This window comes from Anomaloglossus baeobatrachus, chromosome 1, assembly GCF_048569485.1.
Source record: "Anomaloglossus baeobatrachus isolate aAnoBae1 chromosome 1, aAnoBae1.hap1, whole genome shotgun sequence".
Taxonomy (NCBI): Eukaryota; Metazoa; Chordata; class Amphibia; order Anura; family Aromobatidae; genus Anomaloglossus; species Anomaloglossus baeobatrachus.
Window position 1 is genome coordinate 19,822,646 of NC_134353.1, and position 288,358 is coordinate 20,111,003.

General features: G+C 46.0%; 2 protein-coding genes across 2 annotated transcripts; both read right to left on the minus strand.

Annotated features, from left to right (window-relative positions):
- Positions 1-9,679: 9,679 nt before the first annotated feature.
- LOC142296455 (vomeronasal type-2 receptor 26-like) lies at positions 9,680-135,796 on the minus strand. The gene is made up of 8 exons (XM_075340527.1): positions 135,687-135,796; positions 129,029-129,142; positions 128,825-128,919; positions 124,391-124,574; positions 109,948-110,224; positions 98,277-99,077; positions 32,286-32,409; positions 9,680-10,569 (listed from the first exon to the last, which is right to left on the minus strand). The coding sequence occupies exons 1-8, from the start codon at positions 135,794-135,796 to the stop codon at positions 9,680-9,682; spliced, it is 2,595 nt and encodes an 864-aa protein (XP_075196642.1).
- Positions 135,797-138,022: 2,226 nt separating this feature from the next.
- Positions 138,023-139,214, minus strand: LOC142297098 (vomeronasal type-2 receptor 26-like). The gene is made up of 2 exons (XM_075341571.1): positions 139,202-139,214; positions 138,023-138,999 (listed from the first exon to the last, which is right to left on the minus strand). Exons 1-2 carry the CDS (start codon positions 139,212-139,214, stop codon positions 138,110-138,112), a joined length of 903 nt encoding a protein of 300 aa, XP_075197686.1. The 3' UTR covers positions 138,023-138,109.
- Between the last annotated feature and the right edge of the window lie 149,144 nt (positions 139,215-288,358).

The following is a 288,358-nucleotide window of genomic DNA, read 5'->3' on the forward strand; positions in this document are numbered from 1 at the left end:
AAATATATTTGCAGCACGTCTGCCTACATTGCACACTTAAACTCATTGTTACTAAGCCATTATACTAGCAAACACTGAGTGAACTTAGTGGCATCCTAAACGTGGCTGTTGGACTTCTGTATCGTCCCACTAGTGCAAAGATATTTGCAGCACGTCTGCCTGCATTGCACACTCAAAGTCTTATAACTAAGCCATTATACTAGCAAACACTGAGTGAACTTAGTGGCATCCTAAACGTGGCTGTTGGACTTCTGTATCGTCCCACTAGTGCAAAGATATTTCCAGCACGTCTGCCTGCATTGCACACTCAAAGTCATTATAACTAAGCCATTATACTAGCAAACACTGAGTGAACTTAGTGGCATCCTAAACGTGGCTGTTGGACTTCTGTATCGTCCCACTAGTGCAAAGATATTTGCAGCACGTCCGCCTGCATTGCACACTCAAATTCTTATAACTAAGCCATTATACTAGCAAACACTGAGTGAACTTAGTGGCATCCTAAACGTGGCTGTTGGACTTCTGTATCGTCCCACTAGTGCAAAGATATTTGCAGCACGTCTGCCTGCATTGCACATCCAAACTCAATGTTACTAAGCCATTATACTAGCAAACACTGAGTGAACTTAGTGGCATCCTTAACGTGGCTGTTGGACTTCTGTATCGTCCCACTAGTGCAAAGATATTTGCAGCACGTCTGCCTGCATTGCACACTCAAAGTCATTATAACTAAGCCATTATACTAGCAAACACTGAGTGAACTTAGTGGCATCCTAAACGTGGCTGTTGGACTTCTGTATCGTCCCACTAGTGCAAAGATATTTGCAGCACGTCTGCCTGCATTGCACACCCAAAGTCATTATAACTAAGTCATTATACTAGCAAACACTGAGTGAACTTAGTGGCATCCTAAACGTGGCTGTTGGACTTCTGTATCGTCCCACTAGTGCAAAGATATTTGCAGCACGTCTGCCTGCATTGCACACTCAAACTCATTGTAACTAAGCCATTATACTAGCAAACACTGAGTGAACTTAGTGACATCCTAAACGTGGCTATTGGACTTCTGTATCGTCCCACAAGTGGAAAGATATTTGCAGCACGTCTGCCTGCATTGCACACTCAAACTCATTGTTACTAAGCCATTATACTAGCAATTTATGCTGCCAGCTTAAGGGCCGTAGTTGCATTGTCAGGGATAATGTCAGTGGAAGGTGGCAAAGCTCCATTAACATCTGCTGAAGATAGACCATCTACCAGCAAAAGTAAGATGTCTACTACTTACCGTAGACAATCCGATGTGCTCCCTTTTTTACGGACACGAACAACAGGAACAAAGGTAGATGATGGCCAAAAAAGGAAAATGCTTGAATGGATCTCAAGTGGTCGAACAAGTGCCCTCTCAGCCACCTCAACTACCGCATCCAAAAAACACCAGTCCTCTGAGTTGTCATCCCAATCAAACTTGCTTTCTCCCAGCTCTGAAGTCTCCATCAGCCCTGCACAGTATGGTAGATGGCTGAGTCTGCAGAGCTGTTCAGTCACACTATAGCCTGGGAATCAGAGGTCTGCTCCCAAGCTACAGTGAGTACAGACCAGGAAATGGTCTGCAGTGATGCCCAGAACCTTTGTGACTCTGATTCAGGCCATGAGGACCAAGTTTCAGAGCATAATGTTGACCCTTTGTCACAAACTGTAACACCTGTGGTTATAGACAATGAGGAACATACTGATGACGATGAGACGCAGATACCAGATTGGGATGACAACTTAAATATTCGGTCAGGGCAAGAAGAGGCTCAGTCTGAGGGTGAGGAGAGTGCAAACACAACAATTGATGAGGAAGTTCTAGATCCCACCTACTGTCAACCCACAGTCAGGCACTCGAGGAGGTCAACAGAGGCGGTGGAGGAGGATGCAACCGACGACGAAGTTACCTTGCGCCTTCCTGGACAGAGTCGGAGCACTGGTAGCACGTCTACAACTGCATCCTCAGCCACCACTCTGCCTCTGAGCAGTAGTCGGGGGGGCTCAGCAGGTCGCATGCCCTCTAAGCCTTGCCTAGCCTGGTCCTTTTTTGACATAGCAAAAGATCGCCCAAATTATGTGATCTGTAAAATTTGTCGTGATTCTGTTAGTAGAGGGCAAAACCTCAGCAGTTTGACAACTTCTTCCATGAATCGTCACATGAATAAATATCATATGTCCCAGTGGGAAGCTCACCGTGCTGCAATGCGGCCTAGCGGAGCGAACCATCCACCGCCTGCCCCTTCCAGTGCATTCGCATGCTCTTCATCTTCTAGAACTGTGGGGACAGCTGTCACACCTGGTTTTTCACACACAACTTCCACCACTGTAACTGCAACAGGCAGTTTGCTTGGTAGGTCGTCAGTTGGTTTGGAAGGGGAAACAAGTGCGTGTGTACAGCTCTCTCAGACATCGATAGCACCAACGTTGGATGAAGGCAACATCATGTCTCCGCCTGCACTTTCCTCACAAACCTGCATTTTTCCAGGGACACCCTACTCAACACCGTCTACACACAGCAGCCAGATCTCTGTCCCTCAGATGTGGACAAATAAAAGGCCATTTCCTGCGACCCATGACAAAGCTAAGAGGTTGACTTTATCCCTCTGTAAGCTCTTGGCTACCGAAATGCTGCCTTTCCGCCTGGTGGACACACAGGATTTTAGAGACCTTATGTCTGTCGCTGTGCCCCAGTACCAGATGCCCAGTCGCCACTACTTCTCTAAGAAAGGTGTGCCCGCGCTACACCAGCATGTCGCACACAACATCACCGCTTCCTTGAGAAACTCTGTGTGTGAACGGGTGCATTTTACCACCGATACGTGGACCAATAAGCATGGACAGGGACATTACATGTCGCTGACTAGGCACTGGGTAACTATGGTGATAGATGGTGAAGGGTCTGCTGCACAAGTCTTGCCGTCCCCACGACTTGTGTGTCAATCCTCTGTCTGTTAAAGTTCCGCCACTGCGTCTGCCTCCTCCACCTCATCTGTGTCCTCCACCTCCGCCCCAAGCCTGCCTGGTCAGGCCATCAGCGTTCTCACTGCGCAGAAGGAATCACGCACCCCTCATTACTATGCTGGCAGCAGAGCGCAACGTCATCAGGCGGTCTTTAGCTTGACATGTCTTGGGAATAAGAGTCACACAGTGAGGCGTTGTGGTCAGCTCTGCGGTCCGAGTTTAATAAATGGTTGTCTCCACTCAACCTGCAGTCTGGCAAGGCCGTGTGTGACAATGCTGCAAACCTGGGTGCAGCCCTTCGCCTGGGCAAGGTGACACACGTACCTTGTATGGCTCACGTGTTGAACCTTGTTGTCCAGCAATTTTTAACACACTATCCTGGCCTAGATGGCCTTCTGACCAGGGCACGAAAACTGTCTGCTCACTTCCGCCGTTCAAGCACTGCAGCTGAGCGACTTGCATCGCTCCAGAAGTCTTTCGGCCTGCCGGTTCATCGCCTGAAATGCGATGTGCCGACACGCTGGAATTCGACTCTCCACATGTTACAGCGACTGTGGCAGCACCGCCGAGCCCTGGTGCAATACGTCATGACGTATAGCCTGGGCCAACGAGATGCAGAGGTGGGGCAGATCACCCTGATGGAGTGGTCTCAGATCAAGGACCTATGCACCCTTCTGCACAGTTTCGACATGGCGACGAATATGTTTAGCGCTGACAATGCCATTATTAGCATGACAATTCCAGTCATTTACATGCTGGAGCACACGCTAAACACTATTCGGAGTCAGGGGGTGGGACAACAAGAAGGGGAGGAAATACAGGAGGATTCATATGCGCAAGACACAACAACATCACCAAGGTCCAGACGTTCATCATCACCAACGCGGCAGGCATGGGACCATGGGGGAAAGGGATCAACAAGGGCGCATGGTAGCAGGCGAAATGTTGAGGAAGGTGCAGGAGAACATGAAGAAATGGAGGACGAACTGTCCATGGACATGGAAGACTCAGCGGATGAGGGAGACCTTGGTCAAATTTCAGTTGAAAGAGGTTGGGGGGAGATGTCAGAGGAAGAAAGAACGGTTAGCACCTCTATACCACAAACACAGCGTGGACTTGGTCCGCATGGCTGCGCAAGACACATGAGTGCTTTCTTGCTGCACTACCTTCAACATGACCCTCGTATTGTCAAAATTAGAAGTGATGATGACTATTGGCTTGCCACACTATTAGATCCCCGGTACAAGTCCAAATTTTGTGACATAATTCCAGCAATAGAAAGGGACGCACGTATGAAGGAGTATCAGCAGAAGCTGTTACTCGATCTTAACTCGGCTTTTCCACCAAACAACCGTGCAGGTGCAGGGAGTGAATCTCCCAGTTGTAACTTGACAAACATGGGACGGTCTCGTCATCTTCAACAGTCTACCCGTACCAGTAGGACTGTATCTGGTGCTGGTAACAGCAATTTTATGGAATCTTTTCATAATTTTTTTAGACCCTCCTTTGCAAGGCCACCAGAAACAACAAGTCTGACACATAGTCAACAGCTGGAGAGGATGATACAGGAGTATCTGCAAATGAACATCGATGCCATGACTTTGCAAATGGAGCCTTGCTCATTTTGGGCTTCACATCTTGAAAAATGGCCAGAGCTCTCCACTAACGCCTTGGAGATTTTGTCGTGTCCAGCTGCCAGCGTTGTCTCTGAACGTGTCTTCAGTGCTGCTGGGTGTGTGCTGACAGATAAGCGCACGCGTCTGTCCAGTGACAATGTGGACAGACTAACGTTCATCAAAATGAACAAGTCATGGATCCACGAGGAATTTACTACCCCTGTGTCATCCTGGGGAGAGTAAATGCTTGTGGATTTGGAATGTGCTTGATGCAAATCAAAACATCCTGTTTGCAACTAGGGCACAAGTGCTACCACTGATGGGGTGTCTGTGTGGCCCAATTTTTGGAAAAAAGGGAGACTCCGCTTGGAGTAACCCTTGCTTACATTGTTTTTTAAAAGGAGCCAAGATGAACAAGTCATGGTTCAGCAAAGACTTTGCTACCTACCCCGGTGTCATCCTGGGGATGGTTAAGAATGGCGTATTTTTGAATGTGCTTGATGCCAATCTAGCTGTGAAGTGTACAACTAGGGCACAAGTGCTGCCACTGAATGGGTGGGTGTGTGTGGGGCACAATTTTTGGAAAAAAAGGGAGACTCCGCTTGGAGTAACCCTTGCTTGCTGTGTTTTTTAAAAATGATCCAAGATGAACAGAGCTGGGATCAGGAAAGACTTTGCTACCTACCTCAGTGTCATCCTGGGGACAGTTAATTATGGCGTATTTTTGAATGTGCTTGATGCAAATCAAAACATCCTGTTTGCAACTAGGGCACAAGTGCTGCCACTGATGGGGTGTCTGTGTGGCCCAATTTTTTGAAAAAAGGGAGACTCCGCTTGGAGTAACCCTTGCTTACATTGTTTTTAAAAGGAGCCAAGATGAACAAGTCATGGTTCAGCAAAGACTTTGCTACTTACCCCGGTGTCATCCTGGGGACGGTTAAGAATGGCGTATTTTTGAATGTGCTTGATGCCAATCTAGCTGTGAAGTGTACAACTAGGGCACAAGTGCTGCCACTGAATGGGTGGGTGTGTGTGGGGCACAATTTTTGGAAAAAAAGGGAGACTCCGCTTGGAGTCACCTTGCGGTGTTTTACATGATTTTAGAAGGGCGTGCCATGCCTATATCTGTGTCTCGTCCTCTTTTTCCTCGTTATGCTCTTTTGTTTTCGCATGAGAATTTGTTCTTGTCACTTTCCCATGTGTTTGTGTTGTGTTGTGAGTTGTTTGTCACCTTTTGGACACCTTTGAGGGTGTTTTCTCGGTGTTTTTATGTGTTTGTCAATGCCTGCCATTGTTTCCTATGCGGTTCGAGTTCGGTTCGTCGAACGTTCGACGAACCGAACTCGAACCGGACCTCCGTTCGGCGAACCGACCTCGAGCCGAACCGCGACCGGTTCGCTCATCTCTAGTCAAGATCAAGAATTTTTTTCGAAGGGAGTTCTAAGTTTAGAAAAGAGATGGACTAAATGTATAGACTTGTTAGGAGACTATGAGAAACCAAGGGAAAAATTGTGAAAACATACCCTGCTGTAACTTAATAAAAGCATAGTGCATATAAACATAGGGTACTTAGTAAACACTTTTTTTGATCAAAAAAAGCATAAAGCTATCCCACCAACGCCAAGGTGTACCCAGTTGGGATAGTACCTACACTCTCTAATATTAAAACCTTACCATGGGTCTAAAATAGGCCTCAATGTGGCTAAGGGCTGAGAGCGACCGGTCCAGCTCACCAAGAGGGAGGGCCACACCCCATTTGTACTGAATACAAAAAAACTGCATAAAAACAAAAAAGTGAGCCGGAGTATGAGATGGTATACCCTCTTGGTGAGCTGGACATTTCATTCTGTGAATCCCCCTGACTGTGTGTGTCCTGTTGGGATCCGGTCGCTCTCAGCCCTTAGCCACATTGAGGCCTATTTTAGACCCATGGTAAGGTTTTAATATTAGAGAGTGTAGGTACTATCCCAACTGGGTACACCTTGGCGTTGGTGGGATAGCTTTATGCTTTTTTTGATCAAAAACAGTGTTTACTAAGTACCCTATGTTTATATGCACTATGCTTTTATTTAGTTACAGCAGGGTATGTTTTCACAATTTTTCCCTTGGTTTCTCTTTGACTAATGGCCAGTGTGAACATGAGCTCACAAGCTCCATGTATACCATCTCATACTCCGGCTCACTTTTTTGTTTTTTTGTTTTTATTTTGTTTTTTTGTTAGGAGACTATGTAGAAAAATATATATTTTTTTTTAAATATATTCATTGTGTTTATTATTGATTATCATTACTTTTGGATCGCCCCTTGTAATACTAAATATGAAAGGGTTCTTTACAATTAGAGCAATTGTGAAATGCCAAACCAAAAGGTAATAATGGCAAACACTAAAACAACCTTTAAGAAAAGACTGGATGATTTTCCCAGTAACACACACAACATTGTCGATTATAAATTATTATAAATGGTAAAATGGCAAAATATATTTATATAAATTTATGTTGGAAGGCTGAACTAGATGAACCTTGGTCTTTTCCATATTCTGCAACTATATAACTGTGTAACCAATATTTTCATCTTTATTACACTAATTGCATTGATTTAATATATATATATATATATATATATATATATTGATTAAATAACCTACAAATTTAAGAAAAATGTGTAACTATAAACCAAAAGGAACGAATGTATCAGTGAGTGAAATGATTTCAAGAAATTAATTGAAACCTTTCCTTCGAATGGTTTCATTTTATCATAAATCATATTTAATAAAGTAATATTCTTATATTAAACATTACTTCATTAGAAATTGATGTGTCAATGAGATATTAAAAATTAGAAGGAACAAATAAAAATGTAGATTAAAAAATTTGATTCAAATTTTGAATAAAAAATAATCAAAATTAAAATAAGAAAAAAATATGGTAATAAAAATATAATTCAAATTAGAATAAAAATAAGGTCTTTTTATGTATATAACAGATTTATGTTCTTAATAAACAGATAATTTTAATTTTACCAATACTCTGTATGATTTCCATACCTGTCATATCATCAAATTGTCAAAATAATTGAGTTATGTAACTTTGAAGATAATACTCTCCTTAAGTATTAAAATGAGTTGATTACCATTCTCCATTTTATGATACACAATATTTCTTCCCTTGTATCTTATTAATATTGATTATCAAAATTTTGTGAAAAAGATGTCTATTAATCAAACATAAATATGTCATTGGGATTAAAAAAAAAACTATATTCCCCTTTAATACCATGAAATATAATTTTATGAAAAGATTCATGTATCAAGATTAAAATAAAAAATGATTTTTTAAATCTTCTGGATAAACTTCATAACCCTGGGTGACACATAAGTGCTCAGTGTAGAGTGCAGGATAAATGTGAGCTGAACCTTACTACAATCTTTAGGAGGAAGAATAAAAACATTATCAGCAGTTTTGAAGTTATTTTACTTTTTATGCCAATCACTGTGTTGTATAAGTGATAAGACGGCTGTGTTCTTCGGGTCAAAACTTTTACAAAGATAAAATATTTATATTGTTTTATTATTTTAGGTTACTATCGCACAATAAAAAACCCAAACTTTTGTTTTTACAAAAAAAGCTGTTTGCTTTGCTATATTTTGAAAACTATAAATTTTCTAGATTTCTGCCAGCAGAGTCACGTCAGAGCTTATTTTTTTGCTGAAGTAGATGATATTTTATTAGTACCATCTTTGATCACATATTTTTTGATTGCATTCTATTCTGATTTTTAGGAGGCAAAATGAATGTGAACAGTATTTTTTTTATACTGTTTACAGTGTGGTAAAAGTATATGACAGGTCTATTCTTTGGGTCACTATGATTACATTGATACCACATTTTAACTTTTTTACATTTTGCCACTTTTACACCATGCCATCTATTTAATAGAAAAAAATAATTGTTTTTGCATTGCTCTATTCTGTAGCTTTTTTATTTTTATGCTGATAGAGCTGAATAAATTTACATACGACAGTTTGATCATGTTTTAACCATTTTATTTCAGCAGTATGATGATAAAGCATAGTTTTTTGCCATGATTTTAGTTGCTTTTTATGGTGTTCACTGAATGGGCTAAGTAGTCTGACCGTTTTATAGATCAGGTTGTTGCAGATGTTGTGATACCAAATATATGTACATTTTTGTTTATTTTAGATTTTACATAAATACACATTATTATGTGTATAATAATTTTCTTAATTTATCATTTCATATATTTATTTGGGGACTTTTACAAAATATTTTCACAATTTTTTTAACTTTTATTTATATATTTATTTTTACTTAATCCCTCATAACATTTTATATTCTGATTACTGGTGTAATGAATTGCAAGGCACAACCATTGCAATGCATTACACCTGTCAGCATGACACTGACAGAATGCCTTTTAGACAATGCTCCTGGCATGGTCTATTTGGCCACTGTAGCAAACCCAGAAGTTATTATTTGACCTCCGGTTGTAATGGCAACAATTGGCAACCTACGATTACCTCACTAAGAGGATGTTTGTGTGCAAGAGGGTATTGAGCTCTCTCTCCCAGTCTCCTAAATTCTGCAATCACTATTGATGGTGGCACTTATGAGGTTAAACAGCCAGGGGTTGAGTGGGCACCTGCCCTGGCTATAACAGCCGACGCTCAGCTATTACTCTTTCAAAGCTCCCTGTGGCAATTATGTGCTCGCATGAACACCAACTTAGGTTTGTAACCTCTTCCAGACAATGATGTTTGGATACAACAAGGGTCGTGAAGGAGGAACAAGAGAAAACTATGACGCTCTACTGTTCAAACAATATTGTCCCATTTTAGAAGACCAAAGAAAAAAAATTAACATTTATGACTTTAATGATATAATCATAAAGACAGGATAGGTTATATTTTATTTATTTATTTATTTATATTTTTCCTTATTAATTTATATATTTATTTATATTTTACATTTATTATTATTATTATTATGATGTATAATTCCCCATTTATAACAGTTAAAATAGTAATGATTATAAGAATAATGATATTTTCTCTATATTTGTCTTCTTATATTTAGTTCCTTTTTGAAAAGTATCATATAACATTTCGGGAAGAATATGCAGCCCAAGATTCCACCACATGAAGTCAGTATGGCAAATATCTCCACACACACCATATTCTTCCCTTTGGTGCTCAGATAAGCCGGGATCATGGCAATCCAGACGCTGCAGAACACCAGCATGCTGAAGGTGATGTACTTGGCCTCATTAAAGCTGTCCGGTAATGTCCTCACCATGAAAGCCAGAACAAAACTCAGAGCAGCCAGGAGACCCAGATAACCCAACATGGAGTAGAACCAGATATCTGAGCCTTCATTACACTGAATGATGATCCTATCAATATATGAAGTCATGTCCATCTCCTGATAGGGAGGAGAAACCAACATCCAGACAATGCAAATGAGAACTTGGACTGAGGAGCAGATCACCACCACATAATTTGATGTCTTCACACCGACCCACTTCTTCCAGATGCTGCCCGGTTTGGTAGCTTTGAAGGCAATGCAGACGATGATTGTTTTAGAAAGCACACAAGATACAGAAATAGAGAAGAATATTCCAAATGTCGTCTGTCTCATCAAGCAGGTGATGTCCACAGGACGACCAAGGAAGAGGAAGACACAGAGAAAACTCAGGAAGATCGAGACCAAGAGGATGAAGCTCACAGTCCGATTGTTGGCCCTCACAATTTGGGTGTCCCAGAAATGGATGAAAACGCCTAATATAAAAAGAGCAACAATGCAAAGTAATAAAGATATGGCTATAAAAACAGTTACAATTTCATCATCCCCATAAGACAGAAACTCATAGGATTTAGGTACACATTTCACTTTCTTCTCATCCGGCCACTTATCATCGGTACACCTATGGCAGATCTCACTGTCTGTAGGAAACAAAGCAAAATATATATCTCATATGTTCAATATTGCAATGTCCTTAAAAACGAACAATATGGTTTCATATACAGTGGATATAACAACTCTACATACTCCTGTTAACCCCTGAGTGACAGGTACAATTTTGATTTTTAAGACCAATTCCAATTTTTGAAATCTTTCCAATGTAAATTTACATGATAATACTACTGGAATGCTTCAACATATTCCGGTGATTCTGAGACTGTTTTCTTGTGATAAATTAAACTTTTTTTGTTGTAAATTTAACCCGTTAACGACCAATGATGTACATAGCACATAATGCCCGAGTGTCAGTACCATGCTGACAGGATTCACTGACAGGTGACCAGCAAGGGAAGAGGAGTGGGGATCCATTTCACCGGTCCCAGCACTCACTCAATTTCACTGGCCAATCACAGCATGATCGTGCAGGGGGTGTTGAAATATCAGCACCTCACGCACTACCACCGCCGGAGCTCGGCACAACTGTAAGGAAGTTGGTTGAGCAGAAGACATATTGAGAAAAGCAAAGCACATACAGCTAACCTTTCATAATGTCTACAAGGAACCATCGCCATCTGCTGGCCAATGGTAATAAGAGCAAACAGGAACTAAAGATTAGATTGTGTGCAAGAAGACGGACTGAGCTGACCTAAACTAAGTAGAAAACTCTGTAAGGATAAAAGGAACAAAGTGGTTAAATTCACTCTGCTGTTGATGTGAAGAAAAAGGAAACCAGGAGGAATGGATGAAAAACCCACTACAGTTAATTGTAGATGTATTTCAGTGTATCCACACTTCTTCCTCAGCACAAATCATACACTTCAAAATGCGTCCACAGTAAACCGTAGTGATTTTTCCGGGTTCCCATTTCCTCATATCAACAGCAGCATGGATTAAACTACTTTATTCCTATTATCCTTGCCAGTTATGCCCTCCAGTCCTGTGGAGTCTGGATCAGCTGTTCTTATATCAAGTGTTATTCTCATGTTGTGGTGCTAAAACCATCAAAGAGAGCAAGTAATCCTTGCAGATCAGATAAATCAGAAAGTCGGTTTTTCATCTCTTGAGTCCTGTTAATCTAGAAGACCCTTACCCACCCAAGTAGAAGCTCTTTATTAGCACTAGCAATGGCCCATAATCAGCATCAGTACAAGTCTGTGATCAGCACCTGTAGAAGCCCATGATTAGCGCTAGTAGAATCCTGTTATCAAATACAGTGTAAGCCCATGATGTGCGCCAGTGAAAATACTTGAAAAAGACCAAACTATGCAGGTCAAGGTCCAGAGACCCGACTTTGTGGTTAAACCACAGACTACACTTTTCAAGATCCATAGCTGGGCTGTTGCTTCTAACGCAGAGACATGATTTTCAGTATGGACTAAGGGGTACTTTGCACGCTGCAACATCGCCAGCCGATGCTTGCGATGCCGAGTGCGATAGTACCCGCCCCCGTCGCACATGTGATATCTTGTAATAGCTGCCGTAGCGAACATTATCGCTACGGCAGCTTCACATGCACTTACCTGCCCTGCAACGTTGCTCTGGCCGGCGACCCGCCTCCTTCCTAAGGGGGCAGGTCGTGCGGCGTCACAGCAACGTCACACGGCAGGCGGCCAATAGAAGCGGAGGGGCGGAGATGAGCGGGACGTAAACATCCCGCCCACCTCTTTCCTTTCGCATAGCCGGTGGAGGCAGGTAAGGAGAAGTTCCTCGCTCCTGCGGCTTCATAAACAGCGATGTGTGCTGATCACCGATTTACGATGCTTTTGCGATCGTTAATCGGTGCATCTACGCTTTACACGTTGCAACGTCGTTACTGGCACTAGATGTGCATCACTTTCGATTTGACCCCGACGACATCGTAGTAGCGATGTCGCAACGTGCAAAGTACCCATAAGGCTGCATTTCCAAGATCGAAAGGCAGTCAGGTAATAAAGTGTTTGCAAAGATCCCAAGCCTATAGAGTACTGTCTTCAACCCTGCTTATGTCTGTGCACTGTTTAACATTGTGGATGATATTATCAAAGAGATTGACACTAACATGTTCCTGCTAGAGGGATCTAGAGCAGACAGAAAAAGAGACAGACAGACAGACAGAGAAAAAGTAAATAACACGATTTAGGACAAAAAAATTTCACCATATTAACATAGATATAAATAGACTACACCGTAAAGGGAATACTTTTTAGCTAAGAAAACTAAGGAGAACCGTAGTCTTGGTCATTGATTGACCAGAATATTATCAATAAGATAATCAGAAACAACTCCTTGCAAAAATGTAAAATATTTATTAAATAGTAATCAACAACAAGAAGTGACATACAGGTTATCAACAATCAGTTTACGAGAATCAGGCTTTTAAAGGGTGTCCCTGAGGTCAGGTCACAAGAGCCAATACAACAAACATGGTAAGGGGATGAACAAATGTTAAAAAATTCATCAAGGAACACTTACTCCAAAATTTATGTAGACAATAAAAGTACAGGTTTATTTATCAACAAATGATACCATCATAAGACAGCATTCTCATTCCATAAACGGGGGGCCAACGAAGAAGACAATGAAACGTGGGTGTCGGGGCACGTTTTACTTGGGTGATACAACATTCATGGGTGAGTGATCACTTCTCTATTTGGATGCCGGTCATAAGCTTTGTTATTTAGTGGGATATTTTCCCTTGCAAACCCTCCATATACCTATCTCTATATACCTCGATATATTATAGCAGTAGTACTTGGTAGGATATTATTGACTGATATATGCCTTAACCTCATTTATGGAATGAGAATTTGTGAAGATTAACTATTTAACCACAGTGCTGCCAGTTCTGATGCCCATAACCCATTTGGCCAGGTTGGAATGACCTGAGTTTGATTCAGGGAATCACTATGTAGGTAAAGAGGGTGTGAGATCAGTAGACCAAAGTCAATTAACCTTTAAAAACACCAGTTATCTATTTAAATCTGGGAGAATTGGATGTTTTATCACTTTATGCCAATTCTGATACCCAGAACCCATCTCAGCCAGGTTGGAGTGACCGTAGTTTGATTCAGAGAATTACTGTCTGTGTATTGGTGTTGTGAGATCAGTGGCCCATATCTGATGCCCAAAACCCATTTGATCCAGTTTGTGAACTAGATCTGAGACATCACTTTCTATGCATCTGCATTGTAATATCAGAGGCCCAAAGTCATTTAACCTTTTCAATAACATACTTTCTTGTCCTTTTTTGTTCCAGTTTAATAATTTTTGTAGCTTTTTATGTGTATTCAAATCAAGGCACCTCACCGAATTTTATTTTATTGTTGTAATTTTTGATTATTGTTGTTAAACCTGTAAAAAACTGTAGAAAAAAAACCCAGATTGACAGGGCAGAGTGACGTGACAGAGTGGCAGGGCTGAATGACAGTATAGAGTGCAAGGTAGAAATGAGGGCAGAGTGACAGGAGAGTGACAGGGCTGAGTGACGGAGCAGGGTGACAGGACAGAGTGACAGGACAGGGCAGAGTGACAGGACAGGGCAGAGTGACAGGACAGGGCAGAGTGACAGGACAGAGCAGAGTGAAAGGGCTGAGTGACAGGACAGAGCAGAGTGACAGGACATAGCAAAGTGACAGAGTAGAGTGACAGAAGTGTGTGACAGGGCTGAGTGGCAGGGCAGAGCAGAGTGACAGAGCAGAGTGACAAGAGAGTGTGACAGGGCTGAGTGGCAGGGCAGAGCTGAGTGACAGGGCAGAGTGACAAGAGAGTGTTACAGGGCTGAGTGGCAGGGCAGAGCTGAGTGACAGGGCAGAGTCACAGAGCAAAGTGACACAACAAAGTGGAAGTGCACTGGCATGGCAGAGTAATAGGGCACAGGGACTGGGAAGAGTAGCAGGGCAGAGCAGAGTGAAAAGGTAGAGAGATGGTCAGATGTAGCAGACCAAAGACAGATGTAGTTTCTTTGACCATCTCTGCTGTGCTACATCTTACCATCTCAGCGCTGCTACATCTGAGTGAGACAGTCTAATGTTGCGGAATAAAGTCTGATGGTACAACTGTGACTTTTTTTGTTCTGTTTAGCGGACCATCTCAGTACCTGTGCTCCCACCTTGGTATAAGTTAACTACCACCTTGGCAGTCATTTGGGCAGGAATGCCCCTCACTTTTAGACTCAACAGTTGCTACTAAGATTAAGGGGTACTTTGCATGTTACGACATCGCTAGCATCGGCTAGCGCTGCCGAGCGAGATAGTACCTGCCCCCGTCGCACATGCGATATCTTGTGATAGCTGCCGTAGCGAACATTATCGCTACGACAACTTCACACGCACTTACCTGCCCTGCGACGTCGCTCTGGCCGGCAACCTGCCTCCTTACAAAGGGGGCGGGTCTTGCGGCGTCACAGCAACGTCACACGGCAGGCGGCCAATAGAAGCGGAGGGGCGGAGATGAGCGGGACGTAAACATCCTGCCCACCTCCTTCCTTCCGCATAGCCGGTGGAGGCAGGTAAGGAGATGTTCCTCGCTCAGCGATGTGTGCTACCGCAGGAACAAGGAAAAACATCTTATCTCCTATTGGTGCGACATTATGAAAATGACCGACGCTACACAGATCACCGATTTTCGACGCTTTTGCGATCGTTTATCGGCACATCTAGGCTTTATACATTGCGACATCGTTACCGGCGCCGGATGTGCGTCACTTTCGATTTGACCCCGACGATATCGCAGTAGCGATGTCGCAGCGTGCAAAGTACCCCTTATTGATTGGCGCTTGACAACTTGATGTTGATGAAAATTGGTCCTACCATTCAGCATAGGTTCAGCAGTAAGGGTAATAGAAGCAGTTTTAGGCCTCCTTCACATGTTCATTTCTCCCTTGCGTGTGGTGCCTATTTTCAGACGTAGTGGAGACACATTCACATACATACTGGGGTGGGATTCAAATTTTTAACAAGAGGTTCTCTGTAAACCCCGCCCATTTGAAAACCACACCCATTCTGTAACCACAACCATTTTGTTAGCCACACCCAATTCCACGCACTTTCCTCAACCAAAAATACAAGTAATTTAAAGTATCATCTCTTTCCCCTTCTTCCCCTCCTCTATTGTCACTCTCCTGTTCAGTACCAGTTGTTCCCGTCACTGTCAGTCTTATTGTATTAAATGGTTTTTCTACAGTTTTTAAAAATTATTACTAAAAATTATTGCTAAATTGGAACGGACAATCTTCCCCCTACAGATCCCATCCCATGTGGTCTCTCCACCCCTGCAGATCCCATCCCATGTGGTCTCTCCCCCCCTGCAGATCCCATGAATGAGAGGACGGTTGTTAGGGCAGGAATGACGGTGGTGGCCGGATATAGCTAGTTAGACTGACCCGGTCTGTAATTAAAGATGCGGGGGGTTCCAGTGACCGAAGATAGTGAGTTAGGACCTTTAAATATTGGTATATTGGTACAGCTGACCAAATCCGGAGGCCGGGACTTGTTTGTATGTGCATATGCATTCTTGTATGACCTCCTCCGTGACACGGAAGATTTTCACGTGACCGAAGATAGTGAGTTAGGACAATAAAAAATATTGGTGCAGCTGATCAAGTTCGGAGGGAATACATTTTGTACCCCTCCTCCGTGACACGGGATACCCTTATTACTATATAGCTGAGGAAGCAGCTAGTATAGAGGTGTGGCCTTAAGTTCCGGCCAGGCTCTAACGCACACCGCATAGTCATAAATTAGTGTTATCCGGACACCACCAAAAAAGCAAAAATGTTCAGACAGAAAGCTGAGGCCTGAAGGTAACAAGAGATTGATAATTGATGCTGAATTGTTTAACAGAATGACGCAGATATTGCTTTCAAAAGGATATATTAAGGTCAAGGATGAAGATGAGCAAGGAGATGTTGTGTTTTCCTATAAGTCACCCAAGTCTGAGGATGGTTTAGGGGCACTCATGAAGGTTGTTTTGTTCCCACTTCGCAGCCTGATTCTGGACACGTTCCGGAGTTATTCACAGATGCTGCAGTCTCACCCACTAGCCAAAATCCCTTAACTCTTTCTGTACTGCCCACTCCTGCCTCTATCCATCCAGAAGTACCAATTGAAAAACCACCCCCATACGACCCAGCCAGCTGCACATGTTACCAGTGTGGCTACCAAAACACAAACTGGAGAGATGGTTGTAATAATTGTAAAGCTCACCGCCCACACCTGAGTTATGGCAATAAGCCTGTCCCAATCCTCCCTGTTTTAACTCCCGGAGGAGGTTACTATATACCTCCTCTACATCAGAGAAAAACCGAGCAAACTCAGGAGCTGTTATCCACACCCATACCCCTGGCCCCTCCTGTACCTGTAAGGCCGTCTCTCCCCCCACTGGCCAGTCTGACGTCACGCTCCCCAGTCTCCGATTCCCTCCCCTTGATTCCCCCTCCTTCCTCTAGAACACATAGTGAGCCTTATCCCAAACCTGAGGAGGAGAAGCACTCATTCAAATATGTCCCTTTCAACTCCACCCAGTCAGCGGCATTAATCCACTGCCTGCCAGATCCCAAAATTAACCTTATGCGATTTTATAGGAAGATGCTACAGGTCCACCAGTTATATTCAGCTGCTCAGAAGGACCTGGTTAATCTCACCAAGATAAAAGCAGGAGACAGTTTTTGGCCCTTAATAGAGCCCCATCTCACAATGCCCCCAGGCGCTGATGACACCACTTTCAAAAGTAGACAACAATATTGTGCCGCTTCAAAAAGATGGGCTCAAGATCAATTGGTGTATACAAATGCGCCGGTGCAGCCCCCACCACAGCCCATGCCCCAACAGGGCCCAAACCCCATATACGTAGCTCCCAATCAACAAAACCAGCAGAGCCAGCAACAGAATTTTTGGTGTTGTGGTCAGCTCAGTCACCATTAAAGAAAGTGTTACATCCCCAAATCTCAGTGTTTGGCCAGGTACCCTCGAAACCGTAACCAAAACTTGCAGAACACAAATCCACAATAAAGGTGTTCCCTGTAGATCCAGTAATGACCTACCTGAAGCCTTGTGTGCCTCTTCCCAGAGTATCACAGTTTCCATTTAAATCAGCCCCAGGAAATCTCCCAAGATACCGCCCACAGTCGGGGCTGCACCCATGAGTCTGCCCCAACCTTCCCTAATGACACAAAGGGGAGTCCCGGACTGCTTGCCCCCTTGCTGCAGTGATCCCGATCCCAAGCCACCCGTTCTAATGATGCTTTCCATTCCACCCCATCAATCTTAAAGCTTCTGTAATATATGTTTCTGTAGTGGTTTTATCTCTACTAGGTAACGCAGTACAAAGATATATTTTCTATTATATATATTAAGATATATTTTCTGTAATGAAAGTTCTGCCCATGGCCCCTCATGTATCTGTTTTTCCCACCAGCCATTCTAACATTGCGCACCCTGAAGGAGAGGTGGGGGCCATAAGCCCTCAGGGATGTGTGGGAGGGTGTACTCATTGTAAGCTGCTGCTTATCACAAGTTATAAAGAGAAGAAAAAAAAAACAAAAACTGACGAAGTAGAGAAAAAAAAATGGCTTCTGCAGAGATTTGCAGGACTGCATGTGTTTTATTCCTTACTGATAAGTGCTTTTCTCGGCTGGTAGGGTGGATTTTGTTTAACCCTTAGAGTTCAAAATTTCACAGGAGATTATCAATAGTATCCGGCTAATACCTAAATAATTAAATTAATTTTGCAGGGAAAATTACATTTCTTAAAATATACAAATTTGTTTTTTATTTGTTTTTATGGTTATGTTTTTGTTTTGTATTTTTGCATATAGACTGTCAATATTTTATTAATAAGTTTTTTCTTTTGTAGATACAGAATATATACGAACCGTGTTGTCCATTCTAAAATTTCAAAATTCCCCAGTAGTGTATAAGTATTATTCATCGGTTGGTTAATCATATTATCTGCTGTCATAAAACTATAAATTTTGCCAAAGTAGTACATAAAAACAAAGAATGAAAGGGGGGGAAGTAGATATCTATTATATTTTTCCAGTAGTAGAAGGTGCAGCAGACATATTGGATAGGCTTTAACCCCTTAACGACCGCGGGCCGTAAAATTACGTCCTAAATGACATAATGTTACTGCCCGCGGTCCTCCGGCGGCAGCATGCCGCGATCGGCACACATCTCAGCTGATTTTCACAGCTGAGATGTGTGCCTGCTAGGCACGAGCAGAATCCTTATCTGCTCGTGCCGAATAACCCCTTATATGGCGCTGTCAATATGTGACAGCGCCATTATAAGCGCGATCGCGGTAATGTTTTACTTACCGCCCAATCCCGGAAGTCACGTGACGCGATCACGTGACTCCCGATAGTTGTCATGGTAGCACAGGGTCATGTGATGACTCCTGTACTACACCTGACTTGCTTTCACTTTCGCTGTGCTGGGGACATAGCAAAAGAGAAAGACAGCGTATCTGCTGTTTACAGCCATGTAGCTGTGATCAGCAGATACTGCAGAGCGATCGGAATGCTGATCGCAATAGCCCCCTAGGGGGACTAGTAAAATAAAAAAAAAAGTTAAAAAAAGTTTTAAAAAATTAAAAAAATTAAAAAAAACCTAAAAGTTCAAATCACCCCCCATTTGCCCCATTGAAAATTAAAGGGTTAAAAAAATAAAAAATATACCCACATTTGGTATCGCCGCGTTCAGAAACGCCCGATCTATCAAAATATAAAATCAATTAATCTGATTAGTATACGGCGTAGCGGCAAAAAAATTCCAAACGCCAAAACGATGTTTTTTTGTCGCCACAACTTTTGCGCAAAATGCAATAAAAGGCGATCAGAACCGAGCATCTGCGCAAAAATGGTACCGTTAAAAACGTCAACTCGAGACGCAAAAAATAAGCCATCATTGAGCCATAGATCCCGAAAAATGAGAACGCTACGGGTCACGGAATATGGCGTAAAATGTGCGCCACTTTTTTTGGACAAACTTCCGATTTTTTTTTAACCCCTTATATAAAAGTAAACCTATACATGTTTGTTGTGTACTAACTCGCACTGACCTGAGGCATCACACCCACACATCAGTTTTACCATATAGTGAACATAGTGAATAAAATATCTCAAAAACCATAGTGCTATCGCACGTTTTTTGCAATTATTCTGCATTTGGAATTTTTTTGCCGTTTTCTAGTACACTATATGGTAAAACCGATGGTTTCATTTAAAAGTACAGCTCGTTCTGCAAAAAATGAGCCCTCACATGACCATATTGACCGAAAAATAAAAACGTTACGTCTCTCAGAAAAAGAATGGCGAAAAAAAAACCGGAAAGCGAAAGATCGGCCGGTCGTGAAGGGGTTAAAGCTGGCCTTTCTTTTGCAAGTTATGTCATGTTTATTGGACTGCTATGAAATATGTGTTATAAGAATGATCTAATGCATATTTCTTTTACTTTTTGTTTTTATAGATGGAACAAGATGCTGGTCGATTCTACACTGGATATGCTACGGTTTACACAACATGAGGTAGTCTAAATTTGAACCACTCCCTCTCCTCCTATCGGTACAGGTGAAAGTGACGCATTAATGCCCTCTCTAGATGGGTGGAGCAGAAGTAGGTAAGATAGTCAAAATGTATGTAGGATATAGATCTTTCCTGTTGTCAAATGAGCTAGGTATGCCGAAGATAAAGTCTAAATCTGAACTGATGGAATCGGATGGAGATCCTCACACAGGTGCAGCTGACCAAGAAGCAGTGAACGGGCCTAGAGTTGAGGAGTCCTTTACCAATGCATATGGACCATACCTCGGTGACATGTCACTTCAGTGACTTTTGTCACTCCTTGTGTTCTTAAATCCCTACAGGAACAAGCGAATCGACAAGGAGTGGCGTGCGAGACACACGGAGCCGGCTGACTGAGGAAGGTCTGTGGATAAAGGGCGGTTAGCTTTCTCTGCCATGAGATCTCTTCTTAATGATGGCCCAAGTAACTTATGGACTACAATCTGTGAAAGCCAGATATCAGTGTGTGCTTTGGTGACGCCAGGGTTCAGTACCCAGGTAGGCAAACTCACCCGTACTTGTAAAATACATTCTTAAAACAATGAAGAAAAAACTGTAAAGAGTCTGCAGAAACACCCTGCACCTGCTCTATCCATTCGAGACTGCAAACTGATTATAGATGTATATCATGAGCACGTTGTATGCAAGTCTGTGTGTGTTGTGTAGATTTCTTTCCAGGTTTGGTCAGAGGCATTCCAGTGCAAAAAGCGACATCATTGCTGAAAATTCACATAATGCAAGTGGTATGTAAAAAACAAACTAATAAGTTGTAAACCAATGTGTGTTTTGTTTTTCTTTAGTAATAAACAGGTCTCTATGTAAAATGTTTTTTTTTTTGTTTAGCACAAGGCACGTACAATTTTCATATGATTGACTAAATAGTGAAATAAACAAGTGTATTTTTCAATTACAGATCCTAAATCAGAGTTAGTAGTATATGGTCTTCAGTCAGGAGACTGAATAATCCTAAAACGACACACAGAAATTTCGATAAAGCTCAACGGCAAGACAACATGGATTCACGCCCCACATTGCATAAGGGTCAAGCCACCGGAGCTGCACTGAGCGTCCTGCTCATATTTATCCTTTACAATAAGACCTGTACAGTCCCAAACCATCATTGCCAAAACAGTTAGAAAAGAAGACTTAGAGAGCCTTGAGACATGGGAAAGTCAAACTACAAAGGGTAAGGACTCGCCTAGGGGTCCTTGGTCTCAAACCGGTGAAGAAACCCCTTTCCCCTCTCCACCCATGCCTCAACGTTCAGTCAGGCAGGATTTCCCAACAGATCTTTCTTCCTCTTTTCCTAAGGGAACACAGTACCCTTGGTATTTAGAAATGGCAGAAGTGAGTCAAAGGGGGACTGTTAAGGGTACGAATTGAGTAATCTAAAATACTTAATTCAGCCATTTCAAAGACCCAAAAATGTGGTTTGGTTAATGTAACCTAGCAATTTATAAATGTTTTTGTCTCCTACTAACTCATATGAATATATTCAGTGATTTTCCTTAACACAAAATGCTAGCTATGGACTCTCTCATCTCTGGAAAAGTTTTGGAAGAGCCTATCCCATCAGGCTGATGTCTCCCCGGCCTAGTCTGCTGAGCACTGGCAGTGACACGCGAGTTAACATCATATCTCAGAAACCAACGGACCTGAAACAACCGAAGCAGAAAGCGGCTGCTATTTTACCCATTATTCCAGAAGGTTTTTTTTCTAAGTCAGCGCCACAAACTGTTTACATGAAGCCTCATCATGTTTGTTTGTTTTTTTTGTCAATAACAGATCATCCAGGTTCACTAAGTGGCCCTAAGTGGACAAGCACTGACCAAGTATCCTCCTTTTTGTTTAATATCCGGAAAGAAGAACCATAGACAATTTGTAGCAAATGTTTTTTGGTTATGTGCTAATTTTAAAATAAGGTCTAAATTCAATTTTCCTTAGTCAAGATAATGTGCCCTAATAAAAGTAATAACGCCAATTCTAATAGCCCCTATAAAAGTTATTTTTAATAAATAATATAAGAACTTAAGGGGGGAGCTAAAGCCTGTAGTGTTGTATTAGACAACAATCTCATAGAAAGCCCCCCCCCACACACATATATATATATATATATATATATATATATATATATATACACCGTATTTTTCACTTTATAAGACGCACCTTTGTTCCCCCAAATTTTGGGGGAAAGTAGGGGGTGCATCTTATAAACTGAATATACGGGGGGGTGTATATATGGATGTGCGATCTATGTCTTTTTCTCCATTTGCAATATTAATATGTTCTATCCCCCTCCTTTTTTTGCTTGGATCTGCACTCCCCCCATTTGGCACAGGTGTTTTTAATTAGCAGGAGACTGCAAGAGGGGTCAGCCTTTTTTGCTCCCAGTTCACTTATGGGAGCCAGTGGGAGGTGAGTGCGCAGCTTCTCTCACTGTGTGTTGGTGCTGTGCAGTGGCCGCTGTTGTGGTGGTGTCGTGACAGTGGGGCAGTGCGGCCTGGAGCCTTGGGGGCTTTGCCTTGCAGCATGGGTGCTGTGAGGCACCGGATCGCCTGCCCTGCTGGTGCTTTGTCGCTGCAGCAGTGGTTGGTGCACAGTGCAGCACCACAAAGGCTTAGAATAGGGACCCACTCTAGAGGTTCGCCGTGACGTGGAAGTGGGCTTAATACAGTCTGATCAGAATGGTAACTAAGAACCTCACGTTCTATTTAAATTTTTGCCTAGCGGCTTTTAGTTCAATGTATTTTTGGGATGTGCGATCCATGTCTTTTTCTCCATTTGTAATATTAATATGTTCTATCCCCCTCCTTTTTTTGCTTGGATCTGCACTCCCCCCATTTGGCACAGGTGTTTTTAATTAGCAGGAGACTGCAAGAGGGGTCAGCCTTTTTTGCTCCCAGTTCACTTATGGGAGCCAGTGGGAGGTGAGTGCGCAGCTTCTCTCACTGTGTGTTGGTGCTGTGCAGTGGCCGCTGTTGTGGTGGTGTCGTGACAGTGGGGCAGTGCGGCCTGGAGCCTTGGGGGCTTTGCCTTGCAGCATGGGTGCTGTGAGGCACCGGGTCGCCTGCCCTGCTGGTGCTTTGTCGCTGCAGCAGTGGTTGGTGCACAGTGCCGCACTACAAAGGCTTAGAATAGGGACCCACTCTAGAGGTTCGCCGTGACGTGGCAGTGGGCTTAATACAGTCTGATCAGAATGGTAACTAAGAACCTCCCGTTCTATTTAAATTTTTGCCTAGCGTCTTTTAGATCAATGTATTTTTGGGATGTGCGATCCATGTCTTTTTCTCCATTTGCAATATTAATATGTTTTATCCCCCTCCTTTTTTTGCTTGGATCTGCACTCCCCCCATTTGGCACAGGTGTTTTTAATTAGCAGGAGACTGCAAGAGGGGTCAGCCTTTTTTGCTCCCAGTTCACTTATGGGAGCCAGTGGGAGGTGAGTGCGCAGCTTCTCACGTTCTATTTAAATTTTTGCCTAGCGGCTTTTAGATCAATGTATTTTTAGGATGTGCGATCCATGTCTTTTTCTCCATTTGCAATATATATATATATATATATATATATATATACTGCAGGGTCCGCTCTGGATCGGTACTGGGAGCTGGTGAAGCTGCGGGAGGGAGCCTTTGATCTCCTGCTCCTGCTCATATAATATGCACAGCCGCTGTCCATCAGTGTGGTGCTGAAACCGCATCGCGCTGATGGGTTGGGGCAGCGGGTCATATTATATCTGCCTGCGCCCTCCTTTGATTGCAAATGATCCCCACTGTGTTAGATATGGCCCCCATACTGCTGCCCATAGTAAAATAAAAAAGCTTTACTTACCTCCAGCGCTGATCTCCTGGTCTCCTGCTGCTGCTGTCTGTGATCAAGCATGCAGAGATGATATCACTCTGCCGTGCTGATCACATGACCGGCAGAAAGAACCAGGAAATAGAGGAAGCCGGAGCTCAACTGCAAGGAGGGAGACACGAGGAGGGACAGTGCTGAGAAGGTAAGGAAAGAATGTTTTATTTTATTATGGGCAGCAGTATGGGGGGCATATCTAACACAGGGGAGGTGTGCCATCTTTAGTGGCCATGGGCAGCAGTATGGGGGCCATATCTAACATAGGGGAGGTGTGCCATCTATAGTGGCCATGGGCAGCAGTATGGGGGCCATATCAAACACAGGGGAGATGTGCCATCTATAGTGGCCATGGGCAGCAGTATGGGGGCCATATCAAACATAGGGGAGATGTGCCATCTATAATGGCCATGAGCAGCAGTATGGGGGCCATATCAAACACAGGGGAGATGTGCCATCTATTGTGGCCATGGGCAGCAGTATGGGGGCCATATCTAACACAGGGGAGGTGTGCCATCTATAGTGGCCATGGGCAGCAGTATGGGGGCCATATCTAACAAAGGGGAGGTGTACCATCTATAGTGGACATGGGCAGCAGTATAGGGGCCATATCAAACACAGGGGAGATGTGCCATCTATAGTAACCATGGGCAGCAGTATGGGGGCCATATCAAACACAGGGGAGGTGTGCCATCTATAGGGGCCATGGGAAGCACAGGGGGACGTGTCCCAGCACAAGGGGGCAATATTCAATATAAGGGGGCCATATCCAGATTAAGGGGGGCTAATTTTAGGATGGGGGGCAATGAGGGACATATACCCTATATGATTTGTTAGACGGACACTGGCATTATAAGATGGACCCTATTTAACATTAAAAAAAAAATTCTCTTTTCCTTCACCAAATTTTGGGGTGCGTCTTATAATCAGGTGCGTCTTATAAAGCGGAAAATACGGTAATTAGAGTCCCAAGGGGGGTAAGTCAGAAATTAGTCCCAAATAAAATATATCTAAATGCTAAATGGGAACATTTTTTAATATTTATGGTTGACAATATTCACAGATATTTTATTAAGGGGGGACTGTGGAGGAGGCCTAAGCTATAGCTTGTTTGTTTAAATGTAATAACAATACCTGTGTATGTAAATAATCAAAATATAGATGTAGTTGCATAATTATCTGTCTGTCTATGTGGCAATTTCACAGACCTATAATATAATTCTAAGCTGTATAGTCATGAAGGGGTCACCAAGGATAAGTGAACAGATGTACAAACAATAAACAAAGAAAGTAATTATGCTTATCAGTAGTTTCACACAAAGAATGAATGTGCCCTTTATGGGATGAAATGTGGGTACCTACACTCCCCAACCCTCCCTATGCAGCTTCGATGTGTGAGAGAAAACAGATTGATACTTTTTGTACATGTCTGAAGGTTGAAATGTAATACTAAAATCTGAGCTATAGAATACACAAGTTCAGTTGGTGACACTGGCTCAAGGAGAACATGTCTCATGTGTTCATTGTCTGATAAATTAATATCGGCACTGATATACAGCTAATACGGCACCGGTCTCTGGATACCCTGTCTGAAGGTACCATTAGCTATCTTTACCCAAAATCTCTACCTTGACACTCTTACTACTCTGACACTTCTGGTCCTCCTTCTACCATCCCCCCATCTGGGTGGCCCTATTCCCCTCAGGCCGCTCAATGGGTGTTTGGTGGGTGTGATGCAGTGTGTTCCTCAGGATTTGTGTATACCTGTTCTTAGCAACACCAAAGGGACAGGATCCGTAACCAAGGAGGAGCGGGTACCATGCAGAAGGGCAGATTGCACGGCACCCTGTGACGACCTGATAGGCCATGGCGTCACATTCCCCCTTGGTTTAACGTAGCTCGTCCGCGAGCTGCAAGACACCAAGCATTTATTAAACTTTTAAAGGAAAAAGGGTTAACATAAATAATATTTATTTAACAGGTTCATCCCACATTAGGGAGGCTCTCTTTCTTAAATGTTACCAAATAGAGTTCATCTGCCAGCAGGGGGATGCCACCGGTTTTGATTGCAGCGGGGACCCAACCTACCTTGTTGTGGTCCCTTTCTGCGACAGTCCAGTCCCAACGTCCCGGATCCCAATAACCCCCACCCAAACAACTTGTTTCCCCTGGAAACCTAAATGGGTCCTTGGCCGGGTAAGGTCCCGGGATGTGCCAGACGACTCTTGTGGGCACAGGAGGTGCAATTATGTACAAGACACAAGTTTGTGTTGGTCACGCCAGTCCTGTGACCGTGGTCCATTTTTTTGCTTAATTACTAAAACAACGAAGTTCCTTCCTGAAAAATTGGCAAAGTCCATGTACCGGTTGTACACTTGTAGCAAACCTAGAGGAAAATCAGGTTACTTTTCCGTTCAATGAAAACCGTTTCAATAAGCACTCATTTTTTAGCAGTTTCTGTATGGAAAACAACAAACTGAAAAATAACAAACAAAAACACCGATACCTAACAGTTCTATGGCATCATTAACTTTTCAGTATTAAAATGTTTTGCTTTTAGTAGTAGATGGTCGGGTCTCGTAGCCACGCTTCTTTGCGGCTGCGTGCTACCTCTGCCGACACATACCCTTCCTCAAACATTAAGTGCTTTGTAACTTCCAGGGCATACCATCCCCGTTCCCCACAGTGTCGGGTATAAGTGACCATTTCTTCACGCTCTAGATTACATGCAGGGTTCTTCCAGGGAAGGTGCGGGGATAAGTCCCGCCGGGACACAAACACCCCCGCTGTGAGGCCTGCTTCATGGATAAAACCCCATCCTTCCTTGGGGTCAAAACTATCCACCAGACCACGGCACCGTGGCCCTCTGACTCGTGAAGCAGCGATCTTCACCTGCTCCTTCTCTGCCCTATTGCAGGCGACAAGCTCCCGTTGTCGCCGATCTCTAGTGACGATTTCCTGCTGTAGCTCTAGGCTGTGTCGCTCCCAGTAGGGGGCGTTGGCGTCCGGTCTCAGCTCCCTAACTGGCTCTGGCTTTAAATGGACTCGTGCAGCCCCAACAACCATCGGGATGCCACGTGGTAGTGGAACCGGTGGACTGGAAGGTCCCACTCCCGCTACTGTAGACAGAAAAACCGACTGCTCCACAGCCGGGGTTGCAGGGCCCAGGTGCTCCGCCTCTGAGGACGGGCCCGGTGATGCGGCTGGGTCTGATCTGGCTGGGCTCCGGGAAACTGCTGACGTGACTGGAATTACAAGAGACATCGGAGCTGCTGCTGTAGCTTCATATGAAAATGTAGCAGGTTCCGCTGCCAGGATGGGTGATGGCAGCTCGGCGTCCGCCGAGGTCGGGGTAAGTAACGGTGGAGTGGTTGCTGCAAGCGAGGGCGGACCGGATCCCTTTGCCGCCATGGCTGCATTAAGGTAATCAACAGGGACTGAGTAACCGCTTACCCTTTCTTCACGTGGGATTTCGATCTCACGAGCTCGCACCGAAACCGCCAGGCTCCTCATCTCTTCCCTCCAGTGATTCAGTATGAACAGGAACTGCATCCGCATTCTCCTGCACAGCTGCTCGGTCTCTTCTTCAATCCAAGTAGCGGTCCCAGAAACAGCACGTTCCGGTGACCAGCTCCGCTCCGCCATCTTGCCTCTGCGTTGTTTAGGAACAGTATGGCTGAGTCCTGGAGTCCTTGTATCTCTTCCGTTTTCGCTACATTCAGGCACTCCCCCTCGGTTTTCTCCCAGCACTCTTTTGTGCACTGTGGCCTTCTGGGAACTTCTGGTTCCTGTTTCAGGCTGAGGACGAAAGGCGGGGGTTCGGCTTCGCGCACTTTCTGAGGAAGATGGCGTGTTTGGCGCGAAAAACAGCGGAAAAACGTTGCGTTAAAAAGAATTTGGACTCCTGGACTTCACTTTTCAAGGCCCACGTCACCCAGGTTAGTGGGTCCTGCTCGCATCCTGTTCTTGACGCCAAGATTTTGCAGAGTGTTCCGCCCCGCGACAGCCGACGGATCCGGATTCGCAGTTGCTTGAGGGGTCTTCGGACCTGAGGCGGGATCGCACGGCTGCTCGAAATGAAAAGAGGGAAAAGATATTTACAAAAGGGGGTGAAAGGATTGGATAGTGTTCGTGACGCCACCCACGGGTCGTGGTAAGGCGGGATACCACCGCTGCTGCATTTGGGGGAGAGCGCCCGGGAGCGATGGGATGGCAGCTAGTGATGTTAACCCCTCCGTGGGCAGGGGAATGGTGTCCCGGGGCTCGGTGATGGTTGGCTGGGGATCCGTCGAGAGTAGAGGGGCACAATGTACTCACACAGTCCAGAGATGCTGACACTGATGCCAGGTAAAACAAAGTCCTGAATGCCTTGCAACCTATGGGTAAGCACTCTGGGTCCGTGCCCTTTTGGCGTTGCTGGTTGGTCTGAAGCCTTGTCCCTTGGCACTGTGTTTATTCTGTGCGGATCTCTTTTGCTTGGAACTACTCGGGTCCCGCTCACCTGCGTGGCTATAAGGATAAGCGTGCTCTCAGGGTTCACGCTTGGGATTTTCTGGCCGGATTTGGGAAGTCTTATCCCCCTCGTTGCGCTAGTACCCCGATTTTGGAGCGGGTGGAGAACGGTTCGTGAAGATTCCGTCCTCGTCGGGTGAATTACCTGGCTGCATAAAGCTCCTTCCCAGCCTAGGGTCCGCGTATCCTGCCGTGCCTTGGCCCCTGCCCATTTGTAGCACAAGGCCGCTGGTCTGCCCTCCGTGGCAGTACCGTGCCCCCTGTCACTACCCCCTGCGACCGTGGTTCCAGCTCCTTCCAGGCCAGGTCAACATCTGGCTCCTGGGATGGGTACAGGAGCCCAGCTCCGCAGCGTGACCTTGTCCTGTAATGGCTCACTGACTCTCTCTGACTACTCTTACACTTCTGTCCCTCCTTTTACCATCTCCCCATTTGGGTGGCCCTATTCCCCTCAGGCCGCCCAATGGATGTTTTTGTGGGTGTGGTGCAGTGTGTTCCTCAGGATTTGTGTACACCTGTTCTTAGCAACACCAAAGGGACAGGACCCGTAACCAAGGAGGAGCGGGTACCATGCAGAAAGGCAGATTGCACGGCACCCTGTGACGACCTGATAGGCCAGGGCGTCACATATGTCCGTGTGATACATAAGGGCACAAGTCCTGCATCACGGATCGAATACAGACATCGCACAGATGACATCTGTGTGAGACATGGCGGAAAAAAATTATTGGACCAATAGATAGCTTGTAGAGCTATTTAGCAGAATTAATAAGTGAAGAAAAAAAAAATCCAGAGGTCCCTCTTACTTTTCAAAACCAGGACAGGTAAAGCAGCAGCTGCTGGCTGCAACCTTCATCTTTCAGCTTTACCTTTGGTATGCTGTTTTTTTAAATTATTTAAATAAATAATTTTTCAATAAAGGCATGGGGTCCCCACTATTTTTCATAACCAGCCAAGGTTCAGCAGACAGCTGGGTCAAAAAATATGGGCCTTCTCACCCTAATAATACTAGCTCCCAGCTATCTGCTGTATCTTGGCTGGTTATGAAAAATGGAGGGGACCTAGATCATTTTTTATAAATTATTTATTAAAATATTTTAAAATAAAAGAAACCCAAACCTCTATTTATTATAACCAGCCAAGATACAGTCGACAGATGAGGGTTGCTTTACCTATGTATGTATCTATCTATCTATCTACCTATCTATTTATCTATCTATCCCTTTATCTATCCATTATCTATCTATCTATCTATCTATCTGTCTGTCTGTCTATCTATCCCTCTATCTATCTATCTAGCCATTATCTATCTATCTATCCTTCTATCTATCTATCTACCTACCTACCTACCTACCTACAGTTGAAACCATAAGTTTCCATCCACTCTCTAAAAAGACACTTCTGCAGGTTTTTCCCACTATCTGACATTAAATCAGAAAAAAACCTTTCCTGTTTTAGGTCAATAAGGAACCAAAACTATTTATAATTGCCAAATGCCAGAATAGTTAGACAGAAAATGTTTTAAGGTATTTTAATTACTTTCTGCAAAGTCAAACGCTTCCATAAACTAAAGGGCCATTTACACGCTGCGACATCGCTAATGATATATGGTCAGGGTCATGGTGTTTGTGACGCACATCCAGTGCCGTTAGCGACATCGCAGCGTGTGACAGGCAGGAGCGACCTTAAATGATCGCAAAAGAGACAAAAATCGTTGGTATATGAGAGGTTGTTCATTTACCAAAAATCTGCTCAGGAGCGAGGTTGTTCCTCGTTCCTGCGGCATCACACATCGCTATGTGTGACACTGCAGGAGCGAAGATCATCTTCTTTCCTCCGTCCACCGGCAATGAGGAAGGAGGTGGGCGGCATGTTCCAGTTGCTCATCTCCACCCCTCCTCTGCTATTGGATGGCCGTTTTGTGACGTCGCTTTGACACCGCACGCACCTCCCCCTTGAAGGAGGGATTGTTCGGCGGTCACAGTGATGTCGCAGAACAGATATGTGCATGTGATGGTGCCGTAGCGATAATGTTCGCTACAGTAGCGATCACCACATATCGCACCAATGACAGGGGCGGGTGCTAATGTGATGCCCTGGACTAGCTAGGTATTCACAGACAGGCCCTTGCACAAACACCCGTCCCCCCTAAAAAGGTAACAGCAGCCAACCTAAAAACTTTGGTCACCCCTCTCGGGTCTTGACATTAACACCAGGGAGCGGAGCCAGGCGGTTGGAGACGCTCAACGAGGAGTTTGGATAGCCTGAGGCGGGAAAAACAGAGCAGATTAGTTTTGGAGGTGAAAGAGAGAGGAGTAAAAGTCTGACAGGTTTCTGGGTCGTAGCCTGGACACCCTTTGGCCAAGAGGCAGACAGTGGTCGCCACCTGAAGGAGCCGGGAAGACGGCCTGGTGGAACCGTAGGGACCGGGACAGGGTAGTGGCCTGCCGGTACCGAACCGGGGTTCCGACTGGAAACTAGAGCACAGAGGGGGGTACTAAGACCCTGAAACGAGGTCCCGAATCTACCGGACTAAGTTAATTCACTGATTGAGGTCTGGAATTTAGGTTCTTTCCCAACCAAGTCCCGACTGAAGACAACAGCCCAACGAGAGGGGTAGAAAGCCACCGCTCAGGCAGAGAGATCCCACGGGACAGTGACTGTGGGCAAACGGGCTCTCCCGACACACACACAGCCGGGGAGCGGACTCCCGTCGCTGAAGCGCAGGCAGTCCACAGCTACAAAACAAGGTGCAGGAGAAAGGCGGGGACCACCAAACCGTGTGGGGGACCAAACGCAGCCGGCTGAGGGCACCGACCACCATCTTTTTGGTTTACCAGAGACTCCAGTGTATCTGTCAGAGTGAGTACAACTGTGCCCTCGGGCCGCGCACCACACCAATCTGTCCGCACCCTCACAACCGGGCCCCAGGACCATCAACCCCCTACCCACGTATGGGTCAACACCTGGCTGCGCAACACCGTCCCCGGGGGCCTAGTAAACAGCAGCGGTGGTGTCTACATTCACCACAACCCGTGAGTAGCGTCACGAACTTAACCCAAACCACGGCCCCATCCATAAACCTAACTACCAACCCCCTACGTAGCGCCAGCACCCTTTCAGAGCGATGTGACCCAGGGTCCGGAGGCGCTCGAGCCACCCACCGACGAGCCTAGATCCGAGCAGCTCGGCTACAGCCGAGCGCGGGGCGGTACACTAACGCTTGCGACATCGCTAGCAATCGCTTGCAATGTCGCAGCATGTAAAGCACCCTTAAGAGTACTGTGCCTTTAAACAATATGGGACCTTATGACGATGTCATGTCTTTGGAAGCTTCTGATGAGCGAGTGTAATTGTTACTATTTGTTACTCGCACGGATAGTAAAGTATTCGAGGTACTTGTTTCATTGTGACTTTTTGTGTATTTCGCTATATTCGGATGTCTCGCCCAGCAGGTTTGGGGCTTGATTTGCAGCCACTAAACATGCTGAGCTTCTGCGTCTGCATAAAACAGACAGGGTCAATGGAGGAGACTTTTCCAATATAAATATCAATATTATTAAAGTATGATAACACAATGAAAAAGAAACTAATCTAGACTGATATCTTCACCTTATATGAGGTTAGTTTCCCGTGGTCATTATATAGCCAAATTTTACTTCTGATTACAATCCTAATATCTGTGCTGTTCTCACTCAGCGGCGGGGGGAGAGGACGGGGCATTATATGACCATAGACTTTATTATAATTTCACATTTTCTCTATTTCTATTATTGATTCTTAGTAGAATTTTTGTACCTGTCGTGTTTGACATTTCTCCTTCAGAGCAGACGATGCAGTCATAGCAGCAGACTGGGTGTCCAGGCTTAGTTGCTTTTCTAAATCCAGGAGAACATCTCTCATTACATCGAGATTGTGGGACCTAAGAGACGTGGATGAAAAATATACACTGGACCATAAAGTTGATCCAAAAAAAGCATCAAATCACTATGAGGTAGACGATTACTGCTAGGGATGAGCTAGTAGTGAAATACTCGGACTGGCTATACTTGGAACGAGTAGGTCCTAATACTCGGTTACTCAATACGAGTAGTGAGTCCAATGCAAGTCAATGGGAAATGTGAGTAATTGTCTGCTGGACCCTGCAAAGCGGTCTGGGGACTGAGTAAAAGGATGAAATGGATGCATGATTGTTTAAAAGCCGGACGGTAAAAAGCCACCGGCTTTTTTAAGCAATCAGCTGATGCACGCTCCCCGCCCGGGTCCTTCGCTCCCTGATGCTGCACTCCCCGTTGCCCTGTGCTTCGCTCCCCGTTCCCTGGTGCTGTGCTCCCCATTGCCCAGTGCTTTGCTCCTCGCTCCCTGGTTCTGCACTCCCTGCCTGGTTCTAACTTTGGATCAGGCGGGGAGGCAGCGGGAGAGTGAAACAGCAGGCAGCGGGAAGCGCAGAACCAGTGAGCGAAAAACCCGGGCAGGGAGCGTGCATCAGCTGACTGTTTAAAAAAGCCGGTGGCTTTTTACTGCCCGGCTATTAAACAATCATGTGTGACGCCCTGGACTAGCCAGGTAGTCACAGACAGGCCATTGCACAAACACCTGTCCCCCTAAAAAGGTAACAGGAGCCAACCTAAACATTTAGGTCACCCCTCTCGGGTCTTGACGTTCACACCAGGGGGTGGAGCCAGGTGGTTGGCCACGTCCACCGAGGAGTTCGGATAGCCTGAGTGTCTACATTCACCACAACCCGTGGGTGGCGTCTCGAATTTAACCCAAACCACAGCCCCGGCCGTAAACCTACATACCAACCCAGGGCCGGCATCAGCACCCGGCATATTTGGTCAAAGGTCGGGGCCCTGGAGAGCCGGGTGGGCCCAATCGGCCTCGTCAGTTCTGGTGCCCCTTGGCCGGGGCCCACTCGCCTTAGTTCTGCTGCCCCCGGGCCGAGTTCCGGGGACCGCAGTCCTTGACAGGAATCTGCGGCACCTTCCCTTTAAGGCATGCAGACTTCCTGGTTTGAACTTCATCTGTGGGCGGGGCTACCGACCGGCGTCCTGCTCAGTCCCACAGATGAAGGAGGTGCAGTGCCAGCCAGTGACCCCCAGCACAGCACTTCTTTCCGGCGCTGTGTGGGCCCCCCTCTCCATCATGATCGAGCAGTATGTGCCCTCCCTGCCCCCCGATTTATGGGCCCCGGTGAGCTGTATGGGCTTCTCCCACCCCTAGGTGTATGCCCTGCCCCCCCGGTGCCGTATGTGCTGGCCCCCGGACCTGTGTGTTTAGGCCTCGCAAAGCCGCGTGTGTGGGGCCCCCCAAAGCTGCGTGTGTCGGCCCCCCAGAGCTGCGTGTGCATCTCTGTATGTATGTGGCAGAGCTATGTGTGTATGTATGTAGCAGAGCTATGTGTGTATGTATGAAGGTAGCAGAGCTGTGTGTATGTATGTAGCAGAGCTGTGTGTGTGTCTGTATGTATGTAGCAGAGCTATGTGTGTGTATGTATGTAGCAGAGCTACAGTTAGGTCCAGAAATATTTGGACAGTGACACAATTTTGGCGAGTTGGGCTCTGCATGCCACCACATTGGATTTGAAATGAAACCTCTACAACAGAATTCAAGTGCAGATTGTAACGTTTAATTTGAAGGTTTGAACAAAAATATCTGATAGAAATTGTAGGAATTGTACACATTTCTTTACAAACACTCCACATTTTAGGAGGTCAAAAGTAATTGGACAAATAAACCAAACCCAAACAAAATATTTTTATTTTCAATATTTTGTTGCGAATCCTTTGGAGGCAATCACTGCCTTAAGTCTGGAACCCATGGACATCACCAAACGCTGGGTTTCCTCCTTCTTAATGCTTTGCCAGGCCTTTACAGCCGCAGCCTTCAGGTCTTGCTTGTTTGTGGGTCTTTCCGTCTTAAGTCTGGATTTGAGCAAGTGAAATGCATGCTCAATTGGGTTAAGATCTGGTGATTGACTTGGCCATTGCAGAATGTTTCACTTTTTTGCACTAATGAACTCCTGGGTAGCTTTGGCTGTATGCTTGGGGTCATTGTCCATCTGTACTATGAAGCGCCGTCCGATCAACTTTGCGGCATTTGGCTGAATCTGGGCTGAAAGTATATCCCGGTACACTTCAGAATTCATCCGGCTACTCTTGTCTGCTGTTATGTCATCAATAAACACAAGTGACCCAGTGCCATTGAAAGCCATGCATGCCCATGCTATCACGTTGCCTCCACCATGTTTTACAGAGGATGTGGTGTGCCTTGGATCATGTGCCGTTCCCTTTCTTCTCCAAACTTTTTTCTTCCCATCATTCTGGTACAGGTTGATCTTTGTCTCATCTGTCCATAGAATACTTTTCCAGAACTGAGCTGGCTTCATGAGGTGTTTTTCAGCAAATTTAACTCTGGCCTGTCTATTTTTGGAATTGATGAATGGTTTGCATCTAGATGTGAACCCTTTGTATTTACTTTCATGGAGTCTTCTCTTTACTGTTGACTTAGAGACAGATACACCTACTTCACTGAGAGTGTTCTGGACTTCAGTTGATGTTGTGAACGGGTTCTTCTTCACCAAAGAAAGTATGCGGCGATCATCCACCACTGTTGTCATCCGTGGACGTCCAGGCCTTTTTGAGTTCCCAAGCTCACCAGTCAATTCCTTTTTTCTCAGAATGTACCCGACTGTTGATTTTGCTACTCCAAGCATGTCTGCTATCTCTCTGATGGATTTTTTCTTTTTTTTCAGCCTCAGGATGTTCTGCTTCACCTCAATTGAGAGTTCCTTAGACCGCATGTTGTCTGGTCACAGCAACAGCTTCCAAATGCAAAACCACACACCTGTAATCAACCCCAGACCTTTTAACTACTTCATTGATTACAGGTTAACGAGGGAGACGCCTTCAGAGTTAATTGCAGCCCTTAGAGTCCCCTGTCCAATTACTTTTAGTCCCTTTAAAAAGAGGAGGCTATGCATTACAGAGCTATGATTCCTAAACCCTTTCTCCGATTTGGATGTGAAAACTCTCATATTGCAGCTGGGAGTGTGCACTTTCAGCCCATATTATATATATAATTGTATTTCTGAACATGTTTTTGTAAACAGCTAAAATAACAAAACTTGTGTCACTGTCCAAATATTTCTGGACCTAACTGTATGTGTGTGTATGTATGTAGCAGAGCTATGTGTTTGTATGTATGTAGCAGAGCTATGTGTGTGTATGTATGTAGCAGAGCTATGTGTGTCTGTATGTATGTAGCAGAGCTATGTGTGTCTGTATATATGTATGTAGCAGAGCTATGTGTGTCTATATGTAGCAGAGCTATGTGTGTATGTATGTAGTAGAGCTATGTGTGTATGTATGTAGCAGAACTATGTGTGTATGTATGTAGCAGAGCTATGTGTGTGTATGTATGTAGCAGAGCTATGTGTGTGTATGTATGTAGCAGAGCTATGTGTGTGTATGTATGTAGCAGAGCTATGTGTGTGTATGTATGTAGCAGAGCTATGTGTGTCTGTATGTATGTAGCAGAGCTATGTGTGTCTGTATGTATGTATGTAGCAGAGCTATGTGTGTCTATATGTAGCAGAGCTATGTGTGTATGTATGTAGCAGAGCTATGTGTGTATGTATGTAGCAGAACTATGTGTGTATGTATGTAGCGGAGCTATGTGTGTATGAATGTATGTAGCAGAGCTATGTGTGTATGTATGTATGTAGCAGAGCTATGTGTGTATGTATGAAGGTAGCAGAGCTGTGTGTATGTATGTAGCAGAGCTGTGTGTGTGTCTGTATGTATGTAGCAGAGCTATGTGTGTGTATGTATGTAGCAGAGCTATGTGTGTGTATGTATGTAGCAGAGCTATGTGTGTGTATGTATGTAGCAGAGCTATGTGTGTGTATGTATGTAGCAGAGCTATGTGTGTCTGTATGTATATAGCAGAGCTATGTGTGTCTGTATATATGTATGTAGCAGAGCTATGTGTGTCTATATGTAGCAGAGCTATGTGTGTATGTATGTAGTAGAGCTATGTGTGTATGTATGTAGCAGAACTATGTGTGTATGTATGTAGCAGAGCTATGTGTGTGTATGTATGTAGCAGAGCTATGTGTGTGTATGTATGTAGCAGAGCTATGTGTGTGTATGTATGTAGCAGAGCTATGTGTGTGTATGTATGTAGCAGAGCTATGTGTGTCTGTATGTATGTAGCAGAGCTATGTGTGTCTGTATGTATGTATGTAGCAGAGCTATGTGTGTCTATATGTAGCAGAGCTATGTGTGTATGTATGTAGCAGAGCTATGTGTGTATGTATGTAGCAGAACTATGTGTGTATGTATGTAGCGGAGCTATGTGTGTATGAATGTATGTAGCAGAGCTATGTGTGTATGTATGTATGTAGCAGAGCTATGTGTGTCTGTATGTATGCATGCAGCAGAGTATCTGTGTGTGTCTGTCTGTATGCAGCAGAGCTGTGTCTGTATGTATGTATGTATGTATGCAGCATAGCTATGTGTGTCTGTCTATATGTATCCAGCAGAGCTGTGTGTGTGTGTGCCTGTATGTATGTATGATGTGTATCTATGTATGTCAGTGTATATGACTGTATAGATGTGTCAGTTCTATATGTATTTTTGTGAGTTTGTCTTTAAATATGTATATGTATGTGTACGTATGTGTGTGTCTATGTGTGGATGGGGCCCACTGGGACTCTTCTGCCCAGGGCCCACAAAAACCTTTAGCCGGCCCTGTACCAACCCCCTATGTAGCGCCAGCATCCTTTCAGGGCGACGTGACCCCAGGTCCGGAGGCGCTCGAGCCACCCACCGACGAGACCGGATCCGAGCGGCTCGGCTGCAGCCGAGCACAGGGCGGTACGCATCGACTTTTCTGGCATCACGAACAGGACACTTACCTAATCACCTACCTGGTGAAGTGCGCTATGAAGTGAAAGTCAGCGGTGACCCGTTGAAAAATTTCAGAATCCGCCATCTTGCCACCATGTTTTGGCGCGAAGTTTCCCACCAAAGCCATCTTCCCCGTGAAAAGAGCGCGAGAGTTGAAGCCCCCGCCCCCTTGGAACACGGCCGTGCAGCAAAGTGCGCGGTCGGAAAACGAAACTAAGCAGCAAAAGAACCGAGTGCTGCGAAAAGACCAAGGGGGAGCAGATGGAGGATGTCTGCTCCCAAGCCTGATGCCGACCCTGTGCCGACCGCTAAAGCGGCGGCGCCCGCGAAGAATGCCGCCGGTGAGGAAGAAGCTGCAGCTCCTGCTCTGGTCGCAGGAGCGGCGGGTCCAGAGGCTCCGATGGTGACTCCCCTTGCAGCAGCTGGTGGTGAACCGCCTGCTGCAGGAAGGATGTTGGCCCCGGCAGCCCGCCCGGCCATGAAAGGACCAGAGTCTGGTTTGGAAGACCCCGTGACCACCAGCTCGGAATCAGAGGAGATGGGTGAGAGCACCCTTTGGCCAAAAGGCAGATGGTGGTCGCCGCCTGCAGGAGCTGGGAAGACGGCCTGGTGGAACCGTAAGGGAGCGGGACAGGGTAGTGGCCTGCCGGTACCGAACCGGGGTTCTGACTGGAAACCGGAGCACACAGGGGGGTACTCAGACCCTGAAATGAGGTCCCGAATCTACCGGACTAAGTTAATTCACTGATTGAGGTCTGGAATTTAGGTCCTTTCCCAACCAAGTCCCGACTGAAGACAACAGCCTAACGAGAGGGATAGAAAGCCACCGCTCAGGCAGAGAGATTCCACGGGCCAGCGTCTGTGGGCAAATGGGCTCTCCCGACACACACACAGCCGGGGAGCGGACTCCCGTTGCTGAAGTGCAGGCAGTCCACAGCTACAAAACAAGGTGCAGGAGAAAGGCGGGGACCACCAAACTGGGTGGGGGACCAGACGCAGCTGGCTGCGGGCACCGACCATTATCTTTTTGGTTTACCAGAGACTCCGGTGTATCTGTCAGAGTGAGTACAACTGTGCCCTCGGGCCGCGCACCACCCAGCACCACACCAATCTGTACCCCTCACAACCGGGCCTCGGGACTATCAACCCCCTACCCATGGAGGGGTCAACACCTGGATGCGCAACACCATCCCCGGGGGCCTAGTAAACAGCAGCGGTGGTGTCTACATTCACCACAACCCGTGGGTTTTGTCACGAACTTAACCCAAACCACGGTCCCAGCCATAAACCTACCTAACAACCCCCTACGTAGCGCCAGCATCCTTTCAGAGCGACGTGACCCCGGGTCTGGAGGCGCTCGAGCCACCCACCGACGTGTCTGGATTCGAGCGGCTCGGCTGCAGCCGAGCGCGCGGCGGTACACATGCATTCATTTCAGCCTTTTACTCAGCCCTCAGACTGCTTTGTACGGTCCAACAGACAATTACTCACATTTCACATTGACTTACATTGCACTCGCTACACCTAACGAGTAATTACAAGGATACTCGCGGAGTAACTAGAAGCCGCAGGAGCGAGGAACATCTCCTTACCTGCCTCCATCGGCTATGCGGAAGAAAGGAGATGGGCGGGATGTTTACGTCCCGCTCATCTCTGCCCCTCCGCTTCTATTGGCCGCCTGCCGTGTGACGTTTCTGTGATGCCGCATGACCCGCCCCCTTAAGAAGGAGGCGGGTCGCCGGCCAGAGCGACGTCGCAGGGCAGGTAAGTGCGTGTGAAGCTGCCGTAGCAATAATGTTCGCTATTGCAGCTATCACAAGATATCGCAAGTGCGACGGGGGCGGGTACTATCGCGCTTGTCATCGCTATTATCGGCTAGCGATGTCGCAGCGTGCAAAGTACCCCTTAGAGTTTCCCTACATCATGATCTGGATTATCTGATATAATGGACAGGAAAATGATAGTGGATTCAATGTTAATTAGTCCTGCATGAACTAATGAAGGTCCCCAATGGGGACGGCTTTGCATGTAATTATTGTTCTTAAACATGCTTTTTACTTAAAGGACTTATCTGATCTTATCTGGTCACATGCTCCTGTGGCACCCCTGCAGATACAGAGGAGGTCATCACCGCAACCACAACCACACCCAACTAACACAGACCGTGGGGCTTCTGTCACTGGACAGAAGATTGATCCAGCTGATGGTGATTTAGTTGTGCATGATCAGACAGTGAACAGATAACAATACTCTACTTTATATACATGCATTTATATTGTCATTGATAATAGATTAATGGTAAAATGTGAAAAATTTTAATGGTATTTTGAAAATAGAAAGTGGAAAAACCTTTATGATAATTTATAGGGAGATTCTTATTAAATTATTAAATTACTAGCTGTACTGCCCGGCTTCGCCCGGGTTAATAACTGTTGTTAACAAAATAGAATGTATTAACAAAAATGTATTCTGCACACAAACCACAAAACAAATAGATAGAAATGTAATTATTAAAAGGCAAAAACTAAGCTAATAGAAGCATTTCACAACATATATTTCAACAACTAAATTGGCCAAGTAATGTGCTCCGTCTATCTCTTTCCAGGTCTGTCTCTTTCCCCGTCTGTCTCTTTTCCCGTCTGTCTCTTTCCCCGTCTGCCTGTCACTGTCTGTCTCTTTCCCCGTCTGTCTCTTTCACCGTCTGTCTCTTTCCCCGTCTGCCTGTCTCTGTCTGTCTCTTTCTTTGTATGTCTCTATCTCTCTGTTTCTTTCCCCATCTGTCTCTTTCTAGGTCTGTTTCTTTCCCAGGTCTGTCTCTTTCACCGTCTATCTCCCCGTCTCTTTGTCTGTGTCTTTTCCTGTCTGTCTCTTTCCCTGTCTGCCTGTCCCTGTCTGTCTCTTTCCTTGTCTGTCTCTATTTCTCTGTCTCTTTCCCCATCTGTCTCTATCAAGGTCTGTGTCTTTCCCCATCTATCTTTGTCTGTCTCTCTGGCTGTCTCCTTCCCTGTCTGCCTGTCTCTGTCTCTGTCTGCATGTCTATCTGTCTCTTTCCCCATCTGTCTCTTTCCCCATCTGTCTCTTTCCCCATCTGTCTCTTTCCCCATCTGTTTCTTTTCAGGTCAGTCTCTTTCCAGGTCTGTCCCTGTCTGTCTCTTTCCAGGTCAGTCTCTTTCCAGGTCTGTCTCTGTCTGTCTCTTTCACCGTCTGTTTCTGTCTGTCTCTTTCACGGTCTGTCTCTGTCTGTCTTTTTCACCGTTTGTCTCTGTCTGTCTCTTTCCCTGTCTGTCTCTATCTCTCTGACTCTTTCCCTGTCTGTCTCTGTCTGTCTCTCTGTCTCTTTCCCTGTCTGTCTCTGTCTGTCTCTCTTTCTGTCTGTCTCTCTGTCTGTCTCTCTCTTTTCGTCTCCCCACCGACATCTTACCTCACATATAAGCTTCTTATACTATGAAGGTCTTTTGTTCCTATAGCAACCAATCACAGCTCCTCCTAATAACCTGTAGTTCCAGGCTCCATTTACTTTAATGGAGGCATGTTTTTGGAGAGTAACTGTAAAGCGCGGGGTTAAATTTTCCTGTCAAAACATAGCGCACGACGTTCCCTGGGTCACAAGAAGTGTCTGTGCAAAGTTTCGTGATTGTAAATGCGACGGTGCGGATACACTTTTCGTTTCACTTTTTCCCCATTATGTAGATAGGGAAAAAATTGATTGGTAAATTGGAATGCGCGGGGTTAAAATTTCACCTCACAACATAGCCTATGACGCTCTCGGGGTCCAGACGTGTGAGTGTGCAAAATTTTGTGGCTGTAGCTGCGACGGTACAGATGCCAATCCCGGACACACACACATTATACATATATACATACACACACACATACATACACACATTCAGCTTTATATATTATATTAACCCCTTAAGGACGAAGCCAGTTTTGTACTTAATGCCCGGGCCATTTTTTGCAATTTTGACCAGTGTCACTTTATAAGGTTATAACTCTGGAACGCTTCAATGGATCCCGGTGATTCTGAGACTGTTTTTTCGTGACATATTGGGCTTCATGTTAGAGGTAAATTTAGGATGATATTTTTTTATTTTATTTGTGAAAAAATCTGAAATTTGACAAAAAAATTAAAAATTTTGCAAGTTTCAAACTTTTAATTTTTATGCCCATAAACCGGAGAGTTATGTCACACAAAATAGTTAATAAATAACATTTCCCACTTGTCTACTTTAGATCAGCGCAATTTTTGAAACAAAATTTTTCGGGGTTAGGAAGTTAGAAGGGTTCAAAGTTCATCAGCAATTTCCCATTTTTTCAACAAAATTTACAAAACCATTTTTTTAGGGACCACATCCCATTTGATGTGACTTTGAGAGGCCTAAGTGACAGAAAATACCCAAAAGTGACACTATTCTAAAACCTGCACCCCTCAAGGTACTCAAAACCACATTCAAGAAGTTTATTAACCCTTCAGGTGCTTCATAGGAACTAAAGTAATGTGGAATGAAAAAAAATAAAAATTAACATTTTACCTAAAAATGTTACTTTAGCACTAATTTTCTTACTTTCTCAAGAGGTAACACCAAAAATTGGACCTCACACTTTGTTACCCACTTTCTTATGAGCGCGCCAATACCCCACATGTGGTCATAAACCTTTGTTTGGGTAAATGGGAGAGCTCGGAATGAAAGGAGCAATATTTGAATTTTGGAAAGCAAAGTTGGCTGAAACAGATTGCGGGCACCATGTTGCTTTTACAGATCCCCTAAGGTACCTAAACAGCAGGAACCCCCCTCAAGTGACCCCATTTTGGAAACTAGACCCCTTAAGGCTTCTATCGAGGGGTATACTGAGAATTTTGGACCCACAGGTACTTCACAGATTTTGATAACGTTACTTTGTCATATTGAAAATTGTAATTTTTTTCTCAAAAATGTTGCTTTAGCATCAATTCTCTCACTTTTTCAAGAGGTAATTCCAAAAATTTGACCCAAATGTTTGTTACCCACTTTTTTATGAGCGCGGTGATACCTCACATGTGGTCTGAAACCTTTGTTTGGAGAAATGGGAGGGCATGGAATGGAAGGAGCAATATTTGAATTTTGGAAAGGAAATTTGGCTGAAAAAGATTGCGGGCACCATGTCGCATTTGGAAGACCCCTAAGGTACCTAAACAGCAGAAACCCCCACAAGTGACTCCATTTTGGAAAATAGGCCCTTCAAGGAATTTATCTAGATGTTTGGTGAGTACCCTGAACCCCCAGGTGCCTCACAGAAGTTTATAACGTTGAGCTATGAAAATAAAAAAATAAAATTTTACCACAAAATTGTTACTTCAACCAGGTAGCTTTTTTTCACAAGGGTAACAGGAAAAAAATCACCATGAAATGTATTCTGCAATTTCTCCTGAGTTTGGTGATATCTTATATGTGGTGGAAATCAACTGTTTGGGCACACGGCAGGTCTTGGAAGGGAAGGAGTGCAATTTGACTGAACATTTGGTTGGAATAATTAGTGGACGCTATGTCGCATTTGTAAAGCCCCTAAAGTGCCTAAACAGTGGAGGCCCCCCACAAGTGACCCCATTCTGGAATCAAGAAACCTCAAGGCTTTTATCTAGGTGTATATTGAGCATTTTGAATCCACGAATACTTCACAGAACTTGATAAGCTTAGGTTGCCATATTGAAAATTTTCATTTTTTTCACAAAAATGTTTCTTTAGCATCACTTTTCTCACTTTTTCAAGAGGCAACAACAAAACATGGACCCCACAGGTTGTTATCCAATTTCTTGTGAGCGCAGGGATACCCCATATGTGGCGAAAAACCTCTGTTTGGATATATGGGAGGGCTTGGAATGGAAGGAGCACCATTTGAATTTTGGAAAAGTTGAAATAAATTGCGCGCACCATGTCACATTAGCAGGGCCTCTTGGTTACCTATACATTAGAAACCCCCCACAAGTGACTCCATTTTGGAAACTGGACCCCTCCAGGATTTCATTCAGGAGTATAGTAAGCATTTTGAATCCACAGGTACTTCACAAAAATGTTGCTGTAGCAACAAATTTCTCACTTTTAGGCTATGTGGCCATGATCCAGCGACACGGCGTCCAGTACACAGTGTCAGCCTTCCTACAGAGATGTGAGTGTTGTCCACGGGAGAACGCAGCTGCCCATGCCCACGATTTGGGTTCAGGCTGCTGTGGAGCTCTATGCTACCTGCAGAGCACACTCATCTCCGCAGCATAAATTGACATGCTGAGGCTCGGGAAGCTGCGCCACAGGTCGGTTTATGCTGCGGAGAAAAGAAGCACAGTGGGCACGGGATTTCTAAAAATCCTTCCACTGTGCTTCTACTGCACAACGCAGCGTTATGGACGCAGGGAAAACACTCTGCGCCCAAAATGCTGCAAACCCTGATTGTGGGCACATAGCCTAAAATGCTACAATGGATGAATGGATAGATGTCAAACATATATAACGTCCCACCCCCCTGCATATTCTAAGCTGGCGCCCTTTAGTGCCTTTCATGTGGCAGTAAAGGGTGCCTATCCTTGTATTTAGCCCAAAAAGAAAAAAAAATAATTAAAATAAATGACGTGGGGTCCCCCCTATTTTTGATAGCCAGCTAGGGTAAAGCAGACAGCTGTAGCCTGCAAACCACAGCTGACAGCTTCACCTTGGCTGGTGATCAATTTGGAGGGCTCCCCAAGCTGTTTTTTTTTTTTAATTATTTATAAAGAAATAATTAAAAAAAAAAAAACAAACGTAGGGTCCCCCCAAATTAGATCACCAGTCAAGGTGAAGCTGACAGCTGGGGTCTGGTATTCTCAGGGTGGGAAGAGCCATTGTTATTGGACTCTTCCCAGCCTAAAAATAGCAGGCCGCAGCCGCCCCAGAAGTGGCGCATCCATCAGATGCGCCAATCCTGGCGCTTCGCCCCAACTCATCCCGCGCCCTGGTGCGTTGGCTAACGGGGTAATAAATGGGGTTGATACCAGGTGTGTAATGTCACCTGGCATCAAGCCCAGCAATTAGTTATGTCACAGCGTCTATTTGATACCAGACATAACTAATTGACAGTAATAATAAAAAAAAATTGACAGCAAAAAAAAAATTTATTTGAAAAAACACTCCCCAAAAACATTCCCTCTTTGGCCAATTTATTGAAAAGAAAAAAAAAAAAAATCAAGTCCCTGCTGTAATCCATCGTGAAAGTCCCGCGGCGATTCTGGACCTTCTAGAATATGGGGGGCACGTTCAGGGAATGTATCCCCCATTTTCTAGGAGTGCAGACCCTCCATTTGAGGAGAGTGGGTGCAAAGAATTTGCACCCACCCTCCCCGGGTCACAGCTACAGACTGTGCAAGCAGCAGCAGCAGCCAGCGTCTGAATCACAGACACAGGAAGCTGACAGCCGCGCTCTGCAGTGTGACCGGCGTCTGCTGAGAAGGAGCCGGAGGAGGGGGCCGCGGGGGATCAGAGCTAACAGGTACGGGGGACACCGGGGAACACCGGGGTGGGAATAGGGGGTGACTTGGCAGGGCCTGGGGAGCAGGTTTCTGTCGTATGTGTCATAGCACATGCGACAGAAACCATAGGAAAGGGGGAAATGCGGCTGGCGCGCTGCTGTGCGCGCCGGTTTGTGCAGCGCCATGTTAGATTTTCGGGAGGAAGGGGGGAGGTGGGGGGACACTTTAGCGACACCGGGGGACTGGAGAGGACCGGGGGATAAGAGTTATCTCCCATCTGACATGTTTGTTTATGCCAGATGGGAGATAAATCATTTTTTACCGGCGCGGTCATTTACTGTAACCTGATGACCGGTATACGGTGTATACCAGTCATCAGGTGAGCGGGGACCGGAAAAACCGGCAAGAATCATGATCTCCAGGGTCTCAGCTACCCCCGGCAGCTGAGACCCCGGAAATTTTCTGACTCTGGGGGGCGCTAGACCCTTTTTTCCGACCGCCGTTAAAAAGCGGCTGATCGGAAGAAGTACCCTAATTTGTCGCCGTTAAAAGGCGTATCGGCGGTCGTTAAGGGGTTAATTATATGTCAGATGAGTTTCCAATCAATTTTGCTCGATTAGGAAACATTATAATAAGAGTATTATATGTCGTCTCTTAGGAATTTATGTTTTATTTATTCATTTATGTTATGTTGAACACTAGATTTCACTATCACCTTTGTATATTTAGTTTGATCTGCTGGCATATGTGTTCTCACTCATACGTATTGCTCCAGATGGGAGTATACAGTGGAGTGGGTAACACTTGTCTAAACTTATAATTAAGGGCGTCAAGCCAGAAACGTGTTAACATTATCTGTGCACTGTCTGATCATGCATGAATAGATCATCATTTGCACTCAGGTGGATCAATCTTCTGTTTATTGCTTTGCAGCCAGGGCAGGGTCGGTGTTGGAGAATGGAAAGCGATGAGGTCAGGTGGAGGTGAGCTGGATATTCTGAATCTTCTGTCACTGGTACCGGGCTAGGGTAGGTGCTGGGCTGGCCATCACGAGGAATGGGACCTCATGCCCACTAGTTCAGGGACCTGGGAGGTGGGGCACCACACAGGGGAAGTTAGGAGCCACCTCACAGAGAACAGGAAGTTAGCACTGGACAGTGTGTTGTGGGCAGGGGCAAGACCGTAGCTAAGGGGCTGCTCAGGGATGCTCGAATCTGGGGCTTTACTGTGGCTTGAGTGGGGACCGGACCCGGGCTCGAGCAGCGGTCCGCCGCCCACAAGTAAAAAGGGGTTATTTACAAGGGAAATTGTCTGTGACGCCACCCGTGGGTTGCGGTGATGAGATGGTGGCACCGCCGCTGCCTCTAGAGACTATGCCCAGGACTGATGGAGCGGGGCAGCAAGGTGAGGTCTTCTCCACGGGTGAGGGAGGTGTAGTCCTGTGGCCCAGGGTAATGTGAGAGGTTGCAGGGAGCAGTCTTTAGGAGACAGGAAGTAGAGCACTTACAGTTGAATGTCCTGGTGCTGGATGAGGCTGTATTGATGTGGAGGGTCAGTAAACATTGATGGAAGAAATACTCAAAGTCCAGTACTTAACCAGAACTTGCCGGTGAACATAGGCCTTTGGTACGGGGGTGTTCGGATCCCACACCCGGTACAAGAAGCAGGACCCTCTCTCTCTCTCCAGCACTCCAGCTGACAGTCACCTTTACCTTCTCGGTTTCGGACGGGGGAAGTGCTTTCTCTGCACAAGTCCAAGCTCCCGTGCACACTACCGGTGGGCCACAACCCTGCCCTGGTCCACCCCGGGTTCACCTGAGCCTACTCTATACTTCAGATTCTAGAACGCGGCTTTCACCTTTCTTCACTTCCCCAGGAGCCCAGGAGCTACAACCTCTTTCTGCTCTCCTCTCACTCCCTTTTCCGACTGACCTCACCTCCTGCTCTTTTCAGTTGTTACACTGGGGGGAGAGTGCGGCTGCCTCACTGCACCGATGTGGGATCATGTGGTACCAAGGAGGATTAACTCTTTCTGTGACTACCTGGTGTGCCAGGGCGTCACAAGTGTCCGAGTCAGGTTGGACTCCGGAACAGACAAGCAACCAAATACACAGAAAGTTTTAGGCCCCTGGTCTGGAGCTGGAGGCTTGACCCAGTTTCTTAGGAAAGAAGGGGGATCCCAGGTTTCACGGGGAGTGAGAAGGCACCCGTGACCCATTCCATGGCCCAGGAGCTGGGGTGGAGGGAAACCATAGAAAGGAGATGCACAGAAGAAAACGCGAGCCATGACCTCCAAAGTATCCGGGATCAGCTGAGGTCCATCACAGCGTAGCCTAGTGCTCCAACCGCAGTGTGTGACCAGTGAGTAAAAGACCTTGAACTGCTCCACCTGTGTTGTCCAGTTACTGCCAGCTCCCTTCCCATCGCGCCACTGTGCCATCAGCGTCTGATAGACTATTACCACCACCATCCTCCCTGGGGCCATAGCTCTGCCTGTGGAGAGCTGAACCCTCTGAGCTGCATTGTCATCCGCCCCAGCAGAAAAGTCCCGCAGTGGCAGCTAACAATGGCCGCCCACCACAGGTGGCGTCACGAACAACTACCCCCATAGTCCCTATCTCCAGCCTTTTATTGACACCCGGGGTCACGGAATCGGGCAAGGCCACTGCGGCGTCAAGAAGAAGCACCGCGACCCAGTGACAAGTAACCCTCCAACCCCTGCTCTATCAGTAGCCACTGTATGGAGAGAAGTGCTGATCAGTATAGAATTTGGCCGACTCCTTTAACTTTAGGTTTCAATGCCAGTCTGCTGCATCAAAAGGCAACACAGTTTTTTCTTACATCAGAAAAGACATGGCTTTGGATTGTTATATCAATTGTAGAATTTAGGGGATTGGGAGATAGATCAAGCTCCCTGTTACGGGGGGCTGTCTGATAATAAAACCTAAAGGAATGTCAGACAGTCAGGGCCCACCGTGCAAAGACTCTGCTGCAGACTATGGCAGAGGATAAGGGGTATATAAGTGTACCACTGTAAAAAATAATAGCACAAGTGCAGAGTGCAATACCTCTGTTAAACTCACAGAGGAATATAATTAGAAAATAAAGCAATTCCTCCCTTACTTGGAGGGCATGTGGAATGGTCTCTGTTAAAGATCACAGAGACAAAAACAGTGAGTGTGAAATGGCACCTACCTAGGTCCATTCCTCTAGTGGTGCCAGGAGACGGACAGCAGTGTAAGCCGCACAAAACGCCTACCTGCGTTTGCTCCACTAGTCTGGGAGGACACAAACCACTAGATATGGCACCTGCCTAGGTCCGCTCTTCTAGTGGTGCAAAAGAGACGGACAGCAGCGTAAGCCGCACAAAGCTCCTACCTGCGTTCGCTCCACTAGTGTGCGAGGACACAAACCACTAGATATGGCACCTGCCTAGGTCCGCTCTTCTAGTGGTGCAAAAGAGACAGACAGCAGCATAAGGCGCACAAAGCTCCTACCTCTGTTCGCTCCCCTAGTGTGCGAGGATACGAACAACTGCCAGACGCAGTATAAGGAACGTTACCCTAGCGGCAACGTCCACCTACGAGTAGAATCACAAGGCCCAGCCGGACCATGTGCCTCAGGCACCTGCCTATGTCCGCTCCACTAAGAGGTAAGGATACGGACTGCAGCCGAAGCTGTAAGGTATAAGAACGCTACCCTGCCAGTAGCGCTCACCTAACATAGACAGAGAGATGCCTAGAGGGACGTGCACAGGGCGTCTACCCTCATGCATGAACCAAGAGGACTGAGCGCCGGGCGGCGTGCGTCAGGGTCTTATCTAGACTCTGTGCCTCATCCAAGATGGAGGACACCAGAGCCAATCTGCTGCCAGAATGACAGCAATGACGTCACGCTGGCCTATCACCGAGCAAAGCGTCACAAGCACATGACCAGCGACCAATCGGCATAGAAAGTGTCAGAGACATGTGACCACGTGTCACAAGCACATGACCAGTGGCCAATCAGCTTAGAAGGTGTCAGAGACATGTGACCTCGTGTCAGCGATGATGTCACCCACACATGTGCAATGGCTCCAAGATAGGACTTAGTCTCCAGTGCTTGCACATGTGCAGTAGCAAGAAATCCGGACATAGTCTCCAGAACCACAGCAACCGTAACAGTACCTCCCCCTCAAGGGCCCCCCTCCCGGCGATGCAGGTAATCGGCAACTAAGTCGGGAGCATGGACAGCCTCCTCAGGCTCCCAAGAGTGATGTTCAGGGCCATAGCCCTCCCAATCTATCAAGAAGAACCTGCGCCCTCTAACCATCTTAGAACCAACTATGGCTCATACCTCACAGCTAGAGCGAGAGGAATCAGAGGCATGAGAGTGCACTTCACGAGCGTGAGGTAAAATAGCCGGCTTTAGCAGTGAAACATGGAATTTGTCATGGATCCTAAGATGGACGGGTAACTTCATTTGGTAGACTACAGGATTTACCTGTCGAAGAACCTCATAAGGACCCAGGAAGCGAGGAGCAAATTTGACAGAGCTCACTCTAAGTTTCACGTGTTTTGCAGAGAGCCACACAAAATCCCCTGGAGAAAAGACAGGAGCCGGGCGACGAAACCGATCAGACACCGTCTTCATACGGTCCTTAGCTGCTTGGATCGACTCTTGAGTCCCATCCCAAACCTCTTGCATTAGTTGTCCAGTCGGCCACAAAAGGAGAAGGTGCAGCAGCGGGAAACGGTACCGGTACCCTAGGGTGTTGCCCATTATTGAGTACGAATGGTGTCTGCCCAGTGGCCTCAGCCAGCGAATTGTTAAGGGCAAATTCTGCCCAGGGTAGGAGGGAGGACCAGTTATCGTGGTTCTCAGCAACAAAGTGTCGAAGGTATTTAATCATGGATTGATTGGTACGCTCAACCAAACCATTGGTCTCCGGATGGTATGCCGAAGAGAGATTCAACTCAATTTGCAGAAGGCTACAAAGATCTCACCAGAAACGGGAAGCAAATTGCGGGCCTCTATTACAAATGATATGATCTGGCATCCCGTGAAGCCTAAAGACATGCTTGAGGAATAGTTTGGCTAGTACCCTGGAAGACGGGATTCTCGATAACGGTACGAGATGAACCATCCGGGAGAAATGGTCCGTAATGACCCACACAAATCTATGTCCCTGTGAACATGGAAGATCACCCACAAAGTCCATGCCTACCACCTCCCATGGTCTATCTGGTACTGGTAAAGGATGCAAGAGCCCAGCCGGTCTCTGCCGTAATGGACGGAGCACACGAGTAGCAGGAACCGACATATCTCTTGACGTGGCTGGCTAAGTGTGGCCACCAATACCACCTCTCCAGTAACTCTCGTGTCCGCCTAATACCAAAATGCCCACCCACCTTTGAGGTGTGGGCCCACGACAGTATATCATTCTGTCGATCAGGCGGCACAAAGGTCTTGCCCGGTGGGATTTGGTCTAACATCACAGGGGAGAGCGTATGAAAAACCCTGGAGGGAAGGATAAGACGAGGTTAGTCAATCTCTTCCTGGGTAGAAACCATAGAGCGAGACAGGGCGTCTGCCTTGTTATTCTTACTCCCAGACAGATAGTTGATGGAGAAGTGAAAGCGGGAGAAAAACAAGGACCAGCGGGCTTGGCGAGGATTCAGACGCTGAGCGGTTTGTAAGTACGTCAGATTCTTATGGTCTGTATAGACCTGGAAAGGATGTTTCGCTCCTTCCAGCAAGTGACGCCACTCCTCCAAGGCTAATCTCAGGGCGAGCAGTTCCCTATCCCCAATGGTATAGTTTCTCTCTGCCGGTGAAAAGGTTTTAGCAAAGAAGAAACACGGCCTTTTTCTACCTGCACCGTTCTTTTGATACAAGACCGCACCAGCACCCACTGAAGAGGCATCAACCTCCAAGAGGAAGGGCTTATTCTCATCGGGTCTTTGAAGAATGGGAGCAGTTGAAAAGTGTCTTTTTACTGCCTCAAAAGCCTGGGATGTCTCAGTAGAAAGTGGTGGAAATTCCTTTTCTAATCCAGCAACACGTCCGAGATAGATGTGAATTAAAAAATCATTTTATTGAAAATTTATTAAAATACCAATCATCAGAATGACATCCAAAAAAAATGTTTCTGTAAAAAGAAAGCGTCTTACGCGTTTCTGGCCATTGTGGCCCTTAGTCATAGACATATGTTATCCAAATGAAACACATAATATATAGAAAAAAACCTCTTCACTTCCCAGAATGCTATATCCGGTCAAACATACACAGGTTCACCTAATTATGTCAGCAAGGCAGCAGCCTAATACATTGCAAAAGGAGAACTTCCAGAATCAATTTAACCCTTTGGGATATGGTAAGTATAATTCATTAAATTCCATAAGATCCCATAGAGGAAATATTTATATCCATTACTCTCCATGAATTAACACTTTTCAAAAAAGTAGATCAATTATGAATAATGATTACAATCATAAATATACCTGTATGCAATAAATACCAGAAGCATTTAGAACAATAATCAATATATTAATATATATACATTAAATCACTTTTGATGTTCATGCCTATTGGCATGCAAGTGTTATATGTCAAAATCCACCTGGCTTCCCTATCCCGCAGTATCTGGATACGGTCACCACCTCTTCTAGGGGCTGGAATCTGCTCCACAGCATTCACTTTAAAGGAACTAACATCCCCATTGTGATTGTATAAAAAATGCTGTGAAGCCCCTGACAGGTTCCTTGAAGCGGGATTCATGATATCATATAAGTGTTCCCCAATGCGTCTCCTTAAAGTGCGGCTTGTGGAGCCTACATACTGTTTGCGACATTTTTCGCAAGTTATAATATAAACGCAGTGGTCTGAACTGCAGTTGATGAAAGAATTAATTTTATAGCGTTTCCCAGTAGTGGAACTGACACTCTCTTTGGTGTTATACATATGAGAGCATGTCCCACATTGCTTTTTGCCGCACTTATAGGAGCCGCATGTAGGTAACCAGTTTTTTATTGAACTACATGCAGATTTTGCCTGATACACAGTTAGGTCCAGAAATATTTTGACAGTGACACAATTTTCGCGAGTTGGGCTCTGCATGCCACCACATTGGATTTGAAATGAAACCTCTACAACAGAATTCAAGTGCAGATTGTAACGTTTAATTTGAAGGTTTGAACAAAAATATCTGATAGAAATTGTAGGAATTGTGCACATTTCTTTACAAACACTCCACATTTTAGGAGGTCAAAAGTAATTGGACAAATAAACCAAACCCAAACAAAATATTTTTATTTTCAATATTTTGTTGCGAACCCTTTGAAAGCAATCACTGCCTTAAGTCTGGAACCCATGGACATCACCAAACGCTGGGTTTCCTCCTTCTTAATGCTTTGCCAGGCCTTTACAGCTGCAGCCTTCAGGTCTTGCTTGTTTGTGGGTCTTTCCGTCTTAAGTCTGGATTTGAGCAAGTGAAATGCATGCTCAATTGGGTTAAGATCTGGTGATTGACTTGGCCATTGCAGAATGTTCCACTTTTTTGCACTCATGAACTCCTGGGTAGCTTTGGCTGTATGCTTGGGGTCATTGTCCATCTGTACTATGAAGCGCCGTCCGATCAACTTTGCGGCATTTGGCTGAATCTGGGCTGAAAGTATATCCCGGTACACTTCAGAATTCATCCGGCTACTCTTGTCTGCTGTTATGTCATCAATAAACACAAGTGACCCAGTGCCATTGAAAGCCATGCATGCCCATGCCATCACGTTTCCTCCACCATGTTTTACAGAGGATGTGGTGTGCCTTGGATCATGTGCCGTTCCCTTTCTTCTCCAAGCTTTTTTCTTCCCATCATTCTGGTACAGGTTGATCTTTGTCTCATCTGTCCATAGAATACTTTTCCAGAACTGAGCTGGCTTCATGAGGTGTTTTTCAGCAAATTTAACTCTGGCCTGTATATTTTTGGAATTGATGAATGGTTTGCATCTAGATGTGAACCCTTTGTATTTACTTTCATGGAGTCTTCTCTTTACTGTTGACTTAGAGACAGATACACCTACTTCACTGAGAGTGTTCTGGACTTCAGTTGATGTTGTGAACGGGTTCTTCTTCACCAAAGAAAGTATGCGGCGATCATCCACCACTGTTGTCATCCGTGGACGCCCAGGCCTTTTTGAGTTCCCAAGCTCACCAGTCAATTCCTTTTTTCTCAGAATGTACCCGACTGTTGATTTTGCTACTCCAAGCATGTCTGCTATCTCTCTGATGGATTTTTTCTTTTTTTTCAGCCTCAGGATGTTCTGCTTTACCTCAATTGAGAGTTCCTTAGACCGCATGTTGTCTGGTCACAGCAACAGCTACCAAATGCAAAACCAAACACCTGTAATCAACCCCAGACCTTTTAACTACTTCATTGATTACAGGTTAACGAGGGAGACGCCTTCAGAGTTAATTGCAGCCCTTAGAGTCTCTTGTCCAATTACTTTTGGTCCCTTGAAAAAGAGGAGGCTATGCATTACAGAGCTATGATTCCTAAACCCTTTCTCCGATTTGGATGTGAAAACTCTCATATTGCAGCTGGGAGTGTGCACTTTCAGCCCATATTATATATAATTGTATTTCTGAACATGTTTTTGTAAACAGCTAAAATAACAAAACTTGTGTCACTGTCCAAATATTTCTGGCCCTGACTGTACATCACTAGGAGAGATGAGATTGCCGATTGTGGGGGCACGTCTAGAAACAAATCTGCAGCCTGTATCCAGAATATTTTTAAGAGTTTTATCTACAGATAAAATGGGCAAAAACATGCGTCCAATCTCAGTGATTTTCCAAAAGCTATTACTATATTGGGTAGAAAATACTGGGACACAAAGGTCTTGCCCGGTGGGATTTGGTCTAACATCACAGGGGAGAGCGTATGAAAAACCCTGGAGGGAAGGATAAGACGAGGTTCGTCAATCTCTTCCTGGGTAGAAACCATAGAGCGAGACAGGGCATCTGCCTTGTTATTCTTACTCCCAGACAGATAGTTGATGGAGAAGTGAAAGCGGGAGAAAAACAAGGACCAGCGGATTCAGACCAAGGATTCAGACGCTGAGCGGTTTGTAAGTACGTCAGATTCTTATGGTCTGTATAGACCTGGAAAGGATGTTTCGCTCCTTCCAGCAAGTGACGCCACTCCTCCAAGGCTAATCTCAGGGCGAGCAGTTCCCTATCCCCAATGGTATAGTTTCTCTCTGCCGGTGAAAAGGTTTTAGCAAAGAAGAAACACGGCCTTTTTCTACCTGCACCGTTCTTTTGATACAAGACCGCACCAGCACCCACTGAAGAGGCATCAACCTCCAAGAGGAAGGGCTTATTCTCATCGGGTCTTTGAAGAATGGGAGCAGTTGAAAAGTGTCTTTTTACTGCCTCAAAAGCCTGGGATGTCTCAGTAGAAAGTGGTGGAAATTCCTTTCCTAATCCAGCAACACGTCCGAGATAGATGTGAATTAAAAAATCATTTTATTGAAAATTTATTAAAATACCAATCATCAGAATGACATCCAAAAAAAATGTTTCTTTAAAAAGAAAGCGTCTTACGCGTTTCTGGCCATTGTGGCCCTTAGTCATAGACATATGTTATCCAAATGAAACACATAATATATAGAAAAAAACCTCTTCACTTCCCAGAATGCTATATCCGGTCAAACATACACAGGTTCACCTAATTATGTCAGCAAGGCAGCAGCCTAATACATTGCAAAAGGAGAACTTCCAGAATCAATTTAACCCTTTGGGATATGCTAAGTATAATTCATTAAATTCCATAAGATCCCATAGAGGAAATATTTATATCCATTACTCTCCATGAATTAACACTTTTCAAAAAAGTAGATCAATTATGAATAATGATTACAATCATAAATATACCTGTATGCAATAAATACCAGAAGCATTTAGAACAATAATCAATATATTAATATATATACATTAAATCACTTTTGATGTTCATGCCTATTGGCATGCAAGTGTTATATGTCAAAATCCACCTGGCTTCCCTATCCCGCAGTATCTGGATACGGTCACCACCTCTTCTAGGGGCTGGAATCTGCTCCACAGCATTCACTTTAAAGGAACTAACATCCCCATTGTGATTGTATAAAAAATGCTGTGAAGCCCCTGACAGGTTCCTTGAAGCGGGATTCATGATATCATATAAGTGTTCCCCAATGCGTCTCCTTAAAGTGCGGCTTGTGGAGCCTACATACTGTTTGCGACATTTTTCGCAAGTTATAATATAAACGCAGTGGTCTGAACTGCAGTTGATGAAAGAATTAATTTTATAGCGTTTCCCAGTAGTGGAACTGACACTCTCTTTGGTGTTATACATATGAGAGCATGTCCCACATTGCTTTTTGCCGCACTTATAGGAGCCGCATGTAGGTAACCAGTTTTTTATTGAACTACATGCAGATTTTGCCTGATACACAGTTAGGTCCAGAAATATTTTGACAGTGACACAATTTTGGCGAGTTGGGCTCTGCATGCCACCACATTGGATTTGAAATGAAACCTCTACAACAGAATTCAAGTGCAGATTGTAACGTTTAATTTGAAGGTTTGAACAAAAATATCTGTAAGAAATTGTAGGAATTGTACACATTTCTTTACAAACACTCCACATTTTAGGAGGTCAAAAGTAATTGGACAAATAAACCAAACCCAAACAAAATATTTTTATTTTCAATATTTTGTTGCGAATCCTTTGGAGGCAATCACTGCCTTAAGTCTGGAACCCATGGACATCACCAAACGCTGGGTTTCCTCCTTCTTAATGTTTTGCCAGGCCTTTACAGCCGCAGCCTTCAGGTCTTGCTTGTTTGTGGGTCTTTCCGTCTTAAGTCTGGATTTGAGCAAGTGAAATGCATGCTCAATTGGGTTAAGATCTGGTGATTGACTTGGCCATTGCAGAATGTTCCACTTTTTTGCACTCATGAACTCCTGGGTAGCTTTGGCTGTATGCTTGGGGTCATTGTCCATCTGTACTATGAAGCGCCGTCCGATCAACTTTGCGGCATTTGGCTGAATCTGGGCTGAAAGTATATCCCGGTACACTTCAGAATTCATCCGGCTACTCTTGTCTGCTGTTATGTCATCAATAAACACAAGTGACCCAGTGCCATTGAAAGCCATGCATGTTCATGCCATCACGTTGCCTCCACCATGTTTTACAGAGGATGTGGTGTGCCTTGGATCATGTGCCATTCCCTTTCTTCTCCAAGCTTTTTTCTTCCCATCATTCTGGTACAGGTTGATCTTTGTCTCATCTGTCCATAGAATACTTTTCCAGAACTGAGCTGGCTTCATGAGGTGTTTATCAGCAAATTTAACTCTGGCCTGTCTATTTTTGGAATTGATGAATGGTTTGCATCTAGATGTGAACCCTTTGTATTTACTTTCATGGAGTCTTCTCTTTACTCTTGACTTAGAGACAGATACACCTACTTCACTGAGAGTGTTCTGGACTTCAGTTGATGTTGTGAATGGGTTCTTCTTCACCAAAGAAAGTATGCGGCGATCATCCACCACTGTTGTCATCCGTGGACGCCCAGGCCTTTTTGAGTTCCCAAGCTAACCAGTCAATTCCTTTTTCCTCAGAATGTACCCGACTGTTGATTTTGCTACTCCAAGCATGTCTGATATCTCTGATGGATTTTTCTTTTTTTTCAGCCTCAGGATGTTCTGCTTCACCTCAATTGAGAGTTCCTTAGACCGCATGTTGTCTGGTCACAGCAACAGCTTCCAAATGCAAAACCAAACACCTGTAATCAACCCCAGACCTTTTAACTACTTAATTGATTACAGGTTAACGAGGGAGACGCCTTCAGAGTTAATTGCAGCCCTTAGAGTCTCTTGTCCAATTACTTTTGGTCCCTTGAAAAAGAGGAGGCTATGCATTACAGAGCTATGATTCCTAAACCCTTTCTCTGATTTGGATGTGAAAACTCTCATATTGCAGCTGGGAGTGTGCACTTTCAGCCCATATTATATATATAATTGTATTCTGAACATGTTTTTGTAAACAGCTAAAATAACAAAACTTGTGTCACTGTCCAAATATTTCTGGACCTAACTGTATATATATCTATGTCTATATAAATATATATATATATATATATATATATATATATATTTATATATATATATATATATATATATATATATATATATATATATATAGACATAGATATATATATTGGTCCAAGTAAGTGCTGCTGAGAGCAGTTCTACTATTTCATATGTGGGGCCGTATGGCACATTTTATAAAAATATTTTAGTGTAGGACTGTCCCAAATGAGATTTGCCGTGACGTGGCGTGGTAGCTCAAGAAAATTGCAATTTTTTGCCAAAAATCTCAAAATTTTTATAATAAGTACAGTTTGGAATTTTTAGTGCTGAAGTGCACATTTAGTGCTGCCTTTTTGTTTTTTCTTCTGTAAAACAGGATGTATGCAGACTAGAGATGAGCGAACCGGTCGCGGTTCCGCTCGAGGTCGGTTCGCCGAACGGAGCTCCCGTTCGAGTTCGGCTCTTCGAACGTTCGACGAACCGAACTCGAACTGCATAGGAAACAATGGCAGGCAATCACAAGCACATAAAAACACCTATAAAACACCCTCAAAGGTGTCCAAAAGGTGACAAACAACTCACAACACAACACAAACACATGGGAAAGTGACAAGGACATATACTCATGCGAAAACAAAAGAGCTGGACAAGGAAAAAGAGGAGGAAACACAGATATATGATTATATGCAAGGAAACATCGATGCCATTACTGTGCAACTTGAGCCCTGCTCATTTTAGGCTTCCAATCTGGATAAGTTGCCTGAGCTTGCCACGTACGCCTTGGGGATCTTGTCGTGTCCTGCAGCCAGCGTTCACTCGGAACCTGTCTTCAGTGCTGCTGGGGGTCTGATGGCAGATAAGCACACGCGTCTGTCCACTGACAATGTGGACATGGCTCTCAGAGGACTTTTCTTCCCCTGGCTCATCCAGGGGAGGTGAAAGGCACGCGTATTTTTGAGAGTGCTTCATGCCAAGCATCTTTTTCTTTTTCAAAAGGGGGGTCAACTGATGCCAGTCAAGTGGGGTGTGTGTGGCCCAATTAGTGGAAACGAGGGAGACTGTGGTTGGAGTCCCCTCGCTGTGTTTCTAAAAGAACCAAAATGAACAAATCATGGCTCTCAGAGGACTTTTCTTCCCCTGGGTCAGCCAGGGGAGGCGAAAGGCACGCGTATTTTTGAGAGTGCTTCATGCAAAGCATCTTTTTCATCTTGAAAATTGGGTCAACTGATGCCAGTCAAGTGGGGTGTGTGTGGCCCAATTAGTGGCAACGAGGGAGACTGTGGTTGGAGTCCCCTCGCTGTGTTTCTAAAAGAACCAAAATGAACAAATCATGGCTCTCAGAGGACTTTTCTTCCCCTGGGTCAGCCAGGGGACGGGAAAGGCACGCGTATTTTTGAGAGTGCTTCATGCAAAGCATCTTTTTCATCTTGAAAATTGGGTCAACTGATGCCAGTCAAGTGGGGTGTGTGTGGCCCAATTAGTGGAAACGAGGGAGACTGTGGTTGGAGTCCCCTCGCTGTGTTTCTAAAAGAACCAAGATGAACAAGTCATGGCTCTCAGAGGACTTTTCTTCCCCTGGGTCAGCCAGGGGACGGGAAAGGCACGCGTATTTTTGAGAGTGCTTCATGCAAAGCATCTTTTTCATCTTGAAAATTGGGTCAACTGATGCTAGTCAAGTGGGGTGTGTGTTGCCCAATTAGTGGCAACGAGGGAGACTGTGGTTGGAGTCCCCTCGCTGTGTTTCTAAAAGAACCAAGATGAACAAGTCATGGCTCTCAGAGGACTTTTCTTCCCCTGGGTCAGCCAGGGGACGGGATAGGCACGCGTATTTTTGAGAGTGCTTCATGCAAAGCATCTTTTTCATCTTGAAAATTGGGTCAACTGATGCCAGTCAAGTGGGGTGTGTGTGGCCCAATTAGTGGAAACGAGGGAGACTGTGGTTGGAGTCCCCTCGCTGTGTTTTACATGATTTTCGAAGGGCATGACATGCCTAAGAGGTTGAGTTTCATCATCTGCAACTTGTTGGCAACAGAAAGGCTGCCTTTACACCCTTTTGAGACCGAGGATTTTTGAGACCTTATGCCCATTGCAGTGCCCCAAGAGCCAATGGCCAGTCGTCACTCCTTCTCCAAGAAAGGCGTGCCCGCGCTACCACAGTAGGTCGCAAACAACCTCACCGATTCCTTGAGAAACTCTGTGTGTGACAGGGTGCATTTCAACACAGATACTTGGACCAGTAAGCATGGATAGGGGAGTTACATGTTGCTGACTGGGCACTGGGTAACTATGGTGAGAGATGGAGAAGGATTCGCTGTACAAGTCTTGCCGTCCCCACGACTTGTGTGTCAATCCTTCCTCTGTATGTACAAGTTCCTCCACTGCTTCTGCCTCCTCAACCTCGTGTGGGTCCTCCACCTCGGCCCAAACCCTGTGTGGTCAGGCCACCCTTCCTTGTAGCTGCGCCCAAGGAATCCCACACACCTCCTTACTATGCTGGCAGCAGAGCTCAAGGCCATCAGGCGGTCAAATGTTTACTTTGAAATGTAGGGGAAATGTGAGACACCGCTGAGGAATTGTGGACGGTTAGCTCTGGAGAGTGAGACCGAGTTTCATCAATGGTTGTCTACACTCAACCAGCAGTCAGGGAAGGTCGGGTGCGACAATGATGCAAACCAGTCTGCGACCCTTCTTCAGGGCAATGTGACACACGTGCCTTGTATGGCTCACGTGTTGAACCTGGTTGTCCAGCAATTTTTAAAACACTATCCCGGCCTACATGGCCTTCTGCAGAGGGCACGGTGTAACGCCTGCCTGGATCGACACACTCAGATGGGCTGTAAAGGATAGGCTAGAGGCAAGCCACTCACCAAGCTGGACACCCAGAACCCTGAAACCCTTTAACCCCTATACAGTGATTTGGAATTACACAGGGCCCAAGTTGATCAATACCTGTGGAAGGCTGCAGTTCCAGAGAATAGTAGTCATGCAGGGTCAAAAACATTAATTGAGGAAGAGGAACAGAATGGGATGGCCAGGACTTAATCAGAAAACAAGCAGAGGTGAAATGCGGATCGGCCAACGAGGTACATAAACAGCAAGCAGGAAACGTAGTCAGGTAACAAGCACACAAACTCATAAAACTGAACTGGGGGTAACAGTAACAAGAGGTTCATAGCTTTGTCTGGCAGTGGTCTGCAGACAGGAGGGGCCTAAAAAAGGGTGTGGTGTCTTCCCATTGGGACCAGAGTACAAATTGATTGAGTGGACTACGTTGGTGACTTAACAGCCGTGTGCGGCAATGATGCAAACCTGTCTGCGGCCCTTCGTCAGGGCAATGTGACACACGGGCCTTGTATGGCTCACGTGTTGAATCTGATTCTCCAGCAATTTTTAAAATACCACCCCGGCCTACATGGCCTTGTGCAGCGGGCACACTCGCTATGTGCTCACTTTCATCCTTCGCACCCAGCAGCTCAACAACTTTCATCGCTCCGGAAGTCTTAGGGTCTGGCAGTTAAACGCCGGAAATGCGATGTTCCGACACGCAGGAATTGGAATCTGCACATGTTGCAGCGTCTGTGGCAGCACCGCAGAGCCCTGCTGAAATACGGTAAGACGTATACCCTGGGCTAACTTGATCCAGAGGTGGTGCAGATCGCGCTGCTGGAGTGGTGTCAGATCAAGGACCTATGCACCCTTCTACACAGTTTACAAATGTCGACGAAGATGTTTAGCACTGGCAATGCCATTCTCAGCATGACAATTCTGGTCATCTATATGATGGAGCACACTGTAAGCATTATTCGGAGTCAGGTATTGGTCCAAGAGGAAGGTGAGGAAGTACAGGAGGAGTCATATGCAGAAGGGATAATAAGATGTACAAGGTCCATACGGTGAGCGGCACCTAGGTGGCAGTCATGGTGGGGGATAGGGATTAACAAGGGCGCATAGTATCAGCAAAAATTGTTGAGGAAGGTGCAGGAGCCATGAAGAAATGGAGGACGAACTTGCAATGGGCATGGAAGACTCAGCAGATGAGTGAGAGCTTGCTCACATTTCGGTTGTGCGAAGTTGGGGGGAGAGGGCAGAGGAAGGAGGCACGATTCTCACCTCTCTGTCACCAACACACCAAGGACTTGGTCCTCCTGGATGCACAAGACACATGAGCGTCTTCTTGCTGCACTACCTACAACATGACCCTCGGATTGTACGAATTCCAAGTCATGCTGACTACTGGGTTGCCACACTGTTAGATCCCTGGTACAACACAAAATTTTGCTAAATAACTCCTGCCATAGAAAGGGACGCACGTATACAGGAGTATCTGCAGAATGTGGTACGCAATCTTACATCTGCTTTTCCACTAAACACCAGGGTGCACAGAGTGAATCTCAATGCTTTTTCATCGATAGGAGGAAATGGTCTTACTTGTCCACATCTGAGGGACCGAGGGCTGGCTGCTGTGCTGAAACGGCGTTGAGTACGGTGTCTCTGCAGAGTTGCATTTTTGGTCATATACAAACTGAGTTGAAAAAGGACAGATGCTGGTGGAAAGGGGAACAGGGGTGTTGGAAAGGGTAAAAAAGTTTGTGTCCGTGGGTTTGTTGGTTAAGCAAAAGTAACATTTGATGAAGAAACACCATCTGTTACGGTGGGACTGGCAGATTTGGATAAGGTGGTATATACTATGTTACCGCTATATAACGAAAATTAATATGAAAAGAAAGAGAAAGGTATATATCCCCATCAGCAGTCAGTGTCCACCGTGCTCCCAGATGGAAAAGGAGAGGTTGGCAACTGGAAGGTTAGGTGGAGGATACAGAGCTGTGTGGCTATGAAACTAATAGTAGCCTGAACCAAGTTAGACGCCACTCGGATCTTGAGACTTGGTGCCCTGTTAGCGTCACAGGGTCCACACGCCCACCCAGCCCAGGAACTCCCTGTTAACATCACAAGGGCCATTCAGTACGCTGACCGTGTGCATTGGGGCCACACCTGTGGACAGCAGACGCATCAGCAGCAGCAGGCCTGTTAATGCCACTGGGCTGCACAAGCAGGACTTGTAGGACAGGAGCTGGTCTTAACCGTTCTGCGTTACCAACTGTGGTGGCGGCCTGCATCGACGCCCTATCCCTGCCTACCTCTGGCCTAAAGCCGCAATGGGTTCAACACATGGAGGTGTGCTCTTTCGGAGCATAATAGAAGACTGCGCACCTCCTTGTTGTCTCCAGCCCCTTTTATAACCTGGGTCCACCCCAAACCAGGGTGGACTACAATGCACCTCCTGGAGACAAAAGCAGAGTGATACGTCATGAGTGGCATAACTAGCGTCCTATTTGGAACCGCAACTTCAATGATGACCTCATGGCTGTCATGACCCAAACACCTCACCAGTCATCGTCTGACCATCAATAATGAGGTGACAAGTCATAGGGGCAGGCCTCTGCGAGCCATTTGGGAGTGGCCTGGCCACATCGTCAGGACACCTGATGCCCTGTGGTCTAAATGGGCCCCCCACATCAGGGGCAGTGCCAAAGAGTTCATTACCGGACCTAGTCTCTGATGCAGTAAGTGCCTGACCATGGTCAGTTGCATGAAATACAGTCTCTGAAAAAGACTATCAGCTTTAGCATGGTGTCTAGGCACAACACAGGACTTAGACCCGGCACGGAGTGCAAGTACCTGTGCAAAGAGGCTTTTCGCACTAAGTGTGGGAGCATGCGCTGTAGCCCAAAATGAAGACTTAGCCTCAGGAATGGCACAGTCAGGCTGAGCATACTCACTAGGCAAAACACTGGAGTTAGGCTGTGGCTGGGGTAAATCGGCACACGCATGCGCACTAGCTGCCTCTCCACACTTAGACGTGGAGGAGAAAGCAGCCAGCTGGACAACCCGAGGCACAGGCCTAAATGGCAGCTGATGCCTGGGCTCAACTGAAACCGCAGCAGGCTGCTTGCGTTTAAGGCGTCACCGTCTTGTAACAACAAATACCATTCAAAAGAACAGGTATACTTCTTCCCATGGATAATCTGATATGATCCCTTTTTTCATGGACACGACCATCGCTAACAAATGTAGATGAGGCCAAAACAGCAGCTGCTTCAATGGATCTGAAGTGCTCCATAAAGTGGCCTCTCCTCCACCCCAATTTCAAGATCCCAAATACTCCATTCCTCTGTGGTGTCAATCCAATCGCACTTACTTCCTAACAGCTCTCAAGTTTCCACCAGCCCTGCTGAGTATGGGGAGACAGAGATGGTTGAGTTTGCATAGCTGTTCAGTCGCACTATAGCCTGGGAATCAGAGGTTTGCTCCAAAGCTGCAATGAGTACAGACAAGGAAGTTATTATTATTTTTATTATTATTGATTTATAGAGCACCATTGATTCCATGGTGCTGTACATGAGAAGGGGGTTACATACAGAATACATATACAAGTAACTATAGACAGACTGGTACAGAGGGAAGAGGGCCCTGCCCTTGCGGGATTACATTCTAAAGGATTTTTGGGAGGAGACAGTAGGAGTGGTTTAGGTTGAGCGTCAAGTATGTATGGTGGTGGTGTCATTGAAGGTTATAGTCATTTCTGAACAGATGAGTTTTCAGATTCAGTTTGAAGCTTGCGGGTGTAGCAGATAATCTGACGTGTTGAGGTAGCGAGTTCCATGAGACAGGGGAAATGATCTGCGCAGATGGCCAGAAGCTTTGTGAGTGGGATCCAGGCCCCGATGAAGAAGGTGCTGAGCCTAATCTACACCCTCATTTCCAAAAAGTAAATCCTCCTGGTGGAGACAATGGGGAACATGATGAGGAGCACAGATACCTGATTGGAATGACAACTTTACTATTCGGTCAGGGCAGGAAGAGGTTGTCTCGGAGGACTCAGGACGAGGGGAATGAAAACACACAGGGTTATTGATGAGGTTGGAGACCACACTTACTGTCAAACCAAAGTCAGCCAGTCGATGAGGTCAGCAGAGGAGGTGGAGGAGGATGCTACTGACGACGAGGTTACGTTGCGTCTTCCTGGCCAGAGACAAAGTACTGGAAGCACGTCAACAACTGAATCCTGGACCACAACTTTGACTCTGAGCAGAAGTCGTGTTGGCTATGCAGGTCGCATGGGCTGTAAGCCTTTCCTAGCCTGTGAATTTTTGGACATCGCAAAGGATCACCCAAGTCATGGAATCTGTAAGATTTGTCAACAATCTGTAAGTAGAAGGCAAAAACTCACACTTTTGAGTACTTCCTCCATGAAGTATCACATGGATATGAATTGACAGCGTGAAGGTGTATTGCTCAGCTTTAGCAACTGTCAACGCAATATGCTTATTTGCCATTCATTGCATGCATTGTTGCAGACTACACACAAGGGGCTGCTGTTTTTTTGGATCTGCCTTTCGTCACTATAGCAATATAAAATTGCTCTTCGGGTGTGGACTTGGAGATGCTGTCTATGAACAGAAGGAAAAGCTAAAGGTGTGTGTTACAGCAAGGAGCCACCGCGGAAAAAGTTCGTTCAATTGTGAGGGGAGTTGTGTTGTACTTTGATGATGAGCACTGTAACGTCAGTGAGCAGCATCCTGTGCCACAGACCAACATTCTTACGGTGCTGTCTATACTGTTTACCGTGAGAGGAGCGTAAAGTCTGTATTTCTGGCAACTGGACATCACAGTACCCGGGTACGGTAGGCTGTGCCCAGACAATAATGCGGGCACGCAACACTTTGTTTTATTAGCAAAACACATATCTGTTCTGGGTAGGCCGACTATATAGACAATAAGACTTGCTGCTTCTGCACTGTCAAATTGTCACGTACAGTTTAAATCATAGAGGGACAGCAACAAATGTTTGCATTGACTGTTGCTTTTCAAGATTTCCATGACTGTGTTGCAGAGCTGTGTGGTTTGCATTCACACTGTTATCATCTGCATTATCTGTGAGGCTTCAGCTAACAAGGGTATTCAGGGGGGGTAATGTGTTTTGTCTATGTTTAGGTAGGTAACTTGGAAGCTTTTGTGATGCGCCACTGGTAAGTCGTGTTCGCGCACACAGACACACACATGCACAAACACACAATTACTGCTACACAGAGGGATTAGCAGGTAGTAGGCAACAGAATAGATTGTTCAATTATTTAAATTGTATGCATTGTTCTTATTGTTTGTTTGGTAAAGTTAAACAATCATTTATCAACCCAACTGTCTAGAGTCCATTTCCTGTTGCCTGGTTTTGCTGCATACTGGGGAGCCCACCCTGTACACAACTTAAAATGAAGAATAAGTCGCAATGTGAATTTCACTGTGCTACAATGCGGCCTAGCGTGCCTGTGCAATTACCGCCTGCCCCATCAAGTGCATCTGCGTGCTCTTCATCCTCTGTGACTGTGGGGACAGCAGTCACACATGGTTTTTCACACTGAACTTCCACTCCTTTACCCGCAACAGGGAGTGTGATTGGCAGGTCATCACTTGTTTTGGAAGTGGAAACAGAAGGTATTGTTGAGCTGTCAGACATCGAGAGAACCATCATTGGATGCAGGCTACATTATATCCACACCTGCACCTTTGCCACAGATTGGCTGGACTACCTGCAGTTAATAATTGCATTCCAGAAATGGAAAGGAGTGTAGAATGCACATGTGTTGTACCTTGCTTGGCAGCAAAGGAACACTAACTTAGTATTCCAGACAATTTTAGGATGGCAGAAAAAGAGTCAGCTCTTTGGGCAAATTAAATAGCGTGGCAAAAGTTGACAGATGGGTACAGGGGCCGTGTTCTGTGGGTACCAGGACAGTAAAAGAAGCCTCACTTTCTATCCCTCCTAATGATAAAATGCAGCAAGGAATTCCCTGACAGGAGGGTACAGTGCCAGGATTGTGGGGCTCTGGGTAGAGGAATGGAAGCTTGCCTTTCTATTCCCTCCTAATGGTGAAATGCAGTGAGAAAATCCATGACCTTAGCAACACAGACGCTGTCTCTGTTTTCAGGAACTGTCACCTATGGCTCTGACCCTGCCGGTACGAGCCCTTAAAAGGACTGATAGAAAGTGCTCTCCCTAAGCTGTCCAGCGCTGTGCATGGAGCGCATACAGCTGTATCGACGATAGGACTCAGGACGGAGCTGCGCCAGTGATGTCTGACACCAAGGACGCAGAAGGCAGATAATGGCGTGCTGGAGGAAAATGTCCGTTTTTATAATGCAGGGACATGTGACATGGACATCCTATCACACATGCCGTTGCTTCTCTGGCTAAAAGTCCACTTAGCTGTGTGTGTGTCTGGGATTGGCTGACATGCTGGCCCTCCCTACTACACGCGCGCGCTTAGGGAAGGAAGACAAGGAAAAAAAACAGCAGTGATCTGAAGGCGCTGTTTCCGCAGACTATACACTGAAATTTCATAATAGTGTGAGTCACAGAGTGACTTACACTATTACAGCGGAAAGCCAGCTAGGAATTAGCTGTTTTTTTGCTGCTAGAACCGTTCTCGAACGTTTCTAGAACTATCGAGCTTTTGCAAAAAGCTCGAGTTCTAGTTCGATCTAGAACAGGCCCCAAAATCACTCGAGCCTAGAACTGGAGAACCTCGAACCGCGCTCAACTCTAATGCAGACCCTCTGCACCAGACCGGGAGACTGGGGGGTACTTTGAAAAAAGGCTCTGTTTGACCACTCTGCACTAGGCTCTGTGGTGGTACTTTTAGAAAAAATCTCTGTAGGGATACTTTTAAAAGGCACGAGTGGAGAGTGGATCCACTTGTGCTTGATATTTGCACATTTTGGCTGTTCAAATCAGCTGACATGTGCAGGGAGTGCTGCCAACTGTCCACGGCAGGCGGCGGGGATTAACCTCACACAATCCATGATGTATCCAGTATGTCATGTGTTGTGAAGAGATTAATATGAGATCAGGGATCGAGCAAAACCAAACATTACCAACTTTTGGGGAAAGGGCTCAGTGTTACTAACACTGAACGAACAAGCTAGGTTTGTACCAAATTTGAAAGTTGTGAACCTTTATTGAACAGGTTCGCTCATACCTAGTCACAATACCTAGAGTGGTTAACTCTGTATTTTGGAGCTGGAAATAATACGGAGCAATACTTATTTAGATCATTCACGGCATTCCTTTAGCAGGCACTCACAAGTATTTATATCATGAAATGCTGATTTGTGGCACACAGCCTTTCCTACACTGCACATCCCTATTCCCCTATCACTCTCCTATCTATCTCAACTGCCTATCATTAAACCCCCTAACTAAGCTCACTGTCTAGGAGCACCAGTAACTTCCCTTATGTTTAACATTCACAAAATGGCACCGATGCTGCATGTGTTTATTATATATGCAGATGGACATGTGATGTAGGCAGCCAATGACACAATTCGTTGTGTCTGAACCTTGTGGATGTTTTCTGTGCCCTGGTTGGCTGCAGGAACATTCACAAATAAAGTATAAAAAAAAATGGCACTACTCCTCTGGCTTCTCCTCATCTCCCTGCCACCTCCACTCATTAACCACATCCACGGTTCATCATATAGCACCATAATCCTATACAAAAACATAACATGTTACATATGCATAGCTAGGAGTTTGGCTCAGAGGGGGCAAAGCTTTTGAGTGGGTGCCCTTAACCGGGTAACCATATTTACAACTTTGGTGCCGCACCCTAACGGCTTGTGTAGACGACTGTATTTTTGGTCTGAGTGCGATACGACAAAACATTGGATTACACTTTGAGCAATGTTATCTAATGAGGTTGTGCACATGTTCGATTTTGTCCTTTTACTGAGTGATCAGAGAATATCAAAAAATTTCAGCATGCATGCATACACTGATACAGTTATGGGCAGTGGAAGGGCCGTAGTTGGCATTCATGCTGCCCCAAGCATTTAAATAGATAATGTCACCAATAGAGATGAGCCACACCCCTGGCGATCGAGTTCGGTTCCTTACATCGAACAGAGGCCCCGTTCGATGAATGTTCGACGAACCGTTTGTCGAACCACTCAAACCCCATTGAAAACAATAGGAAGCAAACACAAACACATAAAAACACCTATAAAACACCCTCAAAGGTGTCCAAAAGGTAACAAACAACTCCCAAGATACCACAAACACATAGGAAAGCGACAAGGACATATACTCATGTAAAAACAAAAGAGCTGGATGAGGAAAAAGAGGAGGAGACACAGATATAGGCATGTCATGCCCTTCTAAAATCATGTAAAACATCACAAGGGGACTCCAAGCTTAGTCTCCCTTTTTTCCAAAAATTGGGCCACACACACCACTTCAGTGGCAGCACTTGTGCCCCAGTTGCAAACTGGATGTGCTAATTAGCATCAAGCACATTCAAAAATACGCCAGCCTTCACTGTCCCCAGGATGACACCGGGGTAGGTAGCAAAGTCTTTGCAGAACCATGACTTATTCATCTTGGCTTAGTTTTTAAAAACACAGCAAGCAAGGGTTACTCCAAGTGGAGTCTCCCTTTTTTCCAAAAATTAGGCAACATGCACCACTTCAGTGTCATCACTTGTGCCTCAGTTGCAAACTGATGTGTTGACTTGCATCAAGCACATTGAAAAATACGCCAGCCTTTACTCTCCCCAGGATGACACCGGGGTAGTAAAGTCCTTGAGGATCCATGACTTGTTCATCTTGATGAACGTTAGTCTGTCCACATTGTCACTGGACAGACGCGTGCGCTTATCTGTCAGCACACACCCAGCAGCATTGAAGACATGTTCAGAGACAACGCTGGCTGCGGGACACAACAAGATCTCCAAGGCATAAGTGGTGAGCTCAGGCCATTTTTCAAGATTTGAAGCTCAAAATGAGCAAGGCTTTAGTTGCAAAGTCATGGCATCAATGTTCATTTGGAGATACTCCTGTATCATCCTCTCCAGCCGTTGACTATGTGTCAGACTTCTTGTCTCTTGTGGCCTTGCATTGGATGGTCTAAACAAATAATGAAACGATTCCATAAAATTGCTGTTACCAGCACTAGATACGGTGCTGCTGGTATGGTTTGACTGATAATGACGACACAGTCCCATGCTTGGCAAGTTACAACTGGGAGATTCACTCCGTGCACCACTGGTGTTTGGTGGAAAAGCCGAGCTAATATTTAGTAACAGCTTCTGCTGATACTCCTGCATAAGTTCGTCCCTTTCTATGGCAGGAATTATTTCGCCAAATTTGGACTTGTACTGGGGATCTAATAGTGTGGCAACCCAGTAGTCATCATTACTTCTAATTCAGACAATCCGAGGGTCATATTGTAGGTAGTGCAGCAAGAAGGCACTCATGTGTCTTGCGCAGCCATGCGGACCAAGATCTTGCTGTGTTTGTGGCGGCGAGGTGATAACCATGATTCCATCCTCTGACATCTCCTCCCAACCTCGTTCAACCGAAATTTGACCAAGGTCTCCCTCATTTGCTGAGTCTTATATGCCCATCGACAGTTCGTCCTCCATTTCTTCCTGGTCTCCTGCACCTTCCTCAACATTTTGGCTGCAACCATGTGCCCTTGATAATCCCTCTCCCCCACCGTCCCATGCCTGCCACCTTGGTGATGCTGAACATCTGCACCTTTGTAGATGTTGGTATACCTTGCGCATATGAATACTCCTGTACTTCCTCTTGTCCCACCCCCTGACTCTGAATAGTGTTAAGCGTGTGCTCCAGTATGTAAATGACTGGAATTGTCATGCTGATAATGGCATTGTCAGCGCTAAACATATTCGTCACCATGTCGAAACTATGCAGAAGGGTGCATAGGTCCTTGATCTGAGACCACTCCAGCAGCGTCATCTGCCCCACCTCTGCATCTCGTTGGCCCAGGATATAAGTCATAATGTATTGCACCAGGGCTCGGCAGTGGTGCCACAGTCGCTGCAGCATGTGGAGAGTTGAATTCCAGCGTGTCGGCACATCGCATTTCATGCGATGAACCGGCAGGCCGAAAGACTTCTGGAGCGATGCATGTCGGTTAGCTGTGCCGGTTGAACGGTGGAAGTGATCAGAGAGTGGCCATGCCCTGTGCAGAAGCCCATCTAGGCCGGGATACTGGGTTAAAAATTGCTGGACAACAAGGTTCAACACGTGAGCCATACAAGGCACGTTTGTCATCTTGCCCCGGCGTAGGGCCGCACCCAGGTTTGCAGAATTGTCACACATGGCCTTCCCTAGCTGCAGGTTTAGTGGAAACAACCATTTACTATACTCGCTTGCAAGAGCTGACCACAACTCCTCATCTGTGTGACTCTTATTTCCCAGACATCTCACGGTAAAGACCGCCTGATGCCGTTGAGCTCTGCTGCCAGCATAGTAAGGAGGTGTGCGGGATTCCTTGTGCACAGTTAAAACGCGGGTGGCCTGACCAGGCAGGCTTGGGACGGAGGTGGAGGACCCAGATGAGGTTGAGGAGGCAGAAGCAGTGGAGGAACTTCCACATGCAGACGATTGACGCAGAAGTCTTGGGGACGGCAAGACTTGTACAGGAGACCCTTCTCCATCTCGCATCATAGTTACCCAGTGCCCAGTCAGTGACATGTAATGCCCCTGTCCATGCTTACTGGTCCAAGTATTGGTGGTGAAGTGCACCCTGTCACACACAGAGTTTCTCAAGGAAGCAGTGATGTTGTGTGCGACATGCTGGTGTAGCGCAGGCACACCTTTCTTGGAGAAGTAGTGGCGACTGGGCAGCTGGTACTGGGGCACTGCGATGGACATAAGGTCTCAAAAATCCTCTGTGTCCACCAGGCGGAAAGGCAGCATTTCTGTAGCCAACAGCTTGCAGAGTTAACCTCTTAGCTTTGTCATGGCTCGGAGGAAATGGCCTTCTAATTGTCTACATCTGAGGGACTAAGATCTGGCTGCTGTGTGTAGACGGTGTTGAGTAGGGTGTCCCTGGAAAACTGCTGGTCTGTGAGGAAAGTGCAGGCGGAGACATGATATTGCCTTCATCCAAAGTTGGTGCTCTCGATGTCTGAGAGAGCTGTACAACAGCACCTGTTTCCCCTTCCAAAACAACTGATGATGATCTGCCAAGCAAACTGCCTGTTGCGGTTAAAGAGGTGGAAGGTCTGGTAGAAAAACATGTGTGAAAGCTGTCCCCACAGTAATAGAGGATGAAGAGCACGCGGATGCAGTTGAAGGGGCAGACGGTGGTTGGCCCACTCTGCTAGGCCACATTGTAGCACAGTTAGCTTCCCACTGGGACTTATGCTTGTTATTCATGTGACGGTTCATGGACGAAGTGGTCAAACTAGTGAGTTTTTGGCCTCTACTTACAGATTGTAGACAATGCTTACAGATCACATGAGTTGGGTGATCCTTTGCCATGTCAAAAAAAGACCAGACCAATGCAACTATTAGAGCCCATGCAACCTGCAGAGCCACCCCGACTTGTGCTCAGAGGCAGAGTTGTGGCTGAGGATGCAGTTGTTGACGTGCTGCCAGTACTCCGTCTTTTTACAGGAAGGCGCAAGCTAACCTCGTCATCAGTCTCATCCTCCTCCACTGCCTCTGCTGACCTCCTCGAATGCCTGACTGTGGGTTGACAGTAAGTGGGATCTAGATCTTCATCATCAACCGTTGTGTTTGCACTCCCCTCAAACTCAGACCTAACCTCTTACTGCCCTGACTGAATAGTTAAGTTGTCATTCCAATCATGTATCTGAGTCTCATCGTCATCAGTTTGTTACTCATTGTATCCACCAAGAGGTGTTACAGTTTGTAAATGAGGGTCTACATTATGCTCAGAAACTTGGTAATCAGGGCCTGAATCAGACTCACAAAGCTTCTGGGCATCCCTGCAGACCATTTCCTGGTCTGTACTCACTGTAGCTTGGGAGCAGACCTCTGATTCCCAGGCTATAATGTGACTTAACAGCTCTGCAGAGTCACCCATCTCTGTTACACCATACTCTGCAGGGCGGGTGGAGACTTGAGAGCTGGGAGAAAGCAAGTGCGATTGGGGTGACAACTCAGAGGACTGTTGTTTTTTGAATGTTGAAGTTGAGGTGGAGGAGAGTTCTCTTGTTGGAGCACTTGCGATCCATTCAAGCGTGTTCTTTTTTTGTGCATCATCTACCTTTGTTTCAGTAGTTCTGTTCCGTAAAAAAGAAAGCACATCGGATTGTTCACGGAAAGTAGTAGTCATCTTACTTTTGCTTGAAGATGGCCTTTCTGCAGCAGATGTTACTGTAGCTTTACCATCTCCCCCACATACACAAACCTTTTTTCCCTTTCCAACACGCCTGTTCCCCTTTCCACCAGCATTTATCCTTTTGCCACTCATTTTGTTTGTGACCAGATTGGACACTTAAAATGTCGTAGCAAAAATGGAGAGGTGGTGTACAATGCAGAGGTGGTCTAGCTTTATTGACAGCTGAAGAACTAACACTGACTATCCCTGACAATGCAACTATAACCCTAAAACTGGCAGCACGGTTTCCTATAAAAATAGCGTAGCAAAAATGGGCAGGAGGGTAGAATGCAGAGGTGGTGTACCTTGCTTGGCACCAGTGGGACACTAAGTTAGTATAGCAGACACTTTTTGGATGCCACTAAGTGTCAGCACTGTTTGCCACAAAAATAGCGTAGCAAAAATAGGCAGGGGGGTAGAATGCAGAGGTGGTGTAACTTGCTTGGCACCAGTGGGACACTAAGTTAGTGCTGTAGGTAGCAGGACAGCAAAGGAAGCCTCAGTTTCTATCCCTGCCAATGAAAAATTGCAGCAAGGAATTGCCTGAGCTGATGTAGCCAGATGCTGTTATATAAACCCCTGCACAGCGTTGGCACAGACCTGCCTAGCAACAATGGTATGAACTGCTGTAATGCAGCCCTGAAAAGGGCTAAAATTACAAGTAGCCCCTAATCCCTAAAGCACTATGTAGATTGCACTTTATGGCTATAGCGCACACAGCAGCAGCAGCGGGAGCAGTGACTGTAACCCACCCGCAGCAGAGAGATAATGGCGGTGACGGGGAAAATTGGATGGGTCTTAGATAGAGCAAAGACATGTGACATGCACAGCCTATGACATATGCCCTTGCTTGTCTGTCAAAAATCCACTATGCAGTGTGTGTCTTTGTCATTTGGTGACAGCCTGGCCCGCCCCACTGTACGCGCGGTTAGGGAAAAAAAAAAATGTCGATCGGCATTTTTTCAGCACTCAGAAGCATCACTGATCTAAACCCCATCCCCCCCACACACTATACGCTGAATTTTGATAATAGCGTGATTCACAGTGACTCACACTATTACAGTGAAAAGCCAGCTAGTAACTTGCTAGGCTTTTTGTTGATCGAACCATTCTAAAACGTAACTCGAACTACCGAACTTTTACCAAATTGTTCGAGTTCGTCGAATGACTCGAACAGCCCCCAAAATCACTCAAACATGAAATTGGCGAACCTCAAACGTCGCTCATCTCTAGTCCCCTACTAATAATTCAGACTAAAGACTCACACAGATGTGGCAGAAGTATGCATATTGCACAACTGTGGTCACAACATCCCGGTCTCACCACTGACACTGGAATACCCTGACAGCGAGCTGTATGCATCTTATGAGGATACACAAGTCTGCTGTTACAGGCCATTAAACAACTGCTGATTGGCTCTTGTCCAGTATAAATGCTCCCTTAGATCCAGGTACTTTATTTGTTGACTTCTCTGACTGGAATTGTCTCACCCCATTCTTTGGGGTTTTCAAGATGTCCCAACACGATGTCATAAAAAGTAACAGTGTCATTATAATTATACCTAAATAAAAAAAATATCTGCACATGCTGTGCACTAAAAAACACTTATACATGCATATCCCACACAGTCTGCACTCCCATACCCCATATCTTTCATAGCCTGCAACCCCTAAATCATACATCCTTCACCTTCATATCCCACACATCCTGCATCTCCATATCCTACACAGCTTGCATCCCCATATCCCATATACACTCACTGCACCCCCTTACTCCACACAGCCTGCACTCTCATATCCCACACAGCCTGCACCCCCATATCCAGCACAACTTGCACCCTCATAACTCATGCAGTCTGCCCCTCCATATTCCACACACTCTGCACCCTCATATCCCACACAGCCTACACCCCCAAATTAAACACAGCTCGCCCCCCAAATAACCACACAGCGTCCACCCTCATATCACACACAGCCTGAACCCTCATATCCCACACAGCCTGCACCATCATATTCCCTCCACCCTGCACCCTCATATACCATGCAACCTGCACTTCCATATCCTATACAATCTGCACCGTCATATTCCACACAGCCTGAACCACCATATGCCATACAGCCTGAACTTCCATATCCCACACAGCATGCACCCCCTATATCCCATACAGCCTACACTCCCATACCCCACACACCCTGCATGACCATATCTAACATACCCTGAACTCTCATACCCTACAGCCTGCACCCCCATATATCACATCTTTCACCCACATATCCCACAAAGTCTGCACCTCCATATCCCACACAACCTGCACCACTATTCCCCCACATAGTCTGCACCCTCATATCCCATGCAACCTGCACCCTATCCAACACAGCCTGCACCCTCATATCCCACACAGCTTGCACCCTCATATCCCACACAGCCTTCCTCATCAAATCCCACACAGCCTACACTCTATATCTCACACAGCCTGCATCACTATTACACCACATAGCCTGCACCCTCATATCCCATGCAACATGCACCTCCATATCCCACACATCCTTCACCCTCATATTCCAAACTCCCTGCACCCTAATATCCCATGTAGCCTGCACCCACATATCCCACACAGTCTGCACCTCATATGCTATGCAGCCTGCCCCCTAAATCCTACAAAGCCTTCACCTTATATCCCACAAAGTCTGCACCCTCATATCCCACACAACCTGCACCCTAATATTCCACACACCCTGCACCCCTATATACCACACAGCCTGCACCCCCATATTCCACACACACTGCACACCCATATCCCACACAGCCTGCACCCCCTATGTCACATGACCTGTATACCTCTATCCCACATACCTTCTCCCATATCTCACACAGCCTGTAACCCAACATACTCCTCTCTCTCTCAAACATTCCATATCCCTTCACACCCGTCCATCACAGTCTGCACCTTACATATGCCACTTACCCTGCATCGCTCCTGACTCCCCCATGTCCCTCTCATCCCTCATTACCGGTTACATGTGTCCTTATCTCTTTAACTCCTTCACGACCAATGACGGATCTATCCGTCATGGAGCGTGTGACGTTAAGCCCCGCCCCCTGCCTTGGGCAGGATGCAGCGATCCGCGTACATATCAGCTGTTTTTAATAGCTGACATGTGTGCCTACATGTTACGAGTGGAATCGCTTCCACATGCAACATTTAACCCCTTACATCTCGCTGCCGAAGTCTGGTAGTGAGATGTATATGCGCGCAGCCATTACATTTACCCCACCGGAAGTCACGTGCTTGATCAAGTGACTTTCGGTGGTTGCCATGGTAGCGCAGGGTCATGTGATGACGCCTGTAGCTAACATGAGTCACTTCCTCTCAATGCCTGCATAGTGCCAGCACGGAGAGTAAAGCACCATATCTGCAGTTCTCAGCATTGTAGCTGAGATCTGCAGATAGGGCAGAGCGATCAGATTGCTGATCGCTATAGCCCCCTAAGGGGACTGGTAAAATAAAAAAAAAGTAAAAAAAAAGCTTATAAAAAAAACCCCTAAAAGTTCAAATCACCCCCCTCTCGCCCCATTGAAAATTAAAGGGTTAAAAATTTAAAAATATACACATATTTGGTATCGCCGCGTTCAGAAATGCCGTTTTTTTTGGTGGCCGCAAGTTTTGCGCATAATGCAATAACAGGCGATCAAAACGCAGCATCTGCACACAAATGGTATTATTAGAAATGTCAGCTTGAGACGCAAAAAATAAGCCATCACTGAGCCATAAATCCCGAAAAATGAGAACGCTACGGGTTTCAGAAAATGGCGCAAAACGTGCGCCACTTTTATTTTACAAACTTGTGAATATTTTTTAACCCCTTAGATACAAGTAAACCTACATATGTTTGGTGTCTACAACCTCGCACCGACCTCAGGCATCACAATGACATATCAGTTTTACCATATAGTGAACACGGTGAATAAAATATCTCAAAAACTATTGTGCGATCACACTTTTTTTGCAGTTTTCCACACTTGGAATTTTTTTGCTGTTTTCCAGTACACCGTATGATAAAATCTATGGTTTCATTTAAAAGTACAACTCGTCCCGCAAAAAACAAGCTCTCATATGGCAAGATTGACGGAAAAATAAAAGAGTTACGGCTCTCCGAAGAAGGGGAGCAAAAAACAAAAATGCAAAAATGGAAAAGGCTCTGGGGCTGAAGGGGTTAAGCATGTTCTGATGCTTTCTGCCCAGCAAAACTCTACGGCTTCTCCCACATGGTCACATGGGCATAACATCACCACAGGTCATGGCTGCACCACTAGCATGTATTGTCTTCATCTGAGAAGGAGCGTCTCCTCTGCCCTTGCAGCTCAGAAGCTCCAGATGGGCCTCTCAAAGTGAAGGGCCTGGGGCAACCCTTTGCCCTCCGGTAGCATTTTTGGAAAATGCAATCAGTTAGCAAAAAAAAAACAAACATTGCCCACTTTTGGGGAAAGTGCTCGGGTTACCAAGCTCAAACCGAACAGGCTAAGGCTCATATTGAATTTGAAATTGGTGAATCATTATCGAACAGGTTTGCTTATCTCTACTGAAAAGGTTTTGCTACTATTTAGTGTATGCTAAAAATTTCGCAGTAAACTATCTAGATAGATATCAGTACTTTTTAGTGCTTGCTAAAAAGTTGCCAGCGAACCATCTAACTGGGTATTGGTACTTCTGTGGGCCATCCCAAAATTCATATTTAAGCCAAGAAATACAGTTTTACTTTTGTGTCACGTGTCTGACAAGTGTGGGCCTAGGGTTGCAGAACATCTATTTCAAAGAGTAAGGGTACATCAAACACGAGTGGTAAATCACGATATCGTGGTAGAAGTGGAAGAGGGAATAGGTGGGTTTTTTAAGCTGTATGTGTGGGACATTCTAATGTTAGTCAATTTTATACTGAACAAACACCGGCTTGTCCTGTCCTGTAAAAACTGTGAGCAATTTCCCTTTCTGGATGTGCTACTCCACTCCATTTCTTTGGCAGCCGCACATCGCTTCAAATTGTAAATGAGGGCCAGAAACAGCATGTGCTAGAGTGGATGGCAAGCTTTGCATCAAGTGGCCTATGCTCCTCTTCTTGCACCTCAATATCACACACAGTTCGATCCTTAGAGGTGCCACCCCAATTACACTTCTTTCCCTCCCAAGTCACAACTCTCCAACTGCCCAACTGACTGTGGGGAACCACACATGGGCGAGTCTGCCATTGTTTCCCATCGACATCAGAGGTCTGCTCCAAAGATTCACAGACTGATGAGGTGGAAAGCATCTGCACCAATGCCTAAAATCTTTGTCAGTTGGATCTTGGCCTTGATAAGTCAGGTCCGAGCAGGATTTATACCCTTGTCATCAGACATTAAACCCCCGGGAGCGGAGGTAATGATGACGAAGCTCAAATTCCTGAGGCGCATGTGTACTATACTGTGATAATAGGTCATGAAGCGGAGGAGGGTGACTGTTAGGACAAATGAAGAGTGGGACAACTGAGAGAATGAGGTTGTAAATCCCACTTGGTGTGAAGACAGATGCATGCAGCTGAGTAGCACGAAAGAGAAGTTGGAGTAGGAGGAAGATTAAGTGCTTCCCACACAGAAATGGAGTGATACAGCCAGGATAACCACTGTATCCTCAGCCACAACTCTGGCTGTGTACAGCAGTTGTGGCAGGTCTATATTACACATGGGTGGCAAGGGTTACCTAGCCTAGGCCTGCTACCGGAATGGATGATTGAACTCATGTTCTCTGCAAACTTTGTAAAAAATGACTCTGTAGATGCAGACATACAAATAATTTGTCTACTACATGCATGAACTGTCATAAGGTCAACCAACCTGCATTATTCTGGGAATCTTACTGTGCTAAAACTGCTTTTACAGCACTAAAATCTTACTTCGCAGAACCTCGACTTGTTTTTCCAATTGCAGTAGAGCTGAGTGTGTGTCCATCAGTTATTGCGGAAGTGGGCATGCCTGTGGAATTTGACCAGTCTCACAGACCGAGCACCACAAATTTTGCAATCCCTTATAACATCTCAGCCGGCACTTCCCTCACTGTTCACTGGTTTGTCATGTACAACCTATTCCACCCTCTCTCAGCACAGTATGGCCTTGGTCGTTACATGTCACTGACTGGGCACTAGGTTACTCTGGTGGCTGCAGGGCAGGTGAAAAAGGGTCTGCTTCCAAAGTTTTGACATCCCAAGTCTTGCAGGACAAACCTGTGGATCTACCACTTCCTACACTGTTGCTGCTTCTTCTACCTCCTCTAGGGCATCTAACTTGCACCCCCAACCTCTCCCTTAATTTAACATGCATTTCAAAACTGCAGAGAGAGTCCCTGCCACCTTCGTACAGCTCAGCCAGGACTCAAAACAATCAGGTAGTGCTGAAATTAATATGCATTGGAGAACACAGTCACATAGCTTCAGAGTAGTGGAACGCTATCAAGGTAGAGTTTGATCAATGGCTATCTCTACTGAACCTGGAGCAAGGGAAGCGATACACATGTGCCTTTCATGGCTCATGTCCTCACCCTGGTTGTACAGAATTTTCTGGGCCACTAGCATAGATGCGCTGTTGCAGAAGGCATGGTAGCTGTGTGAACCCTCCAGCCATTCACACCCGTTGGCCAATCGACTTGCATTGATACAAAGGCGTTTTGGCCTATCACTTAACTGATTGATATGCAATGTGCTGATATGGTGGAATTAATCTCTGCATATATTGCAGTGACTGTGGCAGAGAACCCTCTTGCATTACGTCATGATGCATTGCATGGGACAGCACATTTTTGATGTTGCACAAATCACGATTAAGAGGTGGGCACAGATGAAGGACCTCTGTACCTTCCTGCACAGTTTGGAAATGGCTACAAAGATTTTTAGCGCTGACGACGCCATCATCGGCATCACTATTCCGCTCATATACATGTTGGAGCACACTATGAGTAGTCTGTGAGAGGAGGTGGTGGTCCTAGAGGAAGAGGAGAAAGTAGAGGAGGATGAGGAATGGATTCCATTTCCTGTAAGGTTCAGACAGTGTTCGCAAAGGCAGGTGTCATGGGAGCATGAAGTCCATTGATCGAGGTAGGCTCATGGTAACAGACAAAGTGGTGGTGAACTAGCAGGAGCCAAGGAACAAATGGATTATGAAAAGGTCATGGGCGCAGAAAACTCAGGGGACAAATAAGATATTGATCCTGTCTCTTTTATCCGTACATGGTGGAAGGGGATGGAAGAGGCATGCTTGAGCATTACCCCACCACCAAAACAAAATAAAATGGACTTAGACCTAGTGTAAGCATCAGACAAATGAGCACCTTCTTGCTGTACTATCTGCAATATGATGCACGTATTGTTAGAATTAGAAATAGTGCTGACTATTGGGTTGCCAGTATGTTAGATTCACAGTATAAGAATAAATTCAGCAAGATGCTTCCCCTCTTGGAAAGAGACGCACGAATGCTGGAGACCATCTTAACAGTAGTTTTCCATATGACAGCAGTGAGGCACACAGTGTGCATTGCTAATCTAACAACGGGAACGTTGCGTCGTCATCGCAGAAATATTAGCAGAAGCAGTTTAAGTGACAGAAGCAATTTTATTTTACACCATTGCATGCACCAGCAAAACTGACTAGAAGTCTGACACAAAGTACACAACTGTAGTGGATCACCAGCATCAGCCCTACACCTGTCTCTCATCCACCTCTATATTTGTCATGGCATTAGTCTAGGAATCTTATGGCTATGTTAAACAATGGGGAAGCACTGTAAACTTATTTTTGTTGTTTTTTTCGACCCCCTTAAGGTTTTTCTCTGCCTTACATTTGGCCACCCATTTAATCCAATGGGGTTCAAAAAGGTTTGGCGGCTCGTTCTTTGGATTTTTCAACAAAAAAAGATCATCTAAGATCGACAAACCAAATTTTGAAAAGTTCACTCAGTTCTAGTGGTGAATAAGATGCATTTTGAATTCAATCTATCAGATACCTTTAGAATAAGGGAAGGATAAAGATGGTTAGGAAGGGAAGTAACGGAAAATCTTCAAAATTGGCGGAGTTGAGCAAAAAACACTTTTTTTTCACAGCTAAATAAAGTCCAGGTGCAAGTTTTGGATTTTATTATATCATGGCTTGAACTATATTTTTGGCAAACAGATAATCTTTAGAAAACCTTACTTTGGTTTGGTGTTACTACAGTGAACGATAAAAGAAAGATAATGTTACTACAGAGTAAATAAATACTCCAAAATAATCCTCATATTTTCTATTTCTACCACTTTACTACATAAATGATTTTTTCCCCCTATTTTAATAAATGATAGGGTAAAGGAATGACTAAAAATTAAAAAGTTATGCCTTTTGGAAGCTGAGGATTAATCACAATGAATCCATGAAAATGTATTGCGGCAGAAAAGGTTATTCAATAGATAGCAAAGGAGAAGTTCTTCCAAAACTAATTCCTGACAGATGAGGAGATAATCACCACTGATCTCTGCACATTCGTCAGGTACACTAACATTAATATATAAGACTCACGTGACGTGTCTTCCACTCCACCAATGAGGGATTTATAAGTAGTTCATATGAATTAGTGGTGTCAGAGTATTCAATTTTTCCAATGGTATCTGATGAGAATGAATTCCCAGATTCACTGGTGTAAAATACCCAGTTATATACAGACATCGGAAAGGACAATTCTCCATCTTTATTGAATGTGACATGGCGTCCAGTAGGGTCTGGATATTGTATATTTCTTATGTAGCTCTGTAACTGAGAAAAGTAGAAAATATCATCAAAATGATGGTGAACAGTGAGAACGGCCGGTGTCAGAATCCCAAACAATCTAATATAGGAGATATATCCTAAAGATTGGGGATAAATATCTTAGATCTTAACAAGTCCTTTAGAGAATACTGCATGATTTACTCCTGGCTCAGCTGCAGCTGAGCCTTTTTTCTAGTTTCACTTCTGATACAGGTCACGTTAGGGGTTAATCCTTCCTGCTTCCTTCTGAAGGTCAGGCTACTTTATTAGGGCACTGTTTCTCTGGAACTACGCCAGTGATATTTCTGGCTGTGCTGTGTTCTGCTCTTGAGTGACCTGTTGTCTGCCCTGCCCCCTCCTGACCTCCGTGTTCACCTGACCTGTTGTTAACCTCCTCTGCTCTCTGTTTTCGTCTTGTCAGTGTCTCTCCCGCTGTCTCCCTTCAGCTCCCTGTTCATCTGTCTCCCTTATCTGTTTACCTTCATTCTGTACTTGTCTTCCCATCCTCCCCCGCTTCTGAGTTCTTATTTCCCGGCTACTGACTGTTTACTTCCCTCTGACTACGTTTAGACTTTGCCTCTGTGTATTTACAAGACCTCATGTTGTGACACGGCTTTCTGACAATTCTACTGCCATCTGGTGGGCTTGACTAGTATTACCTCTGCTAGGGAATTCTCTGCTCATATGTTTTCTCCACTCTAATGCCCCCTAGTGGTTTACCAGCTAACTACCTTCTCAGGTAGTTTCAGGAATCTTCTCTGTCCCACATTACTGCGCTGTACTGTTATTGTACCTCTTAGAGTACAGCGTGACAATACTAATCACAAGCCACAAAAGAAAAGGGATATTAAGCCATGAGAATGGAACCTATCATTAAGTTTGAGAAATGGTGTATTTGCGTCGCTATATTCGGTTGTCTCGACCAGCCCTTTTGGCACCTGATTTGCATCCAATAAACATGCTGGGCTTCTTAACCAATCACAGTAATGCTGTAGCCACCTTGGTTGTGGCATTACTGCGATTGGCTGGCCACTCAGCATCATAGGGTCTATAGAAAACCTTCCACCACCAGTTTGCACACATTGCTTCTGGATGCAACGTTGTATCAGCGTAGGGATTGAGCGAGCAGCTGCTAGGGATAGTGTATGCAAGTTTAACTAGCTCTAGGCCCTGGGGATTGCAATAGTCTATTAATACAACCAAAAATCCCCAATATTATGAAAGATAATCTTATTTTTATTCAAATAGAAAAATTAAACATCACACCAATTGTGCATAATACACAGATCAATTGCCTTATGCCAACCAAATGGCAGCCCCTGATCTTGAATATCAAGACCAGGGTTTACAATGAAACAATAAAGACAAATTGATACAATTTAAAAACATATATCCAGTTACTGGTTCACACAAGGACACGGATTGTGAAATCCAAACTTAACTCGGTAACTCCCCAAGTGACTATGTTGGCACGTTGGTGCTGACTCTGCGGTCACAGTCATGGATGGTGGAGACGTCTTTAATGATAGGAATTGTCTGGTGGTTCACGTTTGACTAAAAGGACTTACTTTCCAATACTTCATGTGGATACTCCTGGATGAACATCCATGACTGTGACCGCAGAGTCAGCACCAACGTGCCAACATAGTCACTTGGGGAGTTACCGAGTTAAGTTTGGATTTCACAATCCGTGTCCTTGTGTGAACCAGTAACTGGATATATGTTTTTAAATTGTATCAATTTGTCTTTATTGTTTCATTGTAAACCCTGGTCTTGATATTCAAGATCAGGGGCTGCCATTTGGTTGGCATAAGGCAATTGATCTGTGTATTATGCACAATTGGTGTGATGTTTCATTTTTCTATTTGAATAAAAATAAGATTATCTTTCATAATATTGGGGATTTTTGGTTGTATTAATAGGGATAGTGTATGCCTCTTAACACTAAAAGCCCTTTTCAGCGTTGTCTGCAGCATAGGTCAGTGTAGCGTTCGGAGGACTATATTTCCAAGCAGAAACAATGTTTAAAGCAGTGTGCATCACTACCTCCATAGTTCAGAATACAATAGCTCTTCTAAGAGCTGATAGCACTGAACAAAGTCACAGCAGGGAGGGAATAGATTGTGGCTTAGGTAGGGATTTGGGACCTGTTTCCACAATAGTTAGGGGTTCACAGCCTGACTTGTGCTACTCCGATCACCTACATTCATATGTTGCTAGTGGCTTTTGCAAATATTTGCTCTAGCATTTACTGCTGCCTTATACAGTAAAGCACCGTTCCTGTTTCCACAATAGTTAGGGCTTCAAAGTCTGACTTGTGTCATCTTTCCACATCAGCCACATTCATACATTGCTAGTGGCTTTTGCAAATAATTACAAAGCAGGACTCTAGCTGCCTAATACAGTAAAGCACCGTTCCTGTTTCCACAATAGTTAGGGTTTCACAGCCTGACTTGTGTAGTCCATCAACATCAGCCACATTCATACGTTGCTAGTGGCTTTTGCAAATACAAAGCAGGACTCTACCATTTTTTGCTGCCTGGTACAAAGTACTCACTTGTACTTTCTCCACAACCTTTTTGGGGTCAAAGTTTACTTGCCTTGTGCTACTACCATCTGCAAATATGTCAGCAAAATCCAAAATGACGAAAAAGACAGTTGTTAGGGGACAGGGACGTGGACGTGGATCTGGGCGTGGTGTTGTCAATGGTGGGTGACAAGGCACTGAGTCTGTGTGAGGTCAGAAGAAGTTTGATGCATCCACTATGTTCCTTTCCAAATCTCCCGGTCTCGAACTTAAACGTTTGTGGAAGCCAGAAGAGCAAAAGCGAATTCTGTCTTGGATGGCAGACAAGGGTTCTTCGCATTTGTCAAGCAGCAACCAATCTTCCACAACCACACAGTCTACTGTGGATACACAGAAACCTGGCCTATCCAATCCTCAACCTGGTCCTCCTTCCTCCTCCCTTCATCAGTAACAGGGGACATATGACTCAATCTTGGCAACTCTGAGGATCTGTTTTGCATGTACCCATTGCTTGGCTCTGGCCTCTTGCTGTGCAGCATGGAAGAGGGAAGTGAGGAGGTTGCATGCGTTGATGCACAAGTATTTGAGGACATACGGATAGAAGAAAGCCACTATGAAGAACATGATTTACTGGCTCCTGAAGTGGAGGCTGATGCTGATGAAACACAGTTGCCATCAGGTCAGCTTACAATTTCAAATGGGAAAGAGAATGAGATGGAAGATGAGGTGGTCGAGGATGAGTCCACTGATCCGACCTGGACCGCTGACATGCATAGTCAGCACAGCAACACAGAGGAACATGGATATGTAGCACCAATAAAGGCACCAAGGGTTAGTGGTTTGCCCACAGAAAGAACTTGGTCAACTGTTCCCAAGAGCACCCCCACTATGGCCCAAGTCAGTGTAAGGGGGCGTTCAGCCGCTGTCTGGATTTTTTTTTTCTGAAAGCCCTTCAGAGAAAAACATTGTAATCTGTAGTATCTGCCATACCAAGTTGAGCAGAGGCCAGGGTAAAGGCAAACTGAGCACCACCAGTATGCGGAACCACATGGCAGCCAAGCACCTTAGTAGATGGGCTGAACACCAGGGTGCCAAATTTGTGTCTGCGGGTCAAACAACTGCCATGTTGCTTGTGCTATGTACTTCACAATCTGCTGTCCATCTAGTCCACAAGGTACAATTGTACAGACACAGCAAACATCAACCACATCCACTTCCTTGCCCCAGGGAAATGTCCAGTTGTCTGTGACTCTGATCTTGGAAAGGAAGCATAAATACCCAGCCATACATCGACAGTCACAAAACATAAACTTGCACATTGCCAAATTGCTAGCCGTGGAGCTGTTGCCGTTTGGGCTTGTCGGAACACAGTGTTTCCATGATCTCTTGGCTGTGGCTGCCCCACGGTACAGTATTCCCAGCTGCCACTATTTTGCCCGGTATGCCGTCCCCTCGTTACACAAGCACGTGTTAAACAATCTCAACCATGTTCTGACCAGTGCTGTAACCGGGAATGTCCACCTAACAACAGACATGTGGACAAGTTGTTATGGACAGGGACAATACACATCTGTCACGGCACACTGGGTGAACCTGGTGAATGATGAAACAAACTCGCAAACTGTAACATCACACATCCTACCCCCGCCAAGAATAGCGGGTCCAACTTCTACCAGCGTTTACGCCTCATCATATGTCACTTCCTGTCTTCTTTCCTCCTTCTCCTGATCCTCTTCTGAATTACCCTCCCCATCACTGCCAAGCTGGGAGCTGTGCAGCAGCGCATCGGCAAAGTGGTAACATTTTCTGCTGAAGCTGATCTGTTTAGGTCACAAACCACACACACTGCAGCAGAGCTGTAGCAAGATATAAAAGAGCAGATCGATCAGTGGATCTTGCCGCTGCACCTTCAACTCGGCCTGGTTATTTGTGACAATGGGCATAACTTGGTGGCGGCTTTACAGATTGGCAAGCTGGTACACGTGCCATGCATGGCTCACATGCTGAACCTAGTTGTTCAGAAATTTCTCAAAACATACCCTGACTTGCTGTACCTACTTGAGAAGGTGCGCCATATTAGTGCCCATTTCCACCCTTATTCTACCCCTTTTTGCTAGTTCTACAGCGCTGCAAAAAGTGCTTTAATTTGCCATGTCACCAACTCATGTGAGACTTGCCCACACGGTGGAACTCAACATTCTATATGTTGGCGAGTATTACTGAGCAGCAGAGGGCAGCAGCTGAATACGAACTCCAACATGCCCGTCAGGCTGAGAGTCAGCCACCACACATAACAACTGTTGAGTGGGTGTGGATCGCTGACATTTGTGAGGTTCTTGAGATCTTTGAGTACTGCACCAAGCTTTTGAGCGGTGATCTGGCTATTATCAGCTTAACAATCCCGCTGCTGTGTCTGTTGAAACAATCATTGCATAATCTCAAAGAGGACATTTTGAGTGCCAAACATGTGACTATGGAGCCAGATTTCCCCTGGGGGATACTACCCAGCCCAGCTAAAATTCTGAGGCAACATTGGGTGATGATGAGGACGATGAAGAGGAAGAAGACTTTTTTTTTCTGTGCTACTCAGGGGACTCCAATTTCTACACAGGGGACTCTCATCCTCAGCTTCATGTCTGTCCAGTATGGATGGGCTGGAGAAGAGGAGGTGGAGGAGGAGGAGGTGAGTCAGCGTGAGGCGAGGATGGATATCGATTCCCTGGTGGGGATACCGACACTTAACTGTGGCAAGACCCCTGCGTGATACACATTTTATCCAACAAACTTTACTGGTTGGCCACCTTTCTGGACCCATGGTACAAGGAGAAATTTCCTTCTTTCCTTTTGGAGACACCAAAGGGTTGCACAATGGAATCCTTCAATAAGGTCCATGTAGATCAGTTGATGAAAACATCACCCTCAGACAACGCTGCGTTGTCCAGCGGATGCAACGCTGACACTTGCGTTACAGTGCGTTGTCCATACAAGTCTATGGAGAATAGCGCAGTGCTTTAACGGACTGCGCTATTCTCCATAGTGACGGACTCCGCTAAACGCAAGTGTGAAAGTACCCTTAGTGACGAGGGCTGATGTCAAGCGCTGAAGTCACAAGTTAAGCGGAGGTCATCACAGCTAGTAATGATCTGAGGTAACCTCCTGATGTCGGCGCTTGTCATCCCGCAGCAGCTTGCACACTGCTGTGTGAGTCAGTGCAGGGCTGGCCAGCACAGTGCGATATAGACTGCAGGGGCACCGATAGACTGAAACCACACAGAAGATCTTCCGTGTGGCTTCAGGGGATCCCAGAAACAATATGCGAGTCAGAAATGCATGCAGGCATATTCTCTATGCTCTCCCCATTGAATTTCATCACCTTCCCATCAATTTCAGGCTTTCCCCCAGGCCCCTCGAACTCTTTGTTGGGTCCAGCAGAAAATTACTTGCATTTATAATTTACTTGCATTGTACTCGCTATTCAGAACGAATACACGAATATTAAAAAGTACTCGGCACGAGTATAGCGATTACGAATATTATGGTACTCGCTCATCTTTTGCTTTTTCCCTTCCGAATCCTGACATGCGTCCAAACGATTTATTTCCACCAAATATGAAGTATCAGTGTAGAAAGAAAATGCACAATAAATTTTATGGTGCATTTTTTCTCTATACCTATGTGAATAAAAAACTATCTGGTTGAAGTAAGAATTTTGTGGTATTTTTTTTTTTTTCATTTTCACGGCTCAACGTTAGAAACTTCTGTGAAGTTTCAAGGTGCTAATCAAAAATCTACATAAATTCCTTGAGGAGTCTTGTTTACAAAACAGGGTCACTTGTTGGGGAGCTCTACTGTTTAGGCACCTAAGGGGGTCTTCAAATATGGCATGGCATTCGGTAATGATTCCAGCTAAGTTTGCTTTCAAAAATTCAATTGGCGCTCCTTCCCTTCCGAGCCCTGCTGTGTATTCAAACAGTTGATTTCCACCACATATCAGGTATCAGCATACTCAGGAGAAATTGCACAATACATTTTATGGTACATTTTTTATAGCATTGTGAAAATACAAAATGTTATGGGTAAAGAAACATTTTTGTGTAAAAAAAAAAAAGTTAAATTTTCATTTTTTTCCTCTACATTGCTTTGGTTCTTATGAAGCACCTAAAGGGTTAATAATCGTCTTAGATGTGGTTTTGAGTAATGTTAGGTTGCAGTTTTTAGAATGGTTAGTTATGGTTTAGAATGGTCAAAGTTACTTCAAATGTGATGTGTTCCTTAAAAAAATGTTATTAAATTTTGTTGGAAAAATGAGAAAATGCTGATGAACTTTGATCCTTATAACTTCCTAACAAAAAAAATATGTTTAAAATTTGCACTAATGAAAAGTTGAAATATGGGAAATGTTATATAGTAATTATTTTTTCTGTGACATGACTCTTGTATTTCTGGGCATAAAATTTCAAAGTTTGAAAATTGCTACTCTTTCAACAAATTTTTTATATTTTCACAAATAAGTACAAAAAATATCGGCCTGAATTTACAAGTAGAGATGAGCGATGTTCGAGGCTCGAGGTTCGCCAATTTCATGTTCGAGTGGTGTTCGAGACGTTCGACGAACTTGAGCCTTTTGCTAAAAGCTCGACAGTTCGAGTAGCATTCAAAAACGGTTCGATCAACAAAAAACCTAGCTAGTTGCTTTTCACTGTAATAGTGTGAGTCACTGTGAATCACGCTATTATCAAAATTCAGCTTATAGTGTGCGGGGGGACGGGGTTTAGATCAGTGCTGCTGAGTGCTGAAAGAATGGCGATCGCCATTTTTTTTTTCCCCTAACTGCGCGTAGAGTGGGGCAGGCCAGGCTGTCAGCCAATCACAGACACACACACAGCTAAGTGGATTTTTGCCAGATGTGCAAATAAGCATGTGTCATAAGCTGTGCATGTCACATGTCCTTGCCTTATAAGACACGGCCATTTTCCCCGTCGCCGCCATTATCTCTCTGCTGCGTGTGGGTGACAGTCACTGCTCCCGCTGCTGCTGTGTGCGCTATAGAGATACAGTGCAATCTACACAGCGCTTTAGGGATTAGGGACTACTGGTTATTTCAGCCCTTTTCAGGGCTGATTTACAGGCGGTTATAGCCATAGCTTCTAGGCAGGTCCATGGTAACGCTGTACAGGGCTTTAGATAATAGCGTCTGGCTACCTCAGCTCAGGAAATTCCTTGCTGCATTTTTTCATTAGCAGGGATAGAAAGTGAGGCTTCCTTTGCTGTCCTGCTACCCACAGCACACGTGGATTCTACCCACCTGCCCATTTTTGCCACGCTATTTTATTTCCCCAGAGAGCTGACACTTTTTGGGGCATCCTAAAAGTGTCTGGAATACTAAGTTAGTGTTCCTTTGCTGTCCACTGACCCACAGCACCTGTGCATTCTACTCACCTGCCCATTTTTGCCACGCTGTTTCATTTCCCCAAAGAGCTGACACTTTTTGGGGCATCCAAAAAGGGTCTAGAATACTTAGTGTTCCTTTGCTGTCCAGTGACCCACAGCACCTGTGCATTCCACCCATCTGCCCATTTTTGCCACGCTATTTTAGTTCTCCAAAGAGCTGACACTTTTTGTGGCATCCGAAAAGTGTCTGGAATACTAAGTTAAAGTTTCTTTGCTGCCAAGCAAGGTACACCACATGTGCATTCTACACTCCTCTCCATTTCTGCTATGCAATTATTACCTGCAGGTAGTCCAGCCAATCTGTGACGAAGGTGCAGGTGTGGATATAATGTTGCCTTCATCCAAAGGTGGTTCTCTCGATGTCTGAGAGAGCTCAACACCACCAGTTGTTTCCACTTCCAAAACAACTGACAACGTGACAATCACACTCCCTGTTGCGGGTAAAGGGGTGGAAAAGCATGTGTGACTGCTGTCCCCACAGTCACAGAGGATGAAAAGCACGCAGATGGCATAGATGGGGCAGACGGTGGTTGCACCACCCCGCTAGGCTGCATTGTAGTATAGTGATCTTTCCACTGTGACTTATGCTTCATTTAAAGTAGTGTACAGGGTGGGCTCCCCAGTATACAGCAAAACCACACACTAGGAGAAAAACTCTAGGCAGTTGGGTTGATAAATGATTGTTTAACTTTCCCAAAACAAACAATAAGAACCATGCAAAAAACTGAAAGAGTAGAACAATCTATTCACAATTCCAAAAGCCTACACCCCTATGCTGCGACACTCGTAATGGCGATTTATAACCCCTGCTGACCAACTTTTGCCTAACCAAGGGACTGTCTAAATAGTTGCCTACTACCTGGTAATCCCTCTGTGTAGCAGAAGTAATTGTGTGTGTCCGTGTGCGTGTGTGTGTGTGTGTGTGTGCGTGTGTGTGTGCGTGTGTGTGTGTGCGAACACGACTTACCAGTGTCGCTTCACAAAAGCTTACAACTTATCTACCTAAACAAAGACAAAACCCATTGCAACCCCTGAATATCCTTGTTAGCTGAAGCCTCACAGATAAGGCAGATGATAACAGTGTGAATGCAAACCACACAACTCAGCAACACAGTCCTGGAAATCTTGTAAAGCAACAGTAGGTGCAAACATGTGTCACTGTCCCTCTATGATTTAACTGTAAGTGACAATTTGACAGTGCAGAGGCAGCAAGTCTTATTGTCTATATTGTCGGCCAAACCAGAACAGATATGTGTTTTGCTAAGAAAACCAAGTATTGCGTGCACGCATTACTGTCTGGGCCCAGCCTACCGTACCCGGGTACTGTGGTGTCCAGTTGCCATAAATACAGACTTTACGCTCCTCTCACGGTAAACAGTATAGAAAGCACCGGAAGAACGTCGGTCTCCGGCACAGGATGCTGCTCACAGGCGTTATGGTCCTGCTCACCAAACTCCAACACGAGTCCCCTCACAATTCACCAAAGTGTTTCCGTGGTGGCTCCTTGCTGTAACGCACACATTTAGCTTTTCCTTCACTTCACAGACAGCACCTCCTCCGCTCTCCAAGTCCACAGCCAAAGACTGTTTTGCTATTTCTATAGTAACCAAGCAGACAAAGGCAGATGCAAAAAAACAGCAGCCCCTTGTGGGTAGTCTGCAACAATGCATTCAATGAACTGCAAATAAGCATGTTTCATTGACAGTGGATAAAGCTGATCAATACACCCTCACGCTATCAATTCATGTGACACTTCATGGACGAAGAACTCTAAGTAGTGAGTTTTTGGCCTCTGCTTAGAGATTGGTGACAAATCTTACAGATGACATGACTTGGGTGATCCTTTGCGATGTCAAAAAAGCCCCAGGCTAAACAAGGCTTACAATCCATGCGACCTGCAGCGACACCATGTCTTCTGCTTAGAGACAGAGTTGTGGCTGAGGATTCAGTTGTTGACATGCTTCCAGTACTTTGTCTCTGTCCAGGAAGATGCAACGTATCCTCGTCATCAGTAGCATCCTCCTCCACCTCCTCTGCTGACCTCATCGACTGGGTGACTTTGGTTTGACAGTAAGTGGGGTCTCCAACCTCATCATCACCCTGTGTGTTTTCACTCCTTTCATCCCGAGTCCTCCGAGTCAACCTCTTCCTGCCCTGACCGAATAGTAAAGTTGTCGTTCCAATCAGGTATCTGAGTCTCATCAGCATGTTCCCCATTGTCTCCACCAGGAGGATTTACAGTTTGGTAATAAGGGTGTACATTATGCTCAGCACCTTCTTCATCGGGGCATGGATCCGACTCACAAAGCTTCTGGGCATCAGTGTAGATCATTTCCTTGTCTGGACTCACAGCAGCTTTCGAGCAGACCTCTGATTTCCAGGCTATAGTGTGACTGAACAGCTCTGGAGACTCAACCATCTCTGTTACCCCATTCTTAGCAGGGCTGGTGGAAATTTGAGAGCTGTTAGGAAGCAAGTGCGATTGGGTTGACACCACAGAGGAATGGAGTATTTGGGATATTGATCTTGAGGTGGCGGAGAGGCCATTTTATGGAGCACTTGAGATCCATTGAAGCACCTGCTGTTTTGGTGCCTCATCTACATTTGGTAGCGATGGTCGTATCTGTGAAAAAAGGGATCATATCAGATTATCCACGGGAAGAAGTACACCTTTGGCTGGTAGTTGGTGTTACGAAGTGGTGCCGCCGTAGACGCTTGCAGCCTGCTGCGGTTCCAGTTGCGCCCAGGCGTCAGCTGCCATTTTTGTCCGTGCCTCAGGTCGTCCAGCTGGCTGCTTTCTCCTCCACGTATAAGTGTGGAAAGGCAGCTAGTGTGCATGCGTGTGCTGATTTACCCCAGCCACAGCCTAAGTCCAGTGTTTCACCTAGTGAGTATGCTCAGCCTGACTGTGCCATTCCTAAAGCTAAGTCCTCAGTTTGGGCTACAACGCATGCTCCCACATTTAGTGCGAAAAGCCTCTTTGCACAGGTAGTTGGACTCTGTGCCGTGTCTAAGTACGGTGTTGTGCCTAGAGAGCATGCAGAAGCTGATAGTCTGTTTTCTGTGACTGTTTTCAGGCAAATTAGCTACGGTCAGGCACTTAGTGCATCAGAGGCTAGGTCCATTAAGGAACTCACCGGCCATGTCCGTGAGGTGGCAGTCCATGATAGTCCAGAGGGCATCAGGTGTCCTGATGATGATGTGGCCACTCCGGACTGGCTCGCAGATGCCCGTCCCAATGATTTGGCACCTCATCATTGTTTGTCAGACGATGACTGGTGAGGTGTTTGGGGCGTGGCTGCCATGCGGTCATCATTGAAGTGGTGGTTACGGATAGGCCACTGGTTATGTCACTGATGACGTGGCACTCTGCTATTGGCTCATGGAGGGGCATTGTGGTCCACGCTGGGTTGGGGCGGACGCAGATTAGAAAAGGGGCTGGAGACAACAAGGAGGTGCGCAGTCTTCTATTATGCTCACAAAGTGCACACCTCCATGTGTTGAACCCATTGCGGCTTTAGGCCAGAGGTAGCAGGGATAGGGCGTCGGTGCAGGCCACCACAACACTTGGTAACGCAGAATGGCTAAGACCAGCTCCTGTCCTACCAGTCATGCTAGTGCAGCCCAGTGGCATTAACTGAGCTGCTGCTGCTTCTGTGCCTGCTGTCCACAGGTGTGCCCACTACGCACACGGGCAGCGTACCCAATGGCCCCTGTGTTGTTAACAGGGATTTCCTGGGCTGGGTGTGTGGACCCTGTGATGCTAACAGGGTTCACAGTCTCCAGATACGAGTGTCGTCTAACTCGGGTTCAGGCTACTATTAGTTTCATAGCCACACAGATCTGTATCCTCTGCCTAACCTTCATGTTGCCAGCATCTCCTTTTCTATCTGGGAGCACGGTGGACCCCGACTGGCGATTGGGATATATACCACCTTATCCTAATCTGCCAGTCCCCCCGTAACAGATGGTGTTTCTTCAGCAGATGTTACTGTTGCTTAACCACCAAACCCACGGACACAAACAATTTTCTCCTTTCCAACACACCTGTTTCCCTTTCCACCAGCATATGTCCTTTTTCCACTCATTTTGTATATTTACAAATTTGCAACTCTGCAAGGACACCATACTAAATGCCATCTCAGCCCAGCAGCCAGCCCTAGATCCCTCTGATGTGGACAAGTAAAAGACCATTTCCTCCTAGCCATGACAAAGCGTTGAGATTCACTCTGTGTGTGGAGCCCAGCACAGGTGTAGCGGTGCATTACCTTCAGGGACTCCACATGGAGGGACAATCTGGTCACAGGTAAGTCTCTTCTTTTAGGAATTTTGTGACACCACTCTCAGTGTTGCGGTCAGGGGACCGCCGCTGCAGGTTAGAGGACGCCTTGGGCTGGTGTTGTGTGCAGTTGGGTGTCATGGCCTCCCGAGAGTGAGGCAGGCCCCAGGGTCCGGTTGGAGTGTGTGTGGAACCACAAGTAGCAAAATGACTCAGGCACAGGCCAGGCAGTCTTTCAGGGTTTTTACTCACAATTAATGGCAGGGTGAGTACTCGGGCGTAGCTGGAATTAACCAGAGGAAACCAGGCACTCCGTCGGGCTGACTTTTGAGGGTGACCACCGACTCACCTTCCTTGCCCTGGTGTTTTAGGGTGACCCCGACTTGTAGTCCTGCTGGGGTCGCCCAGGGAAGTTGCTGCTGCCTATTCTCCTTTCTTTTCGGCCCATTTTCTTGTAGCCTGGACCAGGTCACTCCGGCTGCTTGCCTCCTTGAACTATGGGCCCTCTCTTTGCTACGTGGCTCCGGACTCTTATGTGGTGGTGAGGGCGTGAAGTACCCACACCTGCAGATTGAGCAGGCCAACTGAATGGGCCCCTGCTCTAAGAACCTGCAACCCGTGCGGGCTTGGTACCTCCCTAGCAGTCCCCGTACTCAGCCACCCCTTTGCTCTCTCTAGCCTTTGGTGGATTTCGGGTGGCACTACCAGGTGACCATTCTCCCCTGTCGATAGTCACTGCACGTGCCCTCTCAGATTGTGTCAGGCTCCAGGGTCTGCTTCCTACATCTGCTCTCCCTGAGCTGCACTCACTAACTTGACTCACTACTTCCTCCCCACTGTGTCTGCCTACGCAACCTAGCAACCAGGCTCTCTACCACACCCCTTGAGTGGACATGGAGGCCACGCCCCTTCCTGGATTCACCAGGGGTCCCTATCAAAGGTAGATGTGGGAGACCTGATTACTATGCGCCTGTGTATTCACACCTCGGTCAGCCTTCTGGATTACCTGTATTGTACTGCCCCCAGCATGGGTGCAGTACTCAGTGGTGCCTGACCAGGTCAGGGGCACCACATGTGCAGCACTGGTGTTTAGTGGAAAAGCCGAGCTAAGATTGCGTACCTGCTTCTGCTGATACTCCTGCATACGTGCGTCCCTTTCTATGGCAGGATTTATTTCGCCAAATTTTGTCTTGTACCGGGGATCTAACAGTGTGGCAACCCAGTAGTCAGCATTACTTCGAATTCGGACAATCCGAGGGTCATGTTGTAGGTAGTGCATCAAGAAGGTGCTCATGTGTCTTGCGCAGCCAGGAGGACCAAGTGCTTGCTGTGTTGGTGGCGGAGAAGTGAGAATCATGCCTCCTTCCTCTGCCATCTTCCCCCAACGTCGCACAACCGAAATGTGAGCAAGCTGTCCCTCATCTGCTCAGTCTTCCATGCCCATCGCCAGTTTGTCCTCCATTTCTTACTGGGCTCCTGCACCTTCCTCAACAGTTAGGCTGATACTATGTGCCCTTGTTAATCCCTCTCCCCCACAGTCCCATGCCTGCCGCCTTGGTGCTGCTTACCGTCTGGACCTTGTAGATGTTGTTATCCCTTCCGAATAAGACTCCTCCTGTACTTCCTCCCATTCCTCTTGTTCCACCACCTGACTATGAATGCTGTTTACAGTGTACTCCAGCATGTAGATGACCGGAATTATCATGCCGATAATGGCAACGTCAGCGCTAAACAGCTTCGTTGACATTTGTAAACTTCAAAGAAGGGTGCATAGGTCCTTGATCTGAGACCACTCCAGCAGCGTGATCTTCCCCACCTCTGGTTCTCTTTAGCCCAGGCTATACGTCATAACGTATTGCAGCAGGGCTCGCCGGTGCTGCCACAGATGCTGCAACATGTGCAGATTCAAATTCCTGCGTGTCGGCACATCGCATTTCAGGCGGTGAACCGCCAGACCAAAAGACTTCTGGAGCGATGAAAGTTGTTGAGCTGCTGGGTGTGAACGGTGGAAGTGAGCACATAGCGAGCGTGGCCGCTGCAGAGGGCCATGTAGGCCGGGATGGTGGTTTAAAAATTGCTGGACAACCAGGTTCAACACGTGAGCCATACAAGGCACGTGTGTCACAATGCCCTGACGAAGGGCCGCATCCAGGTTTGCATCATTGTCGCACACGGCTGTTAAGTCACCACCGGAGTCCGCTCCAACAACTTGTACTACAATCGCCAGGTGACACCGTGTTCCTCTCATAGATAGTGCTGATGATGAGAGAGGAGTCAATGCCAGCGGCGCCGGAGGCCGCAGGTTCCGCTCAGCCACTGGGCTGGGTTACCTTGAGATATGCAGAACCACTGGCTGACTGTAGGTGGTGGTTGTCTAACAGCTGAAGTACCATCATTCAGCTACAAACAATGGGAAGACACGACACCCTCTTTTAGGCCCCTCCTTTCTGCTGACCACTGCCAGACATAGTTCTGAACTTCTGGTTCCTGTTTTACCCAGTTCTGTTTTGTGATTTTGTGTGCTGACTACCGCTTGTTTCCTGACTACGTCTCCTGCCTGCTGTTTATGTACCTCGTTGCCCGATCCGCATTTGACCTCTGCTTGTTTTCTGATTAAGTCCTGGCCGTCCGATTCTGTTCATGTTCCTCAATTCATGGTTTGACCGCACCTGACTACTACTCTCTCGGACTGCAGCCTTCCACAGGTATTGATCACCTTGGGCCCTGTGTAATTCCAAATCCCTGTATAGGGGTTAAAGGGTTTCAGGGTTCTGGGGGTCCTGCTTGGTTAGTGGCTTCCCTCTAGCCTATCCTTTACAGCCCGTCTGAGTGTGTGGATCCAGGCAGGCGTTACACCATGCCCTCTGCAGAAGGCCATGTAGGCCGGGATAGTGGTTTAAAAATTGCTGGATAACCAGGTTCAACACGTGAGCCATACAAGGCACGTGTGTCACATTGTCACGGCGAAGGGCCGCACCCAGGTTTGCATCATTGTCGCACCCGGCCTTCCCTGGCTGCTGGTTGAGTGGAGACAACCATTGATGAAACTGGGTCTCACTCTCCAGAGCTTACCGTCCACAACTCCTCAGCAGTGTGACTCACATTTCCCAGACATTTCAAAGTAAAGAGTCGACCACCTGATGCCGTTGAGCTCTGCTGCCAGCATAGTAAGGAGGTGTGTGGGATTCCTTGTGCACAGTTACAACGTCGATCGCCTTACAATACAGGTTTTGAGCAGAGGTTGAGGACCTAGACAAGGTTGAGGAGGCAGAAGCAGTGGAGGAACTTCTACATACAGAGGAAGTCTTGGCACACAACTCGTGGGGACGGAAAGACTTGTACAGCAGACCCTTCTCCATCTCTCACCATAGTTACCCAGTGCCGAGTCAGCGACATGTAACGCCCCTGTCCATGCTTACTGGGCCAAGTATCTGTGGTGAAATGCACCCTGTCACACACAGAGTTTCTCAAGGAAGCGGTGATGTTGTGTGCGACACGCTGGTGTAGCACGGGCACACCTTTTTTGGAGACTCGGCATCGACTCTTGGGGCACTGCGGTGGGCATAAGGTCTCGAAAATCCTCTGTTCAAAAGGTTAGAAAGGCAGCATTTCTGTAGCTAACAGTTTGCAGATGCTGAAAGTCAACCTCAAAGCCATGTCATGCCCTTCTAAAATCATGTAAAACACCGCAAGGGGACTCCAAGCAGAGTCTCTTTTTTCCAAAAATTGGGCCACACACACACCACTTCACAGGCCTCCGTTGTCCCCCATTTTCCATCTTAAAAAGATGCTTTGCATGAAGCACTCTCAAAAATACACCAGACTTTCACCTCCCCTGGATGACACAGGGGTAGAAAAGTCCTCTCTCATCCATGACTTCTTCATCTTGGTTCATTTTTTTTAAAAAAAGGGGACTCCAACCAGAGTCTCCCTCGTTTCCAAAAATTGGGCCACACACACACACCACTTCACTGGCTTCAGTTGTCCCCCAGTTGCAATCTTACAAAGATGCTTTGCATGAAGCACTCTCAAAAATACACCAAACTTTCACCTCCCCTGGATGACACAGGGGTAGAAAGTCTTCTGTGATCCATGAGTTCCTCATCTTGATGAACGTTAGTCTGTCCACATTGTCAGTGGACAGACGCGTGTGCTTATCTGTCAGCAGACACCCAGCAGCACTGAAAACACGTTCCGAGAGAACGCTGGCTGCGGGACACGACAAGATCCCCAAGGCGTAAGTCGCGAACTCAGGCAATTTATCCAGATTGGAAGCCCAAAATGAGCAAGGCTCAAGTTTCACAGTAATGGCATCGATGTTCACTTGCATATACTCATATATCTGTGTCTCCTCCTCCTTTTACTCATCCAGCTGTTTTTTTTTTTGCATGAATATATGTCCTTGTCACTTTCCCATGTGTTTATGGTGTCTTGGGAGTTGTTTGTCACCTTTTAGACACCTTTGAAGGTGTTTTCTATGTTTTTTTTAGGTGTTTATGTGTGACTCCCATTGTTTTCAATGGGGTTTGAGAAGTTTGTGGAACGGTTTGTCGAACGTTCGTCGAACGGGGCCTCCGTTTAACGAACCAAACCGAACTCGAGCCTTCAGAGTTTCGCTCATCTCTATTTACAAGAGCCATGAAGTACAATATGTCATGAGAATAACAGTGTCAAAATCACCGGGATCCGTTGAAGCTCCAAAGTTATAACCTGCCAAAGTGACACTCGTCCGAATTGTAAAAAATGGCCTGGTTAGAAAGCTTTTTTCAAGTCAGGGGTGAAAGGGGTTAAAGATCTAACTAAATAGGAGGTTGAATTTTGTCCTAGTAGACCTCATTGCATTATACACTTTTTTTGGGCAATTAGAGGTTTTGGAGTGTTAAGACTTTCAACAAACTAGTTTGCCTCAAGCCAAATTTTAAGAGGACATTCCTCAAAGCTGACAAATCTGAATTTCAAGAGTCATTTCTAATTATTACTACTATTATTATTATTATTATTATTATTATTACTGACCTTTCCTCTAAACCCATCAGTTCTAGAAGCATCATGAGATCCTTTTCTATTGATGATCATTTCCCTCAGAGCATAAGCCAATATATACACCGCGGTGTGAACGAGGTAGAAGGTCTGATACTGAGATGTAGATAAAGCTGCAGTTATTGGATATTTCCCTCCAGAGCAGTCATTCAGCGTTACATTATACATACTCTGAAATGTAAAAAGTTTGTGCCGGTTTGGAATAGAACAATAGAAGTAAAAATACAAAATATCTTCTAATATTGGATCTTTAGGACGATTTTTTATATCTAGAGAATGTAGAAAGTTCTTCAGACCTGAAACATAATGGCTCATTGGTGATATTATCAAGCTGCAGTTAATGGCCTGCAGAAACTCTTCTCCTAGATGAAATCCATTAGCCCAGGACTCGTGCAGGATGAAGGTGATATCTTCTCTAACAATCTTCAAATCTTTTAAAAAACTGTAATGTACAAGGAATTTACCCCAGATTATCACGACTCTGGCTTTAGATTTCTGAATGATATTTATGTTTTGCAAATTATTGGACAAATCACTCGACAATTGTATGATATATGCAACGCAGACTCGGAAACGTTCCAGTTCTCTCCTCAAGGTTTGTAATTCTGAATCTCCACTGTAATCATAGGGTGTAAGAATTCCAACCCAGTTCCATCCGAACATATGCGCAATCCTGGAAATAAGTGAAGATTTAATGGATTCAGGCTGAGCAGTTGTAAAAAATGTCTTGGAAAGATCATTATTCTTTGACACTGGATGAAGATCTTCATAACTGATCTGCACAAAAAAACAAAACAGTTTTTTATTCAAGGATGTACAAGAAGTAATGGCATGAAACTAAAAAGAAGATTCAGATTAGACATTAGGAAAAACTTTCTGAAAGTGAGGGCAGTCAGAGAGTGGAAAAAACTACTGCAGGAGGCAGTGAGAGCAGTCAGAGAGGGGAATAAACTACCGCGGGAGGCAGTGAGGGCAGTCAGAGAGGGGAACAAACTACTGTGGGAGGCAGTGAGGGCAGTCAGAGAGGGGAACAAACTACCGCAGGTGGCAGTGAGGGCAGTCAGAGAGGCGAGCAAACTACCGCAGGAGGCAGTGAGGGCAGACAGAGAGGGGAACAAACTACTGCGGGAGGCAGTGAGGGCAGTCAGAGAGGGGAACAAACTACTGTGGGAGGCAGTGAGGGCAGTCAGAGAGGGGAACAAACTACTGCAGGAGGCAGTGAGGGCAGTCAGAGAGGGGAACAAACTACTGCAGGAGGCAGTGAGGGCAGTCAGAGAGGGAAACAAACTACTGCGGGAGGCAGTGAGGGCAGTTAGAGAGGGGAACAAACTACTGTGGGATGCAGTGAGGGCAGTCAGAGAGGGAAACAAACTACCGCGGGAGGCAGTGAGCTCTCCATCAATGGAAGTCTTCAAGTGGAAACCAGATAAACATGTAGCTAGGCTGACTTAAGAAAGCCTGAACTCACAAGGGGCTGAACTTAATGGCCCATGAGGACCCCTCCAACTGTACCATTCTATTATATATATATATATATATATATATATATATATATATATATATATATATATATATATATAGATCTATATACAGTGGATATAGAAAGTATTCAGGCCACTTTAATTTTTTCACTCTTTTTTTCATTCCAGACATTTGGTAAATTCAAAAAAGTTCATTTTTTCATTAATGTACACTCTGCACCCCATCTTCCCATCCCCCATCTTATCAGAAAAAAAATAAATGTAGAGATTTTTGCAAATTTATTAAACAAGAAAAACTGAAATATCACATGGAAGGCACAGACCTGTCTATAAAGGATTCACAAGAGAAGGTAATAACACGGTCCGAGGGAACGCTAAGGAGGCCAGGTGAAAAGGTAATTTATTTTTTTCCTTTATTCATTAACCTTTCTTGAATAAAGGAAAAAAAAAATGTACCTTTTCATCTGACCTCCTTAGCGCTCCCTCGGACCGTGTTATTACCTTCTCTTGATACACGTTTTCCCTTTGTGGGATCCACAGCAGGAGCAGCTTTCGTCGGAGGTTTAATTGTCATCAGCTTCAGCAGCGTGCAGGCTTCCCTTGTGCGGTCATATGACCGCTCCGTGAAGCTCTAGTCTTCACAGACGGATCTCTCCAGATCAGTGTCCTGGCATCATTAACGGCTTTCCCACGCTCGTACCACAGTTGTGCAGGGGTGCACAACCACGTCAGGTGAGCGGCTCTGTCCCCCCCCCCCAATTATACTGTCCCCGAAATCCTTCACATGCGCTCCTTTCTCCAACTCATTTATATAAGATTCACAGCTCACAGTGCATGTCACACCAAATGAGAATCATGAATTCAAAGGAACTGCCCAATGAACTCAGAGACAGAATTGTGGCAAGGCACAGATCTGGCCAAGGTTACAAAAGAATTTCTGTAGAACTCCAGGTTCCTAAGAACACAGTGGCCTCCATAATTCTTAAATGGAAGATGTTTGGGACCACCAGAACTCTTCCTAGACCTGGCCATCCAGCCAAACTGAGCAATCTTGGGAGAAAAGCCTTGTTGAGAAAGGTAAAGAAGAACCACAAGATCACTGCGGCTGAGCTCCAGAGATGCAGTAGGGAGATGGGAGAAAGTTCCACAAAGTCAACTCTCACTGCAGCCCTCCACCAGTTGGGCCTTTATGGCAGAGTAGCCCGACGGAAGCCTCTCCTCAGTGCAAGACATATGATAGCCCACATAGAGTTTGCAAAAAAACACATGGAGGACTCCCAGACTATGAGAAATAAGATTCTCTGGTCTGAAAAGACAAAGATAGAACATTTTTGTGATAATTCTAAGCAGTATGTGTGGAGAAAAATAGGCACTTCTCTTCAACTGTCCAATACAATCCCGACAGTGAAACATGGTGGAAGCATCATGCTATGGTGGTATTTTTCGAGCTACAGGGACAAGACGTCTAGTTGCAATTGAAGGAAAAATTAATGCTGCCAAGTACAGAGATATTCTGGAAGAAAACCTCTTCCAGATGTTCTGGACCTCATACATGGCCAAAGGTTCCCCTTCCAACAAGACAATGACCCTAAACACACAGCTAAAATAACAAAAGAGAGGCTTCAGAACAACTCTGTGACCATTCTGGCGATGTCGAGCGCGATAGCACCCGCCCCCGTCATACGGCCAATATGTGGTGATCGCTGCTGTAGCGAACATTATCGCTACGGCAGCGTCACACGCACATACCTGCCCTGCGACGTCGCTGTGGCCGGCGAACAGCCTCCTTTCTAAGCGATGTGATGTGTGGTACTGCAGGAACGATGAACAACATCGCTAATAAGCAGAAAATGATTTTTTGTTTAAGGACGACCTCTCCGCGGCAAACGATTGATCGCTTTTGCGATCGTTTAAGGTCGCTCATAAGTGTCACACACTGCGATCTCGTTAATGAAGCCGGATGTGTGTCACAAACACTGAGACCCCGACGATAATTCATTAACGATATCGCAGCGTGTAAAGCCCGCTTATCAGTTTTGCACATCGAGAGACTGAAATTCTCGCCCGTTCTTCCTTTGTAAACAGCTGGAGCTGAGTGAGGTTGGATGGAGGCGTTTGTGTCTGAACAGCAGTTTTCAGCTCTTTCCACAGATTCTCGATTGGGTTCAGGTCTGGACTGTGACTTGGCCATTCTAACACCTAGATACATTTATTCGTGAACCATTCCATTGTAGATCTTGATTTATGTTTGGGATCATTGTCTTGTTGGAAGACAAATCTCCGTCGCAGTCTCAAGTCTTTTGCAGACTCCAACAGGTTTTCTTCAAGAATGGTCCTATATTTGGCTCCATCCATTTTACCATCAATTTTAACCATCTTCCCTGTCCCTGCTGAAGCAAAGCAGGCCCAAACCATGATGCTGCCACCACCATGTTTGACAGTGGGTATTGTGTGTTCAGGGTGATGAGCTGTGTTGCTTTTACGCCAAACATATCGTTTGGCATTGTGCCCAAAATGTTTAATTTTGGTTTTAACTGACCAGAGCACCTTCTTCCACATGTTTTCTGTCTCCCAGGTGGCTTGTTGCAAACTTTAAACAACACTTTTTATGGATATCTTTGAGAAATGGCTTTCTTCTTGCCACTCTTCCATAAAGGCCAGATTTGTGCAGTGTAGACTGATTGTTGTGCTATGGACAGACTCTCCCACCTCAGCTGGAGATATCTGCAGTTCATCCAGAGGGATCATGGGCCTCTTGTCTGCATCTCTGATCAGTCTTCTCCTTGTGTGAGATGAAAGTTTGGATGGACGGCCGGGTCTTGGTGGATTTGCAGTGGTGTGATCCTCCTTCCATTTCAATATGATCGCTTGCACAGTGCTCCTTGGGATGTTTAAAGTTTTGGAAATCTTTTTGTAACCAAATCCGGCTTTAAACTTCTCCACAACAGTATCACGGACCTGCCTGTTGTGTTCCTTGGTCTTCATGATGGTCTCTGTGCTTTACACAGAACACTGAGACTATCACAGAGCAGGGGCATTTATACGGAGACTTGATTACACACAGGGGCTTATATTTATCATCATCAGTCATTTAGGACAACATTGGATCATTCAGAGACCCTCAATCAACTTCTGGAGGGAGTTTGCTGCACTGAAAGTAAAGGGGATGAATAATATATATATATATATATATATATATATATATATATATATACTTGGAATTAAAACCAAGTGCGTTAAAATTGCAAAAAAAAGTGTACTTCCCAAAATGTTTTTGGGGTGTTTTATTTACCTTGCTTTCTACAAAGTGTGACCTGCTAGTATGATTGAGTAACAGTATGCAGATGCTAAACATGTCTAGTATTTTTTATTTATTTATTTCGGAGGTGAGAAAAATTTGAAAGTTTATATAAAAATATGTTTTGCTTTTGTCACCATTATTTGAGACCCGTAACACTTTTGTTTTTTATTTACACTGACGCTTTATATAGGCTTTAAGCAATACTTTCCATATTGATCAATCGCTGTACGTTCATTATTCTCTTAATCTGTCTTTTAATTGTCAAATTTAATGTTGGTTTTTCTTTAATAAATTTATTATTTTTGTTGCACGTCACGCCTGTATTTCTCCTGTTTCATATATTTCATGGAGTGGTTGCCTTACCATTTGTAAATATAAACTGTGTCAAACTGAGCTTTTATTCTAATTTTAAGAGATCTTACAATCATCAATAACAAAAATGTGTATTGTATTAATTGTTTTATGTTGCGGGTGATTTAAATTTTTATATTGTTATTTTTTTCACATTTTAATACTTTTTAAAGGGACTTGAACCTGTGATCATCTAATCACTTGTGCTATACATAGCAGTGCACTAGCACTGCTATGTATAGCAAAGTTCATGATCACCTATTAATGCCATCTACAGGAGAATTGGAATGACGTTCATCAACAGACCCCCAGCTGCCATAGCAATCTATCGACACCTTGCGATTCGAGCTCCCTGAGATATTTCTTCACTTCAACCTAGCTATTTTTGCTGCCAGAGATACCACTGATGGTGAGTGGAGATAAGTAAACCTGTTCGATAAAGGTTCCCCAATTTTAAATTCAGTATGAGCCTTAGCTTGTTTGCTCAGTAACCCCGAGCACTTTTCCTAAACGTCGGTAAAGTTCGGTTTTGTTCTATCACTGATTGCGAATTAAAAAAATACTTTTTTACTAACAAGTTCTGCTTTTGTATAGGTTTATGGTGCTGTATAATGAATGGGGGGATGTGCTTAATAAGTGGAGTGGTTGGGCCTTGAGAGAAGCAGTGCACCCTCATTTTCTTATATTGGTTGGCTGTGCCTTTTTCTTGCTTCTTGAGAGAAGCAGGTGCACGTGGTGCAATATTTTTTCTTAACTTTATTTGCTGATGATCCTGCAGCCAATCACGGCGCAGCAAATAACCACAAGGCACAGACACAAGGGCTTGTGTCATTGGCTGCCTAAGTCACATGACCATCTGCATATAAATTGCGATACTGTGTCGTCGGCGTCACTTTGTGAATGTTAAACTTTAGGGCAGGTGCTAGACAGTCTGCTTAGCTAGGGGTTTAATGATAGGTAGCTGAGATAGATAGGAGAGAGATAGTGTAGAATAGGGTTGTGGAATGTAGGGAAAGCTAAAAGTGTGAAATAAATCAGCATTTGATAATAGAAATAGGGATAGGTACCTGTCACTGCCTGGTAAAAACAGTGGTCAGTGAAGGATATTAAAAGCTATTGTTATGAATTACTGGCTTCACCCAATTAGAAAGTGACAGACATTTTTTAGTTATTGCTACATATTACTGGCTGCTTTCAATTATCCAATGAAAGACATTTCTATTTATTGCTACGTATTACTGGCTGGTCCCAATTAGCCAGTGACAGACATTTCTAGTTATTGCTACGTATTACTGGCTGGTCCCAATTAGCCAGTGACAGACATTTATAGTTATTGCTATGTCTTACTGGCTGTTCCCAATTAGCCAGTGAAAGACATTTCTAGTTATTGCTACATATTACTGGCTGCTCCCAATTAGCCAGTGACAGACATTTCTAGTTATTGCTACATATTACTGGCTGCTCCCAATTAGCCAGTGACAGACATTTATAGTTATTGCTACATAATACTGGCTGCTCCCAATTAGCCAGTGACAGACATTTCTAGTTATTGCTACGTATTACTGGCTGCTTCCAATTAGCCAGTGAAAGACATTTCTAGTTATTGCTACATATTATTGGCTGCTCCCAATTAGCCAGTGACAGACATTTCTAGTTATTGCTACATATTACTGGCTGCTCCCAATTAGCCAGTGAAAGACATTTCTAGTTATTGCTACATATTACTGGCTGCTCCCAATTAGCCAGTGACAGACATTTCTAGTTATTGCTACATATTACTGGCTGCTCCCAATTAGCCAGTGACAGACATTTATAGTTATTGCTACATAATACTGGCTGCTCCCAATTAGCCAGTGACAGACATTTCTAGTTATTGCTACGTATTACTGGCTGCTTCCAATTAGCCAGTGAAAGACATTTCTAGTTATTGCTACATATTATTGGCTGCTCCCAATTAGCCAGTGACAGACATTTCTAGTTATTGCTACATATTACTGGCTGCTCCCAATTAGCCAGTGAAAGACATTTCTAGTTATTGCTTCATATTACTGGCTGCTTCCAATTGTCCAGTGAAAGAAATTTCTAGTTATTTACATTACTTGCTGCTCCCAATTAGCAAGTGAAAGACATTTTCTAGGTATTGCTACATACTACTGGCTGCTCCAAATTAGCCAGTGAAAGACATTTTCTAGGTATTGCTACATATTACTGGCTGCTCCCAATTAGCCAGTGACAGACATTTCTAGTTATTGCTACATATTACTGGCTGCGCCCAATTATCCAGTGAAACACATTTCTAGTTATTGCTACATATTACTGGCTGCTCCCAATTAGGCAGTAAAAGACATTTCTAGGTATTGGTACGTATTACTGCCTGCTCAAAATTATGTAGTAATTAAATAGTGAATTAGCGATAAAGGTTTTGGTACTTTTCATCACTTGCTCAAAATTCTGCAGTCAATCACATTTGTAGGTATTATTAGTTAGTACTGCCTGCTGTCAAATTGCTAGGGAATTAGGTAAAAAGGTCATGGCTGCCTTCATTGCCTGGTCAAAAAAGTGTAGTCAATTTTTTTCATCTTTTTTTTCATCACAATAAAGCTATGTGACTGTATTCTAAAATTCATTTTAATTTCAACACTGCATAATTGCAGGGATCCTTGGCTGCACTGTACAGAGGTGAGGGTAATTTTATCTGCACTGTTGGGATGCGTGTTACATTAAGGGAGATATTGTGGGCACAGGTGGGGGCCCTAGACGAGGTGGAGAAGGCAGAAGCAGTGGTGAGAGTAATAGATACAGAGTTTGTCCTGCAAGCATTGACAATTTCAAGAATTGTAGAGCAGTTTCTCTCCCGCCTGCCCCCGCAGCCAACTATGTCACCCACTGCCGAGTCACCAGGATGTAACGCCCCTTGCCTTGCTTGCTCGTCCAAGTGTCAGTGGTGCAATGCACCCTGTCTGACACAGAGTTTTTCAAGGAATGGGTGATGTTTTCTGCGACATGCTGGTGTAGCGCAGGCACAGCTTTATTAGAGAAGTAATGTCAACTGGTAGTGGGGGATTAGCACAGCCATCAGCTTTGAGAAACCATTGATATTCACTAGGCAGAAAGGTAGCATTTCTGTGTCAAACGGTTTAGATATGGTGAAATTCAAGCTCTTAGCTTTGTCATGTGTAAGAGAAAGTATTCTTTTATGTTACTCACTGGGAATGTAGCAGGAAATCAAATGGAGGTTCTGTGACCAGAGACCTGTGTGAGAACACTTTCCACAGTGTTGGAGGAGGAAGAAGCAGCAGACATGGTTGATGGGGTGGCTCGTGAGGCCCACCTGGCCACATTATAGTGCAGTAAGATTCCCAGAATAATGGATGTTGGTTCCGCATGTGGTGGTTCATACATGTAGCAGTCAAATTATTGGAATTTCTGCCTATACTGAATTAGTTTTACAAATCTGGCAGCTAAAGCAAATTGGGTCATTGTTTGTGGTCTCAAAAAAGGCCCAGGGTAAGCAACTCATGCCACACAGGTGATGTGGCTAACCATATCACCCGCCACAGCGCTGCTGCGCTGGCTAAACCCAGGACCTTTATCCTCAAGGTATTCTCTACCAACGCTATTATTCCATTCAAATTTCCATATCCCAGGCACCCATCTTTAAGTGACTCTTCACTAAGACCCAGGCGCGGTTGAAAAATTGAATGACTTCACAGTCGCCTCAAAAATTTTAACATTTTTTTGCATCACAATCTATGAGTGCAGTGAATTTATTTATTACCTTGGATTGGACCCATTTTTCACTTGCACCACCACCCACTTGTCTGAGTGCAGACCCTTTTTTTGATCTTTAAAGTGGCCTATGGCTGAGAGGCACTAGGTATCTAAGGCATCCTATGGGAGGTGCCTTAGATACCTAACAATTAGCAAATACATTGCTAATTGTTCAGATCCCTTACCTATGTGCTGCTGCTGCTGCTGTGGTACTTATACCTGTTTGTTTCGTATTTCTGGTCACTTCAGCTGCATTGTTCCATATCGGCTGAACCTGCTGTACCGGTCGCTGCTGCCGCATCATACCACATTGGCCAAACCTGCTGTACCATTCGCTGCTGCTGCATTGTTCCATATTGGCGAAGCATGCTTCTTCTGCTGTTACAACTGCACATGCCTTATATGAGACTGTCAGTGTTCATACCCTATGGCCCGATTTTGCAGGATCCAGTCACCTTGTGTACCTGCTTTCTACATGCAGCCAAATCCACCCTCACCATCAGAAACTCTGGTGAAAACCTTATGTGAGCCATTGTCACAACCCTCAGGTATTCTGTGTGCTGTAGCCCAGTGGGTCCAAACCCTTCTTACACCCGTGAGCATTAGAACTTGTATTTTTGAGAAGCTACATTCTATATAAATGATCCAATGTTATTTTTAGATTTGCACACCATAAACATTATACTTATTTATATAAAATTACTAAATAATAAATTCAGTATCTTGAAAAAGAATTCATGCCCTAAGGAGATTTTCACACTTTTTCATGTTACATCCACAATCTTACTTTATTTTATTGGAATTTTAAGAGACATACCAAGACTAGGTAGCAAATATTTGTGAAGTGTAAAGGAAATGATCCCTGGTTTTCTAAATGCTTTAAAAATAATATTTTGAAAATTTGCACCATGCATTTAAATTCATCCCCCTATAGTCTGATACATGAAAATACACTACTGAGTGACCAATTGCCTCCATAAGTCAGTAAATTAGTAAATTGCATCCACCTATGTGTAATTCCTTGTCAGTATAACTACAGTTGTTCTGTGAAGGCCTCAGATGTTTATGTGATAACACCATCATGAAAACAAGATACACACCAGACAGGGCAGGAATAAAGTTGTGGAGAAGAGTAAAGCAGGATTTGGTTATAACAAATATATGAACATCTCGTAAACCATGGTTCAATCCATAATCCAAAAAATGGAAGGACTAGCGCACAACTGCAAACCTACTAAGACATGGCCGTCAAGCTCATCTGACATCCCAAGAAGGAGAACCCTAATTATAGAACTAGCCGAGAGGTTCATGACCACTGGAGGAATTTCAGGGATCCACAGCTTAGGGGGGAGAAACTGTCTCCAAAAGAACTATTAGTCATATACTTAACAACACAAATCTAGCCTTTATGGAATAGTGGCAAAAAGAAATACCTTTTTTCCAAAACAAACCATAAGAAGTCCCTTTTGCAGCTTGGAAAAAAAAATGTAGAGGACACAGAGAACATGTGGAAGAAGGTGCTCTTTTCAGATGAGACCAAAGAAGAACTTTTTGGTCTAAATGCAAAATGGTGTGTATAGACAAATAACACTGTACATTACCCTGTGTGATGGTGGGATATGGGGGAGGTGTATCTTGCTGTACAGATTCCTGTTATAAGCTTGGTTCACTGTCCATTATTTGTACTGCTTCTGTGTACATTGTATTGTTTGTAAGTAATCACCCGTTATAGTGCAAGGTTATACCTTGAGGTGCTTCTGTCCCTGGGTGTGGGAGGAAGTGGGCCTAGAGTCCATCTACTGTAAACTCTCTGCTTACCTGGGAGATATAGGCAGTCATTTTGGAGAACTTGAAGTGAGAAGAATTGCACCTCTGGGAGAAGCTGGGACTTCTCAGAGAGAGACCTGGACATTTATTGCTTACCGGACTATATTTGTGTTACTGGACTAATTTTACCCTCTGTTTTTTGGATTATTTTATGGACCATTTGACTTGCTTGGAATAAATGCTCTTTGGTTTATACAGCCATATCTCGCTCTGTTGAAATGGGAGAAGGACCTCGTCACACCCTGAAAACATCATCCCCACCATCACCCATATTGGTGGCAGCTTCTGCTGTGGGGAGACTTTTCTTCATCAGAGACAGGGAATTTAGTCAGAGTTGACGGGAAGATGGATGGAGCTAAATACAGGGTAATCCTAGAGGTAACCGTTTAGAGACTGGGGCGTAGGTTCTCCTTTCAGCAAGATAACCTTAAACATCTTGCCAGAGCTATTATGGATGGTTTAGATCAGAACTTATTCATGTGTGTGAACAGCCTGGTCACTGTCCAGACCAAAATCCCATTAAGAATCTGTGACAAGATGTGAAAATTGGTGATCACAGACGTTTCCTTCAAATGTCACAAAGCAAGAGCAAGTGTGCAAAGAAGAAAGGATGAATATTTCTGTCTCTAGTTGTGTAAAAGTGGCTCTAGTTGTGTAAAAGTGGTAGAGACATCCCAAAGGACTTGCAGTAGTAACTGCAGTAAAAGTATGTTGGGCAAAGTACTGACCAGTAGGGTTGAATATAAATGCACATCACAATTTTCAGATTTAAAATAATATTAAAATATTTAGAACGACAGGTATTTTTTCCTTTACACTTTACAAATTTTTGCTTCTATGCTTCTAGCATCCTATGTAATAGTTGATGTCTCTGACATTCTGTCACCTAATTTCAAAGGATACTATTTCGACGTACCTTTGAGTAGCCGTACGTTCCCAGTAATTGGGCCATCGGAATGGTATCACCAACAAAGGCAGCCACCTCTCCATGTTTCCTGCAGGAATAGTTTGGAACCTCCAATTGATGTCCAGATAAAAGTCTCAGAACATTCTGCACAGATTGTATGGAGTCTCCACATGTATCATACAGATGATAGCCCAGGGTGATGTTCGGGAGAAGATCTGATTTCTTGTTAATCTCATCAACAGCAAAGATGAATGTCATCAGGTCTGCGTAGTTCTTCACATTTGGACTGTGGGATATTCACAGATAGTTATATTACACTAGAAATAGGCCTGATGCTATCGTATCGGGAGTGCAGTGAAATGAACAGTCTATGCTTAGTGGTGCTGACAGGAGCAGTGGACATGTCTCATATCATTTGTGCTTTTTGGGGCTAATTAGATGTTAAAGGCTGTGTGTATTTTTATTGTAAGTAAACATAATGTGTACATATTTTTTTCTTTCTCTCTCTGTCTCTCGTCAGAGCCACTATGTCTCGTCGCTCGCCGCAACATTGCTCATGGCATGGCGATGTCTGGCAAGGGCGGACATACCCGGCCACACCTCTTTACTGCTCATTACACCTCATTATACCTAGATGTGGTACGGATAGCACAATGTTAGAATTGTGCTTAGCCCACAATTGGGTTCCGCCTACACTGTTGTCCCTGGTTACCATGGCTATGATGTGGGCGTGAACTTTGGATGTGCAACTGACAGTGCCGCAGTGCATTGTGGAATACGGTTACATCCGCAACTGGCAAATATCTATGTAGATTTATGTGTGTGTGTATAAGGCTGTACGCTGTGTGTATGTGGCATCTGTGTATATGTGTGTGTATAAGGCTATACGCTGTGTGTAGGTGGCTTGTGTAGGTGGCCTCTGTGTAAATGTCTGTACGCTGTGTGTAGGTGGCATCTGTGTATATGTTTGTGTAAATGGCTGTATGATGTGTGTACATGACATCTGTGTATATGTGTGTGTATAAGGCTGTGCGCTGTGTGTATGTAGCATCTGTGTATATGTGTGTGTATAAGGCTGTACGCTGTGTGTAGGTGTGTCTGTGTATATGGCTGTATGCTGTGTGTAGGTGGCATCTGTGTATATGTTTGTGTATATGGCTGTATGCCTTGTGTACATGGCATCTGTGTATATGTGTGTGTATATGGCTGTATGCTGTGTGTAGTTGGTGTCTGTGTATATGTGTGTGTATATGGCTGTACGCTGTGTGTAAGTGGCGTCTGTGTATATGAGTGTGTATATGGCTGTACGACACTCGAGCGCCAATGGGCAGAGCTACAGACCTTTTATAACCACCTCCCTGGCCAAGGCCACATGGTATGTGATAATGGTGTCGGCTGCAACCATACAGAGGCTGCCACATCATTGTTGAAGTCATGATGACCAATCAGCAGCTGCCACTTCATCGCTGATGTCACTGATGACCAATCAGTGTCCGCCTTGTCATTGATGACATCATACACATGCTCAGTATGGCTGTATAAGCACTTAGGCTCAGGATGGTACAAAACTCTAGCCCCCTGATGCCTCAAGCGATGGGCAGGTGGCGCTGCGGAGTTGACTGACCCCAATGTGGGAGTCAATGATGGGACTGGACCTGTTTGAAGCATAACAGAACCCCAAACCGTAACTATGTGATTCCATGGAAAGACACCGCTGAACTCTGCGGTTTTGGTGCTTTTTTTCTCTAGAGGTTTCTATGTGGAGCTTAAAAAAATACACGGAAAAAGCTTTTCTGTACTATAAAAGCTCTAAAAGCACTCTCCTGACAGGAGCGCCTAGGCTGCATAGAAATACATGCAGCCGACGTGCTCCTGTAAGGAGAAAATGCGCCTTGCCGAGTGGTACAGATGTGAGACTTGCACAGTGACAGTTAAAGTTCAATCGAGTCAATGGCTCATGGACTTAGGTGAACCCTGATGTCACCATGAGCACAGCCAAAAACAGCCGAAGACTGCCGAGTGGCGAGCAGTGCAGTGAACACCCTCGGAAGTTAATGATCATACCCAGAAGGAGAAGTGGTTGAGAGACAGAGTCTGCAGGACACGCTGCGGGAGTGGTAAGTATAATGACAATGTTCATTATTAACTATATTCTTTATTTTACAAACCCCCTCGCCCCATCCCATAACTCTAAAGTCCAAGTTCAGGGTTTAGATGCAAGTTTGCGTTATCTCAGAACCCGAACTCGAACTTTACAAAAGCTCGGGCGAGTCTCCCAAACATGAACATCGGGGGGTTCACCCATCACTAATCAGGAGGATTTACGACTCACTACAAAATCTGTCGAGTCTGCTCCAGAGATGGTGAGGGCACCAGACCTCTGATCTTACATGAATATTGGGACAATAAAACTTTCACACCACTAGTCAAAGTTAATTAAGGATTTACTTTTTAAGCTCAGCATTTGTTTCTTTAAGGCCTTTTTAACATGTCAGTGAAAAACACACGTTTTTCACTGACGTGTTAAAGACGCATATGGCCCTCTGTGTGCCATGATTTTGGCACATGTGTGTTCTCCGTGTGCTATCCATGATAATACAGGAACTTTACAATCACTTGTCCACTCTCCTGCTGTCCATGGTGCTGATAACTCTGGCTCTGCTGTCTCCGGCTGCTGCTATTTCCCCACTCCTGCTACTTCCAGATCAGCGGTGCAGTGAATATGCTTGAGCATAATTAGCTGGCTTGGAAGCAAAAGACAGTAGTGGCCAGAGACAGCATTGCGGAAGACAGGTGAGTCTAAAATCATTTGTTTCGAAGATACGTGTTTTCTCTGGCACGTGTCACACAGAACACATCACTGTGTGGTCCGTGTGACATCAGTAATGCAGGTATAAAAGCGACTTGTCTCAATGTAAAACACATGGACACGTGTGTGCACCGCATGGAAACATGGTCAGTGAGAAATCACTGATGTGTGCGCAGACCCATTCATTTTAATGGGTCTGCGTATGTCCGTGATTCTGGTATGTGTTAGGGCCAGGTGGACGGGCAGATCCAGGAGGTGGATCCACTGGGCTGAACACCTCACTGAGGGCAAGGTGCCCAGTAGCCGGAGCACTAGCAGGACAGTCTGTTTAGAGGAGTGGAGTAAAGAAGTCCCTGGGACCACAGGTCTCAGATGGTAGTCCGGGTGACGGAGCTCAGGTTCGGAGGCCGAGATGTTGGCAGGCAGAGTCCGGAACCAATGGAGCAAGAAGACGGGTCACCACAGGGATTGGAGATGGCAGGAGCTGACGGGAAGGCCAGACAGTCACCGTTCGGGGTTCAGTTATCGTCAGGACCGGTTGGCGAGGCAGGATCGGCTGTACGAGAGAGATAGGTGAGTATATCACAGACACAAGGAGACCTGACTCCTAGCTTTGAAAACACGAAGAACAGGCCCCGCCCACTTGGAAAGGATCCCCCTATATACCCAGTACCTGATCCTTCAATATCCTGTTGGAGGACACTGGCCCTTTAAGAAAGGGTCAATGACCGCGCGCGTGCCCTAATGCACATGCGCGAGGCTCGGGTGCCAAAAGCCAGGGCCGGGAGTGGTGAACAGGAAGCAGGGGAGCCGGCCTGGAGCAGAGCTGCAGATGGGCGCCGGGAGCGAGGACCGAGCCGCCTGGGGAGCGCAGGTGATGGAGGCTGGATCGGGGGACGCCTGATAGAGGAGCCGGGGAGCGAGGCAGGGAAGCCGGGGAGCGTGGCAGGTGAGCCGGGGAACGAGGCAGGGGAGCCGGGAAGCAAGGCAGTGGACCCGGGGAGCGTGACAGTACCCCCCCCACGCCCCCCTCCCCGCAACCGGGACAGGAAGGCACGAATCAGAGGAGTACCCACATTCTCCCAGGGTTCCCAGGACCTATCCTCAGGACCATACCCTGCCCAGTCCACCAGGAAGAACTGTCGACCCCGCACGGTCTTCATGGCCACGATATCCCTTACCGCATAGATGTCATCATCAGCAATAGGAGGAGGAGCAGAACTGGCAGCAGCGGAGAAGGGACCAAGGACAACCGGCTTGAGCAGGGAGACGTGGAAGGAGTTGGGTATTCTCAGCGTGGCCGGGAGCTGCAGCTTGTAGGAGACCTCATTGATCTTGCTGATGACCTTAAACGGCCCGATGTAGCGAGGACCCAGCTTGTATGATGGTAGCCTCAATCGGACGTACTTGGAAGCAAGCCAGACCAGATCTCCTGGAGAGAAACACGGGGGATCCAGACGCCTCTTGTCTGCGTGTCTCTTCATCCGCAGGGAAGCACGTCCAAGGGACGTCTTGACAGAGTCCCAAATTGTAGAAAAGTCACGGACTACAGCATCAGCAGCAGGGACATCCGAGGAAGAGGATACAGGTAATGGGATGGAAGGCTGAAGACCGTAAACGACATGGAAGGGAGAACTGGAGGAGGACTCACTGACGTGGTGGTTATGGGAGAATTCAGCCCAAGGAAGAAGCGTGGACCAGTCGTCGTGATGGGCGTTAACGTAGTGACGTAAGAAGGAAGTCAAGATCTGATTGACTCGTTCCACTTGGCCATTCGACTGAGGATGGTAGGCTGAAGAAAAATCCAGAGTCACTCCCAGATGTTTGCAGAGAGCCCTCCAGAAGCGGGAGGTAAACTGAGTCCCTCTGTCGGACACAATGTGTGATGGAAAGCCATGCAACCGGAAGATGTGCTGTACGTAAGCGTTAGTGAGTTCCTGGGCAGAGGGCAGTCCAGCCATAGGGACGAAATGAGCCATTTTGGAGAACCAATCCACCACGACCCATATGACTGTGTGTCCGGAGGACAGGGGCAAGTCCGTAATAAAGTCCATCGCAATGTGTTGCCACGGAATGGAGGGTATAGGCAGAGGCAGAAGACGACCATATGGCTGGTGTTTGGGCATCTTGTTCCTGGCACAAGAGGAGCAGGCTTAGACAAAAGAAGCGACGTCCTTATGAAGGGATGGCCACCAGTAGTAACGTACAATTGCACTCCATGTTTTCTTCTGACCAGCATGGCCGGCTATTTTCGAGGCATGGCCCCAGTGCAACACTTTTTCCCTGTCAGTCTCAGAGACATAGGTCTTCCCAGGTGGTATCTGGGCCAGGGTGACAGGAGCCACCGGAATGATCTTACTAGGACAGATGATGGGCTGGAATGTCTCCTCCTCCTGTTCCATGGGCATGAATTACCTGGACAAGGCATCTGCTCTTACATTCTTGTCCGCGGGTCGAAAATGGAGCTGGAAATCGAACCTGGCAAAGAACAAGGACCACCTGGCCTGCCGTGGGTTCAGTCGCTAAGCGGACCGCAGGTATTCCAGGTTCTTGTGGTCCGTGTAAATGATCACGGGGTACACTGCTCCCTCCAGAAGGTAGCGCCATTCCTCCAGAGCCAGTTTGACTGCCAATAGCTCTCGGTCACCGATGGTGTTGTTGAGTTCAGGCGCTGAGAAGCTCTTGGAGAAGAAACCGCAAGTAACCATCTTCCCGGAGGAGGACTTCTGCATGAGCACTGCTCCGGCTCCCGAGGAGGAGGCATCCACCTCCAAGGTAAACTGTCGGTTCAACTCAGGACGGTGGAGCACAGGGGAAGAAGCAAATGCCTGTTTCAGGGAGCCAAACGCGGCGTCGGCCGCAGGTGACCAGTCCTTTGGATTAGCCCCCTTCTTGGTCAAGGCGGAGAGAGGTGCAGTCAGAGCAGAGAAGTGAGGGATGAACTGACGATAATAGTTTGCGAATCCCAGAAAGCGTTGGATTGCCTTCAGTCCAGAAGGAGGGGGCCAGTTGAGAATGGAGGAGACCTTCTCCGGGTCCATCTGCAGACCGGTATCGGAGATTACGTAACCCAAGAAGGGAAGAGAAGACTGCTCGAATACACACTTCTCGTACTTGGCGTACAGGCGATTCTCTCTCAGTCTTTGTAATACCAGCTGCACGTTCTCTCTGTGGGTCTGGAGGTCCGGAAAGAAAACCAGGATGTCATCAAGATACACCACCACACAGACGTAGAGAAGGTCCCGAAACACGTCGTTCACCAATTCCTGAAACACTGCTGGTGCGTTACAGAGGCCGAAGGGCATCACACAGTATTCATAGTGCCCATCGCGAGTATTGAATGCGGTCTTCCATTCGTCCCCAGAGCGGATGCGGACCAGGTTGTAGGCACCTTGAAGATCCAACTTGGTAAACACACGAGCTCCTCTAAGCCGATCAAACAATTCGGGGATGAGCGGCAGGGGGTATTTATTTTTCACGGTGATTTGGTTCAATCCCCGGTAGTCAATGCATGGGCGTAGGTCGCCCTCTTTCTTCTTAACGAAGAAGAAGCCCGCTCCAGCAGGAGAGGAGGACCTCCGAATGAATCCCCTTGCTAGGTTCTCCGTGATGTAGGCAGACATGGCTCTAGTTTCAGCAGGAGACAGCGGATATATCCGTCCTCGAGGTGGTGTAGTTCCCGGGAGTAGGTTGATGGCACAGTCATAAGGACGATGTGGCGACAGTACCTCTGACTCCTTTTTATCAAAGACGTCCGCGAAGGCCCAATAGGCCGAGGGCAGTCCCGGTAGGGACTCCGGAACCGGAGGTCGTCGGATGGGCTGTATAGTCTTCAGACAATTCTCGTGGCAAGAGGAGCCCCATCGGGTGATTTCACCAGTACCCCAGCTGACTGACGGTTCGTGTGTCCGTAACCAGGGGAGTCCCAGCAGGATTTGATGGGACATGTGTGGGAGGACGTAGAGAGTGATGTTCTCGGTGTGCAGGGCACCGATACGTAGTTCCACTGGCTTGGTGATCCACGAGATGGTGTCAGAGAGGGGTCTCCCATCTACAAAGGCAATCACGAGGGGTTTGTCGAGTGGAGTAACAAGCACCTGGTACTTGTCCACCGTGGCCTGCTGGATGAAATTGCCTGCTGCCCCGGAATCGAGGTACGCCTCGGCCGTGAACCTCGTCTCTCCCATTGTCACTTGAACAGTCCACGTAACCGGGTCTGAGAGAGTCCCAGCACCTAGGGTGGCCTCTCCTACCAGCCCTAGGCTTTGGAGTTTCCCAGCCTCTCTGGACAGGAGCGTAGAAGGTGTGTGCCCTCTCCGCAGTAGAAGCAGAGGCCCTTGGCGAGCCGTTCTGCTCGGCGTTGTTCAGACTGCCGCAAACGGTCAATCTGCATGGGCACGTGGACAGAGACACCAGACGACGCTGACTGAAGGACGGTGGGCTTCTGCGGAGGAGAGAAATGCCGTATCGGACGTCTCTCACGGGACACCTCTTTGGATCGTTCCTGGAATCTGAGGTCCACGCGGGTGGCTAGTGCGATCAGGGCATCCAGGGTGGAAGGAACATCGCGGCCTGCCAGCTCGTCCTTAATACGGCTGGAGAGTCCTTCCCAGAAGGCGGCGGTGAGGGCTTCATTGTTCCATCCCAATTCTGAGGCCAAAGTGCGGAAGCGGATGGCATACTACCCTACCGTCGTAGTCCCCTGACGTAGCCTGAGGAGTGATGAGGCGGATGCAGCGGCACATCCAGGTTCGTCAAAGGTGTTTCTGAATGCCTGCAGGAAGTCCTGGATGTTGGTAGTCACAGGGTCCTCCTTTTCCCACAAGGGGTTCATCCAGGCCAGTGCCTCACCCTCTAGATGTGACATCACAAACGCCACCTTGGCTTGGTCGGAGGCAAACAAGTGCGGAAGCAGCTTGAAATGAAGGGAGCACTGGTTTAGGAATCCCCTGCAGGTCTTGGGATCTCCGGCGTACCGGGGTGGTGAACCCAAACGAAGTCTGGAAGCATCCAAGGAGGCTGCCACAGGAGCTGTGGCCGTGGATTGTACAGTGGAAACTTGAGATGCCAGGGATGTGGCGGTCGCTTGTAGCGTGTTCAGGCGGGTATCCACAGAAGACATGAAGGTCAGCATTCGGGTCTGAGTCTCGCGCTGGCGTGTGAGTTCCTGCTGCAAGGCCGCTAGTGCTTCGGCGGGATCCATGGCCTGTTCTTACTGTTAGGGCCAGGTGGACGGGCAGACCCAGGAGGTGGATCCACTGGGCTGAACACCTCACCGAGGGCAAGGTGCCCGGTAGCCGGAGCACTAGCAGGACAGTCCGTTTAGAGGAGTGGAGTAAAGAAGTCCCTGGGACCACAGGTCTCAGATGGTAGTCCGGGTGACGGAGCTCAGGTTCGGAGGCCGAGATGTCGTCAGGCAGAGTCCGAAACCAATGGAGCAAGAAGACGGGTCACCACAGGGATCGGAGATGGCAGGAGCTGACGGGATGGCAGACAGTCACCGTTCGGGGTTCGGGTATCGTCAGGACTGGTTGGCGAGGCAGGATCGGCTGTACGAGAGCGATAGGTGAGTATATCACAGACACAAGGATACCTGACTCCTAGCTTAGAAAACACGAAGAACAGGCCCCGCCCACTTGGAAAGGATCCCCCTATATCCCCAGTACCTGATCCTTCAATATCCTGTTGGAGGACACTGACCCTTTAAGAAAGGGTCAATGACCGCGCGCGCGCCCTAATGCGCATGCGTGAGGCCCGGGTGCCAGAAGCCAGGGCCGGGAGCGGTGAACAGGAAGCAGGGGAGCCGGCCTGGAGCAGAGCTGCCGACGGGCGTCGGGAGCGCAGGTGATGGAGGCTGGAGCGGGGGACGCCTGATAGAGGAGCCGGGGAGCGAGGCAGGGAAGCCGGGGAGCGTGGCAGGTGAGCCGGGGAACGAGGCAGGGGAGCCAGGAAGCAAGGTAGTGGACCCGGGGAGCGTGACAGTATGTACTGTATAAAAACAGTCATATACGTACAAGAATCACTGATGTGTGACGGAGGCCTAAATGTCCATTTATTATACCATGCCTCTGCTCTATGTATATATTGGTGTTTCTTCAGATTCTTTGTTATACCATGCCTGGATAAGAGACCTGAGAAGTCTCATACACTTGCTTTATTTCATTTTTGGTAGGTATCAGAACTATGAGATTATGATTGTGTTTCTCTTACTGAGAGAAATCACTCATTGATCACATTCACTGTCAAAGATTTTTTATGATATCTAATATGTATTATCTCCTTGTCAGGTTCAGTCCATTTCTTCTTGTGTTTCCATATGTATATGATAAAAATCTGATTCTGCTACACTGTGACTAGTGATAGGCGAATCCAAACTGTAAAGTTTGGAGTCCGTATAAAGTTTGGAGTCCGTATCGAACACATAGTGTTCGTCCACAAGATCCCGAACACGAGTTATCCTGGGAAACCGATGTTACAGTTCGGGTCCAGTTTGTGTCCCGGTGATGTAAAAAAAGCTATTAAAAAATGGATGAATATATGTGACGCGCTCTGCAGACCCACTCAGCCACTGTCTCCTGGCCGCTTCTGCTTACGGGTCCGATCATTAACTTCCGATAGTATACACTGCCCTGCTCATCACTCGGCAGTCTTTAGCTTTTATTCGCAGTGTTTGCAGTGACATCAGGGTTCACTAGATTGAACTTTGACTATCACTATCTGCCTGCTTCTCGCTCTGTATAGACACTTATCAGTACAGAGTGATGAAGCAGAGCTAACATTGCTCTCCCTGCTTTTCGCTTTGTAAAGTTGCTCTTGGCAAATTTTTAATTTCCTGCTCCAAATTATGCAAAGACATTTCTAAGTATTGCTAATTAACAGAGCCTCATCTGCTATAAATTTTCAAAGCAACTAGCTAAAAAATGTTGCCGATTTTAAATGCCTCTTTAAGATTCTACAGTGAAATACATTTATAGGCATTGCTACTTAGCAGTGCTTGGCCTAAATTGTTGCCAGGGAAGTATCTAAAAAGGTGTTCTTGTCAATTTTACTTGCCTGCTTAAAGCTATGCAAACACATTTATAGGTATTGCTAGTTATCAGTGCCTAGTATAAAAACTCACTAGGGAAGTATTTAAAAAGTGCCTGCTCCAAATTGTGCAAACACACTTATAGGTATTACTATTTAGCAGTGTTACCTGTTGTAATATTTTATGGGCAAGTAACTAAAAAGTTGTTGCCAAATTCAATTGCATCCTCAAATTTCTTCAGTGAAGCACATTTTTAGGTATTGTTAGGTTATTGTAAATTTTCTAGGCAACTACCGTATTTTTCGCTTTATAAGACGCACTTTTGTTCCCCCAAATTTTGGGGGAAAGTAGGGGGTGTGTCTTATAATCTGAATATACGGGGGGGGTGTATATATATATATATATACACAGAGTCCAGTGGAGGTGCGGGCAGCTCTGGAGCGGTGCTGGGGACTGCTTGGGGCTGGGAGCGGCAGCGTTTGATCTCCTGCTCTCCCGCTCATATAATATGCACAGCCGCTGTCCATCAGAAGCGTGGTGCTGAAACTGCATCGCACTGATGGGCTGAGGGAGCTGTGCATATTATCTGCCTGTGCTTACCTTTGATTGCACAGGATCTCCCCTCCCCCTGTGTTAGATATAGCCTCCCGTGCTGCTGCCCATAGTAAAATAATAAACTCTTTACTCACCTCCTCCAGCGTCTGGCCGGGGTCTCCCTCCTGCTGGCTGTGATTAGGTACACAGAGATTTCACTCTGCTGTGCCGATCACATGACCTCCACTAGAACTAGGAAGTAGGAAGTGCAGGAGACAGGAGGAGTTCAACCCCGAGGAGGAAGACACGAGACAGGACTGTGCTGCAGAAGGTAAGGAAAGAGTTTATTTTACTAAAAGCAGCAACATGGGGGCGATATGCCACAGAGGGTGATGTGGCCCTGTCTGCCTGCCACAGAGGCTGATGTGGCCCTGTCTGCCTGCCACAGAGGCTGATGTGGCCCTGTCTGCCTGCCACAGAGGGTGATGTGGCCCTGTCTGCCTGCCACAGAGGGTGATGTGGCCCTGTCTGCCTGCCACAGAGGGTGATGTGGCCCTGTCTGCCTGCCACAGAGGGTGCTGTGGCCCTGTCTGCCTGCCACAGAGGGTGATGTGGCCCTGTCTGCCTGCCACAGTGGCCCTGTCTGCCTGCCACAGTGGCCCTGTCTGCCTGCCACAGTGGCCCTGTCTGCCAGCCATAGGGGAAATGTGGCATCACTGGGGGACGTGTTCAATATAAGGTGGCCATATCCAGATTAAGGGGGCTAATTTTAGGATGAGGGGGCTATGAGGGACATATACCCTATATTATTTGTTAGACGGACACTGGCATTATAAGACGGACCCCATTTATTAAAAAATTCTCTATTCCTTCACCAAATTTGGGGGTGCGTCTTATAATCAGGTGCGTCTTATAAAGCGAAAAATACGGTAACTAAATATTTGTTATTGTCAATTTGAATTGCCTGCTCCAAAGTATGCAAAGACATGTAAAGGTATTGCTAGTTAGCAGTGCCTGGTCTGCTATAAATTTTCAAGGCAACAAGGGGTCAGATGTAATGACTCATTTCCTTTGAAAGCCGGCTGAGCGATGGCATTCAAAGAAAATGATCATGTGTGCTTTACAGAGCTGAGTATCAGTATGGCTCTGTACATCACAAGTGATCAGACAGTGCAGACTTCAAGTTCCTTAAAAAGTGAAAAAAAATAAAATATGAACAAAATAAAAAAATCACAAAAGTTCAACCCCTTTAAAAATAAAAACAATAATAAAAAAAATACATATTTTGTATCACTGAGCTCAGAAATGCCCAATCTATGAAAATATAACATAAGTTAATCCAAACAGTAAACTGTGTAATGGAAAGAAAGTGACAACTCCAAAATTACGTTTTTGGTTACTGCAGCATTGCAATAAAATGCAGTAACAGGCAATCCAGACCACAACCACACAAAAATTGAGTCTTTTTAAAACTCAGGACACAAATAATAAGTTCTCACTGAACCCCAGATCCCAAAAAATGAAAAAAATAGGTGTCTGTGAAAATGGCAACAAAAGCACTATTCTTTTTTTGCACAAACTTCTGAAATTTTTTTCACCACTGAGATAAAAGTAAAACTTTACATGTTTTGTGTCTACAAACTCGCACCGACAGCAGGGATCCTACTGACACAACATTTTAACTATATAGTGAACATGGTAAATAAAAAAAAAAAAATAAGAAAATTGTGGGATTGTATTTTTATGTAATTTCACCACAGTTGGAATTTTGTTTTCCCATTTTTCATGTTTCAATATTTTTATTACATAAAATCATAGAATTTCAAACACTCTTATGTAAATATATCCGAAAGTAGATAAGTAATCATAAAAATGTTTAACCATTGAAATTTAAGAGGGAAGAGGATATTGGGAGGAAGGAAAAATGAGGAAAAAGGCTTTTATTGGGGGTATTTTGGAAATATACAGTACAGACCAAAAGTTTGGAAACACCTTCTCTCATTCAAAGAGTTTTCTTTATTTTTATGACTCTAAAAATTGTAGATACACATTGAAGGCATCAAAACTATGAATTAACACATGTGGAATGAAATACTTAAAAAAGTGTGAAACCACTGAAAATATGTCTTATATTCTAGGTTCTTCACAGTAGCAACCTTTTGCTTTAATTACTACTTTGCACTCTCTTGGCATTCTCTTGATGAGCGTCAAGAGGTAGTCACCGGAAATGGTCTTCCAACAGTCTTGAAGGAGTTCCCAGAGATGCTTAGCACTTGTTGGCCGTTTTGCCTTCACTCTGCGGTCCAGTTCACCCCAAACCATCTCGATTGGGTTCAGGTCTAGTGATTGTGGAGACCAGGTCATCTGGTATAGCACCCCATCACTCTCCTTCTTAGTCAAATAGCCCTTACGCAGCCTGGAGGTGTGTTTGGGGTCATTGTCCTGTTGAAAAATAAATGATGGTCCAACTAAACGCAAACCGGATGGAATATCATGCAGCTGCAAGATGCTGTGGTAGCCATGCTGGTTCAGTATGCCTTCAATTTTGAATAAATCCCCAACAGTGTCACTAGCAAAGCTCCCCCACACCGTCACACCTCCTCCCCCATGCTTCACGGGGGGAACCAGCCATGTAGAGACCATCCGTTCACCTTTTCTACAAAGATATGGTGGTTGGATCCAAAGATCTCAAATTTGGACTCATCAGACCATAGCACAGATTTCCACTGGACTAATGTCCATTCCTTGTGTTCTTTAGCCCAAACAAGTCTCTTCTGCTTGTTGCCTGTCCTTATCAGTGGTTTCCTAGCAGCTATTTTACCATAAAGGCCTGCTGCACAAAGTCTCCTCTTAATAGTTGTTCTAGAGATGAGAAGGTGTGTCCAAACTTTTGGTCTGTACTGTATAGGGAAAACCACGGGCAGGGGGGGAGGGGGATGGGAGAAGATATAGGACTAAACTATTTACAAAGATTGTATGAGACTAGTGAATATTGTTTTCTCAATTTTCAGTACAATCAATGGCATGGTGTCATTCAAAAGTACAACCAGCCCCACAAAAAAACAAGCCCTCATATGGCTATATTTACAGAAAAATTAAAACGTTATGGCTCTTGGAAGAAGGGGAGGAAAAAATGAACATGAAAATTGGTGAATCTGCATGTATTTTATGTCTTTCTTTACTTCTGTTTTTTTCCCAATTCATTAGAATGAGTGAAAAACTGCACAAAGGCTGAACGAATTGCCAGACATATCAGCACAAAAGATCTCAGAAATCTCCCTCATTCTGCTTGTGCTTTCCAACACTGTGTTTTTACATGGAAAAAGCTTATCGTGCCCATTCCCTAAGGCTTGATGCAGCTGCACAATCATTACTTTGATTTTCCTCTTCTGCTTTATGTTTAGGTGATTATGTGACGTCTGTGTGTGGAGGTCTGGATACGTCTTTGGGCTCATTCGGACGTTCGCTTTTCTATGTTTTTTGCTAACACTCATACCTGTGATAGTCTTTGTGGTTTTCACACTTGACAACCTGGGGCCGAGTGGTCGGCACAAAAGGTCCAAGACTTGACCGATATTGATCCAAATGTCAGATCAAACATGCCAATCTAAATGTATGGATCTGTGAAATGTACGGACAGCGCTCAGGTGTCTTATTTTTCAGTTTGAGAACAGGAGCTTGGGAAATATCCATCATTTATTTTATCATCACATCAGAAAATCTGATGAAACTTTGACCAAACTTTGATGGTAAAAATGACGCAGTGCTGACCGCTGCATCCGGAGTGTAAGACGCAGGCACGTTTAAACTGGGTTTGTTTCAAGCTAAAAAGTTTGTTTTATAGTAGAAAAAATACAGTATTTAGCCACTACGCAGGACTAAAGTATATATTTTTTAGAATATTAAAATAAAACTGTAAAAAATAATTGGTTGTATCCACCTTCATAAATTCTGATTTTTTACTGACTTTTTGCAGCAAAACGCAGCAAAAAGGCAATAAAAAAGAGCCACAAAGCTACTTTTGTAAATACAACAGCAAAAAATACATATACTGAAATGGTAACATGGGGATAATTACTTACATTGTGCACATTAGTCTCGTCTGTAAAACCTTATAAGACCGAATAAAACGAAAGAAAACATTTATAGAGAAGACTCCTCCGATGATGACGTCTCCTTCCTGGTAATAGTCGTACTCATACGGCAGCTTGTTGGATGAGAGTCTACAGGCTGAGAAGGTTTCCAATGATAACGTTCCACAAGTTACTGCACATAGAGAAAGCAGAAAAAATAATACAGAGAATATAAAATAAATAACATGGATAAAAGGCAAATTCATGATGTCTCCGGTAGAGTCAGCACCACAGACAGGGCAGGGTATGGCTGCAATACTTGACTCCGTGCCGGGGTTTTTATACATCTACGGAGACATTTACAGCTTCAACGTCACAAATATAATTCAAGGTTTCCTAAAATTTCCACAGTTCTATAAATTCTTTCGGTTTCATCATTCAGTGTCTATCCTCTTTTTATTCACAGTATTTAAGTAGAACAAAAAAAAAGAAGTAAAAGCTGAGAAAATAAAGTTTGATAAAGTCACATTTTAAGACACTTTGAGAGGCCTAGATGACAGAAAAGGACCAAAAGTGACCCCATTCTACAAACTGCACTCCTCAAAGAGCTCAAAACCACATCCATAAAGTTTATTAACCCTTCGGGTGCGTCACAGGAACTAAAGCAGTGTGAAAGGATAATTTCTCACTCAAAAATGTTAATTTAGCTCCAATTTTTGCATTTTCACAAGGGTAACGAGGAAAGGCACCACACAATTTGTTGTGCAATGTCTCCCATGTACACTGATATGCCATATCTGGCTGGAATAGATAGAGGACCCCATCTTGAGTTTGGAGAACCAATGAAGTGCCTAAACAGTGGAAACCCCTTCAAAATAAATCAAGCGGAAACTAGATGTCAGGAACAAGAGGACTCCTGGTGAGTGACACAAAACAAAGGGAAAACCGGGGACGCAATACAACTGAACTCCCTGGCTCTAGGTAGAGGGGAGTAGGGTCACCTTCTAACATTCAGCTGAGACTCATCCCTGCACTCACAAATGTCACTAGACGGGTCCTTCCCCCTTTTTACCATCATGGGCCTAGGACTTGGTTGGCCTTCAAACCAACCTGTCTAGCGAAGGCTAGCGAGATGAAAGATACAACAATTAACATGCCACGGCTTCTCCAGAATGTCTCAGCTATAACAGAAGTATATATTTTAGCTTCCCCATAGAAAGGCTCCTTCAAAGGGGACAGTATAGAATTAACTATTGTCGACATAGGGAGGAGTGAGGAGTGTATATTTATAACAGAAGGGAGTGGCTGCAGCTGAGGTTACAACTACCTGTTAGATCACAGGAGGATAGGAAGGAACTCTAAATCTTTCAGTACGGGATGGAATTAAATAAGCGCCAACTCCGAGTAAACGATGAGTGGGCACTAAAGGGGATCAACTTTACACTGTTACTTCTGATACCAGATCTCCCTGAGATAACATCAGACTATTACACACCTGTGACAGTACCTACACTTCTACTAGGAACCTCCAGATTCTAAGTGTGCTGCTCCCACAACCGCAGCAGCCGGGCTGCTCGGATCCGGACCCGCTGTGTGGCTCGAGGGATCCTCCGGACCCAGGGGTCACGCGGACATGCTGAATGAAAAGGGGACATAGTTGTATGGCTTTGGCCGTATTCGGTTCGTGATGCCACCCACCGTGTGTGGTGAAGTATGACACCACCGCTGCTGTTGTGGGATACCCGGGGGAGATGTAGTGGCAGCCAGATGTTAACCTCTCCGTGGATAGGGATGGTTGCCATCTTAGGGGTTGCGGCCTGGCTCGGGACCGGAGAGTATATCTTCCGGGCTTTAGTCTGGCGTGGAGCTGGTACGGGTGCCGGGGCGGTGCCGTGCTCACGACCTGAGGATTCCGCTGGCGGGTCCTCATGGGCAGATGTAACAGGTACCGCTGCCATGGCTTGTGGCAGCGGACCGAGTGGGGTGTCTGCTATAGGTACGGGCAGCGAGGAATTCGGCATGGCAGAGGGGGGCAGATCGAGCTCCTCGGCCTGACAGGCCGGTCCCTTTGGGACATAGGGGCGTGGGTCGCTTACCCACTCCTCCGAGGTCGCCTCCACTTCACGGGCCTGAACGGCTGAAGCCAGCTTCGCCATCTCGGCTGTCTATTGCTTAAGCAAGAAGTTAGCCTGAGCCTGGATCTTGCGGCACATGCGTTCGGTCTGGGCTTCCACCCAGTTGGCTGTTCCGGGCACGGGTTCCTCCACTGCTGGTTTGCCAGACTGTTCTGCTATCTTTCTCTGTTGGTGTCCAGGAACAAAAGGGTAGCAGAGTCCTGGCATCTCTGCCCTTTATCTGCTCGGATCACATGCTGCAGACTCTTCGCCCTCCCCCCTTTGTCTTTTGCAAGCACTCCCTTGTGCAGCTGGTTAGTTTCGGTTTTGGCCTCAGGGTGTTGTTTCCTTCTGGCCGTGTTCCCAGGGGGCGGGGCTTCAGTTTTGCGCCCTTTCTCGGGGGAGAAGACGCTGGGCAGTAGTTTTTCGCATCTAAAAATGGCGGCAAAAATGGCGACTTCTGAAAATTTTTCAACGGATCACCGCTGACTGTCCAATTCAAGGCGCACTTCCACCAGGTAGGTGGATGGGTTGGAATCCTGTTCGTGACGCCAAGTTTCGGGGCGTGCCGCCCCAACGCCCGCAGCAGCCAGGCTGCTCGGATCCAAACCCGTTGTGTGGCTCGAGGGATCCTCCGGCCCCGGGGGTCACGCGGACATGCGAATGAAAAGGGGACGTAGTTGTACAGCATTGGCTGTATTCGGTTTGTGATGCCACCCACGGTGTGTGGTGAAATGGGACACCACCGCTGCTGTTATGAGATACCCGGGGGAGATGTAGTGGCAGCCGGATGTTAACCCCTCCGTGGGTAGGGATAGTTGCCCCGGGGCCCAGTGTCTCTGTACAGGGTATGGCAGTGGCTTGCGCACCCGGATGGACAAGGGGATGTTTGGTTACTCACAATTAAATGAATCACACGAGTCTTTTGGCAAACCAACTTGCTGGTGGCTGGCCGCCTCGGCCGGTTGTACTCTGGTCCCCCACCTGGGCTGATAGTCACCGTCTTTTCCTCTGCACTAGTTGTGGTTGTGTGTTTAGATTTCCCGGTATGGAACACGTGAGTCTGCTCCCAGCTTTCTGTTTGCCTGAGGAGCCATGCCCACTGACACTGACCCGTGGGATCTATGGGCCCTGGCGGTTTCCCTATCCCTCTCTGTGGGTGGTTGTCTTCTTTTCGGACTTTGGTTGGGACAGGACCTGTAATCCTGCCCTCAATCGGTTGATTGCCTAAGCCGTTGGTTCCGGTCCTGGCTTCAGGGTCCGACTACCCCCTCTGTGCATGGTTTACGGTCGGGTCTCCGGTGTCGGTACCGGCGGGCTCCAACCCTGTCCCGGTCCTCCTCGGATCTGCCGAGCTGTCTTCCAGTCTCCTGCTGATGGAGACCACCGTCTTCCACCTAGCCAATGTACTAGGGCTCCGACCCTGGCACCGTTCAACTTGAACTTCTTCTCCGCTGGAGCTACACCTAGCTCCAGCCTCCACTCCTCTCAACTTGAACTACAACTTCATCTGCTTCAGACTGATTGTTTTTCCGCACCGTGCTGTCTAGACCCCTAGGTGGGCGTTTCCTAACCAACTGGTCCCGCCCACTGGTGTGCCTGTCTTGCCCTGAGGGGGGTGACTAGGGGTCAGGTCGGCTGTATGTGACCTAGGTGAGGGAAGGTGTTATGCAGGGCCTATTGTGTGATTACCTGGTTTTGCCAGGGCGTCACACTAAGCACCAGGTTTGGTTTGTCTGGGTAAGACGCATTTAAGGAATGCAGGAACCTAATGGCATTAACTTTCAATGTTTGTAGCCACATTTTTTCTTTTCAACCATAAGCCCAAATGTTGAAGAGAAAGATGAACAAAATGAGAATTCATGATTTTTGCTACCTGAAACTTAAAATTACTATCAACGCTAATTGGATGTGATGGTAAAGGTCAAGGCTCCAAAGACGCAAAATATTTTTAAAACAATCACCTGTGAAAAATATTATGGATTTTAAGTGGTGTGGAAGTTAAAGAAGAAAGGCCAAATGATGAATAACAGCGATCATCTTATATGGACCAATGAACCCAGGGCCAGTTTCCAAGATAGAATCATCAACTTAATCTTTCTGGTGGGAAGCCATACATAGTCATTCACACACAGGTCCAGACTTGACGAAGATCTTATCAGCCATGCATTTGTATCGGTCCCCAAAACCTTTAGGTTGTTCTGTACCCCTTGCTGTATAGAAGAGAACAACAAAGGAAATTGTTCTCCCTTAGGAACCTAAGAACACCCATTTATACTAAAAGGAAAGAACTGTTGACAGCCGTATGCACCAAAAACTCATCGCCTACCAGTAGACTCATTGCGAAGATTGTTTAATGAAAACTCAGCCAAGACAAGAACAGAAAGGTTTCCAAACTGTACATACAAACTAGGTTCCCCTAATCTGACATAACATAGGAGAGAACCTTGTGAAGCTTCACTATCTCAATGAGAGTGGGTAAGGCAATGAAGTGCACAATTTTACTAAACGGATCAACCACTGCTATAATTACAGTTTTCCAGTGGAAGAAGAAAGGTCAGTAAGAAAATCCATGGATGAATGTGTTTTTTTCTTATCAGATATGATTAATGGTAGGAGAGACCAGGACAGATGAGTTTTTAGGGCCCTAGAACATGCACAAACATTACAGTAAGATAAAAAATCAACCACATCTCAATGCAACTATGGCTACCAAAAATGACTAGAAAGGTGCTTCAATGTCATTTTATTACCTGGGTGATTTGCAAGAAACAAATTATAATGCTCTCCTAAAATTTTGAGGTGTTAATGTAAAGGGAAAAATAATTTCCTTTAAGGACAAAAATCTTCAAACCTGAGCTTTCAACACCATAAGCTCAACATCAGGGCACATATCAGGGTGTAGACATTGGAGAGACGAGTGTTCAGACAGTTATTTTTACAGAAATTACTCCACTTAATATTCACCCTGGACTGCCAATCAACCACCAGATATTGCCTAAACAGTCAAAGAATGCCCAGTATTTTAGGGGTAAGATGTAGAGATGAGCGAACCTTTCAAAGTTCAGTTCACCAAGCACTACTGAACAAAGGCTATGTTAGCCGAACCGAACACTGAACCTTTTCAAACCCCACTGAATTTAATGGGAGGCCAAATGTAATGTAGAGAAAACACTTTTAGGAGGGTCGAAGAGCTTCCAAAATACCAAAATACATTTTACAGTGCAGCATCACTGTTTTGGTACAGCCATTAGTTTCCTAGATTATTGACATACTGTAAGAAATATAGAGGTGGAGGTGGAAGAGAGACAGGCGTAGGACTGGTGCTCCTATACCCCTTCCAGTACAGACAAGACACAACTTTGAGACCCATCTTGAAGTCTTGATATTTAAAAACATTTCAGGCAGACACCAGGACAGCTGCATCAATTCCCTCCCATTTCTCCATGGTGTCTTTGTACAGCAGTGAGGTATGGTCCATACAACACACAGGATGTGGCCTGGCATTTCCATTTTAAAAATGGAGCACACAGCAACTTTGCCTTATACAGCAGTGCATTCAGGCCAGAATAGTGCCTTAGAAATTTCTGTACAACCAGGTTGAGCACGTGAGCCACACAATGCACATGTGATGTCGCGCAGGGGTAGTGCCACCACCAGGTTTGCATCGTTACTGCACACAGCCTTCCCTGGCTACAGGATCAGTGGAGAGAGCCATTGATCCAACTGGGCTTGGAAAGTGGTCCACAACTCTTCAGCTGTGTGGCTGTGTTCTCCAAAGCACATTAATTTAAGCACTGCCTGATTGCATTTACTTGCACACAGGATGTGGGCTGGCATTTTTATTTTAAAAATGAAGAGATGCATGAGTTACAGGTGTAGGCCTTTGCTCCCAGAACCCTGGCACTACAGACAAAAAACTATTTGGAGACTCTGCTTGGAGCTTCCACATTTCCAAAAAGTAAAATCAGGCAACAGGAAAAGTGGCAACAATTGGCACAGGTTACAAATAGTCCAACAAAGCAACATGGTTGCTTGGGATCAGCCCTGTAACAAGGCTTGAAAAAACATTTGTAACTTCACCAGAGACAGTAAGATTGCAGACATGTGTAGGCCTCTTGTTGTCAGAACTCTGGCACTACAGAAAAAAGATAATTTTGAGACCCTACTTGGATTGTCCACATTTTCAAAAATAAAACATCAGGAAAAGTAGCAACGATTGGCACAGAGTACTAAAAGGCCAACAAAGCAACCAGGATGATTGGGATCAGCCCAGTAACAAAAGCCTGAAATAATATTTCTATCTTCACCAGAGACAGCAACATTGATCGCAGAGCCCTGGCACTACAGAAAAAAGTCAATTTGGAGACCCGACTTGGAGTCTCCACATTTCCAATAATTAAAGTCAGGCAACAAGAAAAGTGGCAACAATTGGCAAGAACTGCAAGAGTTAAACAAAGCATTATGGATGCTTGAGACTGACCCTGTAAAAAGGCCTTTACCATCATTTCTACCTTAACCATAGACAGGATGATGACAGACAGGCATAGGGCTCTTGCTCAAAGAACCATAGCACTACAGACAAAAGACAATTTGGAGACCCTACTTGGAGTAGCAATTTCCACTGACTACAAATAATCCAACAAAGACACATGGATGCTTGGTACCGACCATGTAAAAAGGCCTTAACCAACATTTCTACCATCACCAGAGAAAGCAAGATGACAGAAAGGCAACAGCCTCTTTTTTTTCCCAGAACCCTAGCACTACAGACAAAAGACAGTTTGGACACCCTACTTGGAATCTTCACATTTCCAAAAATTAAGGTTAAGCAACTCAAAAAGTGGCAACAATTGGCATAAACTACAAATGTTCCAAGAAAGCAACATGGGTGTTTTTCGACCGGCTCTGTACAATGCGTGAACCAACATTTCTACCTTCACCAGAGACAGCAGGATTACAGACAGGCGTGTGCCTCTTGCTCCCAGAACCCTGGCACTAGAGACAAAAAACAATTTGGAGACTCTACTTGGAGTCTCCGCATTTCCAAAAATTATAGTCATGCAAGAGGAAAAGTGGCAATAATTGGCACAGACTACAAATAGTCCAACAAAGCAACATGGATGCACTGGCCCTGCAACAAGCCCTGAACCAGTATTTTTACCTTCACGAGAGACAGCAAGATGGCAGACAGGCATAGGCCTTTTGCTCCCAAAACCCTGTCAAAACTGAAAAAAGACAATTTGGAGACCCTACTTTGAGTCTCCACATTTCCAAAAATTAATGTCAGGTAAAAGGAAAAGTGGCAACAATTGGCACTGATTACAAATAGTCTAACAAACCAACATGGATGACTGAGACTAAAGGTTTAACAAGGCCTGAACCAACATTTCTACCTTTGCCAGAGATAGCAAGATGACAGACAGGCGTAGACTTCTTGCTCCCAGAAACCTGGCACTACAGAAAGAAGACAAGTTGGAGACCCTCCTTGGCGTCTCCATATTACTAAGATGGATCACGTTAACATGCAGGTTATTTTTGTTTGGTTACAACCGAGTAACCTTACAGGGAACCTGTCAAGTGCCATGTGCAGCCAGAACCACAAGTAATTCTGTGCACATATCCATAATTCCTGCCTAACAGTCCTTTCATGTGATAGCACATATGTAAACAGATCTTTAGAAAAATTATTTATAAAAACTGTGTATGAGATGCAAATTAGTGCTTTGACTAGTCGAAGGGGTGGTAGTATGACTCGCTGGACTAGCCAGGTAGTCACAGGTAGACCCCGCATTACACCTGTCCCCCAAAAAGGTAACATCAGCCAACCATTAAAACCTAGTCACCTCCCTCAGTGCTTGATGGACACACCAGGGGACAGAGCCAGGTGATTGGCCATGCCCACCGAGGAGTTCAGAGGGCCTGAGGCAGGAAAACAGTGAGTAGTCAGTTCAGTTGTTAGGAGAGTGAAAGAGAGAGGAGTCTGACAGGTGTCATGGTTGGAGCCCGGGCACCTTTGGCTAGGAGGCAGACGGTGACCTTAGCCTGCAGGAGCTGGGAAGACAGCTCGGTGGAACCGTGGTGGACCGGGACAGGGTAGTGGCCCGCCGGTACTGACCCGGGGAACCGACTCGGAAACTGGAGCACACAGGGGGGTACTCAGACCCTGAAACGAGGTCCAGAATCTACTGGACTGACTTAATTAACTTATTGCGGTCTGGACTATAGGTCCTTTCCCACCCAAGTCACCAAGAACTGGGTGGGGGACCAGACGCAACCGGCTGTGGGCACCAACCACCATCAACTTGGTTTACCAGAGACTTGTGTGTGTCAATAACAGTGAGTACAACAGTGCCATCCGGCTGTGCACCACCCTGCACCACCCAGCTTCCCCCAACGGGTCCTGGGACCACCATCCCTGCCCACGGAGGGGTTAACAACTTGCTTCATAAGCATCTCCCCCGGGTGCCCCGTAACTGCAGCAATGGTGTCTACCTTCACCACATCCCATGGGTGGCGTCACGAACTCAAGCGTGGCTCCGGTTGTGCACCTACCTAACCCCCACCAAAAGCGCCAGCATCCCCTTTCAGAGCGAAGTGACCCCGGGTCATGAGGTGCTCGAGCCACCCACCAATGAGCCCGGATCCGAGCGGCTCGGCTGCAGCTGAGTGCGGGGCAGTACAGTAGTTCTCCAACTAGTTGGCCCACTTAGCATGTTATAATGTCCCTGTTGGTGTGAGAGCATGCTTTACAACAGCCAGTGTCATCAGCAGCGAGATACAAAGTTGCGCATGCATACAGCTTTGTATATCTCAGCATTGAGCTTCTCTGACGCTAGGTGTATGCGTTACAGCTTCAGAGAAGCTCACTGCCCATGATCGGAAGACATGGGTGTGATAACATGCTAAGTGGGCAGTGTAGTTGGGGAAATAACGCCCCCTCGACTAGTCAAAGCCCTAATTCGCATCTCATAAACTGCTATAGAAATACTCTTTATAAACATCTGTTTATGTATGTGCTACCACGTGAAGGACTGTTTGTGCAGGATTATAGATATGTGCACAGAACTTCTCGTGGTTCTGGGTGCACAGGGCAACTGACAGGTTCCATTTCATTTTGATACTGGAGAAAACAGGGCTAGTGCTGCTTTGTCGCCAATTTGACAAAAATGTTGATTATATCAAATTTTTACTTATTCAAGTCTATGCATTTCAAAGAACATCAGTCTATTTCATCAGGGCACAAGAAAATAAGGAAGATTGTTAATATTCTTCTGCGCTGATGAAGGAGACTGATGCTCTCTGAAATGTGTAGACCTGAATAAGTAGAAATTTGATATAATCAACATTTTTGTCACATTGGCGACAAAGCAGCACTAGCCCTGTTCTCTCCAGTATGGAATTTAATTCACTTGAGGCTGCGGTAGCTGCTATTTCTCAGGCTTCCTCAGGGGTTGTGACTGCACAACCGCAATATGTGAGTTTTTCTTTAAGACTCTTTCCTTATACTTATCTTGTAAGACTCTATCTGCGCTTTTTATAGTCAGTTTCACAACTAAGTTCCATTAAAAGCATTGCAGAGATTTCTTAAATTATCACAAGTTAAATAAGAACTTCTTGATCATAGTAAAGTATGTAACTGATATGAGCAAGAAAGTTACAGACTTTTCCTCCTGGTCTACTGAGGCTGGAAATGCCATTTCTGCCCTATAGACATCCTTCTCTAAGGCTCCTGTTTTCAGTCAACCCAGGGTCAATCTGCCTTTAGTTGTTGAAGTAGACACCATCTGTGGGGATGGGGCCTATACTTTCATATTGTCTTCCGTTTTTGTGATATTTGTGACAGTTCCAGGACATGAGTTGCACATTAACCTGGGAGTCTCAATATATTAAATGTATTTGGTTTTCCTTGGTTCAGCAAGTGTTAATGTAATTTTTCTTGCTAGTAGCTCCTGGTTTATTCACCCCAAATAAAGTTGGTTTGTGACCACTCCCATCACCTTTAAATAGTCACATGATTCATCACCTGATGGCAGAAATAGAAGATCCTTTAGGTTCTGACCATGATTTGAGGGAGGAAGCATTTAGGAGCTGCTGTGGCTTTTGCTGTGGTTTTTCTGCTGTTTGGAATTGTGTTGCCTGCAGTTTTGGTGTCTGGTTGCAGCCATATAGTTTTGCTCATATCCTTTATTCTATTTCCTGCTGTCTATCTACCTACCCTTTTATTGTATTGCAGTGAAAAGACTAGTGCTCTTTCCAGCCTTCTCACTACCCAGGGTGAGTTTAGGTCAAGTAAGGGCCTAGGCCCATGATCGTCGATGCGGTGAAATAACCTGTATAGGGACGTTAGGAAGTGCAGAGATCAGCTGCAAGTAAGTGCAAGTAGGGATCCTGCTCCCCTCTCTCTAGCGCCAGGGCTCATTGTTTTATTGTGTTTCCGGTGTATCCTATTTGTGGCAGTGCTCATTGGGGGTTCCAATATACCTTGGGGTTCCACAGTGTGACATTACTTCTGGCTCTATAAATATTTTTCCCAGCCTTGATGCAGACCCTTTTGCAGGATGTTACAGATCTGTGATCGTAGGTGGAGCAGCAGCTGAAAATAATTGCGGGTCTCTTTGGATCTTGCCCAGACTCAGGCAGAGCCCAAGTTTGCCTTCCCGGATAGGTTTTCTAGGGGGAGGACAAATTCATAACATTTAAGGAGGCTTGCAAATTGTAATTCAGGCTTTTCCCTCGTTCTTCATGGAGCGGGGAATAGTGAGTGATGATTGTGGTATCTTTTCTTCAGTCAGGTCCTCAGTCCTGGACCTTCTCTCTGATGATCGTTTCGCAGTCTTTATGGTCGGTGGGCATGTTTTTTTAAGGATTTGCCCCTTATTTATGGTGACCCTGATAGAGTCTCCCTTCTAGAGTCTAAACTCCTTAGGCTCAAGGAGGGGCACAGCAGACTAAGGAGTACTGCTTGTAGTTCCAGAGATAGGCCACGAACACCTAATGGAATGATCCTGCACTTAGCAATATTTTCTGTCAGGGTCTGTCAGATAGGCTTAAGGACTCTCTGGCTCAATATTCTGCTCTGAAGGCATTGGAAGCTGTCATGGTCTTTGCTCTCAGGGTGGATGGATGATTCAGGAAGAGATCTACTAAGGCTATGTCCCCTGTTATTCTCCTTAGGGTGGAAAACTCACAGGTGCAGTTTGATGAACCCATGAAGTTGACAGGAGCCTCCACTCATACTGGGTTGCTTGCCGTTTGACATGGAACTGGGGTATGTTCCTACTGCGGTCTCAATGGTCATTATATTGAGGTTTTTCCACCAGTTCATAAACATGTAACACCATCTAAAAACCCATGTCCCCCTGGTCATGTGGAGAGAGGCGATCGGACAGTAAGTAGTTCCCTCCATTTACATGACTTAGTTCACCATATCAGCTGATGTGGTTATCGGAGCAAGATCTGAGATGATCTCTGGTTTTGAGGACAGTAGAGCTGGAGCTAAGATGGTAGTTTCTTGCTTCGCTCAGTCCCAGGTTCTGTCATGTAATGAGTTAACAAGATCTATCCCAATATTGGCCATTGATTATGCTCCTCTGAGCCAGAGAAAGTTTTCCCAAGCTGCACATGATATAAACTTGCAGATATGGACTATTCATAAGGATCGCCTGTGCTGCTGTATTTTGCAGGGTCTGACAATTCCCATCATTTTGGGCTTTTCCTGGCTGAAAAGACACAATCCAGTGATTTATTTGCAGTCAAGAGAAGGGGTTAGTTGGGGCAGTTTTTTTGATAGCAATTGCCTGGGTGCTGCAAACTCTGACATTTTTATAAAAACACACCCTCTTGTTCAGCCGAGCTGACTAAGGTGTTTTCAGAGAAAAGGGGAGAGAACTCAACCTCACCCCAGGTTAGTGTTAGGCCTCAGGGCACCCCAGAAGAGGTGGTTGAGGGAGGGTGAACATTTCCAGTAAGTGCCTTGTTACTGAGGGTAAAGTTTGGAAGACACAGGACTCTGTTGTCTGTCCTTCATGGGGTTTTTCTTCTGCTAAACAACGCGTGCATGGTAATAAACATCCAGGTCCGGACCTGTGTGTGAATAACTACATATGAGTGTCGGCTAAAACATCAGGTGTAAGTGTGCATCTGGGGCTCTGAGCTTGAGGCTTATGTGATCTGCATAGCGTATGGGATGTTATTAAGCCTACAGCCGCTTAGTTGGAGCTACTACCGGTTCTAATTACCCATGACATTTTTCATAGGTCATTGCTCAGGACATTTATCGTGTCTTTGGAGACCAGCAATTTCAGCACTGCCTGATTGCATTGAGACCTGGCTGAGCTGTACAGAGGTGGGGAATTCTGTCTAAACCTTCTGAATGCATGTTACATTAAGGGAGAAGTTGAGGGTGCAGGGGGAGGCCCTGGAGGAGGTGGAGAAGGCAGAAGGGGAACGGTAGACCCAGAGGTTTGTCATGAAAGCCTTGGGGATTTCATCACTTGAGAAGCAGCCCTTCCCCTCGTGTCCCCGCAGCCACCAGAGTAATCCAGTGCCCAGTAATCAAGATATAATGCCCCTGGTCATGCTTGCTCATCCAGGTGTCAGTGGTGAAATGCACCTTTGGAGAAAGAGTTTTTCAAGTAAAAGGTAATCTTGTCTGTGACATGATGGTATAGTGCAGGCACGGCTTTACTAGAGAAGTGGCGATTGGAAAACTGGTACCAGGAGACTTCAACAGCCATCAGGTTTTCAGAAACCCTCTGTATCCTCCAGGCGGAAATGCAGCATTTCTATGGCCAATCGTTTCGATATGGTGAAGTTCAAACACTTTGCTTTTTACTTTTTTTACTTAGTCCCTCTTACGTTAACGTTTTATATTCTCATCACTGGTGTAAAGCATTGCAATTAATTACATTTGTCAGTGTGACACTGACAGAATGCCTTTTAGACAATGCTCCAGGCATGGTCTAATAGACCACTGTAGCAAGCAATCCCAGAGGTCATTATTTGACCTCCGGTTTTTATGACAATGATCCACAGCCCCCAATTACATCATGGAGGGGTATGTTTGTGTTCAAAATGATAGCTCAGTCCCTTTCCCAGCCTCCTAAATTCTGTGATCATTATTAATAGTGCCATTTATAGAGATAAACAGGCGGGGTGGTGTGGGCATCTTCTATGGCTATGACAGCTGGATATCTACTATAGCTCTACCGGAGCTCCCTGCCATGACAGTGCAGGCACAGCCTATGTGCTCGCATGATCACCATGACTTACCCATATGTCATAGATTGGGATTCTTTTCCAAACCCTGATGTTTGGATATGTCAAAGGTGCTGAAGTGGTTAAAATAGAAAACAATGAAGCTCTACTGTTTTAAGAATATTGTCCCATTGGAGGATACAAAACCAAAAAATAAATATATAATCTAAGGCTTTAATGATATGACCATACACAGAGGACAATTTGTGTTTTATATTTTACTTATTTATATTTTTTCTTATCAATATATATATTCATATTTCTCTTTTACATTTATTGTTACTTTTAGGTATAAATCCCCATTTACAGTATAGCATTTCTAATAGTAATAATTATTAGAATAATGATATTTTCTCTACATTTGTCTTCTTATATTTATCTCTTTTTTGAAAAGTATCATATAACATTTCGGGAAGAATATACAGCCCAAGATTCCACCACATGAAGTCAATATGGCAAATATCTCCACACACACCATGTTCTTCCCTTTGGTGCTCAGATAAGCTGGGATCATGGCAATCCAGACACTGCAGAACACCAGCATGCTGAAGGTGATGTACTTGGCCTCATTAAAGCTGTCCGGTAATGTCCTCACCATGAAAGCCAGAACAAAGCTCACAGCAGCCAGGAGCCCCAAATAACCCAACATGGAGTAGAACCAGATATCTGAGCCTTCATTACACTGAATAATGATCCTATCAATATATGAAGTCATGTCCAACTCCTGATAGGGAGGGCAAACCAACATCCAGGCAATGCAAATGAGAACTTGGACTGAGGAGCATATTCCCACCACATAATTTGATGTCTTGACACCGACCCACTTCTTCCAGATGCTGCCCGGTTTGGTGGCTTTGAAGGCGATACAGACGGTGATTGTTTTAGAAAGCACAGAAGATACAGAAATAGAGAAGAATATTCCAAAAGTCGTCTGTCTCATCAAGCAGGTGATGTCCACAGGACGACCAAGGAAGAGGAAGACACAGAGAAAACTCAGGAAGATCGCGACCAGGAGGATGAAGCTCACAGTCCGGTTGTTGGCTCTCACAATTGGTGTGTCCCAGTAATGGATGAAAACTCCTAATATAAAAAGAGTAACAATGCAAAGTAACAAAGATGTGGCTATAAAAACAGTTACAATTGCATCCTCATCATAAGACAGAAACTCATAGGATTTCGGGACACATTTCACTTTCTTCTCATCCGGCCACTCATCATCGGGACACGTGTGGCAGATCTCACTGTCTGTAAGAAATAAACGAAAATATATGAAATATTTGATATGTCCAATATTCCAATTTCTTTAATATCTTTGAAACCAAATTACATGTTTCATATACAGTAGATATAAAAACTCTACACACCCCTGTTAAACCTTTAGTGCCAGAGCCAATTTTAACTTTAAAGCCAAAACCCAATTTTTGAAATCTTCCCATTGTACATTTACCTGATAATACCATTGTAATGCCTCAAAATATTCCGGTGATTCTGAGACTTTCTTGTGACCCATTGTTATTTTTTAGTGGTAAATTCAACCTCTTAACAATCAAGGATGGACATAGGACGTAATGAGCGGTTGTCAGTACCATGCTGACAAGTGTCACTGACAGCTGACCATCAAGTGAAGAGGAGCGGGGACCCATTTCACTAGTCTCAGCACTCACTCAATTTGACTGACCGATCACATCATGATTGTGCAGAAGGTTTTGAAATATCAACACCTCACCTGGTTGGCAGCTCAAACCTTAATTTTGAATATAGGCGTGTGCTGGCTGTTTGTCTTTTCTAGTTGTCAGAAATTCCTGAGAGAATAGGACTCTGTCTCTTGTTCTTCTGGCTTCCCCACTATCAACCTAAGCTAAGTTCTTGGTTTTGCTGCATACTTTTTGTGTGTTATTTGCTTATTGCTTCTGTGAATTTCCTCTGAAGGTTTTTGTACTGAATCCTGTTTGTTTGTGCCTTCAGATAAGGAAGATGTATTCTGTATTTTGTATTTAGTATAGAGTGGCCTCTCTTTGCTCCATCTTGCTCTTACTGTGTATGTCTTTTCATCTTTGCTCACAGTCCATACATGTGGGAGGCTGCCTATTGTCTCTTTGGGGAAATCTGCTCTGAGGCAAGATAGTTTCTTTTCACTTTCTGCCTTGTAGGTTATGTAGTCCTCCGGCTGGGTCCCCAACTCTGAGGACTGTTTTTTTTCAGCAGGACAATGCGCCATGCCACACAGCTAGGTCAATCAGTGTGGATGAAGGACCACCACATCAAAACCCTTTCATGGCCAGCCCAATCTCCAGACCTGAGCTGCATTGGACACCTCTGGAATGTAATCAAGAGGAAGATGGATAGTCACAAGCTAACAAACAAAGAAGAACTGCTTACATTTTTGCACCAGTAGTGGCATAAGGTAATTTAAAAGCAGTGTGTTAGACTGGTGGAAAGCATGCCAAGACACATGAAAGCTGGAATTAAAAATCATGGATATTCTACAAAATATTGATTTCTGACTCTTCCTGAGTTAAAACATTAGTTATTTTTGTTTCGAAATAATTATGAACGTGTTTTCTTTGCATTATTTGAGGTTTCTGAAAGCAATGCATTGTTTTTGTCTTCTGTCCCTAACAGTGTTACAGTTCATGCAATTGCATCATTCAGGATCTTCTATTATCTGAGATAGTGAGCCTCTTCTGACGGCATCATAAAGACAAATGTACAATCAATGTTCTGGTAGACAGGAACTAAATACGGTGATATTGGCAGAAGAATATATAGAGCGGGAGTATTGATAGGGTGAATTAAAAAAGAAGAAATGTGAAGTTTTACTTTTTACATGAGTAAAGTAATATATGAACCATTCATAGTCTATAAACTGCTTAATTTCAGATGAAAATATTAAATATAAGAATCATGTACAGGCTGCATAAACAACAGAGTGCACTTGTTTTGCTGAATTTGTGTGAGCAGTGACCTACAGTGATGAAAAAAGTATTTAGTCAGCCACTAATTGTGCATGTTCTCCCACTTGATAAGATGAGATTTGCCTGTAATTGACATCACAGGTGACCACAACTATGAGAGACAAAATGAGAAAACAAATCCAGTAAATCACCTTGTTTGATTTGGCAAGATTTTTTTTTTTGCAAATTATGGTGTAAAATAAGTATTTAGTCACCTAAAGATATGCAAGATTTCTGGCTCTCACAGACCTGTAACGTCTTCTTTAAGAGGCTCCTCTGTCCTCCACTCATTACCTGTAGTAATGGCACCTGTTCGAACTTGTTATCAGTATAAAAGACACCTGTCCACAACCTCAAACAATCACACTCCAAACTCCACTATGGTGAAGACCAAAGAGCTGTCAAAGGACACCAGAAACAAAATTGCCCTGCACCAGGCTGAGAAGACTGAATTTGCAATAGGCAAGCAGCTTGGCATGATGAAATCAACTGTTGGAGCAATAATAAGAAAATGTTAGATATACAAGACAACTGATAACCTCCCTTGATCTGAGGCTCCATGCAAGATCTCACCCTGTGGGGTCACAAAGATCACAAGCACGGTGTACAAAAATTACAGAACCACACGGGAGGACCTAATAAATGACCTGCATTGAGCTGGGACCACCATAACAAAGACTACCCTCAGTAACACAGTACACTGCCAGGGACTCAGATCCTGCAGTGCCAAATGTGTTTTCCTGCCTAAGCCAGTACATATCTGGACCCATCTGACGTTTGCTCTTTGGATTATCCAGAAGAGTATTGGGAGAATGTCACATGGTCTGATGAAACCAAAGTAGAACTGTTTGCTAGAAACATAACTCGTCGTGTTTGGAGGAGACAGAATGCTGAGTTGCATTTAAAGAACACCATACCTATTATGAAGCATGGGAGTGGCAACATCATGGTTTGGGGCTGTTTCTCTGCAAAGGACCAGGACAACTGATCCATGTGCATGAAAGAATAAATGGGGCCATGTATCATGAGATTTTGAGTGCAAACCTCCTTCCATCAGCAAGGGCATTGAAGATGAAACGTGGCTGAGTTTTTCAGCATGATAATGATCTCAAGCACACCGCCAGGGCAATGAAGGAGTGGCTTCGTAAGAAGCATATGAAGGTCCTGGAGTAGCTCAGCCAGTCTCCAGATCTCAACCCCATAGAAAACCTTTGGAGGGAGTGGAAAGTCCGTGTTGCCCAGCGACCGGCCCAGAACATCACTGCTCTACAGAAGATCTGCATGGAGGAATGGGCCAACATACCACCAACAGTGTGTGCCAACCTTGTGAAGACTTACAGAAAACGTTTGACCTCTGTCATTGCCAACAAAGGATATAGAACAAAATATTGAGATGAACTTTTGTTATTGACAAAATACTTATTTTCCACCATAATTTGCAAAAACAATCTTCCAAGTCAGACGCGGTGATTTTCTGGATTTGTTTTCTCATTTTTCTCTTATAGTTCTGGTCACCTATGATGACAATAACAGGCCGACCTCATCTTTATAAAAGGGAGAACTTGCGCAATTGGTGGCAGAATAAATACTTTTTTTCCCCACTGTATTTACCGCCCAACAGTTTGGAGACCTCTATGGAACAAAAATGAAGTCTGCATAAAGCAGACGGTGTCAGTAGAGGAGACTTTTCCATTGTATTTAGCATCAATATTTTTAAAGTACAATAACATAGTTAATAATAAACTAAACAAGTCTTATCTGTTCCCCTCACATGAGCGCTTGGTCGGTTTCCAGTGGTCATTGTATTGCCACATTTTACTTCTGATTACAATCCTAATATCTGTCACAGCTGTGACTCAAGACTAAGGACTTAGGTGGACCAAGGGGAGCCTATACTGGCCCTAAAACTGGGGCCCCCTCACTCACCCTATCCCTGGAGGTGCCCTAAATGATAGGGAGGACCAGATCACTACTCTAAGCCCTATCTCCTGTCCTTGTCCCTTATGTTAGAACCCCCCTCCACAACCCACCATCCGGGGGAAAGGGCAAGAACAGGAGTCTACACCCCACCAATGAATAATGACAAACAGGTGTTCAACATAAACACCTAACACTTGCACACACGGCAACCACACACCAAGGCAGCCTCAATAAGTGCATGAAGGTACACAACATAAAAAGAGGAGAATAATCAGACAACTGAGGAAATGCTCATAAAACCACCAGACACACCTGAGAGTGCTACAGCAAACACCAATGCTGCCGCCTGAGAGAGAAGAGAGAAAAGAGAGTTCCAATACAGCTCCTTCCTCCTCCTTGCTCAGCTTCAAAATGATAGTAAGGAAATAACCGGAACCCTCTGGTGGATGTTGAGGGTAATTATAGAACCAAGTCGTGGTCCTAACCAGAGTCAGCTAATCAGGAGTTGCTAGAAGGTAACCTGGCATTAACCTTCTCCTCCCCAATGGACAGAGAAAGCATTTAATCTAATCAGAGTCCCAAACAAAAAAGCGAGACTCTAGATGAAAGTCCATGATAATATCTGTGCTGTTCTCACACAGCGGCAGGGGGAGAGGACGGGGCATTAAAAGACCATACACTGTATTAAAATTTCACATTTTCTCAGTTTCTATTGATTTTTAATAGACGTTTTGTACCTGTCGTGTTTGACATTTCTCCTTCAGAGCAGATGACGCAGTCATAGCAGCAGACTGGGTGTCCCGGCTTAGAAGCTTTTCTGAATCCAGGAGAACATTTGTCATTACATCGGGATTGTGGGACCTAAGAGACGTGGATGAAAAATATACACTAGACCATAAAGTTCATCTCCAGAAAAGAAAAAGTCGCTCTGAGGCAAATGATTATTGTTAATCACAAGGGGAGACAGTGCTTCCAAATACCAATATTGCACTTAAGAGCCATTTACACACTGCGACATCGCTAACGATATATCGTCGGGGTCACGGTGGTTGTGATGCACATCCGGCGCTGTTAGCAACATTGCAGCGTGTGACAGGTAGCAGCAACGAGCAACGATTGGAAAAACGGCAAAAATCATTGATCGTTGCCACATCGCTCCTTTTCCAAATGTCGTTGCTGTTGCATGCTGCTGGTTGTTCCTCATTCTTGTGGCATCACACATCGCTATGTGTGACACCGCAGGAACGACGACCATCTCCTTACCTGCATCCACCAGCAATGAGGAAGGAAGGAGGTGGGCGGCATGTTCGGCTGCTCATCTCTGCCCCTCCTCCGCTTAGTGACGCCGCTGTGACGTCGCTGTGACGCCGAACGCACCTCCCCCTTGAAGGAGGGATTGTTTGGTGGTCGCAGCGACATCGCTGACCAGGTATGCGCATGTGACGCTGCCGTAGCAATAATGTTCACTACGGCAGCGATCACCACATGTCGCTCGTATGACGGGGACGGGTGCTATCGCGCACGACATCGCTAGCAATCGCTAGTGATGTCGTAGCGTATAAAACACCCTTTAGAGTTTCCCTACATAGTAAACTTCTCTAGTGGGCAGAAAAATGACAGAGGACTCAAAGTTGATAAGTACTGAATAAACTAATGAAGGTCATTGTGATAGTGGAATATGGAGGGTTGTGTATAATTTTGTGTAGGTTCGTATTTTAGGCGTGGTGCTCTGTCCATTCTGTGTACATTGTCCTGTTAAGTTAGTTAATCACTCCCTGCCGGACCTTTGCCCTCAAGTCTGTGGGAGGGGGCCTGGGATTCACTTAAACTCTCTGCTTACCTGGGAGATTATTGATTCTAAGTGAGAAAGACAAGAGAGAAGGGTAAGATTGATCTTCTGAGGGAGAAGCTGACAACCCAGAGAGGCTGTGAGAAATCCCAATTTCACTGGAAAAGGACTGGTGGAGGATTGTGACTGATTCCTGGGACTTTTATCCCATTACTGAACTATTTTAACTTCTGTGTGGTGGATTATTTGATGGACCTTCTGACTTGCTTGGAATAAATGTTTTTTTTAATGTTCAATCATCTCTCGCTCTGTTAATTGTGTGATGTGGGAGAAGGACCCCGTAACAACTGGGATTAACAGAGCACATCCCAATAGAGATCCAACCAAAGAATGAGTACAGAAACTGGACCGAATGCAGTCTACAGGAGAGAGGCAGAGATCTGGGCCTGAGCTACCAGTGACTGACTAAAGCCCGCTACACATGCTTCAATATATCTCACAATCCGTCGTTGGGGTCAAGTTGTAAGTGACGCACATCCGGCATCGTTTGTGAGGTATCTGCGTGTGACATCTACTTGCGATCAGGATTGAACGCAAAACCGTTAATCGCAAACACATCGTATCATTCTCTAGAATTGAGCGTTTTGTTGCACGAACCTAGTCAATTGTAACGTGTGACATCCCTCATACGATTTTGGTGTCTGATGCAATGTGCGCAGGTGTGCGCTCTGCACCGCAGCTTATAAAAGGTCCGCTTCAGAGCGCAGCTGAAAAGCTGCGTTCTGAAGCGCCTCACAATGTCTGTCAGTCACTAATCTCTGTCAGTCGGTCACTATCTCTGTCCCTCACTCTCTGTCCATGTCAGTCTATCCCCCTCTCTCATATACTCACCGATCCCCGATCCCCGGCGCTGCACGGCGTTCACACTGCTCCGGCGGCTTTTACTGTTTTGAAAAAGCCGGCCGCCCATTAAACAATCTCGTATTCCCTGCTATCCCCGCCCAACGGCGCCTATGATTGGTTACAGTGAGACACGCCCCCACGCTGAGTGACAGGTGTCACACTGCACCCAATCACAGCAGCCGGTGGGCGTGTCTATACTGTGTAGTGAAATAAATAATTAAATAATTAAAAAAAACGGCGTGCGGTCCCCCCCAATTTTTATACCAGCCAGATAAAGCCATACGGCTGAAGGCTGGTATTCTCAGGATGGGGAGCTCCACGTTATGGGGAGTCCCCCAGCCTAACAATATCAGCCAACAGCCGCCCAGAATTGCCGCATACATTAGATGCGACAGTTCTGGGACTGTACCCGGCTCTTCCCGATTTACCCTGGTGCGTTGGTAAATCGGGGTAATAAGGAGTTATTGGCAGCCCATAGCTGCCAATAAGTCCTAGATTAATCATGTCAGGCGTCTATGAGACACCCTCCATGATTAATCTGTAAATTACAGTAAATAAACACACACACCCGAAAAATCCTTTATTAGAAATAAAAAACACAAACATATACCCTGGTTCACCACTTTAATCAGCCCCAAAAAGCCCTCCATGTCCGGCGTAATCCAGGATGCTCCAGCGTCGCTTCCAGCGCTGCTGCATGGAGGTGACCGGAGCTGCAGAAGACACCGCCGCTCCGGTCACCTCCACACAGCTAATGAACACAGCCGAGCGATCAGCTGCTGTCACTGAGGTTACCCGCTGTCACTGGATCCAGCGGTGGCCGCGGGTAACCTCACTGACAGCTCAGCTTATCGCGCTACTCACCTCAGTTGCTGCGTGGAGGTGATAGGAGCGGCGGTGAGTAGCGCGATCAGCTGAGCTGTCACTGAGGTTACCCGCGGCCACCGCTGGATCCAGTGACAGCGGGTAACCTCAGTGACAGCAGCTGATCGCGCAGCTGTCTTCATTACCTGCGTGGAGGTGACCGGAGCGGCGGTGTCTTCTGCAGCTCCGGTCACCTCCATGCAGCAGCGCTGGAAGCGACGCTGGAGCATCCTGGATTACGCCGGACATGGAGGGCTTTTTGGGGCTGATTAAAGTGGTGAACCAGGGTATATGTTTGTGTTTTTTATTTCTAATAAAGGATTTTTTCGGGTGTGTGTGTTTATTTACTGTAATTTACAGATTAATCATGGAGGGTGTCTCATAGACGCCTGACATGATTAATCTAGGACTTATTGGCAGCTATGGGCTGCCAATAACTCCTTATTACCCCGATTTGCCAACGCACCAGGGTAAATCGTGAAGAGCCGGGTACAGTCCCAGAACTGTCGCATCTAATGTATGCGGCAATTCTGGGCGGCTGTTGGCTGATATTGTTAGGCTGGGGGGCTCCCCATAACGTGGAGCTCCCCATCCGGAGAATACCAGCCTTCAGCCGTATGGCTTTATCTGGCTGGTATTAAAATTGGGGGGGACCGCACGCCGTTTTTTTTAATTATTTAATTATTTATTTCACTACACAGTATAGACACGCCCACCGGCTGCTGTGATTGGGTGCAGTGTGACACCTGTCACTCAGCGTGGGGGGCGTGTCAAGCAGGGAATACGAGATTGTTTAATGGGCGGCCGGCTTTTTCAAAACAGTAAAAGCCGCCGGAGCAGTGTGAACGCCGTGCAGCGCCGGGGATCGGGGATCGGTGAGTATGAGAGAGGGCTGCTAACTTCAGTAACTTAGGAGATTAGCGGTCACCGGTGAGCCCTTCACTGGTGACCGCTAATCAGGGCGCGACACAGACAGAGCCGCAGCATGACAATGAAGTCGGGTGAAGTTCACCCGAGTTCATTCTGATCGTGCGGCTCTGTCTGTGTCTGCTGTCATCTGCCATTCAGCTCTGCTGCATGGCTGTCTGTGTCTGCTGTTAGCGGCCATGTAGCAGAGCTGAACGGCAGATGACATAGTAAAAACGCATCCCTACACAGTACACACGCTTGGCAAGTCAATAAATAAAAAAAAAAAAAAAAAGGTGCCCAATACATACGTCACAGAACACATGATCTAAAGGATCGCACATAAAATTGACCAATTTAACATAGACTACTAACGCAAGTGTGACAGCAAATGAACGACCAACGTGAAATCTCATAAGATCCCATATGCAACCTGGGCGTGTCACATCGCAAATGCGATTGTACAACTAATTGCAACGTGTAAAGTGGGCTTAAGAGGCCTTAATTGATCTACAGGGGGGTGCAAGCCAGACCACCTCCTCCTAGATGTCTAACGGACAAGAACTGGAGATGGGGATAACTACCCCAAAAACCAGTGGTTGGTGTGATTCGAAGAAGAGATGGCGGGTCTGGGCCCAGCTGTATCTCAGGAATATAAGGAGGAGGCTGCCCCTCAAGCACAGAGGAAACAAGAAGCAATGGAGTCCGACAGAGGGAGTAATATGAGTTGAAGTGTAAACCCAGCGATCCTGGAGCCTGTACGGATTGCCCGGGTGAACTTCAAGCCATTTGATGAAGCTTCCGGAGAGGTGGAGGGGTTCTTCAAGGACTTTGAGAAGCAGTGTGCCATAATGGAGGTGCCCCACTCTGGCTGGATGCATTTGTTAGTTTGACTCCTGAACGGAAGCCTGGCAGAGGCTTATCGCACCATTGACTCACAGCAGAACCGGGATTACAACATTGTAAAGCGGCCTATCCTGGAAAACCATGCTATCACCCCAGACTTTCATAGGGCACAGTTCTGAGACCTCCCATGCACCATAGGGGAATCATTTAGGATGTATGCCCATAAGATGTCCCAGGCATGTTGGAGATGGCTGAAAGCAGAAAATGCCTTCATTGTGGAAGATGTTATACAGGTATTTCTTATAGAACAATTTCTTTACAAGTGTCCCTTAGAAATACGGGAATGGGTCAGAGAATGCACACCATGCACCTTGGATTGAGCTGCAGGCCTGGCTGATGAGGCCCTTGCTATCCGACTACAATGGAGGAGGCTTTTGGACAATAAGTCACAGCCTGCTCCTGCTTCCCAGCCCTCTCCGGTTATTTCTGACCCTCCACGCAGCCGTAGGCCGATGACAACCACGGCTCACAATTCTGGGCCACAACATTTCCAATCATGCCTAGGAGGAATCACAGAGAGGATATGTTATGGGTGTGGACAACCTGGACACCTGCAATCCAGTTGTCCCACAAGTACTCGGAGGGACCCCCATGCACCTCCACCTCGTCCAGTGCATTTTGTGCATTCCATCCCGCCTGAGGAAGAGGTACCACCACCTCCACTGGAGTGTACCACTGACCCCTGCACCATAAATGCTCCTGTTGTTGTGTATGCCCTCCGGCCTTGTCACCAGATTCTCCTACTGCCTTCTACAGAATGCAAATGGAAAGGAGCACGATGCAGCCTGGGCATTTGCAAGACACCTACCCTGCTGGTTGATTGAGGAATGACCTTGCACTAAATCAACCTGTTCATTCTCTACAGCCAAACACAATGGGGGAAGAGTTCTCACCCCTTCAAGTTGACTTGCCTAATGACTCAGACACTGCCACTAGAGGATTATGGGGTGCGAGCCATAGCCCTGAATTCCTCTTACCGTCAAAGTAAACACTTACAGGAGGTTGTGCTGGATGGGCAGAGAGTCATTGAATTTTGTGACTCCGGGGCATTTATCACAATGGATGATCCCCAGGGGGTTCGGCCAGAGGTGACACATCATGGACCAGGGATTGTTATTGAATTGGCTGGAGGACAAAGGCGGAATATCCCAAAGGCGACTGTAGATCTGGAATTTGGCTTTGGGGTCAGGCAATGCATGGTTGGAGTTATGAGCGGCCTTCCTGCAGTTATTCTCATAGGAAATGATGTGGGAGATCTACAATGCCAATTTGTGGGTGCAGGAAACACAGTTTGAGTGAAGGAGGACACAAAGGGGAGCTTGTCCTTCCAACCTTACCGCTGTACAAGGGACTATGCACAGTTGAGCAACATGGACTTAAATGAGTTGGCCAGAGGTCTGAGTAGACCTCATGGCACACTCAATTATTAAGAAGGAGGGAGAGGTTTTGATGGTGAAATATAGGGGGTTGTGTATAATTTTGTGTAGGTTTCTATTTTAGGCATGGTGCTCTGTCCATTCTTTGTACATTGTTCTTGTCATGATTGACTCCTGGCTCAGCTGGAGCTGAGCCTTTGTTTTAGTTTCACTTCTGATGCAAGTCACGTTAGGGGTTAATCCTTTCTGCCTCGTTCTGGAGGTCAGGCTGCTTTATTAGGGCACTGTTTCTCTTGGACTTCGCCAGTGATACTTCTGGCTCTGCTGTGTTCTGCTCTTGAGTGACCTGTTGTCTGCCCTGCCCCCTCCTGACCTCCGTGTTCACCTGACCTGGTAACCTCCTCTGTTGTCTGTTTCCATCAGTGTCTCTCCCGCTGTCTCCCTGTTCGTTCCTTATCTGTTTACCTTTATTCTGTCTTGTCTTCCCACTCCCCCTTACTTCTAGGCTCTTATTTCCCGGCTACTGACGATTTTCTTCCCTCTGACTACTTTTAGACTTTGCCCTTGTGTACTTATAAGACCTCATGTTGTGACACGGCTTTCTGACGATTCTACTGCCATCTGGTGGGATTGACTAGTATTACCTCTGCTAGGGAATTCCCTGCTCATACGTTTCCTCCACTTTTACGCCCCCTAGTGGTTTACCAGCTAACTACCTTCTCAGATAGTTTCAGGAATCCTCTCAGTCCCACATTACTGCGCTGTACTGCTATTGTACGTCTTAGAGTACAGCGTGACAGTTCTGTTACGTTAGGTTAAGCATCCCCTGCCGGGCTTTTGTCCCTAAGTCTAAGGGAGGGAATCCTGGAATCCACCTAAACTCTCTGCATACCTGGGAGATTATTGATTCTGTCTGAGAAAGACAAGAGAGAAGCAGGAAGAGTCATCCTCTGAGTGAGAAGCTGACAACCCAGAGAGGCTGTGAGAAACCCCGATTTCACTGGAAAAGGACTGCTGGAGGATTGTGACTGATTCCCGGGACTTTTATCCCATTACTGGACTATTTTACCCTCTGTGTGGTGGATTATTCAATGGACATTTTGACTTGCTTGGAATAAATATTCTTTTTATTGTTCAAGCATCTCTCACTCTGTTGATTGTGTAATATGGGAGAATGTCCCTGTGACAGTCCTCAATGCTGACAGCGTTGTTTGTAATTAATGTTCTTAAACAGGTTTTTTACTTGGAGAACTTATCTGATCTGATCTGGTGACATGCTCTTCTGTCAGCAGCCATTGTATGGACAGAAGTGCTGATCTGTATATGAGAAAAGCTGCACAACTAGAATGTGGCTGGCCCCTTTAATTTTAGGTTTCAATGCCAGTCTGCTACAGGTGCATCTCAATAAATTAGAATATCATCAAAAAGTTAATTTATTAAGTTATTCAATACAAAAAGGGAAACAAATATCATATAGAGTCATTACACACAGAGTGATCTATTCCTATATATTATGTAGATTCATTACACACAGAGGGATCTATGTCTATATATTATTTAGAGTCATTACACACAGATGGATCAATTCCTATATATTACATAGAGTCATTACACAGAGAGTGATCTATTCCTATATATTATATAGAGTCATTACACATAGAGGGATCTATGTCTATATATTATATAGAGTCATTACACACAGAGGGATCTATTCCTATATATTACATAGAGCCATTACACACAGAGTGATCTATTTCTGATAATGTTGATGATTATGACTTACAGCCAATGAAAACCCAAAAGTCATTATCTCAGAAAATTTGAATATTATAGAAGACCAACTGAAAAAATGATTTTAAACTTAGAAATGTTGACACCTACTGAAAAGTCTGTACAGTAAATGCCTCAATACTTGGTCAGGGCTCCTTTTGCATGAATTCCTGCATCAATGTGGCATTGTGGCATGGAGGCGATCAGCCTGTGGCACTGCTGAGGTGTTATGGAAGCCCAGGTTTCTTTGATAGCAGCCTTTGGCTCATCTGCATTGTTGGCTCTGGTGTCTCTCATCTTCCTCTTGACAATACCATATAGATTCTCAATGGGGTTTAGGTCAGGCGAGTTTGCTGGCCAGTCAAGCACAGTGATACTGTGGTTATTAAATTAGATATTGGTACTTTTGGCAGTGTGGACAGGTGCCAATTCCTGCTGGAAAATGACACTTCCATCCCCAAAAAGCTTTTCGGCAGAGGGAAGCATGAAGAGCTCTAACATTTCCTGGTAGACGGCTGCGCAGACTGTGGTCTTGATAACACACAGTGGAGCTACACCAGCAGATGACATGGCCCAAACCATCACTGATTGTGGAGCCTTCACACTAGACCTCAGCAGCTTGGATTGTGGCCTCCACTCTTCCTCCAGACTCTGGGACCACAATTTCCAAATTAAACGCAAAATTTACTTTAATCTGAAAACAATACCTTGGACACTGAGAACAGTCCAGTTCTTGTTCTCCTTGGCCCAGGTAAGACGCTTCTGGCATTGTCTATTGGTCATGAGTGGCCTGACACAAGGAATGTGACAGTTGTAGTCCATTTCCCAGATACATCTGTGTGTGGTGGCTCTTCAAGCACTGACTCCAGCAGCAGACCACTCCTTGTGAATCTGCTCCAAATATTTTAATGTCTTTTTCTTAACAACCTTTTTCTACCACGCTTTTTATATATAAGACTCACGTGACCTGTCTTCCACTTCACAGATGAGGGATCTATATTTAGTACATATACATTAGTATTGTCAGAAAAGTCACTGTTTCCAATCATATCTGATGAGAATGAATTCCCAGATTCACTGGTGTAAAATACCCAGTTATATACAGACATCGGAAAGAACAATTCTCCATATTTATTGAATGTGACGTGTCGTCCAGTGGCGTCTGGATATTGTATATTTCTTATGTATCTCTGTAACTGAGAAAAGTAGAAAATATCATCAAAATCATGGTGAGCAATGAGGATTAGAGTTGAGCGCGGTTCGCGGTTCTCGGTTCTCCAGTTCGCGGCTTGAGTGATTTTGGGGGCTGTTCTAGATCGAACTAGAACTCGAGCTTTTTGCTAAAGCTCGATAGTTCTAGATACGTTCGAGAACGGTTCTAGCAGCAAAAAGACTAGCTAATTCCTAGCTGGCTTTCCGCTGTAATAGTGTAAGTGGACTTTTAGACAGAGAAGCAACGGCATGTGTGATAGGATGTCCATGTCACATGTCCATGCATTATAAAAACGGACATTTTCCTCCAGCACGCCATTATCTGCCTTCTGCGTCCTTGGTGTCAGTCACCGCTGGCGCAGCTCCTGTCTCCGATACTGCTGTGTACGCTCTATACACAGCGCTGTACAGAATAGGGATAGCACTTTCTATCAGTCCTTTTAAGGGCTAATACCGGCAGGGTCAGAGCCATAGGTGACAGGTCCGTGAAAACAGATTTTAACAGCTACACAAGATGACAGCATCTGTGTAGCTAAGGTCAGGGATTTCCTCGCTGCATTTCCCCATTAGGAGGGATAGAAAGGGAGGCTTCCTTTCCTCTACCCAGACCCACAACCCTGGCACTGTACCCTCCTGCCCTTTGCACACTCAAACTCATTGTTACTAAGCCATTATACTAGCAAACACTGAGTAAACTTAGTGGCATCCTAAACGTGGCTGTTGGACTTCTGTATTTTCCCACTAGTGCAAAGATATTTGCAGCACGTCTGCCTGCATTGCACACTCAAACTCATTGTTACTAAGCCATTATACTAGCAAACACTGAGGAAACTTAGTGGCATCCTAAACGTGGCTGTTGGACTTCATTAGTGCCCCTCTGGTGCCAAGCTATTTCTAGCACCTCTGCATGACACCCTCCTGCTCTGTTTTTAATAAGCTATAATGATAGCAAAAAATGCTGCCATTTAGTGGCATCCTAAAAGTGGCTGTTGGACTTCATTATAGTCCCACTAGTGCAAAGATATTTGCAGCACGTCTGCCTGCATTGCACACTCCAACTCATTGTTACTAAGCCATTATAATACCAAAGACTGAGTAAACTTAGTGGCATACAAGAACTGGCTGTTGTATTCCATTATTGTCTTACTGGTGCCAAGCTATTTCTAGCACCTCTGCATGACACCCTCCTGCTCTGTTTTTAATAAGCTATAACTAGAGTTAAGCGCGGTTCGCGGTTCGAGGTTCTCCAGTTCTAGGCTCGAGTGATTTTGGGGGCTGTTCGAGATCAAACTAGAACTCGAGCTTTTTGCAAAAGCTCGATAGTTCTAGATATGTTCGAGAACGGTTCTAGCAGCAAAAAGCAGTACTTTTTACAGCTACAGTGTGCAGGAGCCATCGCTGGCAGCCTGCCAGAAGCTGGTAACCAAGATAAACATCGGGTATCCAACCAAAGCGCTTTGGTTAGTAACCCGATGTCTATCCTAGTTACGTGCAGGAAGCCCACACTTCCCCGCTCAGCTCGCTCCGCCCCCTCCTGCCCGCGGCATGTACACACGTACACACACACACACACACACACACACACACACACACATACACACATGGTCCCGCTCCGCTTACCTGCGGTGATGAAGTCCCGCCATCCCGACCTCAGCGCTGTCACTGTCCTCCATGGCCGCCGCTTGTCACATCACCTTCTCTCGCTTCCGACCCGAGACTGACTAGCGGTGACGTCACGGGCCTCTCGCGATACTTGGTGTGAAGGCGCCGGTCATTGAACTCAGTGACAGGTGCTGTCAGTGTGCTGGAGATCACCGCAGGTAATGTACCTCGCTGACAGCAGCACTTGTCATCCCCTGCAGTGACCTGGGCTGACCCATTGATGTTAGCTCAGGTCACTGCACTGCTCTCCCAGCCAATGGGGAACATCCTGCTCTTCATTGACTGGGACAGTGTGGATCGTCATGGCAACCCCTTGGATTACACCAGACCTGGATTTGTTTTTCTTTCTAATAAATTGGTTAAAGAGGGAATGTTTTGGGGAGTGTTTTTTCAAATAAAAATGTGTTTGTCGTCTATTTTTTTTTATTACTGACTGGGTTGGTGATGTCGGGTATCTGATAGACGCCTGACCTCACCAACCCCAGGGCTTGATGCCAGGTGACATTACATATCTCGTATTAACCCCATATATTACCCCGTTTGCCAGCGCACCAGGGCGCGGGATGAGCTGGGGCGAAGCACCAGGATTGGCGCATCTAATGGATGCGCCACTTCTGGGGCGGCTGCGGCCTGCTATTTTTAGGCTGGGGAGAGTCCAATAACCATGGACCTCCTTAGTCTGAGAATATCAGACCCCAGCTGTCTGCTTTATCTTGGCTGGTGATCCAATTTTGGGGGACCCCTACGTGTTTTTTTTTTTTAATTATTTATTTAATTTAAAATAACAGCGTGGGGTGCCCTCAGTTTTGGATTACCAGCCAAGGTGAGGTTGCCAGCTGTGGTCTGCAGGCTGCAGCCGTCTGCTTTACCCTAGCTGGCTACAAAAATAGGGGGAACCCTACGTCATTTTTTTTTTTCATTTTTTTTGGCTAAATACAAAGCTAAGCACCCCTTAGTGCCACATGAAAGGCACCAAAAGGTGCAAAATTACAAAATGCAGGAGAGTGGGACATTATGTGTCTTTCTGCCATTATAATGACAGAAAAGACTGATATGAAGTGCACAAGCACAGGAAAATCACCAGAGCGCTCTACGCTGTGAAAAGCAGTAGAAAATGGCACTGGAGTGAACATGTGACCGCCTCATGTAGGTTGAAGCTATGGATCCTGGGTAAATTTATGCATTTACCCTCATTCAGTTTTTTTGCAGTACACAAAAAAAATGGAAGGCACACGGATGACAAACAGATGACATACGGACCGTCTACGGAACGGAAACGGATGCCACACGGATGCACCCGTGAAAAAAAACGGACTGTATTTTGCAGACCACAAAAATGGATCGGTCGTGTTAATGTAGCCTTATTCTGATCTGCCGTTTATAAACAGCAGGCAGAAATAAGTGAATAACGCCCCCCAGCGTCAGAAAATCTCCGGGGTTTCAGGGCTAGCTGAGTCCCTGGAGATCATGATTCAGGACGGTTTTTCCGGTCCCCGCTCACGTGATCACAGGTATACACCGTACAACGATGATCACGTTACAGTAAATGACAGTGTCGGTAAAAAATTATTTATCTCCCATCTGGCATGAACAAACACTTCTCCACTTCTTCTCCACTTCTTCTCCACCTTTTCTCCACTTTTTCTCCACTTTTTCTCCACTTTTTCTCCACTTTTTCTACATTTTTTCTCCACTTTTTCTCCACTTTTTCTCCACTTTTTCTCCACTTTTTCTACATTTTTTCTCCACTTTTTCTCCACTTTTTCTCCACTTTTTCTCCATTTTTTCTCCACTTTTTCTCCACTTTTTCTCCACTTTTTCTCCACTTTTCCTACACTTTTCCTCCACTTTTTCTCCACTTTTTCTCCACTTTTTCTCCACTTTTCCTCCACTTTTTCTCCACTTTTTCTCCACTTTTTCTCCATTTTTTCTCCACTTTTTCTCCACTTTTTCTCCACTTTTTCTCCATTTTTTCTCCACTTTTTCTCCACTTTTTCTCCACTTTTTCTCCACTTTTTCTCCATTTTTTCTCCACTTTTTCTCCGTTCTTTTTCTATGGTTGGTCTACCCATTAGCTCTGCCATGCATAGTGTAGCTCTACACCTACTGCACATGTTACTTTATGATTGACATCTCTTTCGTACCAGAGCTGTCTAAGCCTACTCTGACCCCATATTTGTCATTACTATATTGTTCTTGTACTGTATTATGACATTTGTATCATGTGTTTCATTTCTTGCTGTGTTGCAATTTTTTTGCTGCATCCCAATTGTACCTCTACATTGTTCGAGTTTATGTTATTGTTCTCTCAGTCTTATGTGATACTGATTATTGTCATTTTTCATGATTACATGCAGATAAGTCCAATCTGACGAAGGCTCAGGCCGAAACGTCATTTGTAACTTGTTTTGGACAAAAACATATATGCTTATGAAAAAAAAATTTTTCTTAATACGGACCAATAAAGAGTGATTTTGCATTACTATCCGTTGTGACTTACTGACTTAGTCTGGGAGATTTAGAGTGCCGAGGTTACTCACTAATTTTATCTATTATTACCTCTGAGCACCTATATACCAGTGAGCAGAGCTTCCTCTACAGTAGTTCTCCTGATTAGGCATGCCCTTACCTCATGAGCAGGGCATTGCAGCTTTGGTAGCAACCATTACGACATGGACTCTGCTGCTGTGGACCCGGGGAGAGTGAGTGCAGATTCACTGCACCCACACTCCTCACATGAAGGGTCCGCACTCCTAGAAAATGGGGGATACGTTCCCTGAGTGTCTCCCCCCCATATTCTAGACGGTCCAGAGTTGTCGTGGGACCCCTTTATTTTTTTTCTTACAATAAATTGGTGAAAGAGGAAATGTTTTGGAGACTGTTTTTTCAAATAAATTTCTTATGTCGATTTTTTGTTTTTGTTAGTACTGACAGTTTATGATGTTGGGTATCTAATAGACGCCATGACATCACAAACTGCTGGGCTTGATCTCAGGTGACTTTACAGCTAGTATCAACCCGATTTATTACCCCGTTTGCCACTGCACCAGGGCACGGGATGAGCTGGGGTGAAGCGCCAGGATTGGCGCATCTAGTGGATGCGCCACGCCTGGGGTGCCTGCGGCCTGCTATTTTTAGGCTGTGAAGGCCCAATAACTATGGACCTTCCCACCCTGAGAATACCAGACCACAGCTGTCCGCTTTACCTTGGCTGGTGATCCAATTTGGGCGGGACCCTACTTTTATTGTGTAATTATTAATATTTATAAAATAATTATAAAAAAGAGCCTGAGGGGACCTCCACATTGGATCCCCAACCACGGTAAAGCTGCCAGCTGTGGTTTTCAGGCTACAGCCGTCTGCTTTACCCTAGCTGGCTATCAAAAATGGGGGGACCCAACGTCATTTTTTTTTAACTATTTTTTAAATAGAAAAAATTAATGGGCTTCCCTGTATTTTGATTGCCAACCAAGGTAACGACAGGCAGATGGGGGTGGCAACCCATAGCTGTCTGCTTTATCTGCGCTGAGAATCAAAAATACCGTGGAACGCTATGTCATTTTTTTTAAAGATTTATTTTTTCAGCACTGTGATGTCCAGCAATCAAAATACAGGGAAGCCCATTTTGTTTTTAGTTATTTAAATAAATAATTAAAAAAAATATATATGGGCTCCCGCTGCATTTTTTGTATTGCTAGCTAAGGATAATCCAAGCAGCTACTGGCTGCTAACCCCCACTGCTTGGTGTTACCTTCACTGGCAATGGAAAATCCAGGGAAGCATTTTTTAATTTTTTGGCCAAAAAACTACAAAAAAAGGACGTGAGCTTCGCCATATTTTTGTATGCTAGCCAGGTATAGCAGGCAGGTGCTGGAAGAGTTGGATACAGCGCCAGAAGATGGCGCTTCTATGAAAGTGCCATTTTCTGAGGCGGCTGCAGACTGAAATTCGCAGCAGTGGGGCCCAGAAAGCTCAGGCCAACCTGTGCTGCGTATTCCAATCCCCAGCTGCTTAGATGTACCTGGCTGGACACAAAAATGGAGCGAAGCCTAAGTCATTTGTTTTCTAATTATTTCATGAAATTCATGAAATAATAAAAAAAGGGCTTCCCTTTTTTTTTGGTTCCCAGCCGGGTACAAATAGGCAACTGGGGGTTGGGGGCAGCCGTACCTGCCTGCTGTACCTGGCTAGCATACAAAAATATGGCGAAGCCCACATAATTTTTTCAGCAAAAAACTTCTGCATACAGTCCTGGATGGAGTATGCTGAGCCTTGTAGTTCTGCAGCTGCTGTGTGTCTGTATGGAGAAGAGCAGACAGCAGCTGCAGAACTACAAGGCTCAGCATACTCCATCCAGGACTGTATGCAGAAGTTTTTTGCCCACCAAAAAAATGACGTGGGCTTCGCCATATTTTTGTATGCTAGCCAGGTACAGCAGGCAGCCACGGGCTGCCTCCAACCCCCAGTTGCCTATTTGTACCCGGCTGGGAACCAAAAATATAGGGAAGCCCTTTTTTTTTAATTATTTCACTTATTTCATGAAATAATTAAAAAACAAATGACGTGGGCTTCGCCCCATTTTTGTGTCCAGCCGGGTACAACTAGGCAGCTGGGGATTGGAATCCGCAGCACAGGTTAGCCCGAGATTTCTGGGCGCCTCTGCTGCGAATTTCAGTCCGCAGCCGTCCCAGAAAATGGCGCTCTCATAGAAGCGCCATCATCTGGCGCTGTATCCAACTCTTCCAACAGCCCTGGAGCCGGGTGGCTTGTTGGGTAAGCATGAGTTAATACTGGCTTTGTTTTACTAGCCAGTGTTAAGCCAGAGATTCTTAATGTCAGGCACATTTGACCCGGCCATTAAGAATCTCCAATAAAGGGTTAAAAAAAAGACACCACACAGAGAAAAAATACTTTAATAGAAATAAATACACAGACACATTAGAGACTCCATCTTTATTACCCCCTGTCAGCCCAATAAATCCCCAAGAAACCAGCGCTGATAAGAGGTTTTTAATAGAGGCTTAAATTATAAGCAGCAATTTCAGCGTTCCAAGTGCCTTTAAATGAATTTGAAGAAACTGCACTTCAGGATTGTAGTGAGGATTGTAGTGAGGATAAGGTGCCCCAGCCCATTACTTGATGGGCTGGGGCACCTCATCCTCACTACAATCCTCACTAGTGTAGTAGTAGTGAGGATTGTAGTGAGGATGAGGTGCACCAGCCCATCACTTGATGGGCTGGGGCACCTCATACTCACTACAATCCTCACTAGTGTAGTAGTAGTGACGATTGTAGTGAGGATGAGGTGCACCAGCCCATCACTTGATGGGCTGGGGCACCTCATCCTCACTACAATCGGGAAGCAGCGTGCAGCCTTCACTCCGTGAGTGATCAGTGCTGCTAGCGGTAACAACGGTAACGCTGACAGACGCGTTACCATAGCAACGGTGCTCCCGGAGCCGCGGTTAGCGGTGACTTCACCGCTAACTGCGTTGCTATGGCAACGGTGATCTCTGTTAATGACCGGCTGTGTCAGCCGGTCCCTAACGGAACGGGGAGTCGACCGTGTGCTAGAGCAAATCGCCGGTACACGGCGATACACAAATGTGCACCGTGTACCGGAGAGATGCACTCGCAGGTCCTACATGACGTGTCATAGTCATGTGACCAGTCTGTAGCCAATGAGATAATAGCCACGTGACTGGTCACATGGCTATTTTGACATCACGATAGGTCCTGCTTCTCTGCTGGCAGTGCCGGTCACCGGGAGGATTAGGCGATCATCGGATGGAATAGCGGCAGGAGACAGAGTGCAGGAGGGATCGCGGGGACCGGTAAGTGTTATGGCAATGTTTATTAACTGTTTGTGTACATTTATCATGCATTTTTATGTGTTTGTGATTGCCTCCCATTATAGCCTTATGGTTCTAGTTCGGTTCGTCGAACGTTCGACGAACCGAAATCGAACGGGACCCCCGTTCGGCGAACCGACCTCGAGCCGAACCGCGACCGGTTCGCTCATCTCTAGCTATAATGATAGCAAAAAATGCTGCCATTTAGTGGTATACAAGAACTGACTGTTGTATTCCATTAGTGCCCCACTGGTGCAAATCTATGTGCAGCACCTCTGCATGACACCCTCCTGCTCTGTTTTTAATAAGCTATAATGATAGCAAAAATTGCTGCCATTTAGTGGCATACAAGAAGGGGCTGTTGTACTCCATTAGTGCCCCACTGGTGCAAATCTATGTGCAGCACCTCGGCATGACACCCTCCTGCTCTGTTTTTAATAAGCTATAATGATAGCAAAAAATGCTGCCATTTAGTGGCATACAAGAACTGGCTGTTGTATTCCATTAGTGCCCCACTGGTGCAAATCTATGTGCAGCACCTCTGCATGACACCCTCCTGCTCTGTTTTTAATAAGCTATAATGATAGCAAAAAATGCTGCCATTTAGTGGCATACAAGAAGGGGCTGTTGTACTCCATTAGTGCCCCACTGGTGCAAATCTATGTGCAGCACCTCGGCATGACACCCTCATGCTCTGTTTTTAATAAGCTATAATGATAGCAAAAAATGCTGCCATTTAGTGGCATACAAGAAGGGGCTGTTGTACTCCATTAGTGCCCCACTGGTGCAAATCTATGTGCAGCACCTCGGCATGACACCCTCATGCTCTGTTTTTAATAAGCTATAATGATAGCAAAAAATGCTGCCATTTAGTGGCATCCTAAAAGTGGCTGTTGGACTTCATTATTGTCCCACTAGTGCAAAGATATTTGCAGCACGTCTGCCTGCATTGCACACTCAAACTCATTGTTACTAAGCCATTATAATACCAAAGACTGAGTAAACTTAGTGGCATACAAGAACTGTCTGTTGTATTCCATTATTGTCGAACTGGTGCCAAGCTATTTCTAGCACCTCTGCATGACACCCTCCTGCTCTGTTTTTAAAAAGCTATTGTCGCGGGCAGAGGAGGGGACGCTGCGCTCTCCCACTGCTCGGGTCCAGCCGCTGCTGCTGCGGCTGCCGCTGCTCGGTGGTGGCTCGAGCGGTGGGCCGGATCCCGGGGACTCGAGCGGCGCTCCTCGCCCGTGAGTGAAAAGGGGGTTGATTGTGGGGATTTATTGTCCGTGACGCCACCCACGGTTGTGGTGATTTTGGTGACACCACCGCTGCTCTGTATGGGGATCCCGGGAGCGGTGACAGGGAGCAGCTGAGTTGTTAGTTCTCCCCTCCGTGGGTAGGGGTTGGTTGTCCCGGTGTGATACCAATGTGATATGACTGAAGTATGAATGTGATTATATAGGGATCATAATCAAAAGATAGGAGTGATCCCAGATATTATTTGACCTATCAATAATTCAGTATCAAAGAGATGTCCTCTGAGTAGCCAATATGATGACCAAGGAATACATGTCAAAAAGATAATGAGGAAGTCACATTTACAGTTCCACTTACCGGAAACTTGTGGTTGGCTTAAAGACAGGTTTAAGGAAGCTTGCATATGAAATTTACGGCTCATTGCAATATTTCGCTAACACTATGGTTAACTGTGGTCGGCCAGTTGACCACTGGCTAAATGTGCAGGAAATGTGCAGGAAGCTGCCGGTGCCCACAGCAGCTTGTGGTCAAGTTACATGAACATGACTCAGCTGTCACATGCTGGTGACCATTTAAACACAACCTACAACGTTTTCCTATAAAATTACACCGGACTCGCTTAATGTTAGGGAAACCTTCCAGGACATTGAAGTGTACGTACGCACTGTTCCTGTGATGCAAGATGCCATGTTGATTCCTTATCATTAACTCGAGTTCCCTCCGATGTGAAAGGATTGCTACAACAAACGGTAATGTTGATGCATAGTTCTGTTATTGTATAAGATTCTATAACTATTCTAAATGCCTATGTACCATTGACTATATATATTCATGTGCTATTAAAATAAATAGTATCTTGCTATAAAGAATATTAGTATTCGTGCCTGATTAGGATATCAGTGAGCGCTTCGTAAGTACGGGATTTCAGCCCCCTTTTTAGTAGAATTTAGCAAGACATAAATTGGCGTAGTCGGCAGGATTACTTCTATAAGAAGTAATTAACGAATTTTTGTAATTTAGAAATTAAAAACATATATTTGGCAAATTTCCAGATATTTTTTTCAATCTTTTTGCATAGTGTCAAAATGTTCAGAAAACGTAAGGATAATGTTAAGGAGGTTGTTGTGGAGGTCCCGAGCTGGACTGAGGCTCCCTACAATCTTATAGCACATGAATTGGTCAATTGTGGATTGGCAGAACAATGGCAGAATAAGCTCAAGGGTTGTGTACCTACTGATGTTGTAAATGTACTCAGTAGTGCCCCTGTAAAAACAGGTGATGTAGTGTCTTGTGGATTGGCAGAACAATGGCAGAATAAGCTCAAGGGTTGTGAAGCTACTGATGTTGTAAATGTACTCAGTAGTGCCCCTGTAAAAACAGGTGATGTAGTGTCTTGTGGATTGGCAGAACAATGGCAGGACAAGCTTATGGGTAGTGAGCCTACTGATGTTGTGAATGTACTCAGTAGTGCCCCTGTGAAAACAGGTGATGTAGTGTCTTTAGCACGGCACAAACAATTGCAGGATAAGCTTAAGGGTAGTGAAGCTACTGATGTTGTGAATGTACTCAGTGGTTCCCCTGTGAAAGCAGGTGATGTAGTGTCTTTAGCACGGCACAAACAATGGCAGGATAAGCTTAAGGGTAGTGAAGCTACTGATGTTGTGAATGTATTCAGTAGTGTCCCTGTGAAAACAGGTGATGTAGTGTCTTTAGCACGGCGCAAACAATGGCAGGATAAGCTTAAGGGTAGTGAAGCTACTGATGTTGTGAATGTATTCGGTAGTATCCCTGTGAAAGCAGGTGATGTAGTGTCTTTAGCACGGCACATCTGGATTTTGGCAAGTGCATATAGTGTAATGCATGAGCGTAATCTAAAGATGCAGAAGAAAAGTTCCCAGATGGAACAAAAGATGATAGAATTAGGTGGCCTGAAAACAGTTCTGGAATGTAATACCAGACTGTTGAAGGATAAATTGGAACATTATCAGAATGTGGCAGAAAAAGCTGCCATAAAAATTGCTCAAAATAAGTACAAGAAAAGAGGAAAGGTAAATAAAACCAAAGTACATAAAAGTATCGTCTCAGCTTCTATAAACTGGGATCCTGATACTTGGGATGGGGATGTGTGGGATTCATCTTCATCATCTGATGAGGAGGATTACCATAAAGGGAAGATTCAGGCTAATCCCGTAAGGAGGCGCCTAGAGAGGACAGAGAATGAGATCATCCGGGAGCATGTCCGGGATGGTCAGGGGAATCTGCAATATGACGAAGATGGTAATGCCATCACAAATGAGAGAACGATTCCTCATGTAAAAAATCGAGTAACCATTGAAGATTACTCTCAAGGAGAAGTTGATAGCATTTTAACACAGTTTAGACAAAAACCAGGAGAAGGAGAAATTCCCTGGTTGGTCAGGGTGCACGATCTCGGAGGAGGTGGAGTGCACTTTGACGCTGGAGACGTGGCAAAATTTGTCACCATGTCTCGTGACCCAGTAATTCAGAGATCAATAAAAAATTATTTTGTTGATCATAATGAGCATGGTACTCAAAACTTAATTATGATCTTAGCCCATGCTTTTCTGGACAAATATCCATCAGAAGCAGACTTTCCTATCAATGATAAACCTTGGTATACCTTAAAAGATGGTATGGAAAGGCTGAAGGAAGAAGCAATGAGGAATGCTCTTCCTCTTTTGGGACTGGATGATGATTATCTCCAGTACCCATTGACAGCCAGCATAAGAAATAGGCTGGTTAAACATGCTCCTCCAGCATACAAATCAGTTATTTTAAGGTTAACTGTAGCGCTGACTGGAGAATCAATCGGTGTAGTTCTAGGGAGGATGAGGGAGTTACAGGATATGGGACAGTGGGATAAATCATCCCCTGGAAGCCATGTTGGTAACAGTAAGCTAAACAATCCTGATTGTAAAGAGAAATCAGTAGGAGAGACCCCACGGGTGCCTCACAAAGACATGTTCCAGGCTTTGCTTAAAGCCAGGATCAATAAGGAAAGGATTGATGGAAAGGAGACAGGAGAATTATGGCTATCCACAAAGAAAGTGACCACTACAAATGTGGAAGGGGGTTCAAAAACCCCCGAGGTAAAGAAATCAGAGGGAAAAGGGGAAAAACCCCCAAAGAATGTGTCTTGGGAAGATTTTCAGTCAGTTTATCCATGGGAAGAACTGGCTGCAGCCGTGGCCACAAAGGTCACGGAAGGAAGGGCTAATACACAGACTGAAGTCTGTGTAAATGAAAGTTCAGAAGGAAGTGATTTACCATAGGTAGCCAGCCAAACCCCCCTATTGATAAAAAGGGACGAACGTCCCTACGTCAATCTTAGCATACATTGGAAAGGGGGAAATGTTCAAAGAGTCCCAGCTTTGATTGACACGGGGGCGGAGGCTACTTTAATTCATGGAAACCCAGAAAAAATAAAAGGACCTCGAGTAAAAATTGCTGGACTAGGTGGTCAAGGGATCACCGGGGTTCAGACACAGGTAGCTTTGAAGATAGGTAATTTACCTATCAAGCAGTATACGGTGCTGGTAGTTCCTATACCAGAATATATTTTGGGAATTGATGTCCTAAAATGGATGACTCTTAATCTAACCGAAGGAAAATTCTCCTTTGGGGTTATGTCTTGTCATAAGGAAATGCAGATCTCACATTGTATCAATGATATAATGATACAAGGACAAGATGAGCAAAGTGTGAAAGATCAATTGACAAAACTGGTTGCTCATATGAGGAGTAAAGGATGGGAAATCAATGATGCCAAGGTTCAAGGACCGTCTCAGGTGGTAACATGTCTAGGGATTCAGTGGAACAAGGGGCACACAGAGATCTTGCCCAATGCCAGACAGAAAATTATTAATTTTCCGGTCCCTAAATCCAAACAGGAGACTCAGTCTTATATTGGATTGTTTGATTTTTGGAGACACCATATCCCTCATTTGGGACAAATGTTGGCTCATTTGTACAAAGTAACGAGGAAAAAATATGAGTTCCCATGGGGAGAGGAACAGCAAAATGTGTTTGAGATGGTCAGGGAAGTGTGGCAAGACATTGAAGGGATTATTCAATCTACCAAGACCACTGTATTTCATGTCGATGCTCATGTCCCTACTAACTCACTTGAACGTTTGTTTAATTCAGAAGCAGATAAAGCAGCAGCCATCAGACAAGTCAGTCCAACAGTTGACAAGGCAAGGTACAGCTGTTTGGGCACACCAGAAAGAGCGACGTCTTATTCAGCAGGTTTAGACCTCAGTACATTGGAAACTGTCGTGGTACCCCCAGGTAAGGTAAAACCAATTTCAACAGGATTGGGTTGCCAGATACCAAAGGATCATTATGGTCAAATAGCCACTACTAGTTTAGTGTTAAAAGGAGCCATAGTGGTGGGAGGGGTAATAGAGGCAGATTATCAGGGAGAAATCAAGGTACTGATGCTAAATTTTGGAAATGAACCTTTGATCTTGATGAAACACCAGAGGGTTGCTCAGATGTTGATAATTCCAATAAACTTGTCTGAAATAAGAGAAGGAACTGCCCCGGTAGAATTAACAATACGGGGTATTAAAGGTTTTGGATCCTCTAATATTACAAATGTAGGAGCAAAAATATGGATTCAAAACCTCCAAGGACCGCCCTCAGAGACAGAGGTAATAGCGGTCGGAAAAGATCGTACTCTCCTGATGAGACCAGGAGTGGGGAAGTGGGAATATGTCCCACAAGAAAAATGTTATTTACGAGAATAATAGTGTATCTTTATTTGCAGAAGGTGTTGTAAATAAGCGGAATCCATGGTATCGGTTACTGGGAAGAGCTCGATAGTGATGAGATGGAGAAATTCCTGTGTTTGATGTTTGCCTCTTTGGTCGTTGGATGGACAAGTCTACATCAGGAGGAACCTATGGCGAATACATTTCTGATGCACCATCACATTTTCAACACACAGATTGCTGGATCTGTACACATTCTCCGGTTACAGCCACCAGTATCCCTTATCTGGATGTCCCGGTATCGATGGAGGAAATCTTAAAGTGGAAAAGTTGTTCTGATCATCTTGCTGATAAAGACACTCAATGTGTTCATCTATAGAATGCGACAGTACCCATTTCCGTAGTGGGATGGATCAATCTTCCATGGTGGCAAGGCAATTTGAATGCAACAGTCACCAATTTGCAATATCTGGCTTTTAAGGGAGGAATTTGGGTACCAACAAATAAGACTGGACTGACTAACCTGGGATTCATCCCTATGGGGAATATAAAAATAAGTTTTGGGACAGCTATAAATACTGTAGATGCTTTTAAACCCAGCTTAGTGGAAAGGACAATTCCTGATATGTTATGGCCTTATGCCAATATGTTCATAAATGGGACTAGTGAAACTTGTAGTAACATATCGGGAAATGTAATGATTCCTTTGAATATCGAGCAAATGCCAAAACACATGATATTCAAGGGAGCTTTTCAGATAATATTGCTTTTAGTTTTAATATACTGTACAAAGTAGTGAAAGTAATTATATTTGTGATTCAACGTTTAGGTAAACAAACCAAGAAAACAAAATTTGTGGCAAACAATATTTCTTGGTCATGGTATGGTATATTCCGAGTGATCTTCTTCTAGTGGAATACTGATGATGGAAAATAATCTCTGAGATCAAGGACCAATTGTGATACCAATGTGATATGACTGAAGTATGAATGTGATTATATAGGGATCATAATCAAAAGATAGGAGTGATCCCAGATATTATTTGACCTATCAATAATTCAGTATCAAAGAGATGTCCTCTGAGTAGCCAATATGATGACCAAGGAATACATGTCAAAAAGATAATGAGGAAGTCACATTTACAGTTCCACTTACCGGAAACTTGTGGTTGGCTTAAAGACAGGTTTAAGGAAGCTTGCATATGAAATTTACGGCTCATTGCAATATTTCGCTAACACTATGGTTAACTGTGGTCGGCCAGTTGACCACTGGCTAAATGTGCAGGAAATGTGCAGGAAGCTGCCGGTGCCCACAGCAGCTTGTGGTCAAGTTACATGAACATGACTCAGCTGTCACATGCTGGTGACCATTTAAACACAACCTACAACGTTTTCCTATAAAATTACACCGGACTCGCTTAATGTTAGGGAAACCTTCCAGGACATTGAAGTGTACGTACGCACTGTTCCTGTGATGCAAGATGCCATGTTGATTCCTTATCATTAACTCGAGTTCCCTCCGATGTGAAAGGATTGCTACAACAAACGGTAATGTTGATGCATATTTCTGTTATTGTATAAGATTCTATGACTATTCTAAATGCCTATGTACCATTGACTATATATATTCATGTGCTATTAAAATAAATAGTATCTTGCTATAAAGAATATTAGTATTCGTGCCTGATTAGGATATCAGTGAGCGCTTCGTAAGTACGGGCTTTCAGCCCCCTTTTTAGTAGAATTTAGCAAGACACCCGGGGCCCGGTGATGGGGTAATGATGGGTGATGGCAGGCGGGTTGCGGGGCCTGGTGAGGTGCAGGGTCGCGGGGGGGCAGCACTGTGTCACACGGCACGATGTTACTCACTCAGCCTGAGACGATGACACAGTTCACGGTAAAACACACGGCTGGAAAGACGGGTCCCACGGACGGCTGCTGTTGCTTTTCCCCGGCAGGTTAACGGTGACTGTCCTTTCCCTGCACCTAGTCCTGCTGTTGGTTCCAATGGGTCCCCACCGGTAACCCGCTCCCCGGCTTGGATATGTGCCGGAGAAGCCCATTTTTGCCCGCAGGCGCTGGCCCTGAGAAACTGATGCCTTGGCGGTGGCGGTGTCTCTCTCACTTGGTTGGACTGTTGCCTTCAATCGGGACTTAGTTGTTTGGAAACCCAGGAGTAGAGATGAGCGAACCGGTCCCGGTTCGGCTCGAGGTCGGTTCGCCGAACGGAGCTCCCGTTCGAGTTCGGTTCGTCGAATGTTCGACGAACCGAACTCGAACTGCATAGGAAACAATGGCAGGCAATCACAAACACATAAAAACACCTAGAAAACACCCTCAAAGGTGTCCAAAAGGTGATAAACAACTCACAACACAAACACATGGGAAAGTGACAAGGACATATACGCATGCGAAAACAAAAGAGCTGGACAAGGAAAAAGAGGAGTATACACATATATGAGTATATGCAAGGAAACATCGATGCCATTACTGTGCAACTTGAGCCCTGCTCATTTTAGGCTTCCAATCTGGATAAATTGCCTGAGCTCGACACGTACGCCTTGGGGATCTTGTCGTGTCCTGCAGCCAGCGTTCTCTCGGAAGGCTGCTGGGGGTCTGCTGGCAGATAAGCACACGTGTCTGTCCACTGACAATGTGGACATGGCTCTCAGAGGACTTTTCTTCCCCTGGGTCAGCCAGGGGACGGGAAAGGCACGCGTATTTTTGAGAGTGCTTCATGCAAAGCATCTTTTTCAAAAGGGGGTCAACTGATGCCAGTCAAGTGGGGTGTGCGTGGCCCAGTTAGTGGAAACGAGGGAGACTGTGGTTGGAGTCCCCTCGCTGTGTTTCTAAAAGAACCAAGATGAACAAGTCATGGCTCTCAGAGGACTTTTCTTCCCCTGGGTCAGCCAGGGGATGGGAAAGGCACGCGTATTTTTGAGAGTGCTTCATGCAAAGCATCTTTTTCATCTTGAAAATTGGGTCAACTGATGCCAGTCAAGTGGGGTGTGTGTGGCCCAGTTAGTGGAAACGAGGGAGACTGTGGTTGGAGTCCCCTCGCTGTGTTTCTAAAAGAACCAAGATGAACAAGTCATGGCTCTCAGAGGACTTTTCTTCCCCTGGGTCAGCCAGGGGATGGGAAAGGCACGCGTATTTTTGAGAGTGCTTCATGCAAAGGATCTTTTTCATCTTGAAAATTGGGTCAACTGATGCCAGTCAAGTGGGGTGTGTGTGGCCCAGTTAGTGGAAACGAGGGAGACTGTGGTTGGAGTCCCATCGCTGTGTTTCTAAAAGAACCAAGATGAACAAGTCATGGCTCTCAGAGGACTTTTCTTCCCCTGGGTCAGCCAGGGGACGGGAAAGGCACGCGTATTTTTGAGAGTGCTTCATGCAAAGCATCTTTTTCATCTTGAAAATTGGGTCAACTGATGCCAGTCAAGTGGGGTGTGTGTGGCCCAGTTAGTGGAAACGAGGGAGACTGTGGTTGGAGTCCCCTTACTGTGTTTTACATGCTTTTAGAAGGGCATGACATGGCTTAGAGGTTGACTTTCAGCATCTTGAAACTGTTGGCTACCAAAATGCTGCCTTTCCAAACTTTTGAACCGAGGAATTTTGAGACCTTATGCCCATCGCAGTGCCCAAGAGCCGATGCCCAGGCGCCACTCCTTCTCCAACAAAGGCGTGCATGCGCTACACCAGCATGTCGCACTAAACATCACTGATTCCTTGAGAAACTCTGTGTGACAGGGTGCATTTCACCACAGATAATTGGCCCAGTAAGCATGGACAGGGGCGTTACATGTCGCTGACTGGGCAATGGGTTACTGTGGGGAGAGATGGAGAAGGGTCTGCTGTACAAGTCTTGCCGTCCCCACGAGTTGTGTCAATCCTTCTTCTGTATGTAGAAGTTAATACACTGCTTCTGCCTCTTCAACCTCGTGTGGGTCCTCCACCTTGGCGCAAACCCTGTGTGGTCAGGCCACCCTTCCTTGTAACTGCGCACAAGGAATACCACACACCTCCTTACTATACTGGCAGCAGAGCTCAATGCCATCAGGCGGTCAAAGGTTTACTTTGAAATGTAGGGGAAATGTGAGTCACACCGCTGAGAAGTTGTGGACGGTTAGCTCTGGAGACCGAGTTTCATCAATGGTTGTCTCCACTCAACCAGCAGCCAGGGAAGGCTGGGTGCAACAATGATGCAAACATGGGTGCGGCCCTTCGCTGTGACAATGTGACACACGTGCCTTGTGTGGTTCACGTGTTGAACCTGGTTGTCCAGCAATTTTTAAAGCACTATCCTGGCCCACATGGCCTTCTGCAGAGAGCACGGTGTAACGCCTTCCTTGATCCACACACTCAGATGGGCTGTAAATGATAGGCTAGAGGGAAGCCACTCACCAAGCAGGACCCCTAGAACCCTGAAACCCTTTAACCCCTATACAGGGATTAGGAATTACACAGGGCCCAAGGTGATCAATACCTGTGGAAGGCTGCAGTTCCAGAGAATAGTAGTCAGGCAGGGTCAAAACATTAATTGAGGAACAGGAACAGAATGGGACGGCCAGGACTTAATCAGAAAACAAGCAGAGGTGAAATGCGGATCAGCCAACGAGGTACATAAACAGCAAGCAGGAAACGTAGTCAGGTAACAAGCACACAAAATCATAAAACTGAACTGGGGGGTAAAAGTAACCAGAGGTTCATAGCTTTGTCTGGCAGTGGTCTGAAGACAGGAGGGGCCTAAAAAAGGGTGTGGAGTCTTCCCATTGGTTGTAGCTGAATGATGGTATTTCATCTGTGAGATACCCACCAGCTACATTCAGCCAGAGATTCTGCATCTGTCAAGGTAATGCAGCCCAGTGGGTGACCATAACCTGCGTCCAGCTGTGCCGCTGGCATCGACTCCTCTCCCATCATCAGCACTATGCATGAAAGGAACACGTTGTCACCTGGCGACCGGAGTACAAATTGACGGAGCGGACTCCGTTGGTGACTTAACAGCCGTGTGCGGCAATGATGCAAACCTGGCTGCGGGCCATCGTCAGGGCAATGTGACACACATGCCTTGTATGGCTCACGTGTTGAACCTAATTCTCCAGCAATTTTTAAAACACCATCCCGGCTTACATGGCCTTGTGCAGCGGGCACGCTGCTATGTGCTCACTTCCATCGTGCGCACACAGCAGCTCAACAACTTTCGTTGCTACAGAAGTCTTTAGGTCTGGTGGTTAAACGCCTGAAATGCGATGTGCCGACACGCAGGAATTTGAATCTGCACATGTTGCAGCGTTTGTGGCAGCACCGCCGAACCCTGCTGCAATACGTTATGACATATAGCCTGGGATAAAGGCTACTTTACACACTGCGATATCGGTCCCGATATCGCTAGTGTGGGTACCCGCCCCCATCTGTTGCGCGACACGGGCATATCGCTGCCCGTGCCGCACAACATCGCCCAGAGCCGTCACACATACTTACCTGTCCGGCGACGTCGCTGTGACCGGCGAACCGCCTCCTTTCTAAGGGGGCGGTCCGTGCGGCGTCACAGCGACGTCACTGAAACGTCACTGAACCGCCGCCCAATAGCAGCGGAGGGGCGGAGATGAGCGGGACGTAACATCCCGCCCACCTCCTTCCTTCCGCATAGCGTCCGGGAGGCTGGTAGGGAGAGCTTCCTCGCTCCTGCGGCGTCACACGCAGCGATGTGTGCTGCCGCAGGAGCGACGAACAACCTCGTTACTGCTGCAGTAACGATAATTGGGAATGGACCCCCGTGTCACCGATTAGCGATTTTGCACGGTTTTGCAACGATGCAAAATCGCTAAACGATGTCACACGCAACGGCATCGCTAATGCGGCCGGATGTGCGTCACAAAATCCGTGACCCCAACGACTCCGCATTAGCGATGTCGTAGCGTGTAAAGCCCGCTTTACTTGATCCAGAGGTGGTGCAGATCACGCTGCTGGAGTGGTGTCAGATCAAGGACCTATGCACCCTGCTACACAGTTTACAAATGTCGACGAAGATGTTTAGCACTGGCAATGTCATTCTCAGCGTGACAATTCTGGTCATCTACATGATGGAGCACACTGTAATTATTATTCGGAGTCAGGTGTTGGGACAAGAGGAAGGGGAGGAAGTACAGGAGGAGTCATATGCGGAAGGGATAACAAGATCTACGAGGTCCAGATGGTCAGCGGTACCTAGGCGGCAGTCATGGTGAGGGAGAGGGATTAACAAGGGTGCATAGTATCAGCAAAAAGTGTTGAGGAAGGTGCAGGAGCCCATGAAGAAATGGAGGACGAACTGGCGATGGGCATGGAAGACTCAGCAGATGAGTGAGAGCTTGCTCACATTTCGGTTGTGCAAGGTTGTGGGGAGAGGGCAGAGGAAGGAGGCACGATTCTCACCTCTCTGCCACCAACACACCAAGGACTTGGTCCTCCTGGATGCACAAGACACATGAGCGCCTTCTTGCTGCACTACCTACAACATGACCCTCGGATTGTACGAATTCAAAGTAATCCTGACTACTGGGTTGCCACACTGTTAGATCCCCGGTACAAGACAAAATTTGGCGAAATAATTCCTGCCATAGAAATGGACGCACGTATACAGGAGTATCTGCAGAATGTGGTACGCAATCTTAGATCTGCTTTTCCACTAAACACCAGTGCTGCACAGAGTGAATCTCAACGCTTTGTCATGGATAGGAGGAAATGGTCTTTTACTTGTCCACATCTGAGGGACCGAGGGCTGGCTGCTGTGCTGAGATGGCGTTGAGTACGGTGTCCCTGCAGAGTTGCACTTTTGGTCATATACCAAAATGAGTTGAAAAAGGACAGATGCTGGTGGAAAGGGGAACAGGTGTGTTGGAAAGGGGAAAAAAGTTTTGGTCCGTGGATTTGGTGATTAAGCAACAGTAACATTTGCTGAAGAAACACCATCTGTTACAGTGGGACTGGCAGATTTGGATAAGGTGGTATATACTATGTTACCGCTATATAACGAAAATTAATAAGAAAAGAAACAGAAAGGTATATATCCCCATCAGCAGTCAGTGTCCACCGTGCTCCCAGATGGAAAAGGAGAGGTTGGCAACTGGAAGGTTTGGTGGAGGACACAGAGCTGTGTGGCTATGAAACTAATAGTAGCCTGAACCGAGTTAGACGCCATTTGGATCTGGAGACTGGGAGCCCTGTTAGCGTCACAGGGTCCACATGCCCACCCAGCCCAGGAACTCCCTGTTAACAACACAGGGGCCATTGAGTACGCTGACCGTGTGCGTAGGGGCCACACCTGTGGACAGCAGGCGCATCAGCAGCAGCAGGCCTGTTAATGCCACTGGGCTGCACAAGCAGGACTGGTAGGACAGGAGCTGGTCTTAACCGTTCTGCGTTACCAACTGTGATGGTGGCCTGCATCGACACCCTATCCCTGCCTACCTCTGGCCTAAAGCCGCAATGGGTTCAACACATGGAGGTGTGCTCTTTCGGAGCATAATAGAAGACTGCGCACCTCCTTGTTGGCTCCAGCCCCTTTTATAACCTGGGTCCACCCCAAACCAGGGTGAACCACAATGCACCTCCTGGAGACAAAAGCAGAGTGACACGTCATGAGTGGCATAACTAGCGTCCTATTTGGAACCGCAACTTCAATGATGACCTCATGGCTGCCATGACCCAAACACCTCACCAGTCATCGTCTGACTATCAATAATGCGGTGACAAGTCATAGGGGTGGGCCTCTGCAAGCCATTTGGGAGTGGCCTGGCCACATCGTCAGGACACCTGATGCCCTGTGGTCTATATGGGACCCCCACATCAGGGGCAGGGCCAAAGAGTTCATTACCGGACCTAGTCTCTGATGCAGTAAGTGCCTGAGCATGCTCAGTAGCATGAAATACAGTCTCTGAAAAAAGACTATCAGCTTTAGCATGGTGTCTAGGCACAAAACAGGACTTAGACCCGGCATGGAATGCAAGTACCTGTGCAAAGAGGCTTTTTACACTAAGTGTGGGAGCATGCGCTGTATCCAGAAATGAAGACTTAGCCTTAGCAATGGCACAGTCAGGCAGAGCATACTCACTAGGCGAAACACTGTAGTTAGGCTGCGGCTGGGGTAAATCGGCACACGCATGCGCACTAGCTGCCTCTCCACACTTAGACGTGGAGGAGAAAGTAGCCAGCTGGACAACCCAAGGCACAGCCCTAAATGGCAGCTGACGCCTGGGCGCAAATGAAACCGCAGCAGGCTTCAGGTTACAGGTTTTGTAACAACAAATACCATCCAAAAGAACAGGTGTACTTCTTCCCATGGATAATCTGATATGATCCTTTTTTTCACTGACACAACCATCGCTAACAAATGTAGATGAGGCCAAAACAGCAGCTGCTTCAAGGGATCTCAAGTGCTCCATAAAGTGGCCTCTCCTCCACCCCAATTTCAAGATCCCAAATACTCCATTCCTCTGTGGTGTCAATCCAATCGCACTTGCTTCCTAACAGCTCTCAAGCTTCCACCAGCCCTGCTGAGTATGGGGTAACAGAGATGGTTGAGTTTGCATAGCTGTTCAGTCGCACTATAGCCTGGGAATCAGAGGTCTGCTCCAAAGCTGCAATGAGTACAGACAAGGAAGTTATTATTATTTTTATTATTATTGATTTATAGAGCACCATTGATTCCATGGTGCTGTACATGAGAAGGTGGTTACATACAGAATACATATACAAGTAACTATAGACAGACTGGTACACAGGGAAGAGGGCCCTGCCCTTGCGGGATTACATTCTAAAGGATTTTTGGGAGGTAACAGTAGGAGTGGTTTAGGTTGAGCGTCAAGTACGTATGGTGGTGGTGTCATTGAAGGTTATAGTCATTTCTGAACAGATGAGTTTTCAGATTCAGTTTGAAGCTTGCGGGTGTAGCAGATAATCTGACGTGTTGAGGTAGCGAGTTCCATGAGACAGGGGAAATGATCTGCGCAGATGGCCAGAAGCTTTGTGAGTGGGATCCAGGCCCCGATGAAGAAGGTGCTGAGCCTAATCTACACCCTCATTTCCAAAAAGTAAATCCTCCTGGTGGAGACAATGGGGAACATGATGAGGAGCACAGATACCTGATTGGAAGGACAACTTTACTATTCGGTCAGGGCAGGAAGAGGTTGTCTCGGAGGACTCAGGACGAGGGGAATGAAAACACACAGGGTTATTGATGAGGTTGGAGACCACACTTACTGTCAAACCAAAGTCAGCCAGTCGATGAGGTCAGCAGAGGAGGTGGAGGAGGATGCTACTCACGACGAGGTTACGTTGCGTCTTCCTGGCCAGAGACAAAGTACTGGAATCACGTCAACAACTGAATCCTGGACCACAACTTTGACTCTGAGCAGAAGTCGTGTTGGCTATGCAGGTCGCATGGGCTTTAAGCCTTTCCTAGCCTGTGAATTTTTGGACATCGCAAAGGATCACCCAAGTCATGTAATCTGTAAGATTTGTCAACAATCTGTAAGTAGAAGGCAAAAACTCACACTTTTGAGTACTTCCTCCATGAAGTATCACATGGATATGAATTGACAGCGTGAAGGTGTATTGCTCAGCTTTAGTAACTGTCAACGCAATATGCTTATTTGCCATTTATTGCATGCATTGTTGCAGACTACACACAAGGGGCTGCTGTTTTTTTGGATCTGCCTTTGGTCATTATAGCAATATAAAATTGCTCTTCGGGTGTGGACATGGAGATGCTGTCTATGAACAGAAGGAAAAGCTAAAGGTGTGTGTTACAGCAAGGAGCCACCGCGGAAACAGTTCGTTCAATTGTGAGGGGAGTTGTGTTGTACTTTGATGATGAGCACTGTAACGTCAGTGAGCAGCATCCTGTGCCACAGACCAACATTCTTACGGTGCTGTCTATACTGTTTACCGTGAGAGGAGCGTAAAGTCTGTATTTCTGGCAACTGGACATCACAGTACCCGGGTACGGTAGGCTGTGCCCAGACAATAATGCGGGCACGCAACACTTTGTTTTATTAGCAAAACACATATCTGTTCTGGGTAGGCCGACTATATAGACAATAAGACTTGCTGCCTCTGCACTGTCAAATTGTCACATACAGTTTAAATCATAGAGGGACAGCAACACATGTTTGCATTGACTGTTGCTTTTCAAGATTTCCATGACTGTGTTGCAGAGCTGTGTGGTTTGCATTCACACTGTTATCATCTGCATTATCTGTGAGGCTTCAGCTAACAAGGGTATTCAGGGGAGGTAATGTGTTTTGTCTATGTTTAGGTAGGTAACTTGGAAGCTCTTGTGATGCGCCACTGGTAAGTCGTGTTCGCACACACACACACACACACACACACGCACAAACACACAATTACTGCTACACAGAGGGATTAGCAGGTAGTAGGAAACAGAATAGATTGTTCAATTCTTTAAATTGTATGCATGGTTCTTATTGTTTGTTTTGGTAAAGTTAAACAATCATTTATCAACCCAACTGCCTAGAGTCCTTTTCCTGTTGCCTGGTTTTGCTGCATACTGGGGAGCCCACCCTGTACACGACTTAAAATGAAGCATAAGTCGCAATGTGAATTTCACTGTGCTACAATGCAGCCTAGCGTGCCTGTGCAACCACCGCCTGCCCCATCAAGTGCATCTGCGTGCTCTTCATCATCTGTGACTGTGGGGACAGCAGTCACACATGGTTTTTCATACTGAACTTCCACTCCTTTACCCGCAACAGGGAGTGTGATTGTCAGGTCATCACTTGTTTTGGAAGTGGAAACAGAAGGTATTGTTGAGCTGTCAGACATCGAGAGAACCATCATTGGATGCAGGCTACATTATATCCACGCCTGCACCTTCGTCACAGATTGGCTGGACTACCTGCAGTTAATAATTGCATTCCAGAAATGGAAAGGAGTGTAGAATGCACATGTGTTGTACCTTGCTTGGCAGCAAAGGAACACTAACTTAGTATTCCAGACAATTTTAGGATGGCAGAAAAAGAGTCAGCTCTTTGGGCAAATTAAATAGCGTGGCAAAAGTGGACAGATGGGTATAGGGGCCGTGTTCTGTGGGTACCAGGACAGTAAAAGAAGCCTCACTTTCTATCCCTCCTAATGATCAAATGCAGCAAGGAATTCCCTGAGTTTGCTATAAAATTAGCATAGCTAAATGTGCATGAGGGTAGAATGCAGAGGTGCTTGAGATTGCTTGGCACAAGTGGCACAATAAAGGAGTCCAACAGCCAGTTCTATGATGCCACTAAATGGCAGTATTTTTTGCTATCATTATAGCTTATTAAAAACAGAGCAGGAGGGTGTCCTGCACAGGTGCTGCACATAGATTTGCACCAGTGGGGCACTAATGGAGTACAACAGCCACTTATTGTATGCCACTAAGTTTACTCAATTTTTGGTATTATAATGTCTTAGTAACTAACAATGAGTTGGAGTGTGCAATGTAGACAGACGTGCTGCAAATATCTTTGCACTAGTGTGACTAGACAACAGTCCAATAGCCACGTTTAGGATGCCACTAGGTACACTGAGTGTTTGCTAGTACAATGGCTTAGTTATAATGAGTTGGAGTGTGCAATGCAGACAGACGTGCTGCAAATGTCTTTGCACTAGTGTGACTAGACAAAAGTCCAATAGCCACGTTTAGGATGACACTAGGTACACTGAGTGTTTGCTAGTATAATGGCTTAGTTATAATGAGTTGGAGTGTGCAATGCAGGCACACGTGCTGCAAATGTCTTTGCACTAGTGGGACTAGACAAAAGTCCAATAGCCACGTTTAGGATGACACTAGGTACACTGAGTGTTTGCTAGTATAATGGCTTAGTTATAATGAGTTGGAGTGTGCAATGCAGGCAGACGTGCTGCAAATGTCTTTGCACTAGTGGGACTAGACAAAAGTCCAATAGCCACATTTAGGATGCCACTAGGTACACTGAGTGTTTGCTAGTATAATGGCTTAGTTATGAGTTGGAGTGTGCAATGCAGGCAGACGTGCTGCAAATATCTTTGCACTAGTGGGACTAGACAAAAGTCCAATAGCCACGTTTAGGATGCCACTAGGTACACTGAGTGTTTGCTAGTATAATGGCTTAGTTATAATGAGTTGGAGTGTGCAATGCAGACAGACGTGCTGCAAATGTCTTTGCACTAGTGTGACTAGACAAAAGTCCAATAGCCACGTTTAGGATGCCACTAGGTACACTGAGTGTTTGCTAGTATAATGGCTTAGTTATAATGAGTTGGAGTGTGCAATGCAGGCAGACGTGCTGCAAATATCTTTGCACTACTGGGACTATACAGAAGTCCAACAGCCACGTTTAGGATGCCACTAGGTACACTGAGTGTTTGCTAGTATAATGGCTTAGTTATAATGAGTTGGAGTGTGCAATGCAGGCAGACGTGCTGCAAATGTCTTTGCACTAGTGGGACTAGACAAAAGTCCAATAGCCACGTTTAGGATGCCACTAGGTACACTGAGTGTTTGCTAGTATAATGGCTTAGTTATAATGAGTTGGAGTGTGCAATGCAGACAGACGTGCTGCAAATGTCTTTGCACTAGTGTGACTAGACAAAAGTCCAATAGCCACGTTTAGGATGCCACTAGGTACAATGAGTGTTTGCTAGTATAATTGCTTAGTTATAATGAGTTGGAGTGTGCAATGCAGGCAGACATGCTGCAAATGTCTTTGCACTACTGGGACTATACAGAAGTCTAACAGCCACGTTTAGGATGCCACTAGGTACACTGAGTGTTTGCTAGTATAATGGCTTAGTTATAATGAGTTGGAGTGTGCAATGCAGGCAGACGTGCTGCAAATGTCTTTGCACTAGTGGGACTAGACAAAAGTCCAATAGCCACGTTTAGGATGCCACTAGGTACACTGAGTGTTTGCTAGTATAATGGCTTAGTTATGAGTTGGAGTGTGCAATGCAGGCAGACGTGCTGCAAATATCTTTGCACTAGTGGGACTAGACAAAAGTCCAATAGCCACGTTTAGGATGCCACTAGGTACACTGAGTGTTTGCTAGTATAATGGCTTAGTTATAATGAGTTGGATTGTGCAATGCAGGCAGACGTGCTGCAAATATCTTTGCACTACTGGGACTATACAGAAGTCCAACAGCCACGTTTAGGATGCCACTAGGTACACTGAGTGTTTGCTAGTATAATGGCTTAGTTATAATGAGTTGGAGTGTGCTATGCAGGCAGACGTGCTGCAAATATCTTTGCACTACTGGGACTATACAGAAGTCCAACAGCCACGTTTAGGATGCCACTAGGTACACTGAGTGTTTGCTAGTATAATGGCTTAGTTATAATGAGTTGGAGTGTGCAATGCAGGCAGACGTGCTGCAAATGTCTTTGCACTAGTGGGACTAGACAAAAGTCCAATAGCCACGTTTAGGATGCCACTAGGTACACTGAGTGTTTGCTAGTATAATGGCTTAGTTATAATGAGTTGGAGTGTGCAATGCAGACAGACGTGCTGCAAATGTCTTTGCACTAGTGTGACTAGACAAAAGTCCAATAGCCACGTTTAGGATGCCACTAGGTACACTGAGTGTTTGCTAGTATAATGGCTTAGTTATAATGAGTTGGAGTGTGCAATGCAGGCAGACGTGCTGCAAATATCTTTGCACTAGTGGGACTAGACAAAAGTCCAATAGCCACGTTTAGGATGCCACTAGGTACACTGAGTGTTTGCTAGTATAATGGCTTAGTTATGAGATGGAGTGTGCAATGCAGGCAGACGTGTTGCAAATATCTTTACACTAGTGGGACTAGACAAAAGTCCTATAGCCACGTTTAGGATGCCACTAGGTACACTGAGTGTTTGCTAGTATAATGGCTTAGTTATAATGAGTTGGATTGTGCAATGCAGGCAGACGTGCTGCAAATATCTTTGCACTACTGGGACTATACAGAAGTCCAACAGCCACGTTTAGGATGCCACTAGGTACACTGATTGTTTGCTAGTATAATGGCTTAGTTATAATGAGTTGGAGTGTGCTATGCAGGCAGAGGTGCTGCAAATAACTTTGCACTACTGGGACTATACAGAAGTCCAACAGCCACGTTTAGGATGCCACTAGGTACTCTGAGTGTTTGCTAGTATAATGGCTTAGTTATAATGTGTTGGAGTGTGCAATGCAGGCAGACGTGCTGCAAATGTCTTTGCACTAGTGGGACTAGACAAAAGTCCAATAGCCACGTTTAGGATGCCACTAGGTACACTGAGTGTTTGCTAGTATAATGGATTAGTTATGAGTTGGAGTGTGCAATGCAGGCAGACGTGCTGCAAATATCTTTGCACTAGTGGGACTAGACAAAAGTCCAATTGTTGGGGATGAGAACTGAGTATATAAAAATACTTAGTTCAGCCATTTCATAGACTCAGGTATTTAGTTTAGTAAGATGTAAACTAACACACATATCTATGCATGTCTTTGTTCTCTTTTATTCTTTTACTAATACGTTTATATAAGTATATTGCATATTCAGTGTATTTTCCTTAGACTCAGTATATACTAGGATATATATATATATACATATATATATATATATATATATATATATATATAGCTTGAAGATGGCTGCTATTTCCTGTCCTGCACCCAAGACAGATGGACAAAAGAAATTCCTAGAGTCTGGACTGACCAATCCAAGGAGGATGTGCAGATCTCTCTACGTCATGAAGCCCTGACCTACGATACTTGATTGGACTAAAACTTTTGTTTACACCCCTTTTACTTCGTGGTCTAATTGTCCGAGAATAAAGATTTCAGTCTTGCCTCAGCCTTGGTCGTGAGAGGAAGAGTTATAATTTATTCCAATTAATTATTATTCTTTTTCGCCGTGCACACACGATATCTTTAATTTGGAACAACGGTCAGATCGAGGGATCACTTGTATCCCAACAACCTTAACAACTTGGAGGCACTGCTGAGATCCACCGTAAGAAAGATTGGCTGAACTTCTATCTCGGATCTGAGGGATCGTTTCCTAGTACCCACAGGCCGCCGAAACAGGAGCTGATCACTCAAAATCGCAGGTAAGTGTCATATATAATGTATATGAGTACTACCTGCGATTTCGGCGATTTGTGGCGAGAGGTCTGATCCCTGAACTGAGGAAGGGGTTGACGCTATTGACCCTTAGCGGGCTTGAATCTTTCGCCGGTAGTTTAAGAACAAAGGGACGGACCCAGACCCCATAGCGTCATAGGGTCCGTGGGTCATACGATCTGATCGTTTGTTTTTTTATTGCCAATTGTGAACGGTGTTTTTGGCTTCATAGATAGCTTGTAGGTTCTACGCTCTGATTTAGTTTTCAAAGAGTTAATTGCCTGCAGTTTTTTTCTTCTTTGTTGTGAACAAAGGAGGAAGGGGGGTTAGTCCCTCACTGGCTGCTTACACGGGACAGAGAGCGGGAGTTGTATTACGCGCTGTGTCTGCAGTCTCTTACACAAAGAAAGCAGGGGGGGAAGTTAATCACCCACTGCCTGCAGTCTTTACATTGAGGGAAAGGAAAAAAAAAAAGGGGTGGGGGCCATATGTCCACCGGCTGCTTGAGGCAGAGCGGAGATCAAATTACACAGCTACGTCTCTGCTGTCTTTTAGCTGACAAGCAAGGGGGGTGAAGGAGTGAAGAGGCAGAGACCGGGTGTCAAAACAGCGCAGCTCTTTGCAGTGAAGAGAAAGGAGGGGTCAGTGGAGGTGGCTGCAGCCTTTGTATAGTAAAGCAAACGGAGGAGTTGTTATGATTTGAAAGAAAGACAAGTGTTATTTTGGTTTAAATTGGAACAGAACCTGACGGGTTTATGCATTTTTTGGTGTTTTCAGTTGAGTTGTTTTCTTTTTGAACAGAAGTATGAGAACTAGCGATTCCCCTGTGTTGCGGATGACACAGCCACTGTTTGTTAGATATTAAATATTAAATATTAAATATTGAATATTGGATAGATAATAGACGAGGCGGGAAGGGTTCTGTTAATTTAAAGTGGAATTAGCGTATTCCCCTGCGGTTCAGGCGCATGTCACTGTCTGCGTGGCAGACGAGGCGGGAAAGAATTTCACTTTAATTAAGGTAAGGGTGCTGGAGTTAGTGGATTCTCCTGCGTATTAGACGCGAGTCACTGTCAGCGCATTACAAACGCGGACGAGGCGAGAAAGGACTCCGTTGGAACGGCCGGTCCAATTAAGCACTATGTATGCTCTGTTCAGAAGGAAAACGGTTCTTCCGGATGATGCCGAGAGTGCTAGTATTCTAGTTGGAAAACAAGAAGGGGAAAAATATACGAAAAATTGTAAGAAATTGTGTAAAATTGTTGGATTACCACCAGGTGGCAGGCTGCAGCCCAGTGTATGGAAGTCTATATTGACCGCCAATAAGGGGATACTTGAAGATAATAATCTGTTAGATACAGCAAGGGCTTGGTTTCGGACAGCTGCGGTGTTACAGAAAGAGGGCTGGCAGGAGATTGAAGTGGACCAAGGAGATGTTAAACTGTATGGTTATGTTTTAAGTGAAAAATCAAAGGTTCAAGTGATAGATTCACAAACCTCATTGCCGCCGTCTTACAATAGTTCCGCGGCCGATTCAGGCGTTGGTCCAGGTGGGTGGATATGCCCTGTTTGTGATTGCCAAAATCCTGATTATTGTGGTGTTTGTTATAATTGTGGAGGTCAAAGACCTCATTCACTGCCTGCTATAGCTTACAGCCCCCCCCTTTACCCCCATTTGCCTGTTGCGGTTTCTGACGTTACTAAATGTCTTCCTCCAACTGTGACCCATTGTTCCCCTTCTCTAGGAGTTACTGTATCCGGTATTACCCAAACCCCTCCTTTGCATGCTGTAATGCAAACCAGTTTAGAGCCCTTGAGAGTAACGCCCCTGGCACCGCCCGTAGCTTCTGCCCCTCCCAGTACACCCATAGTGTCCCAACATGGCAATGCTCCCGGAAGTCAGATGCCTGGAACTTCCTGTGGTGGCCATCTTGCTACACCTCATAAACCACAATTACTTTGTCCAGTCATCACCCCAGCCGGGGTGCCGACCTCTTACACCGTTTCTGAGCCAACATCAATTTCGACTCCGATGGCATGACGGTAACTTTCTACAATCCCAATACACTGGAGGGAATTGAAGACGTATGTATTGTCTCAGCATTGCCTATGATGCTCTTGTATCGAGACGATCCCTTGTATGGAATACCTGACAGTGTTATAGCTCTTATACCACAGTCTCTATGGTCAACGGGTCCCGAAGATGTTGGTCGTCTGCAAGTACCTCCCGTTATGGTGCGTCTTAAAACTGGGGCCCAGCTACCTCGAGTGCCGCAATATCCTCTGAAATCCATCCAGGAAGAATCACTCAAACTGCAAATATCAGCTCTCCTTGAAAACGGGGCCCTCATTCGCTGTGTTTCGCCATGCAATACGCCATTGTTTCCTGTCAAAAAGAAGACATCTAAAGGAGAAGCTCCTAAGTTTCGGTTAGTGCAAGATTTGAGGGCCGTCAATGCTGCTACTCTGTTGGAAACCCCAGTGGTACCTAATCCACATACTCTTCTTGGACAGATCCCACCTTCAGTGACCGTTTTCACTGTCATTGATCTCGCCAACGCTTTGTTCAGTGTACCTCTACATCCAGACTGTCAATATCTGTTCGCTTTTACCTTTCAAGGAGGCCAGTATACATGGATAGTCATGCCACAAGGAGCACAAAACAGTCCCAATCAGTTCACTCAAGCAATGTCTATCATTCTCTCACCATGGCAGCAAGAGCATCCAGAAGTGGCTCTTTTACAGTATGTGGATGATCTACTCCTCTGTGCTGGGAGTGAACAAGACTGCTACGACTTTTCCGTATCTTTGCTCCAGTTCCTTGCAGCCCAAAATTGTAAGGTCTCTAAGGCAAAGGTTCAGTGGTGCCAACCCAAAGTCGTATTCCTTGGTCATTGTATTTCACCAGGCTGTAAGCATCTTACGGAGGACAGGAAAGCGGCCATTGATGCTTTATCTTTTCCCAGAAATATCAAACAACTGCAAGCCTTCTTAGGCCTCATCACTTATTGCAGACAATGGATACCAGACGCTTCCAGGATCATGCAACCGTTGAACGATGCTGTCAAGACCAATCATATCACATACGACGACTCTCCTGAGGATTATGACAAACGATATTGGGCTTTCGAGAAACTCAAAGACGCCATCTTAACAGCCCCAGCATTGGGCCTTCCGAACTATGCTTTGCCATTTACTCTTTTTCTTCATGAGATCGATGGCCATGCCTCTGGAGTGTTAACACAAGACCATGGCTCCAGAAAACGCCCAGTTGGATACTACTCTTGCAGACTTGACCCTGTGGCAAGGGCCTCGCCCACCTGTCTTTGTGCGGTCCATGCTGCACATCTTCTTCTTGACAAAATGGCCGACATTACCCTTGGCCACCCCACGGTGGTTCAAGCACCCCATGATTTGAAGGCGATTCTTGACCAGACTCAACCAAGACACCTGTCCGCCCAACGTCACCTTCGTCTTCAGTGCTCCCTACTACTTCCTGACAACGTTACTCTACAGCGATGTATCACCTTGAATCCCGCCACTCTTCTTCCGCTTTCTAGGGGGGACTACCCCATATGTCAGCATGAAGCCCATGAACGCTGCAGCTCCTGCGACATGGTTGACGTCCCTGTTTGCAGCCATGATTGCTTAAAGGAGATGGAAAAGGAAACTACTACACCTTGTCAAGTATCTGAAACACCTTTGCCAGATGCAGATCTTACTTTGTGGACAGATGGTTCTCGGTACGGGGATGGCGGCAAGTTCTATACGGGATTTGCTGTGACCACTCTGGATCAGCCAATTACATCGGGAGCCATACCATCCCACATGTCAGCACAAGAAGCAGAATTGGTAGCTCTCATCAAGGCATGTGAAGCGGCAGAAGGGAAAAGAGTCAACATCTATACTGACAGCAGGTATGCCTTTGGGGTTGTACACGATTTTGGACTGCTATGGTTGCACGGAGGACTCATTAACTCAACTGGAACTCCAGTGAAGAATGCGGTACTTGTCCAGAGACTGTTGCAGGCAGTTCAGATGCCCAGAGAAATAGCTGTCAGGAAGGTCAGAGCGCATGGACGGCTGGACAGCCCAGAGGCACTTGGCAATCATTATGCTGATGAACTAGCGAAGACGGCAGCACGAGAGAAACCGGAAGAATTGGCGGATATTCTACTTATGGTAATAACCAGGACGGGGAAGACTACACAGCCAGAAGACTCAGGCAATAAAGTGGGGAGGACTCCATATGATAAACTCATATCGGAACAGATCCATGCTCCATATGATGAAAGACAAGAATGGAAGAAGATGGGAGCCAAAGTGGATTGGAAACTTTGGAAGCTTGAGGGTCGAGTCTGTCTACCAAGAAGAATGTTCCCTGCAGTAGTAGCATGGGCCCATGGTTGTACGCACAGAGGGAAGAATCAAATGTTGGCACTCATCCAGAAGTTCTACTACGCACCAGGAATTTCCTCAGCAATATCCGCGTACACCAGAAGCTGCCAGACTTGCATAACATGTAATCCTGCACGAACAGAGAAGACACCACAAAAACATCTGGCAAAGCCTCTTTATCCATTCCAAAGGATACAAGTGGACCACATCCAACTACCCAAAGTGGGGAAGTACGAGAATGTCTTGGTAGTTGTCGACATCTTTTCCAGTTGGCCCGAGGCCTACCCGGTAGTCAACATGACTGCTAGAGTCACAGCTAAACGGCTCATCACGGAAACCGTGTGCAGGTTTGGAATGCCAGAAGTCATCGAAAGCGATCAAGGACCAGCCTTCACAGCTAACATTTACCAAGAACTGTGGAATATGCTTGGAGCAAGTCTCGGACTGCATACTCCGTATCATCCCCAGAGCAGTGGGAAAGTGGAAAGGATGAACTCAACTCTGAAAACCAAACTGCTCAAGGCCTCACAAGACAGTGCACTGCCCTGGACAGAACTTCTCCCTATAGTCCTGTACCATGTCAGAAACACCCCTGTTGCAAAACATGGCCTAACCCCCTTTGAAATACTTTTTGGTTCCGACCCCAGATTAGGGTCCTATTTCCCTCAAAATTTGTCTGACCACCATGACTCAGTTGTGCAGTTTGTTATTGAACTAAGTCGAGAGTTAACTAAAATACATGCAGCAGTTTTCTCTTCTCTTCCAGATCCTGACACAGATCTAGCCACCCACACATTGAAACCAGGAGAGTGGGTGGTGGTTGAAAAACACATCAGGAAGAATTGTCTGGAGCCCAGATACGAAGGCCCGTTCCAAATAATCCTGGTGACTCCCACCTCCGTGAAACTCGAAGGCAGGACAACATGGATCCACGCCTCGCATTGCAGAAGGGTCGATCCACCAGAGCTGCACTGAGTGTCCTGCTTATACTTATCCTTTGTACAAAATCTGTGTGGTCTCAGGCCACTGTTACTAAAACAAATGAGGTGGTTACGTTTTGGTACAATAGTTCGACACAAGTTGTCACTTTTACATTTGATTACTGTGATATCGTGAAATGTGAAGTAGGACGGGCCCCCCAAATGGGATGTCAGGCACACTTGAGACAGGGGCAACAGTACATATGTGTTACAGGAGGTGGATATGGAGACACATGTAGCTCATGGAAGGCTGTTGGGTGGAATACTGGTGAAAATTGGGGATACAAACCAAGTGTAGCCTTAAATAAACGGGATGAGAAGGGCAGATCTTTACTTACCAGGATGACACTCTCCCGTGCACCAACCACTAGAACATGTACTACAAATAACCAGTGTAACCCTTTAGTTCTCAACATAGAACACCCCCAACCACAGGATGAAGGTATATACCTTCTGGGTACACATATAAAGGGTGGACTTAATGGTTGTACGCAGTTGGGAAAATTTAGGTTATCACAGATGACAAAAGTTCTACCAGTATTTCGAATGCTTACACATATTCAGACCTTTCACAGTATGGTAGCCATAGCTAATCCCACCATGGAAGATGTATATGCGGTCGAACAGGGTTATACAGACACCAACCTGTGGTTAGAATGGATGAAATATACAGTACACCAAGCCAACAGGTCAGACTGTTATGTATGTGCAGGAGCTAGACCTCATTTAGGAACTGTCCCACTGAATTTAGATTACGAAGCTGAATTATGTCTTGTTAGTCTGTTTACAAATATGACTGAGGGAAATGCATGTGAAGAGTGGAAAAAGAGATACCCGATAATAGCTAAGGCCTTCTCCCCTGGGAAAGGCATTACTATATACCCTGGCAACTATACCTGTTATAATGTGAGTGGTCAAGGGAGAGATATGGGTAGATTTCGAGATGGGTTCTGTGGATCCTATAGCAATCTCACCCATGATCACTTAATTAACCAGGTACAGTCCGTGGCAGATGTGTTTTGGATTTGTGGGGATATGAAAATTCGATCACGAGTAGAAGGAAATTGGACAGGAGAATGCACTTTAGCCAAGGCACTTATGCCTATACACATAGCCCCCGCTGACCACACTGTCAAAGAAAATGACTTCATAGCGCACATCAAAATCAACTTACGGACTCGACGGAGTGCAGATGATGACCGTACCGGTAGAAATACACCGAAAGGCTCTTTTGACCCACATGTTTACATTGATGCTATTGGAGTGCCCAGGGGGGTCCCTGACGAATATAAAGCTAGAGACCAAGTCAGGGCGGGGTTCGAATCCATTATCCCCATAATTACTGTAAATAAAAATGTAGACTGGATTAATTATATCTACTATAATCAGCAACGTTTTGTTAATTACACACGTGATGCCTTACAGGGACTAGCAGAACAACTAGATCCGACTTCCATCATGGCTTATCAAAACAGAATGGCTTTAGATATGATCCTCGCAGAGAAAGGTGGAGTCTGTAAAATGGTGGGGGATGTTTGTTGCACATATATACCAGATAACACTGGAGTGGATGGGAAGGTCACCTTAGCTAAACTTACTACACTGTCTGAAGAATTAAAGAAAAATTCAGGAGTGACCGACCCTTGGGGAGACTATTTTGGATGGACGAGTTCTTTTAAAGGCTGGTTGATCCAGATAGGGACCGCCTTAAGTATAGTATTAGTTATATTATTAGCCATTCTGGTTTGTGTAATTCCGTGTTTGAAGAAAATATTTTCCAAAACAGCTGAAGTCACATTAGGAGGGACCTTTCCTTTACTCGAAACAGAAGACCTAGATATGACAGACGACATGCCCATAAAGACCAACACGACCCTCTCCCCCGGTTACAAAACGATTCTGCTAGAATAAACTGTTAGAAGAGAGGACTTAGAGAACCTTGGGACATGGGAATGTCCAACTACAAAGGGTGAGGACTCGCCTAGGAGTCCTTGGTCTCAAACCGGTGAAAAAAACCACTTCCCCTCTCCGCTAGTGATGAGCGAGTACTAAAAAGCTCGGGTGCTCGAAGCTCGGGCCGAGCCTCCCAAGATACTCGTGTACTCGGCCCGAGCAACGAGCCCAATGTTATCCTATGGGAGACCCGAGTATTTTTGTGAAATGACCTCCCGGCAGCATGGAGAAACCCTAAAAATGTCACAAAAGTCTCAGAAGAGTGCTCAAATGACATGGCAACAGCATGGGGAAGACCCCTTGAAGCATTTATCACTCAAAAGTCACAGCTGTGAACAATTTTGTCCGCGTTTTACGCCATTTTTACGGACTCACCAGAAAACCTTCCAAAATGACCCCAAAATGATTTTTCATGGCGGAAATGTTAAGGGCACATACCCAATAGTGAGATAGAGCTGGTGTATGTTACTTTTTGAGATCAATACATGAAAGATTTTACGTGAAAACATTGTGTGGCACTCCGATGTCCCTGAGAAGAGACGTACATGAAGGCCTCTTGAGTCTAATGTGCCCATTTTGAGGAAGTGAGTCTTTGTAGTATTTTCCTTTGCCAGGGCAGTCCTAAATTGTGAGGTTCACCAATGCCCCTGCATACAGACGTGCATGAGGGCCTGTAAACCTGAAGTGCCCATTGGAAGGAAGTGGGTGTATTATAGTATAGCCCTTAGGCAGGGAAGCCAAACATTGGGAGGCTCCACGTTGTCCCTGGATAGAGACGTGCATGAAGGCCTGTAAACCTGAAGTGCCCATTGGAAGGAAGTGGGTGTATTATAGTATAGCCCTTAGGCAGGGAAGCCAAACATTGGGAGGCTCCACGTTGTCCCTGGATAGAGACGTGCATGAAGGCCTGTAAACCTGAAGTGCCCATTGGAAGGAAGTGGGTGTATTATAGTATAGCCCTTAGGCAGGGAAGCCAAACATTGGGAGGCTCCACGTTGTCCCTGGATAGAGACGTGCATGAAGGCCTGTAAACCTGAAGTGCCCATTGGAAGGAAGTGGGTGTATTATAGTATAGCCCTTAGGCAGGGAAGCCAAACATTGGGAGGCTCCACGTTGTCCCTGGATAGAGACGTGCATGAAGGCCTGTAAACCTGAAGTGCCCATTGGAAGGAAGTGGGTGTATTATAGTATAGCCCTTAGGCAGGGAAGCCAAACATTGGGAGGCTCCACGTTGTCCCTGGATAGAGACGTGCATGAAGGCCTGTAAACCTGAAGTGCCCATTGGAAGGAAGTGGGTGTATTATAGTATAGCCCTTAGGCAGGGAAGCCAAACATTGGGAGGCTCCACGTTGTCCCTGGATAGAGACGTGCATGAAGGCCTGTAAACCTGAAGTGCCCATTGGAAGGAAGTGGGTGTATTATAGTATAGCCCTTAGGCAGGGAAGCCAAACATTGGGAGGCTCCACGTTGTCCCTGGATAGAGACGTGCATGAAGGCCTGTAAACCTGAAGTGCCCATTGGAAGGAAGTGGGTGTATTATAGTATAGCCCTTAGGCAGGGAAGCCAAACATTGGGAGGCTCCACGTTGTCCCTGGATAGAGACGTGCATGAAGGCCTGTAAACCTGAAGTGCCCATTGGAAGGAAGTGGGTGTATTATAGTATAGCCCTTAGGCAGGGAAGCCAAACATTGGGAGGCTCCACGTTGTCCCTGGATAGAGACGTGCATGAAGGCCTGTAAACCTGAAGTGCCCATTGGAAGGAAGTGGGTGTATTATAGTATAGCCCTTAGGCAGGGAAGCCAAACATTGGGAGGCTCTACGTTGTCCCTGGATAGAGACCTGTTAGGTTCTTAGTGCCTCCGTGCTTGCATTTAAAAACCGCACGTGTGTGCCTGTTGGTGGCAGCTTTCCGCTGCATTTGTGTGAGTTTTGCACAAACTTGGATATAACACACAAGTCTAGTGAATACACATCAGCACAGCATTGCAAAATGCGCAAGGGCGTTGTCAACGAACAAGGAAGTGGACGTGATGGTGGTGCAGGCAGACACCGAGGTTGTGTGCAAGCTCTAATTTCGCCACAACAAAGGGCCACATCTAGTCGCTCGCACGTCCTGTCCCAAATTCTTGGGGACCGCAGCAGTACACCCCTGTTGAACCAAGACCAGTGTCAACAGGTTGTTAGTTGGATAGCGGATAATGCTTCCAGTCAGATTGGCACCACCACAAACACTCTGTCTTCCACACGGTCAAGTGTCAGTAGCCGTGATACTGCACCGCACATTTCAGAACCTGATCCTCCTTCCTACCACCAGGCCGAGTACACGTCCACGGACATTACTGATCCCACACTTGGACACTCGGAATAGCTGTTCGTTCACGTTTCCATTCACAAATTCTGGCCTCTCGCCAGCTCCTGTTGAAGTGGGCCATGACGAGATTGTATGTACAGATGCACAAATATTTGAGCAGCCACGTTCTCACGAAGTTGGCAACGTGTCTCAACAAGGGGTGGCCGATGATGAGACACAATTGTCAGGAAGTCAGGAGGAGGAGCAGGGTGCGGAAGAGGAAGACGACGTGGTGGATGATCCAGTAACTGACCCAACCTGGCAGGAGGATATGCAGAGCGAGGACAGCAGTGCACAGGGGGAGGGAGGCGTAGCATCACAACAGGCAGTAAGAAGCAGAGTGGTGGCCCCAGGCAGACGTCAGTCAACTGTTCCCCGGAACAACACGACACAAGGTGCCTGTACAAATGTTAGGTCTTCCCGAGTCTGGCTGTAATACTATTGTATGTATTGAGGATTTCGATTGCGTTAGGGCAATGACAACCAGAGACGAGTTCTTGGTGCAAGACATTTATAATATGCAACCAGCAAATATGTACATAAACGGAACAAAAACACAGTAGAACATAAATACAGGAAATACCTTCCAGGGACTGAGCGAAAGGGAATTCCCGGTACCGCGCACCGGACTCCCCCAGGGAGACCACCAACAGCAAACCCCTATACAGGGACTGTCTGGCAATCACCCCAGAAGCCCTAAATGCGCAGCAGCCGGGACACAAAAGGGCAATAGGTAAGTCGAAAAATGTCTGTACGTGATGTGAGTCCAGAGTGGTATTAAACGGAAGGAACCGGGCAGAAGTTCCGACCAAAGACGGCAAACGGAGTCCAGGTACAGCTAGATGATACCAGATGAAGTCCAGAGTCGGTGTCGGTTGTTTTCCAAGAGGATCCGAATAACAATCAGGAACCAAAAGCAGCAGGGCAGGAGCACACAGGAAGCAGTATACTCAGGCACTGGACTAAGCTTTAGGGGCGGCTTTTAAACAGATGGACAGGAAGTAGGGCAACATAACAGAAAACTCCATGTTAACAAAGGGCAAGCTCTTTCAAAAGAAAACTGGAAAACCAGGAACTCTGACACTGGCAGTTTTTTAAGTTGGCTCCAGATGATTCTAAAAAGGCCATTTGCAACACCTGCCATGCCAGCATCAGCAGGGGTACCAAAACTAGCAGCCTGACCACCACCAGCATGATCAGGCACATGTCAGCCAAGCACCCGACTTTGTGGGAAGTACAACAGAGTCGAGGAGCAGTGCTTGCTGATGTCACTGCTACGTCTTCGCTGGTTGTGCATGCGAGCCAATCCCCTGTCCATGCTGCCTGCGAACAAGCCTCCTCCACTCCTGCACCTGCAGTTGCCTACGCAGAAAGAACACCATCATCAAGCACGTCCTTGTCCCAGCGCAACGTTCAGTTATCCATTCAGCAAACCTTTGAGCGCAGGCGCAAATACACTGCCAACACCCCACATGCCACAGTTCTAAATGCTAACATTTCGCGACTGCTTGCGCTGGAAATGTTGCCTTTTAGGCTGGTTGAGACAGAAGCATTCCGCGAACTGATGGTGGCAGCTGTCCCACGTTACTCGGTCCACAGCCGCCACTATTTCTCCCTGTGTGCCGTCCCCGCATTGCATAACTAACCACGTGTCACAAAACATCACACGTGCCCGGAACAACGCTGTTTCAGCCAAAGTCCACCTAACCACAGACACGTGGACAAGTGCATGTGGGCAAGGCCGCTACATCTCGTTGACGTCACACTGGGTTAATATTGTGCAAGCTGGGACCCAGTCTGAGCGAGGGACGGAATACGTCCTTCACACACCAAGTTTTGCAGGCCCTACCTCAGTCAGGGTTTCACACACACTCTACAGCTCCGGAATGTCATGCTCCTCAGCCTCCTCCTCCTCCTGCGCATCCTGATCCACTTTACCCTCCACACCAGTCCCAAGCTGGAAGTGTCGCTGGCGGAGGAGGGGACGGTGCGCTCTCCCACTGCTCGGGTCCGGCTGACGCAGCTCTACGGCTGCTGCTGCTCGTTGGCTCGAGCGATGGCCGGATCCCGGGGACTCGAGCGGCGCTACTCGCCCGTGAGTGAAAAGGGGTGGTTTGGGTTTTGGGGATATTGTCCGTGACGCCACCCACGGTTGTGGTGATTGTGTGGACACCACCGCTGCTCTGGACGGGGATCCCGGGAGCCTGTGACAGGGAGCAGCTTTGTTGTTATTTCTCCCCTACGTGGGTAGGGGGGTTGGTTGTCCCGGGGCCTGGTGATGGGGTAGAGATGGATGACAGGCGGGTTGCGGGGCCTGATGAAGTGCATGGTCGCAGGGTTAGCGCTGTGCCGCACGGCACGGAGGTACTCACTCAGCCCAATGATGATGACACAGTTCAGGGTAAAACAAGTGGCTGGATGGACGGGTCACTCGGACGGCTGCGGTTGTTCCTCCCTGCAGGTTAGTGATGACTGTCTCTCCCTGCACCGAAGTTAAGTGTTGGTAGTGATGGTTTCCCAACGGTAACCCGCTCCCTGACCTGGATATGGGCCGGAGGAGCCCCTTTTGCCCACAGGCGCTGGCCCTGGGAGACGGTTGCCCTTGGCGGTGGCTGTGTCTCCCCTTCACGGTTGTACGGTTGCCTTCTATCTGGACTTGGCTGTTTGGAAACCCTGAGGTCCCCTTCAATAACGGATTTGGCAAATTCACGGCGACACCAAGCCTTGCCGGGATCCGAAAGTCCTCTGCCAATGGTGCTGGCTTCGCTTTGTATACCGGTCCGGTACGGCCGGGTCACCACCCGTCCACGGTCCTTACGGCAGACTCCAATCGGCCTCCACTGCAGACGGTCACCACATCCTGCCAACCTTGCTGTCCTGTCCAGGCCACACACCCGGACCAACTTCAGGCTCTTTGCTGTCACTTTTCTCCTCTCTACTACTTTCCTCCTTCCACTTCCTTAGCTTAACTCTCACTGCCTGTGTTTTCCCTCCTCCTCGGTGGGTGGAGACCAACCGCCTGGCTCCACACCCTGGTGTGGACAACAGCCCCTGGGGAAGGCAACAAGGATTTTGTGTTTTGACTATGATATGCCTGCAGGGAGTGTGGGGTGTTTAAGTGTTGTGCTCTGTGGCCCCTGGCTTGTCCAGGGCGACACAGAAGCACTGCAGCACTGCCTCGGCGAAGCGGCAACAGGCAGTGCTGAAGCTAATCTGCATAGGTGACAAACCCCACAATGCAGAAGAGGTGTGGACAGCTCTGAAACAGCAGGCAGATCACTGGCTCACAACTCTGAACCTAAAGCCAGGAAAGGTGGTGTGTGACAATGGCCGGAACCTGGTGGCGGCTTTGAGGCGAGGCCAGCTGACACATGTTCCATGCTTGGCCCATGTGCTCAACCTCGAGGTTCAGCGGTTTCTAAAGTCATAGTCAGAGCTGTCTGATCTGCTGGTAAAAGTTCGCCGCCTGTCTGCACATTTTCGAAAGTCACCTACTGCTTCAGCCGGCCTTGCCGCCTTAAGACGCCGTTTGCATCTTCCGGCACACAGACTGGTGTGTGATGTCCCCACGCGTTGGAATTCAACTCTGCACATGTTGGTCAGGATATGTGAGCAGAAGAGGGCAGTTGTTGAGTACCTGCATCACCTAAGCCGTCGGGAAATGGGTCAAACTCCACACATAACACCTGAGGAGTGGAGATGGATGTCCGACCTATGCACCATCCGCCAAAACTTTGAGGACTACAACAAGATGGTGAGCGGCGATGACGACATTATTAGCGTCACCATACCGCTTCTCTGCCTTCTAAAATGGTCTCTGCTCAGAAAACAAACATGATGCATTGCAGGCGGAGCGCGATGAGTTTCAGCAAGAAACAGTAGTGGGTGTGGGTGATGATAACACACAGCCCAGCCTCGTCTCATCACAACGTGCAGTGGAGGACTATGACGAGGAGGAGGATGAAGACATGGAGCAACTCTCTGGCCAAATTGAGGATATGACATGCAGTCATATCCTCGGTTCAGCGTGGCTGGCCAGAGGACAGGGTAGATGATGAGGAGGAGGAGGACAGCATGTTCAGTCATCGTGTCGGTCAGGATACTGAAGTGATGGCTGTTAAGAGTCTGGCACACATGGCTGACTTTATGGTAAGCTGCCTGTCTCGTGACCCTCGCGTTAAGAACATCTTGGCCGACAATCATTACTGGTTGGTAACACTGTTAGACCCACGCTAAAAGGAGAACTTTATGTCTCTTATTCCCGAGGCGGAGAGGTCAGGCAAAATGCAGCAGTTCCAGAAGGCCATAGTCACGGAAGTAGGCAAAGCATTCCCCTCACAAAACGCTAGCGGCATAGGTCATGAATCAGTGGACAACCGAGGCGTACAGCCGAGAGAGGCACAAGTCCAATCCGCCAGAGGTAGGGGAACAGTCTTTAAGATGTGTGACAGTTTTCTCAGCCCCTCACGTACCACAGCCCCTGAGGTGCGGGGTAGTGCCACAAGAAATCCTAAGTTTGCCCAGATGCTGAAGGAGTACCTTGCAGATCGAACAACTGTACTCCGACATTCCTCTGTGCCTTACAATTATTGGGTATCCAAGCTGGACACGTGGCATGAATTGGCTCTCTACGCCTTGGAAGGCCTGGCCTGCCCTGCTGCTAGCGTTTTGTCAGAGCGTGTTTTTAGTGCCGCAGGTGGAATCATTACAGATAAACGCACCCGCCTGTCAACTGAAAATGCTGACAAGCTGACTCTGATCAAGATGAACAAGGGTTGGATTGGGCCAGACTTCACCACACCACCAGCAAATGAGAGCGGAATTTAAAGTTTGCCATGTACCTCCACTCACCCATGGGTACACACTTCTGGAGTTTGGCTAATCGCTGGACTGCTCCTCCTTCTCCTCATGCGCCACCATGATGATGACCGTTACAAATTGCAATACTTAGGCCTTTGTTTCAGGTATACCCCCAGTGGTAAATTTTTTCGCCCATTCTTTGCAGAATGGACATTACAACGACAGGAGACCCACTCCTTTGCAATGGGAACAATGTTTTGAGGCCCTCATGCACGTCTCTATCCAGGGACAACGTGGAGCCTGACGCTGCCACCGACAGACACACACGTGCTGTTTTTAAATGCAAGCACGGACGCAATAAGAACCTAACTGGTTTTTAGGAGCGACAATTACTGAGAAGTCTGACACTATCACACACTGCTGACTGACGTGTATTATACACTAGACTTGTGCGTTATATAATAGTTTGTGCAAAACGCGCACCTGTACCCTGCCACCGACTGCCACACACGTGCTGTTTTTAAATGCAAGCACGGACGCAATAAGAACCTAACTGGTTTTTAGGAGCGACAATTACTGAGAAGTCTGACACTATCACACACTGCTGACTGACGTGTATTATACACTAGACTTGTGCGTTATATAATAGTTTGTGCAAAACGCGCACCTGTACGCTGCCACCGACAGACACACACGTGCTGTTTTTAAATGCAAGCACGGACGCAATAAGAACCTAACTGGTTTTTAGGAGCGACAATTACTGAGAAGTCTGACACTATCACACACTGCTGACTGACGTGTATTATACACTAGACTTGTGCGTTATATAATAGTTTGTGCAAAACGCGCACCTGTACCCTGCCACCGACTGCCACACACGTGCTGTTTTTAAATGCAAGCACGGACGCAATAAGAACCTAACTGGTTTTTAGGAGCGACAATTACTGAGAAGTCTGACACTATCACACACTGCTGACTGACGTGTATTATACACTAGACTTGTGCGTTATATAATAGTTTGTGCAAAACGCGCACCTGTACCCTGCCACCGACTGCCACACACGTGCTGTTTTTAAATGCAAGCACGGACGCAATAAGAACCTAACTGGTTTTTAGGAGCGACAATTACTGAGAAGTCTGACACTATCACACACTGCTGACTGACGTGTATTATACACTAGACTTGTGCGTTATATAATAGTTTGTGCAAAACGCGCACCTGTACGCTGCCACCGACTGCCACACACGTGCTGTTTTTAAATGCAAGCACGGACGCAATAAGAACCTAACTGGTTTTTAGGAGCGACAATTACTGAGAAGTCTGACACTATCACACACTGCTGACTGACGTGTATTATACACTAGACTTGTGCGTTATATAATAGTTTGTGCAAAACGCGCACCTGTACGCTGCCACCGACAGACACACACGTGCTGTTTTTAAATGCAAGCACGGACGCAATAAGAACCTAACTGGTTTTTAGGAGCGACAATTACTGAGAAGTCTGACACTATCACACACTGCTGACTGACGTGTATTATACACTAGACTTGTGCGTTATATAATAGTTTGTGCAAAACGCGCACCTGTACCCTGCCACCGACTGCCACACACGTGCTGTTTTTAAATGCAAGCACGGACGCAATAAGAACCTAACTGGTTTTTAGGAGCGACAATTACTGAGAAGTCTGACACTATCACACACTGCTGACTGACGTGTATTATACACTAGACTTGTGCGTTATATAATAGTTTGTGCAAAACGCGCACCTGTACGCTGCCACCGACAGACACACACGTGCTGTTTTTAAATGCAAGCACGGACGCAATAAGAACCTAACTGGTTTTTAGGAGCGACAATTACTGAGAAGTCTGACACTATCACACACTGCTGACTGACGTGTATTATACACTAGACTTGTGCGTTATATAATAGTTTGTGCAAAACGCGCACCTGTACCCTGCCACCGACTGCCACACACGTGCTGTTTTTAAATGCAAGCACGGACGCAATAAGAACCTAACTGGTTTTTAGGAGCGACAATTACTGAGAAGTCTGACACTATCACACACTGCTGACTGACGTGTATTATACACTAGACTTGTGCGTTATATAATAGTTTGTGCAAAACGCGCACCTGTACCCTGCCACCGACTGCCACACACGTGCTGTTTTTAAATGCAAGCACGGACGCAATAAGAACCTAACTGGTTTTTAGGAGCGACAATTACTGAGAAGTCTGACACTATCACACACTGCTGACTGACGTGTATTATACACTAGACTTGTGCGTTATATAATAGTTTGTGCAAAACGCGCACCTGTACGCTGCCACCGACTGCCACACACGTGCTGTTTTTAAATGCAAGCACGGACGCAATAAGAACCTAACTGGTTTTTAGGAGCGACAATTACTGAGAAGTCTGACACTATCACACACTGCTGACTGACGTGTATTATACACTAGACTTGTGCGTTATATAATAGTTTGTGCAAAACGCGCACCTGTACGCTGCCACCGACAGACACACACGTGCTGTTTTTAAATGCAAGCACGGACGCAATAAGAACCTAACTGGTTTTTAGGAGCGACAATTACTGAGAAGTCTGACACTATCACACATTGCTGACTGACGTGTATTATACACTAGACTTGTGCGTTATATAATAGTTTGTGCAAAACGCGCACCTGTACCCTGCCACCGACTGCCACACACGTGCTGTTTTTAAATGCAAGCACGGACGCAATAAGAACCTAACTGGTTTTTAGGAGCGACAATTACTGAGAAGTCTGACACTATCACACACTGCTGACTGACGTGTATTATACACTAGACTTGTGCGTTATATAATAGTTTGTGCAAAACGCGCACCTGTACGCTGCCACCGACTGCCACACACGTGCTGTTTTTAAATGCAAGCACGGACGCAATAAGAACCTAACTGGTTTTTAGGAGCGACAATTACTGAGAAGTCTGACACTATCACACACTGCTGACTGACGTGTATTATACACTAGACTTGTGCGTTATATAATAGTTTGTGCAAAACGCGCACCTGTACCCTGCCACCGACTGCCACACACGTGCTGTTTTTAAATGCAAGCACGGACGCAATAAGAACCTAACTGGTTTTTAGGAGCGACAATTACTGAGAAGTCTGACACTATCACACACTGCTGACTGACGTGTATTATACACTAGACTTGTGCGTTATATAATAGTTTGTGCAAAACGCGCACCTGTACCCTGCCACCGACTGCCACACACGTGCTGTTTTTAAATGCAAGCACGGACGCAATAAGAACCTAACTGGTTTTTAGGAGCGACAATTACTGAGAAGTCTGACACTATCTGGACTGTTTTACACTGTGTACACCAGCCCCAGATATGATGAAGGCTGGTATACGGTCACCACTAGGAATGGCTATATATACCCTGCCTGCCTGCCTGTATACTGCTACAATAGTCCTGACAAGGACTCTTCTGGTCACTAGCCTGTATTCCGACCTGGCTATACCCTGCCTGTATATAGCAACAATAGTCCTGAGAAGGACTCTGCTACTGTACTCCGACCTGGCTATACCCTGCCTGCCTGTATACAACTAGAATAGTCCTGAGAAGGACTTCTGGTCACACTGTTTGCAGCCCTGCTCCGGAACTAACTATAAAGGGCCGCAAAGCTTTCCCTGAATCAGCGACACTCTCCCTACACTCACTGTCAGAATAGCTGTGAGCAGAGCACAGCGCGCCGGCCTATATAAAGGCTCGGTGACGCTGTGCAGGCCGGCCAATCACTGCAATTCCACAACTAACAGGGCTGTGGCATTGCAGTGGTCTGCCAGCCAATCCCTGCATGAGGGCTGGCTCTCAAAAGAGCGCCAACATGCAGAAATGAAGACCACGAGTAAAGCACGAGTATCGCGAGATTACTCGGTCCCCGCCGAGCAGCCCGAGTACAGTGATACTCGTGCGAGTACCGAGTAGTGACAAGCATGCTCGCTCATCACTACTCTCCGCCCATGCCTCAACGTTCCGTTAGGCAGGTTTTCCGATAGGTCTTTCTACCTCTCTTCCTAAGGGAACATAGTACCCGTAGAATTCAGAAATGGCAGAAATAAGTCTTTAGGGGGGACTGTTGGGGATGATAACGGAGTATACAAAAATTCTTAGTTCAGCCATTTCATAGACTCAGGTATATAGTTTAGAAGATGTAAACTAACACACATATCTATGCATGTCTTTGTTCTCTTTTATTCTTTTACTAATACGTTTATATAAGTATATTGCATATTCAGTGTATTTTCCTTAGACTCAGTATATACTAGGATATATATATATATATATATATATATATATATATATATATATATATATATATATATATAGCTTGAAGATGGCTGCTATTTCCTGTCCTGCACCCAAGACAGATGGACAAAAGAAATTCCTGGAGTCTGGACTGACCAATCCAAGGAGGATGTGCAGATCTCTCTACGTCATGAAGCCCTGACCCACGATACTTGATTGGACTAAAACTTTTGTTTACACCCCTTTTACTTCGTGGTCTAATTGTCCGAGAATAAAGATTTCAGTCTTGCCTCAGCCTTGGTCGTGAGAGGAACAGTTATAATTGATTCCAATTAATTATTATTCTTTTTCGCCGTGCACACACGATATCTTTAATTTGGAACAACGGTCAGATCGAGGGATCACTTGTATCCCAACAACCTTAACACAATAGCCACGTTTAGGATGCCACTAGGTACACTGAGTGTTTGCTAGTATAATGGCTTAGTTATAATGAGTTGGAGTGTGCAATGCAGACAGACGTGCTGCAAATGTCTTTGCACTAGTGTGACTAGACAAAAGTCCAATAGCCATGTTTAGGATGCCATTAGGTACACTGAGTGTTTGCTAGTATAATGGCTTAGTTATAATGAGTTGGAGTGTGCAATGCAGGCAGACGTGCTGCAAATATCTTTGCACGAGTGGGACTAGACAAAAGTCCAATAGCCACGTTTAGGATGCCACTAGGTACACTGAGTGTTTGCTAGTATAATGGCTTAGTTATAATGAGTTGGAGTGTGCAATGCAGGCAGACGTGCTGCAAATGTCTTTGCACTAGTGGGACTAGACAAAAGTCCAATAGCCACGTTTAGGATGCCACTAGGTACACTGAGTGTTTGCTAGTATAATGGCTTAGTTATAATGAGTTGGAGTGTGCAATGCAGGCAGACGTGCTGCAAATATCTTTGCACTAGTGGGACTAGACAAAAGTCCAATAGCAACACCGGTTTTATTTTTCTTTTAACTGTAGAAAAGATATAAAAAGATAACGGTAACACACAAACAATTAAGATAACATCTTCCCACATCGGGAGGTACTCTTACTTAAACGGTTTCAACGGTTTCAAAACGGTTACGGCTTCCGCTCTCTCCCACCCAAGCAACCTGGCCCTGATGCTGCCCCTAGCAAACAGGCAGCACCCCTTGACCCCAGTCCTGCACAAGCTGCCCGAGCGGGTTCTGTCCTTTTCAGGGGACCCACGTCCATGGGGAACCCCTGAAACCACCAGAGGATTGCCACCGGTTCCGGTGGTGGCTGGGCCCCAGCCTGCCCCACTGCGGGACATTCCTCCAATCTGCCTCTCCGGAGGCGGCAACGGTGGAAGCTGTAACAACAACACTTATTTACATGCCACTAATGTTTGTGGTTGCCCTGCAAGTTCTCGGGCTTGTTCATAAGAAGTTCCTTATGTAAAACTGTAGACGGTCCCCACGGGGACAACGACCGGTTTCAATCAGTAGTAGACAATCAGGTAACTTACACGGTTTCATTTCACTTATCATTCATTTTTCATAAACTTCCAAACTTTTCAACTTTGCAATACAGACAGGTGGTCCCAACGGGGACGGTGACAACGGCATTCCACTGCCCTTACTCAGCAATCCCGCGGCGCAGCTGCCTTTGCTGCCGCTCCTGGTGCGAAGCACTTTCTGCTTGCTCCGGTTCAGGCGGTGTGGGGGATGGTCCCAGCCAGAGTCCCTCCGTGCCGGCTACGACCGGTACCTTCAGTAATGAGGGACCCCGCTGTGGCATGGCCTGCTCTGCCTCCTGGCAGCTGCATCCCCACCGTGCCTCCGGTGCATCTTTGCTGATGGGCTCAGCCTTCGGCTTCTTCCATGGAAGCAGATCAGGGTGGTCACGGGCTTCTGCTGCAGGTCGGTCCGCCGGGGCGGATTGGCAGGGTACCGCTACCGGTGGTGGTGGTAGCGGGCCTAGTGGCGGGGCAGCAGCAGCCAACACTGGTAGCGGGGCGAGCGGGTATGGACCGGGTCCCTCAGCCGCGATGACCGACCCACTAGGGGTACATAGGCGTGTGTTACATGTCGTGGCTCTCTTATTGCAAGGAATGAGGTGGTCCCCCATTCCTTGTCTGCCACGGGCCCTCCTGCTCAGCAGCGTCAAGGGTCTGGGAGACTGCAGGAGTTGCCTTCTCAGAGACACAGCAGAAGGGTGACACCTAGTGGTTCTCCTCTTGCAAGGAATGGAGCGGTCTCCCATCCCTTGCTTGCCACGAGCTCTCCTGCTCAGCATCACGGAGGCTCTGGGAGGTTGCGCAGTGTGCAAAGGATAGATGCTCAGGGAAGCAGCAAGACTTCCCATGTCTCTGCACATTGTGAAACCGGGGATCCCGCCTTTATGACCCAGAGGCAGGAGGATGAGCAGGTGCTCCACGTGACGTCTTCTGATTCGCTCACTGATATCACACGACCCCATGACAAGGCTGGTGATGTGCTGAATCCTGACTGGCTGGGCCAGGACGTCACGAACCCTGATTGGGTCACGCCCGTCTCGCGCCCGCCCTTGGGTGGAGCTACACCTCCTTAAAAGCTCCCCCTGCCATCTTGGCGGTGCGCGACCGTCCTTCTATGTTTGGATGTCTGGCAGCGTGCTGCCACGCCACTGCTCAGGCATTATTGTCTTTTGTGGGCTTTGCCCTTTCTGCTCAGGCAGCACCTGGTTTGCAGGCCGTGTTCCTGCCTTGCTGCTCCGGCAGTATCTCCTTCAACAGGCTGTGTTCCTGTCTTGCTGCTCCGGCAGTATCTCCTTCAACAGGCCGTGTTCCTGTCCCAGGTGAGCTCCTCGAGTCTAAACCGGACTCACCTGGTTATTGAAAGCACACGTGCGTGGGCACCTCTGTGCTACCCTCGTGCCATATCCTGTGACTCCTGCTGGCACACGTGCGTAGGCACCTCTGTGCGTCCCCGTGCAACAGGTACACCGATCGAGAAGCCCCGAGCCATACAACCCTCACGGGTTTGGTCGGACCGGTGTACATAGATCGTCTGTGACATTCCAGACGATCACTAGTAGCAACCCGCTCTCTCTTTCCTGACCATAGCAGTGGTCCCTTACACCGCACAGTGGACCTTGACCGGCGGAAGCTGTCCATTTCCCATCTTGGCACGCTTCCCCGGGTCCCCCTCGTAACACGTGGGTCACTTACCCTCCCTTCCAAGACTCCCTCCACCTCGCGTCTCCGTATGGCCGCCACCACTTCCGCCATGTCGGCCTTCCACTCCTCCAGGAGGAGCTTAATGCGGACCTGCAGACGGCTGCTTAGCTGGACGGTCCGGACTTCCACCCACGCTGCAATGCGAGGCGCGGGGACCACGGTGTTGTCTGTCGGACTCAGCATCTTTAGCAGCAGCCTCTTCCAGGAACCAGTAAATGGCCGCAGGGTCCTGGCGTCCCCGCTTCCACAGCCGCGCTCACATGCGACCAGCCGCCATTTCGTCCCCCTTAGCCTCTTTCCGGCTCCTCCTCTATCGGGGCGGGGTTTTGGCCTTCGCCTCCACTACTCGAGGAGACGCTCGAGCGGGAACTTTTCGCGCCAAAGATGGCGGCTTCTGAAATTTTTCGGCCGGACAACTCCGGCGGTAACAAGGCGCACCTCTACCAAATGGCAGAGCGGTAGGATCCTGTTCGTGATGCCAAGTTGTCGCGGGCGGAGGAGGGGACGCTGCGCTCTCCCACTGCTCAGGTCTGGCCGCTGCTGCTGCTGCGGCTGCCGCTGCTTGGTGGTGGTTCGAGCGGTGGGCCGGATCCCGGGGACTCGAGCGGCGCTCCTCGCCCGTGAGTGAAAAGGGGGTTGATTGTGGGGATTCATTGTCCGTGACGCCACCCACGGTTGTGGTGATTTTGGTGACACCACCGCTGCTCTGTATGGGGATCCCGGGAGCGGTGACAGGGAGCAGCTGAGTTGTTAGTTCTCCCCTCCGTGGGTAGGGGTTGGTTGTCCCGGGGCTCGGTGATGGGGTACTGATGGGTGATTGCAGGTGGGTTGCGGGGCCTGGTGAGGTGCAGGGTCACGGGGGGGGCAGCGCTGTGTCGCACGGCACAGTGGTACTCACTCAGCCTGAGACGATGACACAGTTCACGGTAAAACACACGGCTGGAAAGACGGGTCCCACGGATGGCTGCTGTTGCTTTTCCCCGGCAGGTTAACGGTGACTGTCCTTTCCCTGCACCTAGTCCTGCTGTTGGTTCCAATGGGTTCCCACCGGTAATCCGCTCCCCGGCTTGGATATGGGCCGGAGGAGCCCCTTTTTGCCCGCAGGCGCTGGCCCTGAGAAACTGATGCCTTGGCGGTGGCGGTGTCTCTCTCACTCGGTTGGACTGTTGCCTTCAATCGGGACTTGGTTGTTTGGAAACCCAGGAGGTCCCCTTCACTGACGGATTCGGCAAATTCACGGCGACTCCAAGCCTTGCCGGGGTCCGAAAAGCCCCTGCCAATGGTGCTGGCTTCTCTTTGTGTACCGGTCCGGTACCGCCGGGCCACCACCCGTCCACGGTCCTTACGGCAACTCCGATAGGCCACTCCTGCAGGTGGTCACCGCCGTCTGCCAACCTTGCTGCTCTGTCCGGGCCACACACCCGGACGCTGTCAGTCAGTTGCTCTACTGCCACTTCACTTTACTCTTTCCACTTTTACTTCCCTAGCTTAACTCCACTCAAGCTCTGCCTGAGCTAAACTGAACTTCCTTTTCCTGCCTCCAGGACTGTGAACTCCTCGGTGGGCGGGACCAACCGCCTGGCCTACCCCCTGGTGTGGACATCAGCCCCTGGAGGAAGGCAACAAGGGTTTTGTGTCTGGCTCAGATGTACCTAACCGGGGTGTAGGGTGTGGTGGTGTAATTACCTGTGACCCCTGGCTTGTCCAGGGCATCACACTATAATGATAGCAAAAAATGCTGCCATTTAGTGGCATACAAGAACTGGCTGTTGTATTCCATTATTGTCCCACTGGTGCCAAGCTATTTCTAGCACCTCTGCATGACACCCTCCTGCTCTTATTTAATAAGCTATAATGATAGCAAAAAATGCTGCCATTTAGTGGCATACAAGAAGTGGCTGTTGTACTCCATTAGTGCCCCACTGGTGCAAATCTATGTGCAGCACCTCTGCATCACACCCTCATGCACATTTTGCTACGCTAATTTTATAGCAAACTCAGGGAATTCCTTGCTGCATTTTATCATTCGGAGGGATAGAAAGTGAGGCTTCCTTTACTGTCCTGATACCCACAGAACACGGCCACTGTACCCACCTGTCCACTTTTGCCACGCTATTTAATTTGCCCAAAGAGCTGACTCTTTTTCTGCCTTCCTAAAATTGTCTGTAATACTAAGTTAGTGTTCCTTTGCTGCCAAGCAAGGTACAACACATGTGCATTCTACACTCCTTTCCATTTCTGGAATGCAATTATTAATTGCAGGTAGTCCAGCCAATCTGTGACGAAGGTGCAGGTGTGGATATAATGTAGCCTGCATCCAATGTTGGTTTTCTCGATGTCTGACAGCTCAACAATACCATCTGTTTCCACTTCCAAAACAAGTGATGACCTGCCAATCACACTCCCTGTTGCGTGTAAAGGGGTGGAAGTTCAGTGTGAAAAACCATGTGAGACTGCTGTCCCCACAGTCACAGAGGATGAAGAGCACGCAGATGCACTTGATGGGGCAGGCGGTGGTTGCACAGGCACGCTAGGTCGCATTGTAGCACAGTGAAATTCACATTGCGACTTATGCTTCATTTTAAGTCGTGTACAGGGTGGGCTCCCCAGTATGCAGCAAAACCAGGCAACAGGAAAAGGACTCTAGTCAGTTGGGTTGATAAATGGTTGTTTAACTTTACCAAAACAAACAATAAGAACCATGCATACAATTTAAATAATTGAACAATCTATTCTGTTGCCTACTACCTGCTAATCCCTCTGTGTAGCAGTAATTGTGTGTTTGTGCGTGTGTGTGTGTGTGTGTGTGTGTGCGAACACGACTTACCAGTGGCGCATCACAAGAGCTTCCCAGTTATCTACGTAAACATAGACAAAACACATGACCCCCCCTGAATACCCTTGTTAGCTGAAGCCTCACAGATAAGGCAGATGATAACAGTGTGAATGCAAACCACAGAGCTCTGCAACACAGTCATGGAAATCTTGAAAATCAACAGTCAATGCAAACATGTGTCGCTGTCCCTCTATGATTTAAACTGTACGTGACAATTTGACAGTGCAGAGGCAGCAAGTCTTATTGTCTATAAATAGTCGGCCTACCCAGAACAGATATGTGTTTTGCTAATAAAACAAAGTGTTGCGTGCCCGCATTACTGTCTGGGCACAGCCTACCGTACCCGGGTACTGTGATGTCCAGTTGCCAGAAATACAGACTTTACGCTCCTCTCACGGTAAGCAGTATAGACAGCACCGTAAGAATGTTGGTCTGTGGCACAGGATGCTGCTCACTGGCGTTACGGTACTCCTCACCAAACTCCAAAATAACTCCCCTCACAATTGAACGAAGTGTTTCCGCGGTGGCTCCTTGCTGTAACACACACCTTTAGCTTTTCCTTCTGTTCATAGACAGCATCTCCAAGTCCACACCCGAAGAGCAATTTCTCCTCCACGTCTAAGTGTGGAGAGGCAGCTAGTGCGCATGCGTGTGCCGATTTACCCCAGCCGCAGCCTAACTACAGTGTTTTGCCTAGTGAGTATGCTCAGCTTGACTGTGCCATTCCTGAGGCTAAGTCTTCATTTCTGGATACAGCGCATGCTCCCACACTTAGTGCGAAAAGCCTCTTTGCACAGGTACTTGCATTCCGTGCCACACAGATCTGTATCCTCCACCTAACCTTCCAGTTGCCAGCCTCTCCTTTTCCATCTGGGAGCACGGTGGACATTGACTGCTGATGGGGATATATACCTTTCTCTTTCTTTTCTTATTCATTTTCGTTATATAGCGTAACATAGTATATACCACCTTATCCAAATCTGCCAGTCCCACCGTAACAGATGGTGTTTCTTCAGCAAATGTTACTTTTGCTTAACCACCAAACCCACGGACAAAAACTTTTTTCCCCTTTCCAACACACCTGTTCCCCTTTCCACCAGCATCTGTCCTTTTTCAACTAATTTTGTATATGACCAAAAGTGCAACTCTGCAGGGACACCGTACTCAATGCCATCTCAGCACAGCAGCCAGCCCTCGGTCCCAAAGATGTGGACAAGTAAAAGACCATTTCCTCCTATCCATGACAAAGCGTTGAGATTCACTCTGTGCAGCACTGGTGTTTAGTGGAAAAGCAGATCTAAGATTGCGTACCACTAGAGTTGAGCGCGGTTCGTGGTTCGTGGTTCTCCAGTTCTAGGCTCGAGTGATTTTTGGGCTGTTCGAGATGGAACTAGAACTCGAGCTTTTTGCTAAAAGCTCGATAGTTCTAGATACGTTCGAGAACGGTTCTAGCAGCAAAAAGCAGGGCTTTTTACAGCTACAGTGAGCAGGAGCCATCGCTGGCAGCCTGCCACAAGCTGGTAACCAAGATAAACATCGGGTATCCAAGCAAAGCGCTTTGGTTAGTAACCCGATGTTTATCTTAGTTACGTGCAGGAAGCCCACACTTTCCCGCTCAGCTCGCTCCACCCCCTCCTGCCCGCGGCATGTACACATACATACACATACACAAACACACACACACACACATCCACCCCCCCCCGCCCGCCCGCCCGCTCGCTCGCTCGCTCGGCTTACCTGCGGTGATGAAGTCCCGCCATCCCGACCTCAGCGCTGTCACTGTCCTCCATGGCCGCCGCTTGTCACATCACCTATCGCTTCCGACCCGAGACTGACACTGGCGGTGACGTCACGGACCTCTCGCGATACTTGATGTGAAGGCGCCGGTCATTGACCTCAGTGACAGGGGCTGTCAGTGTGTGCTGGAGATCAGCGCAGGTAATGTACCTCACTGACAGCAGCACTTGTCACCCCCCTGCAGTGACCTGGGCTGACCCATTGATGTTAGCTCAGGTCACTGCACTACTCTCCCAGCCAATGGGGAACATCCTGCTCTTCATTGACTGGGACAGTGTGCATCGTCATGGCAACCCCTTGGATTACACCAGACCTGGATTTGTTTTTCAATCTAATAAATTGGTTAAAGAGGGAATGTTTTGGGGAGTGTTTTTTCAAATAAAAATGTGTTTGTCGTGTATTTTTTTTTTATTACTGACTGGGTTGGTGATGTCGGGTATCTGATAGACGCCTGACCTCACCAACCCCAGGGCTTGATGCCAGGTGACATTACACATCTGGTATTAACCCCAAATATTACCCCGTTTGCCACCGCACCAGGGCGCGGGATGAGCTGGGGCGAAGCACCAGGATTGGCGCATCTAATGGATGCGCCACTTCTGGGGCGGCTGCGGCCTGCTATTTTTAGGCTGGGGAGATTCCAATAACCATGGACCTCCCTAGTCTGAGAATATCAGGCCCCAGCTGTCTGCTTTACCTTGGCTGGTGATCCAATTTTGGGGGACCCCTACGTGTTTTTTTTTTTAATTATTTATTTAATTTAAAATAACAGCGTGGGGTGCCCTCAGTTTTGGATTACCAGCCAAGGTGAGGTTGCCAGCTGTGGTCTGCAGGCTGCAGCCGTCTGCTTTACCCTAGCTGGCTACAAAACTAGGGGGAACCCTATGTCATTTTTTTTTCATTTTTTTGGCTAAATACAAAGCTAAGCACCCCTTAGTGCCACATGAAAGGTACCAAAGGGTGTTCCACTTTTTCTCCATTTTTTTCTCCACTTTCTCTCCACTTTTTCTCCACTTTTTCTCCATTTTTTTCTCCACTTATTCTCCACTTTTTCTCCTCTTATTCTCCACTTTTTCTCCACTTTTTCTCCTCTTATTCTCCACTTTTTCTCCACTTTTTCTCCACTTTTTCTCCATTTTTTTCTCCACTTTCTCCACTTTTTCTCCACTTTTTTCTCCACTTTTTCTCCTCTTATGCTCCACTTTTTCTCCTCTTAATCTCCACTTTTTCTCCACTTTTTCTCCACTTTTTCTCCACTTTTTTCTCCACTTTTTCTCCTCTTATGCTCCACTTTTTCTCCACTTTTTCTCCACTTTTTCTCCACTTTTTCTCCACTTTTTCTCCACTTTTTTCTCCACTTTTTCTCCTCTTATGCTCCACTTTTTCTCCACTTTTTCTCCACTTTTTCTCCACTTTTTCTCCACTTTTTCTCCACTTTTTCTCCTCTTATGCTCCACTTTTTCTCCACTTTTTCTCCACTTTTTCTCCACGTTTTCTCCACTTTTTTCTCCACTTTTTCTCCTCTTATGCTCCACTTTTTCTCCACTTTTTCTCCACTTTTTCTCCACTTTTTCTCCACTTTTTCTCCACGTTTTCTCCACGTTTTCTCCACTTTTTTCTCCACTTTTTCTCCTCTTATGCTCCACTTTTTCTCCACTTTTTCTCCACTTTTTCTCCTCTTAATCTCCACTTTTTCTCCACTTTTTCTCCACTTTTTCTCCACTTTTTCTCCACTTTTTTCTCCACTTTTTCTCCACTTTTTCTCCTCTTATGCTCCACTTTTTCTCCACTTTTTCTCCACTTTTTCTCCACTTTTTCTCCTCTTATGCTCCACTTTTTCTCCACTTTTTCTCCACTTTTTCTCCTCTTATGCTCCACTTTTTCTCCACTTTTTCTCCACTTTTTTCTCCACTTTTTCTCCTCTTATGCTCCACTTTTTCTCCACTTTTTCTCCACTTTTTCTCCACTTTTTCTCCTCTTATGCTCCACTTTTTCTCCACTTTTTCTCCACTTTTTCTCCATTTTTTTCTCCACTTATTCTCCACTTTTTCTCCTCTTATTCTCCACTTTTTCTCCTCTTATTCTCCACTTTTTCTCCACTTTTTCTCCACTTTTTCTCCACTTTTTTCTCCACTTTTTCTCCTCTTATGCTCCACTTTTTCGCCACTTTTTCTCCACTTTTTCTCCACTTTTTCTCCACTTTTTCTCCACTTATGCTCCACTTTTTCTCCACTTTTTCTCCACTTTTTTCTCCACTTTTTCTCCTCTTAATCTCCACTTTTTCTCCACATTTTCTCCACTTTTTCTCCACTTTTTCTCCACTTTTTTCTCCACTTTTTTCTCCACTTTTTCTCCACTTTTTCTCCTCTTATGTTCCACTTATTCTCCACTTTTTCTCCACTTTTTCTCTACTTTTTCTATGGTCGGTCTACCCATTAGCTCTGCCATGCATAGTGTAGCTCTACACCTACTGCACATGTTACTTTATGATTGACATCTCTTTCGTACCAGAGCTGTCTAAGTCTACTCTGACCCCATATTTGTCATTACTATATTGTCCTTGTACTGTATTATGACATTTGTATCATGTGTTTCATTTCTTGCTGTGTTGCAATTTTTTTGCTGCATCCCAATTGTACCTCTACATTGTTCGAGTTTATGTTATTGTTCTCTCACTCTTATGTGATACTGATTATTGTCATTTTTCATGATTACATGCAGATAAGTCCAATCTGACGAAGGCTCAGGCCGAAACGTCATTTGTAACTTGTTTTGGACAAAAACATATATGCTTATGAAAAAAAACATTTTCTTAATACGGACCAATAAAGAGTGATTTTGCATTACTATCCGTTGTGACTTACTGACTTAGTCTGGGAGATATAGAGTGCCGAGGTTACTCACTAATTTTATCTATTATTACCTCTGAGCACCTATATACCAGTGAGCAGAGCTTCCTCTACAGTAGTTCTCCTGATTAGGCATGCCCTTACCTCATGAGCAGGGCATTGCAGCTTTGGTAGCAACCATTACGACATGGACTCTGCTGCTGTGGACCCGGGGAGAGTGAGTGCAGATTCATTGCACCCACACTCCTCACATGAAGGGTCCGCACTCCTAGAAAATGGGGGATACGTTCCCTGAGTGTCTCCCCCCCATATTCTAGACGGTCCAGAGTCGTCGTGGGACCCCTTTATTTTTTTTCTTACAATAAATTGGTGAAAGAGGAAATGTTTTGGGGACACTTTTTTCAAATAAATTTCTTTTGTCGATTTTTTGTTTTTGTTAGTACTGACAGTTTATGATGTTGGGTATCTAATAGACGCCATGACATCACAAACTGCTGGGCTTGATCTCAGGTGACTTTACAGCTAGTATCAACCCGATTTATTACCCCGTTTGCCACTGCACCAGGGCACGGGATGAGCTGGGGTGAAGCGCCAGGATTGGCGCATCTAGTGGATGCGCCACGTCTGGGGTGCCTGCGGCCTGCTATTTTTAGGCTGTGAAGGCCCAATAACTATGGACCTTCCCACCCTGAGAATACCAGACCACAGCTGTCCGCTTTACCTTGGCTGGTGATCCAATTTGGGGGGTCCCCTACTTTTATTGTGTAATTATTAATATTTATAAAATAATTATAAAAAAGAGCCTGAGGGGACCTCCACATTGGATCCCCAACCACGGTAAAGCTGCCAGCTGTGGTTTTCAGGCTACAGCCGTCTACTTTACCCTAGCTGGCTATCAAAAATGGGGGGACCCAACGTAATTTTTTTTTTTTAACTATTTTTTAAATAGAAAAAATTAATGGGCTTCCCTGTATTTTGATTGCCAACCAAGGTAACGGCAGGCAGATGGGGGTGGCAACCCATAGCTGTCTGCTTTATCTGCGCTGAGAATCAAAAATACCGCGGAGCGCTACGTCATTTTTTTAAAGATTTATTTTTACAGCACTGTGATGTCCAGCAATCAAAATACAGGGAAGCCCATTTTATTTTTAGTTATTTAAATAAATAATTAAAAAAAATATATGTTAGCTCCCACTGCATTTTTTGTATTGCTAGCTAAGGGTAATCCAAGCAGCTACTGGCTGCTAACCCCCACTGCTTGGTGTTACCTTCACTGGCAATGGAAAATCCAGGGAAGCATTTTTTTTTTTTTTTGCCAAAAAGCTACAAAAAAAGGACGTGAGCTTCGCCATATTTTTGTATGCTAGCCAGGTATAGCAGGCAGGTGCTGGAAGAGTTGGATACAGCGCCAGAAGATGGCGCTTCTATGAAAATGCCATTTTCTGAGGTGGCTGCAGACTGCAATTCGCAGCAGTGGGGCCCAGAAAGCTCAGGCCAACCGGTGGTGCGGATTCCAATCCCAGCTGCCTAGTTGTACCTGGCTGGACACAAAAATGGGGCAAAGCCTACGTCATTTGTTTTCTAATTATTTCATGAAATTCATGAAATAATAAAAAAAGGGCTTCCCTTTATTTTTGGTTCCCAGCCGGGTACAAATAGGCAACTGGGGGTTGGGGGCAGCCGTACCTGCCTGCTGTACCTGGCTAGCATACAAAAATATGGCGAAGCCACATAATTTTTTCAGGGGGCAAAAAACTTCTGCATACAGTCCTGGATGGAGTATGCTGAGCCTTGTAGTTCTGCAGCTGCTGTCTGTCTGTATGGAGAAGAGCAGACAGCAGCTGCAGAACTACAAGGCTCAGCATACTCCATCCAGGACTGTATGCAGAAGTTTTTTGCCCACCAAAAAAATGACGTGGGCTTCGCCATATTTTTGTATGCTAGCCAGGTACAGCTGGCAGCCACGGGCTGCCTCCAACCCCCAGTTGTCTATTTGTACCCGGCTGGGAACCAAAAATATAGGGAAGCCCGTTTTTTTTAATTATTTCACTTATTTCATGAAATAATTAAAAAACAAATGACGTGGGCTTCGCCCTATTTTTGTGTCCAGCCGGGTACAACTAGGCAGCTGGGGATTGGAATCCGCAGCACAGGTTAGCCCGAGGTTTGTGGGCGCCTCTGCTGCGGATTTCAGTCCGCAGCCGTCCCAGAAAATGGCGCTCTCATAGAAGCGCCATCATCTGGCGCTGTATCCAACTCTTCCAACAGCCCTGGAGCCGGGTGGCTTGTTGGGTAATCATGAGTTAATACTGGCTTTGTTTTACCAGCCAGTATTAAGCCAGAGATTCTTAATGTCAGGCACGTTTGACCCGGCCATTAAGAATCTCCAATAAAGGGTTAAAAAAAGACACCACACAGAGAAAAAATACTTTAATAGAAATAAATACACAGACACATTAGAGACTCCATCTTTATTACCCCTGTCAGCCCTCCACGATCCTGCTCTTCTGTCTTCTTTCTTTCTAGTGTAGTAGTAGTGACGATTGTAGTGAGGGGCATCACTTGGGGCTGGGGAACCTCCATCCTAACTACAATGCTCACTACAATCGGGAAGCAGCGTGCAGCCTTCACTCCGTGAGTGATCACTGCTGGCTGCTAGCGGTAACGCTGACAGACGCGTTACCATAGCAACGGTGCTCCCGGAGCCGCGGTTAGCGGTGACGTCACCGCTAACTGCGTTGCTATGGCAACGGTGATCTCCGTTAATGACCGGCTGTGTCAGCCGGTCCCTAACGGAACGGGGAGTCGACCGTGTGCTAGAGCATGTCGCCGGTACACGGCGATACACATATGTGCACCGTGTACCGGAGAGATGCACTCGCAGGTCCTACATGACGTGTCATAGTCATGTGACCAGTCTGTAGCCAATGAGATAATAGCCACGTGACTGGTCACATGGCTATTTTGACGTCACGATAGGTCCTGCTTCTCTGCTGGCAGTGCAGGTCACCGGGAGGATTCAGCGATCATCGGATGGAATAGCGGCAGGAGACAGAGTGCAGAAGGGATCACGAGGACCGGTAAGTGTTATGGCAATGTTTATTAACTGTTTGTGTACATTTATAATGCATTTTTATGTGTTTGTGATTGCCTCCCATTATAGCCTATACGTTCGAGTTCGGTTCGTCGAACGTTCGACGAACCGAACTCGAACGGGACCCCCGTTCGGCGAACCGGCCTCGAGCCGAACCGGGACCGGTTCGCTCATCTCTACGTACCACCTCTTGCTGATACTCCTGCATACGTGCGTCCCTTTCTATGCCAGGAATTATTTCGCCAAATTTTGTCTTGTACCGGGGATCTAACAGTGTGCCAACCCAGTAGTTAGCATTACTTCGAATTCGTACAATCCGAGGGTCATGTTGTAGGTAGTGCAGCAAGAAGGCGCTCATGTGTCTTGTGCATCCAGGAGGACCAAGTCCTTGGTGTGTTGGTGGCAGAGAGGTGAGAATCGTGCCTCCTTCCTCTCCCCTCTCCCCCCAACCTCGCACAACCGAAATGTGAGCAAGCTCTCACTCATCTGCTGAGTCTTCCATGCCCATCGCCAGTTCGTCCTCCATTTCTTCATGGGCTCCTGCACCTTCCTCAACACTTTTTGCTGATACTATGCACCCTTGTTAATCCCTCTCCCCCACCATGACTGCCGCCTAGGTGCCGCTGACCATCTGGACCTCGTAGATCTTGTTATCCCTTCCGCATATGACTCCTCCTGTACTTCCTCCCCTTTCTCTTGTCCCAACACCTGACTCCGAATAATGCTTACAGTGTGCTCCATCATGTAGATGACCAGAATTGTCACGCTGAGAATGGCATCGCCAGTGCTAAACATCTTCGTCGACATTTGTAAACTGTGTAGCAGGGTGCATAGGTCCTTGATCTGACACCACTCCAGCAGCGTGATCTGCACCACCTCTGGATCAAGTTAGGCCAGGCTATATGTCATAACGTATTGCAGCAGGGTTCGGCGGTGCTGCCACAAACACTGCAACATGTGCAGATTCAAATTCCTGCGTGTCGGCACATCGCATTTCAGGCGTTTAACCACCAGACCTAAAGACTTCTGGAGCGACGAAAGTTGTTGAGCTACTGGGTGCGAACGATGGAAGTGAGCACTTTGTGAGCGTGCCCGCTGTACAAGGCCATGTAGGCCGGGATGTTGTTTTTAAAATTGCTGGAGAATCAGATTAAACACGTGAGCCATACAAGTCACGTATGTCACATGGGCCTGACGAAGGCACGCTGCCATGTTTGCATCATTGCCGCACACAGCTGTTAAGTCACCACCGTAGTCCGCTACGTCAATTTGTACTCCTGTTGCAAGGTGACAACGTGTTCCTTTCGTGCATAGTGCTGATGATGGAAGAGGAGTCGACGCCAGCGGCGCAGGTGGACACAGGTTATGCTCACCCACTGGGATGCGTTACCTTGACAGATGCAGAACCACAGGCTGAATGCAGGTGGTGGGTATCTCACAGATGAAGTACCATCATTCAGCTACAACCAATGGGAAGACACAACACCCTTTTTTAGGCCCATCCTGTCTGAAGACCACTGCCAGATGTGACGCCCTGGGCAAGCCAGGGGTCACAGGTCATAACACCGCCACACCCTACACCCCAGTTAGGAACACCAAGGCTAACCAAAAATCCTTGTTGCCTTCCTCCAGGGGCTGATGTCCACACCAGGGGGTGGGCCAGGCAGTTGGCTCCGCCCACCGAGGAGTTCACAGCCCTGAAGGCAGGAAAACCAGGCAGATCAGTTAGGGAAGTGAAGGAGTAAACAAGCAGATGAGTGTTAGAGTTGAAAGTGAAAGGAAGTGAAGTGAAGTGGTAAAGCAGGAAAGTAAGAGTAGTGACAGTTTGTAAAGCCTGAAGTTGGTCCGGGTGTGTGCCCCGGACAGTGACAGCAAGGTCAGCAGACGGCGGTGATAGTCTGCAGGGGGACTGCTCGGAGGTTGCTGGAAGGACCGCGGACGGGTGGTGACCCGGTGGTCTGGAGCAGTATATGAAGAACAGTCAGCACCAGGGCAGGGGTCTTTCGGATCCCGGCAAGGCTAGGAGTCGCCATAATTTGCCAAATCCGTCAGTGAAGGGGACGTCTGTCTCCCAACAACTAAGTCCCGATTGAAGGCAACAGTCCAACCGTAACGGAGAGACACCGCCACCGCCAGGGCACCAGTTTCTCAGGGCCAGTGCCTGCGGGCAAAGTAGGGCTCCTCCGGCCCATATCCAAGCCGGGGAGGGGGTTACCGGTGGGAACCCATCGCAACCATCATCATCTTAGGTGCAGGACAAAGGGACCGTCACCGTCAACTACTGGGGGAAGCAAGTGCAGCCGTCCGTGGGAACCGTCTTTCCAGCCGTGTGTTTTACCGAGAAATGTGTCATCGTCTCAGGCTGAGTGAGTACCACAGTGCCGCAAAGCACAGCGCTGCCCCCCCGCGTCCCTGCGCCCACCAAGCCCTGCATCTCCCACCTCATCACTTGGCCCCGGGACAACCAACCCCCTACCCACAGAGGAGAGGATGAACATCTGGCTGCTCCATACCATCATTCCTGGGATCCCCATACAGAGCAGCGGTGGTGTCAACAAATCACCACAACCGTGGGTGGCGTCACGGACAATAAACAATCCCCACACCCAAATACCCCTTTCACTAACGGGCGAAGAGCGCCGCTCGAGACCCCCGGGATCCGGCCCACCGCTCGAGCCACCACAGAGCAGCAGCAGCCGGACCCGAGCAGTGGGGTGAGCGCAGTGCTGACACCCTCCTCCCCGCCCGCGACACCAGACATAGCTATGAACCTCTGGTTACTGTTACTCTCAGTTTAGTTTTATGAGTTTGTGTGCTTGTTACCTGACTACTTTTCCTGCTTGCTGTTTAGGTACCTCGTTGGCCGATTTGCATTTCACCTCTGCTTGTTTTCTGATTAAGTCCTGTCCCTCCCATTCTGTTCCTCTTCCTCAATTAATGTTTTGACCCTGCGTGACTACTATTCTCTGGAACTGCAGCCTTCCACAGGTATTGATCAACTTGGGCCCTGTGTCATTCAACATCACTGTATAGGGATTAAAGGGTTTCAGGGTTCTGGGGGTCCAGCTTGGTGAGTGGGTTCCCTCTAGCCTATCCTTTACAGCCCGTCTGAGTGTGTCCATGCAGGCAGGCACTACACCGTGTCCTCGACAGAAGGACATGTAGGCCGGGATAGTGTTTTAAAAATTGCTGGAGATTCGGATTCAACACGTGAGCCATACAAGGCACGTGTGTCACATTGCCCTAAAGAAGAGCCGCAGACTGTTTAGCATCATTGTCGCTCCCGGCATTCCCTGGCTGCTGGTTGAGTGGAGACAACCATTGATGAAACTCGGTCTCACTCTACAGAGCTAACCGTCCACAATTCCTCAGCGGTGTCTCACATTTCCCCTACATTTCAAAGTAAACATTTGATCGCCTGATGGCCTTGAGCTCTGCTGCCAGCATAGTAAGGAGGTGTGTGGGATTCCTTGGGCGCAGTTACAAGGAAGGGTGGACTGACCACACAGGGTTTGGGCTGAGGTGCAGCAACAACACGAGGTTGATAAGGCAGAAGCAGTGGAGGAACTTGTACATACATTGGAAGGATTGAAACACACAACTCGTGGGGACGGCAAGACTTGTACAGCAGACATTTCTCCATCTATCACCATAGTTACCCAGTGCCCAGTCAGCGACATGTAACGCCCCTGTCCATGCTTACTGGTCCAAGTGTCTGTGGTGAAATTCACCCTGTCACACACAGAGTTTCTCAAGGAAGCAGTGATGTTGTGTGCGACCTGCTGTGGTAGCGCGGGCACCCCTTTCTTGGAGAAGGAGTGGCAAATGGCCATCGGCTCTTGGGGCACTGCAATGGGCATAAGGTCTCAAAAATCCTCGGTGACAAGGCAGTCTTTCTGTAGCTAACAAGTTTGAGATGCCGAAACTAAACCTCTTAGGCATGTCATGCACTTCGAAAATCATGTAAAAAACAGCGAGGGGACTCCAACCACAGTCTCCTTCGTTGCCACTAATTGGGCCACACACACCCCACTTGACTGGCATCAGTTGATCCCCCTTTTCAAAATCAAAGAGATGCTTTGCATGAAGCACTCTCAAAAATACGCGTGCCTTTCGCCTCCCCTGGCTGACCCAGGGGAAGAAAAGTCCTCTGAGAGCCATGACTTGTTCATCTTGGTTCTTTTAGAAACACAGCGAGGGGACTCCAACACAGTCTCCCTCGTTGCCACTAATTGGGCCACACACACCCCACTTGACTGGCATCAGTTGATCCCTCTTTTCAAAATAAAAGAGATGCTTTGCATGAAGCACTCTCAAAAATACGCGTGCCTTTCGCCTCCCCTGGATGACCCAGGGGAAGAAAAGTCCTCTGAGAGCCATGACTTGTTCATCTTGGTTCTTTTAGAAACACAGCGAGGGGACTCCAACACAGTCTCCCTCGTTGCCACTAATTGGGCCACACACACCCCACTTGACTGGCATCAGTTGATCCCCCTTTTCAAAATGAAAGAGATGCTTTGCATGAAGCACTCTCAAAAATATGCGTGCTTTTCGCCTCCCCTGGCTGACCCAGGGGAAGAAAAGTCCTCTGAGAGCCATGTCCACATTGTCAGTGGACAGACACGTGTGCTTATCTGCCAGCAGACCCCCAGCAGCACTGAAGACAGGTTCCGAGAGAACGCTGGCTGCAGGACACGACAAGATCCCCAAGGCGTACGTGGCAAGCTCAGGCAATTTATCCAGATTGGAAGCCTAAAATGAGCAGGGCTCAAGTTGCACAGTAATGGCATCGATGTTTCCTTGCATATACTCATATATCTGTGTCTCCTCCACTTTTTCCTTGTCCAGCTCTTTTGTTTTCGCATGAGTATATGTCCTTGTCACTTTCCCATGTGTTTGTGTTGTGTTGTGAGTTGTTTGTCACCTTTTGGACACCTTTGAGGGTGTTTTCTAGGTGTTTTTATGTGTTTGTGAATGCCTGCCATTGATTCCTATGCGGTTCGAGTTTGGTTCGTCGAACGTTCGACGAACTGAACTCGAAAAGGGACCTCCGTTCGACGAACCGAACTCGAGCCGAACCACGGCCGGTTCGCTCATCTCTAATGAGGATGTCAGAATCCCAAACAATCTAATGTAGGAAGAGCTATCCTAAGGATTGGGGATAAATATCTTAGATCCCAACAAGTCATTTAGGGAATAGTGATGGACGGACTCGCAGATAACCGAAGCCAGCGGACCTAACCGAAATTTAAATTAAAAATCCAGTTCCAGCCCTGAATTGATCTCGGATATCTGGCTTGATGCTGGTCCCCATATAAGTCTATTCCGGGCCCAGGTCCAGCACTCGGGTAGCACGGATCTGGATTTTTACAGTCTGGGTCAGCCCGTTACTATTAAAGGTAAAGTGTTGCGCATCCCCCCCCCCCCCCCCCACTGCTGCCGCTGCTCCCCGCTCATGTGTGCTCATTTCGGACCTCCACTCCTAGCAGCTTCTCACTGCTCTGTGCTGTGATCACTCACGGGAGGAACAGTCACTAGGCTGACAGGAGAGGAGTGGTGATTGCGGCCTGACATCTGTAGTGCAGTGTCGGGCTCAGGCTGCAGATCACCCCGCCTCGCCGCATGTCACCTTGGACTTCTGATCCCGGCTAAGAGCTTCTTTTGTCAGTCTGGTGTCTCGGCATTTCTTCATCTCAGTGCTCAGAACACAGCATATGGGAGCACAGTATATGGGGGCACAGAAATATGGGAGCACAGTATATGGGACACAGTATACAATGGGCACAGCATACAGTGGGGCAGAGTATACAGTGGAGCACAGTATACAGTGAATACAGTAGACACAGTATACAGTGGGGCACAGTATACAGTAAAGCACTTCATTTCTTGAAAAATGTAATATTACCAGTTATGTATATTAGATTTTATGACAGGGTGTTGATCCAGGGAACTAGTCTGATTGCCGTATGTGGAGTCAGGAAGGACATTTTTTCCCCATTGGAGCTTGTTTGCCTCATTGTTTTGTTTTTTTTTTTGCCTTCCTCTGGATCAACATGTTAGGCTACGGGTTGAACTAGATGGACTAAGGCGGGCTTTGCACACAACGACATCGCAGGTGCGATGTCGGTGGGGTCATGTCGAAAGGGACGCACTTCCTGCGTCGCTCTCGACATCGTAGTGTGTAAATCCTAGATGAAACGATTAACGAGTGCAAAAGCGTCGTAATCGTATCATCGGTACAGCGTCGGCAAATTCCATAATTACGCTGACGTGACGGTCCGATGTTGTTCCTCGCTCCTGCGGCAGCGGCAGCACACATCGCTGTGTGTTAAGTCACAGGAGCGAGGAACATCTACCGGCGTCACCGCGGCTCCCGTCAGCTATGCGGAAGGAAGGAGGTGGGCGGGATGTTTACATCCCGCTCATCTCCGTCCCTCCGCTCCTATTGGCCGCCTGCCGTGTGACGTCGCAGTGGCGCCGCACGACCCGCCCCCTTAATAAGGAGGCGGTTCGCTGGCCAGAGCGACGTCGCACAGCAGGTGAGTGCATGTGAAGCTGCCGTAGTGATAATATTCGCTACGGCAGCTATAACAATGATATCGCAGCTGCAATGGGGGCGGGGACTATCGCGCTCGGCATCGCAGCATCAGCTTGCGATGTCGCAGCGTGCAAAGTACCTCATAGAGTCTCCCTTCAACCTTAAAAACTATGATACTATGATACTATGCCAGCGGTCCTTGGTGATCCTTTAGACATTAGGATCACCATGCGGTCACCAACAAAATGGCTCCGCAATGTGATCCCAAACTTTATTCTCACTGTTCCTTTTGGAAATACCCAGAACGGGAGGGAGAGGTGTGACATCACACACATGAGAAAAGATTTTGCCCACTTCAAACTTCTAAATTATTTTTTTTTTAGATTGTCCTCAATTAAAAACAATAATAAAATTTGAACAAATCATTAAAACATGAATACTTTTTTTTTACATTTTTTCAGTTATTAATTTTTTTTTATGACACCTTTCCTTAAAGGAATACTCATCAGAGGCCATAAAAGGAAAAAGATATTTAGCCATGTAAATGGAACCTGTCACTAAGTTTTCCCAATACAAACTAAATCGGCCACCTTTACCTCCACTGTAATCCCCAACTTCCCTTTTCTTAAGCAAAAATTGTCTGGGTGAGCTTTTCCCTATTGTTTTGCATCTATCATATTACATAGTATAACAGCCAATATGCAGGGACTATGAAAGCCTGTATAAAAGCAGAGGCAGGGAAGCCAGCAGCCATTGTGAGGTGAATCTTAGTAGTTAGAAACATTACAGCACACAGCTTAGTAATAATGAGGAGAAAAAGCCATAAACCAGTGGATAAATTCTATGGATAGTATGTTTGTACAACAGCCGTACTGAAGTACATAGGAACACGGACAGTGATTGATCACAGCGATGTTTATACTGAAGCTGATGCATTTCTTTTACACATTTTTTTTCCTTATAGTGATAGGTTATGGATGCTTCACTATGCTGCATACAAACTCTATATGTCTAATTTTAATGCTCATCACTGGAGATGGAGAAGTAGTGAAAGTGTAGCTAAAGTTGACCCATTGAACCACAGGGGACCCTGTGTCTACCCTTCTCATGGGAGGGGCTTGACTAAAGGCCGCTTTACACGCTACGACATCGTTGGGGTCACGGAATTTGTGACGCACATCCGGCCGCGATAGCAATGTCGTTGCGTGTGACACCTATGAGCGATTTTGAATCGTCGCAAAAACGTTCAAAATCGCTAATCGGTGACATCCCCCCTATTCCCAATTATCATTGCTGCTGCAGGTATGGTGTTGTTCCTCGTTCCTGTGGCAGCACACATCGCTATGTGTGACACCACAGAAATGAGGAACCTCACCTTACCTGCGGCCGCCGGCAATAAGGAAGGAAGAAGGTGGGCGGGATGTTACGACCGCTCATCTCCGCCCCTCCGCTTCTATTGGCCACTTAGTGACATCGCTGTGACTCCGAACGAACCGCCCCCTTAGAAAGGAGGCGGTTCGCCGGTCACAACGACGTTGCTAGGCAGGTAAGTAGTGTGACGGGTCTGCGTGATTTTGTGTGCCACGGGCAGCGATTTGCCCGTGACACACAAACGTGGGGGAGGGTGCGCATGCTACCGATCTCGCTAGCGAGAACGCAGCGTGTAAAGCAGCCTTTAGTGCCCACCAGGAGGCGGACGCCAGGTGCAACTCCCAGTGAATGAGTCGGGACTGTTGAGGCTGACCCGCAGGACAAGTGCGGACACAGGAGCAGACAGGCTGGGGCAGGTGCAATGGATGGGATGGACAGGCAGTCACTAGTATGACAAGGACCACAGAGTAGCTGGGACTAGAGGTAAGGCTGGGTTGAACAGACATCGGGGTTAGCTGAGCCTAGAGTCACAGCCAGGAGGGAATGGCACAGACTCTGGCATGGCAAGAGCCACCAAGATAGTTGAGGCTGGCAGCATGGCTTGGGCAGACAGGTCCTGTCTCGGGTGTGGCATAAGCCACCATCGTAGTTGAGACTCAAGGCATGGCCAGGTGGGATGGGCACAGTCTCTGATGTGGCGTGATCCTCCAGTGTAGCTGAGGCTGGAGGCATGGCTGGAGCAGACAGGAACAGTCTGTGGTGTGGCATAATACGGAGAGAAGGTATGCACACCAGTGACTATGTAAGAGGAATATATGAAAAGCAGAAACTGCTGTGTGAATACTGACATGAAAAATCCAATAGCTATATGTAAGAGTGAAAATATGAAAAATCGAATCACAATTACTGCCATAAACATATGAATAAAGAGAAATTTAGCTACTGAATTGATCAATGCAACAGAGCCCCAACACTACGCCAAAGTATTTCTCTATGTTGGGGTCCCTAGCTAATGTGGACACTCTCATGCAGTTAAAAAACGTACCGTGTATGGGAAGCTGAGACCCAGGCTATACAGTATATGCGTATAATGTGGACTGGCAATAGGTGTGGGTGGGGCTGGGTGCACAAACGAAAGACTACAAATTTTTAGGTTTTTGCACCCAGTTCAGACTCAGAATGGTGTTCCAGACATTATTTCTTGATTGTGGTGTGGCATAAACCCCTGGGGTAGTTGACGCTGGAGGCACTGCCTAGACAGGCAGAGAAATAGTGCACTGTAAAAAGCACAGCGGACGAGGGAACCTGACAACTAGCTGGCTAGGGCACAGGAACTCTAGCTAACTAAGAATGTTGATCAAGCACCTCGCCTAGTGCAAGATAGCCTTATGTACTTGATGCCTCTCAGCGATAGGATAAGAGGCACTTCCTGAAAGTGACATATTAGTTTATGAAAAGACCAGCAACATGCGCATTCCCCAGGAACAGTCCTGGAGGACCTGTGCCGCTCACACATGTCCCAACAGTGGAGAGCACACACGAGGATTAGAGAAAAGACGCTGGGACACCTGTGAGATCTGGCCACAACAGTGAGTGGCGCGTGTCCCTGTGAGAGGAATGGAGTAGGGTGCGTATGGATACCAGCACTATAGTACCCCCCTTAAGTCTCCCTTCATAGTTTCATAGTTTATAGTTTCATAGTTTTTAAGGTTGAAGGGAGACTCTAAGTCTATCTAGTTCAACCTGTAGCCTAACATGTTGATCCAGAGGAAGGCAAAAAAACCCCAATGTGTCAAATAAGCTCCAATGGGGAAAAAAATTCCTTCCTGACTCCACATACGGCAATCAGACTAGTTCCCTGGATCAACACCCTGTCATAAAATCTAATATACATAACTGGTAATATTATATTTTTCAAGAAATGCGTTCAGGCTCTGCTTAAATTTTACTAGTGAATCCCTCATTACAACATCATACGGCAGAGAGCTCCATAGTCTCACTGCTCGTACAGTAAAGAATCCTCATCTGTGATTATGATTAAACATTCTTTCCTCAAGACTTAGCGGATGCCCCCTGTTCCAGTCGCAGGCCTAGGTGTAAAGAGATCTTTGGAAAGGTCTTTGTACTGTCCCCTCATATATTTATACATTGTGATTAGATCCCCCTAAGCCTTTGTTTTTCCTAACTAACTAACCCCAAGTTTAATAACCTGTCTTGGTATTGCAGCCCCCCCATTCCTCTAATAATCTAGGTCGCTCTTCTATCTACCTGTAAGATTATGCTATTTATAACCTTCTATACTTTTGCTAACAAGAAATGCATCCATTCCTCTCTTAAATTTATTCAGTGAGTTGGCCATCACCACTTCCTCAGGAAGAGAGTTCCAGAGCCTCACTGCTCTTACCGTGAAGAACCCTCTTCTATGCTGATGTAGGAATTTTCTTTCCTCCAATCGAAAAGAATGCCCCCTTGTTCTTGTCATAGTCCTTGGTACAAACAGATCATGGGAGAGATCTCTATATGGCCCTCTGATATATTTGTACATATTTATTAGGTCTCCCCTAAGTCTTCTCTTTTCTAGAGTAAATAGACCTAATTTTGATAACCTTTCCGTGTATTGTAATGCACCCATTCCATTTATTATTTTAGTAGCCCGCCTCTGAACCCTTTCAAGTTCAGTAATGTCTTTCTTCAGCACCGGCGCCCAAAATTGCACACAATACTCCAAGTGTGGTCTGACTAGTGATTTGTACAGAGGGAGAATGATGTTTTCATCTCGTGCCCCCAGACCTCTTCTAATGCATCCCATCACCCTATTTGCTTTGGTGGCTGCTGCCTGACACTGGGCACTCCAATTTAGATTCTTATTCACTAAGATGCCTAAGTCTTTTTCCATGTCTGATTTCCCCAGCAGTTTCCCATTTAGTAAGTAATCGTAGCATCTGTTTCTCCTTCCCATGTGCATAACCTTACACTTATCTGTGTTAAACCTCATTTGCCATTTTTCAGCCCAATTCTACAATTTACTCAAATCCATCTGTAGTTGCAAACTGTCCTCCTTTGTGTTAACTACCTTACATAGTTTTGTATCATCTGCAAATACTGATATTTTACTCTGTAAACCATCCACCAGATCATTAATAAATATATTAAATAGTAAGGGGCCCAATACAGACCCCTGTGGCACCCCACTAGTAACCCTGGCCCAATCTGAGTATGCACCATTAATAACCACTCTTTGTTTTCTACCACTAAGCCAGCTACCTACCCATCTACACACATTTTCCCCGAGCCCAAGCTTTCTCTTCCAAAGGAGAAGATATCCTCAGAAATGATGGAAAAAGAGAGATCTGAAAGAAAAGTTGGGTTGGCTGGTCGTCCTCTTAGGCACGGAACTGGTGACATCACAGAGGGCTTTGGAACTCTTAAAAATTCCTCGCTCCTCTTCCATGTCTGTGTCCTACACAGGGTATTGACGAGCACATAGCACATAGTAAGAGGTAGTGGGGTCATCCACAGACAGTGATTGTAGACCCAAGTATTTGGGCCACCTAGTCAAGTGCTTGGATGACATGTGCCTGAGTATACTGTTAGTGGTCAAGCTGGTAGTGATCTGGCCCTTACTAAGCTTGGTACGGCTCAGTTGCATATGACAATTTTTTTTGTCTTCTGTGCTTTCTGTAAAAAAGCGCCAAACGTTTTAACACCTAACACTTGGCCTAGGATCTTATATGTGTGGGTGCTTTGGAGAAGAGTTGTCCACCTTCTCCCTAGACCCCATTGTTGTTTGCTGCTTGTTTTGTTGCTGTGGATCTCTCCCCCTCAGCTGCTCTCCTTGCTCTGCATGCCACTTTGCCATGTTGTGTTAATGATTTCATCTTCCACCACCTCGTCTTCCACTTCCACACTCTTCCTCCTCCTGACTTCTAGAGTTCAATTGGCATGCTGGCAACTATGTCTCATCATCATCCACCACTTGAGACAGTAATTGAAATTCACCACCATTGCATTCTTCTGAACCTGACTGCTCAAATATTTGGGCATCACCTCACACCATCTCCTCATGCGCCTCTTGAAATTTGAACTTTGAGAGGCCAGAAGAAACCATAAATAGAAATCTAAAGAGCTCCACAGGTTGTCCAAGTGTGGGATCACTTGTCTTCATAGACTCACCATGGTGGGAGAAAGGAGGACCAAGATGAGGATTATGTGGTCTTGAGTCTTGACTAGTCAGACTGGACCATGTGAAAGACAAGGTGGTGCTCGTAAACAGACTGGAAGCATTATCTGCCATCCAGCCCAAAACCTGCTCTTAGGACGGCTTTGCACGTTGCGACATCGCACGTGCGATGTCGATGGGGTCAAATCGAAAGTGACGCACATCCGGCGTCGCAGTCGATATCGCAACGTGTAAAACCTTTTTGATACGATGAATGACCGCAAAAGCGTCGTTATCGAATCATCGCTGCAGCCTCCGACATTTCCATAATGCCGGTGCAGCAACAGGTGCGATGTTGTTCCTCGCTCCTGCGGCAGCGCACATCGCTGTGTGTGAAGCCGCAGGAGCGAGGATCATCACCTACCTGCCTCCCGGCTGCAATGAGAAGGACGGAGGTGGGCGGGATGTTTACATCCTGCTCATCTCCGCCCCTCCGCTTCAATTGGCCGCCTGCCGTGTGACGTCGCTGTGACGCCACACGACCCGCCCCCTTAGGAAGGAGGCGGGTCGCCGGCCAGAGGGACGTCGCACGGCAGGTATGTGCGTGTGAAGCTGCCGTAGCGATAATAATTGCTACGGCAGCTTTCACTAGATATCGCACGTGCGACGGGGGCAGGACTATCGCTGCAGCATCGGTAACACATTGTTACCGATGTCGCAGCGTGCAAAGCCGCCCTTACTGTTCGGGCTTCAACAGTGGTGGTCTATGCCCCACTGCAATGTGAGGCAGGAAGCTAGGTCTAAAAAATAAATGTGTTTGCAGTGCTCCCATAGCAGGCCCAGTATGCCCTTGCTCACAGCCATGGCCTCTGTGTTCACCATCATCAGTTGAACGCCCACTTCCATGTTCCTTACTGCAGGCCTTTGCACATTTTAAATTTATATAGGGAATTTTGTCTAAATCATGTATTTTAGAGAATTCAATGTAATCCCTGGTGTAAGCGCTCAACGTAGATAACAGGATAAATGTGAGCCTCGCTGTACTACAATCTTTGGAAGGCAGAAAAAAACAAATCAACAGCAGTTGAAAAATTGACTTCTATTAATTTATTCACTTTGCAGTATAAGTGATATTGCAACTTTATTCCTCAGGTAAGAATGATTCTAGCAATCATAGATTAATACAGTTAGGTTCATATATATTTAAACACCGACTCAAAATTTGTTTTTTTTTACCTCTTTACTGAAACATATTCAAGTTAGAATTATATAATGAACATGGACATACGGTTCTGATTTTTAGCTTTCATTGCAGGGTATCCACATTAAAATTTGGTGAAAGGGTTTAGGAGTTTCAGCTCCTTTACATGTGCCACCCTGGTTTTAAAGGGCCCAAAAGTAAGTGGAAAATTGACTCAAAAGCTGTTTCATGGGCAAAAGTGGACAATTCCTTTGTTATTTTATTCTCAATTAAGCACATAAAAGGCCTAGAGTTGATTTGAGGTGTGGTGCTTGCATTTTGAAGTTTTGGTGAGACGCAAACATGTGGTAAAAGGAATTCTCCATGTAGGTGGAACAAGCCATCCTCCATCTGCAACAACAGCAAAAAACATCCATGAATTTGCTAAAATATTAGGAGTGGCTAAATCTACAGTTTGGTACATCCTGAGAAAGAAAGCACTGGTGATCTTGTGTCACATCTGGGTACCGGAGGGGAGGAAGTGAGTCCGCTGGATAAAGGTACTGTTCACTGATCTGGAGGAGCGGACTTGTGTGGCACCTGAGTCTTCACCACTACTACCACCATACAGGGGTACTCAAAGACTACCAGGTGGAATCGAGACAGAGTCAGAAACAATACGATATGCAGACAACAGCATGGGAAACTGACAACTAGCCATTTTAGAGAAGCGATCCATCACCATCTAAATAACGGAACAGCCAAAAGACATAGGAAGGTTTGTGATGAAATCCATAGTAGTGTGCTGCCATGGGGCGAAGGGCACGGGTAGAGGGAGCAGAAGACCGAAGAGGACCCGCTTAGGTGTTTTGTTGTGAGCACAGGATGGACAGTAAGTTACAAAGTCCCAAATGTCCTTACAGAGAGACGGACGCCAATAGTGTAGGGAGACGTGGAGGAGAGTTTTCTTCAGGCCAGTGTGACCAGCCACCTTAGAATAGTGACCCCATTGAAAAACCCTCCTTCTGTTTGCCTCAGCCACATTGATGTTCCCAGCAGGATTCTGAAACAGGTTAAACCAGAGCTACTAAGATCATCTTGCTGGGACTGATGACATGCTGAGCATCCTCCTCATGATCCAAGGAGGAAAAGGACCTGGACAGTGTGTCGGAATTGCCATTTTTGTATGCCAGCCAGAAATTAAGAAAAAAGTTAAAACAGGCAAAAAATAAGACCACCTGGTGTGCCGAGGATTGAGTCGAGTGCATGATATGCAAGATTCTTTGGGTCGGTATAGATCCCAACCATATGAGCCACTCCCTCATGAAAGTATTACCTCTGCTCTAACACTAGCTTAAGAGCCAACAGCTCACGATCTCCGAAGGGTTATGTTCAGGAGCTGAATAAGCCTTCAAGAAGAATCCGCAGATAACCATACCTCCATATGGAGATTTCTGCATGAGCACAGCTCCGGCCCTGGAAGAAGAGGCATCCACTTCTAGAAAGAACTGTTTGTTCTATTCTGGTCTGTGCAGGACTGGAGAGAAGGAGAAGAACTGCTTCAGGGAGAGAAAGGCTTCCTCATTCTCGTGAGACCAAGACTTGATTTGTTCCCTTTTTCGTCATGGCAGAGATGGGAATGGTCTAGGCAGAGAAGTGTGGAATAATCTGCCTGTAGTAACTAGCAAAGCCAAATAACTGATGGATGGCTTTAAGGGGTACTTTGCACGTTGCAACATCGCTACTTCGATATCGTCGGAGTCAAATCGAAAGTGACGCACATCCGGCGACGGTAACGACGTCACAACGTGTAAAGCCTAGATGCGCCGATAAACGATCGTAAATCAGTGATCTGTGTAGTGACGGACATTTTCATAATGTCGCACCAATAGGAGATAAGATGTTGTTCCTCGTTCCTGTGGCAGAACACATCGCTGTGTGTGAAGCAGCAGGAGTAAGGAACATCTGCTTACCTGCCTCCACCGGCTATGCGGAAGGAAGGAGGTGGGCGGGATGTTGACGTCCCGCTCATCTCCGCCCCTCCGCTTCTATTGGACGGCTGCCATGTGACATCGCTGTGATGCCGCATAACACGCCCCCTTAGGAAGGAGGCGGGTCGCCGGCCAGAGTAACGTCGCAGGGCAGGTAAGTGCATGTGAAGCTACCGTAGCGATAATGTTCACTACGGCAGCTATCACAAGATATCGCATGTGCGACGAGGGCGGATACTATTGCGATCGGCATCGCTATCATCAGCTAGCAATGTCGCAGCGTGCAAATGTGACGCCCTGGACTAGCCAGGTAGTCACAAACACAACATCACACTCACCCCCTCCCCTGGATAGTCAACAACAGTCAAACAAAATCCTTGTTGCCACCCTCCAGGCTTGATGTCCACACCAAGTGGGGCGGAGCCAGGCGGTTGGCCCAACCCACCGAGGAGTTCACAGGCCTGGAGGCGGAAAAAGTGACAGATTCGAGTTGGAGTTGAAAGTGAGAGGACAGAAACTGTTAGTGTCTGGGTAGGAGCCCAGGCACTGTCAGCAAGGTCGGCAGATGGTGGTGGCCAACTGCAGGAGGTGGTGCAAGACAGCAGAACCATAGGACCGGGGACGGGCGGTGTCCCGCCGGTACTGAACCGGGGAGCAGATCTGCACCAAGCACAAAGGCAGGGCCATCGGACCCCGACCAAGCTGGGAGCCGCCGACAACGGTCAAATCCGAGAGTGACCGGAACCCCAGGGGTTCCCTAACACCCAAGACCCGACAGAAGGCAACCGTCCACACAGTGAGGATAAAAAGCCATAGGCTAGAGATCCAAGGGCCAGCGCCTGCGGGCAAAACGGGCTCCTTCGGTACATACACGCTGGGGAGCGGACTACCGTTGGGAAACCATCGGAGTCAATACATTCTACAAAGGTGCAGGGAAAGACAGCCACCATCAACCTGTCCGGGGAGAGCAAAAACATTGCAGCCAGCTGCGGGACCCGTCCATCCAGCCGTTTGGTTTACCAGGGACTCTGTGAATCTGTGCCTCAGTGAGTACAACAGTGCCATCCGGCACTGCGCCGCGCTGCCTCCGCAACCCTGCACCCCTGCTACCCTGCCTCCCCGTATCACAACCAGGCCCCGGGATCACCAACCCCTACCCACGGATGGGGAACCAACATCCTAGCTGCTCCCTGCTATCGCTCCCGGGATCCCCATCACCAGCAACGGTGCCCATTATCACCACGACCCGTGGGTGGTGTCACAAACTATTTCCCCAAACAAACCACCCCCTTTTCACTCGTGGGCGAGGAGCGCTGCTCGAGTCCCCGGATCCGACCCACTGCTCAAGCCACCGAGCAGCAGCAGCCCCAGTCCCGAGCGTAGCAAGCACGGCCCCTCCGCCCGCGACAACTTGGCGTCACGAACAGGATTAGAACCAATCTACTTACCAGTAGAAGTGCGCCTTGCAGTCCCCGCCGGCGGTGTCCGGCAGAAAAATTTGAAGTTCCGCCATCTTGGGCGCGAAGATTTCCCGCTCGAGCATCTTCCCCGAGCAGGGAGGGCACAAAAGTGAAGCCCCGCCCCCAGAAGGAGGAAGTGCGAGAGAGAACCAAGGGGGGCGGGTGCAGGTGTACCTAATGTAACCAAAGGTATAAAGAGCAGGGACGCCAGGACTCTGCACCCGTCCGGTTCCTGGAAGCACACACGCCAGTATGTCCACCCCATCTGAAAGCCCCGAGTCCCCGGAGCCGGCGCCCGGGACAGCGGCACGGCTGAATGCCCAAGTGTTGTTGCTTTGCTGTCGCAACCGGGCCCAGGTGCGTGACCTGCTGGATCGCTGGACCGCTGAAGTGGAGGAGCTGGCTGCGGTCGTGCGGGCGCATGAAATAGAGGCCATGTTGGAGGAGCTGGTGAGTGACCCACACCCTTATGTTTCTGAAGGCACCGGCCGCTGTGGCTGAAGGACCTTGTCTACCCCAGGCCCCTGCAGGGACCGCTCCATCGCCCGTGCTGGCCGCCCTTACTGCCCCACTCAGCACACCGCCCCCGATGGGGATGGCGGAGTCCGCGCTAATGCCCCGCCCGGGCCCGGAGGCCCGAGAGAACGCCGGCCAACCAAATGCCGGAGCGGTTAACTCAGAAAAACCAATGGCGGTCCTCCATGCACTGACTGATGACGAATCACCTGCCACTGAGGAGCCACAGGTCTGGGCCCAGCTGGGAACCATACCTGTCCTACCGGAGCCCGCCAGCAGCCCCCTGGACTCAGATGATTGTGGCTCAGGGGCTGACACAGAGCCTGTCTCAGAGGAAGAAGGAGTCTTCGGCTTGTATGATTTGGAGGCCACCTACATCCCTCAGAGCGGAAACAATGGATGCCAGGCGGCCCTTCCACGTCGCGCCTGCCGTGGGCTGGAAGGAATGGAACCTGTATTTCTTCACCTGGAGCCAGGTGAGGAGTCCGGAAATGAGCAATAAAGGCAGCGGTCCTCCATTGCAACCCAGTTGTCCCCGTTGGGACCATCAGCACCATGTTACCGTTTTAAGATATAATGAATCAATGAACACCAATTACCAGAATACTTCACCTGATTGCCATCCGTAAAAGAAGAAAGTTGTCCCCGAGGGGACTTTATGTGTTCCCACTAACCCCCTTCCAAAGACAAGGCCGAGAACTTGCAGGCCAACCATGAACCTGTGGTCTTGTAAATAATTTGTGGCTGTATTCCGTTGCCGCCTCCGGAGAGGCAGATTGGAGGAAGGACCTGCAGCAGAGCAGGCTGGGGTCCGGTCATCACCGGGGGTAAGGGGTCCCCCTGGAAGTGGGGTCCCCTGAAATGACAGCCGGGTGCGAGACACCGTACCCGTTCCCGCTCGGGGGACCTGGACCAGGACTGGGGTAAAGGGGTGCTGCCCATTTCTTAGGGGCAGCATCAAGGTGTAGGTTGCTTGGGTGGGGGAGCGGAGGAACATGGCCCCGTCCGTTATTAATAAAAAAATGTTAATACCGTTAGTAACGTTTAAGAGAAAAGCCTCCGGTAAGGGAAAAATTAAAAGTATGCTTATTGTTATATGTTTTTCCATGTTTAATTTATATTTTCCAGAAATAAAACCAGTGATGGACGGGCAGCCCGCGGACGGTCTGCATTTCACCAAGGGGGAATGTGACGCCCTGCACTAGCCAGGTAGTCACAAACACAACATCACACACACCCCCTCCCCTGGATAGTCAACAACAGTCAAACAAAATCCTTGTTGCCACCCTCCAGGCTTGATGTCCACACCAGGTGGGGCGGAGCCAGGTGGTTTTCCCCACCCACCGAGGAATTCACAGGCCTGGAGGCGTAAAAAGTGACAGATTCGAGTTGGAGTTGAAAGTGAGAGGACAGAAACTGTTAGTGTCTGGGTAGTAGTTCAGGCACTGTCAGCAAGGTCGGCAGACGGTGGTGGCCGGCTGCAGGAGGTGGTGCAAGTCAGCGGGACCGTAGGACCGGGGACGAGCGGTGGCCCGCCGGTACCGAACCGGGGAGCAGATCTGCACCAAGCACAAAGGCAGGGCCATCGGACCCCGACCAGGCTGGGAGCCGCCGACAACGGTCAAATCTGACACCCTAACACCCAAGACCCGACAGAAGGCAACCGTCCATACAGTGAGGATAAAAAGCCACCGCCATAGGCTAGAGATCCAAGGGCCAGCGCCTGCGGGCAAAACGGGCTCCTTCGGTACATACACGCCGGGTAGCGGACTACCGTTGGGAAACCATCGGAGTCAATACATTCTACAAGGGTGCAGGGAAAGACAGCCACCATCAACCTGTCCGGGGAGAGCAAAAACACTGCAGCCGGCTGTGGGACCCATCCATCCAGCCGTTTGGTTTATCAGAGACTCTGTGAATCTGTGCCTGAGTGAGTACAACAGTGCCATCCGGCACCGCGCCGCGTTGCCTCTGCAACTTTGCACCCCAGCTACCCTGCCTCCCCGTATCACAACCGGGCCCCGGGATCACCAACCCCTACCCACGGAGGGGGAACCAACATCCTAGCTGCTCCCTGCCATCGCTCCCGGGATCCCCATTACCAGCAGCTGTGGTGCCCATTATCACCACGACCCATGGGTGGCGTCACAAACTATCTCCCCAAACAAACCACCCCCTTTTCAATCGTTGGCGAGGAGCGCTGCTCGAGTCCCCGGGTCTGGCCCACCGCTCGAGCCACCGAGCAGCAGCAACCCCGGACCCGAGCGTAGTACGCGACAGAAAGTACGCCTAAGTCTCAAGAGTAGAGGCCATTTGAGGATAGAAGACACTTTCTCGGGTTCCATCTTCAATCCTGTGTTGGAGATGACATAGCCAAAGAAGGGGAGGTATGTCTGCTCGAAGAGACATTTTTCAAACTTGGTATACAAACGATTCTCCCTTAGTCTCTGCAAGACTAGCCAAATGTCTCTCCTATGGGTAGTAAGGTCAGAAAAGAAGACCACAATTTCATTCATTTAATTTGCCACACAAGAGTACAGAAGGTTCTGGAAAATATCATTCATCATCATCAGTTCCTGGAAGACAGCTGGGGCATTACTGAGCCCGGCATGACACAGTACTCATAATGGCTGTCCCGAGTATTAAGGGTGGTCTTCCTTTCATCCCCCTGTCGGATACTGACCAAGTTGTAGGCACCGCAGACGTCGAACCTGGATGAAGATACGGGCACCTCTGAGATGGTCAAACAGTGCCGGTATAAGAGAGATTGGGTCTTTATTTTTGACCATAGTCTGGTTAATGCCTCTGTAGTCTATGGAGGGTCAAAGAGACCCCATCCTTCTTGACAAAGAAGAATCCATCTCTGGCTGGTGAAAAGGACTTCCATGTAATTCCTCTGGTGAGATTCTCCTTGATGTTGTCAGACATGACCTGTGTCTCTGCTGGTGACAGTGAGTAAATTCATTCTTGGGGCAAAGTAGCTCCAGGCAGGAGGTCAATGAAACAGTTGTTTTTAAGGGGTAACACCTCAGCTTCCTTCTTGTCAAAAGTATCTGCAAATGACTAGTAGGTGGGAGATTGGCCTGGCAGAGTGAGCGGCATCCTAGGTTGCTGCACGGGTTAGACAGGCAGGATACACTTCTCGTGGCAGGACTGACCCCACCAAATGATCTATCCAGAATGCCAGTTGAGGACAGGTTCATGGATCCGTAACCCACGGCAGACCCAGTAAGGGCGAGTGAGTGACATCTCGAAGCACATCGAAGGTGATTGTCTCTGTATGTTATGCCCAGCTTGACTGGCTCTGTAACAAAAAAGCTGGAGCTTGAGAGAACTCTCTCATCAACAGAGATCAGGAAAGGATTCAATGGGGGAGAAATAGTAATCTGGTGATGATCCACCATGGACTGCTGTAAACCGGGCCTCTCCTACTGAATCTTGGACTGTTTTTGTCAGAGACGAAGTTATGTTATCTTTGCCTTGTTTCTCAGTCTCTCAGGACAGAAACAGATGCGGTGTGCGCCACTACCACAGTAGAAGCATAGGCCTTTAGCCAAGCAGTCCTGTCGACATTGTTCTGCCATGCCTACATGATCCACTTTTATAGGTTTCGGGGTGGAGACTGATGAAACCAGAAGAGGGGTGAGTGGTCTCTCAAAGATAGGGGCAAGACATGCTGGTGTCCTTTAACGGCCACCTCCCAGGTCCACTCCTTGAACTTAAGATAAATATGGCTAGCAAGGGAGATCAGGCTGACCAGGATGAAGGGAAGATCACGGCCTACCAATTTGTCCTTGATTCTGCCCAACAGTCCCTCCCTGAAAGCTATGACCAAGGCCTTGCTTTCCCAACTCTGAAGTGAGAGTGCAGAAGCGTACGGCATACTGACTGACCGTGAACAAACCCTGTGGAGTGAGGATGTTGCAGAAGTGGTACATCCTGGCTCATCAAATACTTTGCACAAGGTCTTGAAGGTTGATAGTAACATGATCCTCTCACTCCCACAATGGATTTATCCAGACTAGGGCTTCTCTCTCCAGATGAGAAATGAGGAAGGCCACCTTGGCTTGGTCTGATATGAAGTGTAGAGATGAACGAATACCATAATATTCGTATTCGCTATACTCGTAATGAATACTTTGTAATATTCATATATTCATTACGAATAGCGAGTACATTGCAAATCAATGGGAAATGCGAGGAATTTTCTGCTGGACCCAACAAAGAGGTCTGAGGGCCTAAGAAAAAGGCTGAAATAGATGGAAAAGGGATGAAACTGAATGGGGAGCACCTGGAGAATATGCCTGAATACCTTTGTAACTCACACATGGTTTCTGGGATTCCTTAAAGCCACATGGAAGTGTGACGCCCCTGGACTATCTGGTCGTCACAGGGTATTGCACAAACTGCCCTCCCGTGCAGTATCCACCTCTTTCTTGGTTAAGGGTCCCTAACTATATGGTGTTGCCTACATCAGCTAATCAAATCCTAGGTACACTCTGCACCACACCCACCAAACACACCAGTGGACGGCTTGAGTGGAATAGAGTCGCCCACCTTTGGGGGTTGGAGAGGGGAGGTCAGGAGTGTCAGTGAGGAGTTGTGTTTTGGAAGTGAAAGAGAGAGGAGGTCAGGAGCAGGGCTCCTAGGAAGCTATCTAGGTAGCAGACGGTGGTCTGGGCCTAGAGGAACTGGACCCCCAATCACAGGGGAATGTGGCAAGTGGCACAGATCTGTTGAGGAGGACAGCCGGCAGCCTTGCACCATCACCGGGCCGGGACTAAGGCACGACAGGGTACGTGGACCCTAGGTCGGGGACTAGTTTCAGGCAACCCGATAGTTTACCCGAGGAGAACGGAGTCTTCAAGAACCGTTCCCCCCTGCTCCAAAATCGGGGTACTAGCGCAATGAGGGGGATAGGACTTTCCCCTCAAAATGGTCCAGAAAATCCCAAGCGTGAACCCTGAGAGCAACAAGCTCCCACACTTAGCCATAGTGGGGAGCGGGACCTGGAAGGTTTCATACCACCGGGACCAACAGAGAAGTAAACTTAGTACCAGGATGCAGGTCACGGATCACCAGGCAGCACCATTGGGGACGGGACCCAGACTAAGCTCCCCTCAGGGGCAGCGGTATCCAGAACTTTGGTTTATCCAGTTGTAGGTGTCAGCTTAATGTACTGAGTGAGTATGCAAGTGACCCCTTTGCATCCAACGGCACTCCCCCACCATCACCAAGCCCCGGGGTATCCCACTACCCGTGGAGGGTCACAACACCTGGCTGCCCCATTCCATCATCCCCAGGTACTCCCAACTGCAGTGGTGGTACTCCTAATTACCACATACCACGGGTGGCGTTACGAACTCTAATACATCCCCTTATAAATACCCCCTTCATTTGAATGGCCGCGCGACCTCCTGGTCCGGAGACCCTCAAGCCACCGCAGATCCGGATCCGAGCAGCTCGGCTGCTGGCACGGGGGCAGCACAGAAGAACTTCCATGTGGCTTCAATCTATCGGTGCCCTCGCAGTCTATTTTGCACTACCCTGGCCAGCCCTGCAGCTAATCCACAGCAGTGTGTGACCAGCTGCAGGGATGATGAGCACCGATATCAATAGCAGGTAATGAACTCTGCTAACCTCATGACATCAGTGCTCGTTATGACCTGGCCTGACCAAATGATGGATTTGTTTTTCTTTTCAATGAATTGATGAAAGAGGGAATGTGTTGGGGAGTGTTTTTTCAAATACATTTTTATTTGTTTTCTATTTTTATTTTTATTACTGACTGGGTTAGTGATATCGGGTATCTAATAGACGCCGTGACATCACCAATGCCAGGGCTTGATGCCAGGTGACATTACACAGCTGGTATCAACCCCATATATTACCCCGTTTGCCACCGCACCAGGGTAACAGGATAAGCTGAGAGGAAGTACCAGGATTGGTGCAGCTAATGGATGCACCAATTCTGAAGCAGTTGTGGCCTGCTATTTTTAGGCTAACGAAGGTCAAATTACCGTTGACCTCTCTAGTCTGAAAATATCAGACCACAACTGTCCTCTTTACCTTGGCTGGTGATTTAATTTAAGGGAGACCACATGTTTTTTATTTAAAATTAATTATTTCATTTAAAATAACAGCATTGGGTGCCCTCTGTAATTTATTAACAGCCAAGGTAGAGCTGGCAACTGCGTCCTGCAGGCTGCCTTTGTCTGCTTCACTTTAGCTGTGTACAAAAAATAGGGGGTACCCCATGTTGTTTTTTGGTTGAAAATAATGAATTTGTGGCTAAAACTACGACTAAACACCCTTAAGTTAAACACTAAAGGGTTCCAGATTACAAAATGCAGGGGAGTGGTAAATTAAACATGTCTTTCTTATCTATCTATCTATCTATCCCTCTATCTATCTATCTATCTATCTATCTATCTATCTATCCATGTATCTATCAATCTATCCATGTATCTATCTATCTATCTATCCATCTCTCTATATTTCTAGCTTTTAACTATATCTAACCCTCTTTTTAATTTTTTTGCGGTCTGCAAAAAACCCCCAAAAAATGTAAGGCACAAGGATGTAAAACGGACAATATACAGAACGGAACGGATGCGGTTATCACACTGATGAACCACCAATGAGAAATAGTAGTTAGGCTGGAGAAGGAGTACTGTCCTGGTTTGTCTGCCACTGCACAATGTGCATAGTGTTTACAAAAATTATTCCTATGGACTGAGTCATGGTTGACGCAGGGAGTCTCCATCACAAGCGTCCCAAATGACAAATAGTAGTGAGGCTGTAGAATGAGTACTGTCCTAGTTTGTCCGCCACTGAACAATGTGGATAGCAAGAATATGTCACAAACCAGGTCAGAGGGTCACTCAGAATACCCCGCTCGGTTTCGACCCTGTAAATCTGTCACGAAACCATACCTTGCAGCCCCACTCTACCGTCTCTAAAACGTCGAGGGCACGCAATACGACCTTGTCACTTCCGCCAACTCGCGATTTAGGGGTATGTAAGATCTGCATGGCACAATGCAGCTCTGACACCTCCTGTCCCCACGGGCAGAGGGAGACATGGGGCGTGGAATCGAGTCAGCCGTGCAACCTCCGGTGTGGCACCCAGCTTTCCAACAATCCTGACAGGCCGACAGGAACTTTCCACTAGCCCCAGTGGAACAGAAATCTGACGGTCTGGTACAGTGCGATAGACTGACATTAGTTCCTCATTGGATATAGGTCTGGTCTGATAGCAGTACTATTTCGGGCCAGAAACCAACCCCAGGTAGCATGAAAAACTAAGCCAAGCTCACAGACATGGGATACAGGAATCGAGATAAAAGAAACAGCTCAAGATTAAATTATATATTTAATTGCCTTAAGGGCACTAAAATATATACAGGATGGAATTTACAGAATATATATGTCAGAATACATTTACAACGTGGTCACAAACCGATAGACAGATTGAGCGGTTACCTTATGCATTTGACCACAGTATGGACATTTTGGGTTGCTCTTCTTTGGGTGGTCTCGTGTGAATCCCGTGGGGGAAGATCCAGAAAACGTGTGGCTACACCAAACATATAAGATTTGGGCCCATAGTTTTTTGTGGGGAAATTAAGATATATATTATTGTGTCTGTGGCATGCCTGAACATTGGCAGCAACTTCTCCACAACATTTGTACACCCAATTTCTGGTCTCTGCCTTTGAAAGCATCAGTACACTAACATCAATTGCCCCAGCCCCTTAGGCAATTGCTCCCTCCCCATAGGATTTTAAAACAGCAGGGAGTTATGGTCCACCAAACACATAGGTTATGGGACGGTATTTTTTGTGACGAAAAATCAAGATATGCATTAGTGTGCTTGTGGCAGGCCTGAACACTGGCAGTAACCTCTCAATGACATTTGGAGACACACCTTTTTAGTCTCTGCGTATCCAAACCAAAAGTTGTGTAATATTATCAACTGCCCCCTCTCCAAAGGGAATTGCCTCCTCCCCATAGGGATTTAAAACATCCTGCAGCACCACACATCGCAGGAGCAACAAACATCTCCTTACCTGCCTCCACCGGCAATGTGGAAGGAAGGAGGTGGGTGGGATGTTACGTCCCGCTCATCTCCACCCCTCCTCTTCTATTGGACGCTTGCCGTGTGACGTCGCTATGATGCCACATGAACCACCCCCTTAGAAAAGAGGCGGATTGCCTGCTAGAGCGACATCGCAGAGCAGGTAAGTGCGTGTGAGGCTATGTGCACATGTTGCGTATTTGCATGCAGTTATGCTGCGATCTGCACTGCAGCGTAACTGCATGCGTCCTGCGTCCCCAGCACAATCTATGACGATTATGCATGAGACGTGCTCACGTGGCATATTAGAATGCAGCGCTTCAGCTGCTGCCCGAAGTGCTGTGTTCTAAGAAGTGACATGTCACTTCTTTCGTGCGCTTTGCCTGCAGCCCCCGGTCTATCTATGGGAGGGTCTGCACTCATTACGGACTCTTTCTGCAGCGATTTGAAGCGCACGTGTGCTGTTCAAATTGCTGCAGAAATTTCTGCAGGGACAGAATGCAACGTGCGCACATAGCCTGACTGGGGTAAGCGAGGTTGTGCGACAGGGGCAGCGATTTTCCCGTGTCGCACAACCGATGGGGGCGGGTATGATCGCTTGCGATCTCGCTAGCGAGATCGCAGCATGTAAAGTGCCCTTAAGGCTATGGAAAAAGAACACTGGCAGGGACTTCTCCACAACATTTGGAGACACATTTTCATGCATGTGTATCCTTTGAGTAAGACTGTTTTTACCCCACGCCTTGGTTTAATAAAATATTAATTTGCATATGGACAATTGATCGCTTTTCCTTTCTTTTTTATAGAATAAATATGTCATCTGGTATATCAAGCTGCCCCTCTGTCAGTACTTTGGTGAGTGAGTTGGGTAAATGGCTGGCTCCATTGAACCTGTAGCTAGGGAAGGCAAAGTGCGATCAGGCTGAAAACCTAGTAATGGCAGTATGTCTGGGGGACATCACATATGCACTGCATGGATCAACCTGGTTGTGCAGCAATTTCTAGGACAGGATTATGTGCTAGATGCGCTGCTGCAGAAAGCACGGTCAGTATGTGATCACTTCTTCAAATAAAATGCCAGCCCACAGTCTATGTCTTTCATGGACCGTAACTCCCTGCAGTTCTAAAATTCTGTGGGGAGGGGACAATTTCCTATGGGGCTGGGGCAATTGATGTTAGTGTACTTATGTTCTGAAAGGCAAAGACTAGAAAATGGGTGTAGAAATGTTGTGTAGAGATTACTGCCAGTGTTCTTGCCTGCCATTGGCCCACTAATCCATGTCGTGATTTTTTTTTTTAAAATAAAGAGCCGCCCACAGCGTGTGTTGCATGGACCGTAACTCCCTGGTGTTTTAAAGCCCTATGGGAAGGGTACGATTGATGGTATTAAACTGTTTTTGTTTGGGAAGACAGAGCGATTAAAAGATGTGTCTCCAAATATTGTGTAGAAGTCACTACCAGTGCTCTTCTAAAGAAAGGCCTATGCCTGCCATCGGCTTACTACTGCATGTCTTGATTTAAAAAAAAAAATACCGAGCCATGGCCTATGTATTTCGTGGACTATAACTCCCTGATGTTTTAACACCCTATGGGGAGGGGCCAATTCCCTATTTAGAGGGTGCAATTGAAGGTATTGTACTGCTGTTTTGGAAGGCAGGGAGACTAAAAGATGTGTCTCCAAATGCTGTGGAGATGTCTTTTGTGGACTATAACTCCCTGCTGCTTTAAAGCCCTATGTGGAAAGGCCAATTCCCTATGGGGATGGGACAATTGATGGTAGTGTACTGCCATCAATCAGTTTGAGAATGCAGAGATTAATAAATGTGTCTCCAAATGATGTTGAGATGTTATTGCCAGTGTTCTGGCCTGCCACTGGCTCAAAAATGCATGTATTGACTTAAATTTTTTAATAAAGGGCGATCCATAACCTGTATTGTTTTGACCGTAACTCCTTAGTAATTTAATTCCCTATTGGGAGTGGGCAGTTCCCAATGGAGAGGGGACAATTGATGGTACTGTTCTGTTGTTTTTAAAAGCAGAGACTAAAAAATGGGTCTCCTAATGTTGTGGAGAAGTTACTGCCAGTGCTCCTTTTCCATAGCCTTCTCCTCCCATGCCACATCTACTATCTACTCTGAATATGTCATCAGGAATATCCAGCTGCATCTCTCTCAGTACTTTGGTGATTGAGTTGGATAAATGCCTGGCTCCAGTCAACCTGTAACTAGGGAAGGCCTGTTGGTATATGCAACAGTTGAGGACTTCTTTGTTTGTGTGAAGGAGGACTTTATGCTGATCTAACAGTAGATGGCGATGTTGTGTAAAGTTTCCTTACTCACTGTATTGTAAAAAAGTATTTTATACTTCCTGCTTTTCTCTTCCTGGTGCAGTGCTGAAAAACTGTGCATATTTACCTCATGTTTTGAGAAGTAAAAGTGTGTTATCCCATGTAATCTGCTCTGTGAAGTTTCTTCTGCAACTAGGAAGCTGAAAGCTGTGCAACAGGTTATGGACCCAGGCACTTTGGATCACAGGTACCCAGGATACCAGGCACCGAGGACCTCAGACACCAAGGACACCAGAAAGCCCAGCAAGACCCTGGTGAATGCAGAAGAATTCTTCAGAACAATTCTCTCCAAACAAGTAAGACAAATCAAAGATGATGAGTAGCACAGAGCGAAAACTCACATTAGCTAAGCTGAAAGATGAGAACTATCAGTTATGGAAGTTCAAAGTGGAGATGTTATTGTCTAATGATGATTTATGGGAAGTAATCACTACAGATAGACCCAATTATAATAATCAGACTTGAGATAAGAAAAATAGGCAAGCAATCCTATTAGTGGAAGATTCTCAATTAATCCACATAAGGAATTAGGAATGTGGGAAGCATTAAGAAAGCTACATGAAAGATCCAGCTTAAATCACAAGTTATTTCTGCTAAGAAAAGCTTTCCAGTATGAGACTGAGTGCAGACAATGACATGCAGAAGCATATATCCTCTATGATGGAAGTGATATCACAGCTGAGATAAATTGGTGAAGATATTAAGGAAATCCATGTAGCAGCAATATTATTGTGCAGTTTACCAGATTCATATACTGCTTTAATAAATGCACTAGAGACAAGACCTGAAATAGACTTTACATTAGAGTGTGTGAAGACCAGACTCATAGATGAATATCAAGGAAGGAAGGAGCAAACAAATGATTCTACTGAAAAAGATGGTGGAAATGCTCTTAAAGCTACAGAATGAAAGAGACACTATAAAAGACAAGAGGATGTTTCATATGTAAGAAAAAGGGACATTTAAAGAAATACTGTACTATATGGAAATCAGAAAAACGAAATTAAACCATAAAGAGAATGCACAGAAGGGGAAAAACCCAATCTCTGATTCATGTGTAAATAATTGGAATGGCACATTTAAAGTAACTAATAAGAAATCATCATCAGGTTGGTTTATTGACTCAGGAACAACAAGTCATATGACAAGTAATAAAAGTTTCTTTACTGAACTTGATTTAAATAAGAAGGAAGCCATTTATCTTGCAGATGGGAGCAAAGTAACTGTGGAAGGTATTGGACAAGGAATGCTAAACTGTTCTAATAAGTTTGGGCATGATTCAAAAATACTTGTACAGGATGTGTTATATGTTCCAGGATTAGAAGGAGAATTGTTATTTGTAGAATATCTAACAGCTAATGGACTTACCGTAAAATTCAAAGATGATGAATGTACACTCATAGCGGGAAATAAGATTGTGGAGGTCACCTGAGCTGTAGTATCTTTGTTTAAATGTAATAAGAATATCTGTGTATATAAATAATCAAAATGTAGATGTAGTTGTATAATTATCTGTCTGTCTATGTAGCCATCGCACAGACCTATAGTATAATTCAAAGTTGTATAATCATGAAGGAGTTAACCAAAGATGATGAAGCCAGAATGTGAAGCTGTAAAAAGTGTTATCAGTAATGTTCACATAGAAGGAATGTACGGGAGGGCAGGCAATGGGATGTGAAAAATAGGGGAGTGAAAGCACTCCTTTCGTTAGTTTCAAGGTTATTTATGCTTACTTATTGTATAATTGGATCTATCGAATTAAACTAGCTCAGTTGGGGAATGCTTGAAAAGAGAGCATGTCTGTGTTCTTTGTCTTATATACATTGATATATATATTGGCACTGATATACGGCTAATACGGCACCGTCTCTGGATATCCCAAATGAGGACTCCATTAGCAGTCTTCACCAAAAATCTCTACCTTGACAGTTTGGCGCACCAGCGTGGGGCTCTACGGACGCACTGCTGACCTGGAAATACCGATGGTTTGGACGTCACAGACTGAGATCTCCCTCCGCTCCAAGTAGACTGATCATCTCCATCCCACGGTAGGTGTTACATACTGTGTATTCAGTACATAATAAATCCAGATTTTCATTTTATCTGATATTTTATGCTAACTCCTCAAGCCATTAATTTCAAAAAAGGGAGAGAATGGACTAATTACACATATTGTGAATGCAAAAATATAATTTATTCAAGACACCAAACAGAATTGAAGACAAACATTTGACATGAATTTAAAAGGATGCAGTGTTACAGTGTGCTGAAATACGCTATGATGCAGAGGTTTTACACATGCTGTTATGGTTATTGTACAAAAGAATAAAATCATATGATAAATGCTGATCTTAATGCAGGGTATAGTCATACAGATTTTGCACAATTCATTTGCCGTGGGGTAAATACTTATGTCTTTATCAATAATAGTAGCTCATATTAGTTCCATACGTAACTTTATTGACATATTTATACCTTAATTGCAATCCTATAGCCTGCCTGGTGAATGTATGAGTTATATGCTTTCTATGGACTGTTGTCCGGAGAGAGGTCAGTCACTATATGGACAAGTGCCAGTATGTCCCTTTTAGGGCGGACTTTTCACCAGAGGCAGTGCTATATGAAATTAATTGGATCTATAACATTCACTGATCACACATAGCAGCTAGTAGTGATATATACCATATTATCTCAGATGCTGCTTAAATAAGGTGAGCTGTTCACAAAAGGAGTTATTCTGCAGAGCACAGGGAGCACATCTGTCACGCTCCCCGGGTCCTTGGCTCCCCTCCCCGGGTCCTCTGCTCCGCTCCCCGGGTCCTCAGCCCCGCTCCCCGGCTCACCTGCCACGCTCCCCGGGTCCTTGGCTCCGGTGCCCGTCCTTCCCAGGCCCCCTGGTCTCCGATCGCGGCGCCCGACGGCTTCCCAGGCCCTGGCCGGCTCCCCTGCGTCCTCTTCTCAGCCTCCTTCCCTGGCTTCTGGCACCCGGGCAGAGCACATGCGCATTAGGGCGCGCGCGCGGTCACTGACCCTTTCTTAAAGGGCCAGCGTCCTTTAACAGGAAATGAGGCTAAACAGGTACAGGGTATAAAGGGGTGTATTGTCCAAGAGGGCGGGGCCTGATCTTCGTGTTTTCCAAGCTAGGAGTCAGGTCTCCTTGTGTCTTCGTGCCATACTCACGTATCTCTCTTCTAGAGCTGATCCTGCCTCGCCATCCGGTCCTGCTGAATCCCGAACCCCGCACGCTGTCCGTCTGCCATCTGACAGTCCGTACCATCTCGGATCCCTGCGGTGACCCGTCATCACGCTCCAAAGGTTCCGGACCCCGCCTGACATCACCTCGGCTTCCGAACCTGAGCTACGTCACCCGGACTACCATCTGTGACTCCGTGGTCCCAGGGACTTCTTCGTTACACTCACTGGCACGGACTGTTCTACTGCCCATAGTGCTTCAGCTACCGGACTCCTTACCACCATCTTAGAGTTCGGCCCAGTGGATCCACCTCCTGGGTCTGCCCGACCGCCTGGCCCTGACAGTAAGATCAGGCCATGGATCCCGCTGCAGCACTAGCAGCCTTGCAAGAGGAACTCCAACGCCAGCGTGAAGTCCAGACCCGCATGCTGAACTTTATGACTTCCGTGGACACCCGCCTGACCACGCTACAAGCGGCAGTCACGTCTTCGACATCCCAAGCCGCCAATAGTCAAGCCACGTCCCCCGCTCCCATGGCTGCTTCTTCGGATGCTTCCAGACTGCGTTTGGCCTCACCACCCCGGTACGCCGGAGATCCCAAGTCCTGCAGGGGGTTTATAAACCAATGCTCCCTCCATTTCACGCAGCTGCCACATCTGTTTGCCTCCGACCAAGCCTAGGTCGCCTTCATCATGTCTCACCTGGAGGGCGAGGCACTGGCGTGGATGAACCCGTTGTGGGAGAAGGAGGACCCTATGACCAAGGATCTTCAAGAGTTCCTGCAGGCCTTTCGCAGCACCTTTGACGAGCCGGGACGCGCCTCTGCGTCTGCTTCATCCCTCCTCCGCTTACGTCAAGGAACACTGACGGTGGGCCAATACGCCATCCGTTTCCGCACTTTGGCTTCAGAACTCGGGTGGAATAATGAGGCCCTAACAGCCGCCTTCTGGGAAGGACTCTCGAGTCGCATCAAAGATGAGTTGGCGGGTCGTGACGTGCCCTCCACCCTAGATGCACTGATTGCCCTAGCAACTCGAGTGGACATTCGTTTTCAGGAGCGCTCCAAAGAGCTGTCTCGTGAGAGACGTCCGGTACGGCATTCCTCTCCTCCACAGAAGCCCTCCGTATCTCAGTCATCAACAGCTGGGATTCCCGTCCACGAGCCCATGCAGATCGACCGAGTACGACAGTCTGAACAACGTCGAGCAGAGCGGCTCGCCAAGGGTCTCTGCTTTTACTGCGGAGAGGACACACACCTCCTACGCTCCTGTCCGGAAAGGCCGGGAAACTCCAAAGCCTAGGGTTGGTAGGAGAGGCCACCCTAGGTGCTGGGACTCTCTCAGACCCGGTTATGTGGACTGTGCAAGTGTCAACGGGAGAGACGCGCTTCACGGCTGAGGCATACCTCGACTCTGGAGCAGCAGGCAATTTCATCCAGCAGGCCACGGTGGACAAGTACCAGCTGCCTGTTACTCCACTCGAGAAGCCCCTAGTGATTGCCTCTGTGGATGGGAGACCCCTCTCTGATACCATCTCCTGGGTCACCAGTCCGGTCGAACTGCGTATCGGTGCCCTGCACACCGAGAACATCGCTCTCTACGTCCTTCCACACATGTCCCATCAAATCCTGCTGGGACTTCCCTGGTTGCGGACACACGAACCATCAGTCAGCTGGGGTACTGGCGAAATCACCCGATGGGGTCCTGCTTGTCATGAGAAGTGTCTGAAGTCCATACAACCCATCCGACGACCTCCGGTTCCAGAGAACCTACCGGAACTGCCTTCGGCCTATTGGTCCTTCGCAGACGTTTTTGACAAGAAGGAGTCTGAGGTACTTCCGCCACACCGTCCCTACGATTGTGCCATCGACCTGCTCCCAGGAACTACACCGCCTCGAGGACGGATATATCCGTTGTCTCCAGCCGAAACCAGGGCCATGTCTACCTACATCACAGAGAGCCTGGCAAGGGGATTCATCCGGAGATCCTCCTCTCCTGCGGGAGCAGGCTTCTTCTTCGTTAAGAAGAAAGAGGGTGACCTACGCCCATGCATCGACTACCGGGGTCTGAATCAGATCACGGTAAAAAACAAGTACCCTCTGCCGCTCATCCCCGAATTGTTCGACCGGCTCAGAGGAGCCCGTGTGTTCACCAAGCTGGATCTTCGGGGTGCCTACAACCTAGTTCGTATCCGCTCTGGGGACGAATGGAAGACCGCGTTTAATACTCGCGATGGGCATTATGAATACTGCGTGATGCCCTTCGGCCTGTGTAACGCACCAGCAGTCTTCCAAGAATTGGTGAACGACATATTCCGGGACCTCCTCTACATCTGTGTAGTAGTTTATCTGGATGACATCCTTATCTTCTCTCCGGACCTCCAGACCCACAGAGAGAACGTACAGCTGGTTCTACAAAGACTGAGAGAGAATCGTCTCTACGCCAAATACGAGAAGTGTGTCTTTGAGCAGTCTTCTCTCCCTTTCCTGGGATACATCATCTCGGGCACTGGACTGCAGATGGATCCAAAGAAGGTCTCCTCCATACTCAACTGGCCTCCCCCTTCTGGACTGAAGGCAATCCAACGGTTCCTGGGATTCGCCAACTACTACCGCCAGTTTATCCCTCACTTCTCTGCCCTGACTGCTCCTCTCTCCGCTCTGACCAAAAAGGAGGCTAATCCAAAGAACTGGTCACCTGCGGCCGACGCCGCGTTTTGCTCTCTGAAGCGAGCATTTGCCTCCTCTCCTGTACTCCACCGTCCGGAGTTAAACCGCCAGTTCACCTTGGAGGTGGATGCCTCCTCCTCGGGAGCCGGAGCAGTGCTCATGCAGAAGTCCTCCTCCGGCAAGATGGTGACGTGCGGTTTCTTCTCCAAGAGCTTCTCAGCGCCTGAACGTAATTACACCATCGGTGACCGAGAACTATTGGCGGTCAAACTGGCTCTGGAGGAGTGGCGCTACCTCCTGGAAGGAGCAGTGTACCCCGTGATTATCTACACGGACCACAAGAACCTGGAATACCTGCGGTCCGCTCAGCGACTGAACCCACGGCAAGCCAGGTGGTCCCTATTCTTTGCCAGGTTTGACTTCCAGCTCCATTTCCGACCCGCGGACAAGAATGTACGCGCTGATGCCTTGTCTAGGTCTTTCATGCCCATGGAGCAGGAGGAAGAGACTACCCAACCCATCATCTCTCCTAGCAAGATCATTCCGGTGGCCCCTGTCACCCTGGCCCAGATACCGCCCGGAAAGACCTATGTCTCTGAGACTGACAGGCAAAAAGTGTTACACTGGGGTCATGCCTCAAAAACAGCCGGTCATGCAGGCCAGAAGAGAACATGGGGTGCGATTGTACGCCATTACTGGTGGCCATCCCTTCGCACGGACGTCACTGCTTTTGTCTCTGCCTGCTCCTCTTGTGCCAGGAACAAGACGCCCAAACACCTGCCCTATGGCCGTCTTCTGCCTCTGCCTATACCCTCAGTTCCGTGGCAACACATAGCGATGGATTTTATTACGGACTTGCCATTATCCTCTGGACACACAGTCATATGGGTCGTGGTGGACCGGTTCTCCAAAATGGCTCACTTCATCCCCATGGCTGGACTGCCCTCTGCTCAGGAACTCGCGGAAGCCTATATACATCACATCTTCCGCTTGCATGGCTTTCCATCCCATATCGTGTCCGACAGAGGAACTCAGTTCACCTCCCGCTTCTGGAGGGCGCTCTGCAACCATCTGGGAGTAACTCTGGACTTTTCTTCTGCATACCATCCTCAGTCTAATGGCCAAGTAGAGAGGGTCAATCAAATCTTGACATCCTTCTTACGTCACTATGTCAACGCCCATCACGACGACTGGTCCACGCTTCTGCCTTGGGCTGAATTCTCACATAACCACCACATCAGTGAGTCGTCCTCCAAGTCTCCCTTCCATGTCGTTTACGGACTTCAGCCCTCCGTCCCATTGCCTATATCCCCTTCTTCGGATGTCCCTGCGGCTGATACTGTAGCCCGTGACTTCGCTACCATTTGGGACTCTGTCCAGGCGTCCCTTGGACGCGCTTCCCAGCGGATGAAGAAACACGCTGACAAGAGGCGTCTGGATCCTCCGTGTTTCTCTCCTGGTGACCTGGTCTGGCTTGCTTCCCAGTACATCCGATTGAAGATACCTTCCTACAAGCTGGGTCCTCGCTACATCGGGCCGTTTAAGGTCCTCAGCAAGATCAATGAGGTCTCCTACAAACTGAGGCTTCCGGCCACGATGCGGATTCCCAACTCCTTCCACGTCTCTCTGCTCAAGCCGGTTTTCCTTGGTCCCTTCTCCGCTGCTGCCAGTCCGGCTCCTCCTCCTATTGCTGAGGACGACATCTATGCGGTAAGGGATATCGTGGCCATGAAGACCGTACGAGGTCGCCAGTTCTTCCTGGTGGACTGGGAGGGGTATGGTCCTGAGGATAGGTCCTGGGAGCCCAGGGAGAACGTGGGCACTCCTCTGATCCGTGGGGGGGGGGTACTGTCACGCTCCCCGGGTCCTTGGCTCCCCTCCCCGGGTCCTCTGCTCCGCTCCCCGGGTCCTCAGCCCCGCTCCCCGGCTCACCTGCCACGCTCCCCGGGTCCTTGGCTCCGGTGCCCGTCCTTCCCAGGCCCCCTGGTCTCCGATCGCGGCGCCCGACGGCTTCCCAGGCCCTGGCCGGCTCCCCTGCGTCCTCTTCTCAGCCTCCTTCCCTGGCTTCTGGCACCCGGGCTGCGCGCATGCGCATTAGGGCGCGCGCGCGGTCACTGACCCTTTCTTAAAGGGCCAGCGTCCTTTAACAGGAAATGAGGCTAAACAGGTACAGGGTATAAAGGGGTGTATTGTCCAAGAGGGCGGGGCCTGATCTTCGTGTTTTCCAAGCTAGGAGTCAGGTCTCCTTGTGTCTTCGTGCCATACTCACGTATCTCTCTTCTAGAGCTGATCCTGCCTCGCCATCCGGTCCTGCTGAATCCCGAACCCCGCACGCTGTCCGTCTGCCATCTGACAGTCCGTACCATCTCGGATCCCTGCGGTGACCCGTCATCACGCTCCAAAGGTTCCGGACCCCGCCTGACATCACCTCGGCTTCCGAACCTGAGCTACGTCACCCGGACTACTATCTGTGACTCCGTGGTCCCAGGGACTTCTTCGTTACACTCACTGGCACGGACTGTTCTACTGCCCATAGTGCTTCAGCTACCGGACTCCTTACCACCATCTTAGAGTTCGGCCCAGTGGATCCACCTCCTGGGTCTGCCCGACCGCCTGGCCCTGACAACATCAATATGCGCATGAACATTCAGGTGCATCTACCCCATTCAACAGACGTCCTCTGCAGGTTATATGTGTAGATCAGTGTGCTTGATTGCAATCCTTGTAATTAGCATAGCTTGCCTAGTGAATGTATGAATTATGTGCTTTCTATGGACTGTTGTCCAGAGAATTGTACAGTCACTAAGGACGAGTGCCAATATGTCCCTTTTAGGGCAGACTATTCACTAGAAGCAATGCTATATTATGTTAAATGGATCTATAACTTAAACTGATCACACTTAGCAGCTAGTAGTGATATATACCGTTTTGTCTCAAATGCTGCTTAAATAAGGTGAACTGTTCACCGAGGGAGTAATTCTGCAGAGCACAGGGAACACATCAATATGCCCATGAACATTCAGGTGCATCTACCCCATACAACAGACATCCTCTGCAGGTTATGAGTATAGATCAGTGTGCTAATTCGATATGCATAAGCAGGGATGCAATAAGGAAAAAATGACCATGCACTAATGGGAGCTGGTAACGCAGGCCCATATAATCACATCAGCATAAAACAGTAGTTGTTACCCATGTTAGCGTTGGTGATACAGCAGTGCTTCCACCTCCACCCCTATGTACATTTCGCCTACACTTCCTCAGGGGGCTGTTTGTAACCCAGTTACCCCTCACCTTTTATGCTGCATTCTCATAATGGCTGCCATCCACAGTCTGACGCCGGCGCATGTGCGCTGCGATCCACGAGCCCAAACAGGGAGGAGCTGCTAGTCAGGGAAGCTGATGCACGTGCAGTGGCTCTGGGCCAGTGAGCGTGCCCAGTTCATTTGACAGCAGCTCCCCCTGATGGGAAGGCGGAGAGCAGCAGGCACGCACTCCAGACTGTTGGAGCTTGTCTTATGCAGCATGTTTGCACAGTGCACTTGTGCAATCCATACTGCAGATAGCATGATGTAAAGCATAGGCATTTTATAAACGGTTTGAAATTCCATAAGGTATGACTCATTCCATCATATATAAGTTCATTATAAGGTACTTAGGAGTTCATGATTGCATATACCGATGCTTGTATTATCCATATATGGCAGCACTTAGGGCAATCCGCTCCATTGGCATATAGAAGGTAATATTTGACATAAACTTCATATTGATGCAGGTGGTGTTCGGGGTTAAATGAGGTATACTGCAAAAAATACAGTTAAAAACGGATTAAAAACAAGAAGGAAAGATGTGGAGAAAGCAATAAAATATTAGAATATTAGATTTGCGCATGGGGAACGTTACTTTAATATGACTTAGATTGCTGCGCAGGGAACAAGAGTCTCAATAGTGTCTATTCTACTGATGGATGATATATATTTCCCTATTAAGAATAATTATGCTGTTATTAATTTCTACATTACTTCATTTGGAGGGGTCTATCATAAGAAGCAAGCAAATGAGTTGGTTTCGTTTAAGCCTCTGGGTGTCATAGTTTGTAGCAGGGTGATCCATTTACACTCTTGTTGTAATAATTTTTTTTATTAATGTCTCCACCTCGGATCCCGATTGACGCATGTTCTATCCCTCTCACCTGAAAGGTACTGGGCTTGCTATAAATGTTTTAGTTTAAAGTGTCGAGGGATCGTTTTTAATTCCTCTACATTACAGACTGTTTTTGCAGCGGCAATATCTCGCACGTGTTCTCTTGTTCTGACCCTGAGTTGACGCGAGGTCAGTCCAATATAAATTAGGTCACACCCGCATGTTGCGTAATACACCACCTGCGTGGTGGAGCAGGTAATGTATTGACGGATCTCAAATTCTTTCTTACCGTCAGATGACTTAAAGGTTTTTGTCCTACACATATTGTGGAGGTCACCTGAGCTGTAGTATGTTTGTTTAAACGTAATAAGAATATCTGTGTATATAACTAAATCAAAATCTAGATGTAGATGCAAAATTATCTGTCTGTCTATGTAGCCATTGCACAGACCTATAGTATAATTTAAAGTTGTATAGTCATGAAGGGGTTAACCAAAGATAATGAAGCCAAAATGTGAAGCTACAAACTCTTATCAGTAGTGTCCACACAGAAAGAATGTTTTAATGAACATCTGCTGGGAGAAATAGGGGAGTGACACTCCCATAAACTCTGTGTATCATTTTCAAGGCCGAAGGTGCCTTCTGTAATAATTAAGTTTCTTTCAATATAATAATGAGCTCAGTGGGTATTGCTGACTCAAGGAGAGAGCATGTTGTCTGTGTGTTCTTTGTCTTATATACAGTGATATATATCGGCACTGGTATACAGCATTAATGGGGCACCGTCTCTGGATCCTAAACGAAGACTCCATTAGCAGTCTTGACCCAAAAATTCCTCCCTTGACAGTTGGCGCACCCAACGTGGAGCTCCTTCAAGGACGCAATACCGACCTGCAAATACCGATCGTTTGGATGTCACGGACTGAGACCTCCCTCCGCTCCAACCAGGCTGATCACCTCCGACCCCACGGGTAAGTGTTACATACTGTGTATTCACTACCGTTGTGGTTGGTTTTGGAGAGGAGGGAGTGACGGGCTGTGTATCCATATCGGTGTTAAAAGGTACCTGATTGTGACTCAGGGGTGTTGCCCGCTGGAGCTCAGAGCACGATCCCATCCCTGAGGTGTGGATCGAGTGTCACAAGGGATCCAGAGGACGGTTGTTAGGGCAGGAAAGACGGTGGTGGCTGGATCTAGCTAGTTAGACTGACCCGGTCTGTAATTAAAGACGCGGGGGGGGTCTCCCGTGACCGAAGATAGTGAGTTAGGACGTTTAAATATTGGTACAGCTGACCAAGTCCGGAGGCCGGAACTTGTTTGTATGTGCATATGCATTCTTGTACGACCTCCTCCGTGACACGGAAGATTTTCACGTGACCGAAGATAGTGAGTTAGGACAATAAAAAATATTGGTGCAGCTGATCAAGTCCGGAGGGAATACATTTTGTACCCCTCCTCCGTGACACGGGACCCTTATTACAATAATTTTTGACCAATCTTTGGAAGATCAGTGACCCATTTTTTTGGGAAGATCTGTGACTAAAGTTTTGGGCTAGTTTTTGACCAATCTTTGGAAGATCAGTGACCCATTTTTTTTTTGGGAAGATCTGTGACTAAAGTTTTGGGCTAGTTTTTGACCAATCTTTGGAAGATCAGTGCTCTAATTTTTGGCGAGATCTGTGATCAATTTTTTGAAAGATCAGTGGGCTAATTTTTAGAAAGATCTGTGACCAGGTTTGAGATAGATATAGCTGAGGAGTTGCCAGCTAGTATAGCGGTGTAGCCTTAAGTTCCGGCCGGGCTTTAACGCTTACACCGCATAGTCATATTAGTGTAATCCAGACACCAACAAGATAGCAAAAATGTTTAGAACGGAGAAGACAAGGTTAAGAAAGCTGAGGATTCACAGTGGATTTAGTAAGCATTCCTTAGGGAGGGGCATGTGCTGGAGAGTTCAGCTGTGTAACGTGCACCGGAGATTTCCAGAGTAGTATTTGTTGATTGATGCTGAATTGTTTAACAGAGTATTGCAGATATTGCTATCAGAAAGATATATTGAAGTCAAAGAAGAGGATGAGCGAGAAGATGTTGTGTTTTTCTAAATGTTACCCGAGTCTGAGGACAGATCTGAGGGTCCTCCGACAGGTTGTTTTGTTGCTGCCCCACAACCTGATCCCCATTCTATTCCCCGTCCTGGAGATATTCACAGATGCTGCAGTCACTAGACAGAATCCCTTAACCCTTTCCACACCCATACCCCTTTTCCCTCCCATACCTGCAATGCCGTCTCTCCCCTTACCGGCCAGTCTGCAGTCACACTCCCCAATTACCAATCCCCTCCCCTTGGATCCTCCTTTTTCCCTTAGGACACATAGTGAGCCTTACCCCGAACCTGACGAGGAACAGCCCTCATTTAAATATGTCCCTCTCAACCCCACCCAGTCAGCGGCATTAATCCCCTGCCTGCCAGATCCCAGCATTAACCCTATGCGACTTTATAGGAAGATGCTACAGGTCCATCAGTTATACTCAGCTGCCCAAAAGGACCTTGTTAATCTCACCAAAGTAAAAGCAGGAGACAGTTTTTGGCCCTTAATGGAGCCCCATCTCACAATGCCCCCAGGCACTGATGACACCATTTTCCAAAGTGGACAACAGTATTGTGCCGCTTTAAAAAGATGGGCTCAAGATCAATTGGTATATACAAATGTGCCGGTGCAGCCCCCGCCACAGCCCATGCCCCAACAAAGTCCAAACCCCGTATACGTAGCTCCCAATCAACAAAGCCAGCAACAGAATTGTTGGTGTTGTGGTCAGCCCGGTCGCTATCAAAGAAAGTGTCACGCCCCCAAATCTCAGTATTTGGCCAGGTACCCTCAAAACCGTAACCAAAACTTGCAACACATAAATTTACAATAAAGGTGTTCCCTGTAGATTCAGTAATGATCTACCTGAAGCCAGGTGTGCCTTTTCCCAGAGTATCATAGTATCCCTTTCCATCAGTCCCAGGAGATTTCCCAAGATACTGCCCACAGTCCGGCTGCACCCAGGAGTCTGCCCCAACCTTCCCTAATGACACAGGGGGGAGCCCCGGACTGCTTGCTTTTGTTGCAGTGATTTCCAGTCCCAAGCTATCAATTTTAATGATGCTCTCGCATTCCTGCAGGGATGTGTGGGAGGGTATACAGTATGCTGCTAGTTATTATAAGTTGTAAAAAAAAAAAAAAAAAGTAGTTTCAGCAGCTTTACAAAGCGGTTTCTGTCTTATGTACTAACAAGTGCTTTTTCCGGCTGGTGGAGTGGATTTTGTTTAATCCTTAGAGTTCAAAATTTCATAGGAGATTGTCAATAGTATTCTGCAGCTATTTAAATAATTAAATTAATTTTGCAGGGAAAAGTATATTTTTTAAAATATACAAATTAGGTTTTTTTTGTTTTTATGGTTATGTTTTTGTTTTCTATTATTTTTGCATACAAACTGCCAATATTGATTATTTTCCTTTTTCTTTTGTAGATACAGAATATCTATGAACCCTGTTGTAAGGTTCCAAAATTTCCCAGTAGAGTATAAGTTATATTTATTTGTTGGTTAATCATATTGTTTACTGTTATAGATCTATATATTTTGTCAAAGTAGTATATATAAAAAGGGAGGAAGTAGATATCTATTCTATTTTTCTAGCAGCAGACATATTCGATAGGCTTTAAAGCAGGCTTTAAAGCTGGCCTTTCTTTTGCAACAGTTATGTCATGTTTATTGGATTATTATGAATGTAGGAATATATGTCTGTTATAGGAATGATCTAATCTATATTTCTTTTAGTTTTTGTTTTTATAGATGAAACCAGATGATGGTCGATTCTGCACTGGATATGCTACAATTTGCACAACATGAGGTAGTCTAAATTTAGGCCACTTCCTCCCCTTTTATCGGTACGAAAGGAAGTGACGTAAGTGCCTCTCTAGATGGGTGGAGCAGAGGTAGGTAAGATAGTCAAAATGTATGTAGGATGTAGATCTTTCCTGTTGTCAAATAAGCTAGGTATGCCGAAAAGAAAGTCTAGATCTGAGCTGATGGAATCGGATGGAGATCCCTGCACAGGTGCAGCTGACCAAGAAGCAGTGAACGGGCCTAGAGTTGAAGAGTCCTTTACCATGCATAAAGACCATGCCTCGGTGACATCTGTCACGTCAGTGACTTCTGTCACTCCTTGTGTTCTTAAATCCCTACAGGAACAAGCGAATCAACAAGGAGTGGAGTGCGAGACGCAGGGAGCCGGCTGACTGAGGAAGGTCTGTGGATGAAGGGCGGTAAGCTTTCTCTGCCATGAGATCTCTTCTTAATGATGGCCCAAGTAACATGGACTAACATCTGTGAAAGTTGGATATCAGTGTGCGCTTTGGTGACGCCAGGGTTCAGTACCCAGGTAGGCAGACTCACCTGGTCTTGTGAAGCACGTTCTTAAAACAATGAGGAAAAACTGTAAAGAGTCCGTAGAAACACCCTGCACCTGCTCTACCCATTCTTAGAGACTGCAAACTGATTATAGATGTTTATCATGAGCACGTTGTATGCTAGTCTGTGCGTGTTGTGTAGATTTCTTTCCAGGTGTGGTCAGAGGCATTCCAGTGCAGAAAACGACGTCATTGCTGAAAATCCACATAATGCAAGTGGTATGTAAAAAAAAACAAACAAACTGATAAGTTGTAAATCAATGCTGTTGTATTTCTCTTTAGTGTGTGTTGTGTTTCTCTTTAGTAATAAACAGGTTCAAATGTAAAATGTTTTTCTTTGGTCTAGCGCAAACCATGTATAATTTTCATTTGATTGACTAATTAGAGAAATAAACAAGTCTATTTTCTAATTTCAAATCTTAAATCAGAGTTAGTAGTATATGGTTTTCAGTCAGGAGACTGATTAAGAAATTTTGATAAAGCTCAACGGCAGGACAACATAGATTCACGCCCCGCATTGCAGAAGGGTCGAGTCGATTTACCGAAGCTGCACTGAGCGTCCTGCTTATATTTATCCTTTACAAAAAACCTGTACAGTCCCAAACCATCATTGCCGAAACAGTTAGAAGAGAGGACTTAGAGAACCTTGAGACATGGGAAAGTCCAACTACAAAGGGTGAGGACTCGCCTAGGGGTCCTTGGTCTCAAACCGGTGAAGAAATCCCATTCCCCTCTCCACCCATGCCTCAACGTTCAGTCAGGCAGGATTTCCCAACAGATCTTTCTTCCTCTTTTCCTAAGGGAACACAGTACCCTTAGTATTTGGAAATGGCAGAAGTAAGTCAAGGGGGACTGTTGAGGGTACGAATTGAGTAGTCGAAAATACTTAATTCAGCCATTTCATAGACCCAAAAAATGTGGTTTGGTTAATGCAATCTAACCATTTACAAATGTTTTTGTTTCCTACTAATTTCAGTGATTTTCCTTAATACAAAATGCTAGATATGGATTCTCTCATCTCAGGAAAAGTTTTAGAAGAGCCTATCCCATCAGGCTGATGTCTCCCCGGCCTAGTCTGCTGAGCACTGGCAGTGACACGCGAGTTGACGTCACATCTCAAAAACCAATGGACGCGACACAACCGAAGCAGAAAGCGGCCGCTATTCTACCCATTATCCCAGAAGGTTTTTCCAAGTCTGCACCACAAACTGTTCACATGAAGCCTCATCATGTTTTGTTGTTTTTTTTATCAAGAGCAGATTATCCAGGTTCACATAGTGGCCCTAAGTGGACTAGCACTGACTAAGCATCCTCCTTTTTGTTTCATATCCGGAAAGAAGAACCATGGACAATTTCCAAATGTCCTTTTGTTTTTTTTTGTTTTTTTAATTATGTGCTAGTTTTTAAATAAGGTCTAGATTAAATTTTTCTTAATCAGGATAATGTGCCCTAATGAGAGTAATAACGCCACTTCTAATAGCCCCTATAAATCATAAAGTTATGTTTAATAAATAAAAATAAGTACTTAAGGGGGGAGCTAAAGCCTGTAGTGTTAAATTAAACAACAATCCCATAGAAAGCCCACATATATAGATATGGATATAATTAAAGTCCCAAGGGCAGTAGGTCACAAATAAGTCCCAAATAATAAAATATATCTAAATGGGGAAAATTTTTAAATTTAAGGTTAATAATATTCACAGATATTTTATTAAGGGGGGACTGTGGAGGTCACCTGAGCTGTAGTATGTTTGTTTAAACGTAATAAGAATATCTGTGTATATAACTAAATCAAAATCTAGATGTAGATGCAAAATTATCTGTCTGTCTATGTAGCCATTGCACAGACCTATAGTATAATTTAAAGTTGTATAGTCATGAAGGGGTTAACCAAAGATAATGAAGCCAAAATGTGAAGCTACAAACTCTTATCAGTAGTGTCCACACAGAAAGAATGTTTTAATGAACATCTGCTGGGAGAAATAGGGGAGTGACACTCCCATAAACTCTGTGTATCATTTTCAAGGCCGAAGGTGCCTTCTGTAATAATTAAGTTTCTTTCAATATAATAATGAGCTCAGTGGGTATTGCTGACTCAAGGAGAGAGCATGTTGTCTGTGTGTTCTTTGTCTTATATACATTGATATATATCGGCACTGGTACACAGCATTAATGGGGCACCGTCTCTGGATCCTAAACGAAGACTCCATTAGCAGTCTTGACCCAAAAATTCCTCCCTTGACAATATTAGTTACCACACTGATCTATACTCATCAGTAGAATAGACACTATTGAGACTCTTGTTCCCTGCGCAGCAATCTAAGTCATATTAAAGTAACATGTTCCCCATGTGCAAATCTAATATTCTAATATTTTATTGCTTTCTCCACATCTTTCCTTCTTGTTTTTAATCCGTTTTTACTGTGTATTTTTTGCAGTATACCTCATTTAACCCCGAACACCACCTGCATCAATATGAAGTTTATGTCAAATATTACCTTCTATATGCCAATGGAGCGAATTGCCCTAAGTGCTGCCATATATGGATAATACAAGCATCGGTATATGCCATCATGAATTCCTTAGTACCTTATAATGAACTTATATATGATGGAATGAGTCATACCTTATGGAATTTCAAACCGTTTATAAAATGCCTATGCTTTACATCAGCCTATCTGCAGTATGGATTGCACAAGTGCACTGTGCAAACATGCTGCATAAGACAAGCTCCAACAGTCTGGAGCGCGTGCCTGCTGCTCTCCGCCTTCCCATCAGGGGGAGCTGCTGTCAAATGAACTGGGCACGCTCACTGGCCCTGAGCCACTGCACGTGCATCAGCTTCCCTGACTAGCAGCTCCTCCCTGTTTGGGCTCGTGGATCGCAGCGCGCATGCGCCGGCGTCAAGCTGTGGATGGCAGCCATTATGAGAATGCAGCATAAAAGGTGAGGGGTAATCGGGTTACAAACAGCCCCCTGAGGAAGCGTAGGCGAAATATACATAGGGGTGGAGGTGGAAGCACTGCTGTATCACCAACGCTAACATGGGTAACAACTACTGTTTTATGCTGATGTGATTATATGGGCCTGCGTTATCAGCTCCCATTAGTGCATGGTCAATTTTTCCTTATTGCATCCCTGCTTATGCATATCTAATTAGCACACTGATCTATACTCATAACCTGCAGAGGATGTCTGTTGTATGGGGTAGATGCACCTGAATGTTCATGGGCATATTGATGTGTTCCCTGTGCTCTGCAGAATTACTCCCTCGGTGAACAGTTCACCTTATTTAAGCAGCATTTGAGACAAAACGGTATATATCACTACTAGCTGCTAAGTGTGATCATTTTAAGTTATAGATCCATTTAACATAATATAGCATTGCTTCTAGTGAATAGTCTGCCCTAAAAGGGACACATTGGCACTCGTCCTTAGTGACTGTACAATTCTCTGGACAACAGTCCATAGAAAGCACATAATTCATACATTCACTAGGCAAGCTATCCTAATTACAAGGATTGCAATCAAGCACACTGATCTACACATATAACCTGCAGAGGACGTCTGTTGAATGGGGTACATGCACCTGAATGTTCATGCGCATATTGATGTGCTCCCTGTGCTCTGCAGAATAACTCCTTTTGTGAACAGCTCACCTTATTTAAGCAGCATCTGAGATAATATGGTATATATCACTACTAGCTGCTATGTGTGATCAGTGAATGTTATAGATCCAATTAATTTCATATAGCACTGCCACTGGTGAAAAGTCCGCCCTAAAAGGGACATACTGGCACTTGTCCATATAGTGACTGACCTCTCTCCGGACAACAGTCCATAGAAAGCATATAACTCATACATTCACCAGGCAGGCTATAGGATTGCAATTAAGGTATAAATATGTCAATAAAGTTACGTATGGAACTAATATGAGCTACTATTATTGATAAAGACATAAGTATTTACCCCACGGCAAATGAATTGTGCAAAATCTGTATGACCATGCCCTGCATTAAGATCAGCATTTATCATATGATTTTTTTGTTTTGTACAATAACCATAACAGCATGTGTAAAACCTCCGCATCATAGTGGATTTCAGCACACTGTAACACTGCATCCTTTTAAATTCATGTCAAATGTTTGTCTTCAATTCTGTTTGGTGTCTTGAATAAATTATATTTTTGCATTCACAATATGTGTAATTACTCCATTCTCTTCCTTTTTTTAAATTAATACTGTGTATTCACTGCCGTTGTGGTTGGTTTGGAGAGGAGGGAGTGATGGGCTGTGTGTCCATATCGGTGTTAACAGGTACCTGATTGTGACTCAGAGGTAGTGCCCGCTGGAGCTCAGAGCACGATCCCAGCCCTGAGATGTGGATCGAGTGTCACACGGGATCCAGAGGATGGTTGTTAGGGCAGGAAAGACGGTGGTGGCTGGATATAGCTAGTTAGACTGACCCGGTCTGTAATTAAAGATGCAGGGGGGTTCCCGTGGCTGAAGATAGGGATTAGGACATTAATTTTGATACAGTTGCTCAAGTCCGGAGGGAATACCTTTTGTACCCCTCTTCCATATCACGAGATACCCTTATTAGGGGGTTCCCATGGCTGAAGATAGGGATTAGGACATTAATTTTGGTGCAGCTGATCAAGTCCGGAGGGAATACATTTTGTACCCCTCCTCCATATCACGGGATACCCTTATTACTATATAGCTGAGGGAGCAGCTAGTATAGAGGTGTAGCCTTAGGTGCCGGCCGGACTCTAAAGGTGCCGTCACACATAACGAGATCGCTAGCGAGATCGCAGCTGAGTCACGGTTTCTGTGACGCAATAGTGATCCCGTTAGCGATCTCGTTATGTGTGACACCTACCAGCGATCAGGCCCCTGCTGTGAGATCTCTGGTCGTTGCCGAATGGTCCAGGCCATTTTCTTCAAAGGCGATGTCCTGCTGGGCAGAACACATCGCTGTGTTTGACACTGTGTGACAGGGTCACAGTGACTGCTGAGATCGCTATACAGATCGCAACTGCGACCTGTATTGTTCTGCATCGTTGGTAAGATCTGACTGTGTGACATCTCACCTGTGACCTCCCAGCGACTTACCTGCGATCCCTATCATGTTGCATCATTTTCGGGATCGCTGGTAAGTCGTTGTGTGTGACTGGGCCTTAACGCTCACCGCATGGTCATAAATCAGTGTAATCCAGACAGCACCAAGATAGCAAAAATGTTTAGAACGGAAAAGACAAGGTTAAGAAAGCTGAGGATTCACAGTGGATTTAGTAAGCATTCCTTAGGGAGGGGCACGTGCTGGAGACAGTTCAGCTGTGTGACATGCCCTGGAGATTTTTAGAGTATTACTTGTTGATTGATGCTAAATTGTTTAACAGAATAACGCAGATATTGCTATCAGAAAGATATATTGAGGTCAAAGAAGAGGAAGAGCGAGGGGATGTTGTGTTTTTCTATATGTTACCCAAGTCTGAGGACAGATCTGAGGGCCCTCCGACAGGTTGCTTTGTTGCTGCCCCACAACCTGATCCCCATTCTATTCCCCTGTCCCGGAGATATTCACAGATGCTGCAGTCACTAGACAGCATCCCTTAACCCTTTCCACACCCATACCCCTGGTCCCTCCCATACCTGCAATGCCGTCTCTCCCCTCACCAGCCAGTCTGACATCACGCTCCCCAGTTACCAATCCCCTCCCCTTGGATCCCCCTCCTTCCCCTAGGACACATAGTGAGCCTTACCCCGAACCTGACGAGGAACAGCCCTCATTTAAATATGTCCCTTTCAACCCTATCCAGCCAGCGGCATTAATCCCCTGCCTGCCAGATCCCGACATTAACCCTATGCGATTTTATAGGAAGATGCTACAGGTCCACCAGTTATACTCAGCTGCCCGGAAGGACCTTGTTAATCTCACCAAAGTAAAAGCTGGAGACAGTTTATGGCCCTTAATGGAGCCCCATCTCCCAATGCCCCCAGGCACTGATGATACCATTTTCCAAAGTGGACAACAGTATTGTGCCGCTTTAAAAAGATGGGCTCAAGATCAATTGGTATATACAAATGCGCCGATGCAGCCCCCGCCACAGCCGATGCCCCGACAGGGCCCAAACCCCATATACGTAGCTCCCAATCAACAAAGCCAGCAACAGAATTGTTGGCGTTGTGGTCAGCCCGGTCACTATCAAAAGAAAGTGTCACACCCCCAAATCTCAGTGTTTGGCCAGGTACCCTCGAAACCGTAACCAAAACATGCAGCACATAAATCTATAATAAAGGTGTTCCCTGTAAATTCAGTAATGATCTACCTGAAGCCAGGTGTGCCTTTTCCCAGAGTATCACAGTATCCCTTTAAATCAGTTCCAGGAGATTTCCCAAGATGCACCCAGGAGTCTGCCCCAACCTTCCCTAATGATACAGGGGGGAGCCCTGGACTGCTTGTTTTTGTTGCAGTGATTTCCAGTCCCAAGCCATCTATATTAATGATGCTCTCGCACTCCTGCAGGGATGTGTGGGAGGGTATACAGTACGCTGCTAGTTATCACAAGTTGTAAAAGAAGAAAAATAGGTAGCTTCAGCAGATTTACAAAGCTGCTTCTGTCTTATGTACTAACAAGTGCTTTTTCCGGCTAGTAAAGTGGATTTTGCTTAATCCTTAAGGCCCCGTCACACACAGAGATAAATCTTTGGCAGATCTGTGGTTGCAGTGAAATCATGGACATATTATTCCATTTGTACACAGCCACAAACCTGGCACTGATTGTCCACAATTTCACTGCAACCACAGATCTGCCGCAGATTTATCTCTGTGTGTGACAGGGCCTTTAGAGTTCAACATTTCATAGGAGATTATCAATAGTATTCTGCTGCTATTTAAATAATTAAATTAATTTTGCAGGGAAAAGTATATTTTTTAAAATATACAAATTAGGTTTTTTGTTTTTATGGTTATGTTTTTATTTTGTATTATTTTTGCATACAAACTGCCAATATTGATTACTTTCCTTTTCTTTTGTAGATACAGAATATCTATGAACCCTGTTGTAAGGTTTCAAAATTTCCCAGTAGAGTATAAGTATATTTATCGGTTGGTTAATCATATTGTTTACTGTTATAGATCTATATATTTTGCCAAAGTAGTATATAAAAAGAGAGAAAGTAGATATCTATTGCATTTTTCCAGCAGCAGACATATTGGATAGGCTTTAAAGCAGGTTTTAAAGCTGGCCTTTCTTTTGCAACAGTTATGTCATGTTTATTGGATTATTATGAATGCAGGAATATATGTCTGTTATAGGAATGATCTAATCTATATTTCTTTTAGTTTTTGTTTTTATAGATGAAATCAGATGGTGGTCGATTCTGCACTGGATATGCTACAGTTTACACAACATGAGGTAATCTAAATTTAGGCCACTCCCTCTCCTCCTATCAGTACAGGAGGAAGTGATGTAAGTGCCTCTCTAGATGGGTGGAGCAGAGGTAGGTAAGATAGTCAAAATGTATGTAGGATGTAGATCTTTCCTGTTGTCAAATAAGCTAGGTACGCTGAAAAGAAAGTCTAGATCTGAGCTGATGGAATCGGATGGAGATCCCCGCACAGGTGCAGCTGACCAAGAAGCAGTGAACGGGCCTAGAGTTGAGGAGTCCTTTACCATGCATAGAGACCATGCCTCGGTGACATCTGTCACGTCAGTGACTTCTGTCACTCCTTGTGTTTTTAAGTCCCTACAGGAACAAGTGAACCAATAAGGAGTGGAGTGCGAGATGCAGGGAGCCGGCTGACTGAGGAAGGTCTGTGGATGAAGGGCGGTAAGCTTTCTCTGCCATGAGATCTGTTCTTAATGATGGTCCAAGTAACATGGACTAACATCTGTGAAAGTTGTATATCAGTGTGCGTTTTGGTGATGCCAGGGTTCAGTACCCAGGTAGGCAAACTCACCCGGTCTTGTGAAACACGTTCTTAAAACAATGAGGAAAAACTGTAAAGAGTCCGTAGAAACACCCTGCACCTGCTCTACCCATTCTTAGAGACTGAAAACTGATTATAGATGTATATCATGAGCATGTTATATGCAAGTCTGTGCGTGTTGTGCAGATTTCTCTCCAGGTTTGGTTAGAGGCTTTCCAGTGCAGAAAACGACGTCATTGCTGAAAATTCACATAATGCAAGTGGTATGTAAACAACAAACTAATAAGTTGTAAACCAGTGTGTGTTGTGTTTCTCTTTAGTGTGTGTTGTGTTTCTCTTCAGTAATAAACAGGTTCCAATCTAAAATGTTTTTTTTATAATTTTCATATGATTGACTAATTAGAGAAATAAACAAGTGTATTTTCTAATTCCAGATCCTAAATCAGAGTTAGTAGTATATGGTTTTCCGTCAGGAGACTGATTAATCCTAAAAGGACACAGAAATTTCGATAAAGCTCAACGGCAGGACAACATAGATTCACTCCCCGCATTGCAGAAGGGTCGATCCACCGGACCTGCACTAAGCGTCCTGCTCATATTTATCCTTTACAAAAAGACCTGTACAGTCCCAAAACCATCATTGCCGAAACAGTTAGAAGAGAGGACTTAGAGAACCTTGAGATATGGGAAAGTCCAACTACAAAGGTTGAGGACTCGCCTAGGGGTCCTTGGTCCCAAACCGGTGAAGAAATCCCATTCCCTTCTCCACCCATGCCTCAACGTTCAGTTACGCAGGATTTCCCAACAGATCTTTCTTCCTCTTTTCCTAAGGGAACACAGTACCCTTAGTATCTGGAAATGGCAGAAGTAAGTCAAGGGGGGACTGTTAAGGGTACGAATTGAGTAATCTAAACTACTTAATTCAGCCATTTCATAGACCCAAAAATGTGGTTTGGTTAATGTAATCTAACCATTTACAAATGTTTTTGTTTTTGTCTCCTACTAACTCATATGAATATATTCAGTGATTTTCCTTAATATAAAATGCTAGCTATGGATTCTCTCATCTCGGGAAAAGTTTTGGAAGAGCCTATCCCATCAGGCTGATGTCTCTCCGGCCTAGTCTGCTGAGCACTGGCAGTGACACGCGAGTTGACGTCACATCTCAGAAACCAATGGACCCGACACAACCGAAGCAGAAAGCGGACAATATTCAACCCATTATCCCAGAATAAGGTTTTTCCAAATCTGTGCCACAAACTGTTCCCATGAAGCCTCATCATGTTTTGTTGTTTTTTTATCAAGAGCAGATTATTCAGGTTCACAAAGTGGCCCTAAGTGGACTAGCACTGACCAAGTATCTTCCTTTTTGTTTTATATCCAGAAAGAAGAACCATAGACAATTTGTAGCAAATGTCCTTTTGTTTTTTTGTTTTTTGTTTTTTAATTAGGTGCTAATTTTTAAATAAGGTTTAGATTCAATTTTTCTTAATCAAGATAATGTGCCCTAATAAGAGTAATAACGCCAATTCTAATAGCCCCTATAAATCATAGAGTTATGTTTAATAAATAAAAATAAGTACTTAAGGGGAGAGTTAAAGTCTGTAGTGGTAAATTAACCAACAATCCCATAGAAAGCCCACATATATAGATATGGATATAGTTAAAGTCCCAAGGGCAGTAGGTCACAAATAAGTCCCAATTAATAAAATATATCTAAATGGGGAAAATTTTAAAATTTAAGGTAATAATATTCACAGATATTTTATTAAGGGGGGACTGTGGAGGTCACCTGAGCTGTAGTATGTTTGTTTAAATGTAATAAGAATATCTGTGTATATAAATAATCAAAATGTAGATGTAGTTGTATAATTATGTGTCTGTCTATGTAGCCATCGCACAGACCTATAGTATAATTCATAGTTGTATAATCATGAAGGAGTTAACCAAAGATGATAAAGCCAGAATGTGAAGCTGTAAAAAGTGTTATCAGTAATGTTCACATAGAAGGAATGTACGGGAGGGCAGGCAATGGGATGTGAAAAATAGGGGAGTGAAAGCACTCCTTCGTTAGTTTCAAGGTTATTTATTCTTACTTACTGTATAATTGGATCAATCGAATGAAACTAGCTCAGTTGGTGACGCTGGCTGAAAAGAGAGCATGTCTGTGTTCTTTGTCTTATATACATTGATATATATATATATATTGGCACTGATATACGGCTAATACGGCACCGTCTCTGGTTATCCCAAATGAGGACTCCATTAGCAGTCTTCACCAAAAATCTCTACCTTGACAAGATAATAATCAATGTCAAGGCAGATGAACAATTATATAATCTAGACACATTAAAGGAACAGCTGAAGTTGTATACACATGATCACAAGAATTGTATTCACATGTGGCATAGACGTCTAGGACACAGACATCCTGAAAGTATAATGGAGCTACAAAAGAAAGAATTGACAAAGGATCTATTGATATCTGATTCCTCAATTACCGTAAGATGTGAATGTTGTATAAAATCTAAAGCTACAAGAATATCTATACCTAAAGAAAGTGAGACGAAAAGAACAAGACCACTTGATTTGGTACATACTGACTTATGTGGACCCATGAAAGTGGCTACATCAGGAGGCAATAGATATATAGTGACTTTGATAGATGACTACTCAAGATACAGTCACATACTTGATCAAGAATAAAAGTGAAGTTTTTAATAAATTAGTAGACTATGTGACAAAGTGGAATAACAAGTTTCAGAGGAAGCCAATTGTGATTGGAAGTGATAATGGAGGTGAATTCAAAGGACACAAAATAGAAAACTACTTAAGACAAATGGTACAGAGCACCATAAGACTGTTCCATACGCACCTGAACAAAATGGGGTAGCAGAAAGGAAAAACAGAACTCTGACTAAAATGATAAGATGTATACTAACAGATTCCAAACAACCAGAGAAATATAGGGGTGAAGCAGCAATGACAGCTACTTATCTACAAAACCGACTTTTTTCTAGAGAACTGAAAAAACCTGTATGATCTGTGGCAGGGTAAGAAACCAAGTGTGAATCATTTAAGAGTTTTTGGATGTAAAGTTTTTGTATTTATTCAAACAGAAAACTGTTCCAAACTTCAAAACAGATTCATAGAAGGAATATTTGTTGGATATAGTAAAAATTGCAAAAATATAGAATCCTAGATCCCAAAACAGACAGAGTTACGGTGAGCAACAGTGTGACATTCATTGAGGATCTAAATGAAGACACAATGCTATCACTGGAAACAAAAAAATGAACAAAACAGCAGTGATATAGCTGAAAGAAGATCTGATGAAATGGAAGTTGAAATTGATAAAAAACAGAATAGTGAAAGTGTAGAGATACAACTACAAACAGACACAGAACCAAGGTGTTCAATATGAGGAAACAAAGGAAAACCACCAATACGTCTTTCATACAAGACAGGTACAAACAAAATGTATGAGCCTACCTCTTGGGAAGATATATCTCGACCTCCTGAAGAAGAAGCTAATAAATGGATAAAGGAAACAGAAATAAAATCCATGCATGACTCAAAGACATGGACACTGGCAGAATTACTAGAAGGAAGAAAAGCTATAGGATGTAAATGGGTTTTTAAAATAAAAAGACAAACAGATGGCACAGCTGAACAATACGGAGCAAGACTAGTAGCTACAGGTTATTCTCCAAAATATGGATAAGACTATGATGAAACATTTGCTCCAGTTGTGAAATATACTACAATAAGAACTTTGTTTGCAGTTGCAGCAATGAAACAAATGGAGTTAAAGCATCTGGACGTAAAGACAGTATTTTTGAATGGAGATTTAACAGAATATATTAACATGAAACAACCGCCAGGATTCAAAGATGAAAGTAACCCTAACATGGTTTGTAAACTACAGAAAAGTATATATGGTTTAAAACAAGCTACTAAAGCATGGAATGATAAAATCACAGAAGTGCTCACAAATGAAAAATTCAAATAAGCAAAGCTGATCCTTGCCTATACACAAAAAGACTGATGGACAGATGGATCAATGTACTCATATATGTTGATGAGAATTTTCTTTGTTTTGAAAAAGAAAGGGATATAGAGGACATACTAAGAGTTCTGAATCAATATTTCGAGATCAAAGACTTTGGAAATGTGAAACAAAACCTATTAATACAGATAGAAAGAGAAGAAGATGGAAGTCTCCTACTTAATCAAAATCACATGATTCAAGACATAATCAAAATATTTGGATTGAAGAATGCAAAAACAGTAAAGTCTCCAATGGAAATCAATTATCTTAAAGAGATGAATAGCGAGCAAAATGTGTACCAAATAATGAAGAGTACAGAACGGCAATGGGAAAATTACTGTATCTAGCAACTGTTACAAGGCCTGACATCGCAGCAGCAGTAGGAATTCTGAGTAGAAAAGTGTCAAGACAATTGCTAACAGATCTAGGACAACCACAGTTGGAACCAACAAAAATAAACGAGGACAATCAAGGATGTCTTGTTCTTGCTCAGATGGAAAGAGTTAACCCAAGAACCAAGCACATTGATGTGAAGTATCATTTCTTGAGGGATCACCATGAACAAGGAAGGAATCCTGAAATTAGAATATTGTGCAACTGAAGATATTACAGCAGATATTTTCACAAAGGCATTGAATGCTGAAAGACAACAGAGACTAATGAAGAAATTAGGCTTAAATGAATAAGTCCTTACTGTTGAGAAAGGGTGTTGATATATGCAACAGTTGAGGACTTCTTTGTTTGTGTAAAGGAGGACTTTATGCTGATCTAACAGTAGATGGCAATGTTGTATAAAGTTTCCTTACTCCCTGTATTGCAGAAAAGTATGTTGTACTTCCTGTTTTTCTCTTCCTGGTGCAGTGCTGAAAGACTGTGCATATTTGCCTCATGTTCTGAGAAGTAAAAGCTTGTTATCCCATGTAATCTGCTCTGTGAAGTTTCTTCTGCAACTAGGAAGCTGGAAGTTATGCAACAAGGCCAAGTGCGATCAGGCTGAAAACATTAACTGCAGCCGGGCAACACAACATCTGGGCAATAAGACATGTACACTGCATGGATCAACCTGACTAACAGCAATTTCTAGAACAGGATTATGTGCTAGATGCACTGCGGCAGAAAGCAAGGTTAGTATGTGATCACTTTTTCTAAGCCTTTGTTGCATTGATTTGTTGCATTGACCATAACTCCCTGGTGTTTTAAAGCCCTATGGGGAGGGGGAAATTCCCTATGGATAGGAAGCAGCTGAAGATATTAAACAGCTTTTTGTTTGAGTAGGCAGAGACTAAAAATATTTGTCTCCAGATGTTGTGGAGAGATTACTGCCAGTGTTATGGCCTGTCACAGGCCCATTAATGCATGTCTTGATTTAATAAATTAAAAAAAAACAAAAAAAACTGCCCACAGTCTATGTTGCATGGACCGTACCTCCCTGATGTTGTACCACTGTGTCCCCGGAAGGATTTTTAATGTCCAGACTCCAAAATGGGAGTGAAACTTATATGTTGTGGGTAGTGCCAGGATTCTGTGACCAAGAGGCTAGACCGGTCACTGTGGCATGTAGAGGGGGTCAATTGATTCTATTGTACTACTGTGTCCCTGAAAGGATTTTTAATGTCCAGACTACTATATAGGTCTCCAAGTTGTGTCTTGACTGTACTAGCAGGGGTGTGGGAGAACCAGCCGTACACCTGTCTCTCTTCCACCTCTATATTTCTTCTGTCAATAGCCTAGAAAGCTAATAGCTACGCCAAAACAATGGTTATGGACTGTAAAACATATTTTTGCTGTTTTGGAAGGTTTTCGACCCCTCTAAAGGTGTTTTCTGTGCCTTACATCTGGCCTCCCATTGAATCCAAGGGGGTTCTGAAAGGTTCGATAAAGGTTCGAAGTTCGATGTGATAGTTTCACGAGCACACCCTGGCTCAGCTCGGCGTACTGAACTGTGGCAGTTTCACTCATCAGGAGAAATTGCACAACAAATTGTATGGTTCACTAATCCCTGTTACCTTTGTTAATTTTAACCTCTTCCCGACCCATGACGGATCTATCTGTCATGGATCGTGCGAGGTAAATCCCCGCCCCCTGCCGTGGGCAGGTCGCGGCGATCCGCGCACATATCAGTTGTTTTCAACAGCTGACATATGTGCCTGCATGTTACGAGTGGAATCACGTGTGTGATCACGAGACTTTCGGTGGTTGCCATGGTAGTACAGGGTCATGTGATGATGCCTGTAACTATCATGAGTCACTTTCAGTTTCACTCGGCCCAGAGCCAAATGAATCAGAAAGTGAGCATATCTGCTCTTTACAGCTGTGTAGCTGTGATCAGCAGATAGAGCAGAGCGATCGCATTTCTGATCGCTAAAGCCCCCTAGGGGGACTAGTAGAATAAAAAAAAGTTAAAAAAAGTTTTAAAAAATAAAATAAAAAAAACCTAAAAGTTTAAATCACCCCCCTTTCATCCCATTGAAAATTAAAGGGTTAAAAAAATATACAAATATTTGGTATCGCCGCGTTCAGAAATGCCCGATCTATCAAAATTGAAAATCAGTTAATCTGATTGGTAAACGGCGTAGCGGCAAAAAAATTCGAAACACCAAAATTACGTTTTTTGGTCGCCGCAGGTTTTACACAAAATACAATAACAGGCGATCAAAACGTAGCATCTGTGCAAGAATGGTACAATTATAAGTGTCAGCTCGAGATGCAAAAAAGAAGCTGTCACTGAGCCTTAGATCCAAAAAATGAGAACGCTACGGGTTTCGGAAAATAGCGCAAAATGTACGCCACTTTTATTGAACAAGCTTGTGATTTTTTTTAAACCCCTTAGATACAAGTAAACTTATACATCTTTGGTGTCTGAAAACTCACACCAACCTCAGGCATCACATTGTCACATCAGTTTTACCATATAGTGAACACAGTGAATAAAACATGCCAAAAACTATTGCGCGATAACACTTTTTTTGCATATTTCCACACTTGAAATTTTTTTGCTGTTTTCCAGTACACTATATGGTAAAACCTATGGTTTCATTTAAACGTATAACTAGTCCTGCAACAAACAAGTCCTCATGTGGCAAAGTTGACAGAAAAATAAAAAAAGTTACGGCTCTCGGAAGAAGAGGAGCAAAAAACAAAAACGCAAAAGCAGAAAGTTCTCGTGGGCTGAAGGGGTTAAAAAATTTCCGTTAACACAACATTTATGAGGTTAAAAATGTTTTTTTTCTGTTTCACAGCTCATAAAATTCTGTGAAGCCCCCGTATGCTTCAAGTGCTCACGAACCAACTAGATAAATTTCTTGAAAGGTCTAGTTCCCAAAATGGGTTCAATTGTTGGGGAGCTCAACTGTTTAGGCGCATCAAGGGCTCTTCAAATGTGACATGGCATCCACTAAGGATCCTACCTAAATTTACAATCAAATGGCACTCCCTCCAGAGCCCTGTCATGCACCCAAACAGTTGCTTTCCACCACATATGAGGTATCAGAATACTTAGGTGAAATTGCACAAAAAAAATTATGGTACAATTTTTCCTTATAAAATTATGAAAAAAAGCAATTTAGATGAAGTAACAATTTTGTGGTAAAAATGTATTTTCTTTATTTTTACTGCTCGTTATAAGCTTCTGTGAAGCCCCCGGGGGTTCAAGGTTCTCACCAAGTATCTAGATACAGTCATATGAAAAAGTTTGGACACCCCTATTAATGTTAACGTTTTTTCTTTATAACAATTTGGGTTTTTGCTATTTCAGTTTCATATATCTAATAACTGATGGACTCAGTAATATTTCTGGATTGAAATGAGGTTTATTGTACTAACAGAAAATGTGCAATTCGCACTTAAACTAAATTTGACCGGTGCAAAAGTATGGGCACCTCAACATAAAAGTGACATTAATATTTTGTAGATCCTCCTTTTGCAAAAATAGCCTCTAGTCGCTTCCTGTAGCTTTTAATGAGTTCCTGGATCCTGGATGAAGGTATATTTGACCATTCCTGTTTACAAAACAATTACAGTTCAGTTAAGTTTGATGGTCGCCGAGCATGGACAGCCGCTTCACATCATCCCACAGATGTTCAATGATATTCAGGTCTGGGGACTGGGATGGCCATTCCAGAACATTGTAATTGTTCCTCTGCATGAATGCCTGAGTAGATTTGGAGTGGTGTTTTGGATCATTGTCTTGCTGAAATATCCATCCCCTGCGTAACTTCAACTTCGTCACTAATTCTTGCACATTATTGTCAAGAATCTGCTGATACTGAGTTGAATCCATGCGAACCTCAACTTTAACAAGATTCCCGGTGCCGGCATTGGCCACACAGTCTCAAAGCATGATGGAACCTCCACCAAATTTTACTGTGGGTAGCAAGTGCTTTTCTTGGAATGCCGTGTTTTTTGCCTCCATGCATAATGCCTTTTTGTATGACCAAACAACTCAATCTTTGTTTCATCAGTCCACAGGACCTTCTTCCAAAATGTAACTGGCTTGTCTAAATGGGCTTTTACATACCTCAGGCAACTCTGTTTGTGGCGTGCTTGCAGAAACGGCTTCTTATGCATCACTCTCCCATACAGCTTCTCCTTGTGCAACGTGCGCTGTATTGTTGACCGATGCACATCGACACCATCTGCAGCAAGATGATGCTGCAGGTCTTGGAGGTGGTCTGTGGATTGTCCTTGACTGTTCTCACCATTCTTCTTCTCTGCCTTTGTGATATTTTTCTTGACCTGCCACTTCTGGGCTTAACATGAACTGTACCTGTGTTCTTCCATTTCCTTACTATGTTCCTCACAGTGGAAACTGACCGTTTAAATCTCTGAGACAACTTTTTGTATCCTTCCCCTGAACAACTATGTTGAATAATCTTTGTTTTCAGATCATTTGAGAGCTGTTTTGAGGAGCCCATGATGCCACTCTTCATAGGAGATTCAAATAGGAGAACAACTTGCAAGTGGCCACCTTAAATACCTTTTTTTATGATTGGATGCACCTCCCTATGAAGTTCAAAGCTCAAGGAGGATACAAAACCAATTTAGTGCTTTAGTAAGTCAGTGAAAAGTAGTTAGGAGTGTTCAAATCAAGAAATTGATAAGGGTGCCCATACTTTTGCACCGGTTAAATTTAGTTGAAATGCGGATTGCACATTTTCTGTTAGTACAATAAACCTCATTTCAATCCAGAAATATTACTCAGTCCATCAGTTATTAGATATATGAAACTGAAATAGCTGCTGCAAAAACCCAAATTGTTATAAAGAAAAAACGTTAACATTAATAGGGTGCCCAAACTTTTTCATATGACTGTAAATTCCTTTAGGAGTCTAGTTTCCAAAATTGTGTCTTTTGTGGAGAGCTCCATTCCAACTACAGTCCATTCTGAGCCCTGCCATGTGCCCAGTTGATTTCCACCACATATGGGATATCGGCATACTCAGGAAAAATTGCACAATGCATATTATAGTGCATTTTTTCATGATAGCCTTGTGAAAAATTGGGATGAAGTAACAATTTTGTGATAAAAATGTATTTTTTTTTATTTTTATGGCTTAACGTTATAAATGTCTGTAAAGCCCCTGGGGGTTCACACCTATCACTAACCATCTATATAAATTCTTTTAGAAGTCTACTTTCCAAAATGGGAGTCACTTGTGGGAAAGCTCTACTGTCAAAGCACCTCAGGGGGTCTCCATATGCGACATGGCATCCGCTAATGATTCCAGCTAGCTTTACTTTCAAAATGTCAAATAGCGCTCCTTCCCTTCTGAGCTTCTGAGCTCTGCCATCTGTCCAAACAGTTGATTTCAGCCACATACAAGTGCATCTCAATAAATTAGAATATCATTAAAAACTTTATTTATTTCAGTAATTTAATACAAAAAGGGAAACACATATATTATATAGAGTCATTACACACAGAGGGATCTATTCCTATATATTATATAGAGTCATTACACACAGAGGGATCTATTCCTATATATTATATAGAGCCATTACACACAGAGGGATCTATTCCTATATATTATATAGAGTGGTTACACACTGAGGGATATATTCCTATATATTATAAAGAGTCATTACACACAGAGGGATCTATTCCTGTATATTATATAAAGTCATTGCACACAGAGAGATTCATTCCTATATATTATATAGAGTCATTACACACGGAGGCATCTATTTCTATATATTATCATAGCTGGCTTTAGGCATGTGCAAGTTGTGCGGCCGCACAGGTCGCCGGCAGGCAGACAGCAGAGGGGGCGCCTAGGGAGCAGCTGTTTACTTTCATTTTGCTGCTCCTTAGGTGCACAGCCTCCTTAGGAGCGCCCCTCCCACCTCCTCTGTGCCATGTTTGGTCTCCTCCCACTCTGCACACACAGCCTCCAGCAGGGGGCGCCTTTCTGCTCTGCACTGTTTGCTCCCTACACATCCTCCAGCACGGAGCGCCCCTCCCCCCTCCTCTGTGCCCTGCGTCTTGTTTCCTCCCGCTCTGCACACACAGCCTCCAGCAGGGGGCGCCTTTCCGCTCTGCACTGTTTGCTCCCTGCATACCCTCCAGCACGGAGCGCCCCTCACCCCTCACCCCTCCTCTGTGCCCTGCGTCTGGTCTCCTCCCGCTCTGCACAGGGGCGCCCTCACCTGCTCCGCTCTGTGTCCTCCTGTCTTTACCATAGAGAGGGGGGAGGGGCAGCAGCAATGCCGGAGATGCTGTTATAAAAGCCCCACTGAACTCCTGGAGCCAGGAAGTGACTGTATGTGAGTATAACATGCTGTGTGTCATCTGTAATGTATTATGTGCTGTGCGTTATGTATAACGTGTGTGTGTCTGTCCTGTATACTGTGCAATGTCTGTCTGTATATCTGTCTGTCCGTCTGTCCATCTGTCTGCCTATCTTGCTATTATATATCTGTCTATATATCTCAATTATCTATCTATCTCTCTATCTATCCCTCTATCTATCTCTCTATCTATCCCTCTATCTATCTATCCATCTATCTATCTGTCTGATATCTATTTGTCTGATATCTACTTGCCTATCATCTATCCAGCGTCGGTCTGGTACACAGGCACCAGTCAATGCCCCAGAAAGCTCTCTGCTGCTTTCACACATCCGTTTTTTGCAGTGCAGCTCAATCCGGCTCAAAAACCTATGCAACGGATGCGGCGAAAAAAACGGATCCGTTGCATAAGTTTTTCCATGCGGCCCGTCCGTTTTTTGACAGATGCGGCTTGATACTGAGCATGCGCAGTGCAAAAAAACACATCCGGCGTCCATGGGCTTGCATTGTAAATCATGCGTTTTTTGCACCGCACAAAAAAAACGTGCCAGGCAACGTTCCATCTGGCTGCTGCATGGGATAAATATGCTGCATCCGGCAAAAAACGGACACAACGCAAGGCCATGTGGCACAATACGGCGCTAATGCAAGTCTATGCGGAAAAAACGCAACCGGCGACAAAAAAAAAAACGGTTGCGTTTTTTCTGCAAAGCGCCGTATTGTGCCGCTGAGCAAAAACCGGATGTGTGAAAGCAGCCTAACTGAACATAAAAGGGACCCGCCGGCAGGGGCACCACTGGCATCAAAGATCCAGAGCTCCGACCCAGAACTTCTTGGCCGGAGCCCCGAATCTTCTGCAACCACCGCACTAAATTATGTCGGCGTCACCCCGATACAGTTCAATCGTGTGACAGAGCACAGAGCTCCATGCTCTATCACTACCAGTCTCCTAAGCCACAGACTGCTGCAGGCCTGTGTCTTAGGAGACCGTATATCCACAAGGGCACTTCAGTGACATCATTGCATCGCGCTGACTCCTCAGGCCACCTTAGAAGAGAAGATGGAGGCTGCAGTGCTGGGAATCAGGATTAGGTGAGTATAATTTTTTTTATGTCTATATGGGATCTGTTAGGGCTCCTGTTTGTATATAAGAGGCTGTGTGGGGGCTCCTGCTGCGTGTAAGAGGCTGTGTGGGGGCTCCTGCTGTGCATAGGAGGCTGTGTGGGGGCTCCTGCTGTGCATAGGAGGCTGTGTGGGGGCTCCTGCTGTGCATAGGAGGCTGTGGGGGCTCCTGCTGTGCATAGGAGGCTGTGGGGGCTCCTGCAGTGCATAGGAGGCTGTGTGGGGGCTCCTGCTGTGCATAGGAGGCTGTGTGGGGGCTCCTGCAGTGATTTGCATATAGTTGCGGGCCTCTAGAGTTAACTCCTCCTGTGGACCACAGACACCCCAGTCCGACGCTGCATCCATCTATCTTTTCCATAGTATCTATGTGTGTGTCATGTATATTGCGTAATTTACGCAGTGGCAAAATGACTGGGCCTGTCAGCGATGGGGGCCATTGCTATTTCCTTGGATGCATGGTTGAACACCATTGAGGACTGGATGGCCACTGGCTCTCTGTTTCGCCCTTGCTCTGCAGCTGTGGGCCCTGGATAGGTGTAATGACATCAGGGGGAGCCTGGAACGTGATGCCAGTGGGCCCTGCAGCTGCGACCAGAGTGGGTGCAGAGCATGTGCAGGGGGTAATAAATACATATATATATATATATATATATATATATATATATATATATATATATATACTAGCTGTAGTACCTGGCGGTGCCCAGGATAGTAACTGTCTCTCTCCCTCTCTCCACTCTCTGTGTCCCTCTCTGTCTGTCTCCCTATCGCTGTGTGTTTCTGTCTCTGCGTGTTTGTGCTTGTGTTTGTATGTATCACTGTGTGTCTCTGTCTCTGTGTATCTCTGTCTCTGTGACTATATCTGTGTCTCTGTGTCTGTCTCTGTGTGTCTCTGTGTTTCTGTCTTTGTGGGTCTCTGTGTGTGTCTGTCTGTGTATCTCTGTCTATGTGTCTGTCTCTGTATGTCTCTGCCTCTGTGTCTCTGTCTGTGTGTCTCTGTGTATGATTGTGTCTCTGTATGTGTCTGTGTTTCTGTGTGTGTCCGTGTCTTTGTCTCTGTATTTGTGTGTGTCTCTGTCTGTGTGTCTGTCTATGTCTGTGTCTCCGTCTCTTTCTCTGTGCTTCTGTGCCTCTGTATCAGTTATCAGTCTGTGTGTCTGTCTCTGTGTGTCTCTTTATCAGTCTCTGTATCAGTCTGTCTGTGTGTCTCTGTATCAGTCTCTGTCTCTGTATCAGTCTCTGTCTCTGTGTGTCTGTGTGTGCCTGTGTCTCTTCCTCTTTGTCTCTGTGTGTCTCTTCTCTGTCTCTATATCAGTCTCTGTGATTCTATGTCTCTGTGTGTCTGTTTCTGTGTGTCTCTGTCAGTCTGTGTCCCTGTCCCTGTGTGTGTCTCTGTCCCTGTGTGTGTCTCTGCATCAGTCTGTGTGTGTGTGTGTCTCTCTCTGTGTCTGTTTCTGCGTGTCTCTGTCTCTGTATCAGACTCTGTGTCCCTGTGTGTGTCTCTGTCCCTCTGTGTCTCTGCATCAGTCTGTGTGTGTGTGTGTGTCTCTCTGTCTCTGTGTTTCTGTGTCTCTGTCTCTGTATCAGACTGTGTCCCTGTGTGTGTCTCTGTATCAGTCTGTGTGTCTCTGTATCAGTCTGTGTGTCTGTCTCTGTGTGTCTCTGTCTCTGTGTGTCTCTGTCTCTGTGTGTGTCTGTGTGTGTCTGTGTTTGTCTCTATTGATATCATATTATCTGACACATTACCTGTCTTAAAAAAAGAATGTCCTGTGTTGCCTATAGCAACCAATTACAGCTCTTATTAATGACCTGTAGTTCCCAGCGCCATTGATTTTAGTGTAAGCAGGTTTTTGCGGCAAATCACTGTAAAGTGCGGGGTTAAAATTTCTCATCAAAATATAGTCTATGACCTTCCCTGAGTCACATGAGGCGTCTGTGCAAAATTTCGTGATTGTAAATATGACGATGCGGATTCCTTTATTGGACAGTCACACACACACACACAGCTTTATATATTAGATTATACACCCTACATATGCCCTGTACCGGTCACGTATAGTGTGTAATGTAATTCTGAATATTGACCTGCCATATCCTATAGGTGTGTAATATTCACTCTGTTAGGATTTCACTTGCTGATTCGAGTAGTTGTCACCTGATCACTCACATGCGATTTGCAATGTGTGGTCATCTGCAGAATGACGTCTCCTCCTGTTCCTCTCAAATTGAAAATGATAACAATGAGAGACGCAGGAGGAGACGTCATCAGCAGATGACCAAAAGTCTGAAAATCACTTGTGAGTGATTTCATTGGCAAATGAAATCCTAACCGTGCATATTACAAATTTTTGGGGGTTCGACCAGTCAATGTGCAGAATGTCATACACAGGGGAGATACCAGTCAGTCCGGGGCAGCAGAGCAGGGAGAAGCCATTGGGCACCGGCCTCCCGGGCTCCTCATCTGACTGCATCGTCCTCGGCAGAGATAAAATGTGTTTTATCTGAAATGTGGAAGCATCAGAGTAAAATATACACGACTGCAATAATGGAGCCGGTGTCTGATTCCTTCCACGCGGGGGTCGTGCAGGAGGAATCGGCTGTCAGATTCCTTACCTGGTAGAAAATAACAGTAAAGTTCAAAAAAATTGAACATAATTGAAAATAACAGTAAAGTTTCAAAAAAATGTTACATGGCGTCACTGCCGTCTGCACATCACATGGAATGGTTTAGGGGATGTTCACACGGGGCATCTTTTATACCACAAATATGCAGCGTTTTTGTCCCAAGAATGCACCAAAAATGCACTACGGCAAAAACCGCAATGTGTTTTTGACACATTTTTACCACCTTTTGCCCAATGCGGTTTTTAAGTCAAATCTATTGACTGGAAGGGCTCAAAAATGAAAATGCAAAAAGAACTGACATACTGCATCTTCAAAAACGCAGCCAACAAAAGATGCCCAGTGTGGACAGCAAAAGAGAAATCCCATAGACTTTGCTGGGGGGAGGAAATTCTGCATGCAGGGGCATCTTTGTGACCTCAAAAATTCTACAAAAGATGTCCTGTGTGAACTTAGCCTAAGGGGCACTTTGCACACTGCGACATCGCAGGTGCGATGTCGGTGGGGTCAAATTGAAAATGACGCACTTCCGGCATCGCATGCGACATCGCAGTGTGTAAAGGCTGGATGATACGATTAACGAGCGCAAAAGCGTCGTAATCGTATCATCGGTGCAGCGTCGGCGTAATCCATGATTACGCTGACGCGACGGTCCGATGTTGTTCCTCGCTCCTGCGGCAGCACACATCGCTGTGTGTGAAGTCGCAGGAGCGAGGAACGTCTCCTACCGGCCTCACTGCGGCTTCCGTAGGATATGCGGAAGGAAGGAGGTGGGCAGGATGTTGACATCCTGCTCATCTCCGCCCCTCCGCTCCGATTGGCCGCCTGCCGTGTGACGTCGCAGTGACACCGCACGACCCGCCCCCTTAACAAGGAGGCGGGTCGCCGGCCACAGGGACGTAGCACGGCAGGTGAGTGTGTGTGTGAAGCTGGCGTAGCGATAACTTTCGCTACGCCAGCTATCACCACATATCGCTGCTGCGACGGGGGCGGGGACTATCACACTCGGCATCGCAGCATCGGGCTGCGATGTCGCAGTGTGCAAAGTGCCCCTTAGTGTTGTTATGAACGCCATTCTATCAATGTAATGCATCGTCAGCAGCTGAGGTGTATTATGAGGTTCTGCAGCAGCTGAGTTGTGTATTATGGGGTTCTGCAGCAGCTGAGTTGTGTATGATGAGGTTCTGCAGCCGCTGAGTTGTGTATTATGGGGTTCTGCAGCAGCTGAGATGTGTATCATGGGGTTCTGCAGTAGCTGAGATGTGTATTATGGGGTTCTGCAGCAGCTGAGATGTGTATCATGGGGTTCTGCAGCAGCTGAGATGTGTATCATGGGGTTCTGCAGTAGCTGAGATGTGTATTATGGGGTTCTGCAGCAGCTGAGATGTGTATCATGGGGTTCTGCAGTAGCTGAGATGTGTATTATGGGGTTCTGCAGCAGCTGAGTTGTGTATGATGAGGTCCTGCAGCCGCTGAGATGTGTATCATGGGGTTCTGCAGCCGCTGAGTTGTGTATTATGGGGTTCTGCAGTAGCTGAGGTGTGTCTTATGGGGTTCTGAAGCAACTGAGGTGAATTATGAGATTTTGCAGCAGCTGGGATGTGTATAATGAGGTTCTATAGCATTTGAGATGTGTATGATGAGGTTCTGCAGCAGCTGAGGTGTGCATTATGAAGTTCTAGAGAATATTACATTATTCAGAGTGGATTTATCTTACAAATTTTCCAACAAAATTATTTACAGCATTGCCAAATGGGGTGTGCCCAGTCTGGTTAATAAAGGGATTACAATATATATGCCGTAGTTCTTCCATACACCGTGCCCCTCCCTCATGGTGTGTATGTGGTGCTGCACCTCAGTCTGTTCAGGTCATTTTAGCTGAGAGGCAGCGACACATATACAGCGCCCCCCGTCCTTATGGTGTGTATGTGGTACTGCACCTCAGTCTGTTCAGGTCATTGGAGCTGAGAGGCAGCGACACATATAACCTGAGGACTCTTTATTATATATAAATCAGAGATTTTTTTTCTAATTTCGTACATTCCCCTTTAACATCTGTATTTTGGACTTTTTGGGCCGCCGGCTCCATGGTGCCTTGTCTAGTATCATCTGGTACATTTATCGTCAGGATTTGTATAGTAGATGTTGATCCCACCAATGGGACGACGACCTGCGCTGCTCTAAGTGTATAGGCATTTATACCATCTCTCCACAAAGAGCAGCAGCGCCTCATTCTGCAGATACATGTGCGCCCCATTGGGGGGATCCATATGTACCATCCATAATGTAATATCCAGGCATACAGCGTGTATGAGATGAGAAGACCCCAATAACAATAATTTCAGATGTGGTGGAATTAATGTGGATTGAGAATCAGATTCTCCAGCACAAATCTGGAGGACTTTATTGTACATTTGAAGAGATCAATTTTCTTAGGATATAAAAAAATTGCCTCTGGTCCTCGTTTGTTTCCTGGAAACTGGGTACAAAATCAGTAGGGGGGGGCACCAAAGGGCAGTTTTGCACAGGGCGCCATTCAGGCTAAGGCTGGCCCTGTATATTATATAGTCATTACACACAGAGGGATCTATTCCTATATGTTATATAGAGTCATTACACACAGAGAGATCTCTTCCTATATATTATATAGAGTCAGTACACACAGAGAGATCTATTCCTATATATTATATAGAGTCAGTACACACAGAGAGATCTCTTCCTATATATTATATAGAGTCATTACACACAGAGAGATCTCTTCCTATATATTATATAGAGTCATTACACACAGAGTGATCTCTTCCTATATATTATATAGAGTCAGTACACACAGAGAGATCTCTTCCTATATATTATATAGAGTCAGTACACACAGAGAGATCTCTTCCTATATATTATATAGAGTCAGTACACACAGAGAGATCTCTTCCTATATATTATATAGTCATTACACACAGAGAGATCTCTTCCTATATATTATATAGAGTCATTACACACAGAGGGATCTCTTCCTATATATTATATAGAGTCAGTACACACGGAGGGATCTATTTCACATGTTTATTATACAGTGGGGAAATAAAATGTTTAGTCAGCCAACAATTTTGCAAGTTTCCCCACTTATAAAGATGAGATTTGCCAGTAATTGACATCACAGGTGACCACAACTATGAGAGACAAAATGAGAAAACAAATCCAGTAAATAACCTTGTTTGTTTTTGCAAATTATGGTGGAAAATAAGTGTTTGGTCAATAACAAATTTTCATCTCAACATTTTGTTATAAATCCTTTGTTGGCAATGACAAAGGTCAAACATTTTCTATAATCCTTCACAAGGTTGGCGCACACTTTTGGTGGTATGTTGGCCCATTCCTCCATGCAGATCTCCTCTAGAGCAGTGATGCTTTGGGCCTGTCACTGGGCAACACAAACTTTCAACTCCCTTGAAAGGTTTTCTACGAGTTTGAGATCTGGAGCCTGGCTAGGCCACTCCAGGACCTTCATATGCTTCTTACAATGCCACTCCTTCATTGCGCTGACGGTGTGTTTGGTTCATTATCATGCTGAAAGACCCAGACACGTTTCATCTTCAATGCCCTTGCTGATAGAAGGTTTGCACTCAAAATCTCATGATACATGGCCCCATTCATTACTTCATGTACATGGATCAGTTGTCCTGGTCCCTTTTCAAACAACCCAAAAGCATAATGTTGTCACCCCTATGCTTCACAGTAGGTATGGTGTTCTTTTGATGCAACTCAATATTCTGTCTCCTCCACACATGATGAGTTGTGTTTCTACCAAATGGTTCTACTTTGGTTTCATCAGACTATATCACATTCTTCCAATGCTCTTCTGGATAATCCAAATGCTCTCTAGCAAACTTCATGTACTGGCTTAAGCAGGGGGACATATCTGGCACTGCAGGATCTGAGTGCCTGGTGGCATAGTGTGTTACTGATGGTAGTATTTGTTACGGTGGTCACAGCTCTATGCAGGTCATTCACTAGGTCGCCCGTGTGGTTCTGGGATTTTTGCTCACCGTTCTTGTGATCATTGTTACCCCATGGGGTGAGATCTTGCATGGAGCCTCAGATCGAGGGAGAATATCAGTGGTCTTGTATGTCTTCCATTTTCTTATTATTGCTCACACAGTTGATTTCATCACACCAAGCTGCTTGCCTATTGCAGATTCAGTCTTCCCAGCCTGGTGTAGGGCTACAACTTTGTTTCTGGTGTCCTTCAATAGCTCTTTGGTCTTCACCATAGTGGAGTTTGGAGTGTGACTGTTTGAGGTTTTGGACAGGTGTCTTTTATAGTGATAACAAGTTCAAACAGGTGCCATCACTACAGATATTGAGTGGAGGACAGAGGAGCCTCTTAAAGAAGAAGTGACAGGTCTGTGAGAGCCAGAAATCTTGCATGTTTTTAGGTGACTAAATACTTATTTTCCACCATAATTTTGAAATAAAATATTGCAAAATCAGACACGGTGATTTTCTGGATTTGTTTTCTCATTTTGTCTCTCAAAGTTGTGGTCAGCTATGATGTCAATACCGCTCATCTTTTTAAGTGGGAGAATGATCACAATTGGTGGATGACTAAATACTTTTTTCCCCACTGTATTTTATATAGAGTCATTACACACAGTGATGTATTTCACGTTTATTTCTGTTAATGTTGGTGATTAAGGCATACAGTTAATGAAAATCTAAAGCCATTATATCAAAAAATTAGAATAGTATATAAAACCAATTGAAAAAAATGATTTCAAACTCAGAAATGTTGGCGCCTACTGAAAAGTCTGTACAGTAAATGCCTCTTTACTTGGTTGGGGCTTCTTTTGCATGAATTACTGCCTCAATGCGGCAATGTTGCATGGAGGCGATCAGCCTGTGGCACTGCTGAGGTGTTACGGAAGCTCAGTTTGCTTTGATAGCAGCCTTCAGCTCATCTGAATTGTTGGCTCTGGTGTCTCTCATCTTCCTCTTAAAAATACCCTATAGATTCTCTATTGGGTTTAGGTCAGGCAAATTTTCTGGACAATCAAGCACAGTGATAATGGGGTTAATAAATGAGGTATTAATACTTTTGGCAGTGTGGACAGGTGTCAAGTCCTACTGAAAAATAAAATTTCCATCTACTAAAAGCTTGTCGGCAGAGGGAAGAATGAAGTGCTCTAAAATTTTCTGATCGACGGCTGCACTGATTTTGGTCTTGATAAAACTTGTATGAGGTATGAGGTATCAGCGTACTCAGGAGAAATTGCAAAATACATTTTATGGTGCATTTTTTCCTGATACCATTGTGAAAATGCACAAAGAGTGGACTGCTGCTGGAGTCGTTGCTTCTGTAGCCACCACATTCCTTGAATTAAGCCACTCATGACCAATTGGCAACACCAGGGGACTATCTTCTCTTTTGATACATTCCACCCGCAGGTCCTGGAAGCTTCACTGCACAGTGCACAGCGTCACAGGTTCTTATGCAAACGATACCGCTGGATGTGGTGAGTGTGTATGTGATCTGATGTTTGTGTGTGTGTGTGATCTCATGTGTGTGTTCCACCGCAGGTCCATGATGCGCTCCAGTGCTCCTGGTCCATGTCTGGTGAGTATGATCGCAGGATCTTCTCTCTTCTTGATCCTTTCTTTTGGGGGTGTCTGCTTTCTATAATGAAGTGTCCGGCAGTATTCTTTAACTTTAATAGTTGCATGGACACTTCATTATTGAACCATGACTAGCTCTTATTTTCAGGGGATGTATTATATTTAAACATTGCAGAAAACTCCTGCTAGTACTTATTTTTGGGGAAACACTTTATATCTTACAGCTTTTACATGATATTAACAATTTTCTGGGAAAAAAAAAATTCACTGCTGTGTTCTGTTGGCTATCTTTGTTTGCTAACTTAGTTGTATAATAGATTTTTTTTGCAACACAGGTTCGTTGATGTTTTCAGATATACCATTTTTATTCACCTTTGATTTCTTTATTCCACGTTTTTCAGATTTTTGATAAAAAAACTTATTTTTGATTTTTTATTTATTTTTTATGCTGTTTGCTGAAGGGTTTAACTAGTGTGACAGTTTTATAGATTGGGTTGTTAAAGAAACGGTAATGACAAGTAAAGGGGGTGAAAAAGAAAAAGGAAAAATAAATTTAGATAAAAAAGGTAAGTGGACCAGAGGGATGGGAGACGTAAGGGAAAAGGGAACAGGGATAGAAGTTATAAGGGATACCTATATAGTTCGACCCTTTTCATATTCGCGGTCAGTTTCTTTACTAAAAAGTAAGAGACACCAGTAAGTTCATGATGTAAAGAGTGAGCCATCAACTCATAAACAACTCGAGGTATAAAAGTCACATAGGTTATAAAGTTTACAGCATGAAGATCCAAAACGCCTTAGGCTATGTGCCCACGCTGTGGAAAATGCGCGGATTTTGCCGCGGATTTCTCATGGAAAAGCCGCGGATTTCCCGAAAATCTGCAGCAGTGGCACTTCCCAGCCATTTCTATGGCATTTTGGAAATGCTGTGCCCATGCTGCGGATTTTTCCGCGGCGGATTTGGTGCGGATTTTGATCCGGAAAAATCTGCAACATGTCAATTATTGTTGCGGATTTTGATCCGGATTTTGGCTTCAGAATTGGGAAAAAAAAAAAATCAGCACCAAAATCCGCGGCAATTCCGCGGTAAATCCGCACCTTTGAAAAGGTGCGGATTTTGCGGGAAAGCCACGGATTTTGATGCAGAAAAATCCGCAGCAACATTCTCTCGTGGACACATAGCCTTAGGCTATGTGTCCACGCTGCGGACAATGCGCGGATTTTGCCGCGGATTTCTCGCGGAAATGCCGCGGATTTCCCGAAAATCTGCAGCTCAGGCACTTCCCAGCCATTTCTATGGCATTTTGGAAATGCTGTGCCCATGCTGCGGATTTTTCCGCAGCGGATTTCGTGCGGATTTTGATCCGGAAAAATCTGCAACATGTCAATTATTGTTGCGGATTTTCATCCGGATTTTGGCTTTAAAATTGGGAAAAAGAAAAAAATCCGCACCAAAATCCGCATCAAATCCGCGGCAATTTCGCGGTAAATCCGCAGCAAATCCGCACCTTTGAAAAGGGGCGGATTTTGCGGGAAAGCCGCGGATTTTGATGCAGAAAAATCCGCAGCTACATTCTCCCGTCGACACATAGCCTTACTTTGTTTCAGAATTTTAACTCTGTCACCCCCCGTCTATGTGGTTGGATCTGTTTAAGCACTTGGAACTGTAGTTGGCTTAGAATATATACTTATGACAATGAGATGGTAATGACAGTGCCAACTTCTCACACCTGATTGTAGACTTGCTGTGATATCCTGTCCTTTACCGATTAATTAGTCTCCCCCACATATAATAAATTGCATGGGCACTTGACTACGTATGCTACAAATAATGTTTCACAAGGGAAAAACTCTTAATACTGTAGTCGTGGCCACTGTGGGGATTTAGTACCTAATCACCTTTTTGCACATTATTACATTGTGGACAATTTAAGCATGGAAAAGTGCCTCTATTGAAGGTGAACAAATGAGTTTGAGTTGGTCTAGTGGAAGTAGTGCCAATGTAGGCTCTAACTAGCTTATTACCCAGATTGGGAGGGCGTCTGAAACATGGTAGAAAGGAGGACCTAAATTCCTGGACATCCGGGTAGCCTTGGCATAAACTGTTCCAATGACTTCTGATAAATGTATGATTATTATACATGAACGGGTGGAATGTGTGTACAGATGCCAGGCGATCCCCTTTAGCCATCCATGTTGATAAGGTACCAATTGTGTCTATATTCAGTGTTCCCTTTGGATAGCCTCTAGCCCTAAAGTTGGATTCCATCTCCAGTAATCTTATTTGTTTAGTGTCTGGCTGGCTGACAATCCTGTGTACTCTAAGAAATTGTGACCTGGGAACAGAGTTCCTGGTTGCCTTGGGGTGACAACTGTTGTACAAAAGCAAATTATTCCTGTCCATTGGTTTTACATAGAAATCAGTTCTGTGGGAAGCCATCATTATCTTTTATAATTGTCGTGACTAAAAATGTAATCTTGCTTGAGTGCTGGTTGAGAACAAACTGCAGTTCTGGCCGCACCCCATTGAGGTGTTGGTGGAACTCCATGACGAAATCCAATGGGCCCCCCATAAGAAAAATATATCATCTATGAATAGTTTCCAGCATAGACAGTGTTCCTGGAATCCTCTATCATATAAACAAATTTTTCTTCAAATGAGGACATGTAGGTATTAGCGTAAGGGGGTGCCACATTGTATCCCATTGCGGTACACTATTTCTAGACACATAACGGGTCCTGGAACAAGAAAAAGTTTTCAGTTAGAACAATCTGTAAAAGGTCTAGACAATAATCCCCGACCCCTGTAGGAAAACCATTGTTAGACAGGAGGTTGTGTATTGCTTCCATGTCATGTCCTTATTATGCGTTATTGAGGTATGCAAGCTTGTCACATCCCATGTCACTAAGTTATATTGAAAGGATTGTTAAAAATCCACATTTAACTTTTAGGATCGCTACTTCCAATAGGTGGCGCTGTGCTACAGTTTGTCTCCTGCCCTGGAGAGAAAATTTGAATATTTTGCAGAGGGGCATGGCAGCTATAAGTACCTTACTAGCATCCAGTCAGACTGGCTTGCAAAGTCTCCATAAGGAGAATAGTGTTCCCCCGTGGTCCCACAAAGCTTCTCATAGCCAGATCAGACACCCCATACTTTGCACTGACGAGGGGCAAGCACCCCGAAACACCGTGTCTGCAAATTGGGATTCTGATCTGGCATATATATATATATCCTAAGTTATATTGAAAGGATTGTTAAAAACCCACATTTAACTTTTAGGATCGCTACTTCCAATAGGTGGCGCTGCGCTAGAGTTTGTCTCCTGTCCTGGAGAGAAAATTTGAATGTCACTAAATAAGCATCTTTTGAGATTTTACTCAGACCCTTAAGTATACATAGGAAATCACCGGTATCAAGAGTGGAGTCAAAATCTCATTAAGGAGAATAGCCATAGGTGATAGTATAGACTCAATGCCGGCTACTATTGGCCTCCCGGGGGACTTTGGTCATTGTCTTATGTATTTTTGGTAATACATAGAAAACTGGTATGATAGGATTTGTTGCTGTAGGGTTTTTTTTATCAATTATACCTTTCTGCATGTAGTGGTCTGTCAGAGTCCTATTTCTGTCACGTATCCTATTAGTTGAATTATGGGGCAATAGCTCATAGACTTCCCTGTCCCCCAATTGTCTGAGCATCTCTTCAAAGTAAGCATGTTTATCCATAACTACCAGGGCACCCCTTTTATCAGCCTGTTTTATAATGATATCCTTATCATTTGTCACGGCCGGGCGGTCGGGCAGACCCAGGAGGTGGATCCACTGGACCGAACTCTCTGAGATGGTGGTAGGGAGTCCGGCAGCTGAAGCACTGATGGGCAGTAGAACAGTCCGTGCAAGTGAAGGCAGCGGAGGAGTCCCAGGGACCACGGAGTCACAGAAGGTGGTCTTGGTGACGTAGCTCAGGTTCGGAGGCCGAGGTGATATCAGGCGGGGTCCGGAACCTCTGGAGCAAGATGACGGGTCACCGCAGGGATCCGGGATGGTACGGACTGTCCGATGGCAGACGGACAGCGTGCGGGGATCAGGACACGGCAGACTGGATGGCGAGGCAGGTACGGCTCTACAAAGACAGATAGGTGAGTACAGGCACATAAACACCAAGAGACCTGACTCCTAGCTCAGGGAACACGAAGATCAGGCCCCGCCCCCTTGGACAATGACCCCCTATATACCCTGTACCTGTGCAACCTCATTTCCTGTTAATGGACGCTGGCCCTTTAAGAAAGGGTCAGTGACCGCGCGCGCGCCCTAATGCGCATGCGCGCCGCCCGGGTGCCAGAAGCCAGGGAAGGAGGCTGCGAGGAGGACGCAGGGGAGCCGGCCAGGTCCAGGGAAGCTGTCGGGCGCCGGGATCGGGGGCCCGGAGCCCTGGGACGGACGGAATCCGGTGACTGGGGAGCGGAGAGCGTGGCAGGTGAGCCGGGGAACGGGGGTGAGGACCCGGGGAGCGTGACAGTACCCCCCCCCCACGCCCCCCTCCCCGCAACCGGGACATGAAGGCACGGATAAGAGGAGTGCCCACGTTCT

What these genes read in the sequence shown, in the direction of transcription:
- LOC142296455 (XM_075340527.1), bottom strand. Translation starts at nt 135,796, where the DNA reads ATGACCATTGAGACCGCAGTAGGAACATACCCCAGTTCCATGTCAAAC. An exon ending in TCTTCTTCCACTGGAAAACT is followed by an intron (nt 128,920 to 129,028) that starts GTAATTATAGCA and finishes ATGTTATGTCAG; the next exon opens with ATTAGGGGAACCTAGTTTGT. An exon ending in CTGATGGGTTTAGAGGAAAG is followed by an intron (nt 32,410 to 98,276) that starts GTCAGTAATAAT and finishes CACGTCTCTTAG; the next exon opens with GTCCCACAATCTCGATGTAA.